The sequence below is a fragment of the Mus caroli genome, unplaced genomic scaffold, assembly GCF_978045245.1.
Source record: "Mus caroli unplaced genomic scaffold, Mus_caroli_1 scaffold_6, whole genome shotgun sequence".
NCBI lineage: Eukaryota > Metazoa > Chordata > Mammalia > Rodentia > Muridae > Mus > Mus caroli.
This window is the reverse complement of record NW_028227261.1, coordinates 47,092,521-47,379,815: the sequence shown is the minus strand read 5'-3', so window position 1 is coordinate 47,379,815 and position 287,295 is coordinate 47,092,521. Positions and strand designations below refer to the sequence as shown.

General features: G+C 44.9%; 6 protein-coding genes, 2 long non-coding RNA genes and 1 pseudogene across 12 annotated transcripts; 4 read left to right on the top strand and 5 right to left on the bottom strand.

The window, feature by feature from the left end:
* The first annotated feature begins 11,126 nt into the window (after positions 1-11,126).
* Positions 11,127-13,962, top strand: LOC147004237 (uncharacterized). The gene is made up of 2 exons (XR_015047335.1): positions 11,127-11,693; positions 12,237-13,962. It is a non-coding gene; the product is annotated as an uncharacterized LOC147004237 (long non-coding RNA).
* A 13,408-nt stretch (positions 13,963-27,370) lies between these two features.
* Positions 27,371-37,439, bottom strand: LOC115030887 (uncharacterized). The gene is made up of 4 exons (XR_015047334.1): positions 37,191-37,439; positions 36,794-36,951; positions 35,223-35,456; positions 27,371-29,979 (listed from the first exon to the last, which is right to left on the bottom strand). It is a non-coding gene; the product is annotated as an uncharacterized LOC115030887 (long non-coding RNA).
* Positions 37,440-37,569: 130 nt separating this feature from the next.
* Echdc2 (enoyl-CoA hydratase domain containing 2) lies at positions 37,570-61,330 on the top strand. 3 transcript variants are annotated; one of them, XM_021161431.2, is made up of 11 exons: positions 37,570-37,656; positions 47,081-47,314; positions 51,370-51,437; positions 51,521-51,608; positions 53,724-53,810; positions 54,559-54,651; positions 55,527-55,583; positions 55,719-55,906; positions 58,984-59,034; positions 60,371-60,418; positions 60,917-61,330. In XM_021161431.2, the coding sequence occupies exons 1-11, from the start codon at positions 37,638-37,640 to the stop codon at positions 60,992-60,994; spliced, it is 1,011 nt and encodes a 336-aa protein (XP_021017090.2). In that variant the 5' UTR covers positions 37,570-37,637; the 3' UTR covers positions 60,995-61,330. The 3 variants fall into 3 exon arrangements, with proteins under 3 accessions (XP_021017090.2, XP_021017091.1, XP_021017092.1); XM_021161432.3 differs by lacking the exons at positions 37,570-37,656; positions 47,081-47,314 and adding an exon at positions 47,538-47,726; XM_021161433.2 differs by lacking the exons at positions 37,570-37,656; positions 47,081-47,314; positions 51,370-51,437; positions 51,521-51,608 and adding an exon at positions 51,619-51,886.
* A 3,045-nt stretch (positions 61,331-64,375) lies between these two features.
* On the bottom strand, positions 64,376-100,814 carry LOC110293584 (protein zyg-11 homolog A). Its single transcript, XM_021161460.3, has 14 exons — positions 100,725-100,814; positions 92,449-92,614; positions 87,099-87,850; positions 83,684-83,824; positions 78,350-78,526; positions 76,286-76,350; positions 74,201-74,300; positions 74,058-74,111; positions 71,758-71,919; positions 71,637-71,681; positions 69,424-69,618; positions 66,715-66,776; positions 65,949-66,046; positions 64,376-64,395 (listed from the first exon to the last, which is right to left on the bottom strand). Exons 1-14 carry the CDS (start codon positions 100,812-100,814, stop codon positions 64,376-64,378), a joined length of 2,127 nt encoding a protein of 708 aa, XP_021017119.1.
* A 10,817-nt stretch (positions 100,815-111,631) lies between these two features.
* On the bottom strand, positions 111,632-188,538 carry LOC110292961 (protein zyg-11 homolog B). 2 transcript variants are annotated; one of them, XM_085839110.1, is made up of 14 exons: positions 188,387-188,538; positions 158,335-158,500; positions 152,204-152,958; positions 146,759-146,899; positions 142,210-142,386; positions 139,117-139,181; positions 137,728-137,827; positions 137,449-137,499; positions 133,976-134,137; positions 133,826-133,873; positions 127,040-127,237; positions 126,861-126,913; positions 119,549-119,646; positions 111,632-118,382 (listed from the first exon to the last, which is right to left on the bottom strand). In XM_085839110.1, the coding sequence occupies exons 3-14, from the start codon at positions 152,912-152,914 to the stop codon at positions 118,192-118,194; spliced, it is 1,995 nt and encodes a 664-aa protein (XP_085695236.1). In that variant the 5' UTR covers positions 152,915-152,958; positions 158,335-158,500; positions 188,387-188,538; the 3' UTR covers positions 111,632-118,191. The 2 variants fall into 2 exon arrangements, with proteins under 2 accessions (XP_085695236.1, XP_021016316.1); XM_021160657.3 differs by lacking the exon at positions 188,387-188,538 and adding an exon at positions 180,312-180,538.
* A 9,962-nt stretch (positions 188,539-198,500) lies between these two features.
* On the top strand, positions 198,501-198,911 carry LOC110293383 (eukaryotic translation initiation factor 1 pseudogene; annotated as a pseudogene).
* A 5,369-nt stretch (positions 198,912-204,280) lies between these two features.
* Coa7 (cytochrome c oxidase assembly factor 7) lies at positions 204,281-214,275 on the top strand. The gene is made up of 3 exons (XM_021161101.3): positions 204,281-204,432; positions 208,234-208,374; positions 213,657-214,275. The coding sequence occupies exons 1-3, from the start codon at positions 204,327-204,329 to the stop codon at positions 214,103-214,105; spliced, it is 696 nt and encodes a 231-aa protein (XP_021016760.1). The 5' UTR covers positions 204,281-204,326; the 3' UTR covers positions 214,106-214,275.
* Positions 214,276-242,470: 28,195 nt separating this feature from the next.
* Positions 242,471-258,241, bottom strand: Shisal2a (shisa like 2A). Its single transcript, XM_021159221.2, has 3 exons — positions 258,060-258,241; positions 252,207-252,346; positions 242,471-242,718 (listed from the first exon to the last, which is right to left on the bottom strand). The coding sequence occupies exons 1-3, from the start codon at positions 258,239-258,241 to the stop codon at positions 242,471-242,473; spliced, it is 570 nt and encodes a 189-aa protein (XP_021014880.1).
* A 17,056-nt stretch (positions 258,242-275,297) lies between these two features.
* On the bottom strand, positions 275,298-281,814 carry Gpx7 (glutathione peroxidase 7). 2 transcript variants are annotated; one of them, XM_085838416.1, is made up of 4 exons: positions 281,346-281,814; positions 278,016-278,277; positions 275,768-275,892; positions 275,298-275,638 (listed from the first exon to the last, which is right to left on the bottom strand). In XM_085838416.1, the coding sequence occupies exons 1-4, from the start codon at positions 281,478-281,480 to the stop codon at positions 275,609-275,611; spliced, it is 552 nt and encodes a 183-aa protein (XP_085694542.1). In that variant the 5' UTR covers positions 281,481-281,814; the 3' UTR covers positions 275,298-275,608. The 2 variants fall into 2 exon arrangements, with proteins under 2 accessions (XP_085694542.1, XP_021016782.1); XM_021161123.3 differs by having other exon boundaries at positions 275,298-275,892; positions 281,346-281,812.
* Positions 281,815-287,295: the final 5,481 nt, after the last annotated feature.

The window sequence follows — 287,295 nt, the reverse complement described above, 5'->3', positions numbered from 1 at the left end:
TCTCTCTCTCTCTGTGTGTGTGTGTGTGTGTGTGTGTGTGTGTGTATGTGTGTGTGTGTGTGTGTGTGTGCGCGTGTGTGTAGTCAGCAAGAGGCGAAACTGAGGTGTCAATTATTCTCAACCTCATTGTTTTGTGCAGAGTCTCTCACTGAACCTGGAGCTGAACAATTTGGGTAGACTGAGTGGCCAGCCAAACCGCAGGGATCTGCCTTTCTCTGCCTCTGACACAGAATTAGGAGGGAGCTGCACCCAGTTTTTACATGAGTCCTGGGAAGCAAACTCAGGTCCTCATGCTCGCATGGCAAGCACTTTACCAACTGAGACACCTCCAACAGAATTTCCTCCCCCTTTCTCTCCTCCCCCACCTCCTCTTCAAGACAGGATTTCTCTGTGTAGCCTTGGCTATCCTGGAGCCCAGAGATCCACCTGTCTCCTGAGTGCTGCGATTAAAGTATGACCACCATGCTAGATTTCCAACAGAATTTCTTAGGAATTGTTGTGCAACAAATACTAGATGTTCACTAGATATTGATTACAAAATAGGTGGGGAAAAGGATAAGAAAATGGGTAATAATAAATTCTGAGAAGATTGAGAAAGAACCAAGGTAGCAAATGACATAATCTCAAATACCTAGAACTGATGGGATAAATAAAAACAAAGCAAATATGATGCTGTAATCCCAGCACTCAGGAGGCAGGGGCCGACAAACAGCTGCAAGCCCAAGAACAACCTGACCTATATGGCAAGTTCCAGGCCAGCCAGAGCTATAGGGCAAGACCCTAGTTCTTTTTTTTTTTAATTAATTAATTAATTTATTTTGTGTATATGAGTACACCATTGCCCTCTTCAGACACCCCAGAAGAGGGCATCAGATCCCATTACAGATGGTTGTGAGCCACCATGTGCTTGCTAGTATTTGAACTCGGGACCGTCAGAAGAGCAGTCAGTGCTATTAACTGCTGAGCCATCTCTCTACCCCCCAAGACCCTATTTCAAAAGCATAGAGCTGGAGAGATATAGCTCAGCTTTATGCATGACAACCTAAGTTCTATCTCTCGAACTCACAACATCAAAAAATAAATTGCAAGGATCAGGGTTTGCTGGCACACACCTTTGGTTCCAGCACTGGGACACAGAGACAGGCAGGCCTCTGGGCCAGCCTAGTCTACAGAGCAAGTTCCAAGATAGCCAGGGCTATACAGGGAAACCCTGTCTTGAGAAATGCGGTGTGTGGGTGTAGGGGAAGAGAAGAGAGGGAGAGAGCCCGAGTCCAGACAGAGTTCCTGTGCTCTGGGCAGGCAGACATGGAAGGACTGCCGGACACTTTGCATGTGGTTCCAGGTGGGCATCTGGCTGTGTGAAGTCACTGACCTCACACAGCAGGGGGTGGACAAGGGCAGTCCCCGGTACTAAGTTCTCAGTCTCTGGCATCCCACGTTGCATACGTCAGAGGAGCTGAGAACAGAATAGGGGCCCCAAGACGACACTCTTGCCCCAGAGATATGGGAAGAGGGCAGAGGGAGAGAGGTTCCCACACAGGCAAGAGTCTTTAGTCCAGTCCATAGCTGGAGCACAGGAAGATCTTTTGACTGGAGGTTAGAAGCAGCTTGTTAGAAGAAAGCCTATCCCATTGTCCAAGCACTGCGGACCTTGATGAACAGAGACAGTCTATGGCTTTAGAGCTTTATTATAGAAAGGCAGGGGGAAAGAGAGAAGGTAAAAGAGAAAGAGACCGGCCATGGCCATGTGGAGAGAGGGAGAAAGGGAAAGAGAGAAAAGAACTAGAGAATAAGAAAGGTGAAAGCTTAGAAAGAGGTAAAAGCTTAGAGAGTAAGAGAGAGAGAGAAAGAGGGAGAGAGGTGGGGGCAAGCAGCCCCTCTTATGGTGGGCTTGTTATCTTGCTCTTGCTAGGTAACTGGAAGGAGTCTAGCTTGAAGGTCAGAAGCTTAGGACATTGTCTACGTGACTAAAAGCCACGAGCCTCTCCTGTGGAGGCTGTGGGGGCAGTAAGCTTGACAGGAGCCAGGGGGTCCAGGAAACATGAGGTTAACGCCTTTTGTCCCATGTAGGTGAAAATTATCACTGCCGGGTTTCACTGGGGTTCAAGACCTCAACTCAACTGGAGACCAAGCTGTCTGCTCATAGCCCATCGCCCCACAGAGAAACAAACAGATAGATAGATAGATAGATAGATAGATGAATTGCAGAGTTTGGGAAAAGGAAGGATAGAGTCTACAAGGGAAGGGAGAGTTAAAATTTGTCCACCATTTTGAATCCTGATTCAAATAAACTAAAAAAAAACAAAACAAACAAAACCAGGAGCCCATAAGAAGACTCAACATAGCCAGGCGTGGTGGCACACGCCTTTAATCCCAGCACTTGGGAGGCAGAGGCAGGCGGATTTCTGAGTTTACGGTCAGCCTGGTCTACAAAGTGAGTTCCAGGACAGTCAGGGCTATACAAAGAAACCCTGTCTCGGGGGAGGGGGGGAAGAATCAACAGGCCAAGGTGCTTGCTGGCAAGCCAGACAACCTGAGAGCCGACGGTAAAAGGAGAAAGAAGTACCTCCCAGTTGTTCTCTGAACTTCACACGTTCGACACAGCATATGTAAACACACATGCACACAAACACTGACACCCAAAGAATAAATAAATTAAAATGTCAAAATTATTTTTAAAACATCAAATAAATAAAGGAGTGAAAAGCAGGGTGTGGTGGCACTGCCTGTAACCTCGGCGTTGGGAAGACAGAAGCAGGAAAGGATGAGCCCCAGCCTGCCTCAGCCTACACAGGAAAGAAGACTCTGCACAAGGAAACCAAACCACCCTATGTCATCGTTGTGCCTGGCAAAGATGAATGGCATTGACAACGGTGAAACTGCAGAGGACTCTGCCCAGCCAGATGCCACTTTGTAAGTAAAGGACTGAGGGTGAAAGGCATTATTGACACAAAAAAACACAGCTCTTACCTCAAAGGGAACAGAGAGAGTTTATTCTGGAAAGTAAAATATAAATAGCTGCTGTCCAGGAGAACACAGTTTCGATTGCCTCATTTCTGTGTCTTCCAACATGGAAGCAGTTTCACGGAGTTTTATAGGAAAAGAACAAGGCAAGCCATACATCAAGACATTGGCAGATACATCAGAGAAGCAGGTTACAGCCAGGCCAGTGAGCCTCAGATGCTATCTGGTGGCCAGATGGAAAAAAATGAGGGCGTAACCCTTCTAGGTGCGTTTGAGGAGAAGGCTTATTGTAGATATGAGGGAGAGCACACATTTGGAAGGATCCAGATTGAGTGTGGCCAGCTGACTGAACTGGGCAGTGAAAGAGGGGGGAAAAGAATGGGAGGAGGAGGGGCAGGGGCTGGGGGAAGGGGAGAGGCAGGGGACGGGGTGGGGGAGGGGGAGGGCTGGGGAGGGGCAAGCAGACCAAGACAGATCCAGGAGCAGAGCCAGCCCAAAAGACCAGGAGACTGTGTGTCCAAAATGGCTGAGTTATATAGGGATCAGACGCTGGAGAAGAGAAGCCCCAGCCCAGGGAGAGAGATGTTTAGGTTACAGCACAGAATGAGACATTCTGGGAGGGGCAACAGTGTAAGGAACATAGTAAGAAATACCATTTAGACATGTAAAAATAGCTTAGGAACTCCACTACACCCAAGGCTGCACCTGATATCCTCAGCCCAGTGACATGACTCAAGATAACCAGACGCAGTCCTAGAACCCCACGATGCCCACTGGACAGTATATAAGCAGAGAGCAAGAACAATGCACATTTGGAGACACTCTACCTTGATCTGCCCTGAGTCTGAGTCTCCCCCAAGATTCTGATCCTTGAATCAGAGACTTCTATTAGAGACCTTCAGCTAAGTGAAGCTGGTGAGCAGCCTTAGGGTATAGATAGGCTAAGCACACCGTAGTTAGGAATTTAGAGTGTGAATATTGTGTGATGATCCTCAGCATAGTAAAATATAACTTTTGCTATACTAACTACACGTATGTACCTTCTTGCTCAGGACAAGCAGGCACTGAGGGACACTAGGAGAGCTGCCTAGTCTGCTTTGGTCTGTTAATTAGCAGGTACCTCAGTTAGCCATTTGTCTGGGTGTCTTTGAGACTTAACAGTACTGTTTTAGCCCTTTGGTGGCGAATAGTGTTTTATTAAGTTAATACATTCCAAAAGTTTGGTTATTTCTTTGTTTGATTGTTTGTTTGTTTTTGTTTGCTTTAGTCCCAGTACTCAGTAGGCAGAGACAGGAAGATCTCTGAGAGTTCAAGGCCAGTCTGGTATAGAGCTAGCTCTAGGACAGCCAGGGCTACACAGAGAAATCCTGTCTCAAAAAACCAATTTAAAAAAAAAAAAAAAGATTTTAGGTCTGACACAGTGGTGGGCAAGCAATAGCTCTTCGTGACCAAGGATAGCCTCAGAGAAATTGTGATTAGATCCCAGATGTGTAACATCCCAACACCTCTCCCCATATGCACTGAAGTTTTAATCACCACACCAGCCTTTGCACACACAGCTTATTTTCAGGAACTTTCTTTCACCATAGGAACCTGATCAAAGACACACTCCTCCAGGTCTACAGAAAAAGATGCCTTCTGTATTTTAGGTGTCAACACAAGCAATTCAGCTCTCATCTCAAAGAGAATAAGAGACAGTTTATTCTAGAACCGAACTGGAGGGACCATGGCCCAGAAAACATGGCGCTAAATCAGCCCAGGTCCCATCTTCCCTGTGGAATTAGCTTCAAGATGCGTTAGAGTAACAGAAAGCAAAGGCATAAGCTAAGTGTTGAAAGCCTGGCTGAACCCAGGCTTCCTCACAGGCCCTGAAGAAAGGACAAAGGGAATCTAGTCCTGAGTCCTTGTCTTGGCAAGGTCTTGTCTGGAGCAAGATTCCAGTTCCTGGGAACTTGGCTTCTCCCTAAGGAGACTAGACCAAGGCCACTTGAGAGAGAATTATTAGAACTGGCTTAGGAGTCAAAAGTCAAGAGTGTTCTAGGTTAAAAACAAAACAAAACAAAGCAAACAAACAAGCAAAAGCCAGTAAAAATTTCCTGAATAATAAGCTCCTGGAGACTATTGTTCCCTTCAGTGTTGCTCTTCCTGTCCATTGCTCTTTCCTCCTCTATCCCTCCCTTTAAAAGACTGGTGAGGCTGCTCTTCCAGAGGAGCCAGGTTCGATTCCCAGTACCCACATGACAGCTAATCACTACCTATAATTTCAGTTCCAGGGGATCTGATGCCACCTTCTGGCCTTCTCCAGAACCAGGTATGCAAGTGGTGCACAGGCATACATTCAGAAGAATCACTCACACATAGCATTTTTTCTAATTAAGATTTTTCTGGGCACTGGGCAGGCAGACACCACTCTGATGATGAACTCTGTGATGGAGAGGATGGGGAGATGGAAAAGCATAATGGCGCATGCTCTATGGAGAGAGAAGTGAATGTGTGATGGCGGTGACAGGGGAGAGAGGGGGCTGAGGCTGACCCTCGGGGAGGTGTGCAGCAGCCTGGAGCTTATGCAGACTCAGCCCCCAAGCACACTGACCAGTCTTGGATTACCCTGGCTCTGGGCAACTATGGGGGCCGGAGATGAGAAAAGGTTCACTTTCTGGATCACCATGGTCTGTGGTGCCACCAGAAGCCATGTTGGTGTTGGTGCTCCATGCTGCTGTCCCAGACCAAGATAAAACTCAAAATCTATGTTGAAGTAGGTGAAATAGCAGCTTTTATTCACTTGTATGAAATGTCACCTCAGAAGCTTACTGCCTCCATCTGCTAACCTAGACCTAGTCCTGGAAGCTTAGCCTCTGTACAATCTTATCTAGACCTAGAATGTTTTCAGCTTCTGAGGTTTGTTGCTGAATAAGATCACCCTCTCTTGTTCTTTCTGAACTCTAGCTGGCTGGTTCAACTCAGCTGTTCTGGCTCAAACTCCTCTCCAGGATGATGACTGATTGGCTGGTTCCATCTGCTTTCTCTCTCTCTCTCTCTCTCTCTCTCTCTCTCTCTCTCTCTCTGCTTCTGAATTGCTCTGCTTGGTCTCTGTCTTAGGGTTTTACTGCTGTGAACAGATACCATGACCAAGGCAACTCTTATAAGGACAACATTTAATATAGGCTGGCTTATAGGTTCAAAGATTCAGTCCATTTTCATTAAGGCAGGAACATGGCAGCATCTAAGCAGCTAAGCAGGCATGGTACAGTAGGAGCTGAGACTCCTACATCTTCATCTGAAGGCTGCTAGGAGAATACTGACTTTCAGGCAGCTAGCATGAAGGTCTTAAAGCCCACACCCATAGTGACACACCTGCTCCAACAAGGCCACACCTCCAAATAGTGCCATTCCCTAGGCCAAGCAGATACAAACCATCACAGCCTCATACTAACATTGGCAATATGTTCTAATCTTCTGGCTCCTTCTCCTTCTCTGTCTTGTTCTGTCTTTATCTGTGTCTAGCTTGTTCTCTCTGCAACTTGTCTCTGTACAACTGTCCCAGTAAAACTCCCTCCCTTTTTCTTTCTGCACTGTATTCTTCAGTAGCTTCCCTTTCCTCTCTCTTCTCATGAGAGCTGGGCAGATCCTATTCTGTCAAATCTTTCTCTGATTCGTCACTTTGTCTGCCACTCAATTAGACATCACTTTCAAACCTGGGTTCTTCTACAAACTAACTTTACCTTCATTATTTGGGATTAACAGTGTGTACAAAGGGTATATCTGTATTCCAGCCAGAGGGATTAAAGGTGTGCCACAACTAGAAACAGGGTTTTTCAGTAGACACAATGTGATCAAACATTCAGGTTCACAATGTGATCAAACATTCTGCAACACCTAAGTGGTCTGTGCTGCTGACTGCTGACATGGTAATGTCCTCGGGCTTTGCTGCCTGGTGTGGGGGAGGGGTGTTGTCTTAGTCAGGGTTTCTATTCCTGCATAAACATCATGACCAAGAAGCAGTTGGGGAGGAAAGGGTTTATTCGGCTTACACTTCCATGCTGCTGTTCATCACCAAAGGAAGTCAGGACTGGAACTCAAGCAGGTCAGGGAGCAGGAGCTGATGCAGAGGCCATGGAGGGATGTTCTTTACTGGCCTGCCTCCCCTGGCTTACTCAGCCTACTCTCTTATAGAACCAAGACTACCAGCCCAGGGATGGCCCCACCCACAAGAGGGGTCTTTCCCCCTTGATCACTAATTGAGAAAATGCCTTACAGTTGGATCTCATGGAGGCATTTCCTCAACTGAAGCTCCTTTCTCTATGATAACTCCAGCTGTGTCAAGTTGACACAAAAATAGCCAGTACAATTGACCCCTTGTCAACTTGACACACAAACACATCACTAGTAAGCCTCAACCCTTACATTCTTATTCATCCCCAAGATCTAAATAACTTTAAAAGTCCCACAGTCTTTACATATTCTTAAAATTTCAATCTCTTTAAAATATCCATCTCTTTTAAAATCCAAAGTCTTTTTACAATTAAAAGTCTCTTAACTGTGGGCTCCACTAAAACAATTTCTTCCTTCAAGAGGGAAAATATCAGGGCACAGTCACAATCAAAGCAAAAATCAATCTCCAACTGTCCAACGTCTGGGATCCAACTCACGATCTTCTGGGCTCCTCCAAGGGCTTGGGTCACTTCTCCAGCCATGCCCTTTGTAGCACACACTTCATCCTCTGGGCTCCAGATGCCTGTACTCCACTGCTGCTGCTGCTCTTGGTGGTCATCTCGTGGTACTGGCATCTCCAAAACACTGCGTGACCCCTTCAGTCCTGGGCCTTCAATTACAACTGGGGCTGCACCTTCACCAATGGCCTTCCATGGCCTCTCACAGTGCCGAGCCTCAGCTACTCTACGTGACCCCTTCATGCCTTCAAAACCAGTACCACCTGGGTGACCCTTACACATTACCAAGTCCCACTGCAGAAGGAGTACAACCTTGCCTATCTCTGGAATGAAAGAGGAAAATTACTGGACACCTGAACTCTTCCTGAACTCTCCAACTCAGGGTCCTCTTACCCTTCCCATCTAGAGATTGTTCCCGGAACACACCTGAACTTTTTACCCCAGAGTACATTCCTGAACTCTTCACCCCAGAAGTCCGACCCCCTCCCAAATGAAAACTGTTCCAGGAACATTTTTTAGATAAGGGTCTCCTGGAACAAACCTAGTCCTACCCCTCCTAACTGAGGATTGTTCCAAGAACATTTTTGAGATAGGGGCCTCCTGGTACTACCCCAGAATGTTCTAATAGATCGAGTACATTGCCAAAATATAGGACACGACCCCTTGGTTACGTAAAGCCCCTTGGAAAGTCCCCTGGAATAACCCTTGGCAGAACCCCTTGGTGACGTAAAACTTGTACTTTTCCCCTGGCCTTTTCTTATAAAAGCCTGTAAAAATTTGGGCTGGTCGTCGATTCTCCTCTGCACCATGCTGGGTGTTTGAGTTTCGACCCCAGAGCCTCTGGTATATGTGCTTTTTATGTGCTTTCATGTCGTTGCTGTATTAAATCTTACTCTCTACATCTTAAGTTCGATCTCAGTGTCTTCTTGGGTGCGCGGCTGTCCCGAGGCTTGAGTAAGTGTCTCCCCTTTGGGAGTCTTAGAGTCTTTCATTTGGTGCGTTGGCCGGGAATCAGCGCGACTACCCAGAAGTCCTGGACTCACTCAGAGGTAAGATTTTCTGCTCTGTCTTGGTCTGGTGTCTGTGTTCTGTTTCTGGAGACCAGGTAGGTCTCAATCTGGAGGCCAGGTAGGCCGTTCTGTATCTGGTGCGATCGCAGTTCTGGTTTTGCGTGACGCTCTGTGCTCACTACGAGCACCAGAGACCGCGCTCCGGGAGGGAGCGCGGGGTGGATAAGGACAGACGTGTCCAGGTGTCCACCGTCCGATCTGCCCCTGGCAGACGTCCCAGGGAGGAATCGGGGAGGATCAGGGACGCCTGATGAACCCCTCTGGAGACCAGGTAGGTCTCAATCTGATTCTGTAAGTTGCCTGCGGGCGACGGGAAGTCGCCGCTGTTTTTGGTTTTTTTTTTGTCTCAGTCTTGTATCTACTGTTGTTGTGTCTGCTATTATTCTAAAAATAGACAATCTGCCAGAACGGGAGTAAATGTAAAATCTCGCCCCCGTCAGGACAGTGTTCTTTCTGCCAGGGCGGGAGTGGATGTGGAGTCCCACCCCGTCAGGAAAGGGAGTCAATGTAAAATCCGACCCCGTCAGAAAATAGCGTTTGGCTGGTTGTGTAAGTCCAGGCGTGGACGAGTGTACTTGTTTGTGGCCACGTGACAGACTGTGTGTGTGTGTGTGTGTGTGTGTGTGTGTGTGTGTTAACCCTTTGTCGACTGTAGACTTGGACTGACGTCAGGACAGAATTTATAAAAGGAAAAAAAAAAAAAAAACCACCAGGCCGGTCCTGCCCACCGTGCTCTCGGCGAGGCAGTACCGGCGGCTCGCAGCGGGCGGGCGGCGCCGGCCGGCCTTGCTGCGGGGCCAGCTGCCACCGGCGGACAAAGGCGGCGCACGGTCTGTGCCCCGCGAGCGAGTTGTGAAATTCTGGTGGCGAGTGCGGCGGCCTGCCGGTCCCGAGAGTGGCCGTAAAGCCTGCCACAGCTGGGGAGGGGCCAACTGCGGCCGCCGTTCCTCCTTTGGCTTCCCCCTGGAGTCTGCCCGCACTCCCTTGTGTCTGCGCGCCCGCCCGCGGGGCACACTGAGAAGTGTAGTCGTCATCCCCCACCCTGCCGCGCAGGCGCCTTGCGTTTCCAAAGCTCGGGAGGCCGCCATTGCCTCCGACCAAAAGAGCTCCGTGGATGCCTGTGTGCGGGGTGGCGGGCCCCTGGCCCGCCACCGCCTCCAGGGGCTCAAGCCATGTGAGAAAACAGTGCAGAAAGCACCGGGTGTCTAACAAATGGTTAAATTACTGCCTCTACCCCTCCCTGCCAGTGTTTGCCACTCCCAGGAGTTTACGTCACATTTCCTGCGCTGCGGCGCGCGGCGGAGACTCGGCGCTGGGCTCTTCCCTCTTCATTCGCTGTTACTGAGAAAATCCTGGTTAGTTTCTTTTCCTCCGCTGACTAATATGCTTGAATTCAGCGGGTCGCCACGTCTGATCTGAGGTCACCACAAGGTTCCCTGGTTGCTTCTCATTCCCCTGTCCCCTGTATCCTGTCTTTTGTTAACAGAAAAAATTGCGTTCATTTTGAAATATCAGTGGTCTGGTGCAGCCAGATGTGAGAGCTGCACTCCCTTCTCTGCCCCATGTGTTTTCTCTTCTCAGGCACCGCCCTGAGCTGCTGGCAGTGAATCTGTTCTAAGCTCCGGTGAGGGAGACATCCAAGGTAGGGAGCACCTGCGAGTCTAACTGCCAGGCTCTGATGAGGGTCTCGTCTCTGTGGGACTAGAAAGTGCCCCAACAATCTGACCTAGGTAATAAAAAAGTTACAGAAGTTAAGAGAAAGATAGAGGTCTGCAAAAAAGAGCTGAGCGCAAAGCTTCAGCAGACTCAGAAAAGATAGGTTAACAGTGAAAAGAAGTAAAAATAAAAATAAAGAAAATTAGGTCTGAAATGAGAGAGAGGTAAAGACTAGAACCTAGCAAAGTGACACCTGCTAATAATGCTAGCACTTAGAAATGATCTGTAAAAAATAGGGAGCCAGAAAATTTTTTAAAAAAAGATAAGAGAAATGAAATGCTGGCCACAAAAGTCAGGGAAACTAGAAAACGTAGTACCTGGCAACAAAAGAAGAGCACTGGGTGAGAGACTGTCCTAACAAAAAGAAGATGAGCCCCCCTCAAGACCAAACCCTTCACCTGTTTGTGGCTAAAAGTAAAGAGATAGCAGAAGGGGTGCTAACACAGAAGCTGAGTCCTTAAAAGAGACCGGTGGTCTACCTGTTGAAGCAGCTAAAAAGAGACTGTGTTTCATTCCTCCACTGACCAATGCAAAGCAAGTTTAAAAGGTTCCTGGACACTACAGGCCTTTGCAGACTGTAGATTCCAGGTTTTGCTGAATTAAAAAGATAAACAGCCTTTCGTATAAGAAATAAAGAACAACCTTAGATGGCCTTAGATGCTATTGAGACTGCCCTAATGTTGTCCCCAACTTTGAGACTCCTAGATGTGACTGAGAACAAAGGTATTGCCAAAGAGGTTCTTACTCAGAGATTGGGACCCTAGAAAAGACCGGTGGCATACTTGTAAAAAATGGCCTGCTTGTCTGCACATAGTGGCTTCTGGTCAAGGACGCAAATAAATCGACTCAGACAAAACTTGGCACATGATCCAATCGTTCCCCTGACTGATGGACACATTATCAGAGTTTTTTGTTGACAGAACAAGTGACCTTCGCTTCCCCTGCTAACCTGCTGAGTCTTCACCTACTCATCACTGCTCTGACATTCTGGCAGAAGAAACTTCAGCTCAGAAGGCTGAACTCCTGGCACTAACCCAAGCCCTGCGGTTGGCTGAAGGCAGAGACATTAAAAACAAAGAAGAAATTCTGGCCCTCCTAGAAGCTCCTGAATGAACTGGGTGAGTTGGGGTACCGGGTATCGGCTAAGAAAGCTCAGCTATGTCGCACTGAAGTGACCTACCTAGGGTACACCCTCCGGGAAAGAAAGCGGTGGCTCACCGAGGCCAGAAAAAAGACTGTGATGCTGATCCCAACCCCCACCACCCCGCGCCAAGTACGTGAGTTTCTGGGAACGGCGGGCTTTTGCAGACTCTAGATAAAGAAAAAGTCCCATTCACCTGGACTGAGGAACATCAAAAAGCCTTTGACAGCATAAAGGCAGCCCTGCTTGCAGCCCCCGCTCTGGCTTTGCCAGATCTGATTAAGCCTTTTACCCTATATGTTGATGAGCGGGCTGGAGTAGCCCGCGGGGTTTTGACTCAGACTCTGGGGCCCTGGAAGCGGCCAGTGGCCTACTCTGCAGTAGCCCTGCTTGTTAAAAATGCTGACAAGCTTACTCTGGGTCAGCATGTGACTATACCCACTACCAGAGTTTGCTGCTCCTTGGCGGATGACTCCACTCCTGTACATCAATGTGCTGATGTCCTGGCTGAAAAAAACTGGAACAAGGAGGGATCTGACTGATCAGCCTTGGCCAGGTGTGCCTGCCTGGTACACAGATGGCAGCAGCTTTGTCACAGGAGCGACAGTAGTAGATAAAAAGCAGCTCATATCCATGGGGCCATCTACCAACAGAGGGGGCTACTTACCTCGGCAGGTAAAGATCAAATCAGCCTTGGCCTGAAAGTTTGAACTGGTACACGGATGGCAGTAGCCTCATGGTTAAAGGTAAGCGGAAGGCGGGGACAGCAGTGCAGCGGTGGACAAAAAGCAAGTGATCTAGGCCAGCAGCTTCCCTAAAGGGACTTCAGCCCAGAAAGCTGAATTTGTGGTTTTAATACAAGCTTTATAAATGACAAAAAGAAAAGTCTACACTGACAGCAGGTATGCTTTTGCCACTGTATAGAACAATATACAGACAAAGAAAGCTGTTGACATCTGCAGAGAAAGACCTAAGATGCTGTGAACAAAAGAAATCAGATGGCAGATCTAACCGCCAAACAGGCATCCCAAAGAGCAATAATCAACTGGAAAATAGACTTTACTGAGAAGAAAAAAAATGTTCTCAAAATGGATAAATGAGACTGCTCACATAGTCATCAAGAAAATTATTAAAAAAATTTTTTCCAAGGTTCAGAGTGCCAAAAGCAATAGTGTCAGATAATGGCCCTGCTTTGTTGCCCAGGTAAGTCAGGGTGTGGCCAAACATTTAGAGGTCAAATAAAAATTACATTGTGTGTATAGACCTCAGAGCTCAGGACAGATAAAAAAATTAGTTTAAAACTCTAAGACAGACCTTGACAAAATTAATCGTGGAGACTGGCATAGACTTGGTGTTCCTTCCCTATGCCCTATTTCTTGATTCAGTTTTACTCTTTTTAAGATCCTTTATGAAACTCCTATGCCCATCATAGTCTCAAATGATGTGTTTAAACCTATGTTGTTATAATAATGCTCTGTATGCTAAGTTAAAAGGCTTGCAGGTGGTCTGGTCACAACTGGAAAGGATCAGACTGAGTACGCAGACGACATCGCGCCAGGGATCCCAACAGCCGAGACAGTGAACGAGCTGGGTACCCCAAGGACATCTCACCAGTTCCAGCCAGAGATCTGATCTACGTGCACCTGCATCATGCCCAGACCCTCAAGCCTCGCTAAAAGGACCCCTGCCTAGTTCTGTTTACTAATGCTTCTTATTCTGTTTTTGTTCCCATGTTAAAATAGAGTAAATGCAGTATTCTCCGCATAAAAATATAGACTTCTGAAATTCTAAGATTAGAATTACTCACTAGAAGGAGTGGGGAATGAAAGAGGAAAATTACTGGACACCTGAACTCTTCCTGAACTCTCCAACTCAGGGTCCTCTTACCCCTCCCATCTAGAGATTGTTCCCGGAACACACCTGAACTTTTTACCCCAGAGTACATTCCTGAACTCTTCACCCCAGAAGTCCGACCCCCTCCCAAATGAAAACTGTTCCAGGAACATTTTTTAGATAAGGGTCTCCTGGAACAAACCTAGTCCTACACCTCCTAACTGAGGATTGTTCCAAGAACATTTTTGAGATAGGGGCCTCCTGGTACTACCCCAGAATGTTCTAATAGATCGAGTACATTGCCAAAATATAGGACACGACCCCTTGGTTACGTAAAGCCCCTTGGAAAGTCCCCTGGAATAACCCTTGGCAGAACCCCTTGGTGACGTAAAACTTGTACTTTTCCCCTGGCCTTTTCTTATAAAAGCCTGTAAAAATTTGGGCTGGTCGTCGATTCTCCTCTGCACCATGCTGGGTGTATGAGTTTCGACCCCAGAGCCTCTGGTATATGTGCTTTTTATGTGCTTTCATGTCGTTGCTGTATTAAATCTTACTCTCTACATCTTAAGTTCGGTCTCAGTGTCTTCTTGGGTGCGCGGCTGTCCCGAGGCTTGAGTAAGTGTCTCCCCTTTGGGAGTCTTAGAGTCTTTCAGAACACAGCCTCTTTGTGCTTTCAGAAAACACTTCCCAGAAGATGTCACCTCAACGATGCTGGTCTCTTCTTAATCACCGCTAATTTCTTAGCTCCAGCTAACCAGCATCAATAGTCCCAGTAATGCAAAGTTTTTGCTTTAGTAGTTCTAGTATCTTGTTAATCACAGCTGATTCTTCAGCCCGAGCTAACCAGAACTACAAAATCTTCACAATAAAAACATCAATGGCCCTGAAGAGAGTCTTTAATTTTCCCTCTGAAATTTCACAAACCAGGCCTCCATCTTCTGCACTGTTCTCAGCATTATCTTCCAAGCTCCTACACAACATCTGACAGAGCTCTTAACAACGAATGGATCTTCAAGCCCAAAGTTCCAAAGTCCTTCCACAGTCCTCCCCAAAACATGGTCAGGTTGTCACAGGAATACCCCACTCTGCTGGTACCAATTTGTCTTAGTCAGGGTTTCTATTCCTGCATAAACATCATGACCAAGAAGCAGTTGGGGAGGAAAGGGTTTATTCGGCTTACACTTCCATGCTGCTGTTCATCACCAAAGGAAGTCAGGACTGGAACTCAAGCAGGTCAGGGAGCAGGAGCTGATGCAGAGGCCATGGAGGGACGTTCTTTACTGGCCTGCCTCCCCTGGCTTACTCAGCCTACTCTCTTATAGAACCAAGACTACCAGCCCAGGGATGGTCCCACCCACAAGAGGGGTCTTTCCCCCTTGATCACTAATTGAGAAAATGCCTTACAGTTGGATTTCATGGAGGCATTTCCTCAACTGAAGCTCCTTTCTCTGTGATAACTCCAGCTGTGTCAAGTTGACACAAAAATAGCCAGTACAGGTGTGTTGATGGAAATGGTGTGAAGTCATGATGACGCCTGAGCTCCATGTAGTATGAGTGAGTCAGTGGTCCAGTTACAACAGCCTGTGCTGATGTCTGTGGCCAAGTCACCACCAAAGGTCATGAAGATGTCTGTGGTCTGGGATGCCGCCAGAAGCCATGTGTCCTAAGGGCTGTGTTGAGCTGGTCCCATCCCTTGCTCCTGGTGACAGAGGTGTCAGCTGACAAACTCAGCTACCACCCAGGCCCAAATTCAGAGCTAGCTTTGAGTTGGCCCACCCTTATATCTATCTTGCCACACCACCTCCAGTAGGATCTGTGTGACAAGTTCCACAGACTGAGGGGATTGACCTCAAAAGGGGGAGGTCTCCTGGAAGAGTTGTGAAACTCTTCGCTGGAGAAAAAATATTGAGCCGTAGTTCTCATGGCAATCTATCTGTTTTATTTTCTCTTATTCCTTTTCTTATTTACATGTTCCTGGTAGCCTAGGCCAAGATCTTAAGTGATAATAATGGGTAAGAAACCATTCCTAGAGATGGGGCCAATAACATGACCTTATCCCCAGGGAAAACAATGCTTTATTTTCTAAATCATTTACAAAACTATTATGAAAGAATTAAAATCGTTTAAATTAATACATTGAAGATTATAAAAAAATCAGGCAATAGATATTAAATAATAATTGACCATGGGGCTGGAAAGTTAGTTCAGTGGTTAAGAGCTCTGACCGTTAAAGATTTATTAACCTGCTCCTGGAAATATACCACTAGCCTTGGATGACAGCCCCCACTGAATACATCCTTTTAAAATTGTTATATTTTGATGATTTATAATGATGTTATCTGTTCTGTTTGTGATTCACTGAATGTATAGTTTAAGAGTTATAATGCTTGGATGATTTTTGTGCTTTACTCTGCCAAATGATTTTTGTTAGTATCTGTGATTGTTTCACTGGCTATAGTTTCTAAGAGATGTAATGTTTGGTTTTTTAATGTATAAAACCCCCTGCTTGAGATCTGCAGGATAAATTCAGATTCAAACTGCCTCTGTGCTTGTTTCTGTTTGTCACCGCCAAATCCTTACCCACCTAGCTTCAAGGACCCTCATTCCAGGAACCCCCATACCCGACTGGGGTGGTCCATGGCACTATCTCATATATAATAAGCTGCTGGAGTTCTCGAAATGGCTGGTCCTGTCTAACCATAGCTGAAGGGTCTTTATGGTTTTAGGAAACAGCAGGATATTCAAGAGGAGTCTCAGCAAATGTCCAGTGTTGATGGTGTAGCAGAAACCAGAGGCCTTGAACCAAACCAATGACTCACTGCAATGAACATTTGCAAATAAAGCTGTTTGGGTAAAAGGATATACTGTGTGGCAGACTGAAGCTTCCAATGCCAGTACTTCTGTAGAATCCAAAATAAGTTCAAGACCACCTAGCCCCTCCCCCTCTGAAGGGACTTTCAGAAACATAGCGGTCAAAATGACTAAGTCTACAGCTGCCAAAACAAAATGAACTGTTCTCAGAAAAATAACCATAACAAGATTAGCAGCTCCCAGAGAAATTCCCCTACCCTGCCCCACACTGAATTCTGAGAAAAAAAACACAAACCACCCTGACCTTGCTAGAACTCCCTGTGATGTTAATAGCTGTGACATTAATAGTGACCCATAAGTTCAAGATGTACTGCTGCTTTGCTGATAAAATCATAATAACCAACCATGGGGGTAGACAGAGTGAGTCACTAGGCCAAAGGGTTACTTAGTCACCCTATGCAAACCAACGAATGCCTGTAAGGGTTACTTGCTACACCAATGAGAACAAGCCAGCTAGCCCTGTTGCCTAAATCTGCTCCTTACAAGGTATAAAAAGTGTATTCTTGGTTTGTTCTGGGTCTCTCCTCTGGCCTATGTGCTGAGAGGAGAGTCCCCAACACATTGGATCAATAAAAACCTCTTGTGATTTGCAGCAATGGCGATATCTGTGGTCTTTGTGAGTGAGGGTCTTTTGATGGACTCCAACACTTCAAAAGAATATGTGAGAGAGGCTGGAAAGGTGGAGAAGCTGAGTGGCCTGTGACTGGCATGAGAGGAGGCTGGGGTTGATAGAGGACAGTCATTGCCCAGAGGGGTTAGTGTTATAGTTTTGTTTTGCTTTTGTTTTCATTTTCTTAAGATTAATTAATTAATTAATTCTATATAAGTACACTGTAGTTGTCTTCAGACACACCAGAAGAGGGCATTAGATCTCATTACAGATGGTTGTGAGCTACCATGTGGTTGCTGGGATTTGAACTCAGGTCCTCTGGAAGAACAGTCAGTGTTCTTAACCCCTGAGCCATCTCTCCAGCCCTGTTTTTGTTTTCTTTTGCAGGAAATGTTACACAGGTGGGGGTGGACATAGAAAACTGGGGAATGAGTGGGATTGGGGTTCATGATGTGAAATTCCCAAACAATCAATAAAAAATATTATGTTGAGAAAAAAAGGCGGGGTGTGCTCTTGAGTTCTCGAAGACAGAGCTTTGAGAACAATATTCTCTAAACCCAGTACTTGAATAGAGTGATTTCTTTCCTACCATATGGCCTGATGTCTAATTGCCAGATATCTTATTTAGGGTTTCATTGCTGTGAATAGACACCATGACCAAGGCAACTTTTATAAAGACAACATCTTCTACATGTAGCTATATGGTGGGAGTGCCATTTGTTGAAGATGCTGTCTTTTCTCCAGTGCATATTTTTCGCATCTCTGTCACTCAGTGGCTGTAGTTATGTTGCCTGTGTCTGGGTCAGCAATGCCAGTCTATGGATTGATGTGTCTGTTTCTGTGCCAGCACTGTGACCTATCTTTTACTTCTCTAAGATTTTAGCTAAGACTTCTAGTACCATACTCAGTAGGAATGAGGGAGTGGCCACACCCACCTTCACATTTCCCTGAATTCACCTAGACCCAATTTTAATTCTAGGCCCTGATCTCCTTTTTCTTATTTACTTTAGAAGAAATATTTTTAGGGTAAGTATTTCTGTATTGTTCTTCAGCCTCTTCTAAATATCTGGAAGCCTTGTCATAGCTTGTTGCTAATCTCAGACTTTAGGAAAGACAAGCTGGAGAGATGGCTTTTAATATCCAAAATGAATTCAAGATCACCCAGTACCTTCCCACTTCGAAAAGGACTTTCCAAACTGTACTAGCAGGCCAAGTGCAGAGCCAGAAGCTGGCTGACTAAACAAATGTAAAAACATAGTTTTTGTGGTCAAAATGATTAAGCTTGCAGCTACCAAAACAATATTAGTTGTTCTCAGAGAAATAACCATAACAAGATTAGCAATTCTCCTGCCCCCCTGCCCCACACTGAATTCTGACAAAGACCACAAACCACCCTGACCTTGTTGCAAGAATTCCCCTGACGTTAATAGCTGTGACGTTAATGTACTATTACTTTGCTGACCAAATCATAATAACCCACCATGGGGGCAAGCAAAGTGAGTCACTAGGCCAAAGAGTTACTTAGTCACTATACAAACCAACCAATGACACCAATGAGAAAGAACCCTGTTGCTCAAATCTTATACAAAGGTATAAAAAGTGTGTTCTTTCTTTGTTCTTGGTCTCTCCTCTGGCCTGAGTGCTGGGAGGGAAGTCCCCAACATGTTGGAATAATTAAAATCCTCATGGGTTTTGCAGCAATGGCGGCAGTCTATGTGGTTCTTGTGAGTAAGGGTCTTTTGATGAACTACAACATTTGGTGCATTGGCCGGGAAGACCCTCCTCAGGGGGACACAGACACCGCACATTGGAGGTAAAGTGGAATCCCTCCCTGCCTATCTGTCTGTCTGTCTGTCTGTCTTGTTCACTTGTGCGTCCTCCACTAGACCACCTTCTGATTCTGTTTTGCTTTTGGTTTGTCTGGTTTCAGGTTCTGGTTTCAGGTCTGGTTTTGATCCCAAGGGGACAACTGGTTATCTTGGTTTGGTTTTAGGCCAGTCTTAGGTTTGGGGGGCTTTCTCATGGAGAGGGGCCCATTTGGGGTGATTGCAGTGACAGGCAGATGTGCCAAAATGTCGCAGGCCACAACGCTGGAGGACGCTCCAGTGTCAAGCTGGGAAGTTGGATCTGAAACAGTCCTTCTCAACCCAGCAGCAGCTAGGGTTCAGTATACGCCTGGAACAGATAGTGTCAGGCTTCTTTGGAAATCACGTGTAAGACGCCCTGTATTGGTCTTGTTTGTGTTTGTCATTTTCTGTGGTACTGTGATTCTATGGTGGTTGCCTGAAAATGGTTTATGTGTGTGTGTTATGTGTCTCTTTGTGTTCGGACTTGGACTAACGACTGATGACTGTTTTTGAGTTATGCCCTCTAGAAAAAGCCTAAGAATCCTGTCAGACCCCAATGCTGACCTCTTCCTTTTAGATCCTCAGCTGCACTGCTTCCCAGTCTCCAACTCCAGGGAGCAGTGGCCCTGCCCACAGACCTGGAGCCCAGGGAAGAACGAGCTCAGAAAACCCAGAGCAAAAGAGGGGTGGTCCCTGAGAAATCAGTGGCCCTGGATGTTGTGGCTGCTGAAGGGGAGATAGAGGAGGCTGTGGGAGTGGCTGGCCAGGAGTGTCCTATGGTGTTCATTGCCCTGGTTGCTTTTCATACTTGCCTAATGGTGTTTCCCTTTCCCCTGCATCCCTTTTCTTGTTAGCAACAGAAAAATGCTTTCACTTTGAGATGTCAGTGGTCCAGCACCGCTGTGAGAGCTGGGCTCCCTTCCCTGCCCCGTGTGTCTTCTCGGGCCCCCTCCCTGCTGGCCATGAGTCTGTTCCAAGCTCCAGCAAGAGAGGCATCCACCCACTTGGGGCTTCCTCTGTCCAATGTAAGAAGCACCTGCAAGTGTAACCGCCAGGGTCTGATGGGGGTCTTGTCTCTGTGGGGCTAGAAAGTGCCCCAACAATTTGACCAAGGTAGGAGGAAGTTACAGAAGTTAGGAGAAGGACAGGGTAAGTCGGTAAGAAAGTTAGCGTAAGTTGATAAGAAAGTGCAGAGGAGGGGAAATGAAGGAACAATAGAGGTCTGGAAAGAAGTGAGCTAAGAGCAAAGCTTCAGCAGACTCAGGAGAGATGAATGACAGTGGCAAATAGAGAGGTTAACAGTGAGAAGAAGTGAAAATAGAGATGAAGGAGATTAGAGAGGTCTGAGATGAGAGAGATACTCTGAATGAGAAATATTTAGAGGAGGAACCAGTAAATAAGAGACAGTCAAGAGGAAGAGTTGAGGAAACATGAGGCTGACAGAGACCAGAGTCAGAATCAGAGATGTGCAGTGAGGCAGAAGGATAAACCAGGGTAGAGGCAAACTATGAGAGAAAATGAGTGACAGAATAGGGATGTGATAATTAGGTAACATCCAAAGGAAGCAAAGTCAAGGAGGAGGAACAAAAGATAGATAGATAGATAGATAGATAGATAGATAGATAGATAGATAGATAGATAGATAGATGATAGATAGATAGATAGATAGATAGATAGATAGATAGATAGATAGATAGAACATTGTATGAGATCTCCATTACAGTTAGGAATCAGGAGCAAAGAGAGGTAAATAACGAAGACTACAACCCGGCAAAGTGGCACATGCTGATAGTGCTAGCACTTGGGAATGATCTATAAGGAACAGGGAGCCAGGGAATTAAAAAGGAATAAGAGAAAATGCTGGCCACAATAGTCAGAGAAACTAGAGAACCTAGATAGTACCTGGCAACTACAGAAAGCTTTTGGCTAAAGATCAATGTGTTTGCTGTAAAGGAAAAGGGCACTGGGTGAGAGACTGCCCCAGAGAAAAAGAAGAGGAGCCCCCCTCATGACCAAACCCTTCCACCTGTTTATGGATAAAAGTGAAGGGATAGCAAAAGGGGTGCTAACACAGAAGCTGAGTCCTTAGAAGAGGCTGGTGGCCTACCTGTCAAAGAAGCTAGAAAAGAGACTGTGTTTCATATTCCCCACCAACCAGTGCAAAACAAGTTAGAAAAGTTCCTGGGCACTGAAGGCTTTTGCAGATTGTGGATTCCAGGTTTTGCTGAATTAAAAAGATAAACAGCCGCCAGGCATGGTGGCACATGCCTTTAATCCCAGCACTCGGGAGGCAGAGGCAGGTGGATTTCTGAGTTCGAGGCCAGCCTGGTCTACAAAGTGAGTTCCAGGACAGCCAGAGCTATACAGAGAAACTCTATCTCGAAAAACAAAAAACAAAAAAACAAAAAAACAAAAAAAAACAAACAAACAAAAGATAAACAGCCCTTCATATGGAAAATAAAGAACAACAGGCCTTTGATGCCATTAAGACTGCCCTAATGTTGGTTCCAGCTTTTGGCCTCCCAGATGTGACTGAGAACAAAGGTATTGCCAAAGAGGTTCTTACTCAGAGATTGGGGCCCTGGAAGAGACCTGTGGCATACTTATCTAAGAAAATTGACCCTGTGACTGCGGGATGGCCTGCTTGCTTACACACAGTGGCTACTTTAACATTATTGGTCAAGGATGCAGATATATTGGCTTTGGGACAGAACCTGGTGATCTCAGCACTGCACACCCTAGAAAGTGTGGTTCAGCCCCGATCATGGCTGACTAGAGCTCACATGACTCATTCCCAGACCCTGTGGTTCAACTCTGATAGAGTCACTTTTGCCCGCCCCCCCCCCCCCAAGTCTGAACTCAGCTACCCTGCTCCCAGACCCAGACTGTCAGCAGGTTCTTGCTGAGACACATAGGTGGCATGGAGCTCTGACAGACCAGTTACTAAAGGGTACAGACGTTACCTGGTTCACAGACTAAAACAACTATCTAGAGCAGCTGTGGTAGCTGGACAGGCCCTGCCAGAAGACACATCAGCTCAAAAGGAAGAACTGATCACCCACACTAAGACCTTGGAATTAAGAAAAGGAAAAAGGCTCAACATCTACATGGATAGCAGGTATGCTTTTGCCACAGCCCATGTCCATGAAGCCATATATCAACAGAGGAGTCTACTGATGTCGGGAAGAAAAGAAATTAAGAACAAAGAAGAAATACTGGCTCTACTGAGGCCTTCCACGACCCTGCCAAGGTAAACATCATCCACGGTCCTAGTCTCTAGAAGAGAAATACCTTGATAGCAAGGAGCAACAACATAACAGAGGCATGAGCAGTTACAGCCATGGCCCTGCTGGTGGTGCTCCTGGTAATGGAGCCTTAGTTTGCCTACACATCAGAGGATTTAGCCCTCATTTCCAAAGATTCCAGTCACACCTCCAGGGGAAAAAAATCCTGCCATAAAGACAAGCAGAGGCTATGATCAAACAGATACAGCAATGGACTCATTTAGGAGTAAGCAAGCTCATCCAGACATTCTCCAAAACTAAGTACCATGTACCAGGGTTAAAACACCTTGGGGAGCAGGTGGTGCACAAGTGTGTACCCTGCCAAAGAGTCAATGTCTGCCACACCATGGTGGATCCAGGAAAGAGGTACCGGGGAGACAGACCTGGCATCTACTGGAAAGTAGACTTTACTAAGGAAAATATGGGTATAACTACCTTCTGGCTTTTGTAGTTATGTTCTTGATATAGATAAAAACTTTTCCCTGTAAAAAATGAGACTGTTCAGATAGTCATCAAGAAGATTATTAAAGAAAACTTCCCAAGGTTTGGAGGGCCAAAAGCAATAGGGTCAGATAATGGCCCTGCCTTTGTTGCTCAGGTAAGTTAGGGTGTGGCCAAGTATTTAGAGGTCAAATGAAAATTCCATTGTGTGTACAGACCTCAGAGCTCAGGAAGGATAGAAAGAATAAATAGAACTCTAAAATAGACCTTGACAAAATTAACCGTGGAGACTGGTGCAGACTTGGTGCTCCTTCCCCTTGCCCTATTTAGAACTGAAAATACTCCCTCTTGATTCAGCCTTACTCTTTTTGAGATCCTTTATGGGGCTCCCATGCCCATCACTGTCTAAAAATGATGTGTTTGAACCCATATTTTGTTGTAATAATGATCTGTATGCTAAGTTAAAAGGCTTGCAGGTGATGCAGAAAGTCTGGTCACAACTGGCTACAGCAAACGAGCCGGGTACCCCAAAGACAGCTCACCAGTTCCAGGTTGGATATCTGATCTACATGCACCTGCTTCATGCTGAGACCCCCAAGCCTCACTGGAAGGGTCCCTGCCTAGTCCTGTTTACTATCCCTTCTTATTCTGTTTTTGTTCTTAACCTTTGGCCCATGTATCCTTGATTGTTTAAATACAGTACAAGTTTTGATGCTCAGACAACAATATCAGTAACTGTAACAAAGTGAGATATCATTTCAGGATTGAAATGTACCTGGGAAAAGGGGGGGGGGAATGTAGTATCCAAAATGAACTCAAGACCACCCAATACCTCCCATAATGAGATCTGATGCCCACTTTTCTGGTGTGTCTGAAGTAACTACAGTGTACTTATAGATAATAATAAATAAATCTTTTTTAAAAATTAGAAAAGCTGGGCTGTGGTGGTACATGCCTTTAATCCCAGTACTTGGGAGGCAGAGGCAGATGGATTTCTGAATTTGAAGCCAGCCTGGTCTACAGAGTGAGTTCCAGGACAGCCAGGGCTACACAGAGAAACCCTGTCTGGAAAAACCAAATAAATAAATAAATAAATAAATAAATAAATAAATAAATAAATAAATAAAAAAGCAAGCATGTGAAAAGACATGTGATGAATTCTTTGCTAATGATATGCATGTAATGTGTTAAAATTCTGCAGACTCAGGCTGATTGGATACACGTGCTGAGGCAAGGCACATGGAGGACACGTGATGTTTGGAGGGTATAAATAGGACTGGACAAAATGATGGAGACAGAGCTTGGCTTGCTGGTACACCTAGCTGTGCAACACTTGTGGGTCTTTTGTCTTCACTGATATTCGCTTCCCTGAGAGAGGCACAGCCAAGAACTTCTCTTGGTGTCCCTCTGGGTTCCTCCTGCTGAGGATATCCCTCTGGGTCCCTGGAGCTGAGGCTGAGGCCTGGCTGTCTCTGCTAGATCTTGCTTCCACTGTTGCTAATCTGACTCTACCAAACCAAACTGCTGGTTTATCTGTGAAGTGTTTGTGAGTGGATGGAGCTGCCATCACCTGCTAACCTGTGAACTGAACTGCCTATTTCCAGACAACACAGATGGGGGTTGCTACAAGGAACCTTTCTAAACAGGTCCACTTTCCCTGTATCCTTTCTTTTCCACTACCTCGCTTGGGTGGTGGGCTACAAGGGAGGTTAAAGCTTTTAAGAACCATCATTAAAAATAGGTTTTGAGGACTAGAGAGATGGCTCAGTGGTTAAGAACACTGGTTGTTTGTTCTTCCAGAGGTCCAGAGTTCAATTCCCAGCAACCACATAGTGGCTCACAACCATCTGTAATAGGATCCTATGCCCTCTTCTGGCGTGTCTGAAGACAGCTATAGTGTACTCATATAAATGAAATAAATAAATCTTAAAAAAAAAAAAAAGGTTTTGAAAAAATTAAAGTTATAGTACTGTCACTCACTACAAGCCAGAAAATTCAGAATAAAATCAATTGTGTTGTTTGGTTGGTTTTTGGTTTTTGAGACAGGGTTTCTCTGTATAGCCCTGGCTGTCCTGGAACTCATCAAGCTGGCCTCGAACTCAGAAATCAGGCTTCCTCTGCCTCTCGAGTGCTGGGATCAAGGGCGTGCGCCACCACACCAACCTGTGTTGTTTGTTTTTTAAGCAGGGTTAAATACAGCCAAGACTAGTCTGGAACTTTTTGCCTGGTCAACAGATGACTGTAAACTTATGATTCTTCTTCCTTTCCTTCTCATGTTCTGGGGATACAGGCATGTGCCACCCACACCAGACTTAAAGTCAAATTCTATTTGATCATCTTGTCCCTTATGATTTTTCTTTAACAGGGAACACCTTTGTACCAATCTTAGGGACTTAGGTGTGGTTGTTCCTAACAGTTCTACTATACTTTAAGGAAGACCTCCATCCATTCTGAGCTAGCTGAGGGTTTGTTTAATTTTTGTTTTTATCAAGAATAAGTATTGGAGTTTATCAGTTTCTCTTTTTAACTTACTTACTATTTTTTTTTTAAAAAAATCAATAAATTTATTTATGGGAAAGAATGCACAGCACATTTATGGAGGTCAGAAGACAACCTAAGGAAATCAGTTCTCTTGCTACCATGTGGGGTCCCAGAGGTGGGACTCAGATCAAGTTTTACAGCAAGTGCCTTCACTCATGGAAATATATCACACTGACCCCAAATTTTTTATTTATTTTTATAATGGTAAAAACATAATATAAGGGATGGAGAGATGGCTCAGTGATTAAGAGCACTGACTGCTCTTCCAGAGGTCCTGAGTTAAATTCCCAGCAACCACATGGTGGCTCTCATGCCCTCTTCTGGTCTGAAAACAACTACAGTGTACTCATATACATAAAATTAAAAAAAAAAACTTTAAAAAAGAAAAACCACACACACAATATAAAGTTGGACTGTGTTGGCACAGACCTTTGACCCCAGCACTCGGGAGGCAGAGGCAAGCAGATTTCTGAGTGTGAGGCCACCCTGGTCTACAGAGTGAATTCCAGGACAGCCAGGGCTACACAGAGAAACCCTGTCTCAGAAAACAAACAAAAAATCCCATAATATAAAATAACTGTTGAGGCCTGCTCCTCCAGCATAGCTGTAGCCATTTTTTTCCATGCCTGCCAGTCATTTCATGTTGTTACTGATGCAGAAAAATCACTTGACTCAGAGCAGGGTCAAGCTGACCATGGAAAAAGTATAATATAAAAACAAAACAAAAAAAAAAAAAAAACTAGGCCTTTACGCCCAGGATAGAGAATGTGACCTTTGTGACTCAATGCTCTAAGGCATGCTAATCATAAAACAGACATTCCTCCGCCCACCTGCTCCCTGGGTTCAGAGAGCATTCCTTCAAAGAAAGTCACTCTGACCCACCCTGACCATTCATGGAACCCGCTATGCAAATGTGCTATTGTTAGAGGCTCATAGAAACTGTCTTGAGAAATAACCACACAATTATCAGGTATTTTTCTTGGGACTTCCTTGGGACTCTTAACTGGTATTTTTCAACAACGCCCTCCCCACCCCCTTGAGTTGTGTTTTTTTCCTTTAAATACCCCCTCACCCAGCTACTCGGGATGCTACGGTCCTCTACCCCTGCGTGGTGTATGACTGTGGACCCCAGAGCGTGCCTGGAATAAAAGTCCTCTGGCAGTTTGCATCAAGACTGGTTCTCGTGAGTGATTTGGAGTGTCGCCTCTCCTGAGTCAGAACATGGGGGAGTCCTCACTTTGTGGGTCTTTCAACCATATATCTTGTTATGTTCTGTACTTGTCAATTTTAAGAAATTCCACCACCATAAGCTCCATTTAGGACCAATCAGAAAGGCCAGTAAGAACTGTTCTGGCTAGCCAGCCAAAATAGCTTGAGTCAGAGCTGACCACTGGGCAGTGCTTCCTGTATCTACACATGTGGTTTTTGCCTTTATAAACTGGCCCTGGGGGACTAGAGAAATGGCTCAGCAGTTGAGAGCACTGACTGCTCTTCCAAACATACTGAGTTCCAATCCCAGCAACTACATGGTGGCTCACAACCATCTGTAATGGGATCTAATGCCATCTTCTGGTCTGAAGACAGCTACAATATACTTATTTATAATAATAAATAAATCTTTTTTAAAAAGAAATAATAAAATATATCCAGGGATCCATCCCTTAATCAGACTCCAAAATCTGACAACATTGCATACACTAGCAAGATTTTGCTGAAAGGACCGAGATATAGCTGTCTCTTGTGAGACTATGCCGGGGCCTAGCAAGCACAGAAGTGGATGCTCACAGTCAGCTTTTGGATGGATCACAGGGCTCCCAATGGAGGAGCTAGAGAAAGTACCCAAGGAGCTAAAGGGATCTGCAACCCTATAGGTGGAACAACATTATGAACTAACCAGTACCCCGGAGCTCTTGACTCTAGCTCCATATGTATCAAAAGATGGCCTAGTCGGCCATCACTGGAAAGAGAGGCCCATTGGACACGCAAACTTTATATGCCCCAGTACAGGGGAATGCCAGGGCCAAAAAACTGGGAATGGGTGGGTAGGGGGTGGGGGGGAGGGTATGGGGGACTTTTGGGATAGCATTGGAAATGTAATTGAGGAAAATACGTAATAAAAATATTTTTAAAAAAAGAAAGAATAAAATAGAATTTTTAAATAAATAAATAAATAAACTGGCCCTGGAAAACATTTGTGGCCACAGTTAGCTCCTGAGTCTCCTCTATGGCTCTGATCAATCAGTCTTGAAGTGTGTGATCAATAAACCAGCCCTGTCTAACTGAAATCAGTGTCTGAATGGTTTGTGAAGTAATTCCCAGACCTCAACTCTTGTGCGTGTCCAACTTGACCAGCAAGAACAACGCTGCAACAGGATCCTTCTGCACACGTTTATTGGGAGAGCTTGATTGTAGAGGCGAAGAGACCCCGAGCCCAGAACTGGTGCTGCTTATATAGGCCTAGGAGAGGCGTGTCTCACACCGGATTGGTTATGCACTATGCCTCATTTGCATGTTCCTCATCTGATTGGCTACTCTCTCTCAGTATCTCACAGTACCTCATTAACATACCTCATTTGCATGTCTCACATCTGATTGGTTATTCTCTCAGCACCTCATTATCATAACTCATTTGCATGTCTCACATCTGATTGCTTCTACTCTCAGTACTTTGCAGAGCCTCATTATCATGCCCGGGCCAGGCAGTGTTTTGGCAAAAAACTTTACTGCATAAGTAAGCATTGGTCGTTTGCCCAGACTTATGCGTGGTGGCCAGCAGAAGCCTGTGCCACTCTGCAACGGCACATGTGGCTTCCCACATCTCCCCCTTTTTGTTTTAATAAAATGAGGCTGGACTAGGCCTGTGCAATTATGTCCATCTGCTGTGGCTCCTGTTTTAGGTCATTCCTCTAATGTCACAGCCTTTCCCGTCATAGGGTAACCCTATTGCCACCAGACCCCATGTCTTAGGTTGGCCTGTGCATGAGGAAAGTTGCCCGTCTCTGGATACCCCAGTGCTGTGTGACAGTAACTGCTAAATGACCTAGGGCGAACTCTGCAAAAGAGGCCAGCCAAAAAGTGAATTAGTGGGGAAGTCATGATCACCCTGTCGTGTGCAGCAATGTGCAAGGGCTGATCAATGATTGTTGAGTCTCTCTCATGCGCAAGAGCAGAGAACTCAGATGCTGACTAATTCTTGAGCATAGATAACCAAAATTCAGGGGAGGCACCGTTTTCAATAGCTAAAAGTGCCTGAGTTATAATCACCTTGTCACAAAAGTCATGTTTTTTGTTGGGTTCTAAATTTGCATACCAACCAGAGCATGAACGCCAGTCCACAGCATATGGCAGCACCAAACAAAATCACTTCCACCCATTCCTTAAAGTAAGAGAAAGCAGAGGAAAGCCAAGAGGTAAAGTCTCCAAAGGTCACAGGTTCCACTCTGGTTCCATTAAGGTTCAGGATCTGTATCTGCAGCCTCTTCTGCAACCTATCCAGCTCCTGCGACCAGTTCCCCTTCAGATAATTCGATAGGTCTGTACTTTTAATAAAAGAATTATTAATATACCTATTGGGAGTAATGCATACATGCGGAGTGGATGCCACACAACTCATTTGAATGACATCCATCATCTGTTCCATGTTATGCTGTAAAATATCCACTCTCTGACTCACTAACATTAATCCTGAGGCGATATGCGAATCCACCCTTTGCAGAGTGAGCAATGCCTCAGATGTTTTTTCTGCTATCTGACTTATGGTGTCAGCACTATTAACTTGATTGGCCATAGCAATTCCTGCGGTAACCGCTGATGCTGCAGACACCACAATGGCAGTGACAATGGCAGCTGTGATTCCAAAATCTCTCTTCTGCCTAACTAGACTCATTATTGGGAACTTCTCTGGATCTGCCTCAACAGGTACAAGGACCAAGATTGGTAGCTGTACCACTAAGGCTAAGAATTTGGCTCCATTCCAGCATTGAGTCAAAAAACAAGTGATATTTGTACAATCTAACCATTCTGTATCATTTTGAAATTCAGCCAATATAAAGAAAAATGGAGGACTAACACAAACTTCTACTGGAGAGGTAGTCATATTTCTGATAACTCTATTAGTTGTCACATTATCTAAATGAGCAGAGGTATTGGAAAGTGTGGCAGAAACATTCAGTATCTCATGAAAGGTGCCAGTCAGCAGTGCAAAGGCTGACAGACTGGTACTAGCACCTGCCTCATTACTTAAAATCCATTGGTAATATGGCCAAATATTTTCTTTTCCTGTAGCATCTCCTTTATCATTCATTACAGAAAAATCTAATGGAGGTGACAAAACAAAACCCTTTGCTATTTCTTTTCGAGGAAAAATTTTTGATTGACAAGGTGAAAAAACTATAGGAAATGTGAGGTCCGGATGACACCAGGGCACGCTGCGTTTAGCAGTAGCATTGCCAACAGGCCATCATGATCTTTTGGGAATAGTCACCTTTCCCTTTATCATAATAGTGGTGATGTTTATAGGTGAAGTTATATTATTTCCAACATCACCTGAGCCTAATTGCGCTCCTTGAACGACTTGCGTTAAAGCATTAAGTAACACTCCAGAGCTCACTTTATTTTGGATAATGGGATCTGCCCAATTAGAGATAATCTTTTTCTTTAAAAATATACAGGGTGTAAAAGGTTTATCCACATTATGCACAAAGCATAGTGTATAATTTAAATGAAAACTCGTACTATTATACACCCGTGGCTCTTGAGGAGTTTGTCGTGCACAAGGCGCATCCAGAAAACATTCTGTTGCATAAAACAAAGGCAAGGTAGAAGAATTGGAATGTACCGGTAAAGGTACTGGCCATGATCTTATGATGGCCCACAAAGGTATACTTATCCCGTTCTCAATCATCAGGAGCAGGAGGATCATCTTGGGGTTCATCTTGCTCTTTCACGGTCCTTGTCAGTCGTGTTGGGACCCAAAGTGGATTTTCTTCACCCTGTGAAAAACACAAATAGCTCCCCAGGATCTGATTAAGATAGGATCCTGGCCATACCATTTTTTATCAAGGACATTTTTCCATTTGACCATTTCATTGGGCGATTGAAGCCATTGTCCGTGCCTTTCGGCTGGTGATCTTCCAGCGTCATCCAATTTTAAAAAATTAAGAGTAAATATTGTAAGGGATAGAGCCATCTTTGGCGTCATAGCCTCTATTCCCCCTTTTTGTTTTTGCAAATATTGTTTCAAAGTACAATGGGCTCTCTCAATGATGCCTTGACCCTGTCGATTATAGGGCAGTCCAGTAATATGTTTCACTTGCATTTGTTTGCAAAATTGGCTAAATTTAGAAGAAGTATACGCAGGACCATTATCTGTCTTTAGCACTAGGGGCTTACCCCATGCAGCCCAAGCCTCTAAGCAGTGAGATATGACATGAACTGCTTTTTCCCCTGACAAGGGAGAGGCATGTAGGACACCAGAACTGGTATCGATAGACACATGTACATATTGTAATTTCCCAAAAGGTGGGATATGTGTGACATCCATTTGCCAAACATCTAGGGGTCGCAATCCGTGAGGATTAACGCCCACGGAAGGTGCATTAATAAATTCTACACACCTACCACACTGTAGGACAATATCTCGAGCTTCTGTTCGTGTGAGCTTAAACTTGTCGTAATGTAGAAGCAGGGACATGATAAAGTTGATGAAAATTTTTAGCACTTTCTATAGAATTTTGTGATAGGAAAACCATATCTCTGGTGGCTGAATCAGCAATTGCATTTCCCTTAACCATAGGTCCAGGTAATGATGTATGTGCTCTAATATGTTGAATATAAAAGGGATGCTCACGCATCAAAATACAATTTTGTATTTTCATCAAAATTTCAGATACTGGACTAGACTGCTTAAAATTTCCAGCAGTCTCTAACGTTAGTATGGCATTAACCACATAAACAGAATCAGAGATAATATTTATGGGCATAAGAAATCTTTTAAAGACTTCTAAAACCACCAAACATTCTACCAATTGAGGGGCTCCTGGTGTATATTGCAACCTTACAGCCTTTTCATTAATCACATAACTTCCAAATCCTGTTTTGGATCCATCTGTATAAATATCAATGGCTCCCTTTATAGGAGTATTAGCCGTTACCTTTGGAAATATCACTGGATGTAATAAAAGAAAATGTAATAAAGGATGTTTAGGGTAATGATTATCAATTAAACCAGAATAACTGCATCTAAGAATAGCCCATTCATCTATAGTCGCACACAATGTTTGCATTTGTGCAGCAGTATAGGGAACAATTATTCTATCAGGCATTTTTCCAAAGTAAGTAATTGAACTTTTTATGCCTTTATGGGCCATATTTGCCACCATGGTGGGATAATGCTCTATAGTCTTATTAGGGGATATATGTGGATGTATCCATACTAGAGGACCATCTTGCCATAATACAGCAGTTGGCAAATTTATGGTTCTCAATATGCATAGGCAAAAAGGTTTTTGCTCATTTATACGATTTAGCTGTGCTGTTTGTATCGCTTTTTCTACCTTCCTAAGAACCTCAGAAGCCTCAGGTGTTAATTGTCTCAATGAGGTAATATGTGATTCTCCTTCTAAAATTTGAAATAAAGGTTTTAATTCCGAAGTAGGGATCCTTAAATAAGGTCGAATCCAATTTATATCTCCTAATAATTTTTGAAAATCATTTAATGTCTTTAGAAGATCTTTTCTTATACTAATCTTTTGTGGGGTAACACACCGTAAAGTAATAGTGGCTCCTAAAAATTGACTAACATTAGACTGCTGTACCTTTTCTGGTGCAATAATCAAGCCATTATTTATTTATTTATTTATTTATTTATTTATTTATTTTTGGTTTTTTGAGACAGGGTTTCTCTGTGTAGCTCTGGCTGTCCTGGCACTCACTTTGTAGACCAGGCTGGCCTCGAACTCAGAAATCCGCCTGCCTCTGCCTCCCGAGTGCTGGGATTAAAGGCGTGCGCCACCACGCCCGGCGCCATTATTTTTTAAAGTTTCATTAAGCAAGCCATAAGCTCGCTGTATACTTTCTTCTTCAGGTCCACAAATCACAATGTCGTCCATATAATGACAAATTTTTAAGGAGGGGAAACCATCTCTAACTAGTTGTAAAGCTTTTCCTACATATAATTGACATATGGTAGGGCTATTTGCCATTCCTTGGGGTAACACTCGCCATTGATACCTTTTATCAGGCTCCATATGATTAACAGAAGGTAGGGTAAATGCAAATCTAGGTTTATCTTTCTTGTTTAATGGAATGGAAAAGAAACAATCCTTAATATCTACTACTATAATTCTCCAATCCTTAGGTAGAGCTGAAAGTAGGGGGAGTCCTCTTTGTACAGGACCCATAACTTGCATTTGTGCATTAATGGCTCTGAGGTCATGTAACAATCTCCATTTACCTGACTTTTTCTTTACAACAAAAATAGGAGTGTTCCAGGGTGATTGTGTGGGTTCTACATGTCCCAGGTCTAATTGTTCTTGTACTAATTCTTTAGCTGCCACTGAGGCACCCACACCGTGTCCTCCGTACACCATGGAATGGGCAAAGGCTCTTCAGCGGCCCCTAGAAAAAACCCAGCCCTTTCTTATCTGCTTTTACTGTGGCTTTAACTGGTGAAATTCTACCTTATAAATTTTTTCCTAGACCTAGTCCAGGTATATATCCCATTCCTTTCATCATTTCCTTGCTTTTCTGAGAATAATCATTAGTCAGTATAAAGTTCATGGCTGACATCACATCTCTTCCCCATAAGTTTACAGGCAAAGGGAGTACATAAGGTTGAAAAAGCCCTGTCCTTTCTTCTTTATCTTTCCATTGTAAGAATTTTGCACTTATAGTTGGGGTAGCCTCATATCCTAATCCTTGTAAGCTATGTGACGATTGATTAACAGGCCAAGAAGCAGGCCACCAATTACTGGATATAATGCTTTTATCCGCTCCTGTATCCATTATGCCTTGAAAGGTTTTTCCTTCTATTTGTAATGGTAATGTGGGACGCTTATCCAAATCTAAAGATATGTATGCCACATTAGTTCCTGTAGAACCAAGTCCCTTATCTCCTCGGGAATCCTGGCTACTAGGGAACATGTTATGCAAACTAGGAAGAATCAGCAATTGAGCAATGCGATCTCCAGGAGAAATGGCTACGATACCTCGGGGTGCAGAACACATAATCTTAACTTGTCCCTCATAATCTGAATCTATAACTCCAGGGTGTATCATTAATCCTTTCAAAGCAGAAGAGGACCTACCCACCAGTAGGCCCACTGTATCCTTTGGTAAGGGACCTCTAAAATCTGATGAAATAGGTTGGCATCCCATTTGAGGTGTAAGAATTACTCTGGAGGTGGCACAGATGTCCAATCCTGCTGAACCCGGAGTGGCTCTCCTCGGTCTCTGGGTGGCCTCATAGACACTGTGGTCTGGAGTGCCCCATACATTTGGGGGCCCTGGGGACGGGGGCCCCTTACTCCGTTTTTTGGCTGTTGTACTTTAAATTGAGGTATTGGCCTTCCTTTTATATCTCTGACTGATCTACATTCATTTGCCCAATGTCTTCCTTTCCCACATTTTGGGCAAATACCTGGTCCTGTCTTTTCAAACCTACTCTTTCTACCCTTTGTACACTGCTTTTGCATATGACCTGTTTGTCCACAATTATAGCAGGTTATTTCTTTTGTTTGCGCCATCAAAACTGCGGCAGCCAGCCCTGCATTTGAAAGTGGTCCTCCTATTTCTCTACATGCTTTCATCCACGCCTGTAGTCCTTTCCCTTTCCAAGGTGTGATAGCATTTCTGCATTCTTTGGTACATTGCTCATAAACTAATTGTTCAATTAGTGGCAATGCGGCCTCAGAATCACCAAATATGCGCCCTGCTGCTTCCATCATTCCAAGCTTTCACTGCTGCCTGATTGATTTGATCATAGACCTGCACTGGGTATCCTAATTGATTGTTTGTCCATATACCCTAACCTGTAAGCATTTCAAAGCTCCATGCTGGTTGCCCTGCAGTAGCATTAGCACGGGTCTGACTCAAACACAGATCATGCCATATAAACTTCCAATCTAGATACTGTCCCATCGTAAGACATGCCTTTACCACACTCATCCAATCCGAGGGAGTCATGGCATTGTGAGCCACTCTTTCAATCTGGGACTGAGTAAATGAGGCATTAACTCTGTAGGTCCTTACTGACTCTACTAACTCTTTCACTTGTTTATGCGATATTGGCTCATAATACCGCTGTTAAGCTTGATCCTAAAAAACAGGAAAAGCCTGACATATTTTTCGCAACCCTCTAGGAGTGCAAAAAGAGTGACCATTGCCAATTGCTTTCTTATATGTATAAGCAGAGGTGGTGGGGGAGCACCAAAACTCCTCCCTATTGGACCATATCTTTCCACCTCATACTCTGCAGCAGCCTCCTCCAAATCTTCCTCCTCCCCTGCTGATAATTCTGAGTCCTCTGAGCAAGATAATTCTAATAATTCAAAGTCCTCGAGAGGAGGGTAAATTGACTTAATTTTCTATTCTTTATCTTTTATATTATCTTTTATAACTTTACTTTTTGGTTTCTTTTCCTTTTCTCCTTTTATTTCTTTCCCTTTACTTATCTTTCTGCGCGCATCTTCTTTTTCATATCTCTCTGTTTCTGACATACTTTCCTGTTGCTCCTGTAAAAGTCGCTGCCCTTCCTTAACAGCTAGCTCACATTTCTTATCCTGGATACAAGCCTTAATTAATTTCCATAACGGCCTTGTTCCTGCCTTCACTTTCCCTTCAGCTTCCTCTCTCGCTATATCTCTCCCTAACTTTTCCCAACTAGGTAGCGTCAGCCACTCAGTGGGGCAAACTAAGGAGCGAGTCTGTCTATCTCTTTTAAAAACCCGCTCACTGTACTTTCAGAAATCTTTAAACCTCTTTCTTTAAGCAAGGCTTGCACCAGCCCTACTAAAGGAATAGACTGGCCAGTACCCATGATCGTCCTGGACTAAGCATTATCTACGTGAAATTATTCCCAGCAGATACACTCGTGCCCGGGGCAGTAACAGTTAAGGCAAAGGCATACTATCAAGGCAAGAAAAAAGCGAGCAGCACAACCCCAGCGACAATTATCGAATCTATTCCGTAGGAAAGCATACCTCTCAGAGACTCATATCAATTTCTTTATACTTACCGGTACCACCGTTCCTCAGCTGAAGAGTTCTGAATCTGTGCAATCGAATCCTTCTCAGCAGTCTGTTTTATGGGAACACTTCATTAACCGCTCCTTCCCCGAGATGCAGTTCTGAATCCTCCCTGTAGCAGGGGGTCTTCGCTCGTGCCTGAAGATGTTTCATCCCGGGTTTCGGCACCACTTCTTGCGTGCGTCCAACTCGACCAGCAAGAACAACGCTGCAACAGGATCCTTCTGCACAGGCAGTGTTTTGGCAAAAAACTTTACTGCATAAGTAAGCATTGGTCGTTTGCCCAAACTTATTCGTGGTGGCCAGCAGAAGCCTGCGCCACTCTACAATGGCACATGTGGCTTCCCACACTCAACAATAATAGCCCCATATTCTCCAACCCTTAAAAATAAACATTCTGGGGAGCTGGAGAGGTGGCTCAGTGGTTAAGAGTACTGACTGCTCTTCTGAAGGTGCTGAGTTCAAATCATAGCAACCACATGGTGGCTCACAACCATCTGTATTGAGAGCTGACACTGCCCTCTTCTGGTATGTCTGAAGACAACTACAGTGTACTTACATATAATAATAAATAAATCTTTAAAAAAGATAAACATTCTATTTTTTGTGTTGATATTAGGAACTGGCTTGGCAGATTGCTTCCAAGCCCAGTGATGTCATCCATAGTTGACAGGGACCAACACATCTATTGCCACGACAATTTGCTACATTCCCAGAGTCTACTTCCCACCCTTACCTTCCAGTGGTTACGTCACAGGCTAAATAAAAGGCAGATCCTTCCTGGCCTTCCCCCCTTCTTTCTGTCTTTTCTCCCTTTATCTCCATCACCCACTTTGCACCTGAAAATAAGCCTCTGCCATGTGGAACTGCATTGGCCTGGTATGGTCTGTCCGGACACAAGCCACAATTCCAACACCTCATTTTGTCTCTATAATTTTTTACTAAAACCGATTGATACCAGGTATTGGGAATCAGAGGATCACTTTAAAGGAGTTCCAGGTTCTCCTGTCCCCTAACAAAAACTGGAGAGTTGCAGCAGAGGAGGGACAGTTTATTAGGAAAAGATTAACTCCAAGGGAGGTGCAGGCCAGAGCAAAGTTCAGCAGCCCAGCTGCCTCAAGCACAGAAACCTGTGACTTCTGCAGTCCCTTAGGGCAGGTGTGGGCTCATTTTCATAGTGTGGGCTTTCAGAGTTGGTTCCACAGGTTACAGTAACTTCCCATCTTGGATCTCATTAACATCTTATATCTCATCCTGGGAAGAGGACTGCATTTTCCAGATATAATGAGCCATGGCTACTTTCAGACATTCCAGAATATTTCTGTGGAGCCAGTTTTTAGCCAGTCTCTGACAGTGATTTTTAAGGCAGGATAAGAAAGGCAGGAAAAATTTTTGGCAACACAAGAAGGAAGAGAAGCCAGTCATTGACTGAAGTGTCTCACCAGAAGCTGAGCAAGAATCCCAGTGTAATTAACAAGGCCCCTTCCTTTCCCAGCCATTAGCCTAATTTTCCAGAAATCTCACCAGAAGGCCCATGTACAGGAAAAGGACATGTACTTACCACCTGGGCTTAACCCTAGAGGCTTCTAGTTTGTCTGAGTATAAGCCCATCCACATTATCTCCAGAGCTTCATGCATCTCCTGTAGCCAGATAGACCGGAGAGGTCTCTCAGCAAATGGCCTAGGCTGCTCTCTGATGCTGTGATAAAGCACTAAGACCTAAAACAACGTGGGGAAAGATTTATTTCATACTCTAACTCCCAGGTTACAATCCACCACTGCTGGAAGCAAAAGATCAGGGCTGCTTTTTGGCTTGCTCACCTACCTACCTACCTACTTCTCTCTTTCCTTCTCCTCACCAACCCATTTTTTAGACAGCCCAGGCCCTCTTGCTTCAGGGTATTATTGCTCCCAAGAGACTGGACTCTCCCATGTTAATCAGCAAATCAGAGACATACCCACAGGCCAGTCTGATCCATGCAGTTCCTTATTTGAGACTCCATTTTTCCAGGTCTCTTAGTTTGCTTCTCTGTTGCTGTAATAAAACTGGGACCAAACCAACTTAGAGGAGAAAAGAAATTATTTCATTTTGTAAGTCTAGGCAAGAATTAGTCCTGGATCAGAGGCAGGAACCACAGAGGAAAACTACGTACTGGCTTGCTTTTCATGACTTGCTTAGCTTGATTTCTTAATCAAGTAACCCAGAGGTTCCTTAAAGGACTTGTGTCGAGAGGTAGAATCTCTCACAGTGGAGTAGACCCTCCCACATCAACCATTAACCAAGGAAATGCTACTGAAGGTCAAGGTGAGGGAGACATTCCTCAGCTGAGATTCCTTCTAGGTTTGGGGCAAGTTGACAAAAACAAGAAAACAAGCCTTTGAGGTGTAATTTGAAAACCACCAAAATGGCACAAATGGTGGGAGGTAAGAGAATCAATTGCTTATTCTTGCTTGGAGAAGCCACATGGGTACATCTTACTTTATTCTCTTCTGCCTTGGGGAACACATACCACATAACCACTTCTTCAGAGTACCTTTCTATTTTTCTGAAATATTTGTGAAAATTATTTTTAATTATGTGTATTAGGGTGGGGGTATGTGCACATTCATGCAGGTGCCCACAGAGGCCAGAGCATCAGATCTGCTTGTGTTGGGACCAGCCAGCAGCTCACATGTCCGGGTTTGAGCCTGGAAGGCATCTTGGAATCTGGAAGAAAAGAGGGAGCCTAGGGGGGTCGAGAAACAATGGAACCAAGACATGCTAGTCTGTTCAAAGATCAAATTCTAATGTTGGGAACATGCCTTATAAAAGAGGGGGGAAAAAAAGAGGGGGGGAGAGTCCATTCCCGCCAGTTCATCCTTGGAGCCTGGAACCAGCTACAGGTGATGACTTGCAGAATAGGGTGTGGTTTCCAGAATAGCTCTGGGGGCCTCTCAGCAGGTAGCAGTATCTTGAAGAGGAACAGCGGCAGTGGCAGAACAATAGGGTGATCCAGGGAGACAGGCTCCACCCCAGGTGATCTTCTTAGTGACAGCAAGGTCAGGTTCTGGCTTAGCCTGTTTCAGGCTGTGGGGGGAGGTTACATTTCCTCCCTGTTATTAATATAAAAAAGAAAGGCTGGACTGAGGCATAAAATTTATTTATGCTCTATAGTTCTGCCTGAATTCTTAGGGCCTAGTGAAGAAACCTGTCTCAGTGGGATTCCCTAACTTTTCTCATGGTAAACCCTTATTTGGTTAAGACTGTCCTTTCTGTCCTAGTAAACATTTTGCAGACTAGCCCTGAGCTGTTGGCTCCGTCTTTTGTAATGTAGTTACTGAATAGGTAACTTCCTTGCTGAATTTCTACTGAATTCCAAGTTGTCAGCTTCAAGGTCTTTCTAGGATGTTGGGACACTGAAGACTTAACTATATCAGAATTCAATCTTACAAGGCACTATAATAAGATAACACTAAAGGAGAGCATGTGGATCCTCCTTAACAGCCTTGGGTGACAGGCAGGGAACAGGGAGGAGGGGGTGATGACTGGCTCCTTAGCACAAGGCCATTTGGCTTGTCAGGGTGGGAGACTGTGAAGGGCTTGCTTTCTCACGGCATGGTCTCTAACATCTCCCCCTTTTGAATTAAATTTAATAAGGCCACACTTAACTGAGGTGATCAAATGATCTTCTCATCCTTGGATGAGTGGACATTTACCATGGCTGGGGGAGCATTGACCCGATTCCTCCCATGGGTGCTGTCACGACCCACAATCATGGCTCTTGGTATCTTTTGGGGAGGGGAGGCAGAGCCTCAGAAAGATTCTTTTGGTTGTAACTGGAACTAGATACCAACCTCCATCCAAACCGGGTGTGTCTCTCAGGGAACTCAGAAATGGTCAAGTTGGACCTTCCCCTGCAGTGCTTAGACTCATACCCATGCTAATGCCCATACTGGATTTGTGTTATCACGAACCAGTATGCACAGGTCTGAGTCCTGTGCAGCTCCTAAAGGAGAATCGTCAACCTCAGATTCAGCAAGACCTCTACAAGAATTATGCCAATTGTAACACCACAATTTGTGGCTCTTAGGCTATATTAGGAGCTGGAGGTCACCCTCCCCATCCCTATTGTCTCCACGGCCTGAGGAACCAAGGGGACCTTGCATTTGCAGCAAGGGTGGAAAACTGGAGACCAGCAATTGCTCTTTCTGCATCGGAGGGAGGGACATCTTCTTCGTCTGAGTCTCAGATATCCAGTTGATGGTAGTGAACAGCAACCGGCTTGCTTAAAGCAGCTTCAATCTGTGACTTAACAAAACTGGTTAATCTATTAAAGGCCCAAAGGCCAAAAGACAAAAGCAGTAAAATATCCACTAAAGGTCCCAAAAGGCTGGGATATAAGGTAGTGAGCAAAGGAGAAGTAGAGAACCAATTTTTATACCAATATTCTTGTTTCTCTCTGTTGCATTCTCTCTCTTCTAAACTAGTTCTAACTTTGTCTATGCTATCTTGAACTAAGCCAGTCTTATCAAAATAAAAACAACATTCTTCTAATATCTGAAATGTCTGCCTTTCTAGCCCTCATAGCAAACCTTAATCCCAAATCAGACCAAAAGCAACAATATGTACTGCAATGCTTTTAGAATGAAAATTAGTAGCTGCCACCTGCACGCTCTTGGCAATGGGGATGCACGCCTGCTGCAGTCAGGCTGAAGGGTGTTGATTGACCTGCTTGAAAAGTAAAATCCAGACAGTGAAAGGCAACAGTACAATTGCAAATTAGCAACGACCAAGCTCAGGCTTTGAGTTCCTGGTGTTGGGGAGCTGGCTTTGAGAATTAGCAAAAATGTCAGCGATTCTCCGGAAGTGGAGGCTGTGCTCCAAATTAACTTTGCTAGGTAATTAAGATTTTTAGCTATCTTCAATAGGAATCTCTAATATTGGACTTATTACTAGACCAGTCCAAGATTGAGTTAGAATAACTGATCACATTGAAGAAAAGATAAAAATCATTATGACTATTATTAAATCTTACTAAGTCAGAATATACAGTCTCTGATGTTCTTTTTGCCATAAGGTTAAAAAGCTTGAAGCAAGGCAGCTTCACTAGTCCAAACTGGAAAAATGGCAAGCCAGGATGGGTCAAAAGCATGTACCCAATTTAGCTTCCTTGTCACTTCAGTCAGGGCACTGAGCCAACTCACCTGCCAGCTTGTCACCCGAATTAACCATCATGCTTCCGCAGCATTCTGTGGAGAGAACCTATGTTTTTCCCTTCCCTAATGTAGCTGTTTAGGATCAAACCATATGCCAATAAGTAGATCCTTTTAAGATACTATAAAGCATTTATTAAATTCTTTGACATCCAAATTTCAAAATTCTAAAATAAAAGTATGATTTAAATAGTGTATACAGGAATACACTAAATAATATGCATGGGGATATAATTTCCCCCCTCTTTGTCTTTTAAGAAGTTAAAGTTTTAAAGTTCCAGCCTGGCGTGGTGGCGCACGCCTTTAATCCCAGCACTCGGGAGGCAGAGGCAGGCGGATTTCTGAGTTCGAGGCCAGCCTAGTCTACAGAGGGAGTTCCAGGACAGCCAGGGCTATACAGAGAAACCCTGTCTCGAAAAACCAAAAAAAATAAAAATAAAAAAAAAATAAAGTTCCACAATATCTTGTCCTTTAGAATTAATAACTTGTTGACAAAACATCTCAAATACTTGACTGTTATAGTCAGTATTCATGTAACATGGGCAGTGACTAATTGCACTTTCAATTGTTTCTCTTAAGGAGCGGTTGTAACTAAAAAGCTTGAAAGATTATTAATAGTCACATGTGCATAATTTATTTATTTATTAACTTAGAAATAAGAGCATTTATTTGCAGCAATTTATTAAGTATAATTCTTCAACAATTAACACTATTATGTGGGAACAAGTAGTAACTGAGGACACTTAATAGCAAAGAAATTGACATATACAATTTCCAAGAATATTAAAATATTATCTTAAGCCGGGCGTGGTGGCACACGCCTTTAATAATCCCAGCACTCGGGAGGCAGAGGCAGGCAGATTTCTGAGTTCGAGGCCAGCCTGGTCTACAGAGTGAGTTCTAGGACAGCCAGGAGGACACACAGAGAAACCCTGTCTCCAAAAACCAAAAACAAGAAACAGGGGGCTGGTGAGATGGCTCAGTGGGTAAGAGCACCCGACTGCTCTTCCGAAGGTCCAGAGTTCAAATCCCAGCAACCACATGGTGGCTCACAACCATCTGTAACGAGATCTGGCGCCCTCTTCTGGAGTGTCTGAAGACAGCTACAGTGTACTTACATATAATAAATAAATAAATCTTAAAAAAAAAAAAACAAGAAACAAACAAACAAAAAACTGAGACACGTGTTTTCCACTGCCCTGGTTTCTCGTGGGTGGGATAAGAGTTGTCTTCTTAAACTGAGCATATCAGTACACACCTTTAGTGTAGTGAGGATTCCTGGGATTTTGGGTTCTTCAAAAACAAACAAAGAAAACCCATGGAAGTATTATAAGAATATGATTTTGTTGTAATCCCAGGTGTGGGATGAGGGGCTGCTTTGAGCCATCCTAAGCAGCTGACTATGATTTGCCTTGTGCTTTAGCAGAGGCGTGGTTTTGCCATCTGCGTGACGTTTGGGAGGCTACATAAATGCTAGGACACCTGAGAGGCCCGGTCGGTGGCTGTGGGTCATTCACAGGGGTTGTTTGCAGTTTGTTCGTAGTCAAAGAAGAAACAAAAGGAAAGAAATTAGATTTGGGGATTTTCCTAACTCCTTTCTCCCCTCTATCCTTGTTTCTCTCCTATCTGGTCTTAGTTTAGTGAAACTGGGGAGGGGGGAATAAAGAGTGGGAAAAAGAAGAACCTACAACATAGCAAAAACCAGCTACATTTTATTCTCAAAATTCAGGGTCCGGAAGCCGGGCGTGGCGCATGCCTTTAATCCCAGCACTTGGGAGGCAGACGCAAGTGGATTTCTGAGTTCAAGGCCAGCCTGGTCTACAGAGTGAGTTCCAGGACAGCCAGGGCTACACAGAGAAACCCTGTCTCGAAAAAAAAAAAATTTCAGGGTCCGGCATATCTCTGTGAATTTGAAGCAGCTTGGGTTTCAGACCAACCAGGGCTATACAGTGAGATCCCGACTCAAATAAATAAATAAATAAATAAATAAATAAATAACTCTGGTGTGGTCTCCCTTCCCCCACCTGCTTGAACCTGCTTGCTAAAGGGTGGAGCTACCTGCTCATTCGTCCTGCCACGCCCACTGCTGGACCCTGCCTCTTTGTTGCTTGGAGGCACACACCTGTTCGTCCTGCTACTGGACCCTGAGTTACTTGGCGGGAAATCGGGTTCCCTCCCCCTTCCTTTATAACTGAGTGTCTGGAAATAGTAAAATTGAGCTTTGATCAGAATGTTGTCTTAGCTACATTCCTTTCTCTCGCCGCCTAGCCCCTCTTCTCTTCCAGGTTTCCAAAATGCCTTTCCAGGCTAGAACCCAGGCTGTGATCTGCTGGCCGGACACAACACTCTGGGAGTGCTTGGGCTGGAGAGATGGTTCAGTCCTGAAGAGACTACTGCTCTCTCAGAGGACCAGAGTTCATTTCCCAGCTCACAACTGCAACTCCAGCTCGGATCTCACACCGCTAGCCTCTCCAGGTTCCTGCACATACGTGACCCTATTGCCCGCGCTTTTTTGTTCCCCCTGGTAAGAACACGCTCAGGGCACCCGGAATCTTCTGCAGCACAAGCTTTATTGCTTACCCCATCAGGAGCCAGTGGAGAAGAGAGCCAGAGAGAGAGCCAGAGAGAGAGAGAGAGAATGGCGGAAACCCATCCCTTTTATGGAGGACTGTCCTCCACCTCGGACGTGTCGCTCCCTGATTGGCTGCAGCCCATCGGCCGGAGTTGTCGTCACGGGGAAGGGAGAGCACATGGGGTGGAAAGCTACCCCGGCACATGCGCAGCTTGCTTGTTTACTACTTAGAACACGGGTGTCAGTGCCATCAGCGCCATCTTGTAATGGCGAATGTGAGGGCGGCTTCTTACATGACCCCTTTGAGACTGTCTATATTTTATTTCTATTGTCAAAAACCCCAAAAGCCAATTCAAAAGTTAATTTGCAGTGCCAGGGGCACCACTGATGGCTTTTGTGGTGTCCTTCTAATGTGTAGATAATATGATAGTGCATGCCTGGAACCCCAGCACCCCAGAGGCAGAGGCAGGTGGATTTGAGTTCAAGTGCAGCCTGTCTACCGAAGGAGTTCTAGGACAGACCATGAAGGATTCCTGCTTACTGGCTTGTTCTTGAAGGCCTGTTCAGCCTGCTTCTTTCTTATGTAACACAGCACCAGCTCAGGAATAGTGCTGTCCACAGTTGGCTGCGCTCTCCCATAATACTCATTACTCAAGAAAATGCAGGGCCCCCCTTGGTGGCACACACCTTTAATCCCAGCACTTAGGAGGCAGAAGAAAGTGAACCTCTGTGAGCTCCAGGATAACCAAGGCTACCCTCTGAGACCATATCTCAAAACGAAATAACCCACAGACATGTTCACGGGCCAATCTGATGGAGGCAGTTCCCACCTAGCTTCCCTATTCCTAGATCACTGAGTTTTTGTTGGATGCCAGCACGCTATTCTTTATAGTTTATCTCATATAATTTCTGTGCCTTCTATAATATACTTAGCTTTTGGTTTTTTTCCTTATTGTGTCCAGCCAGCAGATCACAGCCTGGGTTCTAGCCTGGATTCTAGCCTGGAAAGGCATTTTGGAAACCTGGAAGAGGAGAAGGGCTAGGCGGTCGAGAAAAGATGCAACTAAGACAGGCATTCTGATCAAAGCTCAATTTTTTATTTCCAACACTCAGTTATGAAGGACGGGGAGGGACCCGATTCCCGACAAATAATCTTGGAGTAAGGTTGCAGGTGAACACATGATGGCTTCGGAACAGCAAAGCAGCAGGCTCCAGCAGTGGGCATGGCAGAACGATTGAGCGAGCGGGAAGCTCCATCCCTGAGCAAGCAGGTTTCAGGCTGGGGGAGGGGAGACTACATTTCCTCATTATTACTTCCATTTGAAACAATCTTTTATCCTCAAATGAAACCGATTTGCTACTGGACAATTTGAAGAATTTCTTTACTTTTTCAACCTTATTTAACAAAAATACATTTCATATTTGTAATATTTATATTTCCTTTTATGTGATGATTTCTTTCTGTTTTGTTTTTAGAAAACCTTTCTCTCTTTCTTACTTGCTTTCTTTCTTTCCTTCTTTCTTTTTTTCTTTAGTTTTTAGAGACAAGGTTTCTCTGTGTAGCTCTGTCCTGGAACTCACTCTGTAGACCGAGCTGGCCTCGAACTCAGAGATATACTTGCTTCTACCTCCCAAGTACTGGGATTAAAGGTGTGCACCACCACCACTGGGAAACATTTTTCTTAATGAAATAACTATATTCCAATGAAAACCCTGGATGCTGTACCGGAGCCATTGTGAACAGTCTTTGGTACATTTCTATATTTTCTTCAGCTTGGGGATGGGAGCAAGATACTTCTGTCTCCCTGCTGTCACCGTGGTTACATAAGTCTTTTACTGTGAAATTAGTCCTTGTCTTAACTGAAGTCAAGCGAATTCCAAGAAGAGCAGAACCTACCAAGACTCAGAGGAGGGCAAGGCTGTGTACTGGAGCACACCCATTGTCCCTTAGCAGCTGACCACCCTCCCCCCGCTGAAGCAACAGGGATTCTTTTGAACTTTTTGAAGAACCATAAGACAGTGCTCAATCAGTTAGCATGGTGGCACACACCTTTAGTCCCAGCACTTGGGAGGCAGAGGCAGGCTAATTTCTGAGTTCGAGGCCAGCCTGGTCTACATCATGAGTTAACTTACATAGGTCCCTGTGATGACTAAAGAGACTTATACAGAGCCAGGCATCCCCTAAGGGCTGTTTACCTTTTGCTCTGGAATGCCTTAGAGATTCCAGTGACCTTCAGGTGAGATAAGAAAAGGAAAGTGGAGTCATAAGGTGGTGGCCCACGCCCTTAAAACCCTACCCTTGGGAGGCAGAGGAGGATCTCCAGGTTCAAGGCCACTGATCTACAGAGTGAAAGTCAGGACGGCCAGGGCAACACAGAGAAACTCTGTCTTGAAAAGCCAAACCAAACCGAAAGAACAGGATAATGGATTGTGAGGCATTAACAAACTGCCTTTGCTTCTGTAAAGTCTGCTTAGCACTGTGGGAGAGGGGTGAAATGCCTTTTGTTACCACGTATCAGGAAGGAAGGATTTTCCTGTGCAGCTCTGAGGTCCAGGGATCTTTGTAATGCATACCTTTCTGATGTCTGCCCTTAGAACCTCCCTAACCACCACTTCTGCAAGGCACACGTTGTTGGCACTAAGACTGCCAGTCCTTCTGACTAGCACTAGAAACAAACTAATCGAATTTGAGTGTGAATTGGGTCTAGGGCTTGTAACTCTTGCAGGTACCCTTAATCGATACCCAGCTCCCACGTGGTGGCTCACAAATGTCTGTAACTCCAGTTTCAGATGACACCTCTATGGCTCTGTGGGCACCAGGCTAACTTGTGGTACACACGCACACATAGGCAAGGCACTCATGCACAAAAAATAAAAATAATATTTTAGGTTAAAAGACTTTTAAAAATTGAGTCAGGATCTGATTAAATAACCCTGGCTGCCTTTAAGTCCCAGCAATCTGTCTGTCTTTCCAGTTAAAAAAGCAAAGACTGTCTGTCCTCTCTCTGTCACTGGGAACCAGGCACACAGGTGGTACACAGGCAAACCCCTCACATAACATAAAGATAGACAAAGTCATCTTGTCTGATATTCACATAGCCATTCCTGGTCTGCAAGGATTCTCTCTCTCCTCTGACTCTGTCTCTGTCTCTCCCTGTCTGTGTCTGTCTGTGTGTCTCTCTCTCTGTCTCTGTCTCTGTCTCTGTCTCTCTCTGTGTCTGTCTCTCTCTGTCTCTGTCTGTCTCTCTCTGTCTCTCTGTCTCTGTCTCTGTCTCTGTCTCTCTCTCTTTCTCTCTCTCCCTTTCTCTCTGACAGCGTCTAAGTGGAGCCCCTGGCTGACCCAAAAATCAATATGTAGACTAGGCTAGCTTTGAACACAGAAATCTGCCCGAGATCTGGGATTAAAGTCATAGCACCCAGCTTCTTCTTCAGTTTGCTAAACATGGGATTCTTGACAAACAGGTTTTTGGGTTTTTTTGTTTTTCCTTTTAGCACTTTGAAAATAGATTGTCTAGTTTGCTGTGTTATTTTGTTTTGTCTGCCACAGGGTGGTCTTCAGATCACTGCGTAGCTACGAATGATCTCTGGCTGTTTGTGGTTCTGTTTAACGGAGACACTTTTCTCCCTCTGCTCCTACACATACAAAAATCAGTGGCTTGTGTTTTACTATTAGATGGCCTGATAATGCACCCATATCTTGACTGTTCACCCCAGATACTTTGTTGATTTACCCTGGGTTGCCCTGCTTTCCTCTGCAAAGGTAGGCTAGGTGGACGGTGGAGGACAGAAACTGGCAGTTCATAACTGTGAGCCAAAGTTCTTAAACTGGGAGGGGCCAGATGCAATCTTACAGCCTCTAGGACAGCATACCTTGTCAGTGGATGCAGACCACCCCACAGTGACTGATGAAGTGACATGAACTGAGGGTACACGTGAAGAAAGTGCACACAACACATTCAGTTTTGGACACCACCTCCTAGCCATGCATTCGGAGGAAATCTGCAGCATTCCCAGATTTCACGAAGGAGCTGAACCTGGGGTCTGCAGGGTAGCGGACCGCCGCACCTTTCTCTCCGCCCTTAGGTGGAGCCCTTGGCGAGGCCTCGCCCGCCCCGGAACTTCGATTTTCCAGCTCTGCCGAGGAGGTCCGGTTCTCCGCGCCACCGTGCCGGCCTGCTCCCCCGATGCTACGCCTACTGCCCTGCGCGCTACGCCTCCCGTGCCCCTGGAGGGTCTCTGGGGCCCGGAACTGCGCCTCTCACGCGACGACAAGGACACCCGAAATCCAAGTGCAGGCTCTGACAGGTCCCAACCAAGGTAAAGTTGTGTGCCGAGACCCAACACATGGGAAGACTGAGGCGGGAGAGCAGGAGGATTGTATCTCAGGGCTCTCAGGGTAGAAGGGGAGCTCCCCAAACTCTCTAGAGCCCCGGGGAGGTGTGGAGCCGAAAGGAGAGCTGGGAGCAGGGCTGTGCGCCAGGAGATCAGGACAAGAGTGTTGGCCAGGACTTTTCCCTCTAGAGCCTTGGCAATGATCGGGGACGGGGGAGGTGGCGGAGGCGGCGGCGGAGCAAATCTGGCTGGACCTGAGGAGACAACCAGGGAGGGAGGGACAGGGTCCACAGGGTCCACGGACACACAGGGAAACTTCTCAACCATCGGCGGCAGCAAGGTCTTTTATTGTGCAAAAATACGCTGTGAAGCGTGGGTATGTTTGTTTGGACCTCAGGTGCGTTAGCTGGGTGCGGATCCCTTTCTCCAATGTAACCTCACCCCATTTCCGTTCCCATGTTGGATATTGTATTGTTCCTGTCTCTTCTTGTTCTTCTGTTTTATTTGTCTCCCCACCACCACCACCTCCAAAAACAAAAACAAGACAGGGCTTCTCTGTGTAACAGCCCTGGCTGTCCTGGGGTTCAACGTTTTGTAGACTAGGCTGGCCTTGAACTTCAGAGATTCACTTGCCTCTGCCTCCCAAGTACTGGGATTAGTGGTGTATGTCACCACCGTCCGGCTTATTTACTTTTTTTTTCTTTGTTTTAAGATTTATTTATCTATTTATTTATTTCGAGACAGGATTTCTCTGTGTAGCCCTGGCTGTCCTGGAACTCACTCTGTAGACCAGGCTGGCCTCGAACTCAAAAATTCGCCTGCCTCTGCCTCCCAAGTGCTAAGATTAAAGGCATATGCCACCACGACTGGCTTATTTATTTATTACATTTATGTTGGTACACTGTCTCTTGTCTTCAGACACACCAGAAGAAGGCATCGGATCCTATTACAGATAGTTGTGACCTACCATGTGGTTGCTGGGAATTGAACTCAGGACTTCTGGAAGAGCAGTCAGTGCTCTTAACCTCTGAGCCATCTCTCCAGCCCCTTATTTACTATTTTTATTACTGAATGTGTGTGGTTGCATTGCCCCTGGGCACATTTTTTAAAAGGTCATTTCTTATCTCTTTTGCTGGCCTCTTTGTCTGTGCATCACATGAGTGCCTGTGGAGGCTGGAAGAGGTGTTCTAACCCCAGAACTGGAGTTACAGAGGGTTAGAACAGCCATATGAGATCTGGGACTTGAACCCAGATTCTCTGGAAGAGCAGCCTGTGTTCTTATCTGTGGAGCCATCTTTCCAGCCTCCACTAAGAGGTCTTGCTGGCCCCTCTAATCAGTTTTAACTTGCACAGATGGCATTGCACTGGGCTTTTTTTATGGCATCTCTTCAAGGCCCCACCAAATTTCAAAAAGAGCTGTTTTCCTGAATAAATCTAAACCACCACCTTCCAGCTGATGGGCACATCACCCTCTGTGCACATCGGTTTTTTGTTTGTTTGTTTGTTTGTTTGCTTTTTCTTTTTTTTGGTTTTTTGAGACAGGGTTTCTCTGTATAGCCCTGGCTGTCCTGGAACTCACTTTGTAGACTCAGAAATCTGCCTGCCTCTGCCTCTGGAGTGCTGGGATTAAAGGCATGCGCCACTACACCCGCACATCATTTTTGGCAGACACGAAGTACTACCAGTGTCTCACTGAAGCAGAATAGACAGATAGGGAAAGTTATGGGAATGTAGGAAGAGAAAGGATTCCCCGACCCTGGAGTCTGGTTAAAGCCTCTGGGCAAGAGAGAATGAAGAATCACATCCTGGGGCTTGGCGTGGAGACACACACTTTAATGCCAGCACTTGGGAGTCAGAGGCAGGTGGATCTCCAATTGTACAAGGCCAACCTGGTTAACATAGCAGGTTCTTGGCCAGCCAGGGCTACCTGGTGAGAGCTTGTGTATAATAATAATAATAATAATAATAATAATGATACCTGTGCTTAACAACAATAACAATATTACACATGAACTGCCAAGACAGCTTGGGCGGGGGGGGGGGGGGGGAGGGGGGGGAGCCCTTGCCACCAAACCTGACGACAAGATCCAAGCTTAATCCAGAGTAAAAAACAAAGACCAAGCTCACTCAAGTTGTCTTCCCCCACACACTTACAGACATACACACAATAGATAGTATGTAAGTAAATGTAATTTTTGTTTGTTTTTTGGGTTCTTTGGGGTTTTTTTTTGTTTGTTTGTTTTTTGGGTTTTTTTGGTTTGGTTTTTTTGGGTTTTTTTTTTTTTTGAGACAGGGTTTCTCTGTGTATCCATCCCTGGCTGTCCTGGAATTTGGTATGTAGACCAGGCTGGCCTGGAACCTGGAGATCCCCCTACCTCTGCCTCCTCAGTGCTGGGATTAAAGGCATCTGCCCCCACAATAAATGAGTTCCAATGTAATTAACAACACGTGTCTTTCCCAGTAGTAACCCTGCAATTTTCTAGTAAGGCCTTATGCCTGCTAGCCAAGAGGGGCAGTCAGAGGAGGGCTTTGCTGAGGAGCTTGCAAACCTGGTCACAGGGAAAAAAAGTGAAGTTTCCAGCTGGCATAGCCTGAGACAGCTCTGATTAGAGAAGACCCACAGCAGAAACTGGTGGCTTTGGCAGCAGCTGTGGTTACGTCAGTTCATGCTGGAGTGGCATTTCCCCACAGTGATCCTGAGGTGGACTGTTCAGAACAACTGGACCTACCCTAAAGTCAGTCTGCTGGCAACTTCTGGCTCCCCAGAAGTAAACTCGTAAGCAAGGAGCCGACTAGCCCTCTCCCAGGCACGAGAGATTTCTACAAAGCCAGGAAAATGCATTTTGGGTGTGTGGAGGTTGGAGGATAACGTGAAGGTTCTGATTCTTCATTATGTGGGTCCCAGGAATGAACTTAAATTGTCAGGCTTGGCAGAGACGCCCCTGAAATTAGTATTCAAAAGATTGGATCTCTTCCAAGGCTACACAGTGAAACCCTGTCTAGAAAACCAAAACAAACACACAAAAAATAAAAACAACAAAAGATTGGACCTCTTACTGCTGACATAACCACATAACCGGGTAAGCCCAGTACTTGGTAGGTAGAAACAGGAAATCAGGAGTTCAAGACTGACCTGGGCTGTATTAGACATTGCCTAAAAACAACAAAAACTAGAGGCAAGTGGATGGATCTCTGATCTACGTAGTAAATTCCAGGTGTGCCAGGGATACTTTGGAGACCAAAGTAAGTAAGTTTTCTGGGACTGAGGATATGGCTCAGTTGGTGGCATACTCACACATAAACTGGGTGTGGCGGCACTTGTCTGTTATCCCAGTGTTTATGAGATAGAGACAGCAGCATCAGACATTCAAGATTCCCTTCTTAGCCACCTAGCATGTTGGAGGCCAGCCTGGGTTACATAGACCCCATCGCCACATAATATTAAGAGTAACAATTTTCTGGAAAGAGATCCATGAAGACGAGTACTACAAGCTGAGGAGAGGAGCTGTCATGGTCAGGGTCCAGGGCGGTTGTTTCGGGTCTCTTTTCTTTTCTTTTCTTTTTTTGTTTTGTTTTGTTTTGTTTTTTTTCGAGACACAGTTTCTCTGTATAGCCCCGGCTGTCCTGGAATTTACTCTGTAGACCAGGCTGGCCTCGAACGCAGAAATCCACCTGCCTCTGCCTCCCAAGTGCGGGATTAAAGGCATGCGCCACCACCGCCCGGCTCGGGTCTATTTCTTAATCCCGGCTGGTGGATAGAAGGATATTTGCCTGAATATTACTCTTTAGAGGAAAATGTGTGATTGGGGGTGGGAGCTATGGGATTAAAGGCACGTATACCAGTGATTTGGGGGGTCTGTGTGCCATGATGGTCGCCTGTTTCTCATGTTACTTTGCCTCAGCCCACAAGCCCTTCTACTGCCTTTCTGGGATATTGTGTGGCTTGCTGCAGCTTACATGCCCCCTGCCTCCAGGCCTCAGCTTCTCTGAGCAGTGACAGCTAGCTCACTCACTCAAGGCTGCCCGTCCGTCCCTTGCAGGAATCACTGAGATTCTGATGAACAGACCTCATGCCCGCAATGCCTTGGGGAATGTGTTTGTTAGTGAGGTGAGTAAGGGAATACCCTGGTGTGAGTGACCAGGGTCGGGCCAGGACAGATCTGGCTCTTATTTGTCCTCTGCCCTCCACAGCTGCTGGAAGCTCTGGCCCAGCTTCGGGAAGACCAGCAAGTCCGGGTCCTGCTCTTCAGAAGTGCGGTGAAGGGAGTGTTCTGTGCAGGTGGGTGCCCAGGCACCCTCTCCTCTTCAGGGACTGGAATGCCTTAGGGCTCTGGCATAGGACAGGTTCTCATTTGACAATATGAACTCACTTGAAGACACAGGCAGGTGAAATTCCTTGCCAAGTTTGGTTTACACAGCTTAGTGAGGGAAGGGAGAGAGTGAGATTCAGTTTGAACTTGGCCTCTCTGACCCATATCTGTTCTTTCTGTTCTACCTGGCTTCCTTCTGACTCTTTATGGAGGAAATGGAGACACTGAGTCCCAACATGCTCACAAGGTAAATGTCGGTCTTTGTCACTAGGGCTGCTCAAACTTGCATCATCTGGCTCTCACAAGGGTGCCTTGAACTTGTTTCAAAAGTCAGAGAAACATGCATCCCAAACCTATGAGAGGGAAGGAAGAAGCCCCCACTATCAGCCCCCGTGGACCCCACTGACCCAACCTTTAAAGATTTAATGGGCTGGGTGTGGTGGTGTTCATCTTTAGTCCCAGTGCTTGAGAGGTAGAGGCAGGGGGATTTCTGAGGTCAAGGACAGTCTGGTCTACAAAGGGAGTTCCAGGACAGCCAGGACTCTTACACAGAGAAGCACTGTCTCAAAAACAAACAAACAAAATTTAAAGGATTTATTTATTGTATGTAAGTATACTATGTCTTTAGACATCCCAGAAGAGGGCATCAGATCACATTACAGATGGTTGTGAGCTACCATGTGGTTGCTGGGATTTGAACTCAGGACCTTTGGAAGAGCAGTCAGTACTCTCAACCGCTGAGCCATCTCCAGCCCAACAAAACAAAATTTTAAAAGAATTAATTAGCTAAGCATGATGATACATGCTATATTCCCAGCCCTTTTGAGACTGACAATAAGATTAAAAAGGATTAATTAACTTTTACTATTTTTTTTTCTTTTTAAAGAGATATTTCCTGTATCCCAGACTGGCCTTGAACTCTTTTTAGCTGAGGGTAATCTGAGACTTCTGATCCTCCTATCTCTACTTCCGAGTGCTGGAATTAAGGTGTTCGCCATCTTTGTGATTCTTGTTTTTGTAAAAAGTCTTTTCTCACTGGAGCTGGAGGGATGGCTCAGTCATTAAGAGGATATACTCTTGTTTTAGGCAGGTGTGGTGCTGGAAAAACAGTTGAGCTACATCCTGATATGAAGGCAGTGAGAGAGAGAATAGGAAAGTGGGTGGGGGCAGGGGGGAAGGCTGGCATCGACACACTTCCTCCAACAAGGCCACACCTCCTAGTCCTTCTCAAATAGTGCTACTTCCTAGAGACTGAGCATTGACATATAGGCGTCTATCAGGACCACTCTCAACGACAACGGCTAGTCCAGAGGACCTGAGTTTGGGTCCCAGCACTCAAGTCAGATGGCTCACAACCATCTGAAACTGCAGCTCCAATAGATCTATTGCTTTCTTCTGGCCTCTGCACAGATGCACATAAACATAACACACACATCCTTTGAAATAAAAATGATATACTTAAAGGCCAGGTGTGGTGGCACATGCCTTTAACATCAACACCCTGCAGAGGCAGGCGGCTCTCTGTTGGAGGCCACCTTGGTCTACATAGTGAGTTCTAGGACATCCAGGGCTACGTGGTGCGACAGTGTTGGGGGGGGGGGAAGGAAAATTGTTTTCTCTTTATGTTCTTGACAGTGTTCTTTTTAAAATTTTTTTAAAGATTTATTCTTAATTTATATGTGTTTTGCCGCATGTATGTGTGCAGTGTCCAAAGTATCCAGAAAAGGCTGTCAGACCCTTTGGAATTGGAGTTTACAGATGGCTGGTGCTGGGAATTGAACTGGGTCCTCTGGAAGAACTGTCAGTGTTCTTAACCACTGAGCCATCTCTCCAGCCCCTGGCAGTGTTCTTTGATGTACAAAGGATGCTCACGCTGAAGAAGCCCCACTTTATCTTGATGCTGTGGGTTGTCCATCTCTGCACTGATACCCTGCTTCCCCCACTGGCTCCTGCGACTGGGTTTCCTGGTTCCTTTTTTTCCTCCCTGATGCTTCTGCTCAGGGCTCCTTTGCTGGCTCCTTTAGCCACCTGGGATTTTCTAAGAGGCCACTTCACAGTGACCACCAGCAGCTTGCCCTCTGCAGGTGCGGACCTAAAGGAGCGGGAGCGGATGAGTGATGTGGAGGTGGGGACCTTTGTCCAGCGGCTCCGAGGCCTGATGAGTGAGATAGGTGAGAGTGGGATGGAGGGCTGGGAGCGCCCCACCCCCACCCCCACCCCTGCTGGCACTGCCTCTGCCTGGTCCCACCCCTTCTCCAAAGAGAGCATTCTGTTGAGTTCAATGGGAACACAGATATAACTGTCTCAAGAGGGGTACATGGGATTACATAGAGGGGGAGAGGCATATCTTCTCTTCCTTCTTTTTTAAAAAAGGCAATTATTTTAGACACCCTATATAGTCTAGACTGGACTCCCCATTGCTGGACTTGCAGGTGTGCATGTGCCATCATGCTACGAACTATTTTTGTCTACTAGAGAAGTAACCTTAGCTCTTTAGCCATGTGCCCAATAACCAGTGGACCTCAGAGTTCCTGTCCAGTAACTCCAGAGCAGTGAGGTTCACTGAACAGGCTTTCAGGCTTCAACACTGGCTGTTCCTATTGCCTGGTGTACCCTTCCCAGCTACCTGAATTCCCAATCACCCTTTAAGGCCTCCAATGCCTGCTGGCACCCTGGCCCAGGGCTTGGTTCCCCAGCAAGAGAGTGGGTCTTCTGACATCAGCTTACTTCCCTGTTCCCAACCCCCGATTAGGCCTAAAATTTACCTTATTGGAAAAGTTTCCTCCTCAGATAACCTGGCTGAGGTACCATGTGAGGTTCCCTAATCTGGGGTCTGCAAGACCCTCTAGCCTACCAGTCTTGGCCGTCTGTCCTGGACCTGCTAGTCTTTACAGGCTGAACCCGTCTTTGTTTCTACAGCAGCCTTCCCTGCGCCCACCATTGCAGCCATGGACGGGTTTGCCTTAGGCGGGGGCTTGGAACTTGCCCTGGCCTGTGACCTCCGAATAGCAGGTACTTGATAGGATGGGGGCGGGGGGGGGGGGAAGGATGGGGTGGGACAAGCAATCCAGACTGGGAAAGTCAAGTTTCTGATAGGTCAGCTGCCACTCTTGGAGAATCCCAAACAAAACAAAAGCTGAGGTGACCATAGGAGTCGCAGAGGAAGCCAGCTAAGCTGCTTCATAGCCCTCTGCTGTCACCAGGCCTTGAGAGCGGCTCTCCTCATCCTGGAATGGTTTCCAACCCCCTGAGCCATAGCTGACCAGGGAGCAAAAGGAAGGGAAGTGAAAGAGGGTGAAGTTAGGGAGTCTGACCATCTAGAACTAGCCAAGTCAGAGCTGCACAAAGGTGAGCCATGAGGGCTGTTTCCCAGGGTCCCATCTCATGGCACAAGTCACTGCGCAGTGTCATCTGGTTTATGACGCCCGCCCACCAGGCTTGTGATTACAGATGAGCCCTAAGTAGTGGGGGTTAACAAAGGCCACTGGTCACTTTTCAAGGTCACGCTTACCTGGGAGAGCCCATCTGAGAGGTAGACAGAGTGCCACCAATGTACCCATCCCCTCATGCCTTCTCTTTCAAACCCAGGGATGTGAAAATATATATCCAGGCATGTAGTTCTTGTTCCCTAGCCTGACAGGCAGAAGGGCAGTCATTTCCCATCATGGATACTCAGGAAGGGGGAGCCATGTGACTCACAGCTGCAGCAGCTGGGGTAGTGCATGCTGGCCTGGGCTGCGGCAGCTAAGGTAATACGTGCTGGCCTGGGCCTCCCAGGATGCTTCCTGAGCACGGCCGGACCATGAGGAAGTAGCTGGAGAGACAGAGCTATGGACTAGTAATGGAGGCTGGGCAGGGAGCAACTTCATTCTGTTCTGTTTAAACAGCTTCTTCGGCTGTCATGGGGCTAATTGAGACCACTCGAGGACTTCTCCCAGGAGCAGGTTAACTTCACCTGTCTGCTTGTCTTTCCCACTTCCTCGTCCTCAGTCCATCTGTCCGTCCTCACCTTTCCCAAAATGAGCTCTAGGATTTGCCTCTTTCAACCTGACTCACTGCTCTCACCTCCACACTGGCAGGAGGGACTCAGAGGCTGCCTCGTTGCCTGGGCGTGGCCCTAGCGAAGGAGCTCATCTTCACAGGCCGGCGACTGAACGGGGCACAGGCCCATGATTTGGGCCTGGTAAATCATGCCGTGGATCAGAATGAGGAGGGTAACGCTGCCTACCACCGGGCCCTGGCACTGGCACAGGAGATCCTGCCCCAGGTATGGTGACCATTGGGACACTCAAGGGAGGGATGATGGGAGGGAGGCCCAGGGTCCAGATGTTTCCTGGAGCTGCACAAGATACTAAAGATATAAAACACAAGCCCTGGAGCTTGGGCACCTATCCTGTTATCCACCACCCACTTTAACTCTGAACTAAAACACAAAGTGAGTTGAGGATTGGAATCTAGTGGGCTTCAAGCCATCAAAGCTACCATGTCTAGTCAATGTGATGATAGCATCTCTTGTATGGAGCCTGGTTGGTGGCAGGGTGAAGTTTCTTAAACTGAACCAAACAGTCCCTCGCCCACATGAGATAGATAACCTTTCAAATGCCAAGAGGCGTATGTGAAAATGTGTTGCCAGGGACTGGGAGGTTAGATATGCTACCAGTCACCTTTTCTACCGCACTGTATGGTGGTTGTTTGTAGAAATATTCAGGGCATACATTAACTCACTTTTTGGAACCCCTAAGGAAGGACTGGTAGTTAGTGGAGAGGACTTGATGCATGCTAAGTGATCCCTAGCTAGTGAGTTAATGGATAGCCTGGGCTATCTGCATGAGTTCTGGGATGACCTCACAAGATGTAAACTGCTTGCTGAGCAGGTTTAGACCTAGGATCCAGCTGACTCGGGTTTCCAAGACCTGGAGGCCCGCTGGCTTTTCACAGAGGAAGCTGGAGCAGGAAGCAGGGTTGAAAGCTCACATTGTCAAAAGGGTGTAAAGCAACTGCCCTCCTCAAGGTCGCCCTGCGACTCCAGCATCAAATCGCAACAAGACTGATTTTTGAGATTTCAGAATATGGGACTAGGGACGGCAGCAAGTAAAATGTTTGCTTCCCAGCATGAGAATCTGAGTTCAATCCCCAGAACTGAGGAAGGAAAAAAAAAAAAAAAGCCAGGGCTTAATTGGGGAACCAATGAGAGATCATGTCTCAAAAAATGTGGACCAGCATCCCCAAAGAGGAAATGTGAGAGTGAGGCTGAGGCTGTCACCTGGTCTCCACACACCAACACAGGTATGCATACATACAAACACACAGACACTCATAAGAAAAATATGTATCAAAATTTTAATAACTTTGAGGTCAAATATATTAATTCCAAAACATTTTAAAATGTAACAAAATTGCCAAAATATAAACTTACAAAAAAATATTAGCCATACATCAGTTTAACATTAAGTTTACATTTGAGCCACACCTTTAATCGCAGCACTTGGGAGACAGAAGCAGGAGAACCTCTGTGAGTTTCTGGCCTGCCTGGTCTACAGAGTGAGCTCCAGAACAGCCAGGGCTACACAGAAAAACCCTGTCTCAAAAACAAAACAAAAGATTACATTTGAAGCCAGTTGTGGCAGCTAACTGTAATCCTAGCACTCAGAAGGTTGAGGTAGGTGGATTTCTTTGAGTTCAAGACCAACTTGTCCTACTTAGATCCCATCTTAAGTCTCCAGACCTGCAAGTGTTTTGTTTTGTTTCCCCACAGAAAAGGGGAACTTCTCCAGTTCTTGAGATAATCTCTCACCGACACTGTTCTTTAATTTAGGAGTCAGGGACAACTAATTTGTTTCACACCAATTTTCTTTGTTTTCTTTGGCAAGGGACAGTCTATAGGTGGAAAGTGTCTCTGACTCATATAGAACTCAGAATGACCAATGGAGTGACTGAAACCTCCAGAGGGAGCCAAGTTAGCAAGCCAGCTGGACACGGAGGCTGGGTTTTGCCTTTTGAGTAAACTCAACAAGTTCAAGGTGATTCAGGCCTCCAAATAGTGCAGTATGAGACAGTGGCCTTACCCTAGAGTTACAGGCACTTGGGGCTTCTAAAGTAGCGAAGGGAAAGGGTGTGTGTGTGTGTGTGTGTGTGTGTGTGTGTGTGTGAGAGAGAGAGAGAGAGAGAGAGAGAGAGAGAGAGAGAGAGACTCAGTGCTTGCCTGGTACACAAGACTAGCTAGGTCCAATCCTTAGCACCACCAAAAATAAAAAGCCAGTAATGGTAACACATCTTTAAACCTGACAGAGGCCCACCTGGTCTACATAGCAAGTTCCAGGCTAGCCAGAGCTACATAATGATACCTGGCCTCTAAAGTAAAGCAAACATACCTTCCTATACCATAATACTGGCTGTCTACCTACACTGGTCACTTTTTCCACTGCTAGAACTTTTGGTATAGTGATGGTGTAAACAGTTAGCACCTAGTGGGCAAACACTGAAGAGGGTAGTGTTCTGGAGTGTAGATGCAGTAAGATGCTGCATGACTAAGGGAGTTGTGGAATAGACATACTAAGACACACTACGGGTTCCCAATTTTATCCACTGTATTTCTAATTTTAATGTAGTCACACAGCCAGAAACATGCTCATGTTAATATTTTTTAAATTTTTTAAATTTTTGCAGTTTTTGAGCTGGAGTCTCATGTGGCCTGAAACTCATCTTTCTGCTTCTACCTCCTAGGTGCTGTCCTGGGGAACATTAAGTTTTTACTTTAATGACAAATTAATACTGTTGTTGGTTATCACTCATGACAAACAAACCAAATAGAAACTCAAACACTAGCACTTGCTGGGATGAGTGGGGAGGTGACTGGGAGTTGGGAGACTCACTGAATATGTGGCCCAGTGCTTCAATCCCATGAGCCTCTTTTTCACATCAATATAATGTATTTTCCATAAGCACTAGAGAGTGCTTAGACCACGTGGCATATGCCCTATAATCTGAGGCTAAGGACCACAGGGAAAGACAGGCCTCAGCAGTTCAGCAAGGTCTTGTCTTTAAGTGTTTGCTCAGAAGTGAGGGGCCCCCTGTGGGTCTAAGGCTGTAGGAGAGCGCTTGCCTAGCTTGGGTGAAGTTCTGAGTTTAACGTCCAGCACCAAAGACTGTAATGTGAAGGGCATGTTGGAAGAATAGGCTGAAAGACAACTTCTGGGAGGAAGCTTTAAGACACAGAAGGATGAACAGAATAGAAATAAGCCCTATCAGTGGGAAAGCTGGACCCAGACCCAGACCTGCACCTTCCTTTGTAAGAGCTACACATTCCAAGTTCAAGTTCAAGCCTCGGGGTGTTCTCTCCCCTAGGCTCCCATTGCTGTGCGCCTGGGCAAAGTTGCCATCGACCGAGGAATGGAGGTAAGACTCTACTGGTCAGAATTTGTCATCCTAGCCAATTGGGGGGTGGGGGTGGGGCAGCAGGTCCTCAGCTCATGTACCTGTTTGGGCTGGTGGTTAGTTATATAACACAAGGATATTAGTTTATCTGTCAATTCTTATCTGTCACCTGCACCAGACCTGAGATGAACTGAGATGCAGGGATGAAACAGTTCACTGCTTGCATGGCATTAATGATATTCCCCAGTGTAGGGGGTTGGCCTGGCCAGCATGAGGCCCTGGCTCTGAAAAGAAGGGAGCAAACTACTCTTATTTGGGGAAGACCATTCATCCTCTAGCCAAGCTCCCAGCTTCAGAAGGGGCACACATGGAGTGGTGAGGGAGGAAGGGGACATCTGGTTAGCCAGCCAGATCAGCTGGATCAACCCTGGCGATCAGTGGGGTGATAGATGTCACACCAGATCACCTTTACATCACAATTTGTATTTGAAAGATAGCACACATCTAGGAGGAGGAGGCAGGTGGATGGCCTGGCAAAATGGTTTCTTTCTCCTACTGATGAACAGTTTGTTACGTAGCCATGTGTAGATAGTGGCCATGGCACTGAGGAGTGCGGAGTTAAATAATGTGAGGGTGGACAGGCATGCTTTTAATCCCAGCACTCTGGAGGCAGAGACAGATTAGTGGGAAGTCATGATGGCACCCATCATCCCAGAATTCAGGCGGTGGAGAACTTGTGATTGCCCTAAACTACTCTACCTCACTGGTTAGAACCCGTGCCTCACATTCATTCCTGAAGCCTTGATGCCTTGATTTGGGGTATGTGAGTGTGGATGGGTGCTTTAGTGAATGGCGGCAGGGGAATTTCCAGGGAAAAGTTAAAGTACAAACAGAAAGACAGGCATATAAGAGGGTTGATTGGATTAGGAATGATAAGATGTAAAGACCCTGGTTAGGTCACCACACCCTTCTGTCACGCATTAACAGATACAAACGCATGCTTTGGAAAGTAAGTGTGGAACCATGCTTACTAGTGACTACACCAGTGTCATAAAAACTGGAACCTCATTTCTAAGTCCTGTCAAAGACCATCCTTAGAGTAACAAAAGGCATGGCCAGGCAGTCAGGGGGAAGAGACACTGGCTGAAACATGTAGCTCGTGTTTCTATATCTGGAAGAAGCCTAACAGCCACATCACACATTAACCCCCACCCCACTTCTCTCAGCATCCTTTACATCCAGGCACTAAGTAGCAATCATTTCTGTTCAAACTGGTACAGACAGTAGGGTGGGCCAGCTCTTCTGTGGAGATGTGGTTGGACAAAGTCATATTGACTCGGGGATTATGTTTTTGCAGGTGGACATTGCATCAGGGATGGCCATAGAACAGATGTGCTATGCCCAGGTATATAACTACTGTTTGTTTGTGCACACTTGGGGGCAAGGCAAACCTTATGCAGTTTAACTATGCCAGTGCCTCCTAACTAACCTGAGTAGCTCCAAGGGACTCACAGGTCTTTCTTCACCTGGAGACTCTCCTTAACCAGAGAAAGTGGCTTCTGCTGCCCGACACTGGGCTAAACTGAAGTTGCTATGCTTAGGCTTGGCTAGAACATTCAGAAAGCCTCCTCTCCACCATAACAAATAGAAAAAATCCTAAGCAAGGAGTCCTGGGACTTGTGAACAGAACCTAACCTAGATCATTCAGAGAGAACTCTGAGCTCTGCAGAGGCCAGTAGTGACTGCACACCGCTAGAAGCTGGCCTTCCTGAGACAGCAGTTGTCTGAGGCTCACAATTTTGTGTGACCCAGATGTTGTCACAGGTTAGATCCACTTATGCAATGACCTTTCTTTGGCCTCTGGTCCTATTCCTCCAAACTAATATCCATTGTATCTTTGCAGAACATCCCAACCCAGGACAGGCTGGAAGGAATGGCAGCCTTCAGGGAGAAACGAGCTCCCAAATTTGTGGGCAAGTGACCCAGCTAACTTTAAGCACACACCATAAAGTCTAGATAATCCAGAGAACCAAGGTGTTGACCATGCAGTGCACTGCCACCTTCCATATTGCTCACCTTGGCTAGTGACCGGACTCTCTGCATTCAATAACTTCGGGTCTGTGTCATTGGCTCTGATCACCATGGATGGAGCAATGAGGACACCTTCACTTACTCTTCTTTGAGTTAGTGTCAGGAGTCCGCCCTCAGACTCCAGCTCTCTGTAACGCAAGGGGAATTCTGGACAAACCATTTAACCTCTCTATCAGTCCCTCTGACAACTTAATATCTGTGTTCAATAAACATACTGCAACTGTTAGCTTGTGCTGTAATTGTTGGAGCTGGGATGCCTTCGGGGGGTGGGGTGGGGGGCAGGAAGAAACTTTAGTAGTCCCCAGGAGCACTGACAAAGAGAAGAGACAGGGAATCAGGTGGGCAACAGTGGACCTGGTGCCTGCAGGACAAGTGGCATTTGAATTGGCACCAGCAAAGGTGAGTTGGAAGGCGTCAAGCTTGGAAAATAAAGCTCCTCAGACCTCTGCATACCTAAGTGCCTGCCTCCTCTCCTACCAAGGTTGCCTAGGGATCATCCTCTACCAAGACCTGAGCTCTGGCTGAGCATCCTCAGCACAAGCTTGGTCTGGAGTCACGGAAGCATGGGTTGGGACACACACCAGCTATATTGCTGATGTGCTGCCAAAGCCTCAAGAGTCAAGGCCTTAGTATCAACACCATCCTCACAACCAACCCTCCTGATCTGCTGAGTAAGCAGAGGACCCCAGTGGAATATTAGGAAAAACAAACTTGAAGGGGTAGCCGGTATAGGAAGATGCTGTTGAGAGAGAGAGAGACACCAACCTTTTGGACAGGGATGGTATGAGAGCAAGATGTAGCTACCAGTGTCTCCTGGCTTCAATAGCAGATCTGTCAGGATTCACCACCAAAGGATTTAGATTTAATAAGATGATTAGAAGATTAGGATTTTAGTTGCTGCGCTGAGCCAAGAGATTTGAGTTACTGTCATTGCTGAACGAAGTTTGTATTGTGTTTTCCTTCACATGGCGGTTCATCTGGGTTCAAGAGAGAGAGTTCTAGATACGTCCCACACTGGAGGGCAGACATGCTGATTCATTTATATGTATATGTCACAAAAGTAGTTAAAATAAGGAACATGTAAACTTTGGGGGAGGGGGGTGGAGACAAGAGGTGAGGTGTAGGCGAAAGAAAAGGGATGAGATAAATGATGGGATTATATTTTAATTAAATAAAAAAGTAAAATATATCCTCCCCGCCCCCTTTTCCTAAGACATGTTTTGGTGGATGGTATCAGAGGAAGGTTTGGGGGAAGGGGGTGCCTCTGTGGACCCATGCTGGCATCCCTTCCCCCTGAGGTACCAGGTATAGTATAGAATACATTTCGGGCATGGCAGAGAGAGAGAGAGACCAGCCATGAGCATGGGGAGAGATGGGAAGAGGGTAAGGGGCAAGAGCAAGAAAGGAGGGGGCAAGCAGCCCCTTTTACAAGCTGTTGCCAGGTAACTGTGGCGTCTCAGCGAAATGCCAACATATGCTCTGCACTGGAAATTCCCATTCTCACCTTCCCACTAGCTGAGGGAACACAATGTTCCCAGGTACTGGGTTCACAAACTAAAAACCTTATTTTGAAATCATGTAGCAGAGTGTGAGAAAAGAGTGCAATTCATGGGCATGGTATGGGCTCTGTTTATCTAAGACACTGAAGAGCAGAAGCCGGGTGATGTAGCCAAGGCTGGCTTAACTTCAGCTCCTTCTCATTGCTGGGACTGTAGTCTAGAATGTGGCTTAGGACAGCTAAGGATGAGTTTCTTCCTCAGCTGATGCTCAAGTGAGTGAGTGAGTGAGTGAGTGAGTAACAGGGCTCGCTTGCTGCTCTTGAGCAGAGGACCCAAGCTTGGCTCCCAGCTGACACCTGCCTGTAACCCTTGCTCCAAATTCAATACTCTTTTGGCCTCTGTAGGTGCTTACTTGCACGAGTGCATGGATGTACACACAAACATGCGTGTACTACTAAGTCCGGACCACACTAGCGAAAAGCACAAAACTCTAACATCCAGGGCCTGCGGAGTTGGCTCAGTAGTTAAGATCATCTGCTGCTCTTCCAGAGAGAGGACTGGGGTTTGGTTCCCAACACCCATGTGGTGGCTCCAGTTCCAGTCCTGACCTTAGTAGACACCAGGCTCAAACATGCAACACAAACACACACACACAGAACGAGAGAGAGAGAGAGAGAAAGGAAGGCGTCCACACTCTGTTCCTTAGAACAGTTTGCAGGACAGACTGCGGATGGTGTTCATTACTGCCAGGGATGGTTCTCATAAAACCACCCCCTTTGTGTCCACATCAGGAAAAGCATGCACTGAAATGTTCTGCAGTCTTTTTCTCTCAGCTTTGGTCAGAGCTTTTCCAAAATGAGAATTTCCAATGTATTCTAACTTCAGTCTTCAACTCCAGGCCTGCGCTTCAACCCCACACATTCACACACTCAATGATCTGATTCCTCAAATTGGAGGGAAAAGGGAAAAGAACATTAAAGCCACCAGGGTATGGCAGGTCATGCTGGAAGCCCCAGCACTGAAACAGCAGGACTGCTGAGCTCAAGGCCAGTCTCGGCCACACATAACCTGGAGCAGCTGAGGAAATGGAACAAGACCAAGGTCTCCCTAAAGTTTCCTTCCCTCTTCTGAAAGAATAGAAAGGACCAATCATTTCTTGTTTTCTCAAGACAGTGTTTTTCTGTGTAGCCCTAGCTGAACTCAAATCACAGAGATCCACCTGTCTCTGCCTTCCACGGCCCAGCCCAGGACCCAATCAATCTTTTTGTCACAGAGAAAAGCAACCAGACAGTCAACTGATAAATGCCAACAATTGGTAAACCCCAAAAACTGGTTTCAAAATCCCATTGCTCAAAGACAAAAGAAGCCCTGTCTTTAGGAAGCAGCACCCCCGAAAGGCCCCTAGGTCACAAAGGGCCCTGGGGTTGTGGAGGTCTCCAGTCGCTTGTGAAGTGCATCCTGAATTCCTCCAGGATGGAGGACACCATCTGCCTCACCTGGGCGCTGGCCTGCCCGTGCTCACGGATGTCATACATGAGCTGGAGTCCTCCTCCTTCTACCAACAGCTGGCAGTATTTGCTAGCTAAAAGAAAACACAGACACTCCATGGACAACTGGCATTTTAAATGTTCACAATTCACCACATTCACATGAAAGAAAGACTGAAGTGTTCGTGGCATAGGAAGCAACGGGTAAAAAGAGTCGATCAATTCTATAAATATGGTGAAAGCACAGACAATAGCTGTATTGTGTTTTTTCTAGACAACTCTGCTTCAGACATCTTTAGGTCTCGCTTTTAAGAAAAGCACACCAGAACTGGACAAGTGGCTCAGCAGTTTTTGTTTGTTTGGTTGGTTGGTTTTGGTTTTTCAAGACAGGGTTTCTCTGTGTAGCCCTGGCTGTCCTGGAACTCACTCTGTAGACCAGGCTGGCCTTGAACTCAGAAATCCGCCTGCCTCTGCCTCCCAAGTGCTGGGATTAAAGGCTCAGCAGTTTTAACAGGACTTTTACTGGTTTCTTTTGCTTTTGCTGGTTTCTTGTAGGTCCAAAGGAAATTCCAGTTCACCAAACTCCAAAAAAGCAGTCCAGTGAACTGGATGGATTTCTGGCAGTAAGATAAAGGCCAGCACTTCCCAGGACTTTGTGAAACTGTTCAACCAAGAGAAACCCTTTCCCTTTGGCCCAAATCACAAAAGGCGACCTGTGGTGTCCATTAGCATATCAAAGCTCAGGTTGGCCTCCAGGCTCTCTCAGCATCACAAATACCTGTTACACATTTCAAAGTCCTCCTCTTCTCCCCCCCACCCCCACCCCCCACTAGATTCTCCTTAAGGATCCCTACTCTCAGACAGCCATGCCCAGTCGACTTCTTCCTCTCTCTGTTCTAGACTTCTAGATGCCTCTGGCTGTTCTGGCTCTTGTTATCCACAGTAGAACTCTCCTCCTGAACACACCATGGGATGGTCCTGTCTTCAGTTTATACAGCACCCACATGGCAGTTCACAGCCATCTGTGATTCTAGTTCCTGGGAATGCAACACTGTCTTGTATGCATGTGCATGCATGTGGTAACACTCAGGCACACACTTACACACAAATATTCTAAATGGTCAACTGAATAGATGTAAAGCTCTCAGCTACTGTCTCAGCACCACGCCTATCTGCTTTAACCCTCTAAAGTTGTAAGCAAGACCCCAGTTAAATGCATTCTCTTCACAGCAATACAACAGTAAGAGACCTAGATAGATGGGTTCTGGGGATCCAACTCAGGTTGTAAGCCTGGGTTTTGTTTGTTTGTTTGTTCCAGACATGGTTTCTCTGTATAGCTCTGGCTGTCCAGGAACTCACTCTTGTAGACCAGACTGGCCTTGAACTCAAAAATCTGTCTGCCTCTGCCTCCCAAGTTCTGGGATTAAAGGCGTGTGCCACCACTGCCCTGTTTGTAAACCCTGTTCAGCAAGAGTAGTTATCTCTCTTGAACCAGGAAAGATTTCCTTTCCTTTCCTTTCCTTTCCTTTCCTTTCCTTTCCTTTCCTTTCCTTTCCTTTCCCTCCCTCCTCCTTCCTCTCTCTTTCTCTCTCTCTTGTTTTGGTGACAGGGTTTCCCTTTGTAGCCCTGGCTTTCCTGGAAATTACCGTGTAGACAAGGCTAGCCTCAAACTCAGGAGAGATCCACCCTCCTCTGCCTCCTAAGTGCTGATAATAAAGGTGTGCACCACCACCACCTAGCTTTAGTTTTTGCTCATTTGTTTGGTAGAACACGTTCTTAAAAATCAATTCTAAACTCCTTCATTACTCAGGATGTTAGGCTACAGAGCCCCTGCTCTGCAAGCACACTGAATACATACGGTTTTTACTGCAAACATGATGTATGGCCCACAGTGCCCAGAGCTGAACTTCTGGCTGAGAGAAGTTGACAAGGAGTGGGGAAAATGCTTTGAAAGATCTAAAACGACACAAAGATATCAATTTAGGACTCCAGTATTTTCCCTACAGGGTCTGTTCTACAGAGACAGATGTACTATGCAGCCTATATAGGGGGGTGCACTGGCTAGTTTTGTGTCTCAATTTGGCATAAGCTAGTCATCAGAGAAAGAAGCCTCAGTTGAGAGGATGCCTCCATGAGATTCAGCTGTGAGGTATTTTCTCAATTAGTGATCAGTGAGGGAGGGCCCATCCCATTGTGGGTGGTGCCATTCCCTGGGCTTCTGGTCCAGGACTCAGCTGAACAAAGCCATGGGAGGCCAGTAAGCAGCACCCTCCATGGCCTCTGCCATCAGCTTCTGCCTCCAGGATCGTGGTCTGTTTGGAGTTCCAGTCTTGGCTTCCTTCCATGATGAACAGCAGTGTGGAAGTGTATTAAGCCTTTCCTCCCCACCCTGCTTTTTGGCGATGGTGTTCTCCTCATAGCAATGGAGACCATAACTAAGGCAGGGAGGAACAACTGCACACTGTCTCCCTTCAGAAGGAAAACTGAAGCTTAAAGCTTTTAGTATTTACGAAGAGGAACCACAGGATCTGAACACGAGGCCACTGGACATAACACCTTCTCACTGTATCACTGCAGAGTACATAAAAGAACAAGACTGAAGCACTAAATGCTTTAAAAATTACCTGTAGGTCACCAGTACTGACATGTCACACCGTGAACTTGGCCAATTCTGGACGGTTAAGTGCTGCACTCCAAAAGAGAGAGAGAGAAAGCAAGAGAAGTATGTGCTATTGTTTAATTCTATTACTTAAAAAATAATCACAACAGGTTATTTCATATTACTTCTAATTATATATATTTGGACATTTTTAAAATGGGACTGATTTTTTAAAAACTCAAATATACCATTCTGCCTCATCAACTAGATAGAATTTATAAACTTTATGTGGAAAATATTACCGTGAAAGAGCCCAGTGACAGAGCGGTTACCTAGTTTGTGAAGCCTTGAGATCAATCAGGGTCTGGTGCCCTGAGAAAAGTAAAGAAAGGAGGGGATAGAAGAGGACTCAGCAGGCAAGCACTTGCTGGTTTTGTACAAAATCCGAGCTCTGTCTCCAGAACCCACATGGTTGCTCACAATCACCTGAAACTCCAGACCTTTTGGCCTCCCAGGGCACCAGACACATGTGTGATGTAGAGATAAGACAGATATAGACGGGCAAACACGAATATGCATTTAAAAAAAAAAAAAAAGCAGAGCTGGAGAGATGGCTCAGTGGGTTCAGAGCTCTGGCTGTTCTTCCAGAAGATCTGCACTCAACACCCAGCACCCACACAGTGGCTCACAACCCAGTAACTCCAGTTCCAGGCAACCCGATCCCTCCCCTCTTCTGGCCTTTACTGTCACTCCACACATGGCACAGAGACTCGTGTAGGCAAAACATAAAATAAAAGGTTAAAAAAAAAGCCAGACAGTGGTGGTGCACACCTTTAATTCCAGCACTTGGAAGGCAGAGACAGGCGGATTTCTGAGTTCGAGGCCAGCCTGGTCTAAAAAGTGAGTTTCAGGACAGCCAGGGATATACACCCCCACCCCACCCCCAAAAAAAGGGCTAAAAAATCATTTAAGCAAAGCAAAGACCCCTTTTAGAGCTAGTGACTGACTGCATGTATTTATCTATACACTTTCCTTAAATCTTTTTGTTTTGTTTATTTATTGAGACAGGGTTTCCCTGGCTGTCCTAGCACTCACTTTGTAGACCAGGCTGGCCTCGAACTCAGAAATCTGCCTGCCTCTGCCTCCCGAGCGCTGGGCTTAAAGGCGTGCACCACCACGCCCGGCTGTTTTTTGGTTTTTCAAGACAGGGTTTCTCTGTATAGCCCTGGCTGTCCTGGAACTCACTCTGTAGACCAGGCTGGCCTCAAACTCAGAAATCCTCCTGCCTCTGCCTCTCAAGTGCTGGGATAAAAGGCAGTGGGCTACCACTGCCCGGCTTGTTTTGTTTTTTTAAACAAACAAACAAACAAACAAAAAATCCACCCTTTCTTCTTGCAAAAGATAAACAGAAAGCTACATTTCTCTGGAACATTTACAAAATGCTATCTCTAGTGTAAGATGAAACTGACAAAGTAAATGTCCACTGGGTTTAAAATAGAAGCAAACAGAAAACAAAGTAGAGCAAAAAGAAACTGACTTAACAGATGTAGCACTGGGAAAGGTTCAAAACGAATGGAAGGCCTAAAGGAAAAAGTTCTGGCACACCAGGTTTCTTCTGACCTAGACTAGAGATAGGACTGGAAACAGGAGGTTCCTGCCTATAGTCACCACAAATCGAAGGGTAGGAAAACAGGATTGCCAGGTGTTTCAGATCAGCCTGGGCTGCAGAGTGAGGCCATGTGAATAAACAAACACAACAAAACCACCAGGGATTTGGCTGAAAGGCTCAAATGGCTTGCCTAGATCTCTGCAGACCTTCCCAAAGAGGTTCTGCCAGGGAAATCCGATGAGCAATTATGGGTGGGAGAACCACACTAAACAGGACATCTAAATGCTCCAGGTTGAGGCAGCCCTGTCCCTACCTTCCTCCTTCACTGGGCATTCTGAGCCTTTCTGTGCTGTTTCCATGAAAACAGCAGATTCTTCTCTGTGTAAGCTCTGTGGAAAGACACCTAATCCACACTTCTCCAACCTGAAGCCCAGCTGATACATTCCACTCATCACACATCTCACTGGCTCCCAGGAAAACTTGAACACACAAATGTTTAGGAGCTAGAGAAACGGCTCAGCATTTAAGAGAGCACTTGTTTTTATAGAGGACCCAAGATTGGTACCCCGAAGCACTCTGGGCAGTTCACGTCTGCCTGCAACTCCAACACCCAGTGTTCTCTTCTGGCTTTCACAAGCACTTGCATATAGGCAGTACACACACATACACACACACACACTTAAGCAGTGAGTCTGAGGCAGGGGAATCACCATGCATCTAAGCAGATTCTGAGCTACACAAAGAAACTTATTTCAACAATAAACAACAGGGGCTGGAGAGATGGCTCAGCGGGTAAGAACATTGACTGCTCTTCCAGAGGTCCTGAATTCAATTCCCAGCAACCACATGGTGGCTCATAACCATCTGTAATGGGATCTGACGCCCTCTTCTGGTGTGTCTGAGACAGCAACAGTATACTCATATACATTAAATAAATAAATGAATACTTTAAAAAATAAAAAACAAAATCAGAACAGAGAAACTAAGAAACTATTGTTAATAACATATAATGGGATGAGCGGCAAAATTCATTAGACACAGAATTTTTCTAAAACTCATGATCAAGAAAAATAAGTTGTCTAAGAAAGAAATAACTCTGGATTTTGTAAAGAATGGTTCTTGTACCAGGTACCGGAGAAGGTCAGTCCTTTGCAGGTCCCGGGATAGCCAGTGCTGCCTGTCACATGTCATGTGGGCTAGTACACCCGCAGCCAGGAAGCTCACTTCCAGGTTGCTGCTGTGGAGCAAGCAGATGATGCGCTCTATCACATCTCCCGTCACCAGCTTGGGAGAGAGCTCGCGGACTTCAGCGACATTGTTCTACAGGGCAGGCAGCAGGACAGGAAAAGGATGAGGAGCTAGCACCTTCACTATCGCTCCCTTCACACACAGGGCCCAGCACTTACCCCTGCTTCCCTCCCCCACAACACACACACACACACACACACACACACACGGCCTATTACCCAAATCCCACCCTGTCCTGATGGCCATGACGGCAAAGCACAGAGAAGAGCACTTACTAAGTGCTAGGCACAGCATGAGAGAAAGAAAACTAGTGTTGTCTGTATTGTCTCTCAGTTAATGTTCAATCCTGCAAAGAACCCGGACAAGACAGCAAGACAGACTTGTCAGGTTTGCATTACTGCTTGAACCAGTAGCTCAAATCTAGGCCTAACCAGATGCTTAACACTGCTGGGGTTGATTCAATGTTGCATTCATTCAACTTAACAATGAAAACGCTTCTGTTGGCTTTAACAGATCACATTCACTTTCTAGGCCGTGTAATAAATTACCACAAACTTACTGGCTTAAAATAGTATGTTTTTACTACCTCACAGCTCCTGTGGGGCAAGAGACAGGACATGACTTAGCTTGGGTCTCTATAATGAGGTCTCATATAGTCACACCCTTATCCAGAGGCTCCAGTGAGGGCAATCTACTTCCAGCCTCACTCAGAATTCATTTCCTGTGGCTGCAGGGCTGAGATTTCCTTCTCCAAACACACACTTGCTGACATTCTGAGACAGTGGATTTGTATATGATGTGACATCCTATCAGAGTCACCACACTCTATTGGTTAGAGAGGAGGAAGTAGCAGGCCTGCTCATACTGGAGGGGAGAGGTTTGCATGAAGATGACCTAAGCTCAGGAAGCCTCCCTCATTGGGTGTTTGTATCCGAAAGCACAAAGGCCTGAAGGCGTGAAGTGGGCCATTATAAAAGTAAAATTAGCCCTTGAACTCCTTCAGTCCGCAGGACCAGATACAGTAGTCTGAGGCAGCCACGGGCATGCTTCTGAGATCCAAGCGATTCAGTGTCTCCTCAGCCACCTGAGCCACTTGAACACATTGGTCCCCAACAAAGAGACACAAGTTCCATTAGCATAACGGATTATCAAAAGCTCTTGTAAGTCTTTAGCAGTCTACCAGGCTCCCAGAAGGACAGAAGGACTACCTGTAGCAGGTAAGATGTTTCCCCTCTAAGGGGATGTTTCCTGTTCAACTTTCTGAGATTGCTTTATACTGCTTTTCCTTTCTCCAGCTCTTTACCTGGGTGCTGGGGATTCAAGTTCAGTTTCTTACACTTGCATGGCCTGCACTCTACCAACTAAGCTGTGTCCTAGTCTCTCTCATTTGGTTGGTTTTGATTTGAGTCAGGACCTTCCTACACAGGCCAGCCGGCCTCAAACTTGTTCGCCTCCCTGGAACTGGAATTACAGCTGGGTACAATACCCATCATCTACAGAGTTTTCAGTAAATAAGAGAGCTACCATTATTTTTTAAATTTCTGACTTTAATTTGAATATGTCTGTATAGCATGTGCAGGCAGGGCCCATAGAGGCCAGGAGAGGACATTGGGTCCCCTAAGACTGGAGTTACATGATTGTGAGCTGCCATGTGGGTGCTAGAAATCAAATCCAGGCTGGGCAGTGATGGCGCACGCCTTTAATCCCAGAACTTGGGAGGCAGAGGCAGATAGATTTCTGAGTTCGAGGCCAGCTTGGTCTACAGAGTGAGTTCTAGGACAGCCAGGGCTACACAGAGAAACCCTGTCTCGAAAAACAAAACAAAACAAAACAGAAATCAAACCCAGGTCCTCTAGAAGAGCGACCAGGACTCTTCAATCTCTCCAGCCCCGGACTGCTATTATTTTAAGCCACTAAGATGTAGGTTGTTCACAGCAACAGAATTACTGTATGAAGGTATCTGTTTGCTCAGAATGTAACAGAAATTAAATTAACCTATGATTTAAACAGATTACAGCAGTGCCAAGCACAAAGTAGGTGCTGAATAAGTATTAGTTTTAATTAAAATTAATTCAAACAATTCATCTTACCAAAAGACCAAGTACTTTGCTTTGTATCACAGATAATGAAAATGTCTGTAAAAAAGAACACTCGGGTCACTTTATCATGATAAAAAGAACTTTACATCAAAACTCAATCCCACCTTCCCACCTCTAAGACTCGGATGACAGTTGCCAATCCTTCATTCTCAAGAAAGTACTTGCAGGCCAATGGACACTCATCCGTAAGATTCCAAAGTGCTTTCAGAGTAAACAAGAAGGTGACATCATCTAAATTTTCAGCCAGCTTTTGTCTGATGATTGTTAGAAGTTCCTAAAAGCCAAAGAGGCGGAGAGTTAAACCAACTCACTTCTGCAGAAGCATGGGACGAGGAGGGGAGTGGGCCAGTGATACAGCTGGGCTCATAGAGTACTTGTAGCATGCTGAAGCCTTTCAGTTCTAGCCCTAGTCTGCTCTCAAATACCTGTCCCAGACAGACATAAAATAAATATCACATTTGTTTTGAGACAGGGTCTTGCAGGTAACCCTAGCTGTTCTAGAACTCACTGTGTAGACCAGGGTGGCCTTGAACTCACAACGAATCCCATTTCTGGCCTCCAGCACTGGATTAAAGTTGTGCACCACCACACCTGGCTAGCTCAGCAAATAAGAATACTTTCTTCTTTCCTTCTGTTTTGTTCTGAGACAGGGTTTCTCTGTTTAGCCCTGGCTATCTTGGACCTTGCTTTGTAGACCAGGTTGGCCTCCAGCTCATAGAGATCTGCCTGCCTCTGCCTCACACGTGCCAGGATTCAAGGCATGTGCCACCACTGCCCAGCAGGAAAGGGTACTTCTTAAGCATGGAAGCACATGACCTTAACCCCAGCAAAGAAGGCAGAGTGTCAGGCCTACATATCTACATACAGGCTTGCCAAAGCTACATAATGAGACCCTGTCTCAAAAAAGAAAAAAAAAAAAAAAGAGTACTTCACATTGTGTTTTATAAAAAAGAAAAAGAAGTCAGGGATATGTTTGGTGGGGGCGTGGTATGATGTGGGGAAAAGGGGTGCGTGCCTCTGTGGGCCCATGCTGAGGCATCCCTTCCCCTTGAGGGACCAGCCACATATATAATTTACTGGTATACTATATCAGTATAGTATAGAAGAGTTTATTTAGGGCATAGGGAGAGGAGTTGAAGGGGTAGTAGAGATGGACAGATAGACGGGGAGGGGGGAGGGGGAGAAAGGAAGGGAGGGAGGGAGGGAGGGAGGGAGTAGAGTGGAGTGGAGGCCTGTCATGAATACAAGGAGAGAGAGGGGGACAGGGAAATGAGGAGAGAAGGGACAGAGGAGGAAGAGGGTAAGAGAGTAGGAGAGTAAGAGAGAGAGAAGAAGGCAAGCAGCCTCTTTCATACTGTGTGGAGCAAACCTAGCTGTTGCCAGGTAACTGTGGGGAGGAGCCTAGAAGGAATGCTAACATTTCCTAAGTGAACCTAAGGGCCGGAGTTTGAATTCTAGCAGCCATGTAAAAAGTGGCCACATAAGACCCACTGGGGTTTGCCAGCCTAGCTCCACCCTTAGTGAGAGACCCTGTCCCCAGGCAGGACAAAGAACTTTTGGCCCACTGTAAGCAAGTACCTACCTCCACCCCACACACTCACACAAAGAGCTGGAGTGCCAGACCAGGGTTCAAGTGTTTTTAAACCATTTTTTTAAAAAAAAGTATATAAAAATTATATTTTTAATTACAGTTTTTTATTTGAGTGTATACATGTATGTGTGTGAGTGCATGTGCATTGAGTATGCGTGTGTGAGACTGGCATGTGCTACCGTGTATGTATGGACGTCAAAGGACAACTTTCAGAAATTGGTTCTCTCCTACCATATGGGACCAGAGATCAAATGCATGCTGCTAAGCTTGGTAGCAAGGTGCCTTTACCCACTTTGTCATTTTATCAGCCTGCTCTAAGTGTCAGTAGTTATTTGCGCTATCTAGCAATACTTTGGTTTTCCCCAGAGAATATGCTACACAGAATGCTAGTTCCTATTCTCAATATTAAGGTGCCATATATTCACTCTCCTAGATTATGACTTTATTACTCAAGAAACTGCCATTTGCCAGGCAGTGGTAGCATACACCTTGAATCCTAGCACTCTGGAGGCAGAGGCAGGCAGATATTTGTGAGTTCAAGGGCAGCCTGGTCTACAAAGTGAGTTCCAGGCCAGCCAGGAAAACCTTGTCTTGAACCCACAACTCCCCCCAAAAAGTACCTCATCTGATTCATATCTGGCCGAATCCAACCCTCAATTTTGTCTCTCACTCACTCTGTTGCATTTCACATAACCTCTTCTCTATTTAGGACACAATAAAATGATTAGTTACTAGGGGCTCAGCGGTACAAGGCCATGGGATCAACCCCCGGCAGCAGCAGGGCAGGGAAGGAGTGACGAGCACCTCAGCTCAGCACTCACCTTGATTGCCATAATGAGCTCCTCCTGAAGCTGTTCCATCTCCTCAGGCGAGAGCTGAAAGCAAAGTGAAGGCCCAAGTGAAATGCCAGGCTCTCCCAAGCCACGGAAGGGGCGGAAACGGTGGCGGGAAAGGATGAGTCTACCTTCAGGGCTAGGATGGAGGTGATGCTCACTGCCATTGTTCGCAGCTTGGGGCTCTCACGCCTGCACACCCACCTCAGAGCGAGCTTGGCAGCATCAAACCTGAAAGGCAGAGCATATTTTTCTCACAACTAGGTAAAGTTTACAAATTATAAATAACAAGTCAAAATAAATCCTGTCTTCTCTTTTCAAAGACTATGCACACAGTGAAAGACTGCCAACAGAGGGGCTCCTGAGGTCCAGCCCCTCCCTGGGAACCTACCCACTGTTAAATATTTACACACAAGGGCCTCGGACGCCCCCCTCCCTTAGAACCTACCTAGTGAATGGCTTACAGCAGAGGGAAGGCTACTTTCTCCAGTGGTATGGCCTCTGTTAAACTGCCTATGCCCCTCCTTATTCATTAATAAATCCCTCACCCATTTTTCTCTAAGTATTCCTAGTCAAATCAAACTAACTGGGTGACACAAAAACATGGAGGGCAAAAGGGTGACTAATTATGAAGAGGAAAAGGCTCGGGCTGGAAGGGACCAAGAGAGCAATGGGAAATGAATATGACTGAAATATATTATACAGGTATGAAAAGACCATAATGACAGGGCCAAAAAATAGGAATGGGTGGGTAGGGGAGTTGGGGGGGGGGAGGGTATGGGGGATTTTTGGGATAGCATTGGAAATGTAATTGAGGAAAATAAGTAATAAAAAAATATTAAAAAAAAGAAAATACCATAATGAAATCCAGTATTATATACAACACATGCTAAGAAAAAAAAATTAAAAATAAAAGTAAAGATGTCTAAAGCCTTAGCAATGAAAATAAAAACATTTCAGAGCGAGCCCAAGAGTTAAGTGCATTCCAATGAGAATGTGAATAAAATATGGGATGGTCAGTCCAGAAAAAGTCCATGTTGGGAGGATTCTACACTTCGAAAAGACTGAAGAGAAGCAAAGCAATTTGTAATTTGTAAGCTGAATTGTGAATATCACCAAAAGGCCACAGGAACAAAATTACCCATCTTTACAGCTCACTCCATCAACCTGCACAGTTTAGGTTTCATTGCTCTGCCCTGTGGCAGGATTTTCCCAGTCCAATTAATTTAAATATTAGTGCAGCATGAGATCTGTGATTGGACAGGGAAAAAGGAGGAAGAGCTAAGATTTGCAGAGACAGGAAGTGACACTGGAGAAAGAGAGAAGGAAGCAAGATGGAGGACAAACAGGATGATTCAGATTCCACGTGGTTTTAAATAGCCACAGGTAAATAACATAAAGGACAGAATAATTGGGATAACCTGTCTAACTAGGTGGGCAGCTTGTATCATTACCAATTGGCTCTGAAATTATTGTGTGGGCATCTTGTAAATTGAGCATTTATTGATATGCAAATCTGATTGACTAATTATGAGCTTCTAGAGTTTTGATTTACTGGGCTAAGGGGAATTGGTGATAACTAGCCACTGGGGGTAGATGGCGGAGAAGATTCAAGTGGCCCTGAGGCAAGCGAACCGGAGTTGGGAAGACTGCGATAGTCGCTGCATGGAGTTAGCCATGGCGTCAGCAGGGTTGCCGGGGCAGAGAGTGGCTGGGTGCACCGAGGGAACTTGCCGTTCTTTTTACTATTTCCCACAACACTGCCCTTTGGCAACAGCCCTCAAATGTTTAAGCTCATGTATTTAGAGGATTCCAAAAGCCTCAATAGAAATAGCTATGTAACATCTAGAAGTTCTATCTCAAAAAATGTGAATAATTTAAAAAACAAGAACAGAAATAAGTTTTCTACAATACTTTAAAGCACTATTATATTCCTATCTAATCCTCTTAAAGAGACATTACTTTTACAAAAGAGGAAGTTCTGTGCAAAGGGGCTAGAGGGAGCTTGGTGTTTCCTATTCCCACTGGATCCCTTGGATTTGTATAACTAGGATGCCACCAATCACTCTATGAAAGAGGCTTAAGAAAACCCTCTCCCCAGCACCTGACCTCTGCCTCAACCAGGCAGTCCTCTATTACGCTAATAATCAAAAGCCAGCACTGCGCCAAGTGTCGCTGGCCGGAACACAGTCAGATGATGTCCTATCTTTACTTGCCTGTCAAACGGAACGTCCATAAGGATCCTGGAGCTGGTTAAGGAGAGAAGGCAATTCTTCTGCAGCTTTTAGGGAACAAAGGACAAGCGTTCATAAGCAAATGCGATACCACTGCATTCCAAAAGCAGGTTAAGACCCGTGGCTGGGGGCTGGAGAGATGACTCCGTGGTTAAGAGAGGACCAGGGGCCAATTCTCAGCACCCAGACGGCAGCTCACAACTATCTGTAGCTCCAAGACCCGACATCCTCACACAGACATACACGCAGGCAAAATACAAACCGTGCGCACGCGCGCATGCACACACACAAGACAGGTGACTGAGATGACCGATGAGCTTGAGAGCTTATTATTTATGTAGTCTTCTACAAGATTTTAATTTTCTCTTACAATTGATTGTTGTCATGCAAGTATAAAAACTCTTGGAGACCAACCTCTTTAAAACCTGATTTTAAAAGATACATTAACTTTGTGATTGTCTGAATGTGTGTGTAGGTATACATGTCTGTATGTACACATGTCACAGCACACACATATGGAGGTCAGAGGACAACATGGTACAATCAACTCTCTTCTTCAACCATGTGGGACCTGGAGATTGACCTTAGGTACCAGGATGGTGGCAAGTGCCTTTACCTTGAAACCTAGTACATAGCCTCTGCCACAAACAGGATTTAAATGGAATCTTGTTACCGACCCTTTTACCATGTTTTGCTTGACTCATGGTTTTCAGATTCATCCTATGTTTCCTATGTAGCAGTAGTTCTCTTTCTTGTCAGACAGGATTCCTTTAAAAATACATTTCATTGCTGGGCAGTGGTGGTGTACAACTTTAATCCTAGCACTCAGAAAGCAGAAGCAGGTGGATCTCTGTGAATTAAAGGGCAGCAGAGCCTATAGAGGAAGCGTTCTAGGGCAGCCAGAGTTATACAGAGAAAGAAACCCTAACTAAGACAAACCACATGCATGCTAGGTGAGTGCTCCCCTTAGCTACATCCTCAGCCCAAGAACTTTTAACATTGATGGGTGCTGGAGCTGGAGACCAGGGCCTTGGCCTTACATATGCTAGGCAAGTCCTCTTGCACTGATACCCGAAAAAGAAAATTAACTGCCTCTGCTGTTAATAACCTAAAATATCTTTGATTACTAAGGAAAAAAGTATTTTCTGCTACACATTTCATGGGCTTGCTTAACTTTTATATTTATCTATGATTTTACTCACTAATTAAAATATTAGTTTATTACATTTATGTAGAAAGGGAGAGAGAAAGAATGTGTATGTGTGTGTGTCAGAAAGAGAGAGAGAGTAGAGAGGTGTGTGAGCATGTGTGTGTCTCTCTCTCTCACACACATACACACAGAGGGAGAGAGAAGGTATGTGAGCATGTGTGTGTGTGTGTGTGTGTGTGTGTCTCTCTCTCTCTCACACACACACACACACACACACACACACACGGACACACACACATGCAGGGGCCAGGAAGCAACTTATGCAAGGTTTCTCCTTTCACCATGTGAATCTCAAGGATCGAATCTTTAAGGTTTGGCGCTTTTACCTCCTAAGCCATCTTGTTGGCCCCAACTCAACTTTCTTTCTCCCTGGGGTTTCTGTTTGTTAGAAAGAGGATCTCCTGTAGCCCTGGCTGACCTTGACCTGAACATCTGAACCTACAGCTCCCACCTCCCAAGTGCTGGGATTATAGGTGAGCACCATCACACCTCCCCTGATGTGCTAACAGATGTTTCTTAGCAAATGGTTTTGTCTTTATTTTTGTATTTTTGGTTCTCTGAGACAGGGTTTCTCTGTATAGCCCTGGCTGTCCTGGAACTCACTCTGTAGACCAGGCTGGCCTCAAACTCAGAAATCCGCCTGCCTCTGTCTCTCAAGTATTGGGATTAAAGGCGTGCGCCACCACGCCTTTTGAGGTTGATTTCTTATCCATATTTCCTACTTCTTTCTATAACATTAAGTCCTATTTTATCCTTAAAAACTGCAACTCAGTAATACATATTTTCATAAATGTGTTCTAAGGTTAAAAATCAGTCAAGCATTTAGTTCAAATTACCTGTTGGTAGTAGGGGAAATTTTTTGTTGCTTTGAAAAGTAGATTGGTGATCTCTGCCAACAGACGAACAGGCATTCCCCTGGCCAGTTCCTGGCGTGTTAGGTTGAGAGCGCAAGCACTGGCTGTGAACTGCACTGGCAGATCCAATGGATGATTCCTCATTCCTATAGCCACAAGCTGAAGATAAACTTGTTTTTAGTGGGATTCGACTCTAGGGCCTTAGTCGCTCAGAGGCGCAGGGACTGAGCAGCCTGTGCCCATGGGAAAAGCCAGCAATGGCCTGGAGTCAGAACAGGTGGCAGCTCACTGCAGCCAGGAGTCACCTTCCCAGAGTGGGTGAAGGTCAGACAATAGGCTAGCCCAGCATGGCGGGGCATGAGGGCCTGCTGGTCCTTGTGGGTGAAAGCCCGCAACAGGCAAGAGTCGGGTGGAGAGAGGGACTGAGCAGAGACAGGGCCAGGAGCCATCAGGCAGTATAACTTGCTAGCTGAGCAGCAGAGAGACCTGGCAGAGTCCAGCTACAGACACATGGAACTCCACAGTGAGGGTGGGAGGAGGGGAGAAAAGTCGACAAACTTGGGAAGATACTTAGGCAGAGAGTTAGAGATTGAAAAGAAAAATATTTTCTATGCTAAAAAGTGGAAAATGCAATGACACAATGCATCTAGATCCCATATGCTTTTGTTCCACTTATCAACATACAAATAATTTTTGTTTTCGGTAACAATGACAATTTTATGTCCCTTTTAAAGAGAGATCAGAAGAAAGAAGACTTAGATAAGGAAATGACTGAAAAAATTCTAGCTAAGTTATGAACAATAGAAGAAATTTAGACAATCCTATGAATCATGAAGAAATTTCAGAGGAATCTAACCCAAAACCTACAGGGCCACCTTATGATGAAAGAACAGAAGGGCAACCTATTAAATTCCTAGTTAAAAAGACTTATGCTGAGTTAAGAATACAGATTATGTTTAATGAAGCCACCTTAGAACATTATCACAGAATATGTTTCATTTTATAGAATCTGAAAATTTAAAATATGTACATGTGTTAATACACCATACAGGTGATACAGAATTCCAAGGGGCGTCTCTGCCTTGAATTCTGAAAGGAGTGATTCTGAGATTTCACACTTATTAGAGATGGTGGCTCTCTCTTGGAGATGCCTTTAGAGATTGAAGCTGATGATACTTCAATTTATGTTTCAATTAGAATAGGAGATTATGGGGCTGGAGAGATGGCTCAGTGGTTAAGAGCACTGACTCTTCTTCCTGAGGTCCTGAGTTCAATTCCCAGCAACCACATGGTGGCTCACAACCATCTGTACTGGAATCCAATGCCCTCTTCTGGTGTGTCTGAAGACAGCTACAGTGTACTCATATACATAAAATAAATAAAATCTTTTAAAAAAGAATATAAGATTATTTTAAACATTGTGGCATAAAATACATTACTGGCATATCTCACAAACTTACAGGACAAGCAGTTGTACAGAGAGATCTAACACAACCGTAAAGGAAATGCTCATAGACCAGAAGGGGATAAGGAATCTCGCAGAGACAGACTAATGCTTTACTGACTTTAAATTTTTTATATGCCAATGAGAAAGGTAGCACAGATGCTGAAATAACACTGGATTTTAGAAAGGAGGGATGAATTAGATCAGCTTTTATATGTGAAGACCTCAAAATGGAAAGCGGGAGATGTGTTGAGTTGTGGAAGAGGTTTCTTGCCTTCGTTTCAACAGGAGAAGAAAAGCTATAGATTCCATCAAAATTAATAAAGATCAAGTTTGACAGGGAAGGCTTCCTAAAAGTCTTGGCAGCAGACATGACGGGGAAGAAACCAAGAACAACAAAACAGAGCAGAAGGACCAGACACCAAAGAAGACAAGGAGCCCAGGTGATCCTTCCTCACAGACGGCCTCAAGTGCAAGTCCCACAAAGTCTGAATCCAGAAAAATGTCTATGTGGCTAGCGTTAGGAACTGTTCCAGGCAGGACTTCAGGTGAGCCCTGCGCTCACTTCCTCATCACACAGAGACTGGACAACAAAGGATACAGCTAGCTTTCCTAGGATTTGGCCAACATCCCAATTTTCTTAGGGTCCCCAAAAGAGAACATCACCCACAAACAGCAGGAAGCAGTTTTAAGAGAATGAACCTCATTCGGAAAAAATTGTGGTGGGTGGGTGGGTTTTGATCATTTGGTGGGTGATGGAGGTTTGTCATTGTTTAAGGGGAGTTGGTTACAAGTTGTTGATGATATTGGTCAAACAGGAGGTTAGATTCAGGGATCTCTTTTTTTTTTTAATTTTCTTTCCCCTACCTTTCTTCCTCTCCTATCTAATGTTATGGAAAAAGGGGGAAGAAGGGATGGAAATGGGGAGGATATACAAATGATAGGGGGCTGGTGAAATGGCTCAGGAGGTAAGAGCACTGACTGCTCTCCCGAAGGTCCTGAGTTCAAATCCCAGAAACCACATGGTGGCTCACAACCATCTGTAATGAGATCTGACGTCCTCTTCTGGTGTGTCTAAAGATAGCTACAGTGTATTTACATATAATAAGTAAATCTTTGGGCAACAGCGAGCGAGTGAGTGAGCAAGCGGGGCTGGAGTGAGCAGAGGTCCTGAGTTTATGCGAGTGAGTGAGCAAGCGGGGCTGGAGTGAGCAGAGGTCCTGAGTTTAATTCCCAGCAACCACATGATGGCTCAGAAACATCTGTACAGCTACAGTGTACTCATATACATAAATAAAAAGGAATGATAGGTTAAAAGGGTAGATTATTGAACTTACTTTAAAGCTAAAAAAAAAAAATCAACAAGCCAAATAATTTTATACTGGTATGAAATTCTGTATATTCATACAAATTTAAGATTATATATTTGCTACAATATACTGCATATTTGTTTCAACTCTTGTTTAAGGTATTCTACCTATTCATTTAAATGCAATGTGAAATTCTAGTCTTTGAAACCATTCAAGATAATTAAGAAATTCCAGTTAGTAGTTAACCAAATGTGGAGTCATGTTAGCTACTAGTTTAGTTAATAAAAAAATTAAGGGCTGGTGAGATGGCTCGGTGGGTAAGAGCACCCGACTGCTCTTCTGATGGTCCAGAGTTCAAATCCCAGAAACCACATGGTGGCTCACAACCATCTGTAACGAGATCTGGCGCCCTCTTCTGGAGTGTCTGAAAACAGCTACAGTGTATTTACATATAATAAATAAGTAAAAAATAAAAAAAAATAAAAATAAAAGAAAGAATCCAAATGATTTTTTTTAAATTAAGCTTTATCTAGCTTTCTATAAATGTTTTCAAAGTTGAACAGATAGTAGATAGCTATTTGCCTATTCAGATGTACTATAGAGAGATAAATGATCTTCAAAAACCTCAGAGATCTATAGAATATGGCACTTTAAGATGTTTTTTATTAATAAAAGGCTTTACATGACAGTGAGACATGTCTGCTCCTGGCAGCACCCCTCCTCTGCTTCAAGAAGATAATGAGCACCTGGAGCTTGCTTCAAACGTGGCAAGCTGCCACCAGGCAAAAACCTGTCCTTGTCTCAACTGCAGACTGCATGCTGTCCAAGCTGTGGACAAGCAGGACACAGCCAAGCTTTGCAAGGACAAGGTAGGCAAGCCCTTCATAATTCCTGCTTCACAGCAAAGTTTTTCAGATATATGGCAAAGATGATGCTCCAACCACAGAGAATGCAGTAACTTCTGTCATTTCCATAGTGTTGGAAGCAGTTTGCTTTGTACTTCCTGTTTTCTCGGGCAATATTTAGCCTTCTCAGGTCTCCAATGGTATTATAGTCTCAAAATTAAGCTTAAGTTGTTTAGGATTAAGAAAATGTTTTAATGACACCATTGCATACACTAGCAAGATTTTGCTGAAAGGACCCAAATATAGCTGTCTCTTGTGAGACGATGCCGGGGCCTAGCAATCACAGGAGTGGATGCTCACAGTCAGCTATTGGATGTATCACAGGGCTCCCAATGGAGAAGCTAGAGAAAGTACCCAAGGAGCTAAAGGGATCTGCAACCCTATTGTTGGAACAACATGATGTACTAACCAGTACCCCGGAGCTCTTGTCTCTAGCTGCATATGTATCGAAAGATGGCCTAGTCGGCCATCACTGGAAAGAGAGGCCCATTGGACTTGCAAACTTTATATGCCCCAATATAGGGGAATGCCAGGACCAAAAGAATGGGAATGGGTGGGTAGGGAAGTGGGGGGCGCTATGGGGGACTTTTGGGATAGCATTGGAAATGTAATTGAGGAAAATATGTAATAAAAATATTAAAAATTTAAAAAAAAAAAAAGAAAATGTTTTAAGGTCTAAGATATTTTTAGGTTAGTAATGTATGTTAGGTACAAAACTTTGAGCTCACCAAGATAGGATAGATACTACTTTCTCCAAGGTTGCCAAACACACATGGATTGGACATTGTGAATGTAATTCTTGCTTGATAGTTTTCCTAACTGCTCTTATTGTATATAGTTTATTGATGTTAGAGAAAGGCTTTTATTGGACTAAAAGGGGGAGATGTAGGGATAATCTCTTGTATACTGTGTGGAAGTATCACCAGTCAAATCTGAGGCAGGATTAGAAGGTGGGATATCCATGGGGGGTGGGGGGAGAGGAGAGAGAGAGAGAGAAATGATGGGACTGATGAGAAATAGGCACAGGAAGATCCCACAGAGGGAATCAAAAGAAGTCAGACATGAAACCAAGAAGATGTAACCTGCCATGTGGTAGACATAGAATAGAATAAATGGAGTCACTGAGTTATGAGCTCGTCGGGGACCAAGCCTAGCTGAAGACCTAGGCATTTATAGAATAAAAAGCCTCTGTGTAATTACTGGGGTGCAGATCGGAAAGCTTTAACAATGAACAATTCTTCAGTCTATTTTGGTTGGTATACATCATTTGCTTCATTAGACTAGTGTCAGACTTTTCCTATTCCCAGCCCTTACTCTGTAGGACACTGAGGAGTTGTAGCAATGGCTTCAAGTCCAGATGCAGCCATTAACTAGCTGGATGGCTCTGAACCTCTATTTCTCCTCTGTAACATAAACTATATGTGATCATTTCCTGAGATCACCCAAGCTACTGTGACAAGCACTGCCAAACACAAACATCACGTCATTTGGGGAATATTTCAAGATGAGGGTCTGGAATCAATATGTAGACCATGCTGGCCCCGAACTCAGACTGACCTGTTCTTCAGCCACCTCTAGGATGAAAGCTGTGGGCCGCCATGACGGCTGGACAACAGCTTTCAATTGCCCGGGTAAGACATGATACAACCTAAGGTACCTTTAGCATGACAGGCAGGACAGCACGCAGGGAAAGCGTTTCGGTGAAGAGCCTGAAGAGAGCTTCCTTCACAAAGCACGACCTGTTTCTGTACCGACTCAGTGCTTCCGAAATCTGACTCATGTTGGCTCCTCCAGCAACCTGGAAAACATGGAGTTACAGGACGTTTCACCTCCTCACACAGCATCTGGGTCCTGCCAACACTCAAAACAAATCCTGTGTTCTTACACACACACACAAAACCTGCACATGTCTCCAATGAGTGACATGTGCAGCTCAGTACAGGAACAAAGCAAGAAGGTGCTGATGTCAGAAGCATACACATCTCCCTGCAACTGTAGTTCAGTTAAGACGGTAACTGGGTGGTGTGGACCTGGAATCCCAGCACCTGGGAGGCAGCGGTAAGAGAACTGTCTCGTCAAGCTTGAGGACAGCCAGGTCCTATATAAGTAACCCTGTCTGTATCAAGAAAAAAAAGTCAAACCTCACAAAACCTCAACTGGCTGTGGTTTGGAGATTTGCATAAGTGGTAAACCCCTTACCTAGCAAGTGTAAAGCCCAGGTACAGTGTCTAATGCAAACAACAAATGAGCCTCATAGTAATGTGCAAAGTCTTGACAATCAAAAGTATGGGGAGTGCCGGGCGTGTTGGCGTACGCCTTTAATCCCAGCACTCGGGAGGCAAAGGCAGGCAGATTTCTGAGTTCGAGGCCAGCCTGGTCTACAAAGTGAGTTCCAGGATAGCCAGAGCTACACAGAGAAACCCTGTCTCAAAAAACCAAAAAAAAAAAAAAAAAAAGAAAAAAAAAAAAAAAAAAAAACCAAAAAAAAGTATGATGGGCTGGAGAGATGGCTCAGCGGTTAAGAGCACTGCTCTTCCGAAGGTCCTGAGCTCAATTCCCAGCAACCACATGGTGGCTCACAACCATCTGTAATGAGATCTGATGCCCTCTTCTGGAGTATCTGAAGACAGCTACAGTGTACTTACATATAGTACATAAATAAATCTTTAAAAAAACACCATGATGGAGATCTATCAGGACCTAAGTACTCACACAGGAAAAAACATCTGGTAAGACACAAGGGCCTGAGGAAAGGACCTCCCTCATTCTCAGTGTTTAACCCTACTTCTCACATGTCACAACTTTTCCCTATTATTATAGGATGACATGTGTTTTTTTTTTTTTTAAAGATTTATTTATTTTTTACATGTAATATACTGTAGCTGTCTTCAGACACACCAGAAGAGGGCATCAGATCTCATTACGGATGGTTGTGAACCACCATGTGGTTGCTGGGATTTGAACTTCGGACCTTCAGAAGAGCAGTCGGGTGCTCTTACCCACTGAGCCATCTCACCAGCCCGACATGTTTTAAATAGTCCATTTCAAGCAATGGAACTCTCCTGATTTTCAATCATACCTTCTCCTACTATACCCTCTCCTATAGCCTCTCTCCAAAACATAAAATCAACAAGGAATTTTTGTTTTGTTTTGAGACAGTTTTCTCTGTACAGCCCTGGCATCCTGAAACTCATTCTGTAGCCCAAACTGGTGTCAAATTCAGAGATCCACCTACCTCTGCCTCCCAAATGCTGGGATTAAAGTTCTCGCTATGAGAACTTTTTTAAAAAGATTTTATTTTATTGTTTGTTTGTTTGTTTGTTTTTTGAGACAGGGTTTCTCTGTATAGCCCTGGCTGTCCTGGAACTCACTTTGTAGACCAGGCTGGCCTCGAACTCAGAAATCTGCCTGCCTCTGCCTCCTGAGTGCTGGGATTAAAGGTGTGCGCCACCACGCCCGGCCAAGATTTTATTTTTTGTGTCTCTGAGTACACTGTAGCTCTCTTCAGACACGCCAGAAAAGGGCATCAGATCCCATTACAGATGGTTGTGAGCCACCATGTTGTTGCTGGGAATTGAACTCAGGACCTCTGGAAGAGCAGTCAGTGCTCTTAAACACTGAGTCATCTCACCACCAGCCCAGGATTTTTTTTTTTTTTTTTAATTAGGTGTGATCAAGCTTTCAACATTCCTGAGTAGTAAAGAACAAAAAAAACTAGGGGATAGAAGAATAAGGATCTTACAAAATGAAAAGAAACAAAAAAATCTCTCCTGGCTCCACCACTAACATCATTATTTCAGGACTCTACTAAACTGACAAGAAAATGCTGTTTTTGAAACAGGTTTTTAACACATACCCCAAACTGATTTCAAATTTACAATCTACCTGCTTCAGCTTCACACACTCTAGTTTGTGTTCAGCTAAGGAAGTGCTTTTAAAAAGGGAACTCTGTCAACTGCCCAAAAACTGATGGCCTAGCCTGGTGATCTGAGTTTGTGCATGCCTTCCTTCACCACAAACAAGCTTGCCATGGGGAGGACCCTGACGGGGTACAGGCCTGATATGCCTTCTTGAGGCCAGCAGTGCTACAGGAGGTTGGTTTGGTGTTATGTATTCAAATGCTATATAACCCAAGATCTGGTTGACCCCCAAGGAGGACACCAGCTTTTGTTGTCTGAACTTTGGTCCCCAAGTTAATTGGTCAATAAAAGGCTCAAGCCTGTGACTGGGCAATAAATAGGGGTAGGGAGGTTTTCAGTTACCTGGCTGGGGGGTCGAAGGTAGTGAAGAGAGGAGAAAGAAGAAAGCAGGAAGAAAGAAGAAGAGAGGAGGAAGCTGCTAGGAGAGGCGATGGACCATGAACGGGGACTAGGAGAAATAGCAAGTGACAAGGGACACATGGCTGGGATATAAGTTAGAACAGCTCAAACCTGCCCAATCTAGGCTTACAGCTTGTAAATAAAATAACTTGATTATGTGTCTTTTATATGGGCTACCTAGAATTTATTATTCCATTTCTACATTGCCACCCATCTTTTAGGAAAAGATATCCTGGAGGCCCTGGAAGTTACTCTCACTAGTCAGCCAAAAGAAAACTGCTGTAGGGTAAATGATTATACCTGTAGTAATAATTATGCTCATAAAAACTTTAAAAATCCTCCCCTAGGTCACTCCATTTCTAATGGCTGCTGTGAAATATAATACTCCCTACCTTGACGGGCTGTCCAACGAGCCTATCTGGATTGAATAGTAGCCTCTATCAAGGGAGAAACTAGAAGCACTCACACAGTTAGTAAAAGAACAAGTCCAACTTCACTATATTCTCCCTTCCTACAGTCTATAAAACCCCAGTGTGTTCACTATAAAAAAAAGCTCAGAGGGATGGAGACTGGTACAAGATTTTAGGACAATTAATAAAACCATGCAGGTTTGGGGGTCCCCCACAAAGGGGCTACCCCTCATTTCCGCCAGTCCCGAGGAGGATTTTATGCAAGTACCCCACACCCCCAATATTAAGTCTAGTGTAAAAGAACCTATAATGCTAATAAGACAAAATATATGTTAGGACAAACCTTCAAGCCTTGCTTTGCCGTAAAGAAATCAGAATAGCCAGCATCTGTATACAAGAGTCCCACAAATCGCATGGCAGGCCGGTGCTGCAGAAAGGATTCCACAGCTTGATCAGTGATGTCGGTGCCCCCTGAAATATCCAGGGATATGAGGTTGGGCAGGATGTCCTTCTGCTGTAACAGATAAAAAGCGAGGTCTGATCTGAGCTGCTGATGATCAGAAATATCAAGGTGAAGCAGGCATTTCAGTTGTCTGATAACTGCAAGAACTTGTGGGCTGTTCATGGCCAGGCACTTTAGATAGTGCATCGTGAGAGACCTGAGTCTGTTCTTACAGGAGAGGAGTGCAGAGATGTTGGTGACCAGAGTATTGGAGATATCCAAGCTTCCCAGGTTCGGTAACTGAGAAACACTAACTAGGTCTTCATTACAAAAGGACACATTGGCAACGCTTAAAGTGTGAAGGCCAGTGAAGTGACTCAAGGCCACTACTCCTGAGTTCGGAGGGATGCTAACTGAGTCTAACACAAGACACTGGAGGTTCTTCTGGATCCAGGCACTGCTCTGGAGAGCGTGGATGATGTCTGGGGCCAGAAGCTCCGAGTCCACTGACGTGGCATTCACTTCAATGAGCTTGTGGTGGCAGAAGGCTTTCGTGAAGGCTGCTGCAGAGAGTTTAACTCTCGGAATATTGATCAGCTTCAGTCTCATCTGCTTGCCCTGGAAAATGCTCGCTGTTCTGTCAGTCAGCTTGCCTGTAAGAAAAGCAGAACCATGTTCAATGACGACCAGATCTCAGGCCTTTACTGAATGTGACACAGCAGTGAATGAGGAAGACAGATGCTAGCTACTAGAATATTCTGACCATGGTTCCTGCAGACTGTGCCAGATGTTGTCCTAAACCCTCCACTAGCTTATCTCATTTATTTTCTGCACTAACTCTACAGGGGAACTATTTAGTACTGTTAGATGAGGAGACGGAGCCTTCAGGAGTTTATCTTGCCCAAGGTCTGCTTGTGGAAGGTTGCACTTCAGAACTCAGACTTACCTACACCAACCCTGTTTGCAGAAACAAAACACAAAATCAAACAGGTAGACAATCAGTAAGTAGATAGCTCCACCGTATCACTTTTGGGGAGGAGATTTCAAGACAGGATCTCACTATGTAAGTATAGCTGTTGTGGAACTCACTCTGTAGACCAGGCTGGCCTCAAACTCAGAGCCCTGCCTCTGCCTCCCCAGTGCTGGGATTAAAGGTGTGCACCACTGCACCTGGATTTTTCTGTTTTGACCACTTTAACTCAAAATACAGGATGACTTAACAAGATAATTATTTATCCTTCAGGCATTCATTTTCTTTTCAACATTTTTTTAAGATTGGGGCTGGAGAGATGGCTCAGCAGTTCAGAGCACTGGCTGCTCTTCCAGAGGTCCTGAGTTCATCAACTCCCAGCAACCACATGGTGGCCGCAACCATCTATAATGGAATCTGATGTCCTCTTCTGGCACACAGATGTACATGCAGATAGAGCATTCATATATATATATATATAATAAACCTAAAAATATCAAAATATTAAAAACTTTTTTTTTTTAGTTTTTTTAGATTGACTTATTTTATTTGTATGCATGTTTTTGCCCTCATGTGACTGATGCTCATAGTGGTCAGAAGAGGACATCTAACCCCTTAGAAGTGATGTTACAGATAGTTGTAAGCTACCATGTGGGTGCTAGGAACCTGGGTCCTCTGCACCAGCAACAAATATGCTTAACTGCTGAGCCATCCCTCCAACCCTAGAAGGCTTCATTTTCTTCATCTGTAATACAAAGAGGCCATACTAAACTCCATTGAGCTACTAGGTACAAAGAACTCCCTGTATATGAGACTCCACCCTAAGCAACAGGCATATCAGACACCACAAAGAACCAATCTAGAAGTACATGCAGTAGATGATTAAAATAGTATGCTTGCACTCAAGTGCAAAGCTGGGACTGGTGAGAATGGTGAGCTCTAGAGAAGTGTGTGTGTGTGTGTGTGTGTGTGTGTGTGTGTGTGACAGGATCATTCTGTAGTCCAGCAGCCACTCCTGGCTTACACTTATATTCTTAGAAAGACCTAGCCGGGTATGATGGCAGACACCTGTAATCTCAGCAGAAGGGATCATGCGTTCAAGAGCATCCTCCACCTCATATATGCGATTGAGATCAGCCTAAGGAAGAATCATGAAAATGTCCAAAACAAAAACAAACAAACAAACAATTTTGGGACAGTAAATAATTGGAATAACTTCAGCTGGGAATGAGATGACACTGAAAAAGCTGTGTAGTTTGGAGCATTTCAGATTTTCAGATTAAAGTTGTTCAACTGTATTCCCAAATCCAAAATGTTCCCAGCCTTACGTCAGCACAACCCTTCCAGAATTCTCTAGATTCTAGAATTCTCTAGATTACCAGATTCAGGCATGGTGACACAGGCTACAGACTCAACTAAGCCAGAGGCGGAGGCAAGAGGATCACTTGCACGCTCGAGTTCAAGGGATAAGTCCTTGTCTCAAAAACAAGAAAGAAAGAAGAGCTGGAGAGATGGCACCTGCTGCTCTTGCCAGGGACTCAGATTCAGTTTCCAGCACCCGTATGGCAGCTCAAAACCACCTGTACCACCAATTCCAAGCATCTGACACCTCTATCTGTCCTCCCTGAACACAAAGCACCTGTAATGCATGTATGTATATGCAGGAAAAAACATTCATGCACATAAAAAAGGAAATCTTCTTTTAAAAGAAAATAGATTTGTGTGGTGGTACTTGCCTTGAGACACAGAGATCTCTATAATTTTTGAGGCTAGTCTGAACTATATATATAGCAAGTTCCAGGCCAGCAAGTTTACATGGCAAGACCCTATCTCAAATAAAATAAAATAAAATAAAATAAAATAAAATAAAATAAAATAAAATAAAATAAAATAAAATAAAAATGTTGAAGGGCCAGTGAAAATGGTTCAGAAGATGAAAGAGCCTGCTGCAGAGTCTGAGAGCCTTAGTTTGACCACCAGAACCCACATGGTGGAGAAAATGAACCCTTGCAAACTGCCCTCTGGCTACACACACACACACACACACACACACACACACACACACACAAAACCCAAAATCTTTACTCTAAGAAAGCAAATCAAATAGAACCTTTAATTCCCTCTCACTGTTGGTTTCCTGCTGCTGTTTTAACTTTTAACTATGTATTTATTTGACTGGAAGAGGTGGCATACAGATGTCAAGGTGCATATATGGAGTCAGAAGACAACTCGGAATTCAGTTCTCTCCTTCTTCCATGTAGGTCCCAGGGATAGAAACTGGGCCATCATGCCTAATGGTCAGTGCCCTGACCCACTGAGCCTTCTTGTTGGTCTCTTCTTTGTTTTGTTTCTCCCCAGACAGATTATCCTAGTACCAGACTGGCCTCAGACTCCTTGTGAAGCTGAAGATGACCAATATTCTCATTCCCCTGCCTCCGGTTCTTATGTGCTAGACTTACAGACATGTGCCATCAAGTCTGGGCTCTTTTTTTGTGACCTGCAACTGACTAGACATGTTCCACTACTGATCTATACCTTTAGCTCCAAAGACACTTTAAAGGCTCACACCCATAATGTAAAGAATAAAGGATGAGAATACAACAAAACGTTGGGAGCCAGAAAACAGATGGGGATGGTTTCTTGCTGCTCTCTTCTGTTTTGTTTTTCCCCAGCCAGAATATCTTAGAGCCCAGACTGGCCTGAGACTCTTTATGGAGCTGAGGGTGACTGTTATCCTGATTCAGACAACAGAAGAATGACTTTATTCTCTTTACCTATTGGGCTGTCAGCAAGGATAGCTTCGAAAGCTTAGCTTACCCTGTAAAGACTGAGATAATCAAAGTAAGAACTATAAATACAGGTATTTTTCAAATAATAAAGCACTGAGGTTCACTGGCTATTATCACTGTAGTTGGGGGCCCTCTACAGCTGAAGACACCGTACACTCCAATTGGAGGACACAGTAATCAAGCTGGAGCTGAGTTGGAATCGTCCTCCCTGCCCTCGTACAGTGCTACTGGGGGAGAACAGACATCTAGTCTTACTCAGCTGTGGAATACACATACTACACTAATACTACACTACTGAGGACCAGGTGGGACTTGGCCATGGGTACAACCCTGGCCAGTCTTCTATAGGGATAAGCAATGGCTCCTCAGATTGGAATTCCATGCCACAACAGGGGATTCACCTCTGGTACTATAAATGTGGTCAAAAGCTGGGGAGGGGGGCTGGTGAGATGGCTCAGTGGTTAAGAGCACCGACTGCTCTTCTGAAGGTCCTGAGTTCAAATCCCAGCAACCACATGGTGGCTCACAACCATCTGTAACAAGATCTGACGCCCTCTTCTGGAGTGTCTGAAGACAGCTACAGTGTACTCACATATAATAAAATAAAATAAATAAACTTTAAAAAAAAAAAAAAAGCTGGGGAGGTATGGCTATGCATCATAGGGAAGGTAAAGCTGTTGTTTGCTAGCTGAACATGAAATGCCTGTGAAATTACCTTTGGAATATTTTTTTTATCCGTAGATCAGTGCTGTTGTCAGCTTTGCAGAGGCTTACTACTGCTTAGCCGCAGACATGGTCAAGGGCTAAGAATAACTGACTGTTGGACTTGGGGAAATGGCTTTAGTGTGTATGCACACCTGCTATGCAAACATGAAAACCTGAGTTCAAATCTCCAGAACTCAAGTAAAAAGCCCATGACCCAACATGGCTACCACCCCAGTGCTGCGTGATTGTGGAGATGGGGTTGCCTGGCTGTCAGCATTGTTCCAGGGTTAATAAGAGACTATGTTTCAAGGAGCTAAGGAAGGAAATGATAGCACAGATCATCTCACGTCCTCTGCAGGCAGACAGACGCACAGGCATCCACATGCTGAGCCCTAAATGGTATTCTCTATGGCCCAGTCCAAAGCTCACAGAATGATGCAGAAGAGAGGGAGGGAAAGACTGTCAAAAGCCCGAGGAGGGAGCGACGTGCTGAGGAATGCTTTCTTCCTCTATAACACAGCCACTGCCTTCTTTACTCGGTGGCCAGCTCAGCACAAGAGCTATCTAAGACTGAGCCTGTTCACACTCTGTCAGAGGGGGAAGGGAATCACAAGGGCCCATCCAAAGGTCCTGAGTTCAAATCCCCAGTAACCACATGGTGGCTCACAACCACCTGTAATGAGACCTGATGCCCTCTTCTGGGGTGTCTAAAGACAGCTACAGTGTACTTACATATAATAAATAAATAAATCTTTTAAAAAAAATAAAAATAAAGAACATTTAGTACCTTGCCAAGCCATCCTCTCAAGGAATTTATCGGCTATTTCACGAGGGAAATACCAATGCTCTGGAAGACACAATGTTCCATCAGGTCTTTTAGAACACCATTTGTCCAATTCAGCAATTAAGACATCCAGACAGATGTTGACCAAAGAGTAGGGTGATGCCTCCTCCTAAGTCATCAAAAGAGGAAAAGGAAGATACTGTTAGAATTCATCTGCAAACATTCAACATTTTCATGTATGTGACCACGGTCGGCAAGATGACTGACTCAGCAGGTAAAGGTGGCTGCTTTCCTGCAAGCCTGGGTTTATCTCTGAGAAGAACCAATGTCCATAAGCATCCTTTGCCCTCCATACAGCACATACTAAATTAAAGAACAATCAGCCAGGCCTGACAGTGCATAGCTTTAATCCCAGCTAGACCCTGGAAGGCAGAGCAGGCAGACCTCAGACGTTTTTGTTTGTTTGTTTGGTTGGTTTTTCTTGGTTTTTTCCGAGACAGGGTTTCTCTGTGTAGCTCTGGCTGTCCTGGAACTCACTCAGTAGACCAGGCAGGCCTCGAACTCAGAAATCCGCCTGCCTCTGCCTCCCCAGATCTTAAGAGTTTAAGACCAACTTAGTCTTCATAGTAAGTTCCAGGCCAACCAGGTATACATAGCAAGATCCTGCCTCAATAGTGATAAAAATAATAATAATAATATTTTAATACTATTACTTCTGAAATCAAATGCACAGCTTACCAGAACCTAGGAGACAGTGCTGAGGCAGATTTTAAAGTTCATAGTTTTAGAAGGCTCAGTGTTTATACTTGCTGCCAAGCCTGGCGACCTGAGTTTGATGACTAAGACCTGTACAGCGACTCCCCCAAGTTATCCCCTGACATCTGCACCCCCACCTTTGCATGTGCTTCTCCCATAGAAGTAACTCCATGTAGCACAAGGTCCTAGAAAAGCAACCCAATCCCAGTGTAGCTCAGGCTGGCCTCAGACTCTCAGTAAATCTCTTGCCTCATCTGTCCAAGTATTGGGATTACAAACTTGAACCACTATGTCTGGCATATTCATTCATTTATATATTATTTAGGGTTTTGAAATGAGGTCTAGGGCTGGAGAGATGGCTCAGTGGTTAAGAGCACTGACTGCTCTTCCGAAGGTCCTGAGTTCAATTCCGAGCAACCATATGGTGGGTCACAACCACCTGTAATAGGATCAGATGCCCTCTTCTGGTGTGTCTGAAAACAGCTACAGTGTACTTACACATATAATAAATAAATAAGTCTTAGAAACAAGGTCTAAGTTAAGAGACGACCTGAAAACCTGAGCTTGGGCAATCTGCCTACCTCAGCCTCCTGATTACCTGACTACAGACACAAACACTTTGGGGCTAGCAATAAGGCTCAGTTACTTTTTCCTCAGGTCTCACAACCTGTGCTCAGTTCCCTGGATGAGTAAGACAGTAGGAAAGAACCGACTACCCCTTAGGAGTTGGCCTCTTACCTCCACATACCTGCACCCACAAAGTAACTGAAATAATTTCTTCTAAAAAAAAAAAATTTTTTTTTTTTAATTTGTTGGCACAGTAGCACATACCTGTGAACCCAGTGTTTAGGAGGAAAGGTGCAGCAGCAGGTAGAAGCAGAGGATCAGTTCAAAGCCAGATAATTTTAGTTATTTACTGACTTACGAATAGGGTCTCTCTGGTAAGTAGCCCCGTCTGACCTCCCTCTACCTCAGCATCCCAAATACTAGAAACGATCCACTTCTATACATTTTCTGGATTTTTGTCTTTCTGGGCAACGTCTCCTGTACTACAGACTGGCCTCGGGATCATTATGTAACCAAAGAGGACCTTGAACTTGAAATTCTCCTCCACCCATTTCCCAAAGCTGGGATGACAAGGAGGAGCCGTAAGCTCCTTCATACATGCCCAGCCCAGGATACCTTGCTTTCAAGCCTTACGGACTCAGCTCCAACTTTGGACCTTAGGTAAACCCTTTTATTTATGAAAACCCAGACTACTGGGACTGGAGATGGAGCTTAACAGTTAAGAGAGCTGCTTTTGCAGAGTACCAGGGTTTGGATCCCAGCACCCACGTGGCAGCTCCCAGAGGTTCCTAACAGTTCCAGGGGATGCAATACCTTCTTCAGACTTTCGTGGGCACTGCCGGCATGGTGCACATACATGCAGGCAAAACACTTGAAGACCTAAAAATAAGTCTTTTAAAATGGACTTTTTTTTTTTTTTTTTTTTTTTGGTTTATCGAGGCAGGGTTTCTCTGTGTAGCCCTGGCTGTCCTGGAACTCACTTTGTAGACCAGGTTGGCCTCGAACTCAAAAATCTGCCTGCCTCTGCCTCCTGAATGCTGGGATTAAAGGCGTGTGCCACCACGCCCGGCTCAAAATGGACTTTTTCTAGGTTCAAAACTCAACACTTCTCTCTTTCATGTTTGTTGTATATTAGAAGTCAAGACTGGCTGTAATTTCAATGTTCCTGAGGCAGGTGCTTGACTCTTAAGAGGAAGCAAATTCAGATTCCCAGCACCACGTGGCAACTTAAAACTCTCTCTTAATTCCAGTTCCAGAGCATTCCACATCCTTTCCTGCCCCTGCCTCCTCCCCCACACCAGGTGTGTGTGTGTGTGTTCACTTAACATACATGCATGTAAAACATATACATGAATTAAATTAAGTTAAAAGAAAAAATAATAAAATACAAAGCCCAAGAGGCTGAGGTAGAACTGCTCCCCTACAGCAGTTCAAGGCTGGCCTGTATAAAAAAACAAAAATTCACACTATACACACCTCCAAACCCCACCAACCTGTTCATATAAAACTTACTCATTGGACAGTAGAACCTCAGCACTCAGAAGCAGAAGCAGGCACATCTCTGTGAGTTCAAGGCCAACCTGGTCTATAGAGTGAGTTCTAGGACAGCCAGGACTACAAAGAGAAACTCTGTCTCGAAAACCCAGAACAAAACAAACAAAAATCCAAAAACCCTTACTCATGTCAATCATATCTTTGCTTCCTTAAAACCAAACAAACAGGGCTGGTGAGATGGCTCAGTGGGTAAGAGCACCCGACTGCTCTTCTGAAGGTCCAGAGTTCTAATCCCAGCAACCACATGGTGGCTCACAACCATCCGTAACGAGATCTGGCGCCCTCTTCTGGAGTGTCTGAACACAGCTACAGTGTACTTACATGTAATAAATAAATAAATCTTTAAAAAAAAAAAAAAAAAAAAAAAAAAACAAACAAAAAACTTAAAACAAAACAAAAGTTTTCTTAAGCAGGTATGATGGCACATACCTTTAATCCCAGCACCCCAGGGGCAGGAAGATCAGGAATTCAACTCCAGCTTCAATTACTGGTGTGTTGCAATTTCCTCTGAATTGCAACAGTTCACCCTGGAGGAGGTTTCTTAGCAAGGCTCTGCAATATACAACTGACAAGTCTTTGGAAGGCCCTGCAATTTACAAGGACCCTCCCAGAGCTGGAGAGAGAGTCTGTGAGCCACACAGAAAGGTGAGAGCAGATCCCTAGCATCCAGATCAAGAACTGAAGCTTTATAGCCCCAGCACCTAAGGACAAGCAGATCCCTGCACAGCAGGAATGAGTATATTCTAAAGAGAAATTTCTGCCCCTTGCTTTAGCCAGTGGACCACTGAAAGGATATATGGCAAGAAATTGCAGTTTACCCTAGCATCATGCTCAGGGAAGAAAAAGTCTGAAGCCTGGGGCCAGTCCAGGGGGAAACCTGCCTTCTGCTAACAACCACTGTGATGTACTACACTATCTTTTGGGAGACAACATAGGTCAGTGACAGACAGAACCAGATCTTGCCTCTTCCCGTGATGTGTATCTTTGGCCCTCTACTTATACCTAAAATTCACATTTGAGACTCCGAAGATAAACTTGGGATGTGTACTCATGGGTGCCATTGGGTCTGTTTGCCACTCTTCCCAATATAGTCATATTGAATATTTTTTATTTTATTATTATTATTATTATACTTCTTACTATTAATTTGTCTCTTTAATTGGCTCCAATGTGAACTATGTTTCAACAAATAAGGTGGAAGGGCCAACAAGATGGGTCAGTGGGGAAAGGAAAAAAGAAAGGCTGGACATAGCAGCACTGCCTTTAATCCTAACACTTGAGGTGCAGAGTTCAGCCAGTCTACACAGTGAGTTCTAGGACAGCCAGGGCTACACAATGAAACTCTGTCTTAAAAAGAAAATGAATGGAAAGAAAGAGAGAAAGAGAGAAAGAGAGAGAGAGAGAGAGAGAGAAAGAAAGCAAGCAAGCAAGCTGGCCATGGTGGCGCATGCCTTTAACTCAGGAGGCAGAGGCAGGCGGATTTCTGAGTTCGAGGCCAGCCTGGTCTACAAAGTGAGTTCCAGGACAGCCAGGGCTATACAGAGAAACCCTGTCTCAAAAAAAAAAAAACAACAAAAACAAAAAAAAAAAACAAAAAACAAAAAACAGAAAGAGAGAGAGAGAGAGAGAGAGAGAGAGAGAGAGAGAGAGAAAGAAAGACAGGGGATCCATCCCATATACAGCCACCAAACCGGGACACTGTTGTGGATGCTGGCAAGTGCTTCCTGAGAGAAGCCTGATATGGCTGTCTCCTGAGAGACTCTGCCAGAGCTTGACAAATACAGAGGTGGATGCTTGCAGCCAACCATTGGACTGAGCTGGGGGTCCCCAATGAAGGAGTTGGAGAAGGGACTGAAGGAGCTGAGAGGGTTTGCAGCCCCATGGAGGCAGCAACAGTGTCAACAGGCCAGACCCCCCCAGGAGCTCCCAGGGACTGGACCATCAACCAAAGAATACACATGAAGGGACCCATGGCTCTGGCCGCGTATGTGGCAGAGGATGCCCTTGTTGGACATCAGTGGGAGGAGAGGCCCTCAGGCCTGAGGGTGTTCGGTGCTCCAATGTAGAGAAACGCCAGGATAGGAAGATGGGAGTGGGTGTGTGGGGGAGCACCCTCATAGAGGCAGGGCGAAGGGGAATGGGATAGGGTGTTTTTGAAGGGGAGCCCTGGAAAGGGAAAAACGTTTGAAATAAAAGAGAGAGAGAAAGAGGAAGAGGGAGGGAGAAATAAAGGAAGAGATGGATGGTGCAAGGGGATGGAGCAAGAGCCATGGCTGGTGGAATAAGCCTATGATTATAACTGAGAAACTGAGACAGAAGGCACGCTGCCTTGCAACTTGCTGTGTAGACCAAGTTGGTTTGAGCTGCAATGATTCTCCTGCTTCTGCTGGAATTATACATGTGCACAACCACACCTAATAAATATTAACTTAAAAGATTTGTGTATGAGTGTGTGCCCATATGTGGCTACACTCACACACATGCAGGTATTCAGAGGCCAGAAGTGTCAGAAACCCCTGGAGCTGAAGTTACAGGCAGTTGTGAGTCACTCAACATAGATGGTCAGGAACCAAACTCAAGGCATGCAAGAGCACTGTGCACACTTCACCTCTGAGCCATTGCCCAAGCCTTAGACTAATACCATTTAACATCTGTAGACTCCTGTAACCAGTTACGGAACATATATGCTTCTTTAAAAGTATTGTTATGTGTATGAGTGTTTTGCCTGCGTGCATGTATGTATGTGCCACAAGTATATGCAGTGTGTGATGGGGCCAGAAAGAAAGTACTGGATCCCTTAGAACTAGAGTCAATACTGACACGTGGGTGCCGAGCACTGAACCCGAGTCTTCAAGAACAGAAACTGCCCTTAACCAATGAACCATCTCTCCAGCCTCTAATATGCTTCTTAAATCTGATCAAACCATAGGGCTGGAGAGATTGCTTAACAGTTAAGCACACTGGCTTCTCTTCCAGAGGACTCAGGTTTAATTCCCAGAACCCATAAGGCAGCTCACAACTGTCTGTGACTCTAGTTCCAGGGAATCAGACAACCCCATGCACACACACACACATGCAGGTAAAACATTAATGCACACAAAATAAAAATAAGTAAAAATTTTAAAAATTTTGAGTGAACCAAGAGAGATAATATTTGAGCCTTATATTTTAAATTCTCAGTAAGCACACAAACACACACACACACACAGATGTATGTCATAGCAATAGAATTTGCATTTTGGGGTTGGTGAGATGATCAGCTGGTAAACGGTAAAGATTCTCACTTCTAAGCTGAAACACTGAGTTCAATACATATGGCAGAACAGAACAGACTCCAAATGGTCATCTGACCTCCATAAATGTGTGCAAGGCACACACATTACAAAGAATCCACAAAAGAAAATTACAGGTCCAAACGTATAATCCTACCACTTGTGATTTAGAGGCAAGGTGATCAGGAATTCAAGGTCACCCTCAGCTACAAAAAGAGCTAGAGGCCAGTCTAGAACATATAAGACAAAAACAATTCAAAAAAACAAAAACAAGTTACACATCATGTAAGCAAAATAAGGGAAATTATAAAGATATTACCCACAACTATTAAAATAAAAAAGGTGTATATCGGGGGCTGGAGAGATGGCTCAGTGGTTAAGAGCACTGACTGCTCTTCCGAAGGTCCTGAGTTCAAATCCCAGCAACCACATAGTGGCTCACAACCATCCATAATGAGATCTGACGCCCTCTTCTCATGTGTCTGAAGACAGCTAGCTACAGTGTACTTACATATAATAAAGACATCTTAAAAAAAAGTTGTAAATGTTGGAAGATAATAACCAGAAAAAATTACAGATACCATATATACACTAAAAAGATAATTTAAGGCTGGGTGGTGGCACACACTTTTAATCCTAGCACTTGGGAGGCAGAGGCAGGTGGATTTCTGAGTTCAAGGTCAGCCTGGTCTACAGAGTGAGTTCAAGGACAGCCAGGGCTACACAGAGAAACCCTGTCTCGAAAAAGAAAAAAAACTCCATGAAGATTTCAAATTCCAATAAATTTGATAAACTGAATGAAGTAGAGAATAAATTTCTTGATTGATATTACCAAAGCAAAATCTGTTATAGTTCTGGGAATGCTGTCTTTCCCCCCCCCTTCTTTTTTTTCCACTTTGGACACAGTTTCTCTGTGTAGCTTTGGCTTCCTGGAACTCACTCTGTAGACTAGGTTGGCCTCAAACTAGCAGGGATCCACCTGCCTCCTGAGTGCTGGGATTAAAGACAGACGTGTCCCATGGCTCAGCAAATGTTGTCTCCTTTTATAAATATGGAGATATACAAAGAACTAACTTTATTAACTCCCAAAAAATAGATAGGCATGTGAGTTAAAACCTGCAAGGCGGGCCGGGCGTGGTGGCGCACGCCTTTAGTCCCAGCACTCGGGAGGCAGAGGCAGGCGGATTTCTGAGTTCGAGGCCAGCCTGGTCTACAAAGTGAGTGCCAGGACAGCCAGGGCTACACAGAGAAACCCTGTCTCGAAAAAACCAAAAAAAAAAAAAAAAAAAAAAAACCTGCAAGGCCCGAGGTTTTACCAAGTGTCACTTGGTAAGACGCTTGCCTTGTAAGCAGGGACAAGCAGAAAGAAGCTGGATCCCCTGTCACTTGCTTGTAATTGTAGCAAGGCCAGCCTGAGCTACTTCGTGAGTTCCAGACCAGCCTGATCTTGGGTGGAATTTTATTTCCAAAATAAAATTAAAATTAGGGGCTAAGGAGATGGCTCAGAGGTTATGAGAGGGCACACGGTTCCTCTAGAGGCCGAAGCTCTGTTCCCAGCACCCACATCTGCCTGTCACCGGTGTATTTTTCCGCTGTCCCCCACCCCACCCCCGCCAGGTACTGAGCATCCAATTTCACTAAGTTCCAGTGTAGACCCAGTCAACCTCGGGCTCGCCGCCTTCCGCACTCGGTTCCTGGGGCAGCTGGGTGGGCGACTTAGGGGAGCCGCTGCGTGGGGAGCTAAGAGGAGGCGGCTCGGGGCGCTGAGGAGAGGGGCGGGTCTGTGCTTGCTGAGGTGAGGCCGCCTGAAGGGAGCGGGCTGAGGAGACCCGGCGGGCTGGAGGTGTGAGGAGAGGAGCTGGGCTAGCCTGAGGGGGTGGCGCCTGCGCGCAGCGGGGGCTCAGTATGGCTGGGGCTCGAACTCCAGCGCCTTCCTCCCCTCGAGGGCTGGACGCGGCGTCCACGGAGCCCGGGCCGGCCTGCCGGCGACCTCCAGGGAACCGTCACGCCCAACTCGCCGCCCGCCTGCCCGCCAGCCGGGACGAGGCCGCCCCGCACCAGCCCTCCCGCCCGCGGGCCGCGCTGCACGACGGGCGGACGCCCCGGAGCCCGGACGGCGGCCACACTCACCTGCACCAAGGAGTGGCCCTGCGCGTCCTGCTGGGCGTCGGGCAGGACGAGGGCCCGGGGCCACAGCAACGGATGCAAGAAGTGGACCATGACGCCGACGCCGCCGCCGCTCGCGCGAGCCCGGCCACCGACGTGGCGCCGCGGCGCCCTGGAGGAGAGCGCAGGGAGGTCGGCCGGCACGGGAGGAGAGCGCAGGGAGGTCGGCCGGCGTTTGAATGGCCGCCCCACGCCGCGCACAGGTCCGCCGCGACCCCGCCCCCGCCGCACGTCCAATGGTCCTCGCTCTCCAGCCTCAGCCACCCAACTCCTATTCACCCCTCGGAGGCAGATCGCCCTCAGACCCACGCTGCCCAGGGCGTTCGCACAGCGCGCACAGTGTACTTCATTGTACATTTTTATTTTGTTTTTTCTTTTTATGGGGAGGTGTTTTGTGGGGGTTTTTTGTTTCTTTGTTTTTTGTTTGTTTGTTTGTTTGTTTTTGGTTTTGAGACAAGGTTGCTCTGTGTAGCCCTGGCTGGTCCTGGAACTCGCGTCGGAGACCAGACTGGCCTGGAACTCCTGGAAGTTCATAGACGTCTACCGGTCTCTGCCTCCAAAGTACTGATATTAAAGGAGTAGCCACCCACCAGGGCTTGATTTTTTTTTTTTTTTTAAGTTAGAGTAGGAATCTAGAGCGCATTGTAGGCCAGGGCTCTACCACGTGTCAGATTTTTAAGTGCTTTAAACAAATTAAAAAGCATTTTCAAAGGCTTTGCCCCAGATACCAGTCACGTTTTGACTTCTTGATGAGGATTAACCGTACAAAATATTTCTAGAGGCTGCTGACCTGGTTGGAAGGGGACCGAGTGCAGTGTTAACGTCTGCTTACACACACGACACGCACACACAATAAAATTTCAAAAACAAAACACAGCACCTATTTTTACAAGAGCACAGGGAAGTGGAAACAGGATCAAAGGTTGAAGGTTTTCCTCTGAAAACTAGTTTGAAACTAACCTCAGCCCCCATTACTTTAAGACCATCTTATTTAATTTAACATACAACTATTGCTTGGATCCAGGCCAAGGCAGGTAAGAGACCGAGACAGACAGGTGAAAGGCAGAGAGCCAGTTTCGATCCCTTGGATTGCTGGGGGTATCTGAAGCCTAATTTTTATCAACTGTAAGATCAGGTGGTGAGAGCACACAAGCAGAAACCAGGATTGCTAAAGATAAGGTTTATACACGGGCACTTCCCAGGCTCGTGCTAGATGAAGGAATTCAAATGTTAAAATTAGTTTTCAAGAACAAAAGACCAGGCCACACTTCCCTCTGCGGTCTGTTTTCTTGTTCACCAGCCTGGAATTTGCATTATAGCTGAAGATGACCTTGAACTGATTCTTCTACTTCGACCTCCCAAGGCGCAAGGTGAGTTGTATACAGCTGTCCTTGAAAGTAACTACAAAGCTAGCGATGCGGGGGCGTGGCTGCTAGCCATTGTGGGGGCGTGGCTGTTAGACCACTCTGCACGCTGCAAGAACAGAATTTTAGGAATGAGAACAAGCCATTGAGGAAACTGAAGGTTAGAAGTAAGAGCCAAGACTGAAGGGATTTTACTTAGGAGTGATAGCACGGCCTTTGGTCCCAGCACTCGAAGAGGGAGGCAGAGGCAGATTGATCTCTGTGAGTTCTGGACTGGGTAGGACCAAAAAAAATCAAAGACTCATTATTAAAATTTGTGACTTAAGTTGGCATGATGGTGGGGAAAGTCTGCAATCTCAGAATTTGGGAGACACAGAATCAGGAGTGCTGGCCTAAAACCTAAATATATCGCATTTGAAAGACTGTCCTGGATTTCTGTTCTTAACATTTATTTTACAGTTATGTATGTGTATGTCTTTTGTTTGTGGCAGGGTATTGTTGCTGCTGGTGTGTGTGTGTGTGTGTGTGTCTCTGTGTGTGTGTCTGTCTGTGTGTGTCTATGTCTGTGTGTCTGTGTGTCCTGCATACACAAGTAGGACCTGGGGATCAAATTCAGGTTGTGAGGTAAGTGCAGCCAGAGTTTTACCCACTGAGACCCCAGGACATTATTCTGACATTGTTTTTCTATTTATTGTTGTTCATTTAAAAAGTAAAAAGTAAACAGCCAGGCGTGGTGGCGCATGCCTTTAATCCTAGCACTTGGGAGGCAGAGGCAGGCGGATTTCTGATCAAGGCCAGCGTGGTCTACAGAGTGAGTTCCAGGACAGCCAGGGCTACACAGAGAAACCCTGTCTCAAAAAACCAAGCGCCCCCCCCCCCCCCAAAAAAAGAAAGAGCTTAGTGGCACACATCTTTAATCCTGGCACTTAGGAGGAGGCTGAAGTAGGTGGGTTTCTGTGAGTTTGAGGCCAGCCTGGTCAACCTAGAGAGTTCCAGTTCCAGGACAAGACAGACAGTTCTGAATAATGAGAAACTATCTCAAAAGAAAAAAGAAAAGAGAAGAGCATATTTGAGGGCCGGTGAGATGGCTCAGCTTGTAAAGATGTTTGCCACAACTTTGTGGAGAAAGTTCTTTCTTTCTTTTCTTTTTTTAAAAAAGATTTGTTTGTTTGTTTGTTTGTTTTATGTACATGAGTACATTGTTGCAGTCTTCAGACGCACCAGAAAAGGATGTCAGACCCCATTACAGATGGTTGTGAGCCACCATGTGGTTGCTGGAATTGAACTCAGGACCTCTGGACCTTAACCTCTGAGCCATCTCCCCAGCGCCGAAAGTTCTTTCTTATACCTTTACATAGGTATCAGAGATTGACATTGGGATGCCAAACTTATATGGCACAAGCTCCTTTACCCCACTGAGCCACCTTGCCAGCCCCTGGAAATGTTTGTTGAGAGAGTATCATGGAGCCCAGGACAGCCTATAAATTACTATCTTGCTGAGAATGGCCTTGAACTCCAGATACTGGGATTTGTGGCTTCAATGCTAAAAGGATTAATTTCAGGACTAGCTGGTAAATGATGAGGCCAATTTTGGGGATTCTATTAAGGCTTACTATAGGCTTAAGCATGAGAGTTAAAAGGAAGACTTATCCAGGCATGGCTACAGGCTTCCTAAGGTAGAGCTACAACTAATTGTCATCGCATTAGCCATAGACACTGTTTTGACAGCTCTCAAGTTACATCTCAAGAGCACTGCTAAGAAACACTCCCACCCTTTTGATAACTGAGGTGGTTTGGGCCCTGCATTGACTGGAGGATGTAAAACCATGACAAACAACAACTGTCCCTTCTGTTTCTGCTGAGATTCTGAGAGAGCTGCAGGTTTAGAACCGGGCAGAGGGAAAGGCCATAAGCAGTCGGTAATTAACTGTGCTGGACTCCTGCTCCTCTGCTGAGAGGCCTCAGAGATGAGGGTTCCTTCATCTCATGGGCCTGTCGCCTATCCTGCCTCAGGATGGCTTGATCTTACTTGGTTTGGTTTGGTTTTAAATAAACTCTCACTGTGTAACCCTGGCTAGCCTGAACACATAGACCAGGCAGTCCTGGAACTCAGAGAGCTACACCTGCCTCTGCCTCCCCAGGGCTGGTGCTAAAGGCGCGAACCAGCATGACAGCCAGGCTTCTTTCTTTTTCACAGGTTGGAATCTACATGGAGACTGAGTTCAGAAATCACTTTAGAATATTAAGTGATAAGATTTAGATTGTATATCTCTAAAACAATAAGAGGCTCACTCAAGGAAAACTCCTTCTCTGGTCTACAGACTAGAATTTCTAGCTTGGGTGGAGACTTAACATTGCAGCTGGTCAGGTCAAATGACCTGGGGAAGGGGCCATCCTTGGGGAGGCAGGGTTACCTTAATCCATGCTAAAGAACAAGGAGAGATGGCTCAGCTGCAAAGAGCACTTATTGCTCTTCCAGAGGACCTGACTTGATTCCTAGCACCCATATGGTGACTCAAAATTGTCCCTAACTCTAGTTCCAGGGAATCTGACAGCCCTCTTCTGGATTCTCTTGTGCACTGAGTTAAGCTTGTTTTTGTATTATTCAAATATTGATTTCTATAACACTAGAGAACTGAATACTGTCTGTCTGGACTTTGGTATTTTTATTCTAGTTGTTCAACGTTTTGTAAATGTTCTTCCCCACCACCTTAAGATTAGTTTAACAAACAGCTGATTACAACATGAAAGGAGAGGGAAGGCTGGACAACCCGCAGACATAGGAACTGGGGGGAGGGGGGAATCCACAGGGAATCTGACTAGCAGACGTGGTGGTGGAACGATAACGGCTGTGTGGCAGAGATTAGTTAGAATAAATGGGTTAATTAAATTGTACGAGCTAGCTGGGAATAAGCCTAAACTACAGGCCTAAGCATTCATAAATAAATAACAATCTCAGAATCATTATTATACTTGAAAGCAAAATGCTCTCGTACAAATGAAATAAAAGATACATTCAAATAACAGGTGGAATAATTGTGCCTTTAGCGGGGCAGTGGTGGCGCACGCCGCCTTCCATCCCAGCACTTGGGAGGCAGAGGCAGAAGCACAGGCAGGTGGATTTCTGAGTTCGAGGCCAGCCTGGTCTACAGAGTGAGTTCCAGGACAGCCAGGGCTACACAGAGAAACCCTGTCTTGGGAAAAAAAAAAAAAAATGTGCCTTTAACGAGACAATGTAGTTTTCCTTCCAAGATTTTTCTCTCCTTGCACAGTACTTTACCAGGCTTACCTCCCTTTTTAAGCAAAACTTCTCCCTTTCTTCTTTCTCTCTTTCTCTCTTTCTTTTTTTTTTTTTTTTTTTTTTTTTTTTTTTTTTTTTTTGCTTTGAGAAACGGTTTCTCTGGCAGGCTTCAGACTCAGAAATCCACCTTCATTTGCCTCCCAAGTGCTGGGGTTAAAGGTGTGCACCATCACGCCTGGCCCCTTTCTCTCTCTTCCTGCCATTGGGTCATGTCAGTATCTCCCCTGGGTAGCTCTTTTCCTTTTCTCTCCTACTCTAGGCAGCAGCTGAGATTTACAGCTTACCTATCCTGGCCATTGTTTTTTAAAACTCTAATAAAAATTTCCACAATGTTCTCTTTAAGTCCATTCTCAAATTCTTTTATTAATGAGACTACAAACCCCAGAAAGGGAGCCTGATTTCCATATTATGTGGCAATCACAAAAGGACTCCCTAAAATTTTGGTAACAACATGATTAAAGTGAATTTTCCTGATCCCTATACTCTTTTAAAAAAAAAAATACTTTTTTGTGTGTTTAAAACTGTAAATGTGAAGAAAAAATAAATAAATAAAAAGAAAAAAAGAAAAAAGAAATAAAACAAAAAATAAATAAAAAAGGAAAGAAAAACTGTAAATGTGGGAGCTTAAATCTTTTTTCAAGATTTATTATTTATTTTATTTATATGAGAGCACTGTCACTAACTTCAGACACACCAGAAGAGGGCATCAGATCCCATTACTATGGTTGTGAGGCACCATGTGGTTGCTGGGAATTGAACTCATGACCTCTGGAAGAGCAGTCTCTTAACTGCTGAGCCTGAGCCACCTCTCCAGCCCCTGATCCCTATATTCTCTTTTGAAAAATTATTTTATGTGTGTGAGTGTGATTTTGTGTATCCATTCTATTTGCATGTGGAGGTCAGGAGGGGTATCAGATCTTCTGGAACTGCAGTTATATACAGCCTCCACGTGGGTGCTGGGAACTGAACCTGAGTCCTCTGCAAGAGTAACAAGTGCCTTTAACCACTGAGCCAGCTAGCTCTTCAGCCCCCATCCCCTATCCTCTTAATTCCATGAATTACAGAGTTAGATCCTGCGAATGCATTACTATCATGCAGCTTGGGAATGGTGAATAGAAAGCAGGGCAGTGGACAAGAGAGGAAGCAGTCACTATCTAGCAAAACCTGTCTGTTTCCAATGGTCTTAGGTGACGCCTGTGAAAGAAAAGGCTCACAGCCCACAGCTTGAGAACCAATGCAGTTGAAGGCACTTGCTGCCAAGACTGACATGAGTTCAAACCCCAGAAGACACATGGTGGAACTAAAGAGCTGATCCCCACAAACTGTCCTCAGACCTTCCAGGCTTGATGTGGCAGGAGTGTGTACCCACACACACACCTGCACAAATGTAAATATGTAAATAGAATTTAAAACAAAGCCCGGCGTGGTGGCGCACGCCTTTAATCCCAGCACTTGGGAGGCAGAGACAGGCGGATTTCTGAGTTCGAGGCCAGCCTGGTCTACAAAGTGAGTTCCAGGACAGCCAGGACTATACAGAGAAACCCTGTTTCGAAAAACCAAAAAAAAAAAACAAAAAAAAAAAAAAAAACCAAAAGAATTTAAAACAAACACACAAAACCCTCAAGTTGGGCTGGTGAGAAGACTCGGAGGGTAAGAGCATCTATAGCCACAGCTGACAGATCTGTCCTAACTGGCAAGCCATTCTAGCCAAAACAGCATCAGGTTCATTTGGAGACTGTGTCTGATGGAGGCCAAGAGGAAAAGGCTATGGCAAACAAGTGAGTTTTATGGAGATGGCCTACCATTTTGCATTGCTGCCATGGGTGCACTCTGAGATGCAGGGTCCTCAGAGACTTTATCCCAATATTGCTTTTTATCTGCTGATATACGTCTGCTATTACTACATAACCTAATGATTCCTGGGCATCAGGCCACCCTATTGAGCATGGTTCCTACAGAATCGATATGAAGATGTACTTTCATGTAGTCATGCTATGCAGATGGATTGATGATTTTATAATTTCTGATTATAAATTTATAGAACTCCTAAATTGATGCAAGTAATGTCAAGCCCCCTATAGAATAAAAGCTGCAATGAGAGTTCTGTAAACCTTCATGGGTCACAGGCTAATCGCCTGGGAGAAAAAGTACAGGCTTGGAACAAATTGATGATCAAGGAAAACATTCCTTCTAGGCTAGGAATGAAACCACTATCTGGTAACTAGAGGTGTAGGGTGGTTCCGATATTTTGATCAGGAATCTTTGTGTGAATGCTGGGGGGTTTTGTTCTCCAATTGAGCAATAAAGATGCTAGCAGCCAATGCTTGGGCAGAAGAGATGGGCCTTTTAATGGAAAGATGGAAATAATTCTGCTCGAACTCCTTAAGTCTTATCAATCTATCTCCTTCCCTACTCTTCCCCCACTAAAACCTCCAACCCCACTTTTACCTTCCACTGCCCAATCACAGGCTCTAGCCTTTATTCGACCAGTTAAAATAGGGAGAAGGTTCACCAGAAATCACCTAAGCATGTGATCTACTCCTTCTTGGGGCAGCCCCTCTTGAGGAAGCAGAGTTAACATCCGAATACAAACAGCACCAGGGCAACCCACAACATTGCTGTAGGGATGGTACTGATGCCAAGGTCAATTCTCCAATTGGTTTTTGATCTATCCATAAAGAAACTATGGGTCTGGGTCCCTGCAGGCAAGAGAGCAGAAGCAGAAAAGAGAGGAAGAGAGAGATTACCATGTTTCTGAGAGAGAAAAGGTGACCAGCCATAGGAGATCCCAGGTACAGGCCAGAGATTGAGGATGTTGAGCTGGGACTGAGGGTGGCAGAGCAAGTGAAGTTGAGTGCAGATTTAGGGTGCTGAGCTGGAAATTCTGGGAAGGGCACCCTAGCTTCAGGACTTTAATTATGCCCAGCAATTGAGGCAATAAGGCAATTGAGCAATGTGTGTGTCTGTGTTTTTTATCCCTTGATTCAGGGAATCTGAGCGGGGGCTGGAAGCACTTCCAGTTCTGGAATTTAGGCAGGGTAGCAAAAGCTACTGCAACAGCTTTTGGCCACAGAATAGCAAAGAGTTGAAGCTTTGGCTTCTGGCCCCCAGATAGTAAGAAAGAGTTACAAGGCCAGAGGTCGTTAGCCTTTGGCCTTTATCCACAGCGTCATGCCGCAGTTCCTGAAGGCTAGGATCGGGTGGGGCAGGGAGGGGAGGGTGGCTTGTGTCTTAAGGGAGTGAGACAGAGCGATACAGGAAGATCCCTCAACACTGCCTTCTACGTGTGCACCCAGACACCAGACATGCACCAAAGACCACTTTGAAAGAAGTTTTATTTTATTTTATGTGTTTGGATGTTTTATCTACATTTATCTGCATATTTTTATGTCCTTGTCTAGATCCCCTGGAACTGGAAATACAGACAGTTGTGAGTTGCCATGTGGGTGCCAGGACTTGAGATCCAGGCCTCCCCAAATAAATACACACACACACACACACACACACACACACACACACACACACACACACACACACACGGAGAGATAGAGCAGGGCATAAAGGAACATGATTAATCCTGGCACTCTGGAGACAAGAGGTCTGACACAGGAAGATCCTGTTTCAAAAACAACAAAATGATGAACCTGTGTAATGCTCTGGGTTCTATACTCAGCCCTGAAAGGAAAATGAGCAGAGTAGGATCCACATGTGTTGACACATACTGGCTGGGCATGGCACATGCCTTTAATCCTAGCACTCGGGAGGCAGAGGCAGGTGGATTTCGGAGTTCGAGGCCAGCTTGGTCTACAAAGTGAGTTTCAGGACAGCCGGAACTATACAGAGAAACCCTGTCTTGAAAAACAAAACAAAACAGCAAAAAAAGAATGACACATACCTATAAGCCCAGGGTAAGGCAAGAATACTGTCATGAGTTAAAATGCAGCCTGGACTCCTTAGTGACTCTGAAGCCAGCTTAGGCTCTCGTTATACATGATCTAAAAATAAATAGAAAATGTTACACCAGCAGGGCTTGGTGGCATGCAGCACCATACCCAGTTTGCTTTTTGTTAAAATAGCATCTCATATAACCCAGGCTTGCCTCTCATTATGTAGCCAAGGAAACCCAGAATCTCCATTCCTCCTGCTTCTACCTCCCCATGAAAAGGATTACAGAAGCTGGGCAGTGATGGTACCTTTAATCCCAGCACTCGGGAGGCAGAGATAGACAGATTTCTGAGTTCAAGGCTAGCCTGGCCTACAGAGTGAGTTTCAGGACAGTCAGGGCTACACAGTCTCAGGAAACCCTGTCTCAGGGGGAAAAAAAAAGAATTACAGTAATACTCAACACACTCAGATTTTCATTTATTTACCTATTTTATTTATTTATGTTTTTGTTTTCAAGACAGGGTTTCTCTGTGTAGCCCTGGCTGTCCTGAAACTCACTTTGTAGACCAGGCTGGCCTCAAACTCAGAGATCTGCCTGCCTCTGCCTCCTGAGTGCTGGGATTAAAGGCATGGATCACCACTGTCTGGCTTGTTTTTTGGGTTTCTGTTGTTTTGAGTCAGCGTCTTCCTATGTAGTTCAGGCTGTCCTGGACCTCAATATGGCAGACCAAGCTTGCATTGAACTCAGAGAGCTGCCTGCCTCTTTCCCCCAAGTGCTGGAATTAAAAGCATGTGCTAACATACCCGGCATATTTTTAATTATGTATATACACGTGTTTCTGCCTGGGGTGTATGCATATAAGTGCAGGTGCTGTAAGAGGTCAGAAGAGGGTTGGGACACCTAAAGCTGGAATTGCAGACTCTCATGAACTCTCAGCCTGTGGTGGTGCTGAGAGCAGAGTTCATTTCTCTCCAAGAACAGCACAGACTTTTGTTGTTGCCTTCTAGACGTCTCACTGCGCAGCCCCAGCTAGTCTTCAATTCAATAAGTAGATGAGACTAACAAATTCATAAAGATCCAAAATAGAAGACATCCAGCCCAATGGTGATGGCACACACTTTAATCCCAGTACCTGGGAGACAGAGGCAGGCAGATATTTTGAGTTCCTGGGAGACAGAGGCAGGCAGATATTTTGAGTTTGAAGCTAGCCTGGTGTATTAAAAATAAATAAATAAATAAATAAATAAATAAATGGAAGAAAAAAAGAAAGAGAAAGAGAAAGAAAGGAAGAAAGAAAGAGAGAGGGAGAAAGAGAGAAAGGAAAAAGAAAGTAAAGAGAGTTAGAGAGAGAGAGAGAGAGAGAGAGAGAGAGAGAGAGAGAGAGAACGAACAAGTACTCATTCTTAACTGCCGAGTTATTTATCTAGCCAGAAACAGTTTTACATAGTACCAGAGATCAGACCCAGGACTATTTTTTAAAACATTTTGTGTGTGTGTGTGTACATGTATGTTTGCTTGCTTACATCCAAACCATGGTGCATGTGTGGAAGTCCCCAGTTTTTAAAATTAATCTTTTCCTTCTACTGAATAGGTTCTGGGCATCAAACTCAGGTTAAAGGCAAATGCCTTTACATGCTAAGCAGTCTCACCAGGCCACCAACCAAGGATTTCTTGTACGTAAGCAAATACTTTTATCAGCTATATCCGCATCATCTATAATGAACATGCTTTAATAATTCAGTGGATTCTAAACAGTAATGATTCTTTGGCTTGTCCTGGGTGCAGGCCTACTTGTCCCGGCTACTTGGGAAGCTGAGGAAGAAGGAATTACAAGTTTAGGACCTGCCTTGAGTACAGAGTGAGTTCAAAGCCAAATCGGACAACTTAGTAAGATTCCTAGACTTTTTGTCTAGTTAGAAGTAGGTGTGGTCTTTGATCCCTGTAATAAGCACTATGGACTATTGTGGAACATTGTTGAATACTATTATTTATTTTTCTCCATTAAAATGAAATTCCCTAAAGGGTGTTAAAGCATGTCTGATGTTCCTTCTACCATTGGGTGATGAACATAGACTTTTTTTTTGAGATGGAAAGAGGTACCACTACATCACACAGGCCGGCTTTGGATTTGAGCCTCTTGTTTCAGTACTGGAGTTACAGTGTACTGACTGGCAAGCCTGGTTCTAGCATAACAGAAATGATGCTCTAGTAGACAGACTTTTGTAGATTTCTGAAAGCACAATGGATTACTAAGGAATATGGAGCTTGGCTTAAAACTAAATTTCAAAGTATCTGACGTGAAAGTAGACCACACTTTACATAAAATTTGTAACATTTATTTAGGCAAAAAAAAAAATCTCAATCTGTACATACAACATTAATACTTAAGTGATGTTCCATCTGAATATACAGCATGATTTACGTGCAGAATACTCCTGTTTACCAGGCCATAACTGGAATGAATACCTTCAGCCCAGACAATCCAGAATTGTATCTGAAATGCACACACATTCAACTTTCTGATGGGTTTTGCATTTCTTGGAAAGAGTTAAATCCCATGAGAATTCAAGCAAAAGACAGCTTCTCATAATCATAAGTCCAGTCTTTGACAGAGGAATCCTAAACATCGGAGATTTCGTCATTAATTTACTTACTCTTTTTTTGGATTTTTCAGACATGATCTTTTATGTAGCCCAAGATGGCCTGGACCTCATTCAGTAGCTCAAGCCAGCCTCCCAACTCACAATCCTTCTGCTCTCTGCCTCTGAATGGAGATGTTAAACATTGATTAAGTTTGGTATATTTACTTATCTATTTAATATGGAGCATGAGTGTACATGATGCACATATGGAGATAGAGGACAACTTGTGAGACTCAGTTCTCTCCTTCCATCATAGGGAATTGAACTCAGGCTTGGCAGCAAGCACCTTTACCTACTGAGCCATCTCACTGGCCCACAAGTCAGTGACTTATATCTGATAATTCAAATCTTCATGTAACATTGATTTCTTTTTTGAGGAAAAAATGCTATAAAAGACTTCCCTTTATGAAAGTGTCTTAATTTTTCATTAATTAAAGAATATCTTGGGGCTGGTGAGATGGCTCAGTGGGTAAGAGCACCCGACTGCTCTTCCAAAGGTCAGGAGTTCAAATCCCAGCAACCACATGGTGGCTCACAACCATCCGTAACAAGATCTGACTCCCTCTTCTGGTGTGTCTGAAGACAGCTACTTACATATAATAAATAAATCTTAAAAAAAAAAAAAAAAGAATATCTTGCTCCAAAGTTGATTAAAATAAGGTTAAAAGAGCCTGGTGTATTAGCACACGCCTTTAATCCCAGCATTTGGGAGGCAAAGGCAGAGGCAGAGGCAGGGCTGGTCTACATAGCAAGTCCTAAAACAGCAAGAGCAATACACATTTGACTCATACACTTGAGTCTTACTCTGACTCAATAATGAACGAACAAAAAACTTAAAAGAACTCAATTTTTTTCCATAAAGTAAACTCAAAGTCAAGTGTTTAGCATTAATGAAGTAGATTTATGATTTGCCACAAAATAATTTTGACAAATTTTTAAAAACTATATATATTTCCCCTAACCACCAAGACAGGGCTTCTCTGTGCAGCCCAGGCTGTCCTAGAACTCACTCTGTAGATCAGGCTGGCCCCTACCTTAAGAGGTCTGCCTGCCTCTGCTTCTGCCTCTGCCTCCTGAGTGCTGAAATTCAACCTCGCACCAGCACACTCAGCTACAGTTATATTCTTGAGGCTGGATCATATGTTGCCCAGTCTCATTTTAAACTTGTGACTCACTTAAGTCCTCAAATGAGCCTCCTGCTTCAGTCACCCCTGTAGCTGGGAATGTAGGGGTGTAGCCCAAGATGGTGCAGAAGTCAGGGCCTCCCTTGCCCACCACTGGCACATTAGGGTCACAAGTATAAGCTACCACACTGCTGGCATATTTTTACTTGTCACTGATCTGACTGTCAGCTAGGCTGTGTCCTAAAGAGGCACCCTGTCAGCACAATAGTAAGAAACGGCACTCAGTTTTGCATAATTAATCTTTTTAAAAAGTAGAGCAGTGGAAAGGTGGGAGAAAGTTCTTCTTCTTAGGCTATTAGTCATCAGTGTCTTGGGTTAAGTCTTGGAAACAAACAACTGCATTTGCCACAGTGTGCCACATCATGCAAAGTCCATGAGATCCTAGGGAACACACGCCGTGATGAGCCTAAAAACCAATGCAAACTTCTCTACCATACTCTTATTCCTATCACTGGTGGGGTTTGCATCATAACTAAAATGAAAACTTTTGAGTTAACACTGAAAATTAAAACTGTGTCAACACAGAGCAAATGACAAGGACTAAACATCCAATATCCATGAGATAAACGAGATCATCTGAAATCACTACACAGGGTTTAAGAAGGAAAGCATTTTGCAAACCTCTTGGGAAGCAGTCTCAGAGCAGATCTGACCCAAACACTCTCTCAACATAAATATGTAGATAAAACTGAAAGAGCCCACATCAGCTAAGAGTAGGCACTTAGTCTATGCCTTTAGCTTATTAACACTGTTTAAAATCCAATTAAAGTCCCACAGTAACTAACTGATAAAAATGTGCCTTTGGAGAGGAGACAGATTGCAGGTTACCATTACAAAATGGTTCATTTCTGTTCCCTCTTCTCCCATTTTCAACTTTGAATATGGTTATATATTGTTCTGAGCTTGGGGGAGGAGGAGGATGCATTTTGAAACATGGAGCAAATCTGGCTTAGTGCATTCCCATAATCTCAGCACTAAGGCCATAATCTCAGTCTAAGGCCAGCATGGAATATATATCAAGATTCTATCTCAAAAAAGGCTGGGGATAGTGGCCCATGACTGTGATCCCAGCATGGCCTGGGAAGGCAGGCAGAGTAGCAAGTCATCCTCAGACACACAGTGAGCTTGAGACCAGCTTGGGCTACAAAAGAGGCTGTCTCACAGAACAAAATCAAACAGAACCAAAAACTGAGCCAAATTTACTGTTCCTTAATTTATCCCAATTTGGCACATTAAATGTTTTCATCAGCATGTACCAAGGGGGGAACCTATGATCAAAGAGCATCAAAGACAAACCAGTATTATCCTAACACACCTGTAATTTCAAACCACCACAGAGAAGCGACTAAAAAGCTAGGCAGGTGGTGTGCTGAGGGACACAGGCAGGAAGGTTGAGAGTTTTAAGCTCTGATTCCATGAGACAAAGGAAAAAAGTCAAAACAAGTATAAAGACAAAAATTGACCAGAGACCAGCCTAAAAGGACTCATTAGTAAGAGAGCTTTATTAAATGGATTTTTATGATTGATGTTTTGTTTTGGAGACAAGGTCTCTCTATATAGCCCTGGCTTCCTAGAGCTATGTAGACCAGACCTTGATCTCACAGAGATATAGCTGCCTCTGCCTCCCAAGTGCTTGGAATTAAAGGTGTGTGCCACCACCGCCTGGCCCCTATTCTTGATTTATGGTTTTTATTGATAACTTAAAAAAGAAAACATTAAATATCATCTTTTCCTTTTCTGATAGTAGGAGTTGAAATCAGTGTGCTTCCCTCCAGTACTGAGCTGAGCTGCACTCTCAACCCAGAAGGAAAACAAACTTCAGAGTACAGAGACCATGGCAAAAACATATTCAGTACACAAAACCCAGATGCTTTGATTTCTATATTTTGCTTTATTCAACACCAGTCTTACAAAGTCTAATACTTCTGTTTCCTCTCTGGCAGGGTGCTGGGGACTGAGCCTGGGTCCTTGTGCATGTTTTTCTTCCAGCAGATCCAAGTCTTGCTATGCCTCACCCAATGGCTTGTGTCTGAGCATACTCATGAGTTAGTTCAAAGAGGCCATTCAGGTTAGTCTAAACTATGCCTGAAAGCATACCACTAGGCCAACGGCTTTGGAAGTACCAACCAATTACAAATGCGAGGCCTGTAGAAGCTGGCTGGACATTTGTAATTTATAAATACACATATGTATTTACTACATTTTAGCTTTAATCCCAGCACTCTGAAAGCTCTGAGTTTGAGGCCAGCCTAGTTTACAGAGGAAGTTCTAGGACAGCCAGGACTACACAGAGAAACCCTGTCTTGAAAAACAAAAACAAACAAAACAAAGCAAGAGCTATCCCTTAGCCAGACATGGTAGCACATGCCTGGAACCCTACCACTCACTCAGGAATGTCAACTGAATGAGATCAATATAGACTACAGCCTTGGGTCTACATATGGTGAGACTCAAAAACAAAAATAAAAAACAGGGGCACTAACAGCTTGATTTACCTGGGATACAATCTGTCACTTTGAGTTTGTGGGTTTTTGTTTTTAAGTTTTGTTTGTTTGTTTGTTTGTTTGTTTGTTTTAGGGCAATCTAGCCCCGGCTGGCCTGGAGAATATAAATTGAATTGGTTTTGAGCCTTCATGTACCAGGTCATTCTCAATCACTCTGTAGGCCTTTTGACCATTTCTGGTTCTGCTTCTCCAGATAGGATATCAGGTAACCAAATGCTGGTTCTGAATTTGCTGCGCAGCTGCGGATACTGGGAGTACAGGTGTACTCTACCACACCTGACTTTATTTTTCTGAAACTTTGTAAAAGGTTAGCAATAGCCTATAGCACCTGTACTTTGGTCCTGACACTTGAAGCCAAAGTTCTTAATAAACTTGGCAGGTCCACACCACAAGCTTGCTAGTTACTGCAGACTACATCATATTGTCAGAATTTTGTCTTAGACGTTAAAATTGAGGGGGAAATGTCAACAAAAAGCAAGTACTCCTTTGAAAGAATTTTCTTTTTTCCAAATGTGTTTAACTATGAAAAAGACATCTTTTGAGATGGAGGCTGCTGAGACAAGCATCACTAGGTAGCCCAGGCTAGCCTCAGAATGGCAATCTTGTCTCCAGTGGTGGATTTGAGCAACCATCTTGGGTAAAAACGTATCATACAGCTCTTAAAATTCCTTGAACCAATGAAGTAAGAAATAAACCATAGTTTTATATGGCTTTTTGATAATTCTATGTGTCTGTTTTCTTTCAGTCTGATTCAATATTTGTCCTTATAAAGGAAGTCTGAAACATTCAAGTCCAAGGAGTGTGACAGTAGTATGAAACATGAGTCAGACATGTTAAAAGCATACTAGCAATGAGCTTGCTGGTCACTCTTTATAGTCCAGGCTGGTTCAGAACTCATATTCCTCTCACCTTTGTCTTCCATGCACTAGGGTACAGCTGCACACTCAGATGCACAGCTTAATCTAGCTCCTTTCTAAACTGAAACATTCCTGACTTACTTTAAAACTACTGAAAACATTTGAGACATGTATGAATGTGGTCAGAAGAGATTTCAGATTAAACCTATTTACAAAACAGGATGTGAGCATCCTGGTTTGTTCTGAGATGGGGTCTTGCTGTCTAGTCCATGCTGACCCTGAGAGCCACCTGTTCCTTAGTGTTTTGAATTAAGGGCAAGTGCCACCAAGACCCCCTTAAAATATTTGTTTTGTTTCGTGAGAAAGGGTCTTTCCCATGTAGCCCAGGCTGGCTTGCAACTCTGTGGTCTCTACCTGTAATTCCTTCTGTTTCATCCTTGCTATTACTGGATTATAAGTCTGAATTATTCTCAATTTAAAATTATAGTGGAATTTAAGTTTGTTGGTAACTTGCTGCCTCCCGGGTTCATAGGATGATAACTGACTCTTCATATATCAATTATCTTATAGGAAAGGCAACTGCCTAAAAGACTAACCAATCAAAACCATTTCCTTTTATCCAGCCGACTCCACAAGTAGCCATCCAGCTGCAGCCGGAGCAGCGGCCCACTGTCCTCTTGAGCTTTTTCTAACATGAACACATAATGAGGATCCACTACATGTCACTCTAACCCAGGCTGGCCTCAAACTCACAGCACTACTCCTGCTCAGTTTCCTGAGTGCTAAGATTGCAGGCACGAGCCATTGATGCCCGACAGATACACATATTTGAACAGAAGAAACATTCAACTTTTTGTTGTGTGTGGTGCTGGGTATTGAATTCCTACATTCTAAGAACATACTCTACCACTGAGCCACACCCCAACTCAAGTTTAAATTTTTGCAACAAATTTTCTGTCAATTGTATCTTAACTAAGCAACTTAACTCTATTCCACTGAGTGAGAATGACTTTGGAAAAGAAGGGATAGCAATGGTCTGTGCTTCCAGCCTTCAGCACAGAGGGAGAGCAGCCTCTGCTCCCGCCTTAGCAGAGGGACACCAGGAGAGCCTTTTCCATTTTCAGAGCTATACCACAAAAGCAATTTCTAATTCCCTTCAACTCGGTCCTTTCATGGTCTTTCTTTTATGTTCCTTTGACTGCTACTCAGGCTCCTGACAGCAAGAAGCTTCTAGAAACACAACAGCTTTCTTCACACAAAGAAGGGCATCTTGTGAAGGAGACACAGAGAATGGGTGCATTTTTACAGAGCAATATAAAATTACAGCGAGGTGGAGCTGAAGTCACGTCAGCAGCCTTGCTCACCTGCAAGGAAGCCTGCGGAAGAGTGCGTGCAACTTACCATGAAACTGTAGAATTTCAAGCACAAGTTAAGTTCAAACACTGAGAGAGAGATTCCCTAAGAGACAATATTGAAGGAAGACCTTTCTTGCCTCATAAGTTAAAAATCACAAAACAAATCAGACTGTTCACATGGGCAGTACTGTACATTACCAATTCCAAATGGATCACAGGACTCTTACCACAGACAACCCCCTACCCCGCCCCCAAACACCAGAGAGCACGCTATTCCAAAGGAACCAATCACAAAAATGCTTCCCGTTGTCTGTTCGTTACACAACTATCTATGGCTATCAATTCAGTCGGGCCTGGGGCTGCTTTTTACAGGGAGGGGGCCTTCCATGGCGCACAATGTGTTTCTCTAAACTGTCCAGAATGGCCACAGCAATCTGCTGGACATAGGGATCTGTCTGCTCATGTTCTTTGATGTTATACAAATGCTGCAGTCCTCCTTCTTCAATCAGCATGCTGCAATACCTTGAAGCTAAAAGAAAAGAAAAATGTTTTAAAGTTATCCCACAAACAAAACAAGTCTTCAGAGCTTAAAACAAAACAGCAAAAAACACATCAAAGGCCATGCATGGTAGTGCATGAAGCAAATCCACACAGTAAGACCCCGCCTCCACAAAACAAAACAAACAACCCTCGAACCAGGTGTCTCTCATCATCTCCACTTTATTCCCTTGAATTCAGGAATCTTTTTTAAAAGGTGTTTTATATATGTATGTCTGTGTACCCCTTGCATACCAGAGCCCAGAAAAGGGTATCAAATTCCCCCGGAACTGGATTTTTAGATGGTTAATCCTGAATTCGAATCCTAGAACCCACATAAAAAGGCATGGCCATGTGTGTCTGTAACCCAGCATTATGGGACAGAGAAACAAAGGACTAGGAAGTCCTTGGACAGGAAACTTCTGGTTCAGTGGGAGTAAGGCATAAGGCAGTGGAGGAAGACTCCACTGGGCGTCAACTGTGCCCACAAAGCCATACATACACCACATACACATATACACCAAAAAGTAAATGTACTTAAAAAAAAAATCATTGCAGACAGGGTCATGGCACATGCCTTTAATCCTAGCATTTGGGAGGCAAAGGCAAGTAGATCTCTGTCAGTTCAAGGTTAGCCTGATCTACACAGTGAGACCAATTTCAAACAAAACACCAAACTGTGCAATATATACTTAAAAATGATGTTCTGGATCCACATGCCTTTAATCTCAGCACTTAGGGTGGGGTTGGGGGCAGAGGTGGCAAATCTCTGAGTTCCAAGCCAACCTGGTCTACAGAGTGAGTTCCAGGCAGCCAGGGCTACACAGAAAAATCTTGTTTCAAAAAGCAAAAGAAACAAATAAACAAAGGCTTTCTGGAGGCAGTAAAGAACACATCACACATGGTGGCTCCCACCTGTCTCTAACTCCAGTTCCAGGAAATTTGATAGCATGTAGTGGTGTACAGATACATACAGGCAAAACACCCACACTCATAAATTCTCTGCAGAGTTTATGGCCAGCCTGAGCTACATAGTGAGTTCTATACCAGCTTGCCAGAACCACATAGGAAAAACTCAACAATCTTTCACCTCCCCCCAAAATGACTTTCTGTAAAGGAGAACTGAAATGGAGCCATAGTTCTACTTTTGGTACATACGATTCTTGCTGCAGACATGTTGCATGGCCCAAACTGCCCACAGCTGGACTCCAGGAGTCGTAAAACAGCCAAGTAGTGGAAAGAATGGATTAAAGGACCTAGGAGTTCAAAAGAATCAAAGTCACATTTTATTTATACAGAGCATCATTTTCTAGGTAGTGATTCTTACAACTTTAAGAAAACACATGCCGCCATTTCTAGACTGATATGAAGGAGCAACACACACCTTTACTTTGCATGCCTATTTCAGAGAGGATTACACTGAGATACACCTTGGTACACCAGAGGGATGTAAAAGACTGTATTAAGGGAAGGGAGTGTGGATCTTTCAAAAGCTTTTTTTTCTTTTTTGGTCTTCCCAACTTAGACGTCTGAAAAAAGTACATTTTAAAATCAGTCAGAAGCAGCCAGATGTGGTGGTGAGCATCTTTAACTGGGAGGCAGAGGCAGAGGCAGACGGATCTGAGAGGTTGAGGCCAGCCTGGTCTATGGGGTGAGTTCCAGGGTACCAGGGTGATGCAGAAAGCCCCTGTCTTAAAAATGGGGATGGGGAGGCAGAAGAAGTAAAGACTACAACATATTAATAAAGTGAACAACTCCCCAAGGAAACAGAACAATAAATAAATAAACAAATATGCACAAGGACCGCTGGGGCTGTGAGTTCCATAAAACAGCACAGCCTGCACAACCTGAGACCCAGAGAACTCAAGAGGTCCCAGGGAAGCCAGCAAACCCCAAACAATCAACAGTGATGATGGCTAGGAACACAAAGACTAAGAACAATGCACAGAACCTATCAAATAAGGACTTGCTCCCTAGCATAGAGATGACAGTACACTTACCTAAAATAACCAAAAGAAAGAGACCCCATTAATACAATCAGCGGTTAAGGGTATTACAACAAATTACAACAAAGTCCAGAGGATTATTAGAGAATATTTTGAAAAATTATATTACAGAAAATTGAAAAAAAATTCTAAATGACCTATTAAAATTAAGCCAAGGGAACGGAGAAAACTTCAAACAGCTCCATAAGCTGGATGTGGTGGTACACACCTGTACGTCAGCACTCAGAGCAGCAGCAGGAGAATCTTGGTGAGTTCACAGCCTGCCTGGCCAACAGACAGAGTCTAGGATGGACAGGGCTAAAGAGGGAAACTCTGTCTTGAAAAACAAACAAACAAACCAAAACCATAGCTCCATAACAAGCAAAAAAGACTTAAGGTCTAGAGGGTGGAAGGAAGCTGGGCACAGCAGTGTGCATATATACTTTAACCTCAACAATCACGAGGAGATGAGGCTTGGTGAGCTAGGTCACCAGGGTTCTAGGTCAGCCAGGGCTACATAGTGGACCCTGTCTAAAACAAAAACAAAAAAAAAACCAAACCAACCACCAAAACAAAACAAATTTAAGAGTACATTTAGAAGATCATACATCAGGGGCTGGAGAGATGACTCAGTGCTTAGGAGCACTGACTGTTCTTTCACAGGTCCTGAGTTCAATTCCCAGCAACCACATGGTGGCTCACAACCATCTGTAATGGGGTCTGATGCCCTCTTCTGGTGTGTCTGAAGACAGAGACAGTGTACTCATATACATACATAAATAAACAAATCTTTAGAAAAAGAGGAGGAGAATAAATAAATCTTTAGAGGAGGAGGAGGAGGAGAAGGAGAAGAAGAAGAAGAAGAAGAAGAAAGAAGAAAGAAATAAGATGATCATGCATCATGACCTAGCTGGGTTCATTTCCAGGGATTCAGGATAGCTCAACATATACACTTGAGTGAATGTTACAGAGCACATAACTATAGACTTGAGGCCTTTACAAAGTTCAGCTTTCATGATAAAAGCCTGAGGAAACTAGGCTGATACAAGCCTCCAGCCCACATTATACCAAATGCCGCCCCAAGTATTTCTTTCAAAACTAGCACTGAGACAAGGGTGACCATTTCTCCATTGTTATTTATTCTGGGACTCTTACGTGTTAACTAGAGAAATAAGACAAGAAAATAAAATAGGTAGGGCATAGGGGGAAGGAGAAAGTCAAATTATTCCTATTTGCAGATAATTCTTAACAGTTTTTGCAAAATAGTAGCACAAAACCCCAACATCATGAAATCAGTAGACCTTCTATAGCATTTGCAAAGTAATTCAAGGAAGAATAGTCCATGCACAATGGCTTCATAAAAGGTAAAATACCCAGGAATAACCCTAGCCAGGGAAGTAAAAACTTCTAGGATGAAGGCCACGGGAAACTGAAAAAGACACAGAAAGATGGAAGAATTCCAAGCTCATGGGTTGAAATGAATATTGTGAAGATGGTCACGTTACTGAAAGCCACCTACAGATTCAGTGTAATCTCTATGAAAATCCAATTACATTCTTCACAGAACTAGGAAGATAGCCCTTACGTTCTCATGAAAATCCAAGAGCAGGCACCGCTAGGGCAAACACTAACAGTCCAGGCCCGATGAGAAAGTTTAGCTCCAAACCTAGAACAGAAGACATGGGGTTTCCCAAGGCTTTCTTCTGAGAGTCTAACATGCATCATGGCAGGTGGGCAAGAACACATAGTGTAGAGGGTGGTTCTGATGCTAAGGTCCTCTTCCCCAGTTGGTTCCTGATTGATCAATAAAGAAGCCAGGGGCCAATTGCTAGGCTGAAGGAAAGCTAAGAGATGATGCGTATGTTGAGTTATCCCCAAAGGCAGGCTAAGAGACGCAGGGGAGGAAGAGATTTGGCCTTGCTTCAGAGGGAGAAAAGGTGACCAGCCATGTGAGATTGTAGGCAGAGCAGCCTTAGGCTGGTTTCCCAGATGAGAGATTAGAAACATAATTAAGCAGAGGGCAGATTTAGGGTGCTAAGCTAAGAGTATTGGGAAGGGCACACTAAAGCAGTGGGAGATTAGAAGTACTCAGCAATTGAGTCAATAAGGCAGGTTGGGGCTGGTGAGATGACTCAGTGGGTAAGAGCACCCGACTGCTCTTCCGAAGGTCCAGAGTTCAAATCCCAGCAACCACATGGTGGCTCACAACCATCCGTAACGAGATCTGGCGCCCTCTTCTGGAGTGTCTGAAGACAGCTAAAGTGTACTTACATATAATAAATAAATAAAATCAAAAAAAAAAAAAAAAAAAGGCAGATTGAAAATAAGCTTGTGTGTATGCGTGTGTGTGTGCGTGCGTGTGTGCGTGCGTGTGTGTGTCTTTTATCCATAGACCCGAGGGAACCTGGGCAGGGATGGCATCTCAGTTGGCCAGAGCTTAAAGTGGAGCAGTAAAAGCTATACAACAAATAATAATCTACTTTTAAAAGGAAACAGAAAGATCCTGGATGTCAAAGCAACCTAAGCAGAAGGAGCAATGCAGGAGACAGAAGGAGACAGCAGACTTTCTGACCGCACACTTTACCACAGACCCATTAACAACAAACAGTACAGTATGGGCATAAAATGTCTTCTGACATCTATACATGTGCTGTGACACACACACTAAATAAAATGTAAAAATAAAACCAAAACATTTCCCCATGACAGGGTCTCTCTCTGTAGCTCTGGCTGGCCTGAAACTTGCTGTGTAGACCAGGACGGTCTCCAACTTGGATTAAAGGCAAGCACCACTGTGCCCTATCCTAAAACAATGCTTACAAAAGCTTCTGCAGAGCAAAGGAGACAATGAGCAGAGCCAAGGGACAGCCTATAAAATGGGAGCCCATCTTGCTGACTATATAGGTCACAGTTATAGTCTGTGAAACCTCAAAAAAAAAAAAAAAAAAAAAAAGACAAAGACAAAGGGAGGGGCAGGGATACTAATGACATGGCTCAACAATGCAAACAGCTCTCTTCTCCATTCTTTTAGCTCCCTCCTTTCTCTTCAGGTCTCATATAGCCCAGGCTGGCCCCAAGTGTACCACATAGATGAGACTGACTTTAACTCCTAATCCTCCTGCCTCTATCTGCCTGGTCTGGGATCTTAGTATGCCACCATGCCTGATTTTACTTGTTGCTGGGGTTTTGTGTTCACTAGAAAAGGACTTCACAAGTAAACCACATACCCAGATGAAGAGCAAAGAATCTCAAAGGAAGAAATATAAATGGATACTAAATATAAGAAAATATTCAACTTTCTTAGCCATGAGAGAAATGCAATTAAACTGTATTGAAGTTGGGTGTAGTAGCTGAGTACTTGAGAGGCAGAGGATCTTACACAACACAAAGGCAGAAGGGACTCTGTGGGGATGGAAAGAGGCCAGAGAAGGGGAGAAAAGGAAGGCATTGTGAGGAGGAATAAACATATAAAATGCATGGCTTCTCTAAAACATAAACTAACTAACTTACATTTAAACTGTTGTCCTTTCTGGTAAGATGGCTCTGCAAGAGAAGGCACTTGCCACCAAGTCTAACACAACTGACCCCACGGTAGAAACGGAGTCACCTGAAAGCTGGCTTCTGGCCTTTACACACACACCATGGTATGTGCAAGGATCCATCCTCTCCACACACCAGAAACAAAACATAATAAACATTCTACAGAAATTTCTTTGCTTTTCTTTTTAAAGATAGAGTCTCATCCTTTAGTTAGTGCTAAACACCTTGAACTTTCTGTGATCCTCTTACCTCAGTCCAGGCTGGCCTTGAACTCAAAGACCCACCTGCCTCTGCCTCAAGAATACTGGGATTAAAGACATGCACCACTACCACCAGGCCGTTCCTTTTCTTCTTTCTCATTTGTGTGTTTGTGTGTGTGTGTGTGTGTGTGTGTGTGTGTGTGTGTGTGTGTGTGTGTGTGAGAGAGAGAGAGAGAGAGAGAGAGAGAGAATATGCATGTGCACACAAGTGTGGTTTTTCCACAGTATGCTTGTGGAGGTAAGAGGAAGACATTTTCAGAGTAGGTTTTGTCCTACTACCGTGTAGGTTCTGGGAACTGAATGTAAGTCATCAGGTGTAGTGGCAACCATACTCGTTTACCCAGCCATCTTCCCCCCCTCCTCTGCTTTCTCCCTTTCCTTTATTTTATAACCAAGTTTGAAAACAGGGTCTCACTATTTAGTCCTAGCTGCTCTGGAACTCCAGACACTCATCTGCTACTGCTTCCCAAGTGGTAGGATTAAAGGCAGGTGCCACCATGCCCCATCCCTTCACTCACACAAACACACCGGTGTTTGTATGTATGTATATATGTGTGTATATATATGTGTGTGTGTGTACATAGATAATTATTATTGTTACTCTTACAGACCTAGTTTTGACTGGACTCAGAAGTAGAATCTTGGGTCTTTTGGTCCAGCTTCTTACTTTCTTTAAGGGCTTTCTGACAACATACTGGCAGACATCATCTTCTTTAGATGATATCTGAAAAAGTTTCTGCTAGTTCTTTTGGGCCCCAACTGCTCACAGTAGTATCTGTCCATCCAGAAATATCCTTCCTTTTCTCTCTCTCTCTTTTGGTTTTTCAAGACAGGGTTTCTTGTGTAGCCCTGGCTGTCCTGGAACTCTGTAGACCAGGCTGTCATCGAACTCAGAAATCCTCCTGTCTCTGCCTCCCAAGTGCTGGGTGGGATTAAAGGCGTGTGCCACCACACCCGACTCTCTCTTTTTTTACATAACCAAGTTAAGAACAATCAGACTGGACTCACAATGCATCTTAAAACATAAAGAAGAAACACTTGGGCTTCGTTTTTCCAGCTGTCTTTGGTCTGTAACAAGAATGTTTCTCACTCAGTACCAATATCCTCTGCTATAGGACAAGACAGCTTGCCTCATGGGAGAACTCTGCAGTACCCACCACTGATCTGGACCACACAGAACACCAAAGCTACTTCTGTGCCCATGGGTTTCTTACCCAGCTCTCAGCTTGCACTCATTATCCCACATTATTAAGTTTCTGACACCTAGTGGCTGGGAAGGAGGTATACTGCTTCGTCTTGACACAACCACCTAGGGGTGCCACAAAAATGAGCCCTGCCCCACCCCCTTTTTAGATGTAGACCTCAGTATATAGGCCAGGTTGCCCTTAAACTTGCTATGCGTAGTGTAGCCTGCCTTCCTACATCTGCCTCTTTTAAAAAGTTAAATTATGGGCTGGTGAGATGGCTCAGTGGGTAAGAGCACCCGACTGCTCTTCCGAAGGTCCAGAGTTCAAATCCCAGCAACCACATGGTGGCTCACAACCATCCGCAACGAGATCTGGCGCCCTCTTCTGGAGTGTCTGAAGACAGCTACAGTGTACTTACATATAATAAATAAATCTTTAAAAAAAAAAAAAGTTAAATTATTATCACTGTCTCTGCCTCTTGAGTACTGCTTTTATAGAGGTGAGCCACCACACTGGGCCTTAAGATACACACTTTAAAGACCTTGATTTGTAAAGTAAAAAACTGGAGACAGTGATAAACAGTAGGACACCATGAAGAAAGTACTGAATGTGCCTTTCAGTTTGCATTGGTCTGAACAAATATGGGGCTGAAATTGTTGAAAGGGGCTGGAGAGCTGACTATCTTCCAGGCGACCCAGGCTCGACCCCAACATCTACACGGTGGCTCACAGCCATTAGCAACTCCAACTCCAGAGGATCCAACGGCCTCCGAGGGCAATGCATGCAACACAGTGCACAGAGATATAATCAGCCAAAATACCAATACATATAAATTTAAAATAAAATCTCAAAAAACTAAAGAAATCAAAAATATACCATCATGTAAGAAGTAGCCAATAAAAGTTAAGTGTAATAAAACTATGCAGCAATGGGAATATTTAAGAGAGCAATTTGCCCATCTGCCAGTTTTGTTGTTGTTGTCTGGGGGGAGGTAGTTAAGTGACAGGGTTCCACGTATCCCAGGCTGGCTGCAAGCTTGCCCTGTAGCCTAGGATGACCTTTGACCACCCAGCATCAGTGTTACAGGCGAGGGCTGCCACATGCAGTTTACGTGGTGATGGGGATCCCAAACCCAGGATTCTATGAATGACAGACTGCATTCTACCAGGCATAGAACCCCGGCCCACTTGGTCAACTTTAAAGTTAAACTGCAGATAGATTTCAGAGATCTGCCTTCAATAATAAGGAAAAAGGGATGATGAATGAATAGTAGAAAATAAGCCAAAATATTTCTTTAAAATCTACCTTGAGACAGGTTCTTGTCCAAGCCTAGACTGGACCGTGGCAGTCCTGCCTCAGTCTCCACAGTGCTGGGATTCTAAGCAGGCACCACAATAAGCAACTACTTTACTTTACTGAAAAGCAGTCCTATGAGATTGTACTTGAAGTCAAGATTGTAAGAAAAATGACAGGATTATTTCATAATCACGCTAGTTACCTGTATGCTACCATCTCACACTCTGGAGTTGGCCACTTCAAAATAGCTGAATGCTAGAAGACACAAGGCATAGGATATGTTACAATATTTATTTTAACTATTACTACATTATGAAGCTTTTATATTTAACTATTACAAATATAGCTTGGATCATTCCAGAAAACAGCAAATGACTCTACCAAATCATCAAGGAGAGAATTCCTCTGGCTTCGGCTCAAGGTCCATGCTTGTTCACCTCTGGATATTAAATGGGCGATAATTCCAGCTGCAAAGTAACTGACTTCTACTTCAACACTGTGTAGGAGACTGCTGATGTGGTCTATAAAATCCTTCCACATTAGTTCAGAATGTAGCTCTTGTACTTCAGCTATGTTGTTCTGGGAGAAAAAGAAGGTATAAAAGTTAGTCTTCTCTAAAGGAAACAGCTAGCGGAGCTGTGTGCAGACAGTGCACCACAAGCACCATGGTGCTCTCTGACAAAGCATGCAAGCTGGGCAGTTTGCATATGAAGTAAGGGAAATCATGGTAGCTTGAGGGACAAATGTCTCTCATAGTCTTGCATGCTTGAATACTTGATGAACAACTGATGAAGGCGTCAGAAGTCATAGGGGGTGTGGCCTTGCTGGAGAAGTTTGGCACTGGGAGAACAGTGACAAGGTTTCAAAGCTTTGCACCACAGTACACCCGCCCCTTCTGTGCTGTGCTTCCAATCAAGATGTGATTTCTCAACTCCTATTCCTGACACCATCCTGCCACTGGCTGCCATCATAGACTCTTTTTTTTTTTTTTTTTTGGTTTTTCAAAACAGGGTTTCTCTGTATAGCCCTGGCTGTCCTGGAACTCACTCTGTAGACCAGGCTGGCCTCGAACTCAGAAATCCGCCTGCCTCTGCCTCCCAAGTGCTGGGATTAAAGGCGTGAGCCACCACGCCCGGCTCATAGACTCCTTTAAAAATGTTTTTTTTTCCCTAGGTTTTTGAGATTTTTTTCTTCTTTTTCTATTTATTTTTTTCTTTCTTCTTTTTTTAATGTGAGTGCCTGAATCTATCTCTATCTCTATCTCTATCTCTATATGCACCAGCTCTGTAAAAGGCCTACAGAGGTCTGTGGCCTCCCTTCCCCCAGCCTGGAACCTGCTTGCTCAAGGGTGGAGCTACCGGCTCATTCGTCCTGCCACGCCTACTGCTGGAACCTGCCTTTGCTGCCTGGAGGCACACACGTGTTTGTCCTGCTACTGGACCCTGAGTTACTTGGCGGGAAGTTGGGTTCCCTCCCCCTTCCTTTATAACTGAGTGTCTGAAAATAGTAAAATTGAGCCTTGATCAGAATGTTTGTTGTCTTGGCTCCATTGTTTCTTCCGCCCCGTCTAGATTCCTCTCTTTTCAGTTCGAACTGCCATTCTCAGTTGAACCGTTCGTGTTGTGGACTGCGGGCAGGCCGCAACAGTTGGCGCCCGAACAGGGACCTGAAGAATGGCAGAGGGATGCTAAGAGAAACGACTGCTGTGTGGAGCTCCACAAGAAAGAAAAGGATCTTCGTATCGGAGGAGCATCGGAGCATCGGACAGGTACACATGCTAGCGCTAGCCTAATATTTCAGTTTTGTAAAGTGTTGCTGAGGATGCGGTAGGATACGAATCAAGTTTGAATCAGTGCTGACCCAACACTGTTTCTGCTTGGAGTCAGTAGTTCGTTAATCAGAACTAGATACGGAGACAGGCGGTGTGCCGCAGCTTTTTAGAAAGCTGTTTAGGTGGAAGAAGGAAGGGTTTAAAGTCATGGATCAGGCGGTTGTTTTTAGTTTTCAGGAGTTGCTTCAGGCCAGAGGAGTAAGGCTTGAAGTACAATTAGTAAGAAATTTTTTAGATAAGATAGATAGCTGTTGTCCATGGTTCAAAGAAGAAGAAACGATAGATTGTGGAACCTGGGAGAAAGTTGGTGAGGCCCTGAATATCGCTCAGACAGATAATTTTACCCTAGGCCTCTGGGCGCTTGTAAATGATGCTATAAAAGATGCAACTTTTCCAGGGCTAAATCGCCCTCAGGCGGAGCTTGTGGTATCTCAGGAGGAGTGCCTATCAGAGAAGGCCTCCTCAGAAAAAGATCTTCTTAACTCAAAAATTGATAAATGTGGAAACTCTGATGATGGACTGAATTTTAACAAAAATCACTCAGATAGAGGAATTGCCCATTACCTTAATGAGAATTGGTCCTCTTGCGAATCTCCCGCTTCACCTATAGTCACCACTTTGGGAGGTGCTACTCATAGGGACACACGGCTAATCGAGTTAGAGTTTGAGATTAAGCTTCAGAGGCTGAGTCTCTTAAGATATTTCTAGTTTAGATAATGATTAATGTGGTTCCTATCCTAAATAGTAAAATTTAAGATAAGATATAAAGCAATGCCTCTTTATTAAAGCGTTAAAGCTTGCTTTAATAGGTATTCATAGGTATTGATATCCAAACTTCGTAATATGATAGTAATGCTTCTAATATTGATTTTAACAGTGATAAATTGTTTTAAACATAGGTTTTGCTTTCCTAAAGTTGTAGGTATTATCCTAACCTTGCACAAAAACTTAAAAATTATGGTTAAAACTGCCATTGTTCCATTGACTGCAGCTTGCAGTTTGATTGCAAATTTAAGATTAATGCTCAGATTAAAAAGTATTTTACCTTTGAGTCAATACAGGGCTCTGGGCAGCCCCAAAGCGGCTTGTGGCCTTTTCTTTTGTTTTGCAAACAATGCCTAAAAAAGTTTTTCCCTGTGTTCAAGAAAATTTCTTTTTAACAGTGTTACAGATCTATTCAGATGTTTAAAATAATGCTTAAATTCAAAGATTTTTGCTTCTAGTAAACTGGTAATCACTAGAAAATTTTGCCTCTACGTATGGCTAATATAGCTTTACATTATGTAAGAAAAATGTTTATTGTTTCTGCTTCTTTACAAGAAGCCAAAAGTTTTAATCTTTCAGTATATATTGTTTCCTAAGTGGAAAGTATTTTATTAACTAATGCTTCTCAAGGGAAGTTTACCTTAAATCCTTGCTTGTCATTTTTCCAGTTTAGACTAGCTTCTAGCCTTTTAACTTTATGGCAATAGTACATCAGAGACTGTATATTCAGACTTAGTAAAATTAGTCATTTAATAGAGTCATAATGATTTTTCACTCTTCTTCAGTGTGACCAGCCATTCTAACTCAATCTTAGACTGGTCTAATATTCAGTTCAATTATTAGAGATTCCTATATTCTAAATTACCTAGCAAAGTTAATTCAGAGCATTTCCCCCAAGGTCACCAAAGGCTCATCTTGCCTTCACCTTATTTGTCCTAAACTTTTTGCAAACTGACATTAAAGGTCAGTCTGCAGCGGAACGCCACTGGCACCCAGTTACTTCTAATTCTTATGCACTGGTAAAATGGAAGGACGCCCTGACTAATAAATGGAAGGGTCCAGATCCAGTTCTAATCTGGAAAAGAGGCTCGGTTTGTGTTTTTTCACGAGATGAAGATGAAGCACGGTGGCTACCAGAGAGATTAATTCGTCAGGTAAACACAGATTCTGTCTCTTCTCGTAAGTATCATTCTAAAGACTAAAATTCCTCTTGTGCTTAGAGTTCAGCTGGGAGTGGAAGCTCTCAGAAACACTGTTTTCCTCTGAGCCAATTCCCCTACAGGAGGCCAAAAACTAGCTTTAGTTTTACAATTTGCATCTAAATAAAGTACCTTGACTTCTCCAAACAGAAAATTTACATTGCTACACTCGCATTGTTTAGAATTCTTCCTTTTCTCAAGCAGGTCAATCTACATTCTCCGGTTCTCCGCCCCTAAGAGCAAACAGGTGGTACTGCTAATCTCCCTTCCAAGGACATCCCAGCATGTGGTTTTCAGTCTGAGATAAGATTTAGATTTACCAGGAGAGCTAGGGAAGTAGAAATTTCATATATATTTACAGAGATTAGTTCTTATTTTGATAGAGATGGGCTTAGTCCCTTAGCTGGCCTCTGGCTTTTCACCCTTGCTGTTACTGCAAGGTGTCCTTAGTTCCTCAGGCTATTGGGAATAACAGGTATGAAGAGGAAAGACTTTCAGCTCCTATTTTAACCAAAATTAATGGTGTTAATACTGACATAATTCTTGTCTAGGCCTTGCTAAATCTGAGGTTGACAAGTCTCATATAGAGACCGCGCATAACTCAGAACTGCGCTACTGATTCATAATCATATGAATACAGTATGGGTACCGCTTGGCGCAGGAGATTACTGCGGAGGGAAGGTCCAGCTTGACCGTTTCTGAGTTCCCTGTGCGACACACCTGATTTGAAAGAGGTTGGTATCTGACTCCAGCTAAAAACCAAAAATACTTAAGGCTCTGCCTCCCCTCCCCAAAAGATACCAAGAGCCACAGATGTGAACTGTTATAATGCTCACGGGAGGAATCAGGTCAATGTCCACCCAAGTCAAGGTTAAAGGCCCACTCATCTATGGATGAAAAGAATCATTTGATCACCTCTGTTAAGCATTGCCTATTTAAACTTAATTAATAGGGGGGAGAGAGGTTGGAGACCTTGCTGTCGTAAGGGCAAGCCCTTCACTGCCTCCCACCCAAATAAAAAAGCCAACTGGCCTTGTACTAAAGAGCTGGTCTTACCCCTTCTCACTGTTTCCCCTGCCTGTCACCCAAAATTGCGGAGGATTATCAGCTCAGTGTTATTCTAAATTTGTTTAGTTAAACTCAGCCAGGGTTCCAACACCCTACTTAAAATGCAAACAGGTAGCTACCTATTCAGCACTAATTAGCATTATAAAGTCAGAGCCTATTCTGTTAAGTGGTTTACTAGGATAATAAAGACAGTCTTAGCCAAATACAGTTTACCATTAAAAAAGTTAGGGAATCCCACGGAAACAGGTTTTTTCTTTAGCCCTAAGAACTCAGGCAGAACTATTGAACATAGATAATTTTTCTGCCTCAGGCCACCCCCTTTTTTATTTTTGTTTGTTTTGTTAACTAATGGGAGGAAATGTGGCCTCCCTTCCCCCAGCCTGGAACCTGCTTGCTCAAGGGTGGAGCTACCGGCTCATTCGTCCTGCCACGCCTACTGCTGGAACCTGCCTTTGCTGCCTGGAGGCACACACGTGTTCGTCCTGCTACTGGACCCTGAGTTACTTGGCGGGAAGTTGGGTTCCCTCCCCCTTCCTTTATAACTGAGTGTCTGAAAATAGTAAAATTGAGCCTTGATCAGAATGTTTGTTGTCTTGGCTCCATTGTTTCTTCCCCCCCCCCGTCTAGATTCCTCTCTTTTCAGTTCGAACTGCCATTCTCAGTTGAACCGTTCGTGTTGTGGACTGCGGGCAGGCCGCAACAGAGGTCAGAAAAGGACATTGGATCCCCTGGGACTAGAGCTACAGATCCTTGTCATTCTCTATGTGGGGATATCTGGAAGAGCAACCAATACTATGAACCACTGAGCTAATCACCATGCATTCTGAGACTCTGAATGTCTAATCCCCTGTATCTGCCTCCCCAGTGCTGGCGTTACTGTTACCAGACTCTTCCTTTTTCTTTTTATGTTTTTCAAGACAGAGTTCCTCTGTGTAGGTCTCGCTGTCCTGAAACTTGTTCTGTAGACCAGGCTAGCCTCTGCTTCCCAAATTCTGGGATTAAAAGTGTAAGCAACCATTACCTGGCCACACTCATTTTATACAGTATTAAAGAGAAATGCAGGGCCTTATGCATATTAGGCAGACACTCATCAATTGAGCTACATCTTCACCTCCTTTGTTTTTTTAACATAAAGTCTTCCTAGGTAGTCTAGGCTAGACTTGAACAAATAATGTAGCCCAGGTTTGACTTGAACTATGATCTTCCAACTTCAGCATCTTGAGTTCTGGGGTTGCAGAGTCCTGAGGCCAAGTCCCATTTTATTTATTTGTTTATTTTGAGACAGGGTCTCATTATGTAGTCCTGGCTGCTTTGGAACTATGTAGACCAGGCTGGCCTCAAACTCACAGAGACGTGCTTGCCTCTGACTCCTAAGTGCTAAAATTAAACAACTGCACCATCATACCAGGTTTATCTTTTTAATTTAATAATTACATTTTCTTGTTGTTTTTTTGTTTGTTTGTTTTTGGAGACAGGGTTTCTCTGTGTAGCTCTAGCTGTCCTGAAACTTAATCTGTAGACCAGGCTGGCCTTGAATTCATGGAGATCTGTTTGCCTCTAAAGGCATACACCACTATAACCTGGCTTTTTCTTTTCTTTTCTTTCCCCTGAGACAGGTATCATGTAACCTTGGCTTTGCATTGGAGGATGCTTTGAACTACTGACTCTCCTGTCCCCACTCTTCACCTCCTGGGTACTGAGCTATATATATAATCTCAAGTTTATCCTTTATATTCAAATTTATATTTTATAGAAACACCCAGCTATGGGCTGGAGAGATGGCTCAGCGGTTAAGAGCACTGACTGCTTGTCTGGAGGTCCTGAGTTCAAATCCCAGCAACCACATGGTGGCTCACAACCATCTGTAATGAGATCTGATGCCCTTTTCTGGTGTGTCTGAAGACAGCTACAGTATACTTACATATAATAAATAAATAAGATCTTAAAAAAAAAAAAAAAAAAAAAGAAAAAGAAAAAGAAAAAAGAAACACCCAGCTTTATATGATGCCAAGTACGAACCAGGTTTCATACATGCTAGGCAAGCAAGCACTAACCTATATCCCCATTTATTCATCTATTTAGAGAGAGTAAGAACAAGTGTGTGTGTTTCTGTGTGTATTACATGTAGAGTCAAAGAACATCTTGCTGGTGTGTTCTTTTCTTCCATCATGTGGATTCTAGGATCATCTCCTATCATCAGGCTCAGCAGGAAGTATCCTTACCAACTGAGCAGTCTTGAGGGCCCAAGCAACAATTTGTAATGAACACCCAGACAGAAAGTAACTAGAAAGGTTTGCATCTTACCAAAAGTCCTAGAACCTTTTGTTGAATGGATGACTCGGTTGGGAAAGACTATAAAAGAGAGAGAGAAATATGTAACTATCTAAAGAAACAAGTATAATAAAGAAATGTTTAAAGAAACTGTCCAATTGTTAGGTAAGTTTCCATTCTAACCTCTAGAACCCTCATGAAGAGCTCCAACCCTTGATTTTCAATGAAGTGTCTGCAGGTTGTCGGGGATTCATCGGTGAGGTTCCAAAGTGCGCTCAAGGTAAATTTCAATGTAGTGTCCACGGAATTCTGATTGGTTTTCTGCTTCACTATTTGAAGAAGTTGCTAAAAGAAAAAGGAATTATGTTTTCATTATTGAACTGTTATCATTTGAGATTACCAATAATCACAAATGGATGAGGACTAGTTTCCTAGCTTAAAGCATTCCTGGTAATGGTTCTTAAACATGTAAACTATCCTTACATCTAGTGTGTGTGTGAATCACATCCACGCCAGGGGTGTGTAGAGGTCTGACAACAATCTACAGGACTTGGTTTTCTTTCCATATGCAGGTCCTTGGGACTGAACTCATGTTGCGTTTGGCAGGAAGCACCATTATTTTCTGAGCCCCAGTTCGTTTTTGTATTGTTTCTTAAGGCAGTGCTATTGCAGCCAAGGGCTTATCAACCTGACACAGCTACAGTCACTTTGGAAGAGGGATTCTCAACTGAAAATGTCTCTATAAGATTTGCCTGTAGGCAATTCTGCAGTGCACTTCCTCCATACATCAGCCACTGATGTGAAAGGACCCATGTGGGTGGGACTCCTACTGAACAGGTAGTCCTAGGGATGTATAAGAAAGCAGGCTGACCAAGTATTCCTCCACAGCCTCTCCCTGGCTTTCCTGGACGACAGACTATAAGCTGTAAAATGAAATAAACTTTCTTCTCCAAGTTGATTTTGGTCATGGTGTTTTACCACAGCAACAGAAACCCTAAGACAGTAGCAGATGCTAGCCTCTAAGTCAGGACCTTTCTGCCTCAGCAGAAAGAATGCCTGTTAGTACACGTCCGGAGCACAAATTGTACTCTATATAAGAAGGTTACTTGTTCTGTTTTCTTGCCTCTCTTTCTCTCTGAGGAGGGTCTCATGTAGCTTCAAACTCAGTATACACCAAGCATGACTGAACATCTGCCGTTCAGCTTCCACCTCCCTAACGCTACAAGCACAGGCACATATGACCACAGGCTTTACATGGTGTTGAGGATGCACCACTTCTGCACTCACTGAGCCACGTCCCCAGCCTTCGTGTGAACACACACACACACACACACACACACACACTGAGCTTCTTTGGTCAGAAGGGACCTTGCAGAAGTTGGTTCTCTTCGTCCACCATTAGGTCCCAGGGACTGAACGCAGGTTGTCAGGTTTAGTGGCCGTTGCCTTTACTGCTGAGCCTTGAACCAAGTATCTTAGTTAGCCCTAGAATACCATTATAATAAAATGTGGGACTTAAAAAAGGACGAGGGAGCAGGGCATGGTGGCGCACGCCTTTAATCCCAGCATTTGGGAGGCAGAGGCAGGCTCTCTGAGTTGGAGGCCAACCTGGTCTACACAACAAGTTCCAGGATAGCCAAGGCTACACAGAGAAACTCTGTCCGGAAAAACTAAAAGCAAAAATAAATAAATAAATAAATAAATAAATAAATAAATAAATAAGGAAGGAAGAAGGAGTGAAGGGAAAGGAAACCAGTATTTCTTAAAATTCAGCAAATAACACCCATAGTACCACTTTCCAGGGACGTAAATTTAATCCAAGAATATGAAGTAATTTAGTCATTATCAACTTGATAAAAGAATTAGAAGGACTAATTCTAACAAAGTTGTCTTTAAGAAGGAAAAGACTGGACATGGTAATTCAGCCCTGTGCCACTGCCATGGCAGGACTGTCACAGCTTCAAGTCCCTCTTGGGCCACATACACAATGATAACAGAATTGAAGTCTACACTGGGTATTAAGATAATAATAGCTTTGACATGTCTTATTATAAGCTATGTCTATATAACTAGCCTAAGAAATGCAGTCTTTGCGAAAGGGCATGTCTTTACTTCTAGCTCTTGAGAATAACATGCATCAGGTTCTGGGTTCAATCTCAAAACAACGAAAATAGCTATTATCATCATTACTATTAACTCTGGTTACATGAAACATAATAAGTAGACTACTTTCTTAAAATATTTTAATGTACTTTCACCCAAAATTACTGGGATATCTACATAGTTCGTAAAATCCCTCTACCTCTGCATTTTTAGACAAGGCCTCGTTAAGTAGCCCTGTTTAGCCTAGAATTCACTCTATAGCCTAGTCTGGCCTTAACTGGAGAGATCGACTTGCCTCTGTCTCCCAAGTGCTGGGATAAAGACATGTACCACCATGATTGGATCTAAAAATGGGTCTTTTTATTTTGACTTACACTAACATTAACTTTATGTGCATGTGTGTGTGTCTGCACGCATGACTATGGCCATGTGTAAGCAGCTGCCACAGAAACTAGAGAAGCATTGGCTCCTGCAAGGAGAACTGAGGTGATTGTAGGCCACTCAGGCTGGGAGCCTGAAATGAACCCAGGTCCTCTGCAAGAGCACCAAGTGTTCTTAACCCCGAGCTTAGGACTGATGACTAGTGCATGGCTGTCTGCATCTGTCAAGGACTCAAACAACATTTAAAAAAAAAATAGATTTGAGTCTGGAGAAATGACTCAATGTTTAAAGGGTATTTGTTGTTTTTGCAGAAGACCTGGATTTGACTCTTAGCATTCACATGGTGGCTCACAACACCCATAACTCCAGTTTCAGACTATCTGCCATCTGCTGGTCTCTGCAGGCACCAGGCATTCCCATGGTACACATCCATACATGTGGACAAAAGACTTATACACATAAAAATTAAATACATAAATGTATAAAATAGGAAAAAACCCACAAGACTTGGAGGTTTAATACTATCACTTAGAAAAAGTGAAGGGGCTAGAGAGAAAGATGTCTGAGCATGGCTGCTCTCCTGGAAATCCTAAATCCAGTTGTCAGCACCCACAATGGTGGCTCACAAACATTTATAACTGTACTCCCACGGGATCTGATGCCCTCTTCTGGTATGCAAATGTACATACAGAGAAAACTCATAGGCAGGATATGAGGGGTGGTTCTTCAATAGAAAGCTGACTTAACATGTGTGAAGCCCTCCCTGGCTTAGACCCCCAGGAACACACTCACAAAAGATATACCATACTATACTCCTGGTCAGGAGGAGAGAAAGGGGGAAGGGAGGAAAAGAGAGAGGAGAGGAAGGGAGGGGAGGGGAGAGGACTAAACTAGCAGAGACTAGAGAGATAGATGGCTCAGTGACTAAGAGCACTTGGGCTCTCAAGAGGCCCTGGGTTTAGTTCTCAGCACCCACATGGCAGCTCATAACCATCTGTAACTCTAGTCACATGGGATTCTATGTGCTTTTCTGGCCTCCACAAGCACCAGGCCACTTCTACATGTTACACAGACATACATGGGATCGAAGCACTCATATACATAAAACAAATTTACTTCAATATGAAAAGCAAACACTATGTAGTGGCCTAACCAAGGGCCAGTAAACTTACCCTGACAATGAAGAGCTCAGCACCAAGCTGTGCAGTTTGTTCTGTAGAGAGCTGGAAGCAAATACAAGATAAAGTAAATGTCTAAGAATGAACTGGTGTGAGTTTACTACAGACCGCCATAACAGCCTCCACGGCCAGCCTGAAAGCTCATCAACCTCCGATTTGGCAATATTTTCCACAGTTAACAGGGAGGCCAGCAAAGGGGTGCTTTTCTGGCACAGCACCCGATGTGGGCGGTAGTAACTGCCTTTAGGAAATCACTCAGCAAAGTTCAGGTACCTTGGCAGCCAGGATGGAAATGATAGCCACGGCCATTCGTTGCATGTTCTGATCTTCGTGGTTGCAAAGCCACTGCATGACAAGCTTGGCTGCTTCGAACCTGAAAACACAAGAGGGTTTCCTTAATCGTGGAGATCCAGGCATGGCTTCAGGGAGCCGGATGTGGGTCGATGGTGCAACTTGGGATGTGGGAAGGAAAGGGAATCCCTCTTAATGAAAGAGACGACAAATCACACGTTAGTGTGTTAGAAATGTTGCCTTTCTATTCTTTCCGTGCTGGGGATTGGATCCAGGGCCTTGTCTAGGTCAATGCTCTACCACAGAGCTATATCCCAAGCCTTTATCTTATTTTATTTACTTATATTGGTTATTATTTTTATTTTACTTGCTAGTAGTGTGTGTTTGTGTATGATGTGTAGTGTACGCATGCTATGATATTTACTGCAGCTATCAGAGGACAGTTTCTGAGAATCAGTTCCTTCCTCTGTGGGTTCTAGAGTTTGAACTCAGGCTTTTATGAAAACTTTTACCAGTTAAGCCATCGTGCCAGCCCTTATTTATGTCTTTTTTGAGACAGGGTCTTATGTACCTCAGGCTGTCCTCAAACTCTGTATACAGTCAAAGATGATTTTGAACTGAGAATCTTCTTGCCTCCATCTTCCACATGCTGGCATTACTGGCATTTACTACCACACCTGGCTCCTTGTTTTTATTTTGCGACAGTCTCGCTAAATTTCCAGGCAGACTTTGACCTTCTGATCCTATTGAGATTCTAGGCCTGCACCACTGCGCTCATCACAATGAGAGCAATGGTGGAGACACAGGAGCATGGGGGCTGAGAAGAAGGCTCAGCTGGTAATGCGCTCACTGTGCACACATGCGGTCCTGAGTCAAATCCCCAGCAACCATGTAAAAGAGCTCTGGGCATGGCAGGGCATACCTGCAATCTTAACTCTGGGGAGGCAGAGACAGGAGGATCCCTGGGACTTGATGGCCAGCCAGTCTAGCCCATTCCGTGAACTCCAGGTTCAGTGAGAGACCCTGTCTCAGAAAAATAAAGTGAGGAGCGATTGAGGAAGAAACCCAATGTCAGCCTCTGGTATTCACACTGATAACACATGCATGTTCTGCAAACACGTATTAACAACACACACACACACACATAATGTAAAAATACTGGCATTTTATCTTCAACAGTGAAATAATTTTAGTATTTAGTATTGCATTCTGCTCAAACCTTTTAAACTTAGATATCTAAGTGTGAGTGCACGCAGACAAGCCCGCTCTCGCACAGCACGCATGTGGACCGTAGAGGACAATGTGAAGGCATCACCTCTCTTTCCACCATATGGGCCCCAGGACTGGACTCGGGGGTTAAGCTATACTTGCCTATTAAATGGGACATCCTGAAGAATCCGGTCACTGCAAAGTGAGAGAAGGCAATTCTTCTGTAACTAAAGGAGAACAAGGAGAGAGTGAAAAAAACCCATCCTGAATAGAACATCATTTTGTTATCTTTTAGCCAAAGTCAGTCTTTAAATTTTTTTTAAATGTCTGAATGTGTGTGAGAAAGGTGTGCACATGCCGAGTGCAGGAGACGCAGCTCGGGACTCACGACTGCACGGCACACACTCAACTACACTCCAGCCCCAGCCCCAGCTACTGTTTTTAAATCTTGAAAAAGCATTAATCTTTTGTCTTGGTTTCAGACAAAATCTCTATATTATACAGCTTTGGCTGTCTACAAACTTGCTATGTAGACCAGGCTGGCCTCGAATTACCAAAGATCAACCTGTCTCTGCCTCACAAGTGCTGGAACTAAAGGTGTGTATTGTCACACCTAACCAAAATTTTGATCTTTAAGTCAGTTCTTTATAATTTCTATCAAAAAGTTGATTATTTTCAGAAAACTTTGTACTTTCAAACACAGTGGTTCAAGTTTTATATTAATAAATTATTATGATCTTTGTAAGGCCTTTAATTTTAAAAAGTATTTATTTATTTATTTATTTATTTTATGAGCGTTTTGCCTGTGTGTATATATGCTCACAACATGTATGCCTGGTATCTGCAGAGACAGCAATGGCTCCCTGGGAGGCTGTGTTGGTACTAGGATCCAATCCTGGGTCCTCTGTAAGAGCAAGTCTTAAAACCTCTAAGTCAGCTCTCCAGCCCTCCCTGCTCTCCCCCACCCTGTGGGTTTGTTTGTTTTGAGGCTGTTCTCCTGCTACACAGCTGGGCTATAACTCCCTGTGTAGCTGAGGATGACTTTGAACCTTTAATCTTCCCACTTTCACCCCTGGAGTGCTAGGATCACAGGCAAGCAAGGAAACCTAGGCTTTGTTTAGTCACGGCAAGCACTCTCAACTGAGCTATACTCTGAGGCTCCGGTACTAGGCTCAGGTATTTCATCGCTCAGGAAGCCTGCCTGGTTTTCAACTGTCCTGACTACCTCTCTCGAATGCCCAGCAGTGTAGCACTCCCTATCTGAAATGTCTAGAAGCAGAGAAAACAGACTTCAGAGCCCTTAGTGTAAGGCAAGATTTCAAAGAGCAGGCTACGTTGAAGCCAATATCTTGACAAATGGTTAAGAAAAGCAGTGGACCCATTAAGGGACTAGGAAGGTCATCCTAAGGCCAAGGAGCTTGACAATAGAGTGTCAGATGGACAAGGGTTAGATTTGGGAACATTGGCATGGACTTTACCAGTTGAGCAGAAAAATATGAAAATTCAAACTCTGAAATGCCATGTGTCCCACGTCTATGCAATGCCTGCACAGACCAGAAGTGGACAGCAGACTCCCCGAGAAGCTGGAGTTGCAGGTGACTGCTGGCTGCCATGCAGGTGCTCGGAACTCATCAAGATCCTCTCAAAGAGCAGCAAGTGCTCTAAACCACTAGCCCCATAAATCAAGCAATAGTAAATGTTCTCATTTAAAGCAATGTATTTGTGGAGTGCATGTGTTACCGGTATGATGTGTATGAGCACGTGGAAGTCAGAGGTACACTGGTAATCTTCCACTATTATTCTTCACAGTATCTTTTGAGTCAAAGTCACAGGGTCTGTTACTATGATGGTTAATTGTTAATTTGGTAGATTTAGAATCACCCGAAGAATGGGCCTCTGAGCATCTCTGAGGGGTTATCTTGATTAGGTTAATTGAGGTGATAAGAGTGAGCCACTGTGGGTGGTACCATCCTCTAAACTAGGATCCTGGATTGTATAAGTGGAAAAGGTGTGCTAAACACTAGAAACCACCATTACTTGACTACTCATGGGATGTGACCAGCCAGTCCTCTTCTCCTGCTGCTGTGATATCCCCACAACAATGGACTGTAAACTCAAAGAATAAGCCACAGAAAACCCTTCTTCCTTCAGTTGTGCCACCACCGCCCGGCTTCATTACTGTTTTTAAGTACTCTGTTGTATGACTAACCCCAGATTGATACATATTTGGTGCTTCTAATTGGTTGTATTACATAGTATTTATAGTGGTTTATGTATTTATACCGGTTCTTTTTTAAAATTAGCACAGGTTCTTTTGAACTATATTACAGATTTATCAAGATATAATTCACATAATATACAATTCCCCTGTTATGTGTGAATTTTAGCCTATGCACCTATCACCAGTTAGTTTTATTACAGTTACTTCTCTTCTCTTCTCTTATTTTTTTGAGTCTCCTGTGGTCCAGCTGAGCCCATAGGTGAATGTGACCTTGAACTCCTGCTCCCACATTCTGAGTGCTGGAATTACAGGGATGCACCACCATACCCATTTCTATTCAGTGCTGGAAATTAAACCCAAAGCTGTGTGTATGCTAGGCAAACAGTCTACCAATTGAGCTACATCTCTTGCCCAGTTTTAGCATATTTTCCTATCTCCAAAGAAATCCAGCTGAGGTTGCAGCTTAGTGTCAGATGCTTGCCTAACATCGGCCAAGGCCCTGGTTTTGATTCTTAGCACATATTTTCCATACCTTTACTTCCTAATCTTTTATTAATAAAATAAAATCTTTTATTATAAAAAAAGGGGGAGGGGCATCAGATCCCATTGCAGATGGTTGTGAGCCACTGTGTAGTTGCTGGGAATTGAACTCAGAACCTCTGGAAAAACAGTCAGTGCTCTTAACCACAGAGCTATCTTTCCAGCCCTTGGTATTGTTTTCTCTATGTAGCTCTGGCTGCTCCAAGACCAGACTACCCTCAAACTTATAGAAATTCACCAGCCTCCCTGATTTCCAAATGCTAAGATTGAAGGCAAAAACCATCATGCCTAGAACCCCCATGAGTTTTAATTCTGGCATGGTGGTACATGCCTAATCTCTGAACGTTGGAAATGGATTTGAGAGGATCAGGAGTTCAAGAGCAAGCAAACCAACAACAAACAAAAGACCTGATTTATTCAACTCGACTCTGCAGAATCAGGAGGCAGGAAAGAAGAACCCAGGACCACCTGAGTGGGAATTGGAGGGTGTTTACCTGTTGGTGATTAGGAAAATGTTCCATGGCCTTGAGCAGCAAATGGGTCACATCAGCAAGGAGCCGGACAGGCATGCCTAAAGCAAGGTCCTGTTTAGTTAAGTTAAACACACAGGCGCTTGCAGCCAGCTGCACAGGCAAATTCATAGGGTGGTTTCTCATCCCAGTAACCACAAGCTGAAAAAACAAAAAAGACAATTAGTCCTTGAGATTCACCTCATAAGTACAAACCCTCACCACAGAGTAACTTCAAAAGCATGTTCGTGTGTAAAGAGCCTAGGACATTATCAGTTAACTCTCAGCTCCCAGTCCCTTCGTGACAGTGCTGCCAGCCAGATGCAATAAAACACATCCTCTCCCTGACTAGAAAACCACTGTTCACTTATCTTCTTTCCCCTCTAGAGTCCTCCCCATTCTTCAGTTCTTAACTTTCTTTAAAATTTATTTCAATAGCTGGGCAGTGGTGAGCCCACCTTTAATTCCAGCACTCAAGAAGCAGAGGCAGGCTGATCTCTGTGAGCTTAAGGGCAGATTGGTCTACAGGCTGAGATCCAGGACAGCCAGCACTACACAGGGAAGCCCTTTCTCTAAAACAAGCAAACAAACAAACCCCAATTTTTTTTTGTTTTTTGTTTGTTTGTTTGTTTGTTTGTTTTTCAAGACAGGGTTTCTCTGTATAGCCCTGGCTGTCCTGGAATTCACTTTGTAGACCAGGTTGGCCTTGAACTCAGAAATCCGCCTGCCTCTGCCTCCGGAGTGCTGGGATCAAAGGCGTGTGCCACCATTGCCCGGCTATTTATTTGTTTATTTATGTGTATATACCCACAGAAGCCAGAAGAGGGTATTGGATCCCTTGGATCTGAAGTTACAGGCAGCTGTGAGTCACTGGCAAATGCTCTTAACCAATCACTGAGCCCTCTCGCCAGCCCTGGAAAACCTAGCTTGCCACCACACTAAGAAACTGAACTAACTAGACAAGAACTTCGGATTCTAGCTACCCCATGTATTCTTCATCCCAGGACACAGACAATGCACGTCTCCTTGCCCACCCATACACGACCTTTTGTCATCCTCTCTACAGTTGATTTCTCCATGGATATACAGATCATTTCCGTGTCTGCCTACTCAAGGAAGCAATTACTTCTGTGTCATTTTTATAATCCTGGATGGGAAAGATCAGCATATTTACAATACTACTCTACTTAGTTTAAGAAGGGGGAGGGGCACTGCACATCCTGCACTTCCCGCACTGAGGAGTCGGAGGCAGGAAGATTGTTAAGTTTGAGGCCAAACCAGATGATATAGAAAGATCCGGTCTAAATAAAACCAAAACTGTCCTTTGATTCTATTTCCTTAATCAAATGCCATTTTTCCTCTTAGCTTTCTTTTACAGCAAACTATGAATGAGCTTTAATCTTTAATCTCTAAGTAAATTAGTGAATATTTCAAATCAGGACTGGAGATCTAGTCCTTTGTGCTCAGTTTTATAAAAATTAAAGCTGGAGCTGATTTAATGCCAGCTTTTAGTCCCAGCACTCAGGAGGCAGAGGCAGGAGGATCTCTGAGTTTGAAGCCAGTCTGGTCTACACAGAGAGTTCCAGGACAGCCAGGGCTACACAGAGAAATCCTATAAGTAAATAAATATGTAAGTAAATACGAACGAACGAAAGAAAGAAAGAGAGAAAGGGAGGGGAGGGGAGGAAAACTGGAAGGAAAAAGACAAAACAAGCACCAGCCTCTTCTGGTTTATACAGAGTCACAGGTATTCGTGACAAAAATAAATGTTACAGTTCCTATCCGAGAACTCCACTGGAAAATTTAATATATTTAGGAGATCAAGTCAGTTCTGGCTCTGCCTTTTTGTTTATTAACCTCAAAGGCCCTCAGTTTCACAATCTGTAAAATGGAAGATAAAATCCACCTCTTCAGATTTTGGCTACTAAATGAAATACAAAATAAAGTCTTACACTCACTAGATTTCAAAACTGAATCTACGTAAGATATAGAAAAGAAATACATATAGATCTCTAAGGCCCACATAGCCTTACAAATTTAATTTTTTTTAAAGATGTATGTATGTATGTATTTATTTATTTATTTACTTTTATGTATTTGAGTACACTGTAGTTCTACTGATAGTTCTGGGCCATCATGTGGTTGCTGGAAATGAAGGTTGCTCACTCAGGTCAACCTGCTTGCTCCAGCCTAAAGATTTCTTTATTATTATATCTAAACTGTCTTCAGATGCACCAGAAGAGGGTGTCAGATCTCGTTACGGGTGGTTGTGAGCCACCATGTGGTTGCTGGGATTTGAACTCAGAACCTTCAGAAGAGCAGTCAGTGCTCTTAACCACTGAGCCATCTCACCAGCCCACCAAATTTAAATTTTGTGTGTTCATAAATATGTTGGTTATTATTATTTATGAATATTTGTGCCAGAGATCAAACAAGTGTTTTCTACCACTAAGCTATACATTGGTGCAGCAAATGTGTTTTTTCAACCACCCAACCTCTCTTTCTTGAGACAGGGTCTCACGACATAGCCGTGGCCAGCCTAGAACTCAATTTGTAGACAAGGCTGGCATCAAACTCAAAGAGATCTGCTTGCCTCTGTCTCACAAGTGCCAGGGTTAACGGCAAACGCCCACACAAGACTTTAAATGTTTATTAAGATAAAGACTCCTTACTTTTCAATTTTTGGGCTTACTTTTATGTATATGGATATATGTGCAGCACTTGCATACATGTTGGATTGTCTGGAACTAGAGCTATGGATAGCTGTTAAGCCATCATGTAGGTGCTGGGAATCAAACTTGGGAGACTGCAAGACTCCCAAGTCTTGCAACTTGTGCTCTAAGTACTGAGCCCTCTCCCCAGCCTCAAAGCTCTCCTTAGGAAGCCTAGGCTGTTCTCACACTTGCAATATAGCTCACTTGGGGTCTAACTGGTAATTCTTCTGCCTCAGCCTCCTAAATCCTGAAGTTACAGCTTGATACCCCCATGTTCAGCTGAAAATACTTGTGTGTGTTACATGGTTGTAGGTGTATTGGTAGGTGGGTACTATGTGTGTGTGTGTGTTTGTGTGTGTGAATGTGCGTGCGTGCGCAGTGTGTGTATGTGGGGGGTGCATGCATGTGTGTACCTAGAAATCAGAGGACACCTTTTGGCAGTCAATTCTCTCCTTCTACCATGTTGAGGTGGACTAAACTCGGCAGCAGCTCCTTTCCCTGCTGAGCCGACTCACTGTTCCCCCACAAAACTCCTGTTTCTGTGTCATACTAAGGATTGAACAACCCAGGACCACACATATACAAGACAAGGACTGTTAACAGTGGGTTACATATCCAGAGCTACATTAATGAAACGTTTTTTTGAGACAAGGTCTCACTATGTAGCTCTAGCTGACCTAAAATTCACTATCCAGACTAGGGTGGCCCCAAATTTGCAAAGATCCATTAACTTCTGCTTCCTGAGTGCTGGGGTTAAAGGGTATGTGTTGTACCTAGCTTAATGGATATTTTTTCCTTAGTCTCTATAGCAGAGGCTTTCCTTCAACTTACTGTATGGTCAAGGATGCCCTTGAACTTCTGATTCTCCTTGTCCCCATCTCCCAAGTACTGGAACTACAGGCATGTGCCACCATGCCCAGTTTATACAGTGTTAGGGATTAAAACTATGGTGCCATGCATCCTAGGCAAGACTCTACCAATTGAGCTACATTTATTGTGGGGATGTGTGTGAGTGGTGAGTGTGCACATGTGTGTTTAGATATGGAGATTGGAGATGTGGAGACAAGAGGAGAGAATTGGTTGCCCTGTTGTGTCACATTCCACCTTATGGACCTAACCTGGTAGCAGCAAGCCCTAGTAATCTCCTGTCTCCACCTGCCTCAGCACAGGAGTTACAGGCATATAAAAGTCACTGGCTTTATTAAATGTGGTGCTAGGATCTAAACTCGGATCTTCATGCTTCCCCAGTAAATGCTCTTTCCCAATGAGCTGTCTCTCTAGCTTCCTTACCTAATACTGTATCTGTAAAGCTCTTCTGAGTGGGAAGCCATCCAAGGCTGGCACACAGAGGAGTACGCTGAGCCCAACCTATGCTTCCATTTCCTTGTAATAAAACATCACAGGGAATCTGGACTAAAGTAACTACATAGCACTGAAAAGCATTACTTAATGAGACTACAATAAACTTCAGTAATGATACGCGATCAGCTTCTTATTCATACCTAATAACAAACTGGGATCATCAATCCTATTAAAAACAAAAAAGAAATAAAATAAAAGTCAAATACATAAAATCTACTAGAAAAGTAATTTCAAATTTTTTCATCACCAGTTTCTTGGGTTTTTTGGTTTTGGTTTTTTTTAACTGGTGTTCTGTCTCCATGTTTGTCTGTGTGAATGTGTCAGATCCCCTGGAACTAGAATTATAGACAGTTGTGAACTGCCATGGAGGTACTGGGATTTGAACCTGAGTCTGTTGGAAAAGCAGCCAGTGATCTTAACCACTGAGCCATCTCCCCTCCCCAGTTTCTCATTCTTACCTTTAAAATGTCTGGCTTCGTTTTCTCCATCACATGAGTCAGGCTAAAGAGATGAAACAAAGCCTCCCTGACGAAAAACGCCCGCTCGCTGTACCGCCTCAGCGCCTCTGCAATCTGCGTTTCGTTGGCTTCTCCAGAGACCTGTGGACACAGACAAAGATGAGTGTTAAGACTTCTCACTTGCTGCCTTTCTCCATCCTAACATCAGCTGTAAGCTGCATTCAGCACAACCAGGTAAGGTGTGAAACAAGCAAGAGTGGCTACTTTTTAACCCACCCACAGCCGCCATCCTGCAGAGATGCAGACTGGACCAAGAAGCCAGCACAGCACCTAGAACAAACCTCAAGGCATTTAACATGCACAAAGCCTCGCTGTCTCAGCTTTTAGGCTTTCTCTTGGGGTGATTCTTTCCCTTAAATCCTAACACTATTGGCATTGCTGGCCTTTCCCTTGATCCTTCAATAAGCCAAGCTCGAGCTCAGCAAAAGGTCATGAGCTACAATGTCCATTCTAAAACATTCCTGACATACCAACCTAAATCACGTTCCCCCAGATCTTTCTCCTAGTTACGATGATCCTCCACTCAGTGACCCATGTGGTGTAGTGTAGTGACCACTCACTGCAGGCCAACAGTGACAGTACAACACTTAGCACATATTTATCACACAGATCTGTTCATTTCCCAGATCTATCAAGCTCCCTAAGAGGGTTCATTTAAAATTAAATCAAACTTAATTTACATAGGTTAATGTAATGATGTTAAACTGTGGTTCAGGGACCACTGTGCAAGCAAACACAGATAATGAGAAGTGACTCTAATAAAGTAATCAAACTAGCAAGTGAAATAGAAATGACTATGATATATGGCTGGTGAGATGGCTCGGTGGGTGAAGATGCTTGCCAGGCATATCTGGTGACCCAAGTTTGATCCCTGAAACCCAAGTAAAGGTTCTAGGAGAGAGCCAATTTGACAAAGGTGTGCTCTGACACCTACACCCTCTCCAGGGCACATGCATATACACATACATCATGCATGTACCATACACAGACAATAACCAAGACATCATAATGATCTCCAGTGAATGACCAGATCTAGGTACTGTACAATCCCCAGTGAATTAGTAATCTGATTCTGATTGCCAATAATTGCTGATTTTACAGGAATGTAAGACTAGACATTGTGTACAGCCCAGTCAAAGAATATAACATGTAAGGGTCTTGCCAAAAACCTAATTAAACTCCAAACCTAGTAGAAAATATAGGAAGAATGGTTCACAAATGAACCCCAATATTTAGGAGGTTGAGGTAGGAGAATCCTAATTTCAAGAACAGCCTGGACTACACAGTCAGTTCCAGGCCAGTGTAAGATACAGTGATACCCTACCTATCCCAACTCCTAAAGCCCCCTCCCCACAAAGAAATATGGACTGTGCAAGTGTAACAACAACAACAAAAAAAATCCAAATTTCTACTGAGGAGAGTTTTAAAAGTAAAAAAAAACAAAAAAACAAAAAACAAAACAAACAAACAAACAAAAACCTGTTTTTGTTTTCAGTAGACCAATTTTGTTTTGTATGAGATAGTTTCATTATGTATCCTTGGCTGGCCTGGACCAGGTTGACCATGACTACACAGTGATCAACCTGCCTCTCTCTGTCTTCCAAGTGCTGGGATTAAAGGCATGCACCACAAGTAGACAAGTTTAAAGGGAAAGAAAAGGAAGGAATGGCCTATGAGATTTAAAACAACAACAAAAGCAAAGCACCTGCCATCAAGCGGGAAAGCCTGAGCTCGGCTCTTGGGATGCACACAGAAGAAAGTTGCAAGTTGTCCTATGATCTTCACATGTAAACTATGGCACATACATTTAAATGTAGTAATTTCTTAATTTAAAAAAAAAAAAGAAAGAAAAGAAAGAGAGGGTTGGCTGGGCAGTGATGACACACGCCTTTAATCCCAGAGGCAGGAGCATGAGCATCTCTGTGAGTTAAAGGCCAGTCTGGTCCACAGAGCAAGATCCAGGATAGCCAGAGTTATACAAAGAAATCATCTAGACCCCCTGCCCCACCAAAAAAGGAAGGGAGGAAGGGGGAAAGGGAGGGAGGGAGAAAGGGTTGCTGGGTGTGGGGCATGCCTTTAATCCCAGTACCAAGGAGGCTGGAAGATCTCAAAGTGGGAAGGGAGCTGTAAGGAGTAGGCACAATGTAGGTGGACCTCTGAGTTTGAGGCCAGCCAGGACTACCTAGTAAGATCCTGACTCCAAAGAAAAAAGGGGAACAGAGCTGGAAAGATGGCTTAGTGGTTATGAGGACTTTATAGGGTGATTCCCAGCACCACACATAAGATTTAAAAATCTCAAAAACAAGCCGGGCGTGGTGGCGCACGCCTTTAATCCCAGCACTCGGGAGGCAGAGGCAGGCGGATTTCTGAGTTCGAGGCCAGCCTGGTCTACAAAGTGAGTTCCAGGACAGCCAGAGCTATACAGAGAAACCCTGTCTCGAAAAACCAAAAAAAAAAAAAAAAAAAAAATCTCAAAAACAAAATGAAAGGGAAGAAAAAGAGGAACCTATTAACTACAAGATGCTGCAAAGACACCCCAGGGGTGAAGAGCTGCCTCAGAGGTTAAGAGAGCATATGCTCTTGCAGAGGATTGGAGTTTGAGTCCCATCACCCACCCACATTGAGCAGCTCACAAGCTCCACGGGGAAACCCAGGCCTGTAGCTCTCATAGTCAGAATCTGTCTGTCTCCCTCTCACCCTGCTCCCTCCCCCCACCCCTCTCTCTCTTTCTCTCTCTCTCACACACACACACACACACACACACACACACTCACTCACACATAAGTGAAAGAAAACGAGAGGCCGGGCATGGTGGCACACACCTTTAATTCCAGTACTCGGGAGGCAGAGGCAGGCGGATTTCTGAGTTCAAGGTCAGCCTGGTCTACAGAGTGAGTTCCAGGACAGCCAGGGCTATACAGAGAAACCCTGTCTCAAAAAACCAAAATAAATAAATAGATAAATAGAAAGATAGATAGATAGATAGATAGATAGATAGATAGATAGATAGAAAAAGAAAATGAGAAGCAATAGAACAAGGAAGATAAAATGAAACAAGGCAAGTGTGCTGTCCTAGAAGCTAAGCACAGTATTCCGAGGAGGACAGCAACGGCACTGTGGCCAGGACCACTAGGATGAAGCCTGAGAATTAACACTGGATTAAGCAGATTTCCAGGAATTCTTAGGAGTTCAGAGCCATAGCCTGGTTAATAAAGCAAGCAACAGGAGTGAGGTGTCCAATGAACTAGGAACAGGACTTGGGAAGTGAAAGGCTGAGGAGACTAATGGTGATAAAATCCACAGGAAGAATTCTGAAACCAGCTGTGGGGTTGAGACAAGGAAAAGCCAAACCAAGTCCTACTTCAACAGAGGTCAGAGTGCAGTGGGAAGCACACAAGCTTTAGACTCTAACAAACTGAGGCATAGGGCAGGTACTAAGATGAACTGGCTATGACCCTTAAGAAAACCATTTCTGAGGCTGGAGAGATGGCTCTGCCATTAAAAGCCCTGGCTACTCTTCAAGAGAGGACTTGAGTTCAATCCCCAACACCCACATGACAGCTCCCAACTGGAATTCCAGGCCCAAGGGATCTGCTACCCTCTTCAGGCACACAAACGGTATAGACACATCCAAACAAAGCATTTGCACACACAAAATCAACTGAAATAAAGAGAACATCTTTTGGCACAGGTTATAGTGGTACACAACTTTAATCCCAGCACTCTAGAGGTAAAGGCAGAATCACTGTGAACTCTGTGAATTAAAGGTCAGCCTCAGGCACAGGCAGGGTTCCATGCCAGATAGGACTACACAGTGATAAGACCTTATGTTTAAAAAAGAAAAAGAAAAAAGAAAGGAAGGAAGGAAGGAGAATTTTTTTTCTTTTTTCTTTTCTTTTTAATGCATTGGTGTTTTGCTTGTTATGTCTGTGTGAGGGTGTTGGATCCCCAGGAACTAGAGTTATAGTCAGTTGTGAGCTGTCATGTAGGTGCTGGGAATTGAACCCAGGTCCTGTGGAAGAGTAGACAGTACTCTAAACTGCTGATCCATCTCTCCAGCCCCAACCATTTTCTTAAATTAAGTATGGTGCTCATATCTGTAATCCCAGAAGCCAGGAATCTGGGGCAGGAGGACTATGGAGACACCTAAGCAAATAATGCTGATGAAAGTACATAGACACTGCCCCATATGAATGCTGGGAAATTATATGGATGAAATTATATTTGCATGCACTACTGTGACTTATGAACAGGCACATAAAGCCGAAAGCAAACCTAAACTCATCATAACACAACATTGAGATAGACACCATTCCAGACACCATTCTACCAGTAATTCTAACTCATCATAACACAACACTGAGACCACCATTCCAGACACCATTCTACCAATAATTCTAACTCATCATAACACAGCACTGAGATAGACACCATTCCAGACACCATTCTACCAACTACACTAAATTGAATAATTCCAACAAGAGACAGGCAATCTCAGCTCTCTTCCTTCAACCTGAGCTGGAAATATCACCTTTATACATATTTGAATTAAAGCGTTCTAATGGTCCTTGCTTGCTTGTTTTGAGACAGGTCCTCATTATGTAGACCTGACTACCCGGTCCTTGCTATATGGCCGAGGCTGGCATCAAACCCTCCTGTCTCCGTCTTCTATGCTGTGACTGTAGACATGAAGATGCATGCTGGGATCACTTTTTAAAATACATACTACTTACTTATTTACATGTGTGACTTTGTCTGCATATGTCTGCTCATACATGTGTGCCTAGTGCATAGTGCCTATGAATACCAGAAGAACGCATCAGACGCCCTGGCACTAGTCACAGATGGTTGTGAGCTGCCATGCAGGAGTACTGGGGTTGAGCCCAGGCCAAGTCCTCTACAAGTACAGCCAGCACTCTTAACTGCTGAGCCATCTATCTCCAACCCAAATATTTTAAAATATTATTACCATCATTACTATTAATATTGTTTGAGACAGGGTCTCACTATGCAGTCCTGGCTGGCCTCAAACTCAGAGATCTGCCCGCCTCTGCCTCTAGAGTACTGGGATTAGAGGTAAGCATCCTACCAAATGAACTCTATCCCCAAGCCCCTCTAGCTCACCATGTACACCAGGCTATGTACACGCAGGAAGTTACCTTCGTCTGCCTCTGTGAGTGCTTGGATTAAAAGCATTCACCATGCTTGGTCCCACTGGACTTTTAATTGGGATTATTACCCTAATGTAAGCCTTTCCACTGTACAATTATTTCCATACCTTGTATCAGAGTGTTTCAAATATTACACATTTACCCTAATGAAGACTTAAGGAACTAGGGGGAAAAAACCTGACCAGTCAAACAAAATACAATTTTAATATCTAACCTTCAAGTGTCCTTTGCCCGTAAGGAATTCAGAGTACCCAGCATCGGTAGCCAGCAACCCTACGAACTGCATGCTAGGCCGCTGCTGTATAAAGGCTTCGACAGCTTTGTCTGTCACGTGCTTTCTCCCTGAAACATCCAGGGAGACAAGATTGGGCAAGATGTCCTTTTGCTCTAACAATCGAAGGGCTATGTCTGACGTGAACTGTTTATCATCTGAGATGTCAAGATGGTTCAGATGTTTTAGCTCCCGAACAACATCCAGGATCTGGGTAGTGGTCATTTTTAAACATTTCAAATGGTGCATGGTGAGAGACTTGAGTCTGTCTTTGCAGGCCAGCAGGGCAGTGATATCTGTGATTGAGGTGTTAGAAATATCCAGGCTCTCCAGTCTAGGCAGCGAAGCAACTTCAGCCAGATCTTCATTGTAAAAGAGCACATTAGTGATGCTCAGAGCTCGAAGACCAGAGAGCCGGCTGAAGCACCGCTCATACGGATCCTCGAGGGACAGAGTTAATGAGTTTAGTACTAAGCACTGAAGATTTTGCTGGATCCACTTGTTACTGCCAAGGCCACTTATGATGTCTGTGATAGTGATGTCAGCATTCACACCCGTGGCATCAAGTTCTACTAGCTTGTGGTGGCAAAAGGCTTTCCGGAAAGCAACAGCGGAAATCTTTGCTTTGCGAATGCAAGCTCGCTTTAGGCGCATCTGGTTACCTCTGAAAATTCCCACAGTTCCATCATTCAGGAGACCTGGGGAAAAATAAGCAGCATTTTAACTTCAAAATCACAAAGAAGAGCAAAAATTTCACCACACTAACATAATTCCATGCAGCTGCATTTTACTTACTTGATACAATTTGGTGAGATGAAGATATTATTGTCTAGACTAAGACCCAAAAGAGAACTTTGCAAGATTATGGAGCTAGTAACAGCAGAATCAGAATGGAACAGACATTACAGAGATTCACTATTAGATACATAGGCAGCGATACGGCCCAGCGCTTCCTTACTATCAGACAGGACCACGTGCCAGTTAGTGCTAAGGGGCTGTAGGCTTAGGCACCCGAGAGCCAATGGTGATTCTCCATGCTCTCTTCTCAGCTCTAGAGATGTGGTATTATGAGGGCTGGTCTCTATCAATCTGGATACCAAAGTGACCATGGAAGAGAGTCTTCAACAGACTTTGCACACTTTATGTATGAATGAGGTTTAAATTGTACACTAATATATTGGTAGCAATATATTTCTAATTTAAGTTCACAATACATTATTACATATATAAACATATTTAGACACACAATATATAGTTAGTAGATATAATAGCTAGAATTCACTATTAAACCACTAGCTACACACCTTTAATCCCAGCACCCAGAAGACAGAGACAGGCAGATCTCTGTGAGCTCAAGGCCAGCCTTACCTACACAGCCAGCTCCAGGACAGCCAAAACTATATAGAGACCCTGCCTCCATAAATAAACAACAAACAAACAGCACACTAGCCAGATCTGAAATCATTTTATTTTGGTTTAGGTTTTTTTGTTTATTTATTTTGTTCTGTTTTGTTTTGTTTTGTTTTATAGAAAGGGTTTTCCTGTGTGCCCTAGCTGTCCTGGATCTTGTTTTGTAGACCAGGCTGGTCTCAAACCACACCTGGCTTTAGTTTTTAATTTGGATTTAAATGAGTTTGAAATTTTGTCTTTATGTGTGTGCACATGTGCGCTCATCATATGCATGGCATGGGGGTCAGAAGACAACTCTGTGGAGTTAGTTTCTCTCCCGCCACAAGGATCCCTGGAATGAACTCAGGCCTTAGCTTGGTCGCAAGCCTACTCACCCAGTAAGCTACTTTACCAGCCTCGGGGCTTTCTGTTTGTTTTTAAAACATGGTCTCACTCTGTACCTCTGATTGGCCTCAGACCTGTACCAGCACTTGAAGCCTTACTGAAATGGTTTAGGATCTAGACATAAGTGGTATTCACTGTCACCCCAGCACCCGAGAGACTGAGACAAAAAGGTCACTGTGAGTTCACTAAATAGTTAAACCATGTCTGTCTGTCTGCCTGCCTGCACACCTACACCCCCCCCACACACACACATACACAAGCAGAATAGAGTTTTTTTCCTTTAAAAAAAGAGGAAAAAACCAAGCAAACAAACAAACAAAAACACCAGATCTTCTGTGTAGGACAAATGCAAATAAAATGAACAAGGTCCTGAGTTCCATTCCCAGCAGCCACGTGGGGGCTCACAACCGTCTGCAATGGGATCTGACACCCCCTTCTGGTGTGTCTGAACAGCTACAGTGTACTCATATACGTAAAATAAATAGATAAATCTTTAAAAAAAAAAAAGTCGCTCAGACATGACCAATTAGACAACAAACAGCCTTGCACGTTTATGGCACTTCAGAGTCATGTCTCAAAAAATATTACACACCAAACACCATCTAAGGAAGAAATCACAGCCAGACCTATAAAATGTCCTCTAAGACCAGTCTGCAGCATAAGCATTTGGGTCAAGATAAATAAATATTGTGAAGTTAAAGGAAGGATTTTTACTGTCATCTCAGCTATTCCATACTAATGATGCCACTCAAGCTGACAGATGGCCAATATCAAATCAGAACTAACTCATGGGGGCCGGGGGGGGGGGGAGGTCTGAGAGCTGTAGCTAAGTGGTGGAGCACTTACCCAGCATGTTCAAAGCTTAAGTACCACTAGACAGTTAAAAGTCTTCATGAAACTTGTGGGGAAGAAAAACTGAGTGAAGCAAGCAAGGGAGTAGCTTAGCTGTGTGGGTACTGGGTATGGAACCTAAGTCTTCTGCAAGAGCACGTGCAGTAACACAGCCTCCTTAACAATGCACCCTGCTACCTGCTGGCGCACTGAGACCCTACCCGTGCATGCACTCAGCTGCATATATACCTACTAAACCAATGAAAACAAGTTACTCACTTTAGCAAGCCCCTGGCAACGCCCCGTTTCTATTCAAACATATTCTATGTCAGACAGTATCTGGACCAATCCTACCTGAACAGGTCGAAAGGCACATGAACATCAGGGCAAACTGTGATCTCTGAGTTATTTTTTATTTGTTTCTTGGTTTTTTTTTGAGACAGAGTTCTCAGTATAACCACTCTAGATGTCTGGAAACTCCCTCTGTAGACCAGGCTAATCTCACACTCACAGAGATCCACCTGCCTCTGCCTCTGCCTCCCAAGTCCCGAGCTTAAAGCTGCCAGGCACTCTTACAGCTCTTTCAGAAAGAATACCTGACTTACTACCTTATGTTTATGCATAATTGGGCATACATATGATTAAAGCAGTTGCATCATGGTGAAGGACATGTGTAGAAAAGAAAAAGTTGTAATACCCAAACCTGTCGTCCAAAACAAAGACCAACCCTCACTAACATCACCTGTAAGCAGTCCCTCCTTCTCCAGCCTCCATAAGTAATAAAGTAAAGCCCCAGGTAGTAACCGAGGCCCCCGGGGACTCTCCCATCAGGTGGTCCCCTGCCTCTCCCAGCAGTGCATCCAAACCTAAACGTTCGTTTTGTTCTAAATGAATCTTACGCTTTACTATTTGTGTGTGCATCTTCTCCAAGCTTTGTGAACAAAGTGCCACAAACTGGCCAGGGCTAGAGAGATGCCTCAGTGGGTTAAGAACGCTTGCTCTTGCAGAAGACTTAGATTCAATACCCAGTACCCACACTGTAGATCACAGCCATCTCTAACTGCAGTTCTAGGGAAGCCAACATCCTCTTCTGGCCTCTGCAGGCACCAGACACGCACATGATGAGCAGCAACAGAAACACTGGCACACACCTTTAATGCCAGCACTCGGGAGGCAGAGATAGATGGATCTCTGGTCAATTGTAAGTTTTAGGACAGCCAGAGCTACACAGAAAAACCGTCTCAAAAAACAAAACAAAACTAAAAACAGCAGCAGCAGCAGCAACAACAGAAAAGAAACTAATATAATACCTAACTAGTATTTTTTGAGCTAGGTTTTCATGTACTATAGACTGAATTCAAATTCACTCCCTTGCTTAGGATGACCTTGAACTCCTGATTCTCTTGCCCAGCCTCCCAAGAGCTGGGATTCCAGCTATGTGCCAATACTCCTATTTATTTATTTATTTTGGAGTATGTATGTATACATGCCACACTGCACATGTGGAGGTCAGACTATAACTTCTGAAGTCAAGTTTTTCCTTTTACTGTGTGGATCCTCTTATCTTTATCCCTTGACACACCTGGCTTCTCATATGGCACTGGGACCCTAAGTCCTTATGCTTATGTTGAAAGGCCTTTACCCACTGAGCCATTTCCAGCATCCCAACAGTATTTATTATATATCACAGTAGAACTTTAAGTCCTATTCAGCCTAAAAGCAGTGACATCAAATGTAGGTATAAGAAGGCTGTATGGCAGCCGGGCGTGGTGGTGCACGCCTTTAATCCCAGCACCACTCAGGAGGCAGAGGCAGGTGGATTTCTGAGTTAGAGGCCAGCCTGGTCTACAAAGTGAGTTCCAGGACAGCCAGGGCTATACAGAGAAACCCTGTCTTGAAAAACCAAAAAAAAAAAAAAAAGGCTGTATGGCACAGTGAGGAAGACAGTGGGGAGACAGATATGCAAATAGCTGGGACTCTACCACTTACTAGCACTGTAATCTTCAGTTCCAACACTTATATATAAACAGGGATAATTATAATTCCTAATGTCTTAGTAACTGTCTGTTGTTGTTAAGAGACACCATGACCAAGAGAACTTATAAAATAAAGCATTGAATCACGGCCTGCTAGTGTCAGACAGTGAGTCCATCCCAATGTAGCAGCAGGCGGCAGGCATGGCACTGAACAGTAGCTGAGAGATGACATCTGATCCATAGGCACCAGGCAGAGAGCTAGCTGCCATGGCATAAGGGTTTGAAACCTCAAAGCCCACCCCAAGTGACACACCTCCTAATCTTTCCCAAATACTTGCCTTAACTGGGGACCAAGAACTCAAACATATGAGCTATAGGGGCCATTCTCACTCAAGCCACCACACCTAACTGCTCATTCTATCTCCTGTGAGCAAATCCTATTCCTTATTTGTCAGAGGGTTTAAACCCTAAAGAAAGACAGGGTTTTACTACAGTTTAATTTTAAATAGAAACAACAAAAATCCCAATTACAGAACTATAACTTCACAGATAATACTTTTCCAATGTATTTTTCTAGATGTAGCTTAGTTGGTAAAGTACCCACCTACCATAAGCAAAGCCCTGGGTTAACTCCCAACATTGCACAAAACAGTATGAACCATAACTTAGAATTATGTTCTAAGCAACTTAGAATTATGTAGATGCAACAGGTTCAAGGTCATCTTTGTTGTCATACAGAGTTTGAGGCTAGTGAGGGATATATGAATACGTGAAAATTATCTTTAATATCTCACTTTAAAAGTCAAGAGCAGCCGGGCGTGGTGGCGCACGCCTTTAATCCCAGCACTCGGGAGGCAGAGGCAGGCGGATTTCTGAGTTCGAGGCCAGCCTGGTCTAAAAAGTGAGTGCCAGGACAGCCAGGGCTATACAGAGAAACCCTGTCTCGAAAAAACCAAAAAAAAAAAAAAAAAAAAGAGAAGCTCCTTGTGACCTAAACACTTTTTAGTCTTGAAGAGATGGCTTAGTGGTTAAGAGCATTTGCTGTTCTTGTAGAGGGCCAGGGTTGAGATCCCAGTACCCACATAATGGTTCTCAACCATCCTAACTCCAGTTCAAAGGAACCTGGCGCCTTCTGATCTCCAGGGGCACCAGGGACACACAATGTGCACATACATACATGCAGGCAAAACACTCATCCACATAATATAAATAAATCTAAATATGTATGTGTGTCTTTGATTGATGTTTCTCAAATCAAAAAAGAAAGATAAAGTTTTGCCTAAACTGGAATGAAAAAAAAATCATTAAGTCTGAAGCAAAACAAGTAAAAATCCCTGAATTCCTTCTCTTAGAACCAGTGTCTTCTGACTTTTTCTACCATTTCTAAGAAAATAACTGAATAAGCCCTGCAGTACTTTACAATCCAACGCTAACTAACAGCACACAATGAACTCTTCCATCTTTATCATTTACCGTGGAATGCTATAGTCTGAAGAAGCCGGTCAGCCACCTCCTGTGGGAACACCCCAGGCTCCTGCAGACACAGGGTTCCATCTTGTCGTGCTGAGCAGAACTTCTCGAGGTTGGTGGTCAGGAAACTCAAGCAGATGTCAAGCAAGGAATAGGGAGAGGCTTCCTCCTTGGAATGCAGGAAGAAATATAAAAGGAACACACACGAAATGAACACATCAGTTTCCAGAGCCACTTACTCACTCATTAACGTCTGCTGCCCAGAGCAGACGGCGACTACTGTGACCTCAGAGATCCACCTGCTCTGTCTTTGGAGGACTAAGTTAAAGGTGAGCCTCACTAGGTGCAGGCACAAAGACAAACATCTTAAACTGTTGGCTGTTACATCTGGATTCTTCTCTGCTGGCCAGTCTTAGATCAACCTGACACACAAACTAGAGTTAGTTGAAAGCACAGAACTGTAGTAGAGAAAATACCTATGTAAGATCCAGCTGTAAGGCATTTTCTTAACTACTGACCCATGTGAGAGGGCCCAGACCACTGTGGGTAGTACCATGCCTGGGCTGGTGGTCCTGGGTTCTATAAGGAACGAGGCTGAGCAAGCCATAGGGAGCCTGCCAGGAAGCAGCACCCCTCTCCATCAGCTCCTGCCTCCAGGTTCCTGCCTTGTTTGAGTCCCTGTCCTGACTTCCTTCAATGGTGAACTGCAAACTAGAAGTGTAAACCAAAGAAATCCTTTCCTTCCCAAATTGTTTTTTGGTCATGATGTTTCATTGCAGCAACAGAAACCCTAGCTTAGACGCCTTCCAAAATGTAATCTTACTTTACTTTTCAACTTAATTTCCTACTAAATTCTCACTAAAATCTGATATGATTGAGTTATATATAAAATAATTTGAGTCGGCCGGGTGTGGTAGCGCATGCTTTTAATCCCAGTCTAGAGCCAATGTGATGTGTATGCTTAAAAATCCCATCAAGCACCAGGCATCGGTGGCACACGCCTTTGATCCCAGCACTTAGGAGGCAGAGGCAGGCGGATTTCTGAGTTTGAGGCCAGTCTGATCTACAAAGTGAGTTCAGGATAGCCAGTACTATACAGAGAAACCCTGTCTGGAAAAACCAAAAAAAAAATAAATAAATAAAAAAGAAAGAAAGAAGAAAATCCAATCAAGGGATTCAAGGGCAAGAAAAGCCAGGAATTCAAGGCCATGCTCAGCTACAGCCTAAAGCCAGCCTGGACTACATGAGATTCTGTTTCAAAAAAACAGAAGCAAAATAGGGAAATTAGTACCTGTGCTATATATCATCAAAAACAAAAGTGCATTTATTTAAGTTTTGTCTGTGTATGGGTTTTGCTTATTTGCTTACTTGAGGCAGACAGAGTTTTATGTATCTTAGACTGACTTTGAACTCCTGATCTTCCTACCACTACAGGCCAGTGCTATCATTCTAGATTTAAAAGTAATAATAAAAAATTTAACCAGGTTTATTCTAGTCTGAAAAAAATCAGAATACAGTATAAGGTAACAGAAACAAACTCTTAAAATGTCCCCAATGATAATATTAAAATATAAGTACAGTTATCCATCTCTTAGGTACTTTCTGCTCAATTGTGCCATTTTATAATAATTAACCATTATTTCCTTTATTCCTCACCCTCACTTAAAAAAACCTTTTTATAGTATTTATTCTGTATGTATGTAAGTATATTTTGTATTCCCTTGTGTGTATGACATGGTGTGTAGGTAGAAGTCAGAAGACAATTTGCTAGAAACATCAGGTATGAAAAGTAATAAAACTGCTCTAGTTCCTCGGTGGCAGTCCGGGTGACTTCAGAGTCTCTAAGTAATGAAATCTATGCCTTTGACAAGTGCAAGAAGTACCCTTTACGGCTGATGCTTAACACTGTCTTAAAAGGAACAAAGTGCATGCAGATCCTTTGGTTCACTTGTTACAAGACCCTGAAGAAGTAGAACTGCATCTTAAAAATGAAGAAGCAACTTCTCCTCAGGTACTGGGGGCTGGGTGCTAAGACCAGGGCTAGACTGGACTTGAACTGTAATCACACCATACTGGGCAGTTCAACTAGTTATTCTGACTTCAGCTGTTCCTCTATCCCTGTAGGGCAGGATAACATCAGTACTTAGGATGCTGCTGTCAGGATGAAGGGAGCTGTTTAAATGCCTGATACAAACCTTCCCCAGAGTAATGAAAACCCAAATCTCAGGCACCAGAGACAACAGGTGCACCCAGTAGGGGTGGAGCTCTTTAATCCCAGCACTCGGGAGGCAGAGGCAGGAGGATTGAGTTCAAGGCCAGCCAGGTCTACAGAGCAAGTTCCAGGACAGCCAGGGCCACATAGAGAAACCCTGTCTTATAAAGCATACACCAAGTCTTTACACTTTATTTAATTACTGTGTATAGTGCATATGCCAAAGTGCACACATAGAGGTCAGAACCTTCAGTCTTAGTCACTGTCCTTCTGCAGTAAAGAGACACCATGGGGCTGGAGAGATGGCTCAGCAGTTAAGAGCATTGGCTGCTCTTCCAGAGGTCCTGAGTTCAATTCCCAGCACCCACACGGTGGCTCACAGCCATCTGTAATGGGAGAGAGACCATGACCAAGGCAAGTCTCATAAAAGAAATCACTTAATTGGGAGCTTGCTTACAGTTTCAGAGGCTCGTCCATTATCATCACCATGGGGACATGAAGGGCAACTTTATGATAGAAATCACTAATCTGTTACTTTAGAGACTGAGCTCACCATGTTAAGACTGGCCTAGAGGCCACAAAGATGGCTCAGCAGGTAGGGGCGCTTGCCACAGTCTGATAATGAGTTTGAATCCTGGAAACCACATGAGGGAGCTGGCCCGCACTGCACTCTGACATCTGGACTCCCGCTGGAATGAGGTACTCCTCATTCCAACTAAATAAATAAATGTAAACCAAAAAAAAAAAAAATCATTTTTTAACTTTTAATTTTTCCAACATTTCCATTTTTAAATTTGTCTTTTTGTGTGTGTTCTGTCTGCATACATGACATGTATGCTTCATGACCACAATGCCCAGAAGGCGGCACTGGATTCCCTAGATCGGAATTGAGAGCCACCACGTGGGTACTGGGAACCGAACCTGGTTCCTCCACAGGAGTAAGCTAGTGCTTAACTGCTAAGTCATCTCTCTAGTCCTAAGGTTTCATTTTCCAAGTATTTATTTATTTATTTGACAGAGACAGACAGACAGGCAGACAGACAGGCACATCAGAAGACTGCATCAGATTCCTGCAGCTGGAGTTCCAGGGTTGTGAGCTGTCTGAGATGTAGTGCTCTTAACCTCTGACCTTCTTTCTAGCACACATACACAGGTGCTCTTGCCTCTTTTTTTTTCTTTTTTTTTTTTTTTTAATTTATTTATTATATGTAAGTACACTGTAGCTGTCCTCAGATACTCCAGAAGAGGGCATCAGATTTCGTTTCGGATGGTTGCGAGCCACCATGTGGTTGCTGGGATTTGAACTCGGGACCTTTGGAAGAGCAGTCAGCGCTCTTAACCACTGAGCCATCTCGCCAGCCCTTTTTTTTTTATTTAAAGATTTCTTTTATTTCCATTGACATGTATGTGTCGTATGAATGTCTTCATGGATACCTGAGGAAATCAGAAGACTGTGTTTGAGCTAAAATTACAGGCAACTAACTGTCAGGGGCCTGATGTGAGCGCTGGGGTAGATGGCCCTCGGGTCCTCTAGCCTCCGATTCCCTCTGAGACATCGCTTCAACCCACAATTCATTTAATTACAAACAAAAAACAAAAAACGGCCTGGGACACTCTATGCAGCTCAGCTGGCCTCACTTTACACCTCCCTGCTTCAGTTTCTGAGTCCTACAGGGACTATCATTACATCTGGCTGGGAAATGCAATTTTTATTAACTGAAGGACTTGGGACTCCTGATGTCTGAATTAAAATGACATTTACAAAACTAAAATGCCTCTTCTGTCATGCAGGCATACATGCAAATAGAACACTCATATAAATAAATACATACAGATATACACACACAAACAAAACTAAAATGCCATTTACAAAACTATGTAAATTTATTAGGCAATAAATTCATTAGAACTTAGTCTTCCTGTACTTCAGTCCATGATCTAAAAAATGCAGAAAATACCAGCACCTACCTCATGGGACCTTTGTCAGAATAACTACATTCTAAATGCAGAACTCTTGAAGTAGTGCCAGCACGCCAACCGCAGAGTCAATGTTAATGCTTATTATAGAATGTAAGTTCCACCAGAAAAACAAATGTTCTGTTCACTGATACAATCATAAGCCTAAAATAACACCTACTACATCATAGCCACAAATGTGTATTAAACAAGCGAATTGTCCAGCACAAATTTACTGTAAGGTGTATTTCAGTCCTAGAAAAAAAGAGATGAGGTGCCAAGAGGGAAATATTAAGTGTCAAGGTTAGAGCTGGCCTTAAAGAAAGGCCCTGAAGGACAGGCAAGCATCACCTCAGCACTCAGACCCACTTTGGGTTCCAGATTTTTGCTTGTCTTGGACTGCCAGGGCTTGCACAGGCACAGAGCCACTGAGCTACAGGCCCACCCCACTCTCATGTTCTACACTGATTCCCCAACTCAGACTTCCAGAAACGAGCATCCGAGGCCAGATGTAACCAAACCTCTCCACTCTACCCCTTTCTGACATCTTACAAATGAGAAAGGTCAATAAAGTTGTCTCAAGGACACAGATGGCATTATCCTCAAGAATATAAACATTAGGGGCTGGAGAGATGGCACTAGCTACTCTTCCCAGCAGCCACATGGCAGCTCACAACTGTAACTCCAGTTCCAGGGAATCCAACGCCATCATACAACAAGCATGCAGGGAAAACATCAGTGCACATTAAAAAAAGAAGAAGAACATATTATGAAATACCGGACCAATGGGGGGATTGTTTGTGTTTTTGTGCTGGGGCTCAAACCCAAGTCTTTTGCTTGCTTGTTTGCTTGAGGTAGATCTCACTATGTACCCCAGGAGGACCTGAACTCAAGAGAGATCCCCTTGCCTCTGCCTCTCTCAAGTACTAGAATTAAAGGCTGGCACCATAATACCTGCCCTAACTAACCCAGGGTCTTGTTTCGTCCATGCTACTCAAGTGCTCTACTGCTAAACTACATCCTCAGCTGCTTCACTGTGCAAGAAATCAGTGATTACTATTCATAAACGCCTAGACGCCAAGTTAAAAAGCAGGTAAAGCAAGTTTTCTGCATCTATCACTTCAAAACCTAGCCAATATGGCAAGTTGTTGTGTGCTAAAGGGCAAGGAGGTAGAGTTCTATTTTAAAAAGACCAAGGTCTCAAATGGACACTAAATCTCCTGGCCTCCCTCTTAGCTCACGTAATAAAGCTATTCCAGGAAACAAAAGTTTAGGTCAGTGATCATTGAGCGCTTGTGGATCATACGGATCGAAACAGACGCCTCAGCATTGTGTCCCTCTTAGCTACAGCTTGAGTTTTGAATTTAGTTCACAGATACAGGTTTAATAACGTAAAGCGCATTTCTGGGCTCAGCGTCTCCTGGCTTTACTACTTACTAGCTTTGTGGTCCGCGGAGAAGCAACCTGGGTTTCCTGATCTGAAAAGGTGAGGCTAGACCATCCTGACTATCTTCTAAGACAGTAGAGGGAATCGATGGAATGTGGGTGAAAACCAGTTCTAAAGTACTAACGTAAGCTAAGCATGCTGCCACATACCTGTAATCCCAGCACTGGGTACGTAAGACAGAAGGACTGCAAATTCAAGGCTACCCTGGGCAACACTGCAGGTTCAAAGCCAGCTAAAGCTACATAGTGAGAGTGGCTCTCAAAAACATAAATAAATAAATAAATAAATAAATAAATAAATAAATAAATAAATCAAAGGCTATCTATGTACAGCATGGTAGAGCACATTTCTAGTATAAAGAAGGCCCTGGATCCAATTCCTAGCACTGCAATAAAATGAGATGCTACAGTACTGGAGCAGTGGCTCAGTGGTAAAGTCATTTGTCTAGCACTCATAAGGCCCCAGGTTTGAGCCTCAGCATTGCAAACGTCTAAGCAACCCCAACCAAGACCCTCACATCATTAGCAAACTGAAGCACCAGGGAAATAAGGGTCCTTCCTGTGAAAGTTAGTTAATACACTCCTCAGAGCTAAGAAGTCAATTTACACGAAATGTAAGCTCTTTTACAGTACTTACCTTTAATTTGCTAACATTTACTACCCTTTAAGAAACAAGAGAGGGGTTGGGGATTTAGCTCAGTGGTAGAGCGCTGGCCCTGGGTTCGGTCCTCAGCTCTGGGAAAAAAAAAAAAAAAGAAAAGAAAAGAAACAAGAGAGCCGGACTGGTGAGACAGCTCAGTGTTTAAGAGCACTGTCTGCTCTTCCAGAGGTCCTGAGTTCAATTCACAGCAACCACATGGTGGCTCACAACCATCTGCAATGTGATCGGATGCCCTCTTCTGGTGTGTCTGAAGACAACTACAGTGTACTCATATACATAAAAATAAATAAATAAATCTTAAAAAAATAAAAGAAACAAGAGAGCCCAGTACTTTAATCTCAGAATTTGGGAGGTAAAGACAGAGTGATTGGGAGTGTAAGGCCAGCATGGGCTACATAAGAGCCTAACTCATAAAACCAGTAATAATAATAATAATAATTCTTAAGTGGATGCATACAGACATGATTGTCCAAAGACTATGGCAATGACTGACACTGAAAAACTACAACGCGCCTAGAAAAGGACACCACGGGCTGGAGAGATGGCTCAGTGGTTAGAGCACTGGCTGTTCTTCCAGAGGTCCTGAGTTCAATTCCCAGCAACTACATGGTGGCTGATAACCATCTTTAGTGAGATCTGGTGCCCTCTTCTGGTCTTCAGGCATACATGCAGGAGACTGCTATATACATAATAAATAAATAAATAAACAAATAAATAAATAAATAAATATTTGCTGGTGAGATGGCTTAGTGGGTAAGAGCACCAGACTGCTCTTCCGAAGGTCCGGAGTTCAAATCCCAGCAACCACATGGTGGCTCACAACCATCCGTAACGAGATCTGACTCCCTTGTCTGGAGTGTCTGAAGACAGCTGCAGTGTACTTATATATAATAAATAAATAAATCTTTAAAAAAAAAAAAAAGAAAAAAAAGAAAAGGAGACCACAAGCTGGGCTAGTGGTGCTCCTCTGCAGTCCTCACTGATGGGTGGGCTGAGTCACTTGAGTGCAGGAGTTCACTGTAGCCTGGACAACATAAAAGGAACATGTCTTTAAAGAAGAGCAGCAGGCCTGGAGATATGATGGTTCAACAGCTAAGAGCATTGGAGATCACACAGTCTGTCTCCAGATCCAAGGGATCCAGAGATATCTCCCAGCCCTACAAGTACATGTAGGTATATGTGCGTGTACATACATGCACACAAATAAAAATATGTTAAAAAAAAAACTAAAAGGGTCAGTGAGCAGGATGCTAAATGAATAAGTAAAAAAATAAAATTAAATTTAAACACTAAAAAAAGGAGGTATAGCCGGGCATGGTGGCGCACGCCTTTAATCCCAGCACTCGGGAGGCAGAGGCAGGTGGATTTCTGAGTTCGAGGCCAGCCTGGTCTACAAAGTGAGTTCCAGGACAGCCAAGGCTATACAGAGAAACCCTGTCTCGAAAAACCAAAAAAAAAAAGGAGGTATGAGGGCTGGGGAGATGGCTCAGCAGTTAAGAGCACTGACTGCTCTTCCAAAGGTCCTGAGTTCAATTCCCAGCAACCACATGATGGCTCACAACCATCCGTAATGAGATCTGACACCCTCTTCTGGTATGTCTGAAAACAGCTACACTGTACTTATATATAAAATAATAAATAAATCTTTAAAAAAATTTAAAAAGGAGGTATGAAGGTAAATAAGGAAGGGAAGAAAGAGAGGAAAAAAAGAAGAAGAAGAACATTAAATAGGCTTTAAGAGGCTAGAAGACTAAAAAGTGCTTAGCCAGAAGTTCAAGGTCATATTTATTAAGTTGAGGCCAACTCAGGCTCTAGAAGATTCTGTCCATCTATGTCTTTCCCCCAAAATATTTTCCATAAAGTGGACATAAAGACAAGAAAAAAAGAAAACAGGGGTTGGAGAGATGGCTCAGCAGTTAAGAGCACTGACTGCTCTTCCAGAGGTCCTGAGTTCAAATCCCAGCAACCACATGGTAGCTCACAACCATCTGTAATGGGATCCGATGCTCTCTTCTGGTGTGTCTGAAGACAGCAACAGTGTACTCATATAACTAAAATAAATACATCTGTACTGGATAGTTTTGTGTCAACTTGACACAGCTGGAGTTATCACAGAGAAAGGAGCTTCAGTTGAGGAAATGCCTCCATGAGATCCAACTGGAAGGCATCTTCTCAATTAGTGATCAAGGGGGAAAGGCCCCTTGTGGGTGGGACCATCTCTGGGCTGGTAGTCTTGGGTTCTATAAGAGAGCAGGCTGAGCAAGCCAGTAAAGAACATCCCTCCATGGCCTCTGCATCAGCTCCTGCTTCCTGACCTGCTTGAGTTCCAGTCCTGACTTCCTTGGTGAAGTATGTATGGAACAGCAGTATGGAAGTGTAAGCCGAATAGACCCTTTCCTCCCCAACTTGCTTCTTGGTCATGATGTTTGTGCAGGAATAGAAACCCTGACTAAGACAACATCTTCAGAAAAAAGAAAAAAAAAAAAGAAAGTTTTTTTTAAATATAAAACTAAGTAAAAGGAATTTCCTTTTCTAGAGGGCTACTCCCACAAATTATAGACAAATGACTTGTAAATATTTACACAAAGGGGCCTGGCTTCATAACTCTTCCTGTTAAACACAATATTTGTGCTAAGTCTAAGTACCAACAAGTTATTAGCAAAGGAAGCATAGCTGGTCTAACCCTTGGTGTCGTCAGACACTTCCCCTCCAGAACCAGGAGAACAGCTTTCCCTTTTCCTCTCCCACAACTCACATAGTGACCATCACCGTATGCGATTCTCAGCAAATCACACACATTTCCACAACTCACATAGTGAACGTCACTGTATTCGATTCTCAGCAAATCACACACATTTCCACAACTCACATAGTGACCATCACCGTATGCGATTCTCAGCAAACCACACACATTTCCACAACTCACATAGTGAGCGTCACTGTACTCGATTCTCTACAAATCACACACATTTGTTCACTAAACATTTTTCTTCTGTCAGATGTACTAAGTGCTTATCACACAGAGCTGAAAAAAGACATTATGCTCCCCATTCAAAAACATTCAAAACTTGGAGAGACAACCAGGTTCATTAACATGGCACCATAAAATAACTTACAATGAAGTGGAAACTTAAGGGTTCTTTGGAAACTCAGTTGTGTTGGAAGGTGTTTTGCTGGGGCAAACATGTGAAGGAGTGTTTTCATGGGGTGGACACAGGTGAAGGCTAAGGCAGACTTGTGAAGGAATGTTTCACTGAAGCAGACACAGGAGAGAGGATGTTCTGCTAAAGCAAGCATGTAAAAGGACAGGTGATGAAAGATTCTTTGCGCCGGGCGTAGTGGCGCACACTTTTAATCCCAGCACTTGGGAGGCAGAGGCAGGCGGATTCTGAGTTCGAGGCCAGCCTGGTCTACAAAGTGAGCTCCAGGACAGCCAGGGCTACACAGAGAAACCCTATCTCGAAAAAACAAAAAACAAAAAAAAAAACAAAAAAAAAGGAAACACCAAGAAATTTCTGGTGGTGTGCTGCAGTTTTTGCTGCTTTTGCAGACTCAGGGTGATTGGCAGAGTGATGTCAGCTGAGACAGATACACGTGCTGAGGCAAGACCCAGAGGACACGTGGTATTTAGAGGGTATAAAGAGGACTCACTTGGCTTGCTTATAGAGCTAGCTGTGCAATGCTTGTGGGTCTTGAGTCTTCACTGGTTTTCGAGAGGGAACTTCTGGTGTCCCTCCAGGCCCCTCCTGCTGATTAGAGCCAAGGCTGTATCTGCTAGGTCCTGCCACTGCTGCTGATTCGTGTTTGCTATCCCAACTCTACCAAGCTGGACTGCTGGTGTATCTGTGAAGTGTTTGTGAGTGGGTCAAGCTGCCACTGCTAACCTGTGAACTAAACTGCTGACTGTCTTTCTAAACACGCCACTTCCTCCCCGACCCCCGATCCTTTCTTTCCTACTACCTCTGTTGGGTGGTAGGCTAAAAGGGAGATGAAAGCGTTTAAGAACCATCATTAAAAATAGGTTTTGAAAAAATTAAAGTTACACTACAATGTGAAAGGGAGCAAGCCATATTAACTAAGGATTTCACATTGGAAGTAAGGCTTAAAGGGATATCTGACGGTTTAATATTTATAACCAGAACATCATTCTACATTAAAAAAAAAAAAAAAGAAAACAGGGGGTTGGTGAGATGGCTCAGTGGGTAAGAGCACCCGACTGCTCTTCCAAAGGTCCGGAGTTCAAATCCCAGCAACCACATGGTGGCTCACAACCATCCGTAACGAGATCTGACTCCCTCTTCTGGAGTGTCTGAAGACAACTACAGTGTACTTACATATAATAAATAAATAAATCTTAAAAAAGAAAAAACCATAGTAATTTTTGTGAATAGAATTTAGAGGCAAAGAACTAGCATTATACACCATAAAGGTTCAGTGTTGTGTTACTATGCACAATATTTTATTCAAATATTTGTTGAATCCCACCATACATGAGACACTATCAAACACAAAGTTACTCCTTTGTAAACCCGCTGCTGCCCGTGTAAACAGATCATATCCTAACTTGTGTAATACAATGCATGATTGCAAAAAACATGAAACCAAGCTAGCAGGAACTAGCCCGCAGGTTCCATGTGGATCGGAGGAGTTCACAAATTTACATGTATCCTCTCCTGCAATATCAGCACTTGGGAGGTGAAGGGAGGAGGACCAGGAGTTCAGCTGTCCTTGGTAACATAAACAGTTCAAGTCCAGCCAGGCAGTGGTGGCCCACGCCTTTAATCCCAGTGGAGGCAGGCAGATTTCCAAGTTTGAGGCCAGCCTGGTCTACAGAGTGAGTTCCAGGACAGCCAGAACTGCACAGAGAAACCCTGTCTCGAAATCTCCAGGGAATAGTGGGGAAGGGGTTGGGGTGTACTAGCAAGATGGCTGAGCAGTTAAAGACACTTGCTATGTAAGACTGAGATCTGAATTGGATCCCTAGAGCCCACAGAAAGGAAGATGGAGAGAACTGACTTCATGAAGTTGTCCTCTGACCTCCACATCCAGACTGCAGTATATATGTGCCCTGATAATAATAAATGAAATAAAAATCGTTAAAGAAAATGTAGAGTACAGAATCAAGTGTCGTTCAATAACATTACTTAATGCCTACTAGATTTTCTTCCTGCACAATGAAGTGGACTCAGTATCATGTTTCTTGAAGGTTTGCAGTGACAAAAGATACATATTCTTGGGACCCACTGCTCAGATAACCACAGGGAAGAACAACAACAAAATCTGAGCAGGAAAGACAACATTCTCATTCTTATTTTCCTTTGTCATGTTTGTGTTCACATGCAGAGGTGTACGTGTGTGTGTGTGTGTGTGTGTGTGTGTGTGTGTGTGTGTATGTGCAGACAGGCCTGTGTGTCTGTATGCATAAAGGCCCAAGGCTGAGGCTGGTGAGATGGCTCACCGGGTAAGAGCACCAACTGTTCTTCCAAACAGTTGTCCTGAGTTCAAATCCCAGCAACCACATGGTGGCTCACAACCACCCATACTGAGATCTGACACCCGCTTATGGTGTGTCTAAATCTACAGTGTACTTATTTATAATACTAAATAAATCTTTGGGCGGGAGCAAGCGGGATTTACCAGAGCAAGCACAATTTACCAGAGCAAGCAGGGTGAAGCGGGGCTGAGTGGAGCGAGCAGAGGTCCTAAAGTCAATTCCCAACAACCAGATGAAGGCTCACAACTATGCGTACAGCTACAGTGTACTCATAGATATTAAATAAATAACTCTTCAAAAAAGGCCCAAGGCGGACTATCAGGATCTTCCTCAAATAGTCTCCACCTTATTCTTTGAAGCAGGGTCTCCCTGTCAAGCCTAGCGCTCACTGATAAAACTAGTCTGGTTAGGCAGACTGCTGCGGGGACCTTCGGCCCTCTATCTTTTGAACCTGGGATTACAGGTGAGCCATAGCAGCCACCCAGCCCTTATGTGGGTTCTAGGAATCCAAATTGGTCCTCTTGCTTATATGCTAAGTGTTCTAATGACTGCTTTCCCCAACCTTTCTCTTTCTACATTTTCAGTTACCGTAGGATAATTTTTATAGGCCTTACAGTCTTCATCACAATTAGTATAAAAGCGTCAGTGGCACCACAGCTGGTCAATGAAACATGCGTGTGCTTGTGCGTGTCTGTGTCTGGACAGAGGCTGCCATCTAGTGTCTTCCTTGATTCCCCTTCATCTTAGGTTTTGAGACACTAAGCCTAAAAAACATCAATTTGCAGGTCAGGTGATAGTGGCACACACCTTTAATCCCAGCATGTGGGAAACAGGCAGGTGGATCTCTAAGTTCAAAGCCAGCCTGGTCTAAAGAAAGAGTTCCAGGATAGTCAGGGCTGCTACCCAGAGAAATTCCACCTTGAAAAACAAAAACACAACAAAACAGCCATCAACTTGCTAGACTGGCTGGCCAATACACTCCAAGGGACCCACCCATCTCCTCCAGGGTTACAGTACCAGGGTTATAGTCCAAAGCACTGTGCCCAGCTTGACATGAGTGTGAAGTACCTGAACTCAAGCCCCCATGATTACACAGCAGACCCTTTACCCACTAAGCCATCTTCCCAGTTCCCAAGGAAATATTTAAATGCTAAAAGCATATATATACTCCTTCAAAGTGCTCCATGAAAGGTATTTATCAGCACACATCAGGGCCATAAAATTGTTGTACCTATCCTTTGGAAACAATATGTTGTTTTTAAAGGTAGGGTCTCACTATGTATCTCTGGCTATCCTGGATCTCTCTATTGTAGACCAAGAACCTCAAACTCATTAACATCTGCCTGCCTTTGAATCCCTGGCACTGAGATTAAAGGTGTGTGCTATCACACATACCAAAACCTTTGGGTTTTGTTGTTTGGGGGCAGGTATGCACCGTCACATCTGGTTTATTAAGTGCTAGGAAATCTAACTCAAAACTTCCTACAAGCACTCTAACTAGCCCACATCGGCTTGTTATCATTGTTGCGTATTCTGCTTGGTGTATGGAGTGGGGGATGCATGCGTCACAGGACTTTAGAGTCAGTCTCAGCTTTACAGGAGTTCCTGGGATCAAACACAGATTGCCAAGCTTGCATGGCAGCGCCTTAACCAACTAAGTCATCTTAGCAGACAGTGTTGGTATTAGAAAAGGCTCTTACTATGTAGCCCTGCCTTGCCCAGAACTCTCCATGTGAGTCCCAGGGACTAGACTGAGGTCATCCGGCTCAGTAGCAAGTACCCTTACTTAACGAATCCCCTCACTGTCCCTCTTTCTTGGAAATCTTTTTTCCTTTCCTTAAATTCTTATTCAATTATACCCCGTTTTTTTTTAAATCTCACTTTAAAAAGTCCTCCACTTTATTTAAGAAAAAAGAGAAAAGAAAAGCCTCTCCCTGGATCTGGAGCCCAGCCATTCAGACAGACGCCCTTGCCAGAAAGGCCTGGCGCTCCTCCCACCTCTGTTTCCCAGGACCAGGAGAGCAGGGGCTAGCCATGGCATCCAGCTTTTCAGATGAAGAAAAGAAAAGAAGAAAAGAAGAAAAAAAAAGCATAAAGAAGGGCTGGAGAGACAGCTCAGCAGTTAAGAGCACTGACTTCCAGGTCCTGAGTTCAATTCTCAGCAACTACATGGTAGCTCACAACCATCTGTAATGGGATCCCATACCCTCTTCTGGTGTGTCTGAAATAGATACAGTGTATTCATATAAATTAAATAAATTTTTAAAAAAAGAAAGAAAGAAAAAGAAAAAGGAAGATTATTGGGTCCCGGGTGACAGCCCAGTGGTTAAGAGTACTTGCTGTTTTCTTTTTTTTTTTTTTTTTTTTTTTTTTTTTGGTTTTTCGAGACAGGGTTTCTCTTTATAGCTCTGGCTGTCCTGGAGCTCACCTTGTAGACCAGGCTGGACTCGAACTCAGAAATCCGCCTGCCTCTGCCTCCCGAGTGCTGGGATTAAAGGCGTGCGCCACCACGCCCGGCTTTTTTTTTTTTTTTTTTTTTTTTTTTTTTTTTTACTTGCTGTTTTCTACAGACCTGAGATTCATCCCTAGTACCAACACTGAGCAGCTTACAACCACCTGTAACTGTAGCTCCAGGGGATCTGCACACCTTCTTCTGACCTCCTCAGCACCTATCCACACCCTGCTACCTGCCTATTCCAAATAAATAAAAGCTAAACAAATAAATGATTTAAAGGAACACTGTTGCTGGACATGGTGGCGCACGCCTTTTAATCCCAGCACTCCGGAGGCAGAGGCAGGTGGATTTCTGAGTTCGAGGCCAGCCTGGTCTACTGAGTTCCAGGACAGCCAGGGCTATACAGAGAAACCCTGTCTCGAAAAACTACCAAAAAAACCAACCAAACAACAACAACAAAAAAACACTGTTAAGCTGGGTGGTGGGTGGTGGACAGCATCCTTCATCTTAGTACTTGGGAGTCCGAGGCAGGTAGAGCTTTGTGTTCCAGGACAGCCAGGGCTAAGAGAACATCATTAAAGTTATCCTTAGCTTCCCTATATGTAAGTGTGATTTGTCTGTATATTTTTACAGGATGACTAATACTTCATATAATCTATACTCAGCTAATATAGGACAATAAAGATGTTATCAGCAATCCATGAAACAGGAACATGGCTCAGAGGTAGAACACCTGCCTTGGAACAAAGTTAAGTTTAATATTCAGTGCTATAAAACATTTTTTTAATTTTTATTTTGAAACAGGTAGTGTACATCTGGCTGGCCTAGAACTCAATATATTGATCAGGCTTTTCTCAAATTCACAGAAATTCCTGCCTGCCCCTGCCTCCAAAAGAGCCCTGTGCCCCGCTACCAAAACAAAAAAAGTTTTAAAAAGCAACAAAAATGTAATAAAGTTAGGAAACGTTAATGCTTTAATACATGACTTTTGCAAGAACTCTAATGAATATATAACTTTAGGAAATGTATCATTAGTTGTTTTGTGGTCCTGGGGAAGCTGACACCAGGCCTTGCACATGCTGACCAAGCACTCTAAGACTGAGCGACATTCCAAACCTGGAGTTTTTTGAGACTTGGGTCACTATGTAGTCCAGGCTGACCTGAAACTTGAGATCCTCTTGTACCTTCCAAATACTGGAATTAAAGGTGTACTATGCTTACTAATTTAATAAATCCCTAAAGGCAGTTTATAAGAAACTGAGAATTGGTAAGCAAAATTCCAACAGTATCAGCCATCTGCCCTGCCAATGCCACAGTGAGGTCACTACAGAAAATACACTCAGCCAAAAAGTGGTATGCTAGATCCTTGCAATTTATTTTTCTTACATGGTTTCCTCCAATTTAAATCACTAAGTAAAGGCACTTGCTGAAAGATTTACAACCTTTGTCCCTAAGGACCTGAGTTTGGTTCCTGAGTTCAATCCCCGAGCCCCACTGGTGGGAGGAAAGGACTACTGTAGGTTGTCATTTGATCTCCAGACACACAGTCAACACATGAATAAACAATATCCTTTAAAAATAAGTAATTTCAAATAAGTCGATATTATAACATGGTGAGAGCGAGAGTTTATACACTTATCTCAACTGAACAACAGCTGTCACCATTCTGGACCGTTTCATAATTCATCTCAAATGTAACACTATATATCCACAGTCTTTCCACCTGGGTATGGTGGCGTGCACCTGCAGTCCTAGCACTTAGAGAGGGAGGCAGTGGATCACTTGGGTCTACCATTTCTAGTCCAGCCTGGACAACATAGCAAGAGCCCATCTCAAAAAGGCTGCAAACAACAACAAGCTTTTCAAGATAGCAGGGGTCTTTAACATGACTCGAGGGCTCCTCAAGCTGATCACAGACATGTTTGTTTTCTTCCATCCAGCACATCCTCACGCCAACCTCAGTTTCTGGAACACAGCCTACCCAGCCTACTCGCTACCTTTAGTGACTCTTGCTGTGATTTTGTTTTGCCTTTTGAGAGAGGATCTCCTGTAGCATAGCCTGACCTTAAAAAATGACCAAGGGTGACTTTGAACTCCTAATCCTCCACTGTCACCTGAGACTTAGGCATGTACCAGTCCCCAGTTCCTCCCCTTATTAGTCTCCCTTACCCACTTCCCACAAATCCCCTTCCTCTTCCTAATTAGCCCTTCTTCCCTTTTCATGTCAGGGAAGGGCAGGACCCAGGAACTCCCTTCTCCACGACAGAGTACTGATTAGACCAATCTTGACTAGATCTTGTAATTCAAGTAATCAGGGCTAGCATGAGCTAGGAACACAGCAGCTGTGTCTGGATCCTCATGTCTCTACCACGTTGATGTTCACATTTTCTATATTCCTGACTTTTCTCATCACAGTGCCAGAACACCTGACAAAAACAACTAAAGGGAAGGATTCATTCTGGCTCACTGTTCATCTATTCCTCCGTGGTGGGAATGGCAGTTGGTCACATCCCACCAATCCCACCAGCAGTTAGACAGCAAAGGGCTAAAGCCTGAGCCAGGTGTAATTCAAAAAGCCTGCCCCGAGGCAATGCATTTCCTCAGGTCAGTTAGCTTCAAACACAAGAGCATGTGAAAGACACTTCATATTCAAGCTATTATATTATTATTGTTTCTGACATATTTTGAATTATGTGTGTCCATCTGTGAATATGTGGATGTGAGTGCAGGTGCCTAGAGCAGCCAGAAGAGGGCATCACATCCACTGTGAGCCAGAAGATGTGGATCCTGAGGACCAAACCCAAGTCCTCTGGAGCAGCACTCTGAACCGTAAGTGATTTCTCCCAGTATCCTTTAAGGAACTATTATACTTTTAGTTTTGCTTGGCCCTCCCTCTACTCCCTCTATCTCCCTGTCCCTATCTCTCCTCCTTCTCCCAATATCCCCTCTTCTCTCTTTTTTTTTTTTGATTTATTTTTATTTCTAATTATGAATGTGTGAGTATGTGCATGTAAATGTTGGTGTCTGTGAGACCAGAGGTAGTCCCTGGAGCTGCGGTTACAGAAGCTGTGAGCCACCCGATATGGGTGCTTGGGTCCCTTGGAAGGACATCAACTGCTCTTAAGCACTCTATTCCCTCGAGTGGTTTTTGTTTTTGAGACAGGGTCTTCCTATGTAGTTCTGACTGACCTGGCACTTGATACATAGTCCAGGCTGGCCTTAAACTCCCAGAGATCCTCCTGCCTCTGCCTCTGTCTCCTGAATTCTGGAGTGCTGGGATTAAAGGGTGCTCCATTGTGCCCATTTTTTGTTGTTGTTTTGTTTTGTTTTGTGGGAGAGGCTTTTTGGTTTTTTTTGTTTTTGTTTTTTGTTTTTTTGTTTTTATTTTTTGAGATACAGTATCACTGTGTAGTCCTGGCTGTCCTGGAATTCATTCTGTAGTATAGGCTGGCCTTGAACTCAGAGATCCGCCTGCCTCTGCCTCCTGAATGCTGGAATTAACTGTAACCAAAGTGCTTACACAATAATGTCTAGTTCTTAGCAGCTGGTAAAAACCAACCTCTGCATCAATGTTGTATACTCTGAAGATGAGACAGACTCTAACCAATAATAACAGCTAGAAATAAAAAACATGGCTCCTGAGATAGATAGATAGATAAATAGATAGATAGATAGATTGATTGATTGATTGATTGATTGATTGATTCTATGAGCTGCTAAGAGAGATGGGTATGACCCAGGAGTTTTTGTTATTTTGTTTTTCATCTTTTGAGAAGTAGACAAGACCATCAGGCTTTCCCTGAATTTCTTGGAAGGAAGGTCAAGTGCACATGTGGTCCCTCCTAACTACACTGGTCTCTTCACGACACAACTCTTATAACTTAATCCCTCAATTCTCTACTTGAAACAAGGATCTTCTCCAAAGCCGCTAATGACTGTCACATTCCATGACTCTACCATGTCTGTGGCACATTTTTAAGTATGCTAAAACCATTCACATTTAAAACTGCTCTACATACATAAAGATATGAGAAGGCAGGGACCACACCTGTTTTGCAGTCTACCACATTCCCCATGCAAACACAGTCAGATGGCACTCCAGAAGCACATGGATGAGTGAAAGGTCAGGGCTGCATCTCAAATCTGAAGCATCAGCATTACAAGAGTTCTTGAGAGAAACACAGGTTCAACCCCAGACTTCATAAATCAAACCCTAGAGGAGAGGTAGCCAGCCCAGCACACCCTCCCTGATTCACAGTCAACTCTGCCTTAAATATATCAAGTATTCAAAATGCACCATAACACTTGAAAAATATATATGAAGCTTTGTAACAATTATCTAACTATTTACTAAATATATTAAACTACTATGCAAGAAAAACATAAAAGTAATCTCCAGCTCACAATGGGCCAGGATTCTCCCTCTTCACCGTTCCCACATACTTACTGGTATACATATTTAACAAGCAAGAACAACTCTAGTTAGTCGAATATGAAGCTTAAAACACAATAATGCCCAATTATCTGCTGTGGTCTGAATGTGTTTCTTCCACATTCATATGCTGAATACCTACTCTAGCCTGTAAGATGATGTATAAGGAGGAGGGGCTTCAGAAACGTGGTCAGATCAACTAGACAGACTGTCTGAATGAGACTAGTGCTTTCATATAGAAGAAAGCCCAGGGAACAGCCTTGCTCCTCCATCACAGAAGAATCAGGGGAATCATGTCGTCTATGAACCAGGGCAAAAATTCCCTCAAGACACCGGGCATGGAGATGCATGCATGCCAGCACTCAGGAGGCTTGTGGCAGTAAGACACCCTTCCGTTTGAGACCAGCCAGTATTACACGACAAGCTAGAGCTATGTAACAAGACTACCTTCAACAAAAAAGGGGGACTCAGGATGTCTCTGCTGACAGAGTCCTTGCCTAATATGAACAAGGGTTTGGGTTCAGTATGCAGCTCTACATAAACCAGGTATTGTGGCATGTACCCAAAATCTCAGCCCTAGAGAAGCTGAGGCAGATGGATTGGAGTTCACGACCGTCCTCCACTACATAGTGAGGTTTAAAAAAGAAGGGGTTGGGGAAATGATAGTACAAATGCTGTATGGCAATGTGTCACATGGCAATGTGTGCCTGTGACCCTGCTGCTGGGAGGCAGGAACAGGCAGAGTCCTGGAGCGCACTGACCAGGCCAGTCTAGTCAAATGGACAAGCTTTAGACTCAGGAAAGGATCCTGTCTCAGAAAATTACATAAATAAGGAGAGCTGGAGAGCCGGCTCATCAGTTCAGCACACTTGCTGCTCTTTCAAAGAACTAAGGCTCAATACCCAATACCCAAATGATGGCTTACAACCATGCATGTAACTCCAGTTCCAAGGGACCTGACACCCTCTTCTGACCTCCGCAGGCACCAGGCACACATGTAGCACACATCATATACACAGGCAATACATAGGCAAATTACTCATATTTTTTTAAAAATCCAAAAAGCTAAAAAAAAAAAAAACAACAACTCTGGCCTCCACACACATACACATGCATGCATGCATACGTATGTGCATGAGTGTGCTAGAGCACACAGACACACAGACACACAGACACACACAGAAGAAGAAGAAAAAAGAAAGAAAGGAAGGAAGGCAGCCAGCCTCTTTCAAACAATGAATGTGCTGGTCCCTATCCCTGGATTTTCTATGCTCCAAAGTTCATAAAAATTTCTGTTTATTAGCTAGTCAGCTGATGGTATTTTGTTATAGCAACCTAAATGGACTAAGACAATATCTTTCTCACCACACAAGCTATTACACCTCCTATTTCTTCCATCCTTCCAGGTAGTAAACATGTAATCCTTCACTACAAATCTTTTTTCCCCCAGAGAACAGTTTCTCTGTGCAGCCCTGGCTCTTCTGGAACTCTATAGACCAGGCTGATCCCAGGGATCCATCTGTCTCTGCCTCCCCAGTGCTGGGCCTAAAGGAGCACCCGACTTTCACAGCCTAGCTTAAATCTCTTCCCAGTCACACTTAAAGTGAAGTTTTCCTCTTCTTTCCCAAATGAGCCACATAAATTTTATTCACCTTTTAGGCCCAGCTCAAATCACTCCTTTGACTCCCCATCCTTTGTATACTCATTCAGTCTCCGTGGAAAGGCCTGCATTTCCAAAAGTCTAACAGCCTAGTATCTTCTCCAGCAGGATGGCTCTCTAGTCTGAAAAGAATCATCACTACATCTTTTTCTACTCCTTTTTGCACCAAAAGATGCTTCAACTCACCCTGAGTAGTCTGCAAGGTGCCTCAAATTTCAGTGGAAGACTGCACTTGACAGGTGGGGAAATGAGATCATAAATCAAACCATTCAAAAGTCTACCTGACCTGGGTACTGGGAACTCAGGGAATTAAGTAAGGCCCAGTTGTTTCCAGACTCTGACGCTCCTTGGGAAGGAATAGAACAGCACACAGTGACAGTGGACAAGTGAGAGGCAGTCACTGGGAAAAGACAATGGAGAATCGGCAGAGTCAGGGAGCGAGGGAGTGTTTCCCGGTTAAACACCAGACAGTAGGTTACCTTCCTAAAAGTCAGATGGAGGGAAATACAAGCTAGGAACTTATGATTATCAACAAGACTTTTTGACTAGAACGTATTATTCCTCCCAGAGATCAAAATTTATTTTGTATAGGATAGAACAATGCTTTCAATATATACACAGCAAAACGCGGGTAACACTTAAAAATGGGACTGTAGTCACAGCCATTTTGAAGCAGAGGAAAATGTGCAAAGAAAGGGTTTCTCCAAGAAAGGACAGGTCAAATGCAACCTTTCGGAGGAAGGTATTCGAAAGACTGTCACAATCTGACTGCCAGGCTGATATTCAGACCTCAAATGCCCTTGGTCTCTGCCTCCTAACAAAAACAAATCATGTGCTCTGAGCAACAACTGTCAAGCCTGCAAATTACAAAAGATTTTTAATTTCCCTAACGGTAACTCCACATGAAAACACATTCAAAATAAAAATCTCACAACCCTTTTTGGCTATTTCTGTCAAAAGGCCTGATAATCACATAAGGCTACAAGATGTACTCTGTAACACACCCCACTCAGGTTTTTGCACTGACACTAAGAAGTAAAGCTTCCAGACTATTCTTCCATACCGCCAATCTCCCCTCACTTCCCCACTCCAAAACAGAACGGAGAAAGAAAGGTTACAAATCTGTATGTACCCGCCCAGCAGCTCCCGGGTAGCAATTGCCTTCCAATTGCTCCTGTTTAGCCCCCTGAAACCTGCAGAAGGAAATGGGGACAGATGTGTGAGCCGGCGACGGAGGACATCCGACAAGGGGCAGAGGAAATGCGGATGGTCGAGGACCAAGGGGAAGAGGGGGCGCCGGAGATAAAATGGTGAAGAGGGTCGAGGAGGGAAAGGAAGCAAAGTGCGGGAAGGAAAAGTGGGGGGTGGGGGTGACTAACGACCATAGAGGAGAAAGGTTAAAATGGTTGAGGAGAAAGGGGAGGGTTAAAGACAGGGAACGGGGGACGAGGAGAATGCGAAGGAGGCTGTCACCGGGGGACAAAAGGGTGTCACCGGAAAGAAGGGGGATTAAGGGATGTCTCCCAAAGGGGTTTGCTCCTACTGGTGGATGGGGAACGCGAGCCGGAGGAGACAGAGGGAGGGTGCAGGAAGAAGGGTGAGACGGCTGCCCGGCGTCCTCGGGCCACCCTGCGGGGGGTGGGGGGCAGGCCGCGCTAGCTCACCATGGCTGCGTGGGCCTGGTCCTCCGGCATGCAGCCTCGGTCCTGCGTGCGGTGGCAGGCGGAGCCCGAGCCCGCCGCTATGATCAGCCGGCGCGGGGGCTCCAGGAGGCTCGGGTCAGGCAGCGGCTCCGGGCTGGGCCCAGGCCTCGGCCTCGCTCTTCTGAACTACAGCAGCCGCTGCCGCAACCTGACCGAAACACAGACTCCGCCTCGCTCGCCGCGCCTGCTGCGCCCCGCCCCCTCCCGCCCCCCCGCACGAGGTCCCGCCCCTCTCCCCGAGCCTACCGCGCCCTGCCCCTTAAAAGTCCCGCCCCTCTCTCCCTTGCATGTCTCGCCCCGCCCCAAAGTGGTCCCGCCCCCTGCAGACTCCGCCCCGTCCCAGCGTAGACTCCCTTCTCCAAACGCCAGCCCTTAAAGGGGCCAACGCCCTCTGACGAGGCTATAGTCTTTCCGCTTGTAAGAGCTTTAAATCTTACCTCCAGGAGACTGCAGTGCTTACCCTCATTCTTCAAAACTTAACTTCTGATTCATAATCATTAATTTTTGTTGTCAACGTTCTTAGTGATTTTAGCATTCTGTTACATGATGTTGTTTTGCAGTTGTTTTCGTTTTGTTTTGTTGAGAAAGAGTCCCTCCACATAGCATATGTTAGGCAAGTATTTCTGCCTGCCACTGAGTCACATCCTCGGGGTCCCACAATCTCAATTTTGACTTTGGAGCTTCCCCTCTTTAACCTGCTTTTCTTTTTTCTTTTTTAAGATTTATGTATTATTATATCTAAGTACACTGTAGCTGTCTTCAGACACACCAGAAGAGGGCGTCAGATCTCATTATAGATGGTTGTGAGCCATCATGTGGTTGCTGGGATTTGAACTCAGGAAGAGGGATCAGTGCTCTTAACCGCTGAGCCATCTCTTGGCTGCCTTCTTTTGATCTTATGTAAATGGTGTTTAGCTATGCTATATTTTTCCACCCTCTAGGTAGCTACTTCAAGTCCCTCTTCTCAGGCCTCCCATATTTCCTTCCTCATGCTCATTTAACTAATCATTTTTGCCTTCAAATCACTGACAAATTAAATGGACAAAACAGAACATCTATATAAGTTTCCATCACAACAGTGACTTCCAGACTACCTGACTCCACTTGTATACTTTTTCCTTTCTGTAGCCCAGGCTAGCCTTCACTATGTAGTCCAGGTATGCTTCAACTCTCCATTTCTTTGCTGCTTGAACAGGTATGGCCCCCATAGACTCCCGTGTTTGAATGCCTGGCCCGTGGTGGTTGGTGATTTTAGGAAGAGTGGCCTTGTTAGAGGAAGTGTGCCACTGTTTCTCCAGAGTGCACACTTCTGGAGAGCTAACCCCCCAGCCTCTTGCCAGTGGACCATCTTCCACTTTAATCACAGGTCAGGCAGGATTAAGTACTGGTGAAGCCATCGCCAAACAGGCACTCCAAAAGGCTGCCACTTGATTGTTTCCACCATGCTTGTGGTAGTGGGAATTAACTACAAGGCTTTGCTCATGCTGTGCAAGTGTTCTCCTCTTGGGCAACATCCTCAGTTGTTCAGCCTCTGCCGCTCTTGCAAAACTGAATGTCTATGCCCATATTCTTTCTCACTGTCCCTTGGCAAGCACTATGCTACCTTTTGTTGGAGGTTGCAGCAGTGCTGGGTATTAAGTTGATGACCGCACACATGCTATGCAAGCTCTCTACTAATAAGACACACCCAAAGCTAGCATAGTCCTAATTTTTAATCTCTGTGGATTTGATTACTCTAGTGATGGAGGTTTGGTCAGAGGCTGTGTATTGTGATGCTAAATTCTGTACTAATTCTCTCATTTACCAGCTTTTGTTGTGCAAACCTTGTTCCTTAACTTAAAGCTATTGGTTAAGTAAAAATGGTACAACCAATTACTGGAGGGATTAGAGGTAGGCGGGTTCTGAGTTACCTGGCTGATGGTTGCAGAGAGAGAGAGAGAGAGAGAGAGAGAGAGAGAGAGAGAGAGAGAGAAGAGGAGAGGAGAATGAGGGGAGGAAGAGAGAGACAGACAGAGAGAGAGAGAGAGAGAGAAAGACAGAGAGAGAAGAAGAAGGAGGAGGAGGAGAAGGAAGAGGAGAAGGAAGAAGGGGGGTTGCTGGAGAGATGGCTCGGCGGTTAGGAACACTGACTGTTCTTCCAGAGGTCCTGAGTTCAATTCCCAGCAACCACATGGTGGCTTACACCATCTTGTAAACTGATCAGGTGCCCTCTTCTGGTGTGTCTGAAGACAACTACAATGTACTTATATGCATAAAATAAATATTTCTTTTATAAAAGGAGGAGGAAGAGGAAGAAGCTGCCATGAAAAGAGTTGGCTCATGAGCTCATGGCCAAGAGAAAACAGCAAGTATTTGGGGTACACTGCTGGGGAAGCAGCCAGGCCAGCAGTTAGAAAAGTAGATTGGAGGCATTCATTAGCAAGCTAGACAGGAATAAATTTAAATTAGTTGAACTACACTGTAGATCAGGGGGGGTGTGTTTGTGTGTGTGAGTGTGTGAGTGTGTGTGTGTGTGTGTGTGAGTGTCGGGACTGAGTCCCAGACAGGTCAGACAGACATGCTAGGCAAGTGTTCCACCACTGAGCATGTCCAGCCCATAGGATGGTGTTTTGTTTTGTTGGGTCTTACTAGCTCTGGCTGGCCTGAAGCTCACTATAAAGACAAAGCAAGCCTCCAACTCACAGAGATCCATCTACTTCTGCATCCAAAGTGAAATTAAAATTGTATATCACTACACTGTTTTTTCTTTATATATATGGTGTGTGCAGGTTCATATGCACATATGGAAGCCTGAGATTAATATAAGGTGTCTTCCTTTATCGTGTTCCACTGTGTGTGTGTGTGTGTGTGTGTGACATGGAGAATGGAAGTCAGAGAATATCCTTTGACAGCTGACTTCCTTCATCATGTGGAACACAGGGATCAAACTCAGGTCAGCAGGCTGAGAAGCGCGGCAAGCACCCACCACTGAACTCACCAGCCCTGTCCCTCCCCTCTCAGCTTGGTCAGGGGGTCTTGAGAAAGGGGTGTTTGGGAGCAGCAAAAGACTGACTAGAAGTGAAATCTTTGGTGCAAGCCTTGTAGTCTGCTCCAGACAGCTCCCTTCAGCAGCCCTCTGTAGATCACTCCTCTGTAGTCTGCTTGAGAGCGCTCTTTCCTGAAACACCTCTCTCTTGCTAGAAAAAATTCTAAAAGCTCTCTGGGTAGCTCATGGGTTTTCTGACATCAGAAAAGCTACTCTGAAAAAAAAAAGTTCTTGGGTTTTCTAGAAAAGATTCTAAAAGAACTGTGTTAGCTCTCTAAGTAATTCTTGGGATTTCCAACCAGGGTCAGAAATCCAGTTATAAAAAAATTCCATGAAAAATTCTAAAAGAGTTGTGTTTGCTCTTCATGGATTTTCTGACCAAAATCAGAAATCCTGTTTGGTTTTTTTTTAATTCTTAAAGAGAAATATGTTCATTCTCCAGAGATTTCAAAACAGCTCAGCTCTTGATAGAAAACATTCTGAAAAAAGAACTGCTATCAATCTCTGCTACCTCCCATCATGCAGACCAAAAGTCCAGTCTTTTATTTGCATATCAATTCAGTCATTTACTCCAGGTTCCCTCTAGATAATCCCAACAGGACCTTAGCCCCTTGACTCTTTTTTTTTTTGGGGGGGGGGGTTGTTTTTTTTTTTTTTTGGTTTTTCGAGACAGGGTTTCTCTGTGTAGCCCTGGCTGTCCTGGCACTCACTTTGTAGACCAAATCCGCCTGCCTCTGCCTCGCGTGAGCCACCACGCCCGGCTGCCCCTTGACTCTTAACAATACAAATGAGGAGGCTGGAGAGATGGCTCAGCGGTTAAGATCACTGACTGCTCTTCTGAAGGTCCTGAGTTCAAATCCCAGCAACCACATGGTGGCTCACAACCATCCATAATGAGATCTAACTCCCTCTTCTGGTGTGTCTGAAGACAGCTACAGTGTACTTACATATAATAAATAAATCTTAAAAAAAAAAAAAAGACAAATGAATTCAGAGAACTGTCTTTGTAAGCACAGACTATAACCTACCTGGGTGGGATCCCATCCTGAGATTACCATTCCAACCATGCCTGAACCTAAATTTAATCTGTCACAGGCTGACCTTGAACTCAGGAATCTGCCTTTGTATCTTTCAGACAAAATGTCTCATAGTATAGCTGCCTCTCTTTAGATCTGTGAAGCTCCTTATACAATTTATATTGCAGCCTTCTCTCCCAGTCTCTGATTAGTTAAGTTTGGCTGGCAGAGAGTACACTTCCCAATAACCTTGACAGGGAGAATATTTCCCAAAGGAGAAACATGAAGTAAAACATATATTTTTTAATACAAACAAGCCTCATGTTTGGCAACTGTCAACACTTGTGAAGGCCCATGCCCTGCTGGCTCTGTTCCAGAGGCAGGAAACCATGTCACACCATCCCTTCCACATGGCCAAGCAGGACTCGGTAGGCTACTTAACAAGTTCTAGGCCAGCCTAGGCTATAAAAAGCCAAGACCTTGTCTCTAAATAAATAAATAAAAATAAGGCCAAATATGATGGCAAGCTCCTTTAGTTCCAACATTCAGAAGGCAGACAGTGGGATCCTTGTGAATTCCAGGACAGCCTCATCTATACTATGAGTTCTAGACCGGCTGGGGCTACACAGTAAGATCTTGTCTGAAAGGCTGGACAGTGGTGGCACAGGTCTTTAAAGACAGAAGGAGGCAGATCTCTGAGTTCAAGGCTAGAGACTACAGAGCAAACAAACAAACATTAAACAACAATAATCTTGTCTGAAAACAACAACAAAATTTGGAGCATGAAGCTAAAGTTGATATGTAGTCAGTGAAACAAATTAGGAAGTCCAAAAATATAACCAATATACACGGAAATAACATGATCAAGATAGAATATCAACCAGGCATAGTAATCTCAGCACTCAGGATGCGGAGGCAGGCCGATCTCTTGAGTTTGAGGGCGACCTAGTCTACAAGGCCAGTCCAAGACAGCTGGGGATGTTACCCAGAGAAACCTTGTCTTGAAAACAAAAAACGAAATAAAACAAATAAAAAGATAGAATATCGGATCAATAAAGAAAAGGAAAGGGTGAGATTGTATTTGGTGTCCCAGTAAGAAGTTAACTACCTAGAAATTTTTGATACGAATCTATACAACATACTATTCAGCAAGATAGACTAAAATGTAAAGAAAAAAATGAAATAAAATATTGGGAGAAATGTTTCATCATTTCAACATGAAGAAAGTACTTTTAAATACAAAATAAAACCTAATGCTATTCAAAGGGGGATGGAGAGACAGTTCCTGCGTTAAGAGGTCATACTGCTACTGTGGAAGACTTAGTTCTCAGCACTCCTGTGAGGCAGCTCACAATGGAAGACCTAGTTCTCAGCACTCCTGTGAGGCAGCTCACAATGGAAGACCTAGTTCTCAGCACTCCTATGAGGCAGCTCACAAATGCCTGTATCACCTGCTCCAGGGATCTGCCTCCTCAGGGGTCCAAGGGAACCCACATGCACTTGTGCATGTCTACACACATATACAGAGCTAAAAATAAAATAAATCTTTAAAAAAAATGCCATAGAAGAAAAAATTGATACATTTAGAGAGGTTTTAGGGTATCCACTAGAGAAGACTGCTTGGTCATGGGTTTAAGCCAATAGGAAGTCTATATTATCGGGCTGGCATTATATTATAATGGGTATTTGGGATCCCAGTGTAGCCTCAGCTCTTCTCAGGGTGAACTTTTATTTCTTCCCCTTCCTTTTCCCCTATTGCTCTGGCCCCGCTCATTCCTGCCCATAGGTTTTTAATCTGTTTCTCATTATAGATGGTTGTGAGCCACAGTGTGGTTGCTGGGATTTGAACAGTCAGTGCTCTTAACTGCTGAGCCATCTCACCAGGCCCCTCAGGGTGAATTTTTTTGAGACAGGGTTTCTCGGTATAGCCCTGGCTGTCCTGGAACTCACTCTGTAGACCTGGCTGGCCTCGAACTCAGAAATCTGCCTGCCTCTGCCTCCCGAATGCTGGGATTAAAGGCATGCACCACCACTGCCCTGCCAGTGTGAACTTTTAACCACAAAATCCATGTTCTGGGTTGACATATTTCAGTTAACAAGAACAATTAGCCAGAAGCAGAACTACAGAAGCTAAAAAGCAAGGTTAGTCCATTTAACTTTGGACTTTAATGGATTTGATGGGTTCAGTCTATTTTGGGGTTGGGGTGACGAAGGTGGCGCTGTCTACATGGTGAGTTTTATCACCTGACTTTTATGGTACTTCCATCATGGAGTCAGTTGGACTAAGGTCCGGGGTCCTGCTACAGTGTATAGAAATAAAAGTCTATTGGACAAAGAGTAACATACAGGGAGGCAAAGAACAAATGACTACATGCATACTTGCACTTTATATCCTAGAAAGATGGGGACTTTTCACATTTATATACAGAACTTAATTCAATAAAAACAAAACCCAACAGGTATAATGTGCAGAAAATATGAATTGATAGAAACAGAAATAGAAGGGCTGGTGAGATGGTTCAGTAGGTGAAGGCCACACTGTACCAGACAACCTCAGTTCCAACCACTAGGACCTTCATGGTGGAAGAAGAGAACTGACTCCCACAAGCTGTCCTCTGACCCTCATATGTGTGTCATGGCATTAGAACTAGACAAGTGGCTACTCGTCACAAGAGTGATGACCACAGCAGCTGATGTGACTCTGGTCTCCTGTGGCTCTCCTTTTGGCCTCTGGAAACAGGATCTCTGATTTGGCTGTCTCTGACAGTGTCATTGATGTGTTCAGTGACATGAACGTGTACAAGTTGTCAGAGGAAGTAGAGAAGCAGAAGAAGGTAGTGTTCTTCTGCCTGAGTGAGGCCAAAAACGTCATCCAGGAAGAGGCAGGGACACACACATGTACATACAATACAAAAAAAATAATAGAAGGTAAATATGGTAGCACATGCTTATAGTCCTAACATTCAAGAGGCAAAGGCAGGAAGGTCATAAGTTCAAGGCCAACCTAGGATACAGATCGAGGTGTGTCTCAATAAACCAAAATTAAACACCAAGCATATTGTTACACAACTTTGACCCCAGCACTCAGGAGACAGGAGGAGACAGAGGCAGGTGATCTCTTATTTCAAAGCCAGTCTGGTGTACAGAGAAAGTTCCAAGACACCCAGGACTACACAGAGAAACTTTCTCAGAAAATAAAAAGTGAGGATGGGAGCTCAGGCCTGAAACCCCAACATATGGAAGGTTACAGCAGGAAGATCAGGAGCTCCAGGCCACCCTTAACTACAAGCCAAGTTCAAGGATGCTACGTGAGACCATCGCAAACAAGAAATAAGAGAAAAAGAAAGTTAGTGTAGTCTGCCCTAACCCCCAGGAAAACCAGAAGAACAAAAGTGGTTTGTGGGAGGCCAGTACTGTCAAGGACAGATAGAGGAGCTTGGTCCATGTGTGAAAGAAAACTTTTTTTTTTTTCTATTAAGGTAGCTCGTTCTACAAGAGTCAGTACCCTTGAACCTCCTCTTTCCCTTATACCTATTAGCCAATCTCCTTTGAGCACAAAGTCTAACTCACCCTAATGGGATGAGATACCACTTAAGTTAGGGATAAAGACAGATGCCTGCTTTGGGGTCTAGCCACATCCTTTTTTACAAGAAGAAATCTTGTAACAGGGCCCCAGACCTTAGCACAATTCCATGATGGAAGCACCATGCAGGCTGTAAAACTCAGCACAGAGAGCACCACCTGCCCAAACTAAAACAGAGTTCTAAGCCGGGCGTGGTGGCGCACGCCTTTAATCCCAGCACTCGGGAGGTAGAGGCAGGCAGATTTCTGAGTTCGAGGCCAGCCTGGTCTACAAAGTAAGTTCAGGACAGCCAGAGCTATACAGAGAAACCCTGTCTCGAAAAACCAAAAACAAAAAAACAAAAAAAACAAAAAAAACCAGTTCTAATCCATCAAAGCCCACAGCTCTGGAAAAAGTCTCTAAATGTACTCACCTTGCTTTTAGCTTCTGTAGTTCCACATCTGGCTAACTGTTCTTGTTTACTAAAGTATGTCAACCCAGGTCATGGGTTTTGTGCTTAAAAGCTCAAAGATGTGTAGGTGATGCCCATGGTTGGCCCACATCACCTGCCAGGGTCTCCCTGCCTCTTTCTGGATGACGTTTTTGGCCTCACTCAGGCAGAAGAACACTACCTTCTTCTGCTTCTCTACTTCCTCTGACAACTTGTACACGTTCATGTCACTGAACACATCAATGACACTGTCAGAGACAGCCAAATCAGAGATCCTGTTTCCAGAGGCCAAAAGGAGAGCCACAGGAGACCAGAGCCACATCAGCTGCTGTGGTTATCACTCTTGTGACGAGTAGCCACTTGTCTAGTTCTAATTTAACCCAGTAAGAATACACAGATGGGCTGGAGAGGTAGCTCAGCTGTTAAGAGCACTGACTAATCTTCTGAAGGTCATGAGTTCAAATCCCAGCAACCATATGGTGCCTCACAACCATCCGTAATAAGATCTGACGCCCTCTTCTGGTGTGTCTGAAGACAGCTACAGTGTACTTACATATAATAATAAATAAATCTTAAAAAAAAGAAAAATAGAGCTTGGTGTGGTGGCGCACGCCTTTAATCCCAGCACTCGGGAGGCAGAGGCAGGCGGATTTCTGAGTTCGAGGCCAGCCTGGTCTACAGAGTGAGTTCCAGGACAACTAGGGCTGCCCAGAGAAACCCATGTCTTGAAAAACCAAAAAAAAAAAAAAAAAAAAAAAAAAAAATACACAGGAGGTTCACATCTATAGTCTCAGCACTTTCCAGTCTGACACAAGAGATTGCTGTGAGTTCCAGACCAGTCTGGGTTACATAGCACCAGGCCAGCCAAGACTAAATAACAAGACCAGGTGTAGTGCCGCACACCTTTAATTCCAGCACTAGGGAGGCTGTCTTACAGTTTCAGTCCATTATCATCATAAAGCACAGCAGCATAAAGACAGACATGGTGCTGGAGGAGCTGAGAGTTCTTCATCTTGATTCAAAGGCAACCAGGAGAGACTGGCTTCCAGAGAGCTAGGAAGAGGGTCTCAAAGCCCACCCACACAGTGAAACACTTCCTCCAACAAGGTCACACTTCCTAATAAGTACCACTTCCTGGGTCAAGCACATTCAAATCACCACACCCTGTCTTAAACAAACAAAACAAAACTACAAACAAAATAACAAAATATACTATAACAGAATCTCTTAAAAGTAAGGGCATCAACAAAGGTATTTCTCTTCTCGTTTATAAAAATTAATTTTGCTTATCAAATAAATGGCTTTAAGTTAGTGAGGGTTTTGTTGTGATTGTTTATTTTTGAGGGGGTGTCTCAAGCAGCTTAAACTGGCCTCAGAATCACATGACTTTGCACTAATGTTACTAAAGATCCAGCTGGCTGCTTCCAGATTTTTGACTTGTTATTCAAAGAATTGTAACAAAGGTTCTCATAGACTGCAAAGTACCAAGGTAATTTTATTCAAAACTAAAGCAGCAATAGAAATCCGAAAGAAATATACCATCGAGGTTGGTGTCGAAGACCAACAAGGTTGGTGTTGAAAGCTCGACAGGAAAACATACTTGCCTCCGAGTGTGATGATCTGAATCTGATCCAGTTTGATCCCAGGAACCCACGTGTTGGAAGGAGAAAACTGACGCCCCCCAAGTCACCCTCTGACTTCTGTATATGCACAGTAAATAAATAAGTGTAAATATTTTTAAAAGATTGACAGCGGGAAACATGAATGAGGTAACTCTGGGGACCTGATTACTGTTTGGGGTGTCATTTTATATGGTTCAAAGGAGGAAGCCTTTGGTTGCTGAAGGGAACAGCATAGATAGCTCTCTTTTTAAATGACAAGTTTAGACTATGTAAGTCTTTGCTTACTCTGCATGGCCCTTCCCATAATGCATCTGATTTTAATTATAAGCATAAGACAGCAAAGAGAAGATTTTCCAAGTTTACTCAGGGAACAGTTTGCCTTATTGCACTTGCACCCAAAATTAACGCAGTCTGGCCCATGCCCTCATCCCAGCATGCAGAGGCAGGGGCAAGTAAGTGAATCTCTGTGAGTTCCATGCCAACCTGATCACACAGTCAATTCCAGGCTAGTCAGGGATACATAGTGAGGCTTTGTCTCAAAATATCATCATCGTCGTCATCATCATCACCACCCCCACCCAGGCTGATTGCTCCTCAGTCCCCACATCTACCGTATGATCAAATAGAAAGCGCCTATGTCTGATGGCTGTCAGGAGGGGGGGGGAACCTATCCCACTGTTTAGAGTTTAGTGAACGGGACTTGCTGCAGGTGGGGGTCTTAGGTTGCCTTTGGGTTTGCTAGGTGAATTGCTAGGTGAACAGAAGTGTGTGCATAGCCCACGCCAAGGGGAGTCCTAGGTTGCTAAGCTACTGCTTGGACTTGTCTGCCTCCCTGGGAGAGCGCACCAAAGCACCAGGAGGAATGGGAAGGTTCTGGGGAGCAGACTGCAGTCAAACAAAGAACAACAGTCTAAGACTGAGAACTAGCCCGCGTGGGCAGTTTCCTCAAGCTCCGGGTCACCACAGACACTCAAAAGGGAGCTGACTGAGAGGGGCGATGACGCATGCCAGTGATCACAGCACTCAGGAAGCCGGGGCAGGATGAGTCTGAGGTTTGAGGCTGAGCCTGGTCTGCAGTGTGTTCTGGATAACCTGATCTAAAGCGTAAAAATCTGTGTTAAAAGAAAGAGAGAGAGAGAGAGAGAAGAAAGCTGGGAGGGACTAAGAATATATTGATATTATGATAAATGAGAACTCTGTAGTAATTACACACTCACACACTTAAATAAAATAATGTAAACAAAAGTGGACCTGATGGTTCAGGCTCCTTCTAATTCTGGGATTAAAAGTGTACACCATCACACATGTCTTGCTCTGCTGTTATTTTTTTTTTAAAGATTTATTTATTTATTTATTATATGTAAGTACACTGTAGCTGTCTTCAGACACTCCAGAAGAGGGCATCAGATCTCATTACGGATGGTTGTGAGCCACCATGTGGTTGCTGGGATTTGAACTCCGGACCTTTGGAAGAGCAATCGGGTGCTCTTACCCACTGAGTCATCTCACCAGCCCTCTGCTGTTATTTTTAAGAATCACAGCCCTTTGAGGGCAGAAACTATTCTGAAAGTCTTCTATCTTTGGGGTGGGAGGGTGTCTGAAGATAGCTGCAGTGTACTCACATAAAATAAATAAATCTCTTTTTTTCCTTTTCTTTTTCTTTTTCTCCTTCTCTTTCTTTTCTTTTTTCTTTTTTTTTTCCAAGGCAGGGTTTCTCTGTGTAGTTCTGGCTGTGCTAGAACTCACTCTGTAGACCAGGCTGGCCTCAAACTAAGAAATCCACCTGCCTCTGCCTCCCAAGTACTGGGATTAAGGGTGTGCGCCACCACCGCCCAGCATAAATAAATCTTTAAAAAAATTTTTTTGAAAAAAAAAAATCACTCCCAGTCCATGGGATGATTTGACTGCTAGCTATGTCATTAGTCCTAATTATCTTTCATTTCAGTTTTTGTTTGTCTCTTTGTTTTTGAGACAGAGTCTCTCTACATAGCTCTGACTGTGTGGAACTCACGATATAGTACAGGCTGGCCTCAAACACACAGACATCCACCTAACTCTGCCTCCAGAATGCTAGGATAAAAGGCCGAGCCACCACATCCAGCTCCTTTCAGTTTATTTTAAAGATTTGTTTTTTTGTTTGTTTGTTTGTTTGTTTTGAGACAGGGTTTCTCTGTGTAGCCTTGGCTGTCCTGGAACTCACTTTGTAGACCAGGCTGGCCTCATTGTTTTATTTTCTATTTATCTGTATATGTGTGTGAGTGCACCCCTTGGAGGCCAGAAGAAGGTCAAATCCCCTGGCGCTGCAGTCCTGGCAGTAGTGAGACAACAGACTTGGGCACCAGGAACCCAACTCAAGTGTAGTAAGCTCTCTTAACTGCTCAGCCACTTCCCAGCACCTGTCCCGCTTTTGAAAGCCACTTGATGGGAGCCTTTCCCAGAATTCCTGTTTCCCTGTCTCTGTGTTGATTCCAAGATATTGCTGTGCCAACCTGTCCTCAGGACATGCTGGGATGCTGGCCTGGAAGACCATTCCCCTGCTACCGCATGCTTTCTTTGTTACTTCTGATTCCAGAAAACGAAGGAAAATGGTTTGGATAGAAACCAGAAGGGGAGACAGGCTTGACGATACGCTTGATATCCCAGTCCTCAGAGAGCAGAGGACCACCCGGAAGTGGTCCTGAGCTACACAGTGAAACTGTACTAGAGAAGAAAGTGTGAGGGGAGCCGAGCGGTGGTGGCACATGCCTTTAATCCCAGCACTCGGGAGGCAGGAGGCAGAGGCAGGCGGATTTCTGAGTTCGAGGCCTGGCCTACAAAGTGAGTTCCAGGACAGCCAGGACTACACAGACAAACCCTGTCTCAAAAAAACAAAAAACAAAAACCCAAAAAGTATGGGGTATGGGAGGAGCTTCCATAGCTCTCTAGTAGAAGAGTTTGGTTCCTTCCCTTTTTTTTGGGGGGGTGGGGTGGGAGGACGGGACAGGGGAGCATCATCCACCATCACACCTGTAGTCCCAGCCCCTTGGAGGCTGAGCGTCTTTGTTAGAGTTACAATTGCTATGATGAAACATCATGACTAAAGCAGCCCGGGGAGGAAAGGGTTTATTTAAGCTTCCATATGCATAAAGCCCATCACTGAAGGAAGTCAGGACAGGAACCTGGAGGCAGGAACTGACACCCAGGCCGTGGAAGGGTGCTGCTTACTGGCTTGCTCCCCATGGCTTGCTCAGCCTGCCATGGACCACCCACCCAGGACTGGGCCCTTCCCCATCCATCACTACATCGTTTAAAAAAATGCCCCACAGACTTACTTATAGCCTAATCTATGGAGGCATTTTCTCAATTGAGGTTTCCTCCTTTCAAATGACTTTAGCTTGTGTCAAGTTAACATAAAACTATACAGCACACTGAGGCAGAAGGATCACCAGAAGTCAAGAGACTAAACTGGACAATGTGACAAACCTCTCTCAAAAATAAAATAAAGAGCATAGCTGGGACATGCAACATCTGTCCGCTGAAGAATTAATGATTGTGGCACACAGGGCGCTGGGTTGTATCCTCATGCCAACAAAATAAAAGAAATACACAAAAATCAACCTGGCTGTGGTAGGGAATTCCTTTAATTCCAGTACCCTGGAGGCAGAGGTAGCTGGATCTCTGTGAGTGTAAGGCCACCCTGAAATACGTAGCAAGTTCTAGGCTTTGACAACTACTAGAACTCAGAGGTACCCCGCCCAGATAGGCATTGGGGTAAGAGAAGGCTTCTACAACACCTTTTCAGATGTATGAGCCACCACTGCCTGACTTGTCTTCCCTGGTTCTTGAAAGACAAGGAAGAATTATCTAAATGTCAGGAAGGTGGAAGAAATAGAGGGGCTCACTTATGTGAAGGCACTGGCGCATGAAGCCTGATAATGTGCTTAAGGGGTTGCTATTATCTTATTATATCTATACAAACAGTGTGGCCAGAAGTGAGAGAGAGAGCTGGAAAGGCAGGCTGGGACAGATCCCTCTGAAGATAGCAAGCAAGCATTTCATCTTCGGTGCTGTGTGACACTTGGTTAGAACACCCTACTGGCACAGGTGCCTTTCTGACAGTCAGCACTTGGTAGTGCATATTAACTTATTATTAATTTAATTCCCTCATGCTTGGGTACATGCTTGTATCCATTGCTATGTATTTATTGGTGGGGGACTTCAGGAATAGACGTCTGAAATCCTGGAGGCTCAGCTGTTGCTGGTTTGTATTGATTTTACTTAAGGGTTTATTTTCTTTAGTTTTAATTATGTGCATGTGTGTGTGTGTGTGTGGTGGACTATGTGTAAATGATTACAGATACCCAAAGAGTCTAGAAGAAGGTGTAGGGTCCCATGGAGCTGGTGTTATAGGTAACGAATCCAACAGGGCTGTTGCGGAGCTAATTTAGCCCCCCTGCTCTAACAGTACTGAGGCTTGACCACTGAGCCATCTCTCTAGGGTCTGTGCTTGTTTCTTTATAGAGACAGGCTCTCACCGTGTAGCCCGTGCTGCCCTGCAACTCATAGAAATCCTGCTTCAGCTTCCTGAGTCTTGGAATCTATAAATCGCCATTCCTAGTTTAAAAATGGAGTGGACTTAAGTATTGTCCATGCACAGGGCCCATGATAACATCTGTGTTGTTTCAGTCATAGTGTATGTGCTGTAGCTTTTTTTTTTTAGAAGGCACTACATCTCAGCTGACTTGAGATAATTTACCACAAAACCAGATTCTTTCCTTTTCCTTAGATTTGCAATCAGTTGGGTCCTTTGAACTTCCCCAAGTCCACAGGCTCGCACACTCACCATGAGCATGGCTACAGTCACCAACAGAATCCTTCAGTATGGGCAGTGAACAGTAGCTATTATGCTCAGGCACACAGAGCATCCTGAGGGGGATGAAAAGAACTGAACATCAGGTCCCAACTCTCGGGGATTTCCCATCTAAAAATACAAAGATATGCGTTACACTCAGAAAACATTTAGGATAATCATTGACCACAAGGAATGCATTGAATACCTATCAGGTTCCTACTGACAGGTTGGGACCTAGTGGTCAAATAAATCAGACTGGGTTCCTAACCTTCAGGAGTTCATAGTCTGGTAAAATAGGCACCCAAATGAAAGATGGGAACTAACAGCAGCCATCTAAGAGAAGGAAACCACAGCTGCCTGCCCACAGCCCAAGGCTGACCAGTCCAATCTCAAAAGAAGAACCAGGCTGCGAGTGAGATAAAGGATGTGTGCTGGGACCTGAGCGGAGTCTGGGGATAATAGGAAGAAAGCCTGAGTTCAGGGGAGACTGACTGATCCATGCAGTGAAGCCAGGGAAGTGTCCAGCGGTGTGTCTCTAGGGCTCTAACGGGAGGGCTCCAGATGCTGAACTAAGGATCTGCTGCTCCTTCAGGGGACCACCCTAGTGTAGTTTCCAGCTTCGACATCAGATGCTCATAACCACCTGTAACTCTAGCTTCCTGGGATCTGCTACCTCCCCTCTGCAGTTGCATGTGCACACCCACAGACACACACACACACACACTTACACATAAACACAAACAAAATTCTTAGGAATTTAAGTTAGTATATCTCCTCCTAACCTTGGGGTCCTGTAGAAAGTAAGAGCCTCATTGCATAGCAACATAGACCTATAACCCCAGCATGCAGGAAGCAGGGGCTCTCTGTGAGTTCAAGGACATCCTGGTCAACAGAGCAAGTTCCAGGCCACAGTTACACAGTGAGGTCTTAGCCTGTCTCAAAGAAACAGACAAGCAAACACCACACAACACAAAACCTCAAGAACTGGAATTAGCTGTCTAGTGCTACTTCCTGCATTTCACCATCTCCCCTCCCCCTCTCTCAACAAAACAAGAACAGGATGTAGCATCTGCCTGCCTAGGGTGCACAATCCTCCCCTGTCAACCTCAGGAGGACTGGAGTCGTAGGTGTTTACCACCATGCCTGGATTGTCTCAAATCTCTATAGGTAAGGTGTTCGTTCATTGATTTAACACAGATTTGCCAACATACCAACCACATTCCAGACCTATCACAACAGGAGACGTGTTGAGGAAGTTACCTTTCAACACTGATAAGTGTGAAATATACAAAAGACAGGCAGAAGGCGTATCTGCAGTCCGTGGTTTATGTTTCAGCTTGGGTTTAAAGACAGCATAGTAAAGGCAGAGAAACTTCAATGTTGATCTTTCTCTTTGTTTGTTTGTTTGTTGTTGTTTTGTTTTACAAGACAGGGTTTCTCTGTGTAGCCCTGGCTGTCCAGGAACTTGCCACGTAGATCAGGCTGACCTTGAACTCACCGGGACCCACCTATCTCTTCATCTTAAGTGCTGGGATCAAAGGTGTGGCCACCACTCCCGGTTTAGTTTCTGACTTTTGATGATGCATATTTGCCAAGCCCTACTCTGCCCTAACCCTGCTTTAAGTTCTGATGATGTAGGCATGGGGCTGTTTTCAGGGGCTTGCAGCTTAAATGCAACACAAGCAATGGGTTTCTCTTTCCCTGCAGATGGTGAGTGTGTGATGTGTATCAGAGTAATAGCAAGTCATTTTCTCAAACATTACTAAGACTTACCTACATGGGGGCAGGAACTTTTTTTCTCTCTGTTTACTGACATACCCCTACAACCTGGAAGAGTGCTTGAAAAGTGCATTGAAAGCTTCTTTGTTTGTTTGTTTGTTTGTTTGTTTGTTTGAGACAAGGTCTCACTTCTAATCTCTGGTTGGCCTGGAACTCCCTGTGTAGAGCAGGCTGGTGTTCAAAGGGGTCAGGCAGTTCAAACTCCAGGAGTTCCTCGGTTGTGCCTTTTTCTACCTGAGGAGGACTTAAGCGAACACATCTCCTACCTGATCCTTAGTTTACACATCTGTGTGATCTCCCTAACAAAGTTGTTTACTTATTCTTTAGTTAGGATAGAAAGACAAGGAAAACTGCATATAGCGAGGTGTTTTGTCTGCAAGTTTGTGCACCGTGTGCTTGCAGTGCCCCAAAACTCCAGAAGAGGGCGTCTGAACCCCAGGAACTCGAGTTAAAGAGTGTAGTGAGTGTTGATGTAATAACTCACCCTATGGATGAGCAACAAGTGATCTTAACCCAAGAGCCTTCTCTGCAGCCCATTGCTTTGGTTTTCTGAGGTAGGGTCTGACGAGGCAAGGCTAGTATATGAAGTCAAGAATGCCCTTGATCTGGCTTCTACCTCCTGAGTGCTAGAATTACAGCCCTGAACCACCACACCCGACACAGCAGGAAAAGCATGTCACTCCCACCACTGTGCGGCCCATTTTGGAAGGTTCCCAGATATGCAAAAACTGGGAGCTGGAAAAGTCTTAGGATACAGAAGTGGAGCCCTGCCCAGACTCCATTAGTGCAAAGGATGCTGAGGAAGGTCAGTTAATATACAAACACCAATCCCAAGCCTCAGAGATGATCTCATAGAAAAACATAATTGGTCCTGCATCCCTGCCACTGGCAGGATAAGATCCTGGTCCTGGGCTGAGAGACCTTTCCATGTCTGAATCTCTTTTTAGATGTAGAACTGTTAGACTGGGCGTGGTGGCAATGCCTGTGACTCAGGAGGCGGAGGCAGGAGGACCAGGAGTTCAAGGACCATCTTGCCTCCATACTAATAAATAAGTTCATGCAGGTGTGATGGCAGATTTACTTAGACACAACGGGGCTGGGGAGTGGCAGAGGCAAGAGGATGTCTGTGAGTTTCAGGCTAGCCAACATTATGCAGTGAGACCCTGTCTCAAAACAAACACACAAACAGTCTGAGGCCACCAAGACTATATGCATAAGGCTCTGTCTCAAAAGATGAGAGAGCCGGGGCAAGGTAAGGGGCTGCTAAAGAGATGACTCTTGCTCTGCCTATAACTACGGCTCCAGGAGATCCAACGTCCGTCCAGCCTCTGCAGGCACCAAGCATGCACGTGGTGCAAACACACTTATATAGGCCAAACATTCATATCCATAAAATTAATTAATTTAAATATAAATCAAAACAACAACAACAACAAAACTTCAGCTAATACTAGAGAATCTACCTGAAGTTCTCTAGCCTTGCACACAGGTGCATACACACACACTCACATTCACACTCACACACACTCACACTCACTCATACACACACACAAGCAAATAAATAAATGCAATAAAGAAAAGAGTCAACAACAACAACAAAAAAGCCAGGCATGATGGCGCACGCCTTTAATCCCAGCACTTGGGAGGCAGAGGCAGGCAGATTTCTGAGTTCGAGACCAGCCTAGTCTACAGAGTGAGTTCCAGGACAACCAGGGCTATACAGAAAAATCCTGTCTCAGAAAAAAAAAAAAAAAAAAAGAGTCACTGACTCACCTTCAAGTCCTCAGTTGTCTCCTCCTAGGGTTCTCTCACTTCTCTACACTACCTACCCCTCAACACACGTACAGCTGCCTCCCATTGGCCACCCATGGAAAGGAATCGTAATGAATGTCCACTATCCAGAACCTACATTCTTTGGACCTCTTTGATGATGCAAGGAGGGTGATGCCCTGCTTCCTGCCAGCACTGAGGAGTCTATCCATATATTAACGATCCAACAGAGACCCTTACTACTTTTCAAGGGTCTGCCAATAGTTACCATAAAAAGCAACTACTGAAGCCATTTAGGGATGAATTTGCCTACAGTGGTGCTATAATTGAGCCTCCAGAATATGAAGTAATTCAGCTACAAGATGACCAGAGTAGGAACATACGACAGTTCCTAATAGAGGGTACACAGGCTAAGGATGATCAGCTGGCCTTTCATGAGTTTCCAAATGCTTGTGGCTCTCGAAAGGTTCAGGGAATAGAATATCCCTTCTGTCCCTTGCCATGAGTTTTAAAACCTCAAAGCTTGTATAATGTTCTTGGACTAGTGTAACTCCTTTATGCAACAACCTGAAAGAATTGATGAACAGACACCAAGCAGAGTGCCTGTCTTCTATGCATGAAGGACTAGGTTGGACCCCCTGGTTTAGTGATGTACTTCATAGGTAGAGGCTGGAAGAGGATCAGAGGCTCATATATGAGTTTGAGGCCAGTCTGAGATCAATGCAACTGTCACAAAAACCAATCACCCAATGAAACAAACAAAAAGCAACACAGTCCAACTTTGCTGGCTAATTTTATGTTGATTTGACAAAGGCTAGAACCATCTGAGAGGGGAGAACCCCAACAGAGAAAATGCCTTCATAGATTGGGTTGGGGGGCTGGAGAGATGGCTCAGCGGTTAAGATCTCTGACTGCTCTTCCAGAGGTCCTGCGTTCAAGTCCCAGTAACCACATGGTGGCTCACAACCATCTGTAATGGGATCTGATGCCCTCTTCTGGTGTGACTGAAAAGAGTGACAGTGTACTCACATACATAAAACAAACAAATAAATAAATCTTTAAAAAATGACATTAAAAAAAAGATTGGATTATAAGCAAGTCAGTTGGGCATTTTCTTAATTGGTGATTGATGTAGGAGGCCACAGGCCTTTGAGCATAGTGTCAGTCCTGGGCTGATGGTCCTGGATTCTATAAGAAATCAAACTAAATGACCCAATAAGCAGCACCCCACCATGGCCTCAACTTGCTTTTTGTCATGGTGTTTCATCACAGCAATAGAAACCCTAACTAGGACTCCAACAGAAAGCAGATATCAACACTTCTCCTGAAATAGCTCATAAGACTAAATATAGAGACCTGGAAAGGTGGTTAAGAACTCTGGCTGCTCTTCCAGAGGACCCTGATTCGATTCCCAGAAACTACATAGTGGCCCACCACAATCTGCAGCTCCAGGTCCAGGGGGTCAGAAACTCTCTCTTTTCTGGGTGCCAGGCACACGGGTGGTGGTGCATAGACCTCCTTGCATACAAAACACCACACACATGAAGGAAAAGAGAAAGGAAAGGAATGAGCTGGGCCCAAACGGCGCACGCCTCTGATCCCAGCACTCGGGAGGCAGAGTCAGTAGAACTCCTAATTGTAGGCCAGCCTGGTCTACAGAATGAATTCCAGGACAGCCAGGGCTACACAGGAAAACTCTGTCTCGAAAAACAAACAGAACCAGACCAAAAGAAAGAAGTAAAGAAAGAGAGGAAGGAGGGAAGGAAGGAAGGAGGGAGGGAGGGAGGGAGGGAGGGAGGGAGGGAGGGAGGGAGGGAGGGAGGAAGGAAGGAAGGAAGGAAGGAAGGAAGGAAGGAAGGAAGGAAGGAAGGAAGGAAGGAAGGAAGGAAGGGCATCTAAAAAAAGATTTATCTATTCTTTTCATTTCTTGCATGCTTGTACATGTGTGTGACATATGCAGACAAGCGCCAGTGCCTGATGAGGTCAGAAGAGGGCACTGAGTTTCATGGAGCTGGAGTACAGGAGTCTCTCGAGCTGCCCAGTGTAGGTGTTGGGATGTGGACTTAGCTCCTCGTGATAGAACCTTTCTTCAGCCACAAATGTTCATAACCACTGAGTCATCTCTCCAGCCCCGATGGCATGGTTTTAGCAAGTGCTCTTACTATTTAGTCTGCTTATAAAGGTAACCTGATTTTTTTATTTCTTTTATTTTATGTGCATTGGTATTTTGCCTGCATTTTTGTCTTTGTGAAGGGGTCAGATTCCCTGCAACAGGAGTTACAGACAGGTGGGAAATGCCATGTGGTTGCTGGGAATCGAACCCTGGTCCCCTGGAAGAGCAGTTAGTGCTCCTGACCACTGAGCCATCTCTCCAGCCCCCATAACCTGATTTTAGATAGAGTCTCATATGTCCGAGGATGACCACAAGCCTCTGGTCCTCCTGCCTCTGTCACCAGTGCCTCTGGTCCTCCTGCCTCTGTCACCAGTGCATGCGTCTATGCTGTGCCCATTTTATTCGGTGCAGGGGACTGAACACCTTCCAGGGTGTTAGTGAATACTCAGCTAGGTGAGCTATATCCCCAGCCCAAGTACAGAATCTGAATAAGAAATGAGCATGGGGGGCTGGGAGATGACTCAGTGGTTAAGAGTGCTGACTGGTCTTCCGAAGGTCCCGAGTTCAAATCCCAGCAACCACATGGTGGCTCACAACCACCCGTAATGAGATCTGATGCCCTCTTCTGGTGTGTACTTCAGCTACAGTGTACTTATATATAATAAATAAATATATCTTTAAAAAAAGAAAGAAAGAAAGAAAGAAAGAAAGAAAGAAAGAAAGAAAGAAAGAAAGAAGCATGGAACACAGACACAAACATTGAATTCCTGTACACTATTCTCACACTCTGTGCTAACTCACAGGAACTATTTTTTTTTTTTTTTTATTATATGTAAGTACACTGTAGCTGTCTTCAGACACTCCAGAAGAGGGAGTCAGATCTCATTACAGATGGTTGTGAGCCACCATGTGGTTGCTGGGATTTGAACTTCGGACCTTCGGAAGAGCAGTCGGGTGCTCTTACCCACTGAGCCATCTCACCAGCCCTCACAGGAACTATTATCAAGAGTTCTGTGTACGAGCCGGGCGTGGTGGCGCACGCCTTTAATCCCAGCACTCGGGAGGCAGAGGCAGGCGGATTTCTGAGTTCGAGGCCAGCCTGGTCTACAAAGTGAGTGCCAGGACAGCCAGGGCTACACAGAGAAACCCTGTCTCAAAAACCAAAAAAAAAAAAAAAAGAGTTCTGTGTATTTTCCTTCATGCATATTTTTTTGCCTTAGAGGGGTGGAGAGCTAATCAAAGCCTTGCATATGCTAAGCAAGCACACTACTCAGTAACTATCGGTTCCCAGAGTTTAATTTATTTAACTTTATTTTTTAGGTTTAGTTTCTTACTTAAGGTGTTGAGGTCTGCCCTCCACCAACATGTATGTAGCCATTTTGTTTCATGCCTACCAACTATTTCATATTATTGCTATAAAATACCTGCCAGTCACTGACACAGAAAAATAACCTGACTCAAGTTTGGGCTAATCACAAATGTATGTTCTGTATGAGGTATGTTAATCTTAAGAAATTCCACAAAGCTTTACGTCGGGCCCATAAAAATCAAAGGTCAATATGAACTGTTATGTCTAAAATGGTTTGAGTGAGAGCTGACCACTGGGCAGCACTTCCTACCCCTACATATGAGCTCAGTGTGTGTTTCCTTTATAAGCCTTTCCTGAGAACACACTGGTACCACAAAATTAGGCTCCCAAGTCCTTTTTGTGGTCCTGAATGTCCCATTTTGGGGTATTCATTCAATAAACTGTTCTTGCTTAAGTGAGAACAGCGTTTGTATGGTGGTTCCTGGTCCCCAACAAAGGCATTCTTGTTATGTAGCCCAGGTTGGCCTTTAACACACAACTATCTTCCTGTCCCAGCCACCTGAATATAAACATATGCCACTATCCCTGACTGAAATTAATTTTGAACACAAGGGTCTCAGCTAGGCATGGTGACACATAACCTTTATCCCAGCATTCAGACGCAAAGGCAGGCGGATAGGCAGATAGGCGGATCTCTGAGTTCAAGGAAAGCCTGGGCTACAGAGTGAGTTCTGGGATAGCCGGACTATGGAGAAACCCTGTCTGGAAAATGAGAGAGAGAGAGAGAGAGAGAGAGAGAGAGAGAAGAGGAAAGAAGAAGAAGAGAAGAGGAGAGAGGAGAGGGGAGGGGAGGGGAGGGGAGGGGAGGGGAGGGGAGGGGAGGGGAGGGGAGGGGAGGGGAGGGGAAGGGAAGGGAAGGGAAGGGAAGGGAAGGGAAGGGAAGGGAAGAGAAGAGAAGAGAAGAGAAGAGAAGAGAAGAGAAGAGAAGAGAAGAGAAGAGAAGAGAAGAGAAGAGAGGTTTCTCTGGCTGGCCTAGAACTTGGTATGCAACTGAGGATGACCTTGAACCCTGACCCTCTTGCCTCCACCTCACAAGTGCTAGGATTGCACCATGCCTGTCTTAGGACATGATGAAGACTAAACCCAGGGGACCAGGCAAGTTCTCCAACAGATGAGCTACCTCTTTAGCCTAAATATTAATTTTTTTTTTTTTAATAATGGCTTGTTGTTTTCCAAGCTATCCTGGAACTCCTGGAGGCCAGGTGGTGGGGCCTCTTCTGAGGCCTGGGCTTGCTCAGTTCTTGGAAACAGACATTTATGTCTAGTCTCCTGAACTGCCAATTTGAAGCCTGTCATGGAGTCAGCCTGTCTCAGTTATACAGAACAAAGCAAGTAAGCTTCTAGATGTATCTAGGTGGAGTAGGTTAAGGAGGGAGGTTCCAAAGTAAAGGTCAGGCCTTCTCATCCTGGACCATGTATTCTAAGGGCTCCCTCTAGTGATTACAGATATAAGCAAGATAAAAAGAACATGGATAGGTGGATGTGGTAGCTTGTATCTGCAATAGTACTCAGTAGGCTGAGGGGGGAGGATTGTCTCAAAGTGAGATTCTATCAAAGGAAAAACAAGAGAAGCCATACATAAAAGTCAGTTTTAGCCAGAGGCTCTGGAGTAACGCAGAGCTTGTGCTATCCTGTGAAAGATGTGTCATGGAACTGGAACTGCTTTTAAAACCATGAGTCTATTCCCAAACAGCCTTTCCCTTTCTCCATGCCTCAATAAACCTCTTCGGTTAGATCTGTTGCATCATGTGACTTCGTAGTGTTCCTTGGCTTCAATCCGCCATGCTGCTGTCCTAAAACTATTATAGAGACCATGTTGTCACTATAATCCCGACCACTGAGGTGTTCTAATCATAACTCGCAGCCATATTAATATGGATGATTTTGATGGGTCTACAAAGAATATAGAGATAAGGGCATCCCGTGGCAATTGCACAGATTTATTTATTTCGGTTTTTCCGGCCATATGTGGGACACACAAGGTATTCAAAATGCTTGCCGCCCAAATGAACGAATGCTTTCCGGATAGATTTCAAGTTCTGTTTTACGATGCTTTAGAGCACTTGGTGATGCGCTCCAGCCCAACGCTGTAAGCTCTGGTAAGGCAGGGACCGGAGCTCCCGGCTGTGTCGGCTTTAGAACCGGAAGTGAAGAATGTCTGGCTGATCCAGACTACAGGGAGAAAACCATTAAGGGGCAGTATGCCCTCAGATAAGCCGACGCAGAAACCTGGGAGAGGGCTGTCCAAAAAGAAGAAAAGCCGGGGAAGATGCTACCTCCGCAAAGGATGATGGGAAGCGGTAATCGTCTCCTCCCCTCCACCACCGCCCCCGTACTGAGGAGCGCTGACGTCACGCACGCCGCCGGCATGCCCCGCCCCTGGGCTGGCTCACGTAACTAGGGGTGGAGCCACAAAGCGATTTGTGGGAGTCGGAATCATGGCGGGCTTGGTTGACTTCCAGGACGAGGAGCAGGTGAAGTCCTTCCTGGAGAACATGGAGGTGGAGTGTCACTACCAATGCTACCGCGAGAAGGACCCGGAGGGTGAGCGCCAACCGCGCAGCCTGGGACATAGGGGAGGGGCGCGAGCGTGGGGTGCAGACGTGGTCACGTGGCGGGCCGAGGACGCCTAAGGACTGGGTCAGGGACACTACGGGCCTGTGGGCGGGGAGTTGTAGTGCACCGGGGGCGGGGCCTGCAGCGGAGGGCGGAGCTCTCAGGCTAGATGCTGTGTAGTCAGGTTTCCGGTGCTAGGACTGGAGGTGTGAGGGTGAAGTGGAACCTCGGCGTACATGTTTTTGAGGGAATCGTTTAAGATGCAGGAAATAAATGAAATATATGCTAGTAGTAAATGCGAGCCAGAATTGGTTGGCATCATGCACCTGTAATTCTAGCGTTCGGGAGGCTGAGGAAGGAGGATCACTTAGAACTCAGGAGTTAAGGACTAGCCTGGACTACATAGCAAAACCCGGTCCAAAAAAAGAATTGGAGAGGGAGATTGGAGTGGTAGTCCAGCAATTAGGAGCCCTTTCACAGTTCTAGGGAAGCCAATGCCTCTAGCCTCTGCTGCCACCACATCACATGCTCATATACACACATCCATAATTTAAAATAATAAAAATTAAATCTTTTTTTTTTGAGACTGTCATTATGTAGCCTTGACTGGCCTAGAACTTACAGTGTAGACCACGCTAGCCTTGGACTCAGAGCTCCTTCCTCTATCTTCTGAGTTTTTGGCATGAGCCACAGGCCTGTTAACAAATTAATAAATTAATTAATTTGTTGAGATGTGATTCTTTGTGTAGTCCTGACTGTCCTTCTGTTGACCAGTCTAGCCTGAAACTCAGATATCTGCCAGCTTCTGTCTCTCAAGTGCTTGAAGGTGTGGGCCACCACCATCCAGCACAAAATTTAAAAAAAAAATTTTTTTTTGTTTTGTTTTTTTCAAGGAAAAAAAAATTTTTTTAAAGATAAGTGAAATGTGATAAAAGAACTGAGTGAAGGGCACTGCCCAATGGCATGGCTTTTGAATAAAGCTTTGAAGGAGGAAAGGAACCATTGTAAGTCTTTGCCAGGCAGAGGTAATAAAAGGTCAGAAATGGACTCTTATGTGCAGTGAGGAGGTGGCATGTATGAGTGACCGATGCCCAGACAAGTGTCCAGTGTCTGTGGGTTGTTTTCCTATTGTTTTATTTAAGGGAAAAGAATGAAAATGGCTCTGGCCCTCCTTTCCAGTAGCTTACAACCTTGTTCCCAAGAAATGACTGTTTCTTGAAATTAGTCCACTATAGTGTGACTCTGGATAAGGAACCCGGGATTATTCTTTTTTGTTGTTGTTGTTTTTTGGTTTTTGGTTTTTTCGAGACAGGGTTTCTCTGTATAGCCCTGGCTGTCCTGGAACTCACTCTGTAGATAAGTCTGGCCTTGAACTCAGAAGTCCGCCTGCCTATGCCTCCCCAGTGCTGGGATCAAAGGCGTGCACCACCACGCCCGGCTAGGATTATTCTTTGGGAGCTAGTCCATGTCCCAATTGAAGAGAAATTTCAGAGGAAATGACCCTCTGTGGTCTCTGAGGACCAGGGTGGTTGGGCATAGTCCACAGAGGCCAGCTGTGTAGTCAGTGTGGGAGAGGTTGGGGAACAGAGAGCTTTTTTGGAAGGTGAAATGAGGATTGCTCAGAATCAAGTCAAATTAATGTTTGTTTTGCAGTCCTGAGGCACAAAGCCTGGGCTCTAGCTCCAGTTCCAGATAAGTTTGTACAGGGAGCCTGGACTGCAGTGTACCTTGCCTTTCTAAGCAAGGAATTTAGACCTGACTCTGTAGGCATGTTTGAGGAGTTTGTGGTAGTTGATGTGAGTTACATGGAGGACATGTGGAGCAGGGAGTGCAGGAGAGCCCTGTGAGAACTGGCTGAGCGCTGGGTTGTAGGTTGGTTGGAAGAGCACGCACCTAGTGTACCCGAGGCCCTAACTGAGTAGTATGCCTGGCTCAGACTGCATAGACACATGCTTAGCGTGAGATCCCAGCACTCAGGGAGGTAGAGGCAACAGGATCAGGGACATCCTTAGCTACATATTGAGTTCTGGTCCAGCCTAGGTTATATAAGACCCTGCCTCAAATTAAACAAACAGAAATAACATCAATTATTGTTATTATTCTTGGTGTTAGAATGTCCTCTCACCAGTTAGCTTCCTCTGTAGTCATCCAGACAGGTGCAAGCGTATGCTCTTGTGCAATGGTTTTTAAAATGCAAAGTGAATCTTAATCACTTCCCTTCTCTTTAAGAGATTTCTCAGTGGGTAGCTTACTCATATGGTTTTTCATTGTGGGGACTGGGATTGAACCAAGGGCCTCCGCACTCTAGGCAAGGACTGTGTCACTGAGTTACACACTCCTCCAGCCCCACTTTCCTACTCCTAAGAACCCTTTGTGCGCTATGGTTTGTAGTAACATGCCCATTGTGGAGAGAGGCGCAGCACTAATTTCTTCCCGTGTTTGAGGTTCTTACCTCCCTACCCCATACCGCCTTAACTTGGCCTCCTCCTACCACATTTGTGCCGTGTTTATTTCCCCTTCCACCTGTTTCTGGACTCTTTCCATTTCGTTGTCTTGATTCGATAGGGATGGAGCCACCCAGGGCCTTGTACTTTGCCTTGTCATGCATGGAGTGACACCTCCAACTCCTTAGTCCTTCTGTATCTTGTGCTCTCTTCAGCTCAGCTGTCACAGTCCTCCGTGGGACCTTCCTTGGTGCCCAAACTGTCTTTTTTTTTTTTTTTTTTAAGATTTATTTATTTATTATTATACATAAGTACACTGTAGCTGTCTTCAGACACTCCAGAAGAGGGCGCCAGATCTCGTTATGGATGGTTGCGAGCCACCTAGTGGTTGCTGGGATTTGAACTCTGGACCTTCGGAAGAGCAGTCGGGTGCTCTTACCCACTGAGCCATCTCACCAGCCCCAAACTGTCTTAACCATAAGACGTACAATGAACTTTCTCATCAGGCTGTTTTATTTCAGTTATAACTTAGTGTTTGAAAACACTGCATTTCCTTAATGTATTTCCTCCTTTCCTAGCCTGCCTGAAAATGGTTCTCTTTCACAAGGTTGTGAAGGGTGACTTTGAACTCCTTATCTCGTCTCCACCTTGGGAGTGCAGGCACCATAGATGTTTACTTGCATGCCTGGCTTAAGCGTATAAATATCAGAAGGGCAAATGACAATATTCCTAGCAGCTCTGCATGTGTCATATACTTTTATACATGAGCGTGTGTGTGTGTGTGTGTGTGTGTGTGTGTGTGTTTTCAAATATTTGATGACTGAAAATGAAGGAGAATAGCCTTTGATGTTGCTGGGAACGCTAAGAGGCTGGCTAGAACTGGAACATCCTAGATATGGAAAACCTATTTCCCACTGCTTTGGTAGCTTCCATTTCTATTTTCGGGGCTTCAGGTTTCCCCAGGCCAGGTAGTAAGGTAATTACATCTGATTTCTGGTTTTCTGCTGCAAAAGCCATCCACAAACTCTTTTTAGGTTTTAGTGTTTTTATTACAGAACTTGAAGAGAGGTTCCAAAGCTACCAAAGTGTCAGTCATGGGAAGTCAGCTAGGGTTAGGCCTGGCTGGTCTGGCAGGGGTGAGTCTTCCTGATCTGAACATTGCTGGCCTGGGTGTGTGTGTGTGTGTGTGTGTGTGTGTGTGTACGTGTCCCCTTCTAAAAAGGGCTGGACACTTTGTTTCCCTGCTAAATCTGATTGAGATTTGAGAGCTAGACTTGCTCTGATTGTACCTGGCCCTGAACAGCAGCTGCTGGCACGATTGATTGACCTCTTCCCTCCTCTCTAGGTTGCTATCGGCTGGTGGACTATCTGGAAGGAATCCAAAAGAATTTTGATGAAGCTGCAAAGGTGCTGAAGTTCAACTGTGAGAAATACGGGCATGGTGACAGCTGTTACAAGCTGGGGGCCTATTATGTGACTGGCAAAGGTGAGCTGCAGGGCTTCCTGGGCATGGGGGACTGTGGTGCACAGAGTACACACAGGGGCTCAGCAGGGAGGTAGTGGAAGGACTCGAACTGTAAGTGAAGCAACCTCTGGGGTTTCTGCTTGCACATTGTAGGACCTTGACTGGTTCTCTCTCTCTCTCTTTTTTTTTTTTTTTCTTTTGGTTTTCCGAGAAAGGGTTTCTCTGTAGCCCTGGCTGTCCTGGAACTCTCTTGGTAGACCAGGCTGGCCTGGAACTCGGAAATCTGCCTGCCTCTGCCTCCCAAGTGCTGGGATTAAAGGCATGCGCCACCATTGCCTGGCTTTTTTTTTTTTTTTTTTTAAGATTTATTTATTTTTTTATTTTGTTTTGGTTTTGGTGTTTTTTGGTTTTTCGAGACAGGGTTTCTCTGTGTAGCCCTGGAACTCACTTTGTAGACCAGGCTGGCCTCGAACTCAAAAATCTACCTGCTTCTGCCTCCGGAGTGCTGGGATTAAAGGCGTGTGCCACCACAGCCCGGCTTATTTTTTTATTTTATATGTGTGTACTGCAGCTGTCTTCCGCCCAGCTCAAAAAAAAATTTTTTTTTCTTTATAAAGATTTATTTGTTTATTATATGTAAGTACACTGTAGCTGTCCTCAAATACTCCAGAAGAGGGCATCAGATTTCATTACAGATGGTTGTGAGCCACCATGTGGTTGCTGGGATTTGAACTCTTGACCTTCAGAAGAGCAGTCGGCGCTCTTAACCACTGAGCCATCTCTCCATCCCCTCAAAAAATCTTTTTAAAATTACATTTACTTATTTTGGTATGGGACAGGTGTGTACTGTGTCTTACATGTGGAGATCATAGGACAACAGAGGATCTTTACATAGCCCAGGCTGTCTTCAAACTCACAAACTCCATCTGCCTCTAACTCTTGAGTGCTGGATTTAAAGGTGTGCACCATTAGGTCCAGCTCAATTTTTTTTTTTTTTTTTTGGTTTTTCGAGACAGGGTTTCTCTGTATTGCCCTGGCTGTCCTGGAACTCACTCTGTAGACCAGGCTGGCCTCGAACTCAGAAATCCGCCTGCCTCTGCCTCCTGAGTGCTGGGATTAAAGGCGTGCGCCACCACGCCCGGCTCAATTTTTTTTTTTAAGAGCAGAGTTTTATTGTAGCTTTATTTTATCCTGGCTAGAGTCATCTCAAAGGAGGAAGTCCCAACTGAAAAAATGCCTCCATTAGATCAGGCTGCAGGCAGCCCTGTAAGGCATTTTCTTTTTCTCTTTCTTCTTCTTTTTCTTTCTCTCTCTCTCTCTCTCTCTTTTTTTTTTTTTTTTTTTTTTTTTTTGTGGTTTTTCGAGACAGGGTTTCTCTGTGTATTTCTGGCTGACCTGGAACTCACTCTGTAGACCAGGCTGGCCTCAAACTCAGAAATCCACCTGCCTCTGCCTCCCAAGTGCTGGGATTAAAGGCATGCACCACTATGCCTGGTGGGCATTTTCTTAATTAGTATAGATGTGGGAAGGTCCAGTCCATTGTGGGTGGTGCCATCCCTGGGCTGGTGGTCCTGTGTTCTATAAGAAGCAGTCTGAGCAAACCATGGGGAACAAGGCAGAAAGTAGCACCCTCCATGACCTCTGCATCAGCTCCTGCCTCTGGGTTTCTATCCTGCTTGAGTTCCTGTCCTGACTTCCTTCAGCGATGGACTATGGACGTGTAGCCAAATGAACCCTGTCCTCCCCACGTTGCGTTTAGCAATGCTGTTTCAGCGCTGCCATAGAAACTGATAGGTTATTTCTCTGCCAGTGATGGGAGCCAATTCAAGCCAGATTAGATTATATTAAAGGCAGGTTTATTGGAAAGCTGCTCTTGGGCGCCTTCACTGGCCCCAAGAATTGGAGTCACCATGGGTGGTGGGTCAAGAAAAAGGGAGACTGCCGGGTGTGGTGGCGCACGCCTTTAATCCCAGCACTCGGGAGGCAGAGGCAAGCGAATTTCTGATTTGAAGGCCAGCATGGTCTACAAAGTGAGTTCCAGGACAGCCAGGGCTACACAGAGAAACCCTGTCTCGGAAAAAAAAAAAAAAACAAAAAAAAAAACAAAAGAAAAGAAAGAAAAAAAAAGAGTTCTTTATTTGTCAGTGGCTGAGAGCAGACTCGAACCAGAAAGAACCCTCCGCCTGAATTGAAGTAGGATGTGTTGCTAAAGTCCAGATCATAATTATATCACACCAGCCTGGTGTGGTGGCGCACATCTTTAATCCCAGCATTTGGGAGTCAGAGGCAGGCAAATTTCTGAGTTCCAGGACAGCCAAGGCTACACAGAGAAACCCTGCCTGGAAAAACCAAAATAATAATAATAATAATTTTTTTTTTTACATCACACCAGAGGCATGGGGTAGGGGTGGGGGTCAGTTTGTTAAAACAATTTGTTTTATGTTGGAAACAATGGACCTCCGGAAGCTGTATGAGTACATTCTGCTCAGCAGGATGTGGTGGGGTGTGTGCTGGAGAGCAGTTGGATGGAATTCCATAAGCTAGAACAAAATGGAAGTACTTTGGGCAGTTCAGGTAAAGATATTAACATGTGGGCTATAGAGATGGCTCAGTGGTTCAGAGCACTGGTTCTGGCAGGTGACCCAGGTTCACAACCATTTGTGACTCTAGTTCCAGGAGACTCAACTTCTGACCTCCTTAGGCACCAGGCACACACAGTGGTGCATGTACATATACACAGGCAAAATGCTTGTATAAAATAAATAAAAATAAAAAATAAAATATTAGTAAAGCTATCAGAATATGCTGAGCACAGAGTGAGAGTTGAATAACTAGCCTTTATATTTTTTCTCATGCCCTAATTATCTCATAAATAATGCTAAGTTTTTGCCAGATAACAAGTTATCTCTTCTTCTCTATGGGTTAGGAGTTTGGGGTTGTTTAGCTGGGTGTCTTTGGACAGGGAGGCATTGCTGTAGTCATTGGAAGGCTTGATTGAAGTTGCCATTTAGATGTTGGCTTACTCACTGGCCTGATGGCAAGGCTTTGCTCCTGACAGCTATGGTCAGGAGCCCCCTGTGAGCTCTCCATCTCTCCTGGGATGCAGGATCATGCTAGCTTCCTTCAAAGTAAGTACCACAGTATAGAGAATCCAAAACTGTTTGACTCAGTGGTTTACACTGGCTGCTCTTCCAGGAGAGCCGGGTTCCATCCTCGGTACCCACATAGCAGTTACAACTTTCTGTAATTCCAATTCTCTGGTATCTGATGCCCCATAGGCATGCATATGATACAGACATGCATGCAGGCACTCATCTGCATTCATTAAAATAAGAAAGAGGGGAAGGTGGGAAAGGAGAGAGCATTGGACAGTCCCAGCATTTGGAGACAAACAGCTGTGTATCTTATGAGGCTAGCCTGAGCTACATAAGAAAGCTCCGGGATAGCCAAAACTATATAATAGAAAGTTCTTTTCTTAAAAAGAGACGGAGAAGGGCTGGGCGTGATGGTGCACGCCTTTAATCCCAGCACTCGGGAGGCAGAGGCAGGCGGATTTCTGAGTTCGAGGCCAGCCTGGTCTACAAAGGGAGTTCCAGGACAGCCAGGGCTATACAGAGAAACCCTGTCTTGAAAAACCAAAAAAAAAAAGAGAGACGGAGAAGAGAATTTAATGCCTTTTTAAAGATTTATTTATTTTATGTATATGAGTACACTGTAGCTGTCTTCAGACACACCAGAAAAGGGCATCAGATCCCATTACAGATGGTTGTAAGCCACCATGTGGTTGCTGGGAATTGAACTCAGGACCTCTGGAAGAACAGAGCAGTCAGTGCTCTTAACCACTGAACCATCTCTCCAGCCCAAAATAAATAATTCTTTTTTTTTAAATGGGGGACCAAGTCACTAAATTTGGCTCATGGGAAGAAGAAAGGACTTGAGTTCCAGTCCTTGTCAGTCCATGGTACATCTCTAACCCTAGCACTCAAGAGGCCAGCATGAACACATGTAATAAGACTCTGTTTTAAAAAGAACAAACAGCCGGGCGTGGTGGCGCACGCCTTTAATCCCAGCACTCAGGAGGCAGAGGCAGGCGGATTTCTGAGTTCGAGAGGCCAGCCTGGTCTACAAAGTGAGTTCCAGGACAGCCAGGGCAATACAGAAAAACCCTGTCTGGAAAAAACAAAAAACAAACAAAAAAAAAAAAACAAAAAAAAGAACAAACAAAATCCCAGAACTGTGGATAAATAAAAAATGACCAGCACTTTTTTTTTTTTTCAGACACCCTTAGGTAGCTTAGGTGATCTCAGACTTTCTCTCTTGTCTCTGCTTTCTCTGTGTGGAGATTATAGGTGGTTCCAGCCATTCCCAGCTCCTGGGGCATTTCTTTCCTTTTTAGTTGTTTAGGGGTTTTGTTTTGTTGTGTTTGTTAATTTGTTTTTGTTTGTTTGTTTGTTTGAGACAAGATCTCTATACCTGGGTGTCAATGTGTCAATTGAACTCACAGACATCCCCCTGCCTACTGCCTTTCAAGTGCTGAGATTAAAGGCTTGTAGCACGCACTGGGCTTTTTTTGTTTGTTTGAAGTCTGCCCTGGAAGGTTAGTTCCTGGAGCTTTGTAGGATCAGAATCCTTAGGTTCTCCAGGTCCTTGTGCACAAAGTATTCGCATAAATACACATCCTTCTATACACTTGAAATCATTTCTAGTTTGTGTTACCTAAGATAGGCTAATCTCTAATGTAAATAGTTGTCATACATTGGACTGTTCTGGGAATAATGACAGGGGAAAATCCATGCATTTTTAGCACAGCCATGGTTTTTTTCCTGAATATTTTCAGTCCATGGTTTGTTAAATTTGCAGCTGCTGTCTGGTTTGAATGCTGTAATGGTACTTTTAACTAATGGGATCTGCATATGCAGAACTCATAAATATGTAGGGCCAACTGTAAGTTTAGACTAAGAAACATTCAGTTACTTAGTTTAAAATGCTCTGTTCTCACGGAAGCCCCAGGAGGTAGTCTCTGGCGCTCTGACTTGGCATGTCTCTTCCTGTCTTGGCTTCCCTGTAGGATAGTGTGGGAGCCAAAGATTTCATGGCTACCTAACTGGCTACCCTCCTCCATCTTGCTTTAGCTCACAGGACTTGACTCAGGGATTGTTTCCCAACGTTGGCTAGAAACAAAGGTTCAGCCCTGGTGACTGGGGATTGAACCCAGGCCCTCCGACTGTTAAGCAAACACTCTCCCACTGGGCTTTCTGGCCAGCCCGAGTTTACTTTTTCTTCTTTGTTTTCTGTCTTTGCAGGTGGCCTGACTCAGGACCTAAAGGCTGCCTCTTCCTGCTTTCTGATGGCCTGTGAGAAACCAGGAAAGAAGTCTGTCGAATCCTGTCACAACGTTGGACTACTGGCACATGATGGACAGGTCAACGAGGATGGCCAGCCTGACCTGGGGAAGGCCAGGGACTACTACAGCAGGGCCTGTGATGGCGGCTATGCAGCCAGCTGCTTCAACCTCAGCGCCATGTTTCTACAGGGTGCCCCTGGCTTTCCTAAGGACATGGGTCTGGCGTGTAAATATTCAATGAAGGCCTGTGACCTGGGCCATGTCTGGGCCTGTGCCAATGCCAGCCGCATGTACAAGCTGGGAGATGGTGTTGATAAGGACGAGGCCAAGGCTGAAGTGCTGAAAAACAGGGCCCGGCAGCTGCACAAAGAACAGCAGAAAAACGTCCAACCTCTAACATTTGGGTAGTGCGTGGCCCAGCCCCCTTCCCAGCAACAGACGATTCACCCTGGCAGCTCCTCTCCCACCCGAGATGAGCCCTTGGAGGTCACTCAGTGCCATCTGCTCCAGATTGTCACCTGTTGGGAGTGGCTAGAGTGTTTTAGTAAATAATCCTTTGTGTGCACTCTGTGAAGACACCTACGTTTATGGGGGTGTGTCTTAATTTATAAACTGGACCTGTGAGAGGAGTAAATGGCAGAGCCATATGTAGACTTTTGGGGGCTGGGGAGACAAAGAGAAGTTGGGAAACTTAGCAGCCCAGGCCTGAAAGAATCAGCCATCATTATCATTTTAGTCGGAAGAGCTTGAAAATTAGAAAGTATCCTAATTTGCATAACAGAGGTCTTAGAACATTGAGGCAGTCACGACTGCCGCCCTCTGCCTTACATAACCCAACCGTGGTGTGTGGTGTGGGCTCCTTGTTGATCCAGTCAGACCTTTCCGCAGACTTAGCCTCGTGCTGAAGAAGGTTGAGGTGGTTATATTAGCCTTGCTGTTGCCAAAGGAGACAAAACCTAAGCTTCCCCTCCGCTAGACAAATCCCTGCCATTAAAAATTAGCCTCTCGCCTGGCTCAGCTCCTCCAGGGAAGACAGATGACTCTGGAAGCAGCTCCAGCTAGGAATTTGGGACATGGTGACAGGAAGTTGTCCATTGAACCTCTCCCCTCCCTTCCCCTCCCCTTTTCTGTTCTGTTCTTTTTTCCTCCCCTCCCCTCCCCTCCCCTCCCCTCCCCTCCCCTCCCCTCCCCTCCCCTCCCCTCTTTTCTTTTCTCTTTCTTTTTCTTTTCTTTTTTTTTTTTTTTTTTTTTTTTTTTGGTTTTTCGAGACAGGGTTTCTCTATATAGCCCTGGCTGTCCTGGAACTCACTTTGTAGACCAGGCTGGCCTCGAACTCAGAAATCCGCCTGCCTCTGCCTCCCGAGTGCTGGGATTAAAGGCGTGAGCCATCATGCCCGGCCTCTCTTTCTTTTTCAAACAGACCATTGTGCTGCCTTCTGCTGGCCTTAAACTCCTAGCCCTGCCCCAGCCCCACTGGTGCTGGGGTTCCAGGCACGCACCACTATGCCAGGCAGGACTGAGTCTGTTAAGCTGTCCAGACGGATGCACTGTTTCAGTTGCTTTTCCGTCTGCTGTGCTGCTGTTCTCCAGATCCTGGCAGGATGCAGTGTGTTCATCATGGTGTGTATGTGTGTGTGCCTTTTTAAGAATTTTTTTCCCTTCTGTTGTATCTCTACTTGTCACCAGGGGGCGAGCTTGTCCTTTTTCTCTGATAATTATACCGTTGTCTGTCACTACCCTGGTCCCCCTTTCCAGTCTGGCAGCTAGCTTCCCCGAGGAGACAGGCTTGCCTTTGAAGGTTGTGAGCACAGCCCCCTGCCTTCCGAAGTCGATTCAGGAGAGAGTTTTTCCTGAGTGCAGAGACAGCTTTTAAAAGACATCGTTTGTTTTCAGAATGTCTTGAAAATAGTATTTGGTGTGATTGAGCACCATAGGCCAACAAGCATTGGAAAGGTGCTAATCATGCATGGGCAACTACATAAAACCACAGGAACACTTCTGCAGCACCTGACGACCCACGTTCAGTCCCTGAGAGCGAGCACACAGTGGAAGTAGACAGCCGGTTCCTGCACATTGCCCTCTAACCCACGAAGGAGTGCACACACAATAAATGAATACATGTAATAAAACATGTAAAACAAGACAAATGATTAAAAGACAACTCAAAGCCATGTGTGGTGGTGCACATTGGAGGCAGAGACAGCCTGGTGCACATAGGAAGTTCCAGGGGTACATAGTGAGACCCTGTCTAAAGAAAAAAAAAAAAAGAAATGGCAAATGTATGTGTGAGATGCCTTCTGCAGCATGGCAGGAGGGGTGCAGACTGCACTGCGCACACTGCTGTGGCGAGGGGCCACACAGCATTGCAGGAGGAATGCAGAGTGGCAGGGACGGGCATCGTGAACTGGGACACACAGTGGCACAGCCACTTGCAGAGACAGTTGATCAGTATTTAAACGAAACATACAGCATCTTTTGGTAATCTTGTCCCTTTATAATTCCCCAGGGGAATTAGAAATCTGCTCATACAAAAATGCATGTGCATTTTCTTAGGAGCCTGTTTATAATTGCCAAAGGAATTGGAAGCAGTGACGGTGTCCGTCAGTAAATGCAAGGGTAAATGGTACATCCCGATGATGGAATGGCTACTTCAGAAAAGAGTCACAAAAGACAGAGAGGGCCCTGAACAAAAGGCCAGCCTGAAAGGCCAACCAATCCATTCGGGATTACAACTGGAGGATACTGGTATCCTCAAAAAGTGGACACATACTTTTGGTCTTAGCATTGGAGACAGAGACAGGTGATCTCTTGAGTTGGAGGCCATTTAGGGTTAGATATAACAACTTTGTCTTGAAAAACCAAAAGAAAGAAGGAAAGAAACAGTAAGTTAGAGCTTGGCAGTGTGTCTCAGTGGTAGAGTATTGTGTTCCAGCACTGCAGTTAAATCTGAGGTGGCCGACTGCAGAGCTGGCTCAGCAGACAGGAACACTCACTGCTCTTACTGAGGACCTGAGTTTGGTTCTATCACCCACATGTTGGCTCAGAAACGTCTCCATCTATTCCCAGGGGATCTGATAACCTCTTTTGGCCTCTGCAGGCGTATATGGAACACCAGTATATATGCAAGCAAAAGTCTTATACGCAACATAAAGTTCTAAAATGTTCACGTGGCAGGACAATTGGAGAACTGTTTTTTGTTTTTTGGTTTGTTTTTTTTTTTTTTTTTTTTTTTTTTTTTTGGTTTTTCGAGACAGGGTTTCTCTGTAACCCTGGCTGTCCTGGAACTCACTCTGTAGACCAGGCTGGCCTCGAACTCAGAAATCCTCCTGCCTCTGCCTCCCGAGTGCTGGGATTAAAGGCGTGTGCCACCACGCCTGGCTGGGAGAACATTTTTTCAGGCTCAGGAGACCACTCTGTTGGTACTCTTGCCAGTGACTACAGGTCATGAGCCATCTTTTCACACTGGTAAAACGTGAAGAGTTAACCATGAAGTAAGCAAGGGCTTTACAGATGGCGTGTGCATGTAAGCCCTCTGTGGAGTGTCCAGGCTGTTTCCTGTAAGGGCTGATTCTTCATACATAGGAAACTGCTATATTGTCTCAATTTTGCTGTGAACCAAAGCTCTAAGAAAATGTATTCAAAACAGAATCACCCAGATACTACCTCACACCCAGTAGGACCACTACTATTAAAATAAACATCACATATAAATTGGAGCCTTACATACTGTTGATTGGAATTTGTCAGCTTAGAAATAAATTTCTGTTTTATGAAATTGTTTGCAAATACTTGTGAGTATCAGCTTTGTAGAGAGAAAGCCTGGACTTCACCTCTTACAGGTGTTTGCAGTTCTGGGTTAGTCAGAGGCAAACTAAGCCTATGTGTTTAGGCACCTGATAGTGAGAAAGATACGAAATTTTAAATTAGTCCTGGGAGCCAGTAATTCCACTTGTGTATACACATTTCCTGGGACATCTTTGTAGCCTGTGTTCATAGTAACATCAGCCAAAGGTCCAAGCAGCCCACGTGTCAGTGAGTGAAGAGACAGGGTGCCGGCACACAACGCAAGCATCCACAGAGGAGGATTCTGATGTGATACGACAGGAACAAACTGAAGACCCCGCTAAGTGAAATGAGCCAGTCACAAGAAGCTAAGTGATATATGTACTAGTATAGAGCCGTGCGTGAAGAATTACTAAATGAACAGAGGTTTCAGGTTTGTAAGACAAAAGGAATTGCTGGTGATTGGTTGCAAGCCAGTGTGTGTAGTTCACCGGAGCTGGGTAAGCATGCATCTAGAATCCATGAGCAGACAGGCAATCCTGTCTAAAATAGGAAACCCAACAAAGACCTATCCTGTACATGTAAATATGGTTAAGATAATAAATAGTGTGTGTGTCTTAGCACGATTTTAAACTATATTTACTTTTTTTAAGTCTAGGTCTCACTATGTAGCTCTGGTTGGCCTGGTGCCTTCTGTTCAGACTAGATTTGTCGTGAACTCAGAGATTTGCCTGCCTCCTCTTTCTAAGCACTGACTGAGAATAGAGGCATTTGCCACCACATGTAGCCAGTATTTTTTTGTTTTTGTTTCGCTTTTCTTTTTCTTTTTTTTTTTTAAAGATTTATTTATTTATTATATGTAAGTAAACTGTAGCTGTCTTCAGACATTCCAGAAGAGGATGCCAGATCTCGTTGCGGATGGTTGTGAGCCACCATGTGGTTGCTGGGATTTGAACTCTGGACCTTCGGAAGAGCAGTCGGGTGCTCTTACCCACTGAGCCATCTCACCAGCCCCACATACTGTCTTTACAGAGGACCTGACTTTGATTCTCAGCAACCATGTCAGGCAGCTCACAACGGCCTGTGATTACAAACCCGTGGATACAGTGCCTCTGGCCTTGGGGATGCCTGCACTTATGTGCATGTACCCATACACATAATGAAAATTAGCTTTCTTTTTGTCTTTAAGACTTGTTTACTATGTATAGATGTTCTGCCTGCATGTATGCCTGCACACCAGAAGAGGGCACTGTATCTCATTATAGATGGTTTTGCACCACCATGTGGTTGCTAGGAATTGAACTCAGAACCCTGGAAGAGCAGCCAGTACACTCAAACTTCTGAGCCATCTCTCCAAGCCCCCCAAATTAGCCCTTTTTAAAATTAAGAATTGGTCCAGCATTTGGGAAGCAGAGACAGGTGGATCTTTGTGAGTGGTCTACAGAGTGAGGTCCAGGACAGTCGGGGTGATTAGACAAAGAAACTCTGTATTGAAAAATCAAAACAACAACAATAACAAAACAGCCGGAAGAAGGAGACTGCTCAGTAGTTATGAGTAGTTGCTGCTTTTGCAGAAGACACAGTTCCCAGTACCTATGTAGTGCCTTACAGCTACCCCTAGCTCCAGTTCCAAAGGATCCAATGCCCTCTTCTGACCTCTTCAGGCACCTGGCACACATGAGTGTATGCATACACATAGACAAAACATAAAGATAATAATTTTTTAAACATTAAAATTATTCAAAACACACTTTTCATAAATACGGGCATTCTCTGTCGCTAATATTTTGGCCTTTTTCTTTGCAAGAATCATCTTTGCAAAGCCAAGTGTGAGCCTGTCTACAGAGTGAGGTCCAGGACAGCCAGGGCTACACAGAGAAACCCTGTCTCGAAAAACAAAACCAACCAAACAACAAACAAAGCCAAACGTGATGGCTTTGAACCGCACAGCAGAGGCAGGTAGAGCTCTGAATTAAAGTCCAGTCTGGTCCACAGAGGGAGTTCCTGGACTCCACAGAAAAACCCTGTCTTAAAAAACCAAACAAAGGAGAGAGAGAGAGAGAGAGAGAGAGAGAGAGAGAGAGAGAGAGAAGAATCCTGTTTTCACAGTCACACGATGGCTTCTGAGATTCTGAGGGGTCAGTTCACTTGGCCCTTATGTACTCACTCTCATTTATGGAGTAATTCCTGCCTGGGACCTGAGGTGCCTGCCTCATTAGGTCACATCCTGAGATGGACCTGGGAACAATAGAGAAGGTTAGCTGTCAGAATGTTACATTTCAAGCCAGATGTGGTGTATACTTATAATCCTGGAGCTCCGGGGATTTAGAGGATTGAATTCCAAGCCACTCGGGGCTGCATAATGAGGCTCTGTTTCAAAAAAAAAAAAAAAAAATTCCAGCGTGGGACATATGGATGATATGGGGCCTGAGCTGTGAGGCAAGGGAGGGCGGGGAAGAGACTGAGGCAACTGGAGAACAAAATTTAAGAGTACTGTCAAGCATGAATTTAAAGAGAAACATAAATTTTAGCTCGGGTAATTCCAAAGACGGTGGGAGCCATTCATTCTGATTTGACGCTTGTGTGAATGGGTTGAACAAGAAACAGCTGTTTGCTGTTTTTTAAAATGGATGTAAATACATCTAAAAATAAGTTACTTTTTTTTTTTGATTTGTTTTATGAAATTGTTTGAAAACTTTTGTGCAGAGCAGCACAGGGCAGAGAAAGTGCCCTGATCATGTTGTGCAGTGTGCACCATTCAGGATTAGTGAGGCGGACTCACCTGTTTAGGGCACCTGACAAGGAATGAGAAAAACTCATTAAAAAGTAATTGTTTTAGGGGCTCATAAGATGAGTCAGTGGGTAAAAGTGCTTGCCCTCCCCCGCACCCCAAACCTGAGAGTTCAACCCCCAGAACTCTCATATAAACAAGGTAAGTGAATCCAGGCTCCCTGTATGTCTGTAGCATGCAGGTACCCACACACACTAATGATGAAGATACTAAAAGATTAAATACAGTTTTAGAAAGCTTTGGCTTCCGAGCTGCTCTTGCCACACAGATCTTCACTTGGAAGCCTCCCTTCTCATGGTTTGCAGTGATTGTGTGGACCCAGACCTCACTTCTTAGGTCTGAAGGGCGGATACTGGTGTCCACTCTTTGTTCTGCACGTTATTGACTCTCTGATCTTGGACAAGCTACCCAACCTTCTGTGTTCAGGTAGATAAGAAAGCATTCGTTCCGACAGGGCCTTGGGAGGATTAAGCAACAGCCGCTGTCTATCTATCTATCTATCGTAGAATGATGGACTGCAATGGCAGATTCTTTAGTTAGGTCATTGTTTCTTGCCCCATTGTTTTGTTAGCTTCGGTGGGAGTCTAGCCTTTAAAACCCGGCTGCTGTCATTTAACTATCTGGGGAGCAAAGGAAGGGGCTTTCTGGGGAGGGGGGGGTTGATGGCATAGAGCAGCTGCAAGAGGTAGGCCTGGGGCAGGCGGCTTGGGGCCCCTCTCTTTCCTCTGCTGCCTGAACACACTCCCTGAGAACAGCAGGCTCCCAGTGGAAGCTGTTCCCAGCTGTTGCCCCTCCTCTGGCCTGAGAAGTGCCAATTGTATTACATACAGTTTATGTATCAGTCCTCTGTACTGTTTAAATCGGAAAGACAGTCCTTTCCCCAACATGTCTCCTACCCCCATGCCACTGTATTTGGTTCCTTCTTGTTCCTTGGGTTTCTACATCAGGGATTTGCCTGTAGTCTGTGTGAGCTACCACCAAAAGGTGGCCAGCACACACATGCTAACTGTGGGGGTGGATGTGTTTTATAACTACTAACAGACACTGCATACCTTGAATATATATACTTCCATTTGTAAGTTTATTATGAATGAAATGAGAAAGAAACAACAGAAGTACCCAGAAGCCTATAGTGGATTTTCTCCTGGAACCCCTTCTGTCCCTGGCCTCCATTCCTCCAGGCTGCAGTGATGCAGTGGCCCCTGCGCCTACACATAGCCATCACCCATCAGAACATTCATGACACTTGCCAGCCTCTGCAGACCAGGTTGGCCTCAAATTCTGATAAGAGATCTGCCTGCCTCTACCTCCCAAATTGTAGGATTAAATGCATGTACCACCACCACCTGTCTGATAAAACATCTTTAATAAGGCAATATAAAAGAAAGCATTTGGTTGGGACCCAGTTCCTGGTAACACACCTCCTCCAATAGGACTACACCTTTTACTTCTTCCCAAATAGCCAACTGGGAACCAAGATTTAGCTATATGAACCTATTGGGGCCTCTTCATTCAAACATCCACAGCTGTTGGCTCAGCTTGCTACATTGCCAAGGCTAGCCCTGAATTAGTGAAATCCTTACAGTACTAGGATTACACACCACCAGCTATGTAACAAGATCCTTGAGAACTACCAAGGGGACCAGGAAGCGGTTACCCATGCCTTTAATCCCAACAGATCGCTGTGAGTCTGAAGCCAGCCTAGTCTACAGAGACATTTCAGGACAGACAGGGCTACACAGAGAATCCCTGTTTTGAAAAACCAAAAGAGAAAGAAAGGAATGACTGAGCCGGGCAATATGGTGCACGCCTTTAATCCCAGCACTGGGGAGGCAGAGGCAGGCAGATTTCTGAGTTCGAGGCCAGCCTGGTCTACAAAGTGAGTTCCAGGGACAGCCAGGGCTATACAGAGAAACCCTGTCTCGAAAAACCAAAAAAAAAAAAAAAAATGGAAGAACTGCCAAGAGGGAGTGAGCCTAGAAGGATGACTCACGGGTAAAGCGCTTATTCACTCCAGAAGAGGGAGTCAGATCTCGTTACGGATGGTTGTGAGTCACCATGTGGTTGCTGGGATTTGAACTCAGGACCTTAGGAAGAGCAGTCGGGTTCTCTTACCCACTGAGCCATCTCACCAGCCCACAAGGAAACTTTTATTTTCTCCATTTTTCATACAGAGAGACCAAGTCTCGGCCAATGTAGCTAGTAGGAACACAACAGACCCAGTGGACAGCAGCTGGGATTAAGACTTGGTCCTGCCTGCAGCCTTCCATTCAGATGCTGGAAACCAAGCAGCACACATACGGTATCTTGAGGCTTGAGTAGATTCTGGGGAACAGGAGTTAGAAGCTAAGGCCAGCTGCAGTGGGACATGGCGTCCCCACAGCTCACTCTGTGCTCCAGAGTCCTCTTGGCTTGGCTACACGGATGGCCCAGGAGAACATGCCTAAACTGGCTACTCTGCTCACCTTTAGCAAACTGCCCCTGGGCCAGGGTTCCCTGAGGGAACCTGAACCAAGCTGGGTTCCATTACTCCAGGAATAGCAGCTGACACTGCTCCCCACCCACCGATGGCTTCTGACCAGGTTCCCTGAGGCCCCAGCGGTCTCCAGAAGCCAGTGGCAGCAAGCTGTGATCAGGAAGCTGCTGTGGGGTAGGTAGGAATAGTGACCTTAATTGCCTTCTGTGTACAGGGGCCTCCTGGAAGAGAATGCCTGGGAGGAAGGCTGGGAGCCTGGGGCCTGTTTTGTAGATGAGGAAATGGGATGGGGGTGGGGGCTCAGATGTAGTTTGCCCAAGGTCATGGTGAGCGCATGGTAGGCCTGGAGTTGAGCTTAGGCTGGCCCTGCTGTGACCCTAATTCTGTGAGAAGGAAGGACTCTTAGGATCTCAGAAGGGTCCTGGTGCGGCAGACAAGTTCCTAGGCCTCAGAATTGGTGCCTCAGGAGAATGTGGCCCAGGATCCTATAAACAGCAGGTTGTAACGGGATGAGGGGCCACGTACTTATAACCCTAGCCCTCCAATTGCTGCAGATTCAAGGCCTATCGAATGAGATCCAGGCCTTCTGGGGCTACAAACTTAAGACCCTGTTTCAGAATAACAAAAGAAAAGAAGATCAGACTGACTCTCAAGTTAAGGCCCAGCAGCTACATGTAGGTGTTATGCAGCAGTAGAGCCCAGCTGGCCTTTAGCTCTCTTGGAGTCTAATGTTTCCTTTGTTTTGCACTGTCTAGGCTTAGCTTCTAGTGGCCACTTGGCAGGAGGAAATGAACAAAAGATGCAGTGTCCACTCAGGACCTGTACCTCTGCAAAGGGTGGAATTTGGATTAAAATGCCTGGTCAATGTTTGGTTTGGGCTGGACTTTATCGGTGCTCAACCTATAGGTCATGACCCCTTTGGAAGTCAAACCACCCTTTCAAAAGGGTTGCCTAACACCATCAGAAAACACAGGTATTTACGTTACAATGTGTAACAGCAAAATTATAGTTATGAAGTAGTAACAAAATAATTTTAGGCTTGGGGTCACTACGACATGAGGAACTGTTAAAGGGTTTCAGCTTTAAAAGGCTCAGAACCACTGGGCTAGAGGGTCTTTAGGCTTCCTTCGCTCTCTGCCCTCAGAGCTTCATAAAAGACATGGCGCATGCCAGTGGCCGGCAGTAACTGTACAATTCCCACTGTCCCCAAAGCAAGCTTACCAAGCACCCTAAGCTCTCGGAGCCACAGGTAGTACATCTCGCTTGAGGGACTCACACGAACTAGCTAACAAGCTGAACCTTTCTCCTCTGTCACTGGGGAGTCAGAGACAACCTAACTGGAACCTCTCTGCGTCTGCTTCCGCTCCGGCCTCCAGGTTCAGGCCTTGAGCTCCTGCCCTGGTTTCCCTCAATGTGGAGGTGTAAATCAAATAAACCCTTTCCTCCCCCAAATTGCTTTTGGTCATGGTGTTTATTACAGCAACAGACACTACACTGGGACACCCCGCGTTTTCAATTATATACTGGACCCTGCAAATTATGTAGTTTGTTTATGTAGCTGCTGGGCTCTGGAGTGGAAGGCATCTGCTCCGGACCTGCAGTGGTTCTGGGATCTGTCAGAGGCTTGTCAGTCCTGTGATCCCATCATTTAGGTTAATGACTGAGTCACCAACAGACAGGAAGGAAGCTAGTCGCAGCCACACCGGGCAGGTCTGGTTGCTACTGCAAATCTCTTCAAGATTGTAGAGATACCAGAGAGAAGCCTGGCGCAAGACAAATTCTGGGGATCAAACTGGAAACCACAGAGGAGAAGTGTGATGTGAGGGGTCTTAGGCTCAGAAAGACTCCCTAATAGCCAAAATGTAATCACAGTATGCAAATTAGACCCCAATAAAGCTATCAAAACACAACTGTGATGATGGCAGCTGATAGAGACAGAGCAGTTCCTGTGTAAGAAAGGAAAGGAAAGGAATGCAATAGCAGCTAGCTGCTGCACAATGGTCTCCACGGGAGGTTAAGTCCTATCTCCACCACTTGTTAGCCATGTGTGTGACTTGGGGCAAGTTCTTTGGCCTCTCTGACCTTCCATTTTATCACCTCAAAGGTAAGGAAGAAAATATCCCGTCCCTTGGATTAGTGTGAGGATAAAATTTACATATATAAAACTTGCTAGTAGAACCAACATCAATGAAGTACAATGAGCAGTGTTAGTCATTTTATTTAATCCTTAGAACAAGTCTACAGTATAGGACCGTCACAGAGGTCCCCTGTAAACGGAGTCTTGGGAGAGGTAAGTGGCTTGCAGTTCACAGCACTGAAGCAGGTTCTGTCCTAAAAGTTAAGTCAGACTTCATGGCCATTATCCTAGAATTTCAACCACAGTAGGTGTCTAACCAATGTTCTCTAAGCCTCTGGGAAAAAAGTAGCAGACAGATTCCTCTCTGAGCCTTCAGAACCAATCCCACTTGGTCCCTCCCTCCCTGCAGGCACAGTCCAAGCTCAGTCTCTCTGGCCTCTGAACTCACCTCGGTCTGCTAGTCTCACATCTGCACAGCATTCCATGGTGTCATGTTCTCACTTTCTGTGTCTCATTGGTTTGTGGCCGCCTTCCTGGCACACAGCCCAGTGTGCCAGTCCTCCAGACAGATCCCAGCCAGCCAAGGCTGCCGGCCCCCAGAGACCATTGAGCCACATGGGAAGGGGCTGTGCAGTCTAAACACCAGGAACTCAGGAGAGGCTATGTCTGGGTGTGTTCGGAGTCACTCGCAGAGTGTGGTAACAGAGGCAAGGCCACAGGGCCTGTCCACTCTCCTACTTAATGCAGCTCATGTGAAAGATTCCAGAGTTCCTCACTCTGCTTCCAGACTCTGAAGTTTGTCCATTATGCCTAGGAACCTCCATGGTCCTTTATAACTACTGAGGGCTAACCCCTACAGCTCTGTCTGTCCTGGAACTTACTTTGTAAACCAGGCTGGCCTTGAAATCAGAAATCTGCCTGCCTCTGCCTCCCGAGTGCTGGGATTAAAGTGCCACCACGCCCAGTGATAGGTACAATTTTTGTTCATCTTAAAGAATTCAATTATATTTGACATCAAAAGACTAGAGAGAGACAGAAATAGAAAAATAGATTTTATGCTAAATATAGAGTGTATACTCAGCATCAACCAGGGTTAGAGTGTCAGAGGCGAGGTAAGCTGACCTGTCCCTTCCATGAGTCCCAGTGGCAAGGTGCCTCATAAATTCCTTCATGTGTGAGCATCTTGTACACTGTGCATGATTGTAGTGGTGCTGCCCTTGGGCAAGTCAGTCTTTTCATCAGTTCTCACACTAAAGGAATTGTAGCCTATTCCATGGGCAGGGGAGGAGAAGGCTGTGTATGTTTAGTGACATTGCTCTGTTTTCCTTCAGGGGTGAAGAGCGAAGAGACTTTACAGACAGGATTTTGAGCCATGTGTGGTGCTGCATATCTATAATACCAGCATTTGGGAGGTAGGAGCAGAAAGATCAAGAGTTTAAGGTGTCTGAGGCTAGCCTGGGCTACATGAAAGTCTGCCTCAAGGGAAAAAAAAAAAAAAAAAAAAAGAAGCTGGGTGTGGTGGAGCATGCTTTTAATCCCAGTACCCCGGAGAGGGAGGCAGGTGGATATTTATGAATTTGAGGCCAGCTTGGTCTACAAAACGAGTTCAAGGGCAGCCAGGGATGTTACACAGAAAAACCCTGTCTGGAAAAAACAAACAAACAAACAAACAAACCCAAAAAACTCCCAAGAATAATTTTAATTTTATACAACTTTGCAGACTAATCTTTTTTTTTTGGTTTTTCGAGACAGGGTTTCTCTGCGTAGCCCTGGCTGTCCTGGAACTCACTCTGTAGACCAGACTGGCCTCGAACTCAGAAATCCACCTGCCTCTGCCTCCCGAGTGCTGGGATTAAAGGCGTGCGCCACCACGCCCGGCCAGACTAATCTTAAATGAGGTAGTTTTGTTGTAGTTGTCTCTCTCTCTCTCTCTTTTTTTTTCCCTTACTGGGGATGAAATAGAGAACCTTAAGTGTGTTAAATTTATTCTCTTCCAACGGGGTTATACTCCTGGCTTATAAAAGCTTTTAAAAATAAGTGTATGTGTGTGTGTGTGTGTGTGTGTGTGTAGTGTGTGTAGTGTGTGTGTGTGTGTGTGTCTGTGTGTGAGAGAGTATGGGGGTGGGTACTGCAGAGATGGCTCAGCAGTTAAGAAACTGGTCACTCTCTCAGAGGACCTGGGTTCAAGTCCCGACACTTACTTGGCAGCTCACAACCATATATAACCCCAATTCCAGGCTATCTCAATTCCAGGCTATCTAAAGTCCTCTGTTGGCTTCCATGGGCATCAGACATACAAGCAGTATACAAACATATGTGCAGACAAAAAAATCTGTACACATAAAATAAAAATATTAAAAAACAGATGGGCGTGGTGGCGCACGCCTTTAGTCCCAGCACTTGGGAGGCAGAGGTAGGCGGATTTCTGAGTTCGAGGCCAGCCTGGTCTACAAAGTGACTTTCAGGACAGCCAGGACTATACAGAGAAACCCTGTCTCAAAAAATGAAAATATATATATATATATATATATTAGAAAACAAACAAACAAACAAAAATGAAACATTTAATGTGAGGCACCAGAGAGATGGCTTAGCAGTTAAGAGCATTGGCTGCTCTTCCAGAAGACCCAGGTTCAATTCCCAGCACCCACATAGCAGCTTACAACTGTCTACAATTCCAGTTCCAGGGGATTCAACACACTCACCCAGACACACATGCAGGCAAAACACCAATACACATAAAACAAAACAAACAAAAAACCATTTAATGCTACGTTCAACATGTCCCCGGAGGTCAAGGGACAACTTGTAGGATTCAGTTCTCTCCTCCCACCATGTGGGTTCTGGAAATGAAACTCAGTCATCAGGCTTGGTGGCAAGTGCCTTTACCTGATAAGCCATCTCATCGGCCCATACACAAACTGAACTGTAACCCAAAATTAGACCAGTCAGGGCTGGAGAGATAGCTCAGCAGTTCAGAGCACTGACTGCTCTTCTAGAGGTCCTGAGTTCAAATCCCAGAAACCACATGGTGGCTCACAACCATCCGTAATGGGATCTGATGCCCTCTTCTGGTGTGTCTGAGGACAGCTACAGTGTACTCATATAAATAAAATAAATAACTCTTAAAAAAAAAAAAAGCAGCACTTACCGCTCTTCCAGAGAACCAGGTTACGTACGATTCCCAGCACCCACAAGGCAGCTCAAAATTATCTGTAATTCTAGTTCCAAGAAATCCAACACATACATGCAGGTAAAACACCAACGCACCTAAAGTATATAAATATAAAGTTACATTAAAAAAAAATGAGACCAGTCTTTTCAGTTTGCCTCAGACTCCACTAAAACTAAGAGAGTTCCAGGCAAAAGAGGAGACATTGGCTGCTTGACGACTGCAGGGAGGGAAAGCATCCGAGTCTATGGGAGGCTCTGCTGAGAGCTGTCCTCTGTCATTCTTTGAGTCTTTCAAGAAAGAATCTCATCTGCCTGGCACACGGAGGCTGGCTGTGCCTCTTCTGAGGAACAAGTGGTTTGCTTTTATCTCAGGGACACCGTGACCTGCGCAAGTGACGTGTTTCCCTTTTTACCTTGGTTGCTAGAGTCTTCAGAGCTAAATATATGACACAGTCTTAGCTGTAGGGCGCAGCGCTTGTGCCAGGCTCAGTCCAGGCTCCATTTTGTGCCTCGTTTCTATCCAGTCTCCTCTTGACCTGTCAATCTTGATTTATCTTAAATGTCCTCTGGATCAAGACAGGGTAAAATTAAATAGCTCTTAACTTAGAGTCTAAGGACTCTGCCAAGAATCCTCATTGAATATATGAAATGATATATAAAATTTACATGTAATCTTTCCCCAAGGAGAAGAAATCATGTATTTTATCACTTTTAACATTTTCTCCAAGGAGGTTTACATTCCCCAAAACCTTAAAGTTATTGATCTAAAGAATGAAGAAAAGAATAAATGCTGGCCGGGCGGTGGTGGCGCAGGCCTTTAATCCCAGCACTTGGGAGGCAGAGACAGGTGGATTTCTGAGTTCAAGGCCAGCCTGGTCTACAGAGTGAGTTCCAGGACAGCCAGGGCTACACAGAGAAACCCTGTCTCAAAAATCCAAAAAACAAACAAACGAACAAACAAACAAACAAAAGAATAAATGCTGGTAGGGGAAGATGTTTTAGTTGTAGTGCTGGCTGACAGCGTGGAATGGGGGTGGGGCAGAAGGTCCCTGGAACATTAGTGTGTCAGAATGTTAGCATGTTCTGGAGTGTGGCTAAGTCCCTAAAAAACCCTTCCAGGTGTCCTGGCACTCTCCTGGCTTGGTTATATCTCAAGGCTTCAGAGTGAGTCTCCAACATGGCCTCTCTCAGTGCCCTCTAAGGGCTCCTTCATGAACCAACTGGTATAGCTGAGGCTCTAGCTCATTTAGCAGAGTGCTGGCCACGTATGCACAGAGCCCTGGGTTCAATCCCCAGCATCCAATAAAAGTGACGTGGTAGCACATGAGTGTAGTCCCAGCACTGGGAGATAGAGGAAAGAAGGTCACAAGTTGAAGGTCATGCCTGTCTAATAGTGAGTTTAAGACTAGCTTGGGCTATATGTGACTCTGAAGAGGAAGGGGACAGGGGAGGCAGCATCAACTTACTGCTGGAATTGTTTGCTAGTGGCACTTGCCTGTTTCATTCTCTTTGGAAGTGCTTCAGGTGTCTGGCTAATTCAAAGCCCTGGTGGACTTTGTGTACTTCTGTGACTTCAGTGCCTGCACAGAGTACATGCTAACCTTCTGACGCTCTTGGGGAACCTCTCCGAATGCTGGCAGAGGCATATGGAACACGTGTGGTTGGGGATAGGGTCTATGCAACTCGGAACCCTTGAGTTTGGTCAGAAGCAGGGCATTAGCTAGAGTTATTTGGAGCTGATGAATGATTTATTACCAGAGAAAACTGGTCTGAAGCCAAATCCTGGCGCTGGGTAGGGTGGAGCCTGATATTCCAGAGCCTGGATTTCAGGGGAGTGAAGAGAGGACATGAGATGGGGGCTGGCTTCTTGTTCTCTTCTCCATTTCTTCCTCTCCTCTTCCAGGCAGCCTACTGTCCATGCCCGGGAGCTAAAAGATTGGATTGGAGAAGACAGATACACAAGTTGTAACAGCCAGTGTGGCCAGTGTCGGGACACAGAAGCTGTGAGGCTTCTAGGAGACCAGAGGAGAATCCCAGCCCGTGTGAAAATCCCCAAAGTTCACGCACCCCCTGCCCCGGAAGGGTTGGGGACAGGGCAAAAGCACATGGAAGTTTCCAGGTGCTGAGGTGTGGGCCTCAGGTCAAGGTGTTAACAGTCACAGACTGTCCAGTTCCTTGGGCTGTGCGTGTTTGGTCTACCCGAGTCTAATTACCTCCAGGTTTCTTTCCCCAGCTATTCCAATAACCCACCAATTTAAGTCCGTGGCAATCAATTCCAAGCAGGAGAGGATAATTGACTCTTAACGTGTGCGGACATTTCCTGTGTGAGAGAATAGAGTCTTCTGGAGCTGCAGAGGGTTCCTTTCTAGCCACCCTGCTGCCCTATCCTCTCACGTTAGCCCACACCTCTGCCAGCTCCTGTACCAACATCTGGATAGGCGATGTACGTCTCTGATGTCCATCTTAGTCCCATGGTGACCAGGTGAGCAGTTCTGAACCGAGGCAGGAGGATTGCACTCAAACGTGAGCTCCTGTGTGTGGACCTCATCCGTGACGCCCTGAGATGAAGCACAGGTCTCACTTCCCTCCAGAACTCCGCTTTCCTGCCAATGACAAGGGTGATCAGGTGCAAACACAGCCCAGGCCTCTTCCTGCCTTGCTGCTCTGCAACTGGGCACGTGCTTTGCTCAGTCTGAGGCTCTGGGGGGTCTGGACGCTAGAATGGACTCTGGAAACAAGAGCCCTGGGTAGGATTCTGGCTCGGACTCCAAAACGGAGGCTCCAGTGAGCAGAAAGCACCACGGTGAGCATCAAGACAGGAGGTGCTGGTGATGGTGGGAACTGCAGAGGAATCGCCTTGGATCAACATAAATGTGGTTGTGGCCAGGAGATAGAAGCCATCCCCAGAGTCCCAGGTCTTTGAAAACCTCCTCCAAGCAAAATACTCCTAGCAAGACCTCTTGATGGGGTGTGTGTGTGAAAATCAGCTCTTAGCCATGTCATAGCTTATGGGGCTCCTCCACTTCTGTGAGCCTGAGTGACAGCGAATAAACCATTTAGGGCCTAAGTCTTTTTATCTATAAAATGGACTATTATCTGATTCAAGGTCACCGACTGCTAGGGTGGACAGAAGGTCTTGGGTCATCCCATATCCAAATTCTTTTCCTGTTTAGAGGAATCGGTGACTATCCCCTGACCCTGTGTGAGCCTGGATTTGTCAAAGTTTGAATCTGGTGGGAATGAAGCAGCAGGGGGAGGCCAGTCAGAGGTCACAGCAGGTGTCTGCAGTGGACAAGAGCCCACCATGCAGCAGCGGCCAGCAGTGACCAGCACGGGCCTGACGAGAGACATCTCTGTGGTACATTCTATTTAGACATTTTCCTTCCTTCACTCCTTCCCTTTTGTCTTGTTTCTGTTTTTGAGACAAATCTTTATGTAGCCCAGGCTGGCCTCAAACTCCATGTGTAGCCAAAGATGACCTGGAACTCCTCCACCTCCCAAGTCCTGGATATCAGATATCCATCCTTTCTATCACAATCCATTATTGTTGGCCACTGTACAGTTGAGCTGTTTGATCATAACTTTCAGAACAACCTGAGTCTAGGGGGACAGGAAACTGAAGCGATAGGATGAGTATGAATTTATATAAACAGAAGGAACAGTTCTCTCATACCTGAAAGGCTGGTCCTTGCTCAACCCAGGAGGCTGGGCTCCTCCGTAGTCTCAATCTGGCCCTGAGAACCTGGTAGATTCCTTAAGAGCTGCTGGTCTCTCAAGCTTAACTGGAATCACTGGTTCTAACCTCAGCGAATGAATCATCACAAGCAACAGGGTAAATCAACCTGGTGGCAAGAGGGAAGGCCAGTGGAGCAAAAGGTGTACGGTCTTCCCTTTGCCATGATCTTTTTATCCAAGATGCCACACTTGGGGTGGGTCTTCCCGTGACAATTAAAGCCATCAGGATGTTTTTGCAGGTGAGGTCTCTACTCTAGTGATTTTGTTTTGTTTTGGTTTTGGAGACAGGGTTTCTCTGTGTAGTCCTGGCTGTCCTGGAACTCACTCTGTAGACCAGGCTGGCCTCGAACTCAGAAATCTGTCTGCCTCTGCCTCCCAAGTGCTGGGATTAAAGGCGTGCACCACCACCGCCCGGCTACTCTAGTGATTTTAATGTGTGGCAATTTGAGATGAAAACCAACCTTCACACTCTTAGACCGAAGAGATAAGAGGCTAGCTCGATGAAACCCTGTGAACGCTGTGGGCTGGGATCCTTATGTCTAAGTAGTGCAAGGCTGGAGCTGGCGGTGTCCACACATGCATGGGAACTCACAGGGACATGTGTTGCTGTCTTTTCATTTTGTGAAGTGGTCCCATCAGAACACATGGGTAGCTGTTGCAGACCGTCGTCCTCCAAGCAGTCATGTGAAGCCATTTCCCCACCTAGGATACAGCTGGTTGGTGTTTTCTCACAGAAGGGGGAGGTGGGGAGGTCAGTAGAGCATCACCTGAGATTCTAGTTGCTCCCCTCCAGGCACTCAGCCTCACCTGTTTGCAATTCTGCTCCAGCTGCATGGGGCCCCCCAAGGCGCAGTAATATATAGTGTGTGGGAAATTTACTGAAGGAGGGGACTCCATGCTGGGGTGAGAGCTTTATGTGATGTGATTGTGTTGGGGTCTCCCAGGCGTCTCAAAGCAAGCCCAACAAACATTAGTTCACTGAGCTGGCCTCATTCCTTTGGTGCCTATCTAAACGGCTGTTGTTTACAGCTCCCCAAGAGGTATCCACAAGAGGCCGGTTTATTCAACCCCTGGGGTGCAGCAGTTTCCTCCTACAAGGCTATGGGGACAGAACTCCACGTACCAGACAGAACCTGCAGAGAGGGAACTGCTCCTGCAGCGGGCAATCTGGCCTGGGGTGTAGAATAGAGGAAAAGATGCTTAGGGCTCATGACTTAGGTAGGGATGAGGAGGGCGACAAATGAGTTAGGTAGGGGTGAGGAGGGGACAGCTCCCAGGCTAAGTGAAGGAGGTTTTAGTTCCAGAAGCATTGACAAAGTAGCTTAATTGGAGTTAATAGAAGGAAGATATGCCATGAATATGGATAGCACAGACAGTGCGGCCCCCGAAGGGAGGCTGGCTGGGCAGAGGGGGACAAGCTGAGGACATGAGCTAGTTTCTCACTCCATGGGTGAGCCTAGGTGGTGGACAGCCACACAGCTGCTTCTCCCTAGTAGCCCAGCCTTTTGACCATAGTCCCCTCCCTGTACTGGCCTCCAGACTTGGTCTTCTCAGACTGATAGAAGAAAGTCAGACCCTGGACTCTGAGATTAGACTCAGGCTCTGGGTGTCAGACTCGCACACTTTCAGTAATAGACCTTTGTTAGCAATAGACTATTTCAAAATCAATGTAACAAGGGGGAGGGGGACCCAGGGGAAAAAAACCCCTGATGTTTGTTTATTTTTAGTTTACATGCATGTCTGTGTGTGCCTGAGTGCTTGCATGTATAGCAAGTATGTGCAGAAGCCCGAGGAGCTCAGAGGCTGCTTCAGATCCTCTGAAGGTGTTTGTGAGCCACCACGTAGGTGCTGGCAACCGAACCCAGGTGACCACTCCACATCTGAGCCATCTCTCCAGGCCCTAATGTTCATTTAATAAGAATGACATATGATAAGCACCTCAAAATTTGTACAGTCCTTTCACATCTGTATGGTTACCGTACAAGTGTGACAACTTCAGATTAATGTGCAGGAGACAAAAATAGGCTTAAGGGATTGGGAAACAGCCTTGTAGGACAGGCTGTTTTCCTTATGTCAAGGTTTTGATACTCTTGTCTTCTGGAGTTACAGTTCTAACTACTTGGTACCTTGTATCTAAATTCTCTCTATGTGTTGGATAAATTTGGCCTGGTCATAAGTGGTTTTTCTTAATGCACCCTGGCATACTGCAAGACTCAAAAATATGATTATCATTGTTGCCTGCACATACTGGGAGCTGGTGCATTCTGAGATGGCTTTTTGGCAGGTCTTATCACCCAGCACTATTTCAGTTCACAAAGGACTTGAAACAACGAGTCCAAGAATAGATTTAAAGTCACTAATGTAAGGATTGAGCTTCATGTCATTTGTCGTTTTAGTCAGAACATATTCTGATTTTCTTATAAGAAAAAAAATTGAACTAACAAAGATAGGAAAGGGGGAAAAAAAGAAATAAGTCTAGGTGGAGAGGAGGCCCAGCCTGCTGCACGCAGAAGGCCCAGTGTGTATGGCAGAGGGTGTCCGAGCTTGGCGGCAGGCGGAGCCAGGAGCAAATCGCTTAACGTCTGGGTCTCAGCTTTCACTGATACCGTATGCGAATAATAATTCCTGCCTGGGGAAAGTTCTGGATATTATCAACCCTAGAGGGAATCTGCAACTAAGAGAGATGGCGTGGGGGGGAGGGGAGCGGAAACACAGGAAGCTTCGAGGGGCTTGCGGTCTCCATGGAAACGCACCGGGAGAGAGGTGGGGTGGAAGGAACCCGGAGTGAGGCGGGGAAGATGGTTTGCACAAAGGGAGCTCCTTTTCCGAAGAGAAAGACACTTGAAAATGGAGCCCTCGCCTCACCACGCGCTGATCTTGCCCTAAACTTGAGAAGGAAGGAATCATCTCGCTCTTCGTCACCGTCTAGATAATTTACCAGTCCTTCCCAATAGGTTGAGAAGTCTATCAAGAACAGAAATTAAAATGATTTTATTTCTTTGTTCTTAGAACTCAGAGCAAAAGATTTGAATGTGTGTTGGTGGTTGTGGTGGTGGTGGTGGTGGTGGGGCTAGAAATGGACTAAAATCTTTGTTTTTAGTCTTATATCCTTTGTATTTATGTGCATGAGTGTTTGCCTACATGTTTGTATCCCTTGTGTGTATCTAATTCCGGAGAAGGAGGTCAGATTCCCTGGAACTGTATTCACAGATGGTTGTAAGCCACCATGTTGGTGCTGGCAGCTGAACCTGCATCCTTTGGAAGAGCAGCCAGTGCTCTTAACTGCTGAGCCATCTGCATTCTAGATGGTTCCATCTTTAAAATATGAAGTCAAAGCCAGATGTGGTGGTTCACATCTGTAATTCCAACTCTTAGTGTACAGAAACAGGAAGATGTTCATTTTGTGGCCAGCCTGGTTTACGCAGACCCTGTCTCACAAAGAAACAAAGACACTTTGCTTTGTTTGAGACCATCAAATATTGTCATGTTCTACCCAGGTCAAATTCAACTAGATTTCCTCCACAAAGGATTCCAGATTACTTCTTTTTCTTGGTGTTAGAATCTGCGCTTTAATGGTCCTTATGCCACACCTTACATTTACCTGATAACTTGGACTTCTTTTAGGGGTTCTCCGGTCAAGTTTACTCTTTGTTTGTTTGTGTTTTTGGTTTTTTTGAGACAGGGTTTCTCTGTGTAGCCCCGGCTGTCCTGGAACTCACTTTGTAGACCAGGCTGGCCTTGAACTCAGAAATCCGCCTGCCTCTGCCTCCCGAGTGCTGGGATTAAAGGCGTGCGCCACCACTGCCCAGCAAGTTTACTCTTTATTTGAGTGGGTCCCTATTGATAGGATCCATTCCCAGGAGGGTCACAGCATGAGGTCAAGCAACACCCCCAAGCAGACCATCCACTGGGATGGTCCGTGAGGTGTGGCAAGGTATGCAAGAGCCAATCACAGCCCTGGGAATGCTCTCCATGAGCTGTTTAGGTGGCTCTCCTGGATACCCTTACAGCTTGGCTTCAGTTGCCTCAGAGCATAGAGCAGAGAGTATGAGTATAGTGGCCTCCTCTGAGATGAGGAGCTGTCTGGTGCCTGGCTCATCTTGTGTTCGCATAACTCACCATGGTCCTACAGACAAGCTATTCTGATTCCCAGGGCAGGAACTCAATAGGTTTCCCCAAAGCAGAGAGCCTTGCAGGTATGTGTGTCACAAGATTCAGGAGAACAAGTTCTTCCATATATTGCTGTCAAGTTAAACTCCCAACCTCTTACTTGGGCAGAGGAAGGTTTCGGGACCTGTTTCTCAGCACCAGCTTCGTCTCTTGCCATTACTCACCTTGTTACCCAGCGAGAGCCACTTGCAACCTCTGGTCCCCTCTCCTCATCTGTGATTCTTCCTGTGTCCCTTGCCTTAAATATGGTTCAGCTCGCACCACAAAACTCCTGTCGTTAGTCGGTGCATTCAGGACTTGATTCACACACCATTTCCTTCCTGAAGTCCCTGACCAGGTTAGCCATCTTCTACAGACACCTATAGTATATCTATAGCATGCCTATAGCACACCTATAGGCACGAGCTGCTGCTGCTTTTAAGAAAAATGTTATGTAGTCCGGCGTGGTGACGCACGCCTTTAATCCCAGCATTTGGGAGGCAGAGGCAGGCGGATTTCTGAGTTTGAGGCCAGCCTGGTCTACAAAGTGAGTTCCAGGACAGCCAGGGCTATACAGAGAAACCCTGTCTCAAAAACACCAAAAAGCAAAACAAAAAAAAAAAAAAAAAGAAAGAAAGAAAGAAAGATGTTATACATGTGGCTGTTTTGCCTTCATGTATATCTGTGTATCACATGTGTGCGTGTGATGCTGGAAGAGACCTTTGGATGCCCTGGCAGTGGGATTATGGATGCTTGTATGGCACCATGTGGGTACTGGGAGTAGAACCTGTGTCTTCTGGAAGAGCAACCAATGTTCTTTTTTTTTTTTTTTAATTTTTTAAATTTTTATTACATATTTTCCTCAGTTACATTTCCAATGCTATCCCAAAAGTCCCCCATAGCGCCCCCCACTTCCCTACCCACCCATTCCCATTCTTTTGGCCCTGGCATTCCCCTATATTGGGGCATATAAAGTTTGCAAGTCCAATGGGCCTCTCTTTCCAGTGATGGCCGACTAGGCCATCTTTCGATACATATGCAGCTAGAGACAAGAGCTCCAGGGTTCTGGTTAGTACATCATGTTGTTCCAACAATAGGGTTGCAGATACCTTTAGCTCCTTGGGTACTTTCTCTAGCTTCTCCCTTGGGAGCCCTGTGATACATCCAATAGCTGACTGTGAACATCCACTCCTGTGTTTGCCCAATGTTCTTAATGCATGAGGCATCTCTCCAGCCTTTCGATCAGCTTCTTACAGACAGACAAGTGGATGTTTGAAAAGGGGGATGGATAGACTACCATTTGGCAGGATGCTATGTAGGGATTGCAAGATTCTAGTATTTCTAAGTTCCTTTATTCAACAATCTCTAATATTTGGTTGATGGTGCAGACTAAGGCCCACCTTCATAAGCAGCCCACTCCCCAGCTAGCCACCCCGCCCTGTGTCCTCTGAGTGTTTGTTCTCAGGGAGTCACACGCACATGTTCTGAACATAACCCGGAAAGCAATTTACAAGAAATAATTGCTGGTCGATGTGAGCCTGGCAGCCCGAGTGAGCTCAGACTATTTGTGTTTGTGCGGCAGCTCACAGGGCTCCCTCCCTATCTGTGCCCTGGGGGAGGGGAACCCGTCTCACAGGGTGGGCGGTTAGTTTCTAACGCTGGACTTTGACCAGCTAACACCAGTGAAAACCTACTCAGGGTCTCAGGGTGGACGCATTCAAACCAACAAAGCTGAACTCGGTTTGGGATGGAATTTATGCTGCCTGCCTGTGATTTATAGGCAGCTCCTCATTCTGGTCCACCCGCGTCCACCCCATAGACATGGGGTCCTGGGGAGCAAATTCTACCAGGTTCTTGGGCTCTGCTCTGTGTGGGGTCTCTGACCTCTGTGACCAGAGTCCACAAAGCTGGTCTTTGTTCTTCAAGGCCACTTGTGCTGTGAGGGAGGTCCCAGGGTAGCTGCAGCCGCAGCAGCTGGAACTTGTTAAAAATGCAAATCTGGGGGACTCGCTTCAGCCCGAATGACTTAGGCTGGGGTGAGGAGTAAAGAGACTAGGAACCGCTCTTTGTTTATAAGCCCTCGAACGGGCTCCTGCTGGGCAGGTCTGTAATTCTAGCTACTCAGGAAGTTGAGGCAGGAGGGTCACAAATTCAAGGCTTGCCTGGAAAATGGAGAGTCCCTGTCTCAAGAGTACAAAAAAAAAAAAAAAAAAAAAAAGAGGTGCAGCTTGTTGTAGGGTGCTTGCCTCTCCTGGGCTGGGCCCTGGGATCCACCCTCGGCACCCAAACCAAACCAAAACCCATAGCGGATTCTGATGCAACCAGAAACTCGAGAACTCTTGCCCCAGACTAATGAGAAGACCCCTGCCCCGCCTCCTACATTCTTAGGATTTGCAACTGTCTCTCCCTGTCTGTGAACAGCCAGACAGGCATTAGCAGATTGTTCCCCTGTAGTAAACGGTCAGAGGGAAAAAAAAAAAAAAAAAAAAAGAACTTTACTGCTGAGGTTATCAAGGACAGAGGAAATCTGTCCTGTAAATAATATCATAGCCCAGTGTCAGTGACTACACTGTCACCCACTCTCTACATCTACACAATCACACACACACATCTCACATCACACACGCATATCCATACACACATACTCCACTGTGGTGTTCTCTGTGTGTAATGTGCAGTTCCCGGGCCACACTAGGCTTTCTGCATTGCTTTTGAACAAGCTGTACTCTGTCCATATTGTCCTCCAAGTCTGTCTGATCTGGAGCTGACTCATCAAAGACATCTCTGCTCCCTCCTGCAGCATGGGGACCACCAGAAGGCCCTTTGCCTTTCCTGTATGTCTATCTCAGACTCCATCTGAGCCCTCTAACAGCAGGCTTGTCCTTTGTTTATAGCAATTGCACGGGTCTTGGTTTGGTATAGACACCACAGAGACACACTGTGTTCAGTAGACACAGATGTTGTATTCAGTGTGCTGAATATACCACCCCTCACGCCGGTGCCCTCAGCCTCCCGACCCTCCCCACCCCCACCTCTACCAAGCTGGGGGAAAGGGGGAGGACAAACAACACCTCCGGACTCCCAGTCTTGAACACTTTCCACTTCATCATGTGCCTTTTGCTGGCTGGCTAGGGACCTGGGCACAGATGTCTAAGAGTGACATGATGTCTCACTGTTGCCAAAAGTAGCACAGGTCGTGCCATGGTGAAATGTCAAGAGCGGCCTTCAGTGTCTGCAGGGTCTCCCTGATCTGCTTTCTACTCCCAGGCAAAGCAAAAGCCTTTGAAAGGCAGGAGAGGGGCAGCAGCGAGCTTCCCTTCTGCAGCTTCCTGGGCTATAAGCTAGGAGTAGAAACAAAACACTAGAGGCAAATGAATAAAAAAATAAATAATAATAATAGTTTATTTAAGACACTTTCCCCATTTCTAACGCAGTATTTTTTGGAGTAAATAGCTTCCTCTAAGCCTGTGAAACAAGTGATTACTATTTTCCTTGCTCATAAGAGAAACTGAGGCACAGGTTACCTAGCAAGTGGCAGAGTCAGGATTGTAACTAGACATTTGGTTCCATCATCACTGTTTATAAAATGAGCACGTTACATTAAGGCATATCCATTTGGAAGTTTATACTTTTATATGTATGTGTATACTTTTAAAGGTTTATTGTATTTGTATGTATGTATGTATGTATGCATGTATGTATGTATATACAGGTGCTTGAGGAGGCCAAAAGAGAGAATCAGATCCTCTGGAACTGGAGCTGCAGGCTGGTTTTAGATGTGAGTTCTGGGAGTGGAATTCAGGTCCTCTGAAAAAGCAGGAAGTCCTCTGAACTGCTGAGCAATTTCTCTGGGTCTGTTTGGTTATTGTTTTGTTTTGTTTTGTTTTGAGATAGTCTCTGCATAGCTCTGACTGTCCTGGAACTTACACTATAAACCAGGCTGACCTTAAACTCACAGAGATCTACCTGCCTTTGCCTCTCAATTTCTGGTGGGAGCCATTTGATTTATTCACTTTATTTTATGTGTGAATATTTTGCTTGCATGTATATGTGTGCACCAAATATATGCTTGATGCCTGCAGAGGTCAAAAGAGGGCATCAGATCCTATGGAATGGAAGTTGCAGATGGTTGTGACCCACCAGTTGATTGCTTGGCCTTGAACCCAGGTCCTTTGAAGATTAACAAGTATTCTTTTTTCTTTCTTTCTTTCTTTTTTTTTTTTTTTTTTTTTTTTTTTTTGGTTTTCCGAGGCAGGGCTTCTCTGTGTAGCCCTGGCTGTCCTGGAACTCACTTTGTAGACCAGGCTGGCCTCGAACTCAGAAATCTGCCTGCCTCTGCCTCCCAAGTGCTGGGATTAAAGGTGTGTGTCACCACGCCTGGCTAACAAGTATTCTTGACCACTGAGCCAGCTCTCTGATCCCTACATTTATTTATTTATTTATTTATTTATTTATTTATTTATTTATTTATTTATTTGAGGCAGGGTCTCACTATGTAGCTCTGGCATACTGGATCTTGTTATATAGATCAAGCTGGCCTTGAACTTCTATAGATAAATATATATGTCTCTCTCTCTCTCTCTCTCTCTCTCTCTTTTGGTTTTTCGAGACAGGGTTTCTCTGTGTAGCCCTGGCTGTCCTGGAACTCACCCTGTAGTTCCAGGCTGGCCTCCAACTCAGAAATCCACCTGCCTCTGCCTTCCGAGTGCTGGGATTAAAGACGTGTGCCACCATGCCCGTCTGCCTCTCTCTTTTTAATTAAAAAAAAAGAAAAAAATATATACATATGTGTATATATATATGTGAGTGTGTGTGTATATATATATGTGTGTGTATATATATATGTGTGTGGTTGCTGAGATTTGAACTCAGGACCTTTGGAAGAGCAGTTGGTGCTCTTAACCACTGAGCCATCTCACCAGCCCCTTTCGTCTGTTTTTAATGCCATATTTTTGCCCCCATCGAGACTTTCTTATTTTTTCCCTTTTGTTTTGAGACAGCTTCTCACGAAGCTGTCTCATCTGGCTTTGAACTTGTTGCTCTCCTGCTTAAGCATCCCGAGTAGCTTAGATGACAGGTCTATACCACCTAGCTCAGCTTAAATTGATCCCTTTTTTAAACACTTATAATAACCTAGCCAAACAAAAAACCCAAAAAAACAAAAAACAGAAAAGCGGGGTGATTTAGCCTGTGACTGTCCAGGCTACTTGGGTTAAGTGGTTCAGTCCACCTTGTGGGACCTGTATTTGGTGTGATAATCATTCTTTTTCTCACTCACTTACTTAAAAATTTAAAATTACACACACATACACACACACACACCACACACACCACACACACACACACCACACACACCACACACACACACACCACACACACACACACACCACACACACCACACACACACACCACACACACACACACACACACACACACACACACACACACACACACACACACACACACACACACACACACACACCACACACACACATACACACACACACACCACACACACACCACACACACCACACTCACCACACCACACACACACACACACACACACACACACACACACTTGATATAGTGTAGGCTCCAGGGACCAATCTCAGGTCATCACACTTGGCTACAAGCTCCTTTACTTCCTGAACCATTTTACCATCCCTCATTCATTCATCCTTTCATTTTGTTGTTTTGTTTTGTTTTGTTTTGAAGACATGGCTTCTTTGTGTAGCCCTGGCTGTTCCTACAACTCAATTTGTAGACCAGGCTGGTCTTGAACTCACATCTGTCTGCCTGACTCACTCTCCCTCCTGCGTTCTGGGATTAAAAGCATGTGCCACTAAGCCTGGCTCGCTCTTTCTTCCTTTCTTCCTTTCTTTCTTCCTTCCTTTCTTTCTTTCTTTCTTTCTTTCTTTCTTTCTTTCTTTCTTTCTTTCTTTCTTTCTTTCTTTCTTTCTTTTCTTCCGAAATAGGGTTTCTCTGTGTAGCCCAGGTTTTCCTGGAACTTAATCTGTAGACCAGGCTGGCTTCAAACTCAGATCTTCCTGCCTCTGCCTCCTAAGTGTCAGGATTAAAGTTATACACCACCACCACCTGGCTATTCATTCTTTTATCCCCTGTGAAACTCTGATGGTGGCTTGTGTCGTGTTCCCTCTCACTGTGTACCTAACAGGGGCTCACTCCAGGACAGGTGGCAGGGTAGGCAAGTAAATCTACCCTCTGAGTACAGCTCCCCGTCCCAGGGACTTTTACACACACAACTCTGGGGCAGAGAAACCACAGAAAAGCAAGTCAGGACTTTTCAGAAGGAGGGCTTCTCTGAGACTCCACTACCTCAGGTTTCTGGATTGTATGCTGTTGCTAGTAACCCTGCTCCCCACGTGACTCACAGCCAACTTCTGTTGGTCCTCAGCTGGTCAGGCTGAACAAGACAGCTGGGTCTATAACAAGACCTTGGTGCTTTTGTTAGGCAAAGCCCTCATGTATCTTACTGGGCCCCAAAGTGTCTTTGGCTCTTCCTATCCCCACCTTTTCACCAAAAAAAGAGACTCCAGAAGTAATGATGCAAAGACGTTTATTGGATGTTTATGGGACTGGTCCGTGTGGGCCAGGGGTGGGGACAGAGGTCTCGTCAGGACTGCCTGGAATGTTGCTAGCAGTCACTGTGGCCATGAACTGGATCTGGGGGAGACATGTGGGGCTCATGGTCTGCTTCTTGTTGCTTTCCAGACGTGTGTTCGAGGATGAACTCTGCTGGGGAGAGCTTACCCCTGGCACCTCCATCGGGATTGCCGTGTTCAAACCATGGTGGTCAGGTGACATCTCCTTGGAGCCTGAAAAACAGCAATCTGAGGTAGCTTCCTCCTGCAGCTTTTTCTCCCCCACCATTGCCACACCCATGGCCAATTTCTCTGTTTATTTCCTGAGTACCTCACTGTGTTCATGGTCTTCCTACAAAAAATATTTGTTGACAATATACTGTATCACATAGTAGGAACTGCCCATGTTTCTCTTGAGCAGGGGAGGTGATTGCTAGGAGAGAAAGAGCTGACCTTCACCACATCTATAGGAGGGTTAAAAAGCCATTAAAAAACTACAAGTCCATTTCTAGATGAAGACACAGGCTGGCTACATGGTCAACACGCAGAGGAGCTATGCTGGTGTGTAAAACTTCTGCTGTTCTCTGCCGTAAGAACAGAGTCTGGGAGCTGGAGACGCGGGAGAGCTGGCTCAGCAGCTAAGAGCACTTGATGTCTTGTAGAGGCCCTGGGTTTGATCCCTAGCATCCCTATGATGGCTCAAAGCTGTTTGTAACTCCATTTCCAGGGGATCCAATGCCTTCTTGTGACCTCTGTGGCACCAGATATGCATGAGGCGAAGAGATAAACGCATAGGCAAAACACTTATACACATAAAATAAAATGATAAAGCCGAAAGAGAACAGATTGTAGCTGTGTGATACACAGCCCTGTAGTCCAATCCCCAAAATCTGGGGAGCAGAAACTTAAGGACCCCAAGAAGTGTGTGGCTACCCTGAGGTACAAAGTGAGATCTTAACTCAAAAATCAAATCAAATCAACCCAAACAACCCAATACAAAGATTCTTGTATTCTTCTCGACTCTCCTTCATCTTTATCTGAGCTAGGAAGGAAGCTTGCTTGGCCTTTGATCTGGGGATCATTTTCCCATTTTCCCTCCCCCTCTACCCCCCTCTCCCTCTCCCTCTCCCTCTCCCTCTCCCTCTCCCTCTCCCTCTCCCTCTCCCTCTCCCTCTCCCTCTCCCTCTCCCTCTCCCTCTCCCTCTCCCTCTCCCTCTCCCTCTCCCTCTCCCTCTCCCTCTCCCTCTCCCTCTCCCTCTCTCTGTTACTGCATCCTATGACCATGGGATGAATGACGTTTGAATCCTATGTTCACTTGGGCAGTGGTGGTGCACACCTTTAATCCCAGCAACTAGGAGGCAGAGGCAGGTAGGTGTCTGAATTCAAGGTCAGTGAAACCCTCTTAAAATAAAAATCCATATTCTCTGACACAGGTGCATTTGACACAATTGAGCATCCTTTAAAATATTAAATGTTTAAGCCAGAACGCCATTGGCTCTTACACCTTCTCTCCTAAGCTCTTCATGGTTGCTGCTGGTCTCACCAGAACTACACCCACCCCAAAGCTACTGCCTTCTTCAGGCTTTCCTTTCTGCTCAGACCAACTGCAACAGCCTCCAGCTGGGCTCCTCAGCTCTGTGCCCTCAGCAGTCACCAGAGGCAGTCATCAAAGGTCAAGTGAGTCCATGCATGAGCTGATCTTCTTTGAAAGCTTCCCGTGTCTGTCTGACCTGTGACCCCGGGGTGGCTGTCAAGGCTTCCCACGGACTGGCCCATAGCCCATCTGCTCAAAGCTTCCTTATGATGATCACTCTCCTCTCAAGAACTTTGCTTTTCCACACCAAAATTCTCTCCAGTTCCCAAATGGGACCATTCCTTTACGTTTTCGAGCCTTCTTAGGGTTTACAAGTATAAACCATCACACACAGATTTTGGTTTGAAGATGGGTGGTCAGAAAAGGGAGTTAAGAGTTTTGGAATTAAATTACAGACGGTTCTGAGCCACCATGTTGGTGACCTGGGGTCCTCTGGAAGTGGAACCAGTGCTCCTGACTGCTGAGTCAGTGTTCCAGCTACTAAAAAACATTCATTTTTTTTTTTTAAAGAAAAATAACAGGACCGGTGAGATGACTCTGCGGGTAAGGGCGCTTGCTGTGCAGTTCAGCAAGCAGAACTGAGTTTGGATCCCCAGAATTCATGTAAAAAGAGAAAAAAGCTGGGTGTCGCCAGATACGAACACATCTATATCTGCATCCCAAGTTGTTGGAGGTGGAAACAGGAGGATTGCTGGGACTTGCTGCTCAGGCAGCCCAGCTTTAAAAAAAAAAAAAAAAAAAAGGCAACAAGTTCCAGGATTCAAGAGATCCTGTCTGAGGAAAACGGACAGAGAGTGATAGGGTAGGATGCCCAGAGTTCTCCTCTGTCCTCCACATGTGCCTGTGCCCCACAAATGTGCACATGTACTACCATATACACATATCACTCACAGACAAAGAAATAATAATAGATTAATTAAGATGAGAGCTACTTAGGGCTGAGGATGTAGCTCAGTGGTAGAGCACACATTTAGCACATGCAGGCCTGTAGGTTCAATCCCCAGCACAAATAAAAGGGCTGTGGGGTGTTAATTGATAATGCTATGTATTTCAGACTAACCAGTAGCCATGTAAACATCTCTAATTTTTTCCCTAAGGTTACTTTACAGATTAGATTAGGGCCCAGAGAACAGTTTGTTTAATAGGAAACCATGAGACATTGTACTGAGACTGCCATCTTCCAGGCACCCGCAGAGATGACAAACACCAGGGAAAGGGGCGGGGCCCCTGGCATGTGTTCTCCACACAGAAAGCCTGGGGCTGTCCTTTGTCCCTGTAGATATGAATCTGCAATTAAGGTAACACTGGGACATCAAAGGAATGGGTGGTTCCAAAAAGGAGTGCCCTACAGATAATACCAGGGCCAAACTGGAAGATTCTACAGTGTTACTCAGGATGCTGTGGCTGAACACGGGAAGCATTGTAAGGGCCAACAAAGCATTCTGAACGAAGAAGAGAAATGATCAGAAAAAGAAGGAAACCCAAGAGAAAGGTGCCTGGGTTCAACTGAAGAGCCAGTTAATTCCACATCTCTTCCAGTCATCGAAGGGAAGGCTAAACTGCCGGGGTCGGTTCCCTATGAATTCACGGCTTAGTAGGTATTAAAAATAATAATAAAAGGCCTCTAAATGGCCAAAAAAACCCAAAAAACAAAAACAAAGGTCTGCAGAATGGTTCAGCAGTTACAAGTTCTTGTTCCTGTTCTAGAGGACAGAGTTAGGTTCTCAGCACCCACCTTGGGCATCTGACAAGGGTGCATAACTCCGGCTGCAGGGGAATTCCATGCCCACTCTGGCTGCCATAGGCGCTATATCCATAGGCACAAACCCACACACAGACACACTACTATAGACATAACTAAAAGACAATTAAAAAAAACACAAATAAATAAGCAATAAAAAGAAATAAAATCAGAGGAAGCCTGCCATGAGAACAGAAAACCAATATTAAATCCAGAGCACCTATCCAACTTTCTCTAAAGACCTCTGTCGTCAGACCTTGCTCCCTGGAGTCCACAGTCTGAACTTGGGATGAGCCTGGGGTAACCAACTTAGAGCAGGTTCTTCCCTGCTTGGAGATGAGTCAAAACTAGCTCATCGGTGACACCTATGACTAACACTGTGATTCACAGGTGTCACTACAAGTGTGCTTAATCAAGAAGCAGTGGGATCTAGGGTGACTGAGCCCTCTAAAAGGTGGGGTGGGATGGGAGTGGGGTGGTGACAGAAACCACCATGAAGTGTGGGCAGCTTTGTTGAGAAATGTCTGTGGCCTGAAAGGCCAAGACCCAACCAGACCACAAGCTAGCCTGGGGACTTGAGTGGATGACTGCTCCTCTCTGGGTTCCAGCATCCTTCCTGTATGCCAAGAACATGGGAGGGAACTGATATCCGGATCCCTGGGGTTCCGGACCTAGAGAATGGGTAATTAACAACCTCCTTCCAGAGGAAAATGAAAGCTCGTTTAATTTTGATTTCTCTGGTCTCATTAACCAGGCATGGGTTGGGACACCATTTCTGTTCTCACTTCACTTGTATGGACTCAAAACAGAGTAGATAACAGCCACCTGCCAGAGAAGTGGAGCCAGTTAAGTGCTTGAAGTCCCCAGTACAGGCAGAACACCACAGCAGGACCTCAGCCACCCTTTCCATCTAGCTGGTTTCTCACAAAGAACTCTGCTAAGGAATTTACTGTGGCTGTATGGGAGATTGTCTCTGAGAGACAGTGTGGCTTTGCACATGTGAGGCCTTGCATTAGATCCCCAGCACAAGGAGGCATGGAAAGAAGGAAGGGAGGGAAGGGAAGAGGAAAAGATTTTGTCTCTGTTGCCTGTCAGGTTTGGCAGATGGATGGGGACAGGGAGTGCGGGGTGGGGTGGGGTGAGGGTACCGGAAGGAAACTGTGTCCAAAGTGGGTTTTTCCTGGTCACTTGTCAAGGCACCTGTCACACCACTCTTGCTCCACCATTCAGAGAGATAAGGACAGGCAGAAAGAGAGACAGACAGACAGACAGACAGACAGACAGACAGACAGATACACACACACTCCCTCACATTGCAGTGATTCTACTCTGAAGCCTGGGAGATCTGGTTGGCATTCCAAACACACTCAAGCTCACTATCTGTGAGGACTTGGTCACATCCCCTGCCAACTCTTGCTCTTTTTCTCCTGTAAAATGGGAGCCATAATCTGTCCTGTCTTCCTGAAGAGCAAGACAGCAAAGCAAATGGAAGCGGGAGTCTATAAAGTGGGAAAGATCTGGTAAATGCAAAACAGTGGGCTCACAAGTCATCTCAGCTGATTCTAGCCCAACGCAGTGGGGTCCAGAGGGAAGGAAAGGGCAGCACAATGAAGACTGCGAGACGAGAGCTATAACAGGCAGAGAAGCAGAAGCAATCATCTAGTAAAAGGTCAGCAGACACACTTTCCATCTTCACAAACTAAGAAACAAAAAGCAAGAGCATGTGCTGTTCCAAACCTCAGTGACGAAATAACTTGGGTGGTGGCTGGGCATGGAGAAGCAGGAAGGTGGCATCCATCTACATGATCAAGGATGAGCTATGTGACTCTAAGCCAGAAAGGCTGGATGGGCGCAGGGAGGCCCAGGGAGACCTGGAGCAGCCACAGTCCAGGCTTGATGGTATGAAAGAGAGCAGGACTTGAGAGACAGACAGACAGACAGACAGACACTTTGGAATCTCAGGACCACAATTTACAAGCTGAGACCCTTTGGGTCTCATCCTGCATCTCTGAGACCCGCTGCCACAGCTGTGCATGAGTGATGCTAACCTCACTGGGGCAGTCTGGAAGATTGGTTCAGGAGCATCTTCTAAGAGTATATGGTACAGGAGAAGGGTTTCCCTTTCGCAGCAACAGGAGTTGAGATAGAGCTGATGAGTCACTCACTAGATGACTTTGAAGCTCAGTTTCCTCATCTGTACAATGAAAGTATCATAACTGTCCCTGCTCAGTTACCATGGGAAAAAACAAAAAGGACTACTATGATAGTCCACTCAGGGTTGGTTTGTCCCTGTAATGCCAGCACGGCTCTTTAGCATGCCAGCTGCCAGTTTAGCTTGTACGGATAAACTTTTAGTTGGTTTCCTCTGTGACAGGCTGTCCTGCTACTTCTCAAGGACAGATCATCTGTAGACATAGAACTACTGCATTACAGGACATACATGTTTTTAGTGAAAGGAGGGATTGCCAGATTGCTCTACAAAGTAGTGTAAGCAATTGTACTCCTGCCATCAGTATGTGATATTATCCACTTCCCTCCCACTTTTGAGTTATTAATTGAACTCATTTCTGATTTTTTTTGTCAATGTCCTTTTTATTGATTTGAAGATTTCTTTCTTTCTTCATCTTTTTTTAAGTGTATGCTAGTTTGCTTGTATATATGTTGGTGCATTATGTGTGCATAGCACCCTCCTAGGGTGTCAGATGCCCTGGAACTAGAGGTGGTTGTGAGGTGCCATGTGGGTGCTGGGGATTGAATCTGGGTCCTCTGGAAATGCTTAGCCATCTCTCAACTGTGACTCCATCTCTCCAGCACCAGTGTCCCTTAAAAAATAAAAAGATAAAGCCAGCGTGATGGCACACGCCTTGATCCCAGCACTCGAGAGGCAGAGGCAGGCAGATTTTTGAGTTCAAGGCCAGCCTGGTCTACAGAGTGAGTTTCAGGACAGCCAGGGTTACACAGAGAAACCCTGTCTCGAAAAAAAAAATCATTCCTTTCTTCAAAATAATAATAAATAATAACAATAATGATAATAATTTCATTGTGTGTGAGTACATGAGCCATGGTGTAAGTGGAGATCAGACACAGTTCTCTGGAGTCAGTTCTCTTCTATCTTTATGTGGGTCCCAGGGATTGAACTCTCTTGTCAGGCTTGCTCAGCAAGACCTTCCGAGCATCTCACCAGTCCGAAGGGTCTAACATTCTTTTTTTTTTTTTTAAAAGATTTATTTATTATTATAAGTAAGTACACTGTAGCTGTCTTCAGACACACCAGAAGAGGGCGTCAGGTCTCATTAGGGATGGTTGTAAGCCACCATGTGGTTGCTGGGATTTGAACTCTGGACCTTCAGAAGAGCAGTCGGGTGCTCTTACCCACTGAGCCATCTCACCAGCCCAGGTCTAACATTCTTAAGTTGCACTATCCTGATATTGAGGCTGATACTCTTTCCTTTTGCACTTTGAATTTTGTTGTTGGGGCTCTTTGTTTGTTTGAGATAGTCTTATGGCCTCAAACTTGATATGGAACCAAGGGCAACAGTAAGTTATTGATCCTCCTATTTCTATTTCTCAAGGGAAGGTATTATAGGCTTGCACTACCACACCAGGCTTGTGCTGGGCTTTTATGTTGTTATTGTTACACTTTTCTGACCTGTTTAAAGATGTGTTTCTATATTCTGGCCATCAGTCCCATCTTCTTTTACATGCGGTTAGTCCTGCATATACACAGAAGTTATGTAGTTGTGCGCTATAACCTTACTATAAGCACTGAGGTAGCAAACACTAAAACATTGCCAGGCTTGGGGGTAACGTGGGGTTGGAGGAAGGAGGCTCAGGAGCTCAAGGTCATGTGACATATATGTTGTTTAATGACTGTTGGCTTGGTTGCAGAGTGAGTTCTTTCCAGGGAGAATATAAGATGAGGGTTCTGTGTGCCTTTGGCCATGATATTTTTTTTCAAACCATCAACACCTAACTTTGGTTTTATGTGCTATTGATTAAAGACAACTGATTTAATATATCCTTCTTTTAAAAATGTTTATTTTTATGTTTATGTGTGTTTTGCCTGTTTGTATGTCTGTGTACCATGTATATGCCAGATGTTCTAGGAGAACAGAAAAAGGTATCAAATCCCCTGGCACTGAAGTTATAGACAGTTGTGAACTGCCATGTAGGTGCTGGGAAATCCAACCCAGGCCCTCTGGAAGAGCAGCCATCTCCCCAGTTCCATGATTTTATATATATTTTTGGTTTATTAACATTGAATCATACCCAATGCTTGTAACACATGTGTAGACATTTAGCACCCTATGTTCTTCACAAAGTATAGCATAGTCTTTTAATGCTTGGGGGCATTAGACAGCACTGCAGAACTGTATCCGGAGGCATTTCAATGGGGACACTATCCCTGAACCTCACAAACAAGGAGCAGAATGGTTCTACACAGACACAAAGAGGAAACATGCTTACAGAGTACAGCTTTGATTGACAGTATCTGGGAGCATGTGCCCCTCAGATTTTTGTCACGCTACACACTCAATCTGTAATAACCTCATACGTACTTCAAATATTGATTTTTGAGGTTACAAATACATTTTAGCAAGTAGGTAAGTTAAGAATATATGACCTGAGAATAGGGTGGACTATGAGAATAGATGCTTCTACATGTGTACGCACACAGGCAAAACTCCACACCACGTGTGCAGGCATGAACACATACATACAAAATATTTGTAGCCTCTCCTTGTTTCTAAACTTCATATATAATGTCTTGTATCATTTTTGTTTGTTTGTTTGTTTGTTTGTTTGTTTGTTTTTTTCGAGACAGGTAGCCCTGGCTGTCCTGGAACTCACTTTGTAGATAGACCAGACATTTGTATTTGACTTAGGCAAAGTTGTCAACTTGTTCTTCTGCTCAGTTTTGCTTCCTATTCCTGACTCCATAGGCAGCCAGATGAACCTTTCCACTCTCAAGCATCTTCAGGATCCTAGAAGGGCTGGTGCTTGTTGCCTTTGTAAATTAGGAAATGAATCTCTTACAAACAGCACTCCGCCCTCTCCATCTCCCGCCGAGGTATTACCCACCAACCCTTCTACCTGCCTGATGCTCTGTCTTTTGAGTACCCCTCCTACCTTCCTGGCCCTGTTCCCTAAGAATGCATCCCCAAGAGTGACCCTGTTACTCATTCAGTCCTGGCTGCACCTCTTCCTATTGTCTGCCCCACCCTGCCTTCCCTCCTCTGTTGGCCTCATCAACACTGATAGAAGCGGATGCATAATGGTATCAGGCAGTGTTGCACTCACACGCTTGCACAAGCAGTGGGCAGAAGAGTGCAGCTCTGGTAAGAGAGGCACGGACTGGGCCTCATTTCCCCTGTCAGCCATGACTCCATGACTCCGTGAGGGAGCTTCCAGCCCTCGTTCCACCTTGATTCTCTCAACTGTGAGGTGCAGACAACACCCACCCTGGCTGCTGTTCACTCAACTGTACTGAGAACTCTTTGGCCAACACCAACTTGGATTCTAAACAGTTCCTTGTCAGAGGTTATAAAGTGTTCCGTTGGGACTTAGGAAAAGGTAACACTCCTTTTTTGGTTCCCTCTGAGGTTCTCTATGGCCCACGAGAATGAAGGGATGAGTACAGCAGATTATGAAGAACAAAGTACTGTTTCCAGCTTCTGACCAAATGTTGATTTTTGAAAAACAGCAAGTGTGTCTTATTAGCTCTGTTTTGTTTTGGGATAATATGAAAATCAGTTTACACTCCCTAAGGCTAGGATGAAAACACCGTCTTAGAAAAGCCATCCATGCTTAATCTTTGTGTGAGACTGCTGATGACTTTAGAGACTCTGATAAAGATCTGATAAGAGTCCCTTGAAGGTCACCTGAAGGGCACGTGAGGGGTCTGCAATGTCCAGCTCACAGACTTCCTGAGAAGTGTGAATGTTCCAGAACACTCATAAGGTGAATGCTCTAGTCTCATTTCTTCCTCTCCTTTCTTTTTTTCTTCCTTTGTTTTTGTTTCTTTGTCTTTTCTTTCTCTTTCTTTTTCCTCCCTTAAGACAGGATCTTACTGTGTAGACCAGGCTGGCTCAATCTCTCACAGAGATCTGATTACTCAGGGGTGGGGGGACCCCTGCCCCCAAAAAGCTGGGATTGAAAGTGTGCTCATCCAGGTGACTCTCTGTGAGTTTCAGGACAGCCAGGGCTACACAGAGAAACCCTGCTTTGAAAAACAAACAAACAAACAAACAAGCAAACAAACAAACAAACAAACAGAAGATGCTCTCCCACACCTGGCCATCCAGACCCCAGTTCTAATTATCTCTCTCCCACAAGGAAAGGTTTGAGCTTGTCCCTTACAAGGACATCGTGCCGCTTCTTTCTTACCTGTTGTCTGCAAGCTTAAGCCGGGGTCCAGCTTGGTGTGAGGCTTTGAGCTGATGAACAGGTAGCAGAGCACACAGGCAGTGATGAGGAAGGCCAGAAGGACCACGGCTGCTGTGGACAGGCCTACGAGCGCTCCGATGCTGGAGACAGAAGAGAACAGTGAGCCGAGTGCTGGGCTTGGGGAGGCAGCATGCTACCCAAGTGTGAGTGGTAGGACCCAGCTCCAATCTTCCCCCTCGTGTAGCTCACTGAGGAATATCAATGGGAGTCATCTTCTGGTGTCTATGTGTATGTGACCCCCCCATACCAACAATTACATGCGCACACACAAACACATACACATGTGTAAATATATTCTCACAAGAATATAAAGTGAAAATAGCAATGCATTACTAGACACAAAGCTCAGCCCAAACTTAACTAAACATATATAAACATAAGGTTGGAGGCAAATATTGCAAACTATTACCAAGCTGCCTCTAGGTGTAATCTAGGCTGTAGATGTCCTGGCCACATCCCCTTGAGTCCTATCATTGTGGAATATTCAGTGCAGGGTTTCAGTTGCCAGCATCTCTTTGCCTGAGGACTTTCTTAGATCTAGAACAAAACTCAGTCTGCTCATTGAACAGGTCAGAAGTATAGGATAATTAATTAATGCTTCCCTTCCTTGACCAGCCCACAAGCACAGTGGTATACATGTATCCAGCTCTGGTGGAATAACTCTGAATAACACCATACATTGTATGGTGACCAGCAGAGGCTCAGCGCTGGTTACCTCAGTGTGACTTGCTTGTAGCATAACTATTCTTGCTATTTTTTTCTGCCTCGTTTTCCCACCATCTACCAATGTTTTCTGGGATCACTTCCATAAAGACTATTCAGTCGGATGTAATGGCACATGCCTTTAATCCCAGGCAGAGACAGGGGAAGCTCTGATTTCAAGGCCAGCCTGGTCTACATAGTAAATTCTACAATAGCCAGGGCTGCATAGAGAGACCCTGTCTAAGAAACCAAACAAACACCAAAAGGCTATTTGCCATCAGCTCTTCATCTTAGAGCACAAACACTCCAGCTCCCCTTTCTTAATCCTTTGTTTCTTTCGTCCTTCCCCACATTTTCCATATTGAATACCTGGTGGTGTTTGGTTGTTTTTTTTTTTTTTTTTTTTTTTTTTTTTTTTTTTTTTAGCTCCTGTCAATACTTAGAACAGTTATCTTGGGCCAGGGAGATAGCTCATTTGGTGAAGTGCTTGTTCGACTTGCAAGATCAATACTCAGAAGAGGTGCTCACGTGATGGTACTACACACTTGTACCCCAAGCACTACAGAGATGGAGACAGGAGAATCCCTGGGGGCCACTAGCCAGCCAGTCTAGCCGAACTGGTGACCTCAAGGCTAATGAGAGGGAGACCTTGCCTCAAAGGAACCGGTTGGTGTTCTGGAGAATCACATGTGAGGTTGACTGCTGGCACATGCACATGCCTCTGTGTATACATGTCTACACACACACATACAAACACACACATTAAAAAAAAAAAACCACAATAGTTTTCTCATTTGAGATCACTTATTGTTCGACAGCTGGTTGACCCATGTACAGATAAGGAAGTTACACTTTGTGAGAGCCATTTATGATTTATGTGCACCAGGATGGGAAAGTAGCCTCTAAAGGAGAACTTTTGTGGAATGTGGAGAAGACTGGAGGATGTGTTCCACACTAGAAGTGAATTAGGGCGCAAATGCTAACTCAGAAGTACAACATCCCTGGACCATGTCTATCTGAGGACTGGGGATACAGCATAGGAAAGACAGCACTCTGAGAGGAAAAGCCTTATTTCAGTACCAGATGGACTTAAAATGATCAGAGCTGTCTGCTGGGGAGGCACTGCCTGCAGAAGGGGTAGTTTCCTCTTGAGGAGAGATTAGCACAGGGCAGAGAGGTGCCTTTCCATGGCATCAAGAGTCCTGCTCTGCACAGAAACCAAACTAGAGGCCTCTGCACTTAGGAGGTTTCTCTGTGCTGGCTCTGAGAGACAAAGACCCACTGCGACCCTGAGAAAGCCTCAAGCGGCACTAGGGCTTCCAGAGCAGGCTCTTTCCAAAGTTTGAAACCTGATTCTGCCATACAGAAGGGGAAACATCTCCTTGTTTTTTCTGATCCTCATTTGTGAAGGTGCCCATCTCACCGGGTGGCCGAATGAGTCCAGAAAGAGGGTGTTTGCAGTACCTGACTACCAGCTCTGCCCTTCAGTCTCACCAGGTGGCCCACAAGGGTGCAGTGTCCCTGGTACCTAACCACCAACTCTGACCTTCACTGAGGCTACTGCCTTCTGGCTCACATCCCGGCAGTAAGAAGACAGAAGGAGGTTTTGACAACTGGGCCAGATGGTGCACTTACAGCAGCCGCTTCTCCATGGGGTGTCTTCTCAGTCTGAGATGGTTGGCTTTTAAAGATGGCGTCCCCCTCAAACACTCTCTCTTAAGGATACTGCGCTCACCTGGAGACTTACGCTTGCAAGAATGAGATGTCATGAAATAGGACCAAATGAAATTTGGAGAAAATAAGGTCTCCATACTGAGAGTTCAGAGCACACCAATCAGCCAGTTGCCCTAGGACCCTCCGCTCCATGCATTGCAATTATAAACCATGTTGTGTTAGAACCCAGGAAGTAGGCTGAGCCATTAAAAGCACTAGCTGCTCGGCCAGAGGACCAGCTTTCTGTCCCCAGCGCACACATGACAGTTCACAGCCTTTTGTTACTCCAGTAGCAGGGGATCAGTCACCCTCCTCCGACCTCTGCAGGAATTGTGTGCATTCGGTGCACAGGCATACATGCATGCACAGCACCCACACCCAACCACACCCCCACACAAAAGAACCCAGGAAGTCACTTCACATACTGTAACCTTCCAGCTACTTTTGGGGTCATGCTCATATAAGATCTGACCTTAGAGATCTCCCTATTCAACCCTCTATTAAAACCTGTTTAAGCCACTAATGCATTCCACAGGGAGGTTTCCAAGGCAACGGGGAGAGTCACAAGAAGTGAGTAGATAAGAGAGTGATAAAAGAGGAAGGGCCGACCAGTTGGGGGTGGGAGACACAGGGGGTTACTCATCTTTGCATCATAAGGGCCAGCACTGCATCAGAAGACAATGGTGTCACTTTCTAGGGGAGAGAGCTGAGTACATCAGCTGTAAGGAGCCAGGAAGCATTCAGACAGATGTTGAACAGGACAAGCCTGGGTTTGAGATCAGACACGCCCAAGTTTCCATCTCAGCTCCGCCACTTCTCTCTGGGGTACACCCAGTAATAACGTAGCCTCTTAAGTCTTTCCATCTATAGAATGGAGAAATGGTTTAGGCTGTGTATGGGTGGAAGCCTGTAGCCTGCCCTAAGTCTCTCAATCTGGTCTGTGATAGGCTAGAAGGCCGAGGTCACTTCCAAGCTCTGAGCTTTTTGTCTCACACAGATGGAAAGGGGAACCCTAGACCTTCACACGCATCGCACACCGAGTCACCCCTCCTTACACTGTCTTCTGTAAGTTGAGCATTAATTAACTCTTCACATTTTTTATTTATTCCTTTGTTTGTTTGTTTTTGTTTTTGTTTTTTCCAGACAGGGTTTCTCTGTATAGCCCTGGCTGTTCTGGAACTCACTGTGTAGACCAGGCTAGCTTCGAACTCAGAAATCCACTTGCCTCTGCCTCCCGAGTGCTGGGATTAAAGGTGTGCGCCACCACGCCCGGCTTTTTAATTTATAATTTAAATTAAGATAATTTAATTTATCTTTGAGACAGGATCTCATTGTATACTTAAGGCTGGCCTGGAACTCACTACGTATCCCTGACTCCCTCAACATTACCCATAGTCTTAATGCCTCAAGTCTCACAAGGGCTGGGATCACAAGTGTGAACCATCATGGGGTATCTATAACTGCCATTTTAAAGTTAAGGAAAAAAAAAAGAGTCCATGAGATTTAACAACTTTTCCAATTCACAAGCAGGTAAGAGAGAGCCAAGGTTTGCACCATGTTCTGAACAGACAGTATCATCTTCCTTCAGCTCTTACCTCCATTCTAAACACACAGTGAGATGTCAACAGATACTGTACTATTCACTTAAGTAAGGCATCTGTCATTAAATCAGTTTCTCAACCTGTGGGTCACGAGCCCTTTGTGGGTCAAATGACCCTTTCATAAGGGGTCACCTAAAACCACCAAAAAACACAGATATTTACATTATGATTCACAGCAGTAGCAAAAATTACACTTATGAAGAAACAATGAACTAATTTTATGGCTGGGGGTCACCACAACACAAGGATCTGTACTAAAGAGTGGAAGTATTAGGGAGGTTGCTCTAAAGAGAGTAGGAGGTTGGAAATACACTCAGTCTTAGCGCACTTGTCTATAATATGCCCAAGGTCCTGGGTTGGCTTCTCCAACAAGAAGGCAAAGTCCTCTTGCAGGGAATAATTGATTTCTGTGTCCTCAGTGCCTTGCACAAAGACCCTGTAGCCAAGATTGTAGTGAATGGATGAATACATGGGAACAAACAAAAATTAGCATGGTTTCTTGGGTGTTTAGACACCAGCCAAATGTGCAGGATATGATACCCTTGTCATTTGAAAATGTTTTGGGATTGCAGGTTGGACATCTTAGAAAAAGCCATCTTTGTAGTTGTAATTGGCGTATATCTAGTTGCTTTTGTCTCTCCTTTGGTGCTGGTCTCTGCCTTAATCAGAAATGGAGACAATGATCGGTCATTTCCCTCAGGTAGATAAAGAGCCAGGAAGACCAGGAAAGCACACAGTCTTCTGCTTGTGTACTGTTAGGGATAGAAAACTCTCCATGGACAACCCCAGTTTTGCTGACACCTCTTTCCCAGAGCAGGGGGAGGATCAGGCTCTACTTTCTGGGTCCCTTTGGGAATTCAGAGGGATTAAGACCTACTGTCTGCCATCTCCATACTTAGGTTTCAGGATTGTCAGAGTTGGCCCAAGCAACCCAGTTTCTGAACGGCCAGGGAAAATGAAATATTTGCACCCAAACCCCACTATTAAAATGGTTGGAACTGGTCTCTGCTGTGGCATTATGCCACTGTGTCACACTGAACTTGCAGGAAGCCTTGACCTCCAGGTTTATGAGCATAGAGTACACCCCCAGGACTCAAGTATAAGTGTCCAGTAAAGAGAGTGAGAGGGTAGGAAGGGCTGAGGCTGGGCTGAGATGGGGTTGGGTTGGAGCATCAGGTGAGGATAAAGGTTTGAGGTTGTGGTTTGGATGTAGGTCTAAAGCCCATTAAAGTCAAGTTGTGGGTAAACAGCTGAGACAGTTTACAGGCAGGCTTGAGGAGGAGGCTGAGGCAGGTTAGGATTGCAGTAGTAATAGGGAATTCATAAAGCTGGGCTTGGGACTGTGCTGGTACCCGGAACAGCATCCAGAGCTCAGCGCTGGGGTGAGGCCTAAGGGTAGAGTTAGGGATTCCTCTGTACGTCTGAAGATAGTATTTGCTGTTAGGGTGAGGGTTGGCTTGTGATTTGAGATTATGCTGAGAGTGATGGCAGAATGAAGTTCAGAATAGGGACAGAATGAGTGCTTTGGGGGTAGTGCTGGTCAGGTTCAAGTGGGGTTCTAAATAATGGTTGGGGTCAGGATGAAGAAGGAGTTGAGATGGGACTTTAAGGGTTTGATGTGGTACAAAGTTAGAGTAAGATCAGTGAGGAGTAAGGATGATTTGAAGGAAGGGCACTTAGATGAAGGTGGAGGCTTCCAAGAGGCTGACCTGCAGGTGGGCTAGGGGGCTAAGATGGGAGAAGGGGTTCAAGGTGAGGTTAGGGCCAGGGCCTGTACCTGAGCCACCACATGTAGTTGTGCTCGTAGGGGAAGAAGCTGTGCGGGTCGTCGCAGCAGTACTTGTGGTCGCGGAAGCCACAGCAGAAGACAGCAGCCGCTTCGCCCCCTGGCAGCGGGCAGCTGAAGCCACGCACCACCTCCTGCTCAGCGCTCACGTAGCTCGAGCAGGCGCCGCTCATCGCGCCTCCTTGGTCCCCCGGACGGACGGACAGCGGGTGAGCGAGAGACAGCGGCCGGAGACCCAGGGGATCCTGAGGAAGAGCCTGAGGGCCAGGCGGGCAGGGAAGTGCGCAGGTAGAGGCGCTGCAGAGAAAGACACGGCGAAAGGCGCGGAGGCGCGCGGTGAGGACGGGGCGCCCGAGGACCCGGTGGTCAGGTGCGCGGGCGCGGAGGCAGGGGTGCACGCGGGGACCCAGTCCGGGGAGGGGCTGCCTCCTCGCCCCGGCTGCCGAGATACCAACGCGACAGCCAGAGAGGCAAGGTGGATATTTGAGGCTTTCGCCTGAGCGAGGTACCACCGTGCGGGCCGCCAGGACCCTTCTCTGGGCAGCTGTGTGCTACGCAGGAGACTGGCAGAATGGGGTCCTCTGGGGTTGATGAATAATACTCCATTTAACTGGCAAAGCAACCTGAAGACCAGGGTTTTCATTGTATAGACGGCAGCTGAGGAATCAGTGACAAGTCATTTCCCCAGGCTCCTTAGCTCATGGGATTTCAACCCTGTTGTCTGGCTGACTCTCAACAAACCTCTTTACCAGTGGGCCTCGTGTATTCCACACTGGCCTGGATGTCTTGATGACTGGCTTCCAACTCCCAAATGCTGGGATTTTGGGTGTGTGTCCACACCCTGCCCTCCAGTAATATTTTCAAAGTCTTGATTGCTAATGTCCTTACCTTTCTTTTCCTCTCCTGCTCTCACTTTGACACACAATGTTCACACACACTCTTAGCACTCCCTGCTCTTGGCCAAGGACAATGAAGCAATTGTCTCAGGAATAAGCCTTTACCCCCACCTCAATTAGGGGTTGCCAACCTTCACAACTTGTTCCTAGCCTACAAGGACAGTGTTCTCCTTCCTGTCTGAAGGCGCTTCCGAGCCTCAGTTTCTCCAGTGTACCCTGAGAGGGTGAACAAGGATCTTTGAGGATTTACCCAGTCCCTCCGAGCCTTAGCTCTGCGTTTCCACAGAAGAGGATGGTAGGAGATAGTGTGGTGCATCCCTTTGCTGTTGCAGCTGTGTGTGGGATCATGGATCTGCAGGGGGCTGGGTGTAAGCCTAACTGACCCCCTTCACGGCTTCTTTTCCCTTTGACCTGTAAGGCAGTTGAGTTCCACAGATGCCATTGTATACCATGCCTCTGACCTGAAGGTCAGATCCAGGCTGGCCCTTGAGAAACAGCTTGGTGGAGGAATCAACAGGGAGGGATCAATATAGGACCGGGATCGTAGGCACAGAGGGGCTCTGTGTAAGGGAACAGCAAAGGTTTTAAGAGGGCAATGCTTTTAAAGGTCAGCCAAAACAATAAACAAAAAGGAGCCAGATCTGGTGGCATATGCCACTAGTCCAAACTATTCAGCAGGCTGAGGCAGGAGGATTGCTTCAGTCCAGGAGTTTAAAGCAAGCCTGGCAATACAGATCTCATCTCAAAAATGAACAAAAACTTATCTTTGGCATGGAACATACCTTAATGGTAGATAGATCATTTGCCTAGTATGCATGAGGGCGCTGGTTTTGTTACCAATACCTCAAACCAAGAAGAACTGTTAATATTCCCAGAAAACTCTTCTCTTGAGCTGTTATCACTGAAGACTGGCACTACCCTATTGAAGGATCATTTTGGCCTCTATTTATCAGAAGGGACAAAGGGGAGGAACCCTTTGGGAAGGAGGGAGGCCTCTCTGAGGCATCCTTAACTGGCAGAACCGGGAAGACAATCCCCTAAATCCTTTTCCAGTGAGGAATTAACTTCTTTCTCCTAGAAACCCAGAGGAGGGATCGTGCCCTTGAGAGAAACCAGCACAATGTCACACGGCCATCAGTGGCTTATGTAGGAGTGCTGCCTTGCCTGCCTACCCAGGAGTTCCTTTAAACTCTGGATGGAGCTCATGGGCTGATATTAATAATGGTGTTTAATGGCACAGTCGGAGTTATTTAGGATCACAAAGACTGTCAGTTGCGTTGAACCACAATTTAATCCTGCAGTTTAGAATGTCAAAAGATAAATAGATGTGAGCCTTGAGAATCACACTTTTGAGGTCATTTCTATAGTGACAAAGTTGTAGATGCCATTACTGTGCTTTTGTCTGTTTTGTATTGTCCCTTGTTTGGATTCTAGAAGGAAGAGCTGAAGTGCAGTTGGAGGCCGGTATTAACAAGCATGTAGTTTTCCCATACATGTCCCTAGACCTTTACATTACATCTGAAGGTTCCCTGTGATCCTGTGTTAAAGCCCCCAAGTTCCTTGGTCCAGCTCTTTCCTTAATATGTTCCTTTGTTGCACCCATTATGTTCCCTCATGATATTTTTCTGAAGACATTTATTGGTACCCTATTGTATGCCAGGCAGTCTTTCATCCTGTATGCCATGTCTGCTTAAAAATGTGTGTGTGTATGTGTGTCTCTGTGTGTCTTTGTGTGTATGTGTATGTCTCTGTGTGTATGTGTGTGTCTATGAGTGTGTTTGTATGTGTGTGTCTGTGTGTATGTTTGTGTGTGTGAGTGTGTTTGTATATGTGTGTGTCTGTGTGTATGTTTGTGTGTGTATGTGTGTGTGTCTGTGTGTATATATATATGTGTGTATCTGTGTGTATGTGTGTGTGTCTGTGAGTGTGTTTGTATATGTGTGTGTCTGCGTGTATGTTTGTGTGTGTATGTGTGTATGTATATGTGTGTATCTGTGTATGTGTGTGTGTCTGTGAGTGTGTTTGTATATGTGTGTGTCTGTGTGTATGTTTGTGTGTATGTAAGTGTGTTTGTATATGTGTGTGTCTGCGTGTATGTTTGTGTGTGTATGTGTGTGTGTCTGTGAGTGTGTATGTATATGTGTGTGTCTGTGTGTATGTTTGTGTGTATGTAAGTGTGTTAGTATATGTGTGTGTCTGCGTGTATGTTTGTGTGTGTATGTGTGTGTGTGTCTGTGAGTGTGTATGTATATGTGTGTGTCTGCGTGTATGTTTGTGTGTGTGTACTCATGCTCATGTGCTATGCAGTAGTTTGTTCTATCCTTCCATCATGTAGTTCCTCACGTCCTATCCTTCTACCACATGGGGATGACATACATGTTGTTGGGTCTGGTGACAAAGTGTCAATACTCTCTGAACCATCTTGTCAACCCGAAAACAGATTTAGAGTTAAGTGCCTATGTTCCCATTTTGCAGCAAAATGACTGAGATTCCTGAAGGCTAAGTGAGTTTTCCAAAGCCACATAGCCAGTGGTCATCAGAGTTCTTTCCTGTTCCCCTCCCAAACTGCCCTGTGAGTCGAAGTCTCTCATCACCAGAAGGAAAGCGGAGTATAGGAGAGTCCAGAGAGAAGGGTGGGTGTGGCCTCACAGCTGCAGAGATCCAGCTGTGAGCCAGCAACTGTGCTCTTGCTTTTCCTTGTCTCTTCTCACAACAACCTGGACAGTGGGTTTTTCTCCATCCAAAAAGAAAAATTAGGTACTGTAGGGTATGCACACACACATATACTGACACATACACACAGAGCACTTGGGAGACAGAGGCAGGCAGAGGCAGGAGGATTCCAACAGATTCCAAGCCGGCTAGGGTAGGCAGATCTTTGAATTTCAGACCAACATGATCTACAAAGAGAATCCCAAACAACCATGGCTCCACAGAGAAACCCTGTTGGAAAAACAAAAAACAAAAACAACCCTGGCAACAAAGAAACAAAATTAACAAAATGCATTCATATTTGTTATAAAACAAAACATTTGAAAATGTCAATAATCAAAAGAAAAAATTCCCCCATACACTCCCATACACGCACACCTCCCATGCATGTACCCCCTACCCTCACAATACACACACACACATATACAGACACCCACACACATATTCCTCCGACCCCCACCCATACACACACACAAACATTGTCAAATACACATACACCCATACACACACACACACACACCCGACACATACATATAATATAAACACAGACACACTTTGGGACCCCCCACCCCATCCCACCACCAATTATGCATCAACTTTATGGAAGGAAAACCAAATCCTAGACAGGACTAGTAAGTTGCTGAAGGATGTACAAGTGATAAGTTCTGGTCACTACTGGGTGACAGTAGCCAGGTCACTTTCCTTCTCTGCTTTGGAACTAAGATGAGTTCACATAAAACAAGTCTGGCTCAAGCCAACATCTACACCAAGCCTTTCAGTGAGATACTCAAAACTGCTCTGTTGATCTTGGCTACCTGGTTGAGAAGTCAATTCCTCCAAGAGTGGCAGGATAAAGAAACATCCCCTCACCCTTTTTCTCCCACTCCCTTGATGAGGATGACCTCAGTCACAGGAGCAAACCGGTTCTACCAGTGCAACTATCAGATGTGTGTGTGTGTGTGTGTTTGTGTGTGTGTGTAGTGGGGGATCCCAAGGTTACAGGCTCCATGGTGACAGAGACAGAGCGACTGAAGGGTGGTGGTGGGGGGAGGACAGGGAGAGGAAGTGGGGGAGGGACTGGAAAGAGGGAGGAGAGAAGGGGAGAGGAGAGAGAAAGAGAGAGGAGAAAGAATGAGAAAGCAGAGTGAGGGAGAAGGGAAGGGAGAGAGAGAAAGAGAGAGGCCAGAGAAGGAGAGGAGAGAGGGGGAGAGAGACAGAAAAAGAGAGGCGGAGGAACAGGGAGAGAGAGGAGCGAGAGGGAAAGAAGAGAAAGAGGAGAAAGAAAGAGGGGGAGAGAGGGGGGGAGAGGGGAGGAGAGAGAGAAGAGAGGGGAGGGAGAGAGGGAGACGGGGAGGGAGGGAGAAAAGGAGGGTAGGGGAGGAGAGGGAGGAGAGAGAGTCTCTACAGCTTTTGGCACGCAGCCATCGACCCTGTCCCAGTCCGCTCCACTTGGGGGCAACCAGCCTGCTGTTCTCGTCGCTGGAGAAACAAAGGAAGGGTGGGGCAGCGAGCCTGTCCTCAGGGAGGCAGCTTTCCCTTCACTTCCAGAATGACTGTGTCTCCTGAGACAAGTGACCTGGTGCTAAGGTGGGACCTCTGTCCCGATCTAGGGCCAGTCAGCTATTCCAACCATTTCCTCAGTTTTTAAGTCGGATTTGCTGGTCGCTCTACTCCGCAATCTTTAAGACACACGAAATGACAAAAGACTAAAACAAAGATGGACCCTCTAGTTAAAGGGAAAACAATTTTTTTTTAAATCAGTTGGGCTTGAAGTTCCCGTTCCTCAACCTCACTCCACAAATAGCCAGAGGCAAAGGCTCTGAGTGCTTACTGATGGCGGCGCCTGTTTTGGATCTTTGACTAACGTGTGGAAGAGCTGCGTTTGCCTTGCCTGTAGTTTAAAATTGAAACATAACAACCATACGATTCTTTCGGCACTAGTTTCCCACCTGGGCTTATGTTTGCGGGCTTTGTCTACGCTGGGGCTCCGGCTCTATTGGCTTGATTCATTTTTTGCTGTGGTATAAATTCTCTGCACCCTGCTCACATCGTGGTATGTTTAGTTCTTGGACATTTAGGTTCCTAATTTTTTCCTTCTCCCTCTGTTTCTCTGTCTCTGTCTCTCTGTCTCTGTCTCTCTGTCTCTGTCTCTCTCTCTGTCTCTCTCTGTTTTTTTTAAGCCCAAGGGCAGAGGCAGGCAGATATCTGTGATTTCCAGGACAGCCAGACCCCATCTCAAAAAAGACAAAAACAAAAAACAACACAAACAAACAAACAAACAACTCCTCCAAAACCCTCATAAACAAACAAACAAACAAACAAACAAACAAACAAACCCCAACTTTTTAAAAATTGACAAACTGTTTTCCAGGGTGGCTGTACAAGTTTTGGCTTCATCAATAGTTCTGTTTCCTCACAAGTACTTGGCATTTGAAATATTTTTACTTTAGCTATTAATATTATTTTTAAAAGATGTACTTACTTTTTCTTATGTGTGAATGTCTGTGCACATGTGCGTGCAGTGTAGTCAGGGTCAGAAGAGGGCATTGGAGCCCCTTGAACTGGAGTGATAACCCTGGTGTTCCTAACCACTGAGCCATCTCTTCAGTTCCTGACATCTGTCTCTCTGAGTCTTAATTATTGCATTTAGCATGATGATCTCCAGTTCCAGCCATTTTCCTGCCAATGACATGATTTCACTCTTTACAGCCAACTAAAACCCCAGTGTGGCCAGGCGTGGAGACAAGCCATTGATAATCCCATTTCCAGGGAATCTGATGTCTTCAAATAAAATACTCATGCACATAAAATAAAACAAATTAAAAAAAATACAACTCAGCAAAACCCAGGAATAAACCACATATATGTGTAACAATTACAGTCTTTCTGAGCCCCTGGGATGTGAAAGGTGGAGAGGAGAATCAGGAGTTCAAGGTCACCCATGGCTACATAGAGAGCTGGAAGCCGGCCAGAAATACATAAAAACTGGGGTGAAAGAAACCAGGCCTGGTGGCTCACGGCTTTAATCCCAGCACTTCAGAGGCAGACAGATCTCTGTGAGTTCAAGGCCAGCCTGGTCGACATAGCAAGGTTCAGGTCAACTTGGGATATTTGAGACCTTGTCAATAAATCAATAAATCAAGAACAAAAACTCCATTGTTCATGTTTTACACTTTCTTTATTCATTTTTAAGATTACATTTAAAAACAATTATATGCTATGGCTTGCATGTGGAGGTCAGGGGACAACTTGCAGGAATCAGGTCTCTCCTACCATGGCTGGTCCTGATAATTGAACTCAGGTCATTGTGTGGAATAGTGGCGAGTGGTTTTGCCTGCTAAGCCGTCTCCCCAGCCTATTCTGCTTTTGACAGACATCTAAACTACTTCCATATCTTGGCAACTAAGAATAGTGTGCCAAGCTTTTGATCCCAGTACTCTGGAGCTCTGATTTAAGGCCAGCCTGGTCTTCAAAGTGAATTCCAGGACAACCAAAGCTACACAAAGAAACCCTGCCTCAAACAAACAAACAAACAAACAAGCAAGCAAAGAATATATGTGCCTCTCTCTCTCTCTGTCTCTCTCTCTCTCTCTCTATATATATATATATATATATGTATATATATATAGTTGTCTAATATGTCTGTGGTATGCTGACATTCCTTGTGCATGTATCTGGGAGTAGCCTAGCTGGGTCATATACTAGCTCTGTTTTTAACTTTTTGAAAAACTCCATAGCAATCTCCATAGTGGCCACATTTGTCCGCACTCCCACCAGCAGAGAATGAGGGTTCCTTTTCCCTTCACATTCTCAACATTTGGTTTTCCTGGGTTTGGGTCTTTTTGAGACATGATCCTTGCTAAATAGCCCTGACTGGCCCAGAATTTGTTCTGTATACCAAAGTAGCTTGGACATTGGGGGTTTCTCCTGCCTCTGCCTCTTGAGTTCTGGAATCAGATGTGTGGACTTCCTTGATTGTCTGAGAAGCTTTTAATTTCTAGTCATCTCATTTGTCAACTTCTGTTTTTTGTTTTTATTTTTGGAGACCGAGTCTCACTATGTAGCTGGCAGGGTCATTCAGATCATCTTGATCAACCAACCATCTTTATAACAAGATTTGCTGATGAGCCCTGGGTTTCCTCCCTCCCTCCCTCCCTCCCTTCCTTCCTCCCTCCCTCTCTCCCTTCCTTCCTCCCTCCCTTCCTCCCTTCCTTCCTTTCTTCCTTCCATTAAAATTTTTTTATTAGATATTTTCTCTATTTACATTTCAAATGTTATCCCCTTTCCTAGTTTCCCCTCTGAAAATCCCTTGTCCCCTCCCGGTTCCCTCTGCTCCCCACCCCACCCACTCCTTCTTCCTATATATGTGTGGATGTTCTGTGTGCGTGTGTGTCTGTGCACCACTTGCATACCTGGTAAACAGAGGCCAGGAGAGGGAATTGAGTCCATTGGAAATGGAATTACAGATGGTTGGCAGATGCCGTGTGGGTGCTGCATTCAAACCTGGATCCTCTGGAAGAGCAGAGCAGTTAAGAGCCCTACACTTAATGGTTGGGCTGTCTCTCTTGCCTCCAGTCCTGGGTTTTCTGCAAACGTTTCTTTTCTCCTATGGGACAAGTCTGAGTCAGCTAGTCTGACCTTGGGAAGTAATCACCAGAGGCCAGAAGAGGTTGTTGGATCCTCCGGAGCTAGAGTTATAGGGTACGTGAGAAGGTGCATGTTTACAGTTGGCTCTGTTTCCACCATGTGGGTCCTAGACAGAATTCGAGTCTACGTTTGCTGGTAAGCCCTTTCACCTGCTGAGCCATCTCACCAGTCCTGCTGCACCCCTATCCTCCACCCCTCCCAGTGCCTTTTGAACACCTGTTTTGACTCAGATGTTTGCTATGCTCCGAAAACCATAGAGATAAGGCCCAGAGATAAGGCAAGGAGGAGAATTTCCTCCTGGGCAATGGAAAGAGAGAGGTTGGGAAAGAGCCCAGCAGGCGTTCTCGGTCAAAGTGCAGTGGAGCAGATGGGTTGCTAGGGAGAGCTTTCTAGAACATCTTTTACCTTGCAATAGGAAAGATAGGTTAGAGTAGTTGAGACCAAGGAAATGAACTCAAAGGATGGTGAATTCCTGTATCTCCCTTAATTCCTCCATTTTTATCCTCTTCTGTGGCTTCTTCTTGTTAATATACAAATGTGGAGGCCACTACAACACCGGTGAACAGACTCATGTAAAACCAGGAAGCAGCAGGAAGAAAGAGGTAGAGGTTGAAGTATAGGTGACTCTGCCTCCTCAATCTCTCTCTCTCTCTCTCTCTCTCTCTCTCTCTCTCTCTCTCTCTCTCTCTCCTCTCTCTCTCCTCTCTCTCCTCTTCCTTCTACCTACTCTCCCTTCATTCTCATGTATCCCAGGCAGAGGAAGACCTTGAATTCCTGATCCTCTTTCCTGTGTCCTAAGTACTGGAAACTCCAGGTATGTGCCACCGTGCCCTGGTTAAATCCTCTGTTTTCATCTGGAGACTGTATAGGATAAACATTTTATATTCTAGTGAGCTGGGTATGGTGTGTCTAGGTGACTGAATTTTTGTTGTTGCTGGTTTTTGTTGTTTTGGTTTTTCAAGACAGGGTTTTTCTGTGCAGCACTGGCTGTCCTGGAACTTGCTCTGTTCCAGGCTAGTCTCGAACTCAGAGATCCACCTGTCTCTGCCTCCCAAGTGCTGGAATTAAAGAAGCACATCACCACTGCCTGGCCATAGGTGACTTCATGTTAAAGGATATGACACTGACACATGGCATAGAAGAAATGTCGTTGGGATGGGCAGCCTTCCTGGGCCATGCAGATGATGGTAGCATCCTAGTGATGGCAGAGTGATCATCCCGGACCCTTGAAGTCTTAGCAGAGCAAAGGTCTGACTTTTTCATAGGATGAAATCAAGATCTATTTTCTCCTGGGTTCCTCTTAGAGCAGGAAAATCTGTCACAAAGTAGCAGAAACCATAGATAAAGCCAAAACAGGAGGTGGTGGGGAGATGGGGAGGACAGGATGCTTGTCTCATAGTTTTGTTTGTTTTGCTACACCCTAGACAGGATTTCTTAAAACATGGCCTTTTACCATGTCCAATATAATAATCGCTACAGTGGGACCCAGGGATGTGAAAGGAGGTGCAGTCCCCTCTGGCAACCCCAAAGTTGGCCCTGATGGAGGTTTCTCTTCTTCCACACTGTCCTCCAAGAAGCCCCAGAGTAGCCTGCTTCCACCAGTGATGACTTCCTCTGCCTCTCAGTTTCCTCTGAGAGTGTAGACTTAGGACTCCGGTGTACGCCAGGCTATGACATGCTGAGTCAGCTCGCTATCAGTCCTCACATAGATCACAAAGTCCTTCCTGAACCGGCCAGTCTGTCTTTCCAGACTCTTATCACTTGGCTGCCAGCAGTTCTGGCTCCATCAAGGCCAAGATCTTTCTTCCTAAGGACTTTTGCCTAAGCTATTCTATCCATTTAGGACTTCCATACCATAGTCTCTAATTCTTTTTAAAAATTAGAGCTCTTAGCTTTAATGTCAGTTTTCAGGGAAGTGTTCTTTGAACTCCAGAATAGACCAAGTGCCACTTGTATATGTATACATGACTCCCTGCTCTTGGAGCTTGTCCCAGGTGTAATAATTAAATAATTGGTATGTATTTGTCTCTCCCACTATTCTAAGTTCCCCACAGCTGGGGATGTGCCTGTTTTTTTGTTTTTTTTTTTTTGTTTTGTTTTGTTTTTTGTTTTTTTTTTTTTTTTATCTCTGATGTGCCCTAAGAACGCAACAAGGGCCTAACACTTAAGCAGAGCTCAAGAACTGTTTGTTGATGAGTGAATGTCTCCTTGAATTCTGACACTCCAGAGAGTCCCCTGGCTGTTCACTTTTCCTCCCTCCATCATCCATCTGTCCAGCTTGGAGGCAACATTACAGCTTGTAATAAGCATTGGACACAGGATGCATTGATATGGTAGAACACCATCTGGAACTGGAAGGAGAGCTCAACAAAAGACAAAGACTGTTGTCACGACTGCAGCCATCAGTGATGCCTAACTCACAAAACCTACTAACTAGAGTCCATGGCTGGTGATCTACACTAGTGCCTGGCATCTACAGCTGTATGCTCCACAGCTGCACTTACCTATGGTGTGCTGTGGTCTGAAAATATTAATGAGCACTTTCAGAAACAAACAATTCATCAGTCCCTCCCACCATCCCCCTGAGCCCCGCCATGGGACAGAGTCTCACTATGTAGCTCTGTCTGTTCTGGAACTTTCTCTATAGACCAGGCTGGCCTCAAATTCACATAGATCCACCTGCCTTTGCACTCAGAGTGCTGAGATTAAAATTGTATGCTACCATGCCAGGCTTGAATTCATAATTTTTAAATTGCTGTTGTGATTACATGATGAAGTTTCAAGTCATCCAGGCCATCCTCTCCTGACTGTAAATCAGACTTCTGTCTAGTGCATTTATACCGTATGTTCTAGTCATCCAGTGATGGAAAGGAGAGGAGAGAAGGAGAGAGAATGAGAGAACACTTCTATTAGAGTATATTATAATGGCATAGAGAAAATGTATGTAGGGGGTGGTACTCTCTGAATTTCAGGTAGACACAGTCAGTAGTCATTAGTGGCAGTGGTGACAGAAGCCTGGAGACATTGCTTCACACTGCTACTGGAAGCAGAAACTCTCACAACCTCTTCAGGGCCTTGGCCCAGATACAATGGGAGCCTTGGCTTTGACCCAGAAAAGAATTCCAGGACTAGTCTGTATGAAGCCAAGTTCATTAAAGATATTTAAGTACAGATTTTAAGGATAAAGGTTAAGAGAAAGAGGTGCTTTGGAAAAGAATAAGTCCTACCCACATGAGCATGGTGTTCTCAAGGGAGAGGTGCAGTTAGTTGACCTGGTGTTAGCTGCATAGACCATCTTCATAGCTCTCAAGTTATGCCTCAGAGGTTGCTTAGAAACCTCTTACTGGACCTGGTGGTGCAGAACTCTTTAGTCCCAGCACTCAGGAGGTATGAAGCCAATCTGGTCTAAACACTGAATTCCAGGCTAGCTAAGACTATATGGTGAGACCCTGTCTCATTAAAATAAAATGAAATAGGAAGAAAGAAAGACAAAAGAAAAAGGGAGGAAAAAAAAGGAAAGAGCAAAGGAGCTGGAGAGGTAGAGAGGTGGCTCAGTGGGTGAAAGCACTGACTGCTTTCCCCAAGGACCTGGGTTCAGTTCCCAGCACCTTCTTTTGGACAGCTCTTAACTGACTGTAGCTCCATCTCAAGGAGACGTGACACCCTCTTCTGGCCTCTGTAGGCACAGCACTCATGTGGCATACACTCAGAGAGCTAAAAGAGCAAAATCCAGATTATCCCTATCTGCTCAGAGAGTTTGGTACATGGAATACAAAGCATATGTCCATTAGAAAGTAAAAAAGGAAGAAAGAAAGAAAACAAGAAAGAAAGAAAGAGGAGGATCTTTTTTTTTATCTCTATGTGTATGTAGATCTGTGCACACACACATGTGAACTTGTGTCACATCACGTGGGTAGAGGTCAGAGGACTCCTTGTGGGAGTCTTTTCTCTCTATTCATCTTCTGGGATTGCATTCAGTTTCCCGGACTTGGTAGCAGGTGCCTTTATCCACTCTGCTATCTCCCAGCCCTTTTCTCTTTGATAAGTGAAACTATAGGGTGACTCTGATGACCGCTTGGATAGATTACATTTGATACATTCATTTGATAGAATGAAAGCAGGAGCCACTGGGGTTGCACAAGGAGCTAGATACCCTTTCACTAGAAAGAGTTTCTGGTGAGATTCCCAGAAAATTGCAGGTTTCCAGCTGGGAAGAAGTAAAGCCTTAAGCAAATGTAATTGTGTTGGAATTCCTGATTTTCAGCTTCCAGCCAAGGCTAGAATGAGGGGCGGAGCTCGCTCTTTCTTTCTTTCTTTCTTTCTTTCTTTCTTTCTTTCTTTCTTTCTTTTCTCCTTCCTTCCTTCCTTCCTTCCTTCCTTCCTTCCTCCATTCCTTCCTTTCCATCTTTCCACAACTGACTCTGTCTTTCTGTTCTGACTCTAAATAATGGTAGATAGCTATAGAATCAGTAATATGCTTAGAGCAAGTTATTAAAATATTGATTAGTAATAAAAGCTTAGCATGTAGCCAAGCTGTCATGTAGTACAGCCAAATGAGTAAGTATCTGGATGATAAGCAGGTGTTACGAGATAATTAAACTGTCAGTAGATAATCAATCATACATCATCTACTCAAGTGTCAACTGATAACCAAGGGGTTAATTTACAACCAGGACTTTGGCAGACCATGGCTAACCTAATGACTAAGGGAAGAGGATTGATAGGAGGTTTGTGGATGTTAATTAGTAAACTCTGTAGAAATGCATGTTTAATGAGAAGTGTGAAGTCATCAGTGGGACTCAACACTTTTATGTTGTTGGTGATTGTTTGTTTGCTTGTTTGTTTGGTTGTTTTTCTGAGTCAGGGTCTCTATGTAGCGTTGGCTCTCTTGAAACTAGCTCTGTAAACCAGGCTGGCCTTAAATTCACAGAGATCCACCTGCCTTGCTTCCCAACAGAAGGATTAAAAGCACGCACTGTCATCACTGGCTGAACTCAGACCTTTTGAGGAAATTTTTAATATTTTGTGTCTAGGTCTAGACATGGAGCTGAATGGATCTAGTGCTCAAAATTAAGCATCTTCGTAAAAGTAAAGATGTCCTAAAGAAGATATGATGATGTCTTCCCTTTGCCTATCAGACAGCCGAAACAATGGACTCCAAGAAATTGGAACTCCCCTTAGTCTCATGCTAATGGAAAGATATGGGGACCTGCAGCGAGAGGGGAGCTTGCCCCTCAGAAAGAGATTTCACAGTTATGACAGTTTGTCAGGCCACGTCGCAGGACAGACTAGTGCCCAGGCTATGATGGATCCGTGATGGGTGGGGCCACACCTTGACTGGAACTATTTAGTTATATATACATCCTTGCTTTCTATTTAAACCTAAATCTTGCATCAGGACCTGGAATATGAACTTGGGGAGGGGTCACTAGGTTTCGCTTCTTTTCCCTATGTGGACGTATTGACTAAATCTACTGTACTCTACACACACACACACACACACACACACACACGCACACACACACATTAGACAGGGTTTTTCTGTGTCTCCTTGGAACTCACGTGGGCCATTCTCATGGGCCTGAGGCACTGGGGTCCTTGACATGGTTTTGTTCATGTCACTCAGGACTCATTCATCTCCCATCTAGGCATGTATGCATATGCATATGTCTGTTTGTAGGTTTGAGCACGTACATTGTGGAACCTATGGAGGCCAGAAGTATCAGAGTCCCTGGAAATGGTGTGATAGGTGATTGTGAGCTGACGAATGAGGCTCCTCTACGAGCAGTATACACTCTTTCCTGCTAGGCCATCTCTTCAGCTCCATTATCTGTTTGTTTTTCTTTAAGACAGGGTCTCTAGCCCGGCTGGCCTCAACCTCACTGTGTAGCAGAAGTAAACGTAACTCTCAATCCTTCTGCCTTCTGTCCCTCCAAAGTGTTGGATTTGTAGGCACGTATCACCAGGTCAGGCCTGATACAACTTTTAAAAGCTTTGTTTCACTTACATAACTTAAAATTTTTAAAAGGTTTCAATTATCATTTTAAAATATTTTTAAAAATTATTTATTATTGGGGTCTGCCATGGATGTTAGTGCCCAACCTTATAGTGTTGATTTTCTCCTTCTTCCTTTTCTGTGGGTTCTGAGGTTTGAACTCAGGCCCCCAGGCTTCCATTGTAAGTGCTTATAGTCAATGAAATATCACCTCAGGCCCTCTCCTATACAAGCTTCTACTCCTAGGATCATGTTCCAAATATACACTTTCATACACAAACAAAAATGACTAGGAAATACAATATACAAAAGATCTGTCTATACTCGAGGGGACAATGCCTATTTCTAATTGGCATATAATCCCTGAGAGGAAAGGACACAGACATAAATCACTAAGTCACAAGGAAGAACTAAAATGACTAGTAGAAAAAACCCCATCGTGGGCAGATAACATGGTTCAGTGGGTAAAGGCAATTGCTGCCAAGCCTGATGACTTGAGTTCTATCCCAGGAGCCCACATGGGGCAAGGAGAGAGCTGATTCCTTCAGGCTGCTCTCTACTCTCCACACATGCGCTGTTTTGTGTGCCCTCTCCATCCAATAAAAAAAAAAAAAAAAAAAAAAAAACCCTGCACCCTGAGGTGCACCAGAAGTGGCATTTAGAGGCTTTGGGGACCAAGTGGTATCCAGACCTATGAGGAATTTGGGGGGTGCCGATGTGTAGAGGGGGCTTCTGTCCTAGGGTGACCAAGATGAGCCAAGATGCTGAGCAACAGGCGAAAGGCTCCAGGTGCTGTCCACAGAGGCTCTAGCCGAGGACCACTCCCCAAGATGTCCCAACCCTGGATTCAAATCCATACGCACAAACCTTCCTTAATGCAAACTACCTCTGCTTTGAAAAGGCAAAACGGCACAAGCAACAGAATCCAACAGTAGGAATAACCTTTCACCCCCCCAGGATTCACTTGTGTCCAGCCGTGAGGCTACCGAGACAAGGTCTGCTCCATCCTTCCTCCGACTTGTCACCACAGCATACAGCCTTCAGCATATCACACCCCAACACAGGCCTCCTCAAAAGACCAAAAGACAAAAGCATGATCTTATCTTAACCATCACTCTTAACAGTCCATAGGTGGCAACAACAAAAATTTAAAATACTTAGTTTATCAAAGCTACGGGTATTTTCTATGGTGCTCAGGAGGTTATCACTAGGGACAATGAGGTAGAGGGTTGTAAGTTCAAGGCCAGCTGGGGCTATATGAGGAGATCATATTTCTAAATGGAACTAAATGAGGCTAGGGAGGTAGCTCAGTTGATAAAGTACACAAAAACTTGAGTTTGGTCCCCAGCATGTATATATATATATAAAGTCAGGCGTGAATCCTGGAAGGCAGAGACAAGAGAATCCCCAGGGACTCTCGACAGCCAGTCTGGCTTAATCAGTAGGCCCCAGACTTCATGAGAGTTTTTTTTTTTTTTTTTTTTCCTTCAAGACAGGGTTTTTCTGTATAGCCCTGGCTGTCCTGGAACTCACTTTGTAGATCAGGCTGGCCTCAACCATGAGAGATCTTATGTTCTGTATGCATTGCAATGCGCTACAACTTGTGGATTAAATGGTTCAAATTTCTCCCCTGTCAGAGTTAAGAGCCCACTGCATGGCTCTTCACAGTTGGTGACTTCTGGCCTGGCTGCAGGTGAAGAAAGACTCATCCTTGCTTTGGGGGCTGGCTACTAGGAATCTGGCCATGCTCCAGTGAGTATGTGGACAACGCAAAACGAACTTGGGTTTCTTTTCCCTTGCTTTTCCTTGTGTGTGTATGTGGGGAGGGAGGGGGGCGTTAAAAGGAGGGTGGTTGGGCATGGGAAGGCTAGGAGGTGTGAGCGATTGAGGTACATGATGTGAAATTCTCAAATAATCAATAAAAATTAATAATAACGTTCTTAGAGGGGAGTGTGGTAGCACGCACCTTTTATTCAGCACTTGGGAGGAAGATAGGGTGAGTTTGAGGCTAGTTTGTCTACATAACAAATTCTAGGATAGCCAGGGCTATCTAGAGAGACACTGTCTTAAATAAAAATTCCTGAGAACTCTAGGTGCAACTTGACAAGCTAGTAAGGCCTGGTCCTTCATTAGGAGACCCAGAAGGGATGGCAAGGGCCCCAGAGGCCTTCCCAGAGAACATAGCACCCAAAGGAGCTGCCATTTCTGGAATCTTACTGGGCACCTGTAGCCTGCAAATGCATCTCGACATTGTTTACTTTTCTCCTGGCTGTGATAAAATATCTGACCAATGCAGCTTAAGGGAGAAAAGATTTCTCGTGGCTCAGTTTCAGGGACTGTCAGTGCATCATAACTAAGAAGGCACAGTGGTGGGACTGGCTCCTGGCCATGGTGGATGTGGTGGCTGGGTCACACTGTCCAAGCAGTCTGTGTGTGACAGAGGAGGTCATACTATCAAGCAATCTGAAAGAAGAGCCTGAGGTCCAGTCAGAATCCTGAAGTCCTGCTCTGACAGCCATATATCTGGCCTGTATATAAAAGGTTCCATAACCCACCCACCCTCAATCAAAACAACACCACTAGCTGAAAACCGAGTGTGCAGGTATAGCGTTGTGGGATAGCTCACATTTAAATTATAACAATATCCTTCACCTTTTTTTTTTTTTTTTTTGTAGAGACAGGGTTTCTTTGTGTAGCCCTGGCTGTCCTGGAACTCACTCTGTAGACCAGGCTGGCCTCGAACTCAGAAATCTGCCTGCCCCTTCAACATCCACACCAAATTCCTGACAGTGCTTACTTCTATTTTATGATTTGTGTTTTTATTAGTGTGCCTTTCTGTTTGCCTCTCTGGGAATAGAGTGTTGCAAGTGTTCGAACTCTGAGTCTTTCCCCCTACCACACTGCCTAAGAACATGTGTCTTCTGTAATTAAGAAAACAATAACAAGAATGGCAAACACATTTGGCCCAGGTTTCCACGGGCTAGACATGTATGTCAAACTCAGGTTTTATTATCACAAATAATGTTTGTTTACACGCAGAAACCTGTGCGGAGTGCTTCCCCTTCGGCTAGCACTGCCCCAGGCATGTTCACGGGTATTAGATGTTAATCTTCACAGCCTCCCAGTGAGGTAAGACTTGGCATGGGTAGGCAGAGGATTGCCTCATATCCATCTACATGTTTTCTTCATAGCCTTGCCATGTTTCCTTTGGCTAGAGGCCCGCTGGCTGGTGATGTGCTGTTAAGAACTCTCCCTGGCCAGCAAGCCGTTCCTGTTCGTTGCTCTTGGATTCAAATCATCCAAGTCTTAGGCTTTGTCCTCTGAGGAGTGAAGGGAAGAGAAGCGTTAGCTCTCTGCCAGTGAAGCACCACTTGAGTTTGCGGAGGGATGGGGGTTCCAGGGGGACCCGGTCACAAGTCTTCTCGTTTCCGAAGGATGAGCTTCATCACCTGCTCTGTAACATGGGGCTTGATCTCCGCCACTGGCACAGTGGGGTCCCACGCTCCCACCACCTTTCCGTCTGGGTCCACTAGGTACTTCCAGAAGTTCCAGGTGGGCTCCTTCCCAGAAGTCTCTAGAGAAAAGGGGGAGCAGGAGGTCAATGTGCCTCCCGATAGCCTCTCCTGGAATCCCGGTTAGTGGTATAGTTCTGGCACCCAGGCTTTACCTAGACTACTTAAATTAGAACCACGGAGAACAAGACCCAGCTCTCAGCATCTTTTAAAAGCTCTCCAGTACATCCCAATGTGGGATCCAGGTTGAGAGAGGCTATTTTAGCAGCCTGGCAAGCACCTGATACAGCACTGTCAATCCTCCTTTACATGGTCCCCAAATTGTCACACCCCGTTCTCCAAGTCTGTTTTGTTTCGAGACAGGATTCCATGGAACCTAGGCTACCTTAGTCTTGCTAGACAGTGTGGATGTGCAGCCTTGGAACGCCTTCTCCTCCTTGCTCCTTCCCAAGTGTGGGCCTGCTCTGCAGTATCCTGCTTCCAATGAAATCTTAATGGCGATTAATGGCCATGTACTGATGCAATCCAAATCACTGTTAGGGAGTGGGGCCTTTAAATAAATTCTTGGCTCTTGCTTTTGTAGAGCTCAGGTTTGTGCCATTATAAGATCTTTCCAGGTGCTTCTAAAGCACGGGCCAGATTGATCAAGAATCTCGGGAACTGGGAGAAAACAGAACACGTAGGAGGGGAAGATGATGACTTAACAAGAATGCAGAGTAACCGGACCCAACAGGTCACAAGTCTGCAACTGAGGAATTAAGGCATTTTGTATTTGTTTTCTTTCTTTAAAAAAATGTGTATAAGTGTTCTGCTTGCATGGGTGTCTGTGTACTATATGTGTACAGCGCCCAAGAAGGCCAGAAAAGGGTTGTGAGGTATCATGTGGGGACTAGGAACCTGGGTTTGATTCTGGACAAGCAGCCAGTGCTCTTAACCTCTGAACTATCTCTCTAATCTCAGAATTCCACTTAAAAAAAGATTTATTATATATATATATATATATATATATATTGGTGTTCTGCCTCTCTCTCTCTCTCTCTCTCTCTCTGTGTATATATATATATGTGTGTGAGATCCCCTGGAATTGGAGTAACATGTGAGCTGCCATGTGGATGCTGGGAATTGAACCCAGGTCCTTTGGAAGAACAGCCAGTGCTCTTAACCGGTAAGCCAACTCTTTAGGCTCCAGAATCCCACTTTTTAATAAGCAGTCTCAAAACATCAAATGTTTGACCTTAGTGAACCAAGCCTGCTTCTTACATAGATAACCAGTCTGAAGAAGAGATAACCTTCAGGGCAGTGGTGGCGCATGCCTTTAATCCTCTCATTTGGGAGGCAAGGCGGTCAGATCTCTGTGAGTTCCAAGACACCCTGGTCTACAGAGTGAGTTCCAGGATAGCAAGAACTGTTAAAGAGAAAAACCTTGTCTTGAAAAATGAGGGGGGGAGGGAGGGAGGGAGGGAGAGAGACAGAGAGAGAGAGAGAGAGAGAGAGAGAGAGAGAGAGAGAGAGAACTTATATTGTAAAACTTATTCCTTAAAATGAGCTACCTGCCTAACCTTCCAGATAGTGCTGTACAGATGTCCCACCTGATAAGACCTAAACAGTCAGAGCACAGTGACATTGAAACACTGCCTGAATGTCCACAAGCCCAACTCCCCATACACATAAAAGCAGCCCCTTAGATCACCTCTGAACAGTTTTTCTACTGTCTTAATCTGTAGCAGACAGACCATGGGATACCTAACAAACTCTGCTACCTTCTTCTGCCCTGATGAATTCATTCACAGCCCACACATCTCGCCTATCTCTGGTATTCCAGGCATAGCAATTTAGCTGATCTTTTCAGCTTAAGAGAAGGTTTTCCTTTAGCATTGAGGCTTTGACTCAGAACAAGAGACTTCCAGTCGCCTTGATCAGCCTTCTCCAGGCGTATGATATCCCGTGCTCATGCCTTGGTTTTTCTATTCAAATCTATAAGCTCAACTAGTGACAAAGGCACGATGACCTGTCTCATTCCAGGAGCCTCTGTGAGTGAAGACAAGATCTCTGGAAAGTGCTAGGGTGAGAAAGTATGGCTTCCTTCGCTTTCCTCCAAGGATCAGGAAGAGAAAGATGACCCGCCCAGCTACCAGCTTCTGCTGCCCAGGGAGGGAAGGTGAGGGGAAGAAGGGACAAGACTCACGGGTTAGGTACTTGAAGGCAGGGTGGGCACCAGTGCCAGTGACTGCGATCTTGCTAAACATGGGAAAAGAGACACTATAGGTGCGGCGGGCAAAGTTCTCAATCTCCCTGTTGGTGTCTGGTTCCTGTTGGCCAAACTGGTTGCAAGGGAAGGCAAGCACATTAAAATGATGGGGGCCCAGGTCCCGCTGCAGCTGCTGCAAGGCTCGGTAGTTCTGGTCTGTGAAGCCACATTCACTAGCTACGTTCACCACCAGGGAAACCTGCATGGCAAAATTGAACAAAGAAAAAGAAAGCTCAGAGCCACATACAATCCAGCAAAAAGGCATGCTTTTGTATCTGTTCTGGGGTGTTCGCATAGGTGACTCCTTCACATAGGCAAGAATACCATGTATATATAGATATAAATAAGTGTGTAATGTTCATATAAACACACCCACACATAAAAGCAGGCACATAGGGGTCTAGACACATATACACACATACATGAATATCTGTGACTGTATACACACAATTCACCTAAATTAATATGCACATGCTCTATGATCCAAACCTGCACTAGCTAGTAGTACACATCTTCACAAATACACATAGCACATGTACAGAGAGGCATGCGCACAGGGAGTACAGGTCAGTAGGTGATCTTTCGGAGGAGACAGGTACGCTTGGGTTCAGTTTGGTTCGGATCAGCTGGATACTTCCGATATTCCAGATGAGCTCCTTCCTAGAAGTTTCTAAAGACAAAGGAAGCAGAGCTGTGTGTCCCTCTGTCCCCTTCCCTGGAAGAAGCTGCCAGCACATGGATACACAGACAGAATGACTACTCCCTAGGACAATCCCTTTTGATCTGCTCCCTTCCAGCAAACAAATGCTTAGAGTTTGATGGCTGAGCCCTAATTTTTGTAAAGGCTTTAGGCAATAAATTCAGAGCCAGCTGATGGAACTGAGGTATAATGTACTTAGAATGTTGGCATGAAGGCCACATTTCCAGCTTCTACTCTGTATTATTAAAAGATTAAAAAATCCTTTGCCTGTGTGCCTTAGCCCTATCTCCATGGCTGCTTTTGAGACAAGTTGGGGATAATATCACCTGGCTACCCAAAGAAGATCATTTCCCAGGGTCGGTCTGGAACGCTGGACACAAATTGCTCAAGCTAGTCTCAGATTCAGCGCTACTAAAATTATGGGTCTTCACTGTGGGGAGCTGCCCTGTTTGTTGTAGAGTTTTGGGGTCATCCTAGCCTGAACTCAGTAGATGCCTAAGTTTGATGACCAAGAGTATTTCCCCATGGGGGTCTGTGGCACATACCTGTAATCCTAGCTCTAAGGAGCGGAGGCAGCAGAATTTCAAAGTGGAGGCCAGCCTAGACAGTAAGACTGTCTCTTAAAAAGAAAAGAAAAAAGAAGCAAAGCAAAGAAAAAATGTTGCATGCCTTTGATTCCTGCATGTAGCAGGCAGAGACAGAGGCAAGTGAATCTCTAAGTGAGTTCAAGACCAGCCTGGCCAACTTGAGCTCATTACCTCACATAGTCGAAGCTGGGCTGCGACTTGCTATGTTGACCAGATTGGCTTTGAACTCACAAATATCTGCCTGCTTCTGCCACCCAAGTGCTAGGATTAATTGTGTGCAGGCTAATTCTATATCCTATACCTTTTAGTATTTTTAAAGCTTTTTTGTTTTGTTTATTTTTTTGAGACAGGTTTTCTGTGTGTAAGAGCCCTGAGTGTTCTGGAAGATTCTGTAGATCAGACTGGCCCGTAATTCACAGAGATCTCCATGCCTCTGCCTCCCAAGTGCCGGGATTAAAGGCATGCACCACACACCCGGCCTTTTTAAAAAGCTCTCATTGCTATTGGGATTGGCTGGTTCAGTTTTCAGTGCCTTATTTATTGTCTCTTCTCCCTATAAACTTGATTAAAACATGAACGTGTTTTAATCACCATCTGTCTACCTGCATTAGAGGCCTTCCCTGACTAGTAATGGCCTTGTTCTTTGCTGCCGTTTGTCTGGAGTCTTGGATGCTGTCATTGACAAGACCTGTCATCCATACAGGGCGCCTAAAGCTTACCTAATGTTTCTACACTGTCTTCTCTCTTAAAACTTACAGCACACTGGTCAGGGCAAGGACTCTCAGTGTAATCGAGAACATCAAGGCTATTGAGAATAGGTTTGCCCCTAAAGATACTCTTGCTTGCAAGAAAAGCATACTGAACCATCCAACTCTGGATGATGGGGTCACAAGTCAGTTAGTGTTCAATAGCAGTCTTCACACCAGGATCTCCAACTCCATCTCAAGAGACAAAAGGTTCTTTGAAGGATTTTTAAAAATTAATTCCCTTTTTTTTTTTTTTTAAAAGATAGGGTCTCACTATGTAGCCCTGGCTTTCTGGATCGCCCAATGTAGATAGACACTAAACTGGTCTTGAACTCACAGACTCTCTTCCTTCAGTATGCTGGGATTAAAAGTGTATGCTACCATGCTCCTCTCTTGAGAGGATTCTTCATCGCAGTGTAGCACCAGAGTCTCTGAACTTTACAGTTCAAAGTCTCCCTGGCAGTCAGTTTGTATCTTTCAAGTACCCGATGCTGAAATCCCTGGTCCCCCCTGACTTTTCTTGTTTTGCTTCTGTGTCTGGACTTGGCCAGCTCTCTCTGTCTTGGATTGATCTGTCTTGCTCAAGTTTTATTTAAAAGACCCAATCCTGACACACTTCCTTCTTACTGTGATTCGGTCTAGTAAGTAGGGGCAGGCCCACTAGCAACTCCATCACAACTGCCCTCTAAGGGGTGGGCCTTAGGAGAATCAAGGATGGGAAGGGTGTATAGGGGGTTCTCTAACAACTTGGATTGCTTTCCACTGTTGTATCTTTGCTCTCAGGGCCTGAGGGTGGATTCTAAGAATCATGAAAAGGTCCATTTTTGATGGTCACTCCCTCCACTGCACAGTTGTCTCTCTGTGTTCTCATTGGACCCACTGTTACAGGCGCAGAAGCTGGACTGGACCGGCAAAGGGCCATAAAGGCTAGGGTTTCTTTTCCACTTGGGAGAGGCAAAGCGGAGAGCGGAGGGCATTCACCTTCCGGGTGAGATCCTGAGCCTCGCAGAGCGCAGTCAGCGCGGGTGGCTCCTAAACTGTGCCACGTAGCCGCAGGCCTGAGTGGGCAAGGGTTTGGGAGGGCCGGTTGCACGGATCTCGCGGCTGGGATGCGCGGGGTGGTGTCCGAGCTGTGGCACACCCGAGAGTAGCATCCCCACGGAGCCCCTGCTTGGGGGACCCCTGCAAGCCCCTCCCCGCCTCCGCGCCAGGCCCGCAAGGGACCGTCACTCACCGAGCCACGGTACTTCTCCAGCGACACCAGCTTGCCCCGGATGTTGACCGCCTTGAAATCGTAGAAGTCCTGCTCGGATTGCGCGCAGGCCGCGGCCCACAGGAACAGCCACGCCGTCGCCACAGCTGCAACCATGGTTCACTCCCGAGGTGGCGTCTTGGCGAGGGCAAAGACAAGGCGGAGGGGACCCCGGCGTGTGGGGCGGGAGGAGGCGGCCCGCTGGGCAGGACGCGCCCCCTTCTCTGTCGTCTCTGCAGGCGCAGAGTCCCGGCTCTGGACCTCAGTTTCCCTAGCTGTTCTGTGCGGGTTAGCTTCAGATCGCAGGATCCTGTTTTCTTGAGGCTGAGACCAAAATTCGCTCAAACTCAAGCTCAGGGTGCAGAGACTTAATAGGGAGATAGCGGAGAAAAATCTGTGAGGAGTAGCTTCTAGTGCCTGGCCTTAGGCGAATCGCTCCACCACTCTGAGCCCCAGTTTCTTTACGGGAATACACCTAGTGTAGAACTGGGAGTATTGAACCGTAACGGGAAAGTGATGGAAAACAATTTGATAGCTGAACAATGTGTACAAACTTTAGGTTAATGGGTGTAGTGTTTCCCCAAAGCGAGAAGTCAGACAAGTGTGGGAGACAAGTCTGCTGCGGTTTGGATTCCAGCAGTGCAAGGGGTTAGGAGAGCTTGCCTATCTAGTCAGTCACTGGATTAGTGCCTCCTGACTGGAGGTGCAGCAGGAGCCAAGAAGGCCCGGTATCTCCAGCAGCTGACAGTTAAAAAGCTCTTTGTGGACAAGAACGTGGGTAGCAGCTGCAATCTCAAGTTAGTGACAAGAGATCTCACCGCACGCTACAGCGTTTCCCAGGCGCAGAAAAACGTCTATGACACTCATAAAGGGCCAAGCATCCAGTGGCGACTTAGTATGAGTTAACACACATTTGGAGTACCTCTTCTATGCCAAGTTGAGCTCTAGGCGACCCCCCCCCCCGCCCCCCGTGCAGTGAGGGACAACATGTGGGCTTCCTATTCAGAGGGAGATAGGACACTAAAAAATTCAGTTAACTCCAAAACTACTATTGTGGCCAGTAGAGTACCACCTAACGAAGCCGAGGTTGTGTGTGGGCAAACGAAAGGAGGTTTGAACTGAACTCTGACAAATGAATAGAAATTATTCAGGTAAAAGCAGAAAGCTTGTGCAAGGCCTCCTGGGAGAGTGAAACATGATACAATGGGCAACAAAGACTAGTTTGGCTGACAGGAAAGAACGCTTGGGGGTGGGGGAGGGGAGGTAGGTGTGAGGCCACACAGCCTTGAGGGCCACATAAAGTTTACAGGCTTGCCTGACATGATAGCCAATGCCTTTAATTCCAGCATTTGGGGGACAGAGGCAGGCAAATCTCTTGAGTTAGTGGGCAACCTGATCTATATAGTACCAGGCCAGCTGTGTGTGACTTAATAGCGAGACATCATATTGAAAAAATTACAAGCCTTAAACTAAGAAATAAAGTTTTGGGTTTTTTGTTTGTTTGTTTCTATTAGCTTAAGCATCGTAGTGAGGCCCACATATAGCAGATAGATCCCTCTTGCTTTTTTGTGGTACTCAGACAGGAAAAGGCAGGAGCAGATGCTACAAAGAAGGGACCGAGGAGCCTTAAGGTCCGGTGATGATCACAGCAGAGAACGTAGTGGGAGAGGAATGGGAGAGTTAAAGTTGGGCAGGCTTAGTGAAGGCTTGGGGGGGGGGCAGAGAGGAAGGTGGGAGCAGTGACTATGAAGGCACAGAGTTTGAGGGGAGGGTTGGCTGTTTGGATTAAGAAGGGGTGAGGCAGATGAGCCTGGAGGAGTCTTCAGGGCCAGCTGGGGAAAGGCTATGAGTGCCACATCACAAGGCTAGCAGACTTGTACACAAGGTGACACAGCATGATTTGAACTCCCAGTCCTCAGATTTCAGAGTATGCTATCTTTCTCCACCACCAACATGGCTTCTCTCTTCAGGAGCAGACTACTTGGCCAGTAGAGGTGGGGTACAGGACAAAGGTGCTCCAGGCAAGGTGAAGGCCTAAGCAAGCTTCCCTACCTACCCTTCTGCCTCCTTATCTTTTGGGCGTCTTGAGGCTTAAGATGGTCTTGTTAGCATACGCCGTGAAGCTGACAGTAATGTATAGTTGTCCATTTCCACAGCTGCCTTGCCCTCCAAGGAAAGCCTGTGTCTGGATCCTCCCTGTGGCCTTTCTTCATACACAAGATACTCAGTAAATGTTTATTTTTCATAAAGTTCCTGGTGACTTCTGCTCTGTGTTCACGCTAGAATTGATATGTGATGCTGTTGACGTTAGCCAACAGAATATAATCCTTAATTTTATTTTCAGTCTGCTACGTATTTCTGGTGTTTTTAAGGAAGCATAGTTATTTCTGGGTGGCACAGTTAACAACTGGAAGACTCAAAGACAGAGGCAAATTGCACTAAATCTCAGAGGAACACTTGAGAGGGTTGGAGGCTTGCTGTGGGATCCCTAGCTCTCTTCTTTCCTACAATAAACTTCAAAGACATTATTCATGGCCATTTAAGATGCTCAATTTGTTCATCAGACTCTTGAGTATCTAATGCAGAACTATTTTAAGAGCTTTTAATATAGTGAAAAAATAAAATAAAAATATTGCATTTACATTCCTGTAGGAGGAGAAAAGACTAAAAACTAAAACATATAATAGAAATCCTGTAGCACTTTACAGAATGAGGACAGGGCAGGAAGGAAGAGGTGTCACCATCTTGTATGTTGCCTTGTCCCCGGTGGCTCAGGGTGGCAAGGGACTGAAGAAAGGACAGACACACAAACACACACAATGAACCTGGGTGGTGGGGTTTATTTGTTTATTTATTTATTATATGTAAGTACACTGTAGCTGTCTTCAGACACTCCAGAAGAGAGAGTCAGATCTCCTTACGGATGGTTGTGAGCCACCATGTGGTTGCTGGGATTTGAACTCCTGACCTTCGGAGGAGCAGTCAGCTGCTCTTACCCACTGAGCCATCTCACCAGCCCAGTGGTGGGGTTTTTAACACTACTGTTATCACTGCAACCTGAAACCACACTCTGTCTGTTAGGTACAGCACAGGGGAAGGGTTAATCAGTTTCTTAGGCCTCTGCAGGTGAATAGTCTCAGGCTGTCAATATCCTGGAGGAGGAAGCTACATCTTTGACACACACTGGTCAATCGGTCATAAACACTCATACTCAAGTCTTCTGAAGAAAACTGCCATCCCTCTTGAGTCTGACCCATAAGTAACGGCTTTGCCAATTTCCCGTGGGCCAATTGGTCTGAATCCTCAACAGGCCTTGCTCATGCCAAAATATACCCTCACTCAATATTTCACTCATTCAGGGTATATGTATGTCTTAGTTAGGGTTTTACTGCTGTGAACAGACACCATGACCAAGGCAAGTCTTATAATAATAATAAAAAAACAAAAAACAAAAAACATTTAATTGGGGCTGGCTTACAGGTTCAGAGGTTCAGTTCATTATCAAGGTGGGAGCATGGCAGCATCCAGAAAGGCATGGCACAGGCAGACCTGAGAGTTCTATGTCTTCATCCAAAGGCTGCTAGTGGAAGACAGACTTCCAGGCAACTAGGGTGAGAATATTAAGCCCATACCCATAGTGACACACCTATTCCAACAAGGCTGCACCTCCAAATGGTGCAACTCCCTGGTCCAAGAATATACAAACCATCACATTCCACTCCCTGGCCTCCATAGACTTGTTCAAACACATGAGTCTATAGGGGCCATACTTAAACATAGCATAATGCAAAATGCATTTAGTCCAACTTTCAAAGTCCTCATAGTCTATAGCAGTCTCTTCAAAGTTAAAAGTCCAAAGTTCAAGGTCTCTTCTGAGATTCACTTAAATGAATTCCAATCACTTAACTATAATCCCCAAAGAAAGGCAGGAAACCAGCCTGGCAAACTCCAAACTCTGCATCTCCATGGCTGATATCAAAGCAGTCTTCAGATCTCTACTCCTTTTTCATTTTTGTTGACTGCAACAAACTGCTTTCTCCTGGGCTGGTTCCACTCCCTGTTAGCAGCTTTCCTCAGCATGTATCCCATGGCTCTGGCATCTTTAACATCTTTGAGTCTCCAAGGCAATTTCAGCGTTACAGCTTCTTTTTTCAGTGTCTGGGATTCCACTTGATCTTTTGGGCTCCTCCTAAGGGCTGGCATCACTTCTCCAGCTCTGCCCTCTGTAGCACTCTAAGCTCAGGTTGATCCACTTCATTATGGCTGCTGTTCTTGGTGATCATCCCATGGTAATGACATCTCCAATACACTGGGGTGTTCCACTCCAACTAGGCTTCACCAATAGTATCTCATATGCTCTCTTCATGGTGCCAAGCCTCAAATCCTTTGCATGACCCCTTCAGTCCTAGACCATTAACTACAGCTGAGGCTATACCTTCTCCAGTGGCCTTCCATGACCTCTCACAGTGCCAAACCTCAGCTGTTCTTTATGACACCTTCATGCCTTCAAAACCAGTACCACCTGGGTGACTCTTACACATAACCAAGTCCAGCCGCAGCACGAGGTACGACCTTGGCTATCTCTGGAATACAGCTTCTTTGAGCTCCCAGAAAACAATTCCCAGAAGATTTCACCTCAGTGATACTGGTCTCTTCTTAATCATTGCTAATTTCTTAGCTCCAGCTAACCAGCATCAATTGTCCCAGTAGTTCCTTCCATTCTTAACTCTAGAGCCAGAGCCACATGGCTGAAGCTGCAGAGTTCTGCTCCTTGCAGGAACTAGAACATGACCTTCTTGTACTATTACATTGTCACTGGCTTTCTGATTTCCAAATCCTTCACTGCCTAAGCATGGCTATCCTGGATCTTGCTCTGCAGATTGACCTTGAATGCAGAGATCAGCATGCCTGTCTCCTGGGATTAAAGGTATGTACCACCATGCCTGGATCTAAATTTAGCTGGGTAGGATCTTGCCCCAAGGTCCCACTCCCTTAATCTGTTATCTCCTAGAACACAGGATTTTGCTCCATTTTACTTCCTGGTACCCTTTAATACTCAAACCATATATTTTATACTTTTCCTTTCTAAGCTTGCTGTGCTTGTTCAAACTTCTCTTCATAAGACTTAACCAGAGAACAAAGTCTCTGCTGGGCTTTTTTGAAATTTCCTTTGTCAATGCAATTAATCTGAGTCTCTTCACCTTAGCCTCAGGCAGACTTTTCAGACAAGGGCAAAAAGTAGCCACATTCTTCACCAAAATACCACAAAAACAGTCTTTATGCCACATTCTGAAATTCTTCTCCTTTGAAATCTCTTGGGCCAGGTCCACACAGTTCAAATTACTCACAGCAACAAAGTCTTCCATATTCCTACTGTGATGACCCATTAAGCCCCATTTAAAGCATTCCACTACTTTCTAAATCCAAAGTCCCAAAATCCACATTCTTTCAAATAAAAGCATGGTCAGGCCTATCACAGCAATACCTCACTCCCGGTACCAACTTCTGTATTAGTCATGGTTCTCTAGAGTCACAGAACTTATGGGTAGTCTCTATATAGTAAAAGAATTTGTTGATGACTTACAGTCTGCAGTCCAACTCCCAACAATGGTCAGCAGCAGCTGTGAATGGAAGTCCAAGGATCCAGCAGTTGCTCAGTCCAACATGGCAAGGAGTTAAAGGAGAGAGAGAGACTTCCTTCTTCCAAAGTCCTTATGTAGGTCTCCAGCAGAAAGTGTAGCCCTGATTAAAGATGTGTACCACCACACCTTTAATCCCAGATGAGCTTGAACTTGGAGATTTCCCTGTCTTAATCTTCTGGAATTCATAGCCACTATGCCTCAAGATCTCCATACCAAGATCAGGTCAGAAACTTCTATCTCCTAGCCTCCAGATTAGGATAACTGGTGAGCCTTCCAATTCTGGATTGTAG

What these genes read in the sequence shown, in the direction of transcription:
- Echdc2 (XM_021161431.2), top strand. An exon ending in TCTGACAGGTCCCAACCAAG is followed by an intron (nt 47,315 to 51,369) that starts GTAAAGTTGTGT and finishes CGTCCCTTGCAG; the next exon opens with GAATCACTGAGATTCTGATG. An exon ending in AACAGATGTGCTATGCCCAG is followed by an intron (nt 60,419 to 60,916) that starts GTATATAACTAC and finishes GTATCTTTGCAG; the next exon opens with AACATCCCAACCCAGGACAG.
- LOC110293584 (XM_021161460.3), bottom strand. Translation starts at nt 100,814, where the DNA reads ATGGTCCACTTCTTGCATCCGTTGCTGTGGCCCCGGGCCCTCGTCCTG. An exon ending in TGAGAGGATGGCTTGGCAAG is followed by an intron (nt 87,851 to 92,448) that starts GTACTAAATGTT and finishes CTTTTCTTACAG; the next exon opens with GCAAGCTGACTGACAGAACA. An exon ending in ATTTCCCCTACTACCAACAG is followed by an intron (nt 76,351 to 78,349) that starts GTAATTTGAACT and finishes GTTCCCTAAAAG; the next exon opens with CTGCAGAAGAATTGCCTTCT.
- LOC110292961 (XM_021160657.3), bottom strand. Translation starts at nt 180,341, where the DNA reads ATGCCGGAGGACCAGGCCCACGCAGCCATG. An exon ending in CAGGATGTCCCATTTAATAG is followed by an intron (nt 137,828 to 139,116) that starts GCAAGTATAGCT and finishes TTGTGTTTTCAG; the next exon opens with GTTCGAAGCAGCCAAGCTTG. An exon ending in TCTTCATGAGGGTTCTAGAG is followed by an intron (nt 133,874 to 133,975) that starts GTTAGAATGGAA and finishes TCTCTTTTATAG; the next exon opens with TCTTTCCCAACCGAGTCATC.
- Coa7 (XM_021161101.3), top strand. Translation starts at nt 204,327, where the DNA reads ATGGCGGGCTTGGTTGACTTCCAGGACGAGGAGCAGGTGAAGTCCTTC. An exon ending in CCGCGAGAAGGACCCGGAGG is followed by an intron (nt 204,433 to 208,233) that starts GTGAGCGCCAAC and finishes CCTCCTCTCTAG; the next exon opens with GTTGCTATCGGCTGGTGGAC. An exon ending in CTATTATGTGACTGGCAAAG is followed by an intron (nt 208,375 to 213,656) that starts GTGAGCTGCAGG and finishes CTGTCTTTGCAG; the next exon opens with GTGGCCTGACTCAGGACCTA.
- Shisal2a (XM_021159221.2), bottom strand. Translation starts at nt 258,241, where the DNA reads ATGAGCGGCGCCTGCTCGAGCTACGTGAGCGCTGAGCAGGAGGTGGTG. An exon ending in AACTACATGTGGTGGCTCAG is followed by an intron (nt 252,347 to 258,059) that starts GTACAGGCCCTG and finishes TTCTGTCTCCAG; the next exon opens with CATCGGAGCGCTCGTAGGCC. An exon ending in CTTAAGCTTGCAGACAACAG is followed by an intron (nt 242,719 to 252,206) that starts GTAAGAAAGAAG and finishes GCTGTTTTTCAG; the next exon opens with GCTCCAAGGAGATGTCACCT.
- Gpx7 (XM_021161123.3), bottom strand. Translation starts at nt 281,480, where the DNA reads ATGGTTGCAGCTGTGGCGACGGCGTGGCTGTTCCTGTGGGCCGCGGCC. An exon ending in TGGAGAAGTACCGTGGCTCG is followed by an intron (nt 278,278 to 281,345) that starts GTGAGTGACGGT and finishes TTTGCCATGCAG; the next exon opens with GTTTCCCTGGTGGTGAACGT. An exon ending in TGCCTTCAAGTACCTAACCC is followed by an intron (nt 275,893 to 278,015) that starts GTGAGTCTTGTC and finishes CCTTTTCTCTAG; the next exon opens with AGACTTCTGGGAAGGAGCCC.